The sequence below is a fragment of the Taurulus bubalis genome (assembly GCF_910589615.1).
Source record: "Taurulus bubalis genome assembly, chromosome: 19".
Lineage (NCBI taxonomy): Eukaryota > Metazoa > Chordata > Actinopteri > Perciformes > Cottidae > Taurulus > Taurulus bubalis.
In genome coordinates this window covers 5,248,930-5,499,285 of record NC_136607.1, presented here as the reverse complement: position 1 = coordinate 5,499,285, position 250,356 = coordinate 5,248,930, and the positions used below count along the sequence as shown (strand labels likewise).

Here is a 250,356-nt window from a genome sequence, read left to right as displayed (position 1 = left end):
TGAAATATCGCAAAATCTACCGGATGTATTGCCACAGAATTTGGTACAGACATTCACCAATGACCTTGGTGACCTCTTGGCTTTTCCTCATCGCTTAAAATTGAAGTTTGATACTTTGATATCTACATGTCTAAAGGGCATTCCCATCAGCCTCAGCTATGCTCTTTGTTGTAGCATGTTATCACACTAAACTAAGATGGTAAACATGGTGAAAAACTTAGAAAATCATGACTGTCATTGTGCAAATGCTGACAATAACCTTTGGCTCAAAGCGTTGCTCAGACCTTTTACATTTTTTTTATCATATTGAAAAATTGCAGTTTTTGCGGATTTCTGTTGAAAAAGGCAGAACATTTAGTTTTCAAGAATAAATACACATAAGGTAGTCTCTAAGTTTCAATTTGAAATGCGTCTATTATTTTGTGATTATGTATAATTATGTATCATTATAATTATTGACAAGTCGCTTATACCCAAAATAGAAATAATTCCAACCAATTTAAACAGTACGACAATAATTAGAGAATAGATCTTTCTTTTCTTCTTTTTGTGTGTATCTGTCACCACCTCTCTTTTCCCCCCATCTCTCTAGAGTACACACACACACACACACACACACACACACACACACACGTGGCTGACACATGCTTGCACTCCCCCTCTCGCTTATTCCCCTGCCACCCAGGAGAGTTCACTGCTCTTGCTGTTTTAACCTCCAACCCGGGTTGTCCATGCTGTGTGCGCCGCGTGTCACTCAGTGAACTGTTTGTTTGCCACTCATCGCTCACTGCCCCCCTGCTCCTGTCCTCACGCTGCTCCCTGCAGGCCGCAAACCACTGGAGTGATTTCACATCACAGCCTCCGCGTGTGCTGCTCTCCCTCCAAGCAGCTGGCAATTTACTCGAGACAAGGCATCTCTGCTCCTATCTGTGAGATAACGCTTTAGTCTTCCTTCCAGACCCCCTCCCCCTTCTTCTGTCTCTCCTTTTCCCTTCTCAGCAGCCTCACGTATGACTCACCATACAAGGTGTTGGCGTTGATAATGCTGCAGTAAGGAGAGACACATATTGCTCCACCAGTACGGCGATCTATTTTACACTTAGCAAGCAGCTTGTAATTAAAAGTCAACATCAGGCGTGGTGCCTTTGCTTGTTTTTTACTCGTCAACTTCTGTCGTCTGCCAGCTCCCCCGCCGTTCTGAAATCTATACAGTTGCACTGTCTCTGAAGGAATAATGGCAGAACGCATACGAAGCCATGGTGGCGGAAATCCCAATTTGGTTTCGTGGCAACGCAACAGTTGCAGGGAGCAGAATCAAGAAAGCTAAGAGTTGGAAGCAACAGGGCAAACACTGACTATGCACACGCGCTAACACACTGGCGCGCTTTGACAAAATAACCTCTGTTCTCACTCTGCTGCACTCACAGTTTCCCTCCCATCCTCCCATCCCGCCCCGCTCTTCCACGGTTTCCTTGCGTCAAATTGCTTTTGAGCCCTTCGCTGCAAAAATCCCCATCGTTATCAAATCCTTCCTCGCTATAACGGACTCCTTAAGAGTCTTGTGGAAACAAAAGCAGCAGTGCAGTAAGAACATCAATCAAGGTGTTGGAGAGAGAATAAGGCCGCACGAGTATGAAGGAAGGCTTAATCTAGTGAATACGTTGGTTGATAACAAGTTGAAATATTCTTACAGACTGGAAAGTTTTATGACTAGCGCAGAAACCATAACCCTAGTTTCAAAATCTTACTTTTCTCTTCAAAACCCTGTTTTTCATTTCACATAATAAAACTCCTCGTATGTAAAAATGATGTCTAACAAGCAGCTGCAAAAAAAACAACAAGAGTCTACAACAGAGTCTCAAGCCAAGCTCTTGAGCTAAATGCTAGCTCTGCAACATGCTCATGACGACAATGCTAAGACGACAATGCTAAAACGACAATGCTAAGACGCTGATGTTTAGCAGGTAAAGCGGAGGTTCCAAACGACGTAAAAAGGATAACGTTTAAGGCACCGGTGGCTGAGAACTCCTCCATGAGGGTAGAGGTCTCTCTCTGAGTGTTATAAGTGAAGCTTGGCCGCTGCAGTCATCTCACATGAGCGTTTGCACTCATGTAACCTCTTGATGTCTGGTATATTTTAACGGAGGATCTCTATGTAGCCTGGAATTATTTATATCCAGTGTGAGTGAGAGAGGTGTTGTGCTTTTGCAATTGTCAAACAGCAGGAATTGTATTCAGTACACGCTAACTTTTTTCTCATGCAACTGCTATGTTGCTACTTGATTGAATGAAGGTGGGCCTCTGCACTTGTGACCAATACTGCTGCTTGATGTTTTGGGACAGTTCTCACCACCTGTAGAGCTTCCTGGAGCCTTCTGATTGCAGACGTTTCTCATTGGAATTCCATGCGTTTTGTTCGCTGGCCACAGCCGAGAGGCTCAGACAGGAAATTCAAAGAAAAAAGGTTTCTAGCACGTTGGGTGATTTTGTATAAACTGAAAATGTTCACAATCAAGCTATCATGCACTCGCATCCTGGATTGTTTGTGGAGAAAAAAAGCAAAGTACGGCTGAGGCTAATGGGAATGTAATCAGTTTTGCGAGTAGAATGCAAACTAATTAATTCTGTGCTAAACACTAAATTTGATGTACATTTGCAGCCCTGTCTAAATCAGACATTTGGTGCTGGCTTTCAGGACTGGATAGACACATTTTAATCTAAAGTACTAAAAAAACAAAAAACATGTTGAATACCCAGCCCTATTCTTACTACACTGTCGGATTTATTCCACTTGATTTAGGAAAATTAGACTTTCCCTCTTCCTGAGAATGTAATGCCTGCATACTGTGTCATTTAAATGCCATTCCAATTTGCTCTAAAAGTTGTATTTCCGCCTGTTCAAGTTCCACATTATCATAGCCATGCAGGGAAGAAAACCTCTCGCGAAGGCCTCCAAGTGTACAAAAGTAAGTTTCAACTTTGAGGAATGCACGACCCTCTTATTTGTTAACCAAATAAGAAAACTCAAGGATTCACTCCTCGTCCCCTGCGCCGCGAAATATTACGTGAGCCGTACTTTGTTAGCCATACAGTGTATATATAATCGTCTTTGTTGTCAGTCTCTGCGTGTATTGAGAAAGAAATTGCTACAAGGAAGGCAATTAAATGGATTCCTCAGGCTGTCATGGGATAGCATTGAGGTCTTTGTTATTCAAAGAGGGGCAACCCGATCTATACTAATGGCTGTGCATGCTAAATGGTATGTAGGTTGATGCTAGTTCCACTGCATATTGGATCACTAAGCTCTCACTCTGTGTTGTTCCAATGCAAATACTCACGCTAATCCACTCACTGCATCCATGAACATGCATCACATTAGTAGAAATTGCAGTTGAGCTTTCAGGAATCTTAACTAAAAGTGGACCATAGGAGCCCACCATTTGTTTCCCCTTCATTAGCTCCTTGTTCCATGTAAGGTGCCTCTAATGCCTCTAATGGTAAATACATCTGATCACCTTATCGGGACTCTCCGCTCCCAGAATACAGGACTCTGATATTGTTGAGGCCTTTTAAATCTCAAACTCAAAACCCGCATTTATATATTTTTGCCCTCAACTAGTTGCTCATTGCTTCATTATCTGGCAGGCGGGTCGGTCACACTATAATTTAAACCTAGTAGTCCTGTTGAGGAGAATAACATTGACTCTGTGAAAGCCACTGCTTCTCAATAACCCTCTGTGGGTCGTGTCCCACCACGAGGATAGCTGTGCACCTCTTTACCTCCCGCCCTCTTTTACTGCTTCACTGTGTGCTGGACCATCAGCCATCCTGGAGTCTCTCTCTCTCTCTCTCTCTCTCTCTCTCTCCCTCTCCCTCTCCCTCTCCCTCTCTCCGTGTGTGTGTTTCATCCTCCTATGCTCGCACACGTCGTGCTTCAGTTTGGCTTCTTGTGCGTTTGTTGTGGTCTGTCCTCTCCCCCAGGGTTGGGAGGAGGTGGTGTGCATAAATGTGCAAGTTCTATGTGTTATTTTGCCACACAGGTTGTCAGAGAGAGTTGTTCCTTATTTAAAGGGAGGGCCGCAAAGATTAAATCCTGGACATGTTAGTCTGTCCATTGTTTTCATGAACATAAATCATGTTATTTAGTACGTTGATTTTTGTGGTACGTGGTTATGTCTGCTGTGACAGCCCTGTTATATTAGCTGTTTGGACATTTTTCAGTTGAGTTATATTTTCACATCATTAAATCAAAGTCAATAAACTAACTATATCTACAATGTATCTTAACCAGCAGTGAAACAAGAGCAGAGTCACATTTTATTCGTTGCTGATTTACAAATCAGTGAATTTAGAGAGTTTCCATAATCTCGCATTTCATTCACAATTAACACAAGAGGTTAACTTTAATGGAGTTTTGACTACACTTTCTACTTCACTCTCTCGTGTTTTTTTAGATTGATTAAGAGTGCTTAGCGCAATCAACACTAAATCTTCCTCTCATTAAATCTTCATGAAAATCTAAATTAAAATTTGAGACGAAAGCAGAATTATGTTGTCAAGGTTTTTCCTTTGGCAAGATCAACAGACTAACTCATTTGTTGATTAATTTATTCAGATGCCGCAAGGCAAGGCAAGTTTATTTGTGTAGCACATTTCAACACAAGGCGATTCAAAGTGCTTCACATAAAACTATTAAAAGCAACAAAACACAATGCAGAAGAAAACAGGATTTAAAACAGTTAAGAAAAACATTAAAACAGTCAAAAAGCTAAATAAAAAATAAATGTCGGTGCATTCCATCGGGATGTGCCCTTTGCCGATCGGTCCTTTGCAAACATTTCTGGGAAACGGTCAACAAGCAGAGACAAAAAGTACATTGCATAAATTGTACGTGGTTTGTATGGCAATGACAAAGAACGCATGATGATCTATGCTGCTGAATCCAAAGTAACCCTCATCAACGTACATCTCATGTTGGTGGAAGACCATTAGAACTCAGCAGTGATGAAAATTATATATTTCAAAATTCAGATAATAACTCCATTTTGAGCTCTCCACGATGCTGCAACTGATTGTATATTCATATATAATCATGTACAATCATGTATGTCTAAAAAAGACTCAATCCATCCATTTATCTGTCCTTCTATCGGCAGTGTACAGCTGTAGTCTGTCTTTCTACCTCCACAGTATGCAATATCATTCACTCCTCATCCCGCCCACGACAAGCAGACCAAAAATACACTGCAGTTGGGTCCCTGTTCAATATCCAACCTGCAGCCTCAGTGATGTGTGGTCAGGGCCGGTAGTGCCTCACCCGAGCCAAAAAGAAACGACACGATGTTTACTGAGCATTTCATCTTATCATTTCATGAATTGTCATTATATAATTTGACCTTTTTCTTATTCATAATTTGCCTCAGGATGACAACGGGCCTACTCCAGAAAAAGTATATAAATATATATATTTTTTTAAACAAAGAGCAAACTAGAGTTAAGCTTAAGATATTTCAACTTTGCACAACCAACGACATGACTTTATGTATATTTGTTCTTATGAGGAGATTATTTGTGCCAGCTGAATTTCTTTTTTTATACAATGGGCCAGTTTCATTAGATTCTGGACCACTTCTTGTTCTTCTGCTTGCATTTTTGAGATCTGGCTCTGGAGATCTTCCAGCTGGGACCCTCATGAAGCTCTCGGCCTTGGTTCACTCCATCTCCTTTTCCCGCAGAGCCTGCCTGGGGCCTCCAGGGGCCCGGAGGCAGGACGGCTTGTCCTCCGGCCGCTCTTTGCCAGGACCCTCCAACTGCTGCTCAGCGTCCTTGAGAGCAGCCACGAGTTTACTTTAACTGGCTTTCCCGTTGGATGCTGGTTTAATCCGGCGGAAAGCAGAGGGGCTCAGTCCTCAGCAGATGTTCTGCCTCTCTGTTCCAGGGCCCTTATGGTCGGCCGGGGCCTCCTCGACCTGATTTCGTAGAGCTTCCTCCATCTTGCTCGAATCGTTGTGCCTGAGCCCTCTCACTTTCCAGATACTCTCACCCGACTCCAACTGGATTTAGACACTGCAAACAACAGCCTTTTGAAGGGTCTCCTAATCTGCTCCTCGGTCCTCGGTAAAGGAGATCTGCTGCGTGAGATCATTCGGAGCTTCCTGCAGATTCATGCTGATCTTTTCCAGCTGGGATTTCAGATACTCTGTATTGAGAGAGTGGTCATGCTTAGCCTGAGTTTCATCCAGCTGCGCTTTCAGGCTAAATATCTCCCTCTGAATCAGTATATTGTTTCTTCATTTGGATACCAGTTTGATTATGTTGGAACCAATTAATGTCACAATTTCTGAGGATTCCTGAAATATGGCCAAGAAAGTACTTTCTAAGAAATGAAACTTGGATGTCTCTGCACAGGAGGACGTGTCCGTTGAGACGCAATCTTCTCAAACTCAAGTAACCATGTGCACTCTGCTACCATCTATTATTAAAGACGATGCATTTAACACGGCAGACAATATCTTTTCTTGACTTTATAATGTTTCCCTTTGATGATTGATTTGAAAAGCTTACTTAACTAGCTCGAAATATTTCATGGCTTACCCCTGCTCATGTTAATCTTGTAAATGTTAGAAGCTGTCATATTGGTAGCGTACTATGAAGCTTTATCTTCAGAATTTCCAGGGGATTTTCTTTTATGTTCTCTCTGTTCTGCCTTTTTTCTCAGAGATTTCAACAGCAGAGCGGTACACAGTATGCCTATTTCCTGGTGGATCAACAACATGACTGCTTTGCCTATAAGCAGGTTACACATTGTCTTAAAAGGCAACGCTGTGACTCAGACACGTTGCCGGAGCAGCAGCTGGATATTTGCTCTTTTCGTACGGCTTGCACTCGTCCCAGGGGGTCGACCTTTAAACTGTTGAGCTGCTGCCTCCCGCTCGGCCTCAGCTTTTTGAAGTGGCCTCCGAGACTCGGTGACATGTCGCACTCAGTGCGGTTGCCATCTTATCTTTAACATAAGCAGGATCAGATACACTCTCACACTCTCACGGCAAACATTTGTCAGTGGTTGACTTGCATTGAAATACCTCAGGAAAGGTGGATCTGAGATGGTGAAGAACAGATTGCATAATCTGGAGCAGACGAAGGAGTTGATCCGAGTATTTGTTATGAACCCGATCCTGTCTAAAATCTTCTTGATGCACATTGTAGAAGCGCCAACCTTACCCAATTTAAGTCTTAGAGCCACTAGGGGGGCGAATGGGAGAACATGTTCGGACGAATCCAACAAATCCAATGTCCAGTGCGCTGTGTCTCTTTGATCCATTTATTCTCTGCTCCGTGACGCCATAGCATTAATCCGCATGAAGGAAATTATAGGAATTGTACCTTGTATGATTACAGGTGACGATTTATTATTCATATGTTCCTTGACAAGTAGGCTTATCAATATTAAAGTTTCTTAAAATGTGTGTCTTGGTGGTCATTTATTTATGTAGTGAGTGTTTGATTGATTGATCACAGTCATCTGCTCCTCCTTCCTCAACTCGTACCACACCACAGTTTATCACAAGGAGACAAAATGGAGACAACTGTGCCCCTATATGTGTTTACATTTGGGCAAATTGACCTCAATTAAAGGGATGCCAAATGAGCTATTAGCATTCCTGTAAACAATGAACTGTTCTTGGTTGAGGGTGCTGCGATCGACCGGCCGCCGATCATTATCCGCTCTGTGAAGGCCGATCAGAAGAGCCGGTCAGATGACGCGTCGATTCTAAATGGAAACGTTTCCAGTACTCATTTGCAGACTTTTATTTATAATCTCGTGAAAACGATATATGCCTAAATAAAAGGTTGTATAGGATATCAATTATCTGATGCTTACAGATGATAAAATATGCATAATTTGCTGGCCTCAATTTTTGTTTTTCTTCTTTGAAAGGCTAAACTCCAACAAATAAAAGAAACAATATTTCTTCAGATATATATATATATATATATATATATATATATATATATATATATGTACTTTTAATTACATTTAGACTTTTGTACTATACGACGCCCTGGAATCCATTTCTACAAGTAATGTAATATATTTTGTTTTAAAAGATGTCAAACATAAGAATACATCTGCGCAACACATTGTATTGGAATTCCCTAATTTAAGTAGTCAGATCTACTCATGCTCTAGATTGGGCATTAATAATATATCATATAAAATTTTTGCATTCAAATGGCCGGCTTTTTTTTTTTTTTGCTGTCCTGTCTGCATTTGGCCGTTTAAACGTGTTGCTTTTGGTCTGGATTTTTGACTTTATCTCACGATCTGAGTTTCGATTCGTCGAGCAGGCGGTGCTTTCATACACTTCCATCTCTTATCCTGGACACATCCTGCATCACGGCCCGGTGACAGAAAGCAGATTTAACAGACTCTGAGCCCAACACGGAACTCTGAGTTTCCTAACCCTGAAATGGGAAACTGTGAATCTTTGGTTCCAGAACAGCTGATCAGACTTTGATCAGGCATCTCTGAGTTTGCTCACTCCGAGTTAAGTCCATGCGTGCATGGTGAGTAAAAAAAACCATCAACGGAGCTCCGTTTCCAAGATTCACCATGGCAACAGGTAAGGCAGAGCCCCCATTTTTTAATCCAGTGGAAGTAGAAACATTTATGCAAGATGAAACATAGAAGAAAAACATATGTAGATGAAAGACATGATTTTAAACTCCCTATCTGATCCACTAATAATGTGTTTGGTGATTTGAAGGTTGAAACCCAGCGTATTTGACATTGTAGACATCTATTCGGATCTCAGCTCGGCTTTATTCCAGCTACTTCAACAAATGCTGCACATTTACACGCGTTCAGAATTCATGCAACTCTCAAACTACATTCTGCAGCTGCACCATGATCCTGCAGTATTACAGGAATTATTATATTATATTTATATATATAATTGTAACAGCGAGAGGAGAGAGAGAGAGAGAGAGAGAGAGAGAGAGAGAGAAATAAACTGCTGTGTTTTCTAAAAGATTTGTTTTGTGAAATGTCCTTTGTGATAAATTTGGGTGTTTTGTGAAATGTGTTTTCGGATATGTTTTTAGTTTGGACCCTCGGGGCCACCGATGACAAATGATCACACGGCCGCTTCAAACAGTGTGGTACCCAGAAGACTGGTTGTCTGGTTGTGTCCGCCTGACTAGCAAATGTTTTGCTTTTGTTTCGCATGCCTCCTCTTCTCCTCCAGCAGCGACAGCGAGTGGATTAAAGCGTGCACATTTTGGGGTGACTGTGGCTCAGTGGTGAGCAGGGTCGTCCTTCAATCAGAGGATCGGCGGTTCGATCCCTGGCTCCGTTAGCCCATGTCGATTTGTCATTGAGCGAGACACTTAACCCTAAATTGCTCCCGTAGCTGCGCCTACGGTGTATGAATGTTAGATAGTCCTGATGTGGCATTTTACATGGTAGCTCCTCTCACCAGTGGGTGAATGATTACTGTGTAAAGCGTCTTTGAGTATTCAGAAAAGTGCTATATAAAAATCAAAGTATTATTAATGCTAAAGTAAAAAAAAAATAATCAAAGTGAATCATACATATTTGAAAAAAGATGTACAAGCAGCATTAGTGTTGCAGTGGAAGTGAATGAGACAACGGATTTCACAAACAAGCCTCACTATGGAAATATAAAGCCCGAGTGAGATAAAAGAGAAATGTGACAGCCAGCTGAAGAGCCGGTCCAGATTTGCAAAATTCTTTGATCTGATTCGATTGAAATCCGATTATAACATCAACAGTTCAGTGAATGTCACCGGTGCAACTCTTTTTTTGTCTGCAAGAGACTGATCTGAGGCCACAAAACTTTAATAGTTCAAAGCTGAATTCATAACGTTGACAATGTGCTATTATTAAAAGCTTACAGAAGCATTGTGTGCAATTATAGGCCTAAACTTACCTTCTCTCTCCCCTACACACACACACACACACACACACACACACACACAGTCCTTCCTGCTGTAATTATCTTACTCCTTAGTCTAAAAGTCAAAATTAATTGGAAAAATCGTGATGCAATCATTTCCAATTTCCATGTGTTTATCTAAACAAGATATGCCTCATACCTGTTGGCATTTAGCCTTTGAGAAACATTTAGTTTTAACTGCGGTCAAAAAACTCTCCTGCTCGCCGCCCACATGGGCGTCTTAGTGGCGTTCTCACATTTATATGATCACAGTGATGCAAAATCACTTTTTCCCCCCATGAGTTCAGGGTGATAACAGATAGAAGCTTTGAATGAAACAAAACAGCATTTGCAACCTCCCTAATATGTATCATTTATTTAAATAACTTCTTTAACCCTCTTATTGCTTCTGTGTTTTGTAGGAGTGCATAATCTGTTTTCTGCCGGTGCGCTGACACCCAGATGTATCTCTTTACTTTATTTGTGCCGTCGCCACACGCTCACTGTGTGTGTGGGTGTAAAGGTGAATAAGCCGTTACTAACTCGTGCAATGACACAAAGACTTCTCTTCTTATTTTTGCTTCATCTTGGTTGTGAATAAGCCGTTTTCTGCCAGGGCAATGATACCAATATCCGGGCCGTCTCTCCCTGTTTCTCTCAGTAATGTGTACTACATTTCAGTATTTGTGTGAAATATGTATTTATCTCCCCATGCGTAATGCAGACATATGACACACGGATAGGTCACTGCCTACACAGGCAAAGATTTTTCCGCACTGTTACTGCCTACAGATGAGCGGAGAGAGCAATCATAACATGCAATCATGCGTTCATTTTCTCTCTTTCCTTTCCATAAATGGCATTTCGAGAGAGGCTCAACTCTATTACTCACAATGAAATTTTCAGAAACTTTGTCGTTTCTTCAAGAGCTTCTCTTGGTGCATTTAAAAAAATACACTTTTTCTTTGCTTCGGTTTGGCCTACGGTAACATCAAAGTTTCAGTTCTTTAGTGCTGCACACGGTTCTTTTAAAACATCAGTGCCAAACTCTTAAGGCTCCTAAAAATGACGTTCCCATAAATAAACTGTTCAGAAACTGTTTTTAAAGCCTACATGGGGTTTTCTTTATACCCAAAATATAGATTTTTCAGCTGCGTATTTCTTAAAAGATGCACTAGTTTCTGCTCAGACAAAGGGGTTAAGGGCCACCGAAAGCATCCATTTAAACAAACCGTGACAGTGACAACAACATGTGTAGGCGACTGTATAAGTGTGTGAGGTGAGCAGCGTGACGGCTTGGAACAGTTGATGAGGTCACCGGCTTGACCTTGAGATCCGTCTCTTCGGACGTGATGAGAGCCGGAGACGGCGGCGACGGCGGCGGCGGCACTTGGTCCACCGTATCCTCTGGACTGTGTGATGTCTGCTGTTAAATGACCGGTTTGCCTGCATTTCTGTCCTCATCGCCCTTTAGCCTGACAGGGCGACGGCTCTGCAGGGTTTAATCATCACAGTCAGGTAGCTGAATATTTCCCCCCTTTGTGACCATAAGCCGTTGAGCAATAAACCTGTCAGCGGGCATCGTCTTTTGATACCCGATGTGGTTGATTTGGTTGGATGCAGATGCACAACGGGCGCTCGTCTTCGCCAACCGTGTTGAATTTGTCTTCGGATGGATGGTGGCAGACTTCCCTTTCATTTCACGAATCTCTTTTTTGATAAACTACACCCTTTAGAGAGAGGAAGATCTGAGGGTTTAGATTTTTCTTTTTCTTCCTCCCAAGGGGGGCTTGAATTTACAGAGTAATTAGTTGAGTAGAATACACCCTCTAATTTACCCCCAGCCCATCCTGCTCTCCTCTGCAGCAAAGTTTACATTTGGTAATGAATTAAGAGCCTTGCACTATTAAAAGGGGGGGTTTTGCTGACATCTCTATAAGCTTAAGATAAGCTGGGCCTAAATCAAGAAAAATGCTGACCCAGCAAATTGCAGTCCAAGGGAATCTTAGCGAGAAGAGCTTTCAGCGGGAGATAACACTAGGTACGTATATTTGCCTTTGCATTACCCATAAAACATCCTGGTTTATCTTAATTTGAAAATGCTTTTAGAGGAAGTCCTGTAAAATCCATTTATGTCGCTGCTTCATAGAATGAAAGGTGAGTTTTGAATATTGTTTTGTTGTATATTTATGCTTCTGAATTACGTAATGCTAACCTAGTTAAAACTGATTGTGTGGATGAGTAATTAGTACTAGATACTGTAAGAGCAGTTGAACAGCCATAATGCACTCATGCGTTATATAACTCAAGTCTGTTTCCTCCACTTTTCTTTTTTTCCTGCTTTTACTGTACATGCCCTGGAGAGGGAAACACAACAACAGAAAAGAATGAATTATATTTTGTAGGAAGTCTAAAGTGGTTTAATTTCTTCCACTTCTTCCATGTACTGTTTTGTACTATGGACTTCACGGTGGTAATCCTCTGTCTGCATCACATCTCCGAGTTGGAAGGAATCACATCACACACACACATGATGCACACACACAGGTTTAGGAAAGCGTTAATCAAAACAAATCAGTGCAAGATGAACGCGAATTAGCTCCACCGCCGGGGTCAAAGTGTTAATTATGTCGGAAACGAGCAGTTTGGGAAGAGCGCTATCTGCAGACTTTTATCGTCCTCGCGGCACAAACAACTGGTGGCGAGGAGTCGCTTCCTGGCAAGACACACCGCAATCAGCCGGTCTGCAGGTCCTTGTGAAAGTGTCCTTGAGCGGGACACACAACCGCTGTGTATAATTCTCTGTTTCGTACCAACACGACGCAAAACGCGCGCCAATGACGGCAATCAAACGGTGCCCTTGGAATTCCACGGCCAATTCAATTTAAGGAGAAAGCTAAATGTTTTTTAGTTTTTTACAAAGATTAAACCACTTTTTTTTTTTATCTTATCATGCTGAAACGGTTTCACTACCATCAGCAATTTATACAAAACAAAGAAATGTTCTGCAGGTGTGAGTGCCTCTTAAATTTCCTGAGAGCTTATTGAGTGACAACAATCTCCAGCACACTCAGAGATCATGCAGCTCTATTATTCATACTGATGTTGTTGAGTACATATACTGCCTAGTCAATACCTCCCCATGTAGTGAGGGATTAGGAACTCGCAGATGGCAACGACAGTCTTTACAGTAAATCCTTCAAAACAACCCATGTGACGAATCCAAAAAAATATGTCTATTTTCAAGGTATACTTAAGCCAACTACGTAAGAGACATATCAGCCTGGGGGTGTCTTTCAGTTATTTATTTTATTTCTCCATCCTGCAACTTTACTGTTTTTTGTGAAACTCAAAATGAATCCAGCAATTACTGGGCAACCTTCATTCTGAGTAATGTTGGTTCGTAGCAGCTGGATGTGTAAGTAGTTGTTGCTTTGACGAAAATGAAAGAGCAAATCTTTTGTAACCACTCTTTTTAAATAAATAAATAAATGACCTGGAATCGAACGAGGTCGCCAATGAGCAACTCGAGTTGAGACCGTCTGTCTGCGTCGCTCTCTGCATTAGACCACTGGAGCCGCTCTCTCGGACTTGGACGTCTACCGAGGAAGAACGGCAAATTACTGCAGTGGAATCACATTTCTGTCACTTATGAAGCTTACATGGCCCGACCATCCCTAGTGGGATGCTGAATAAATGCATTAATATGAATATTTTATACTTCCTAAAGTAGACTTATACATGATGACTGGTAATGCATTAAAGGACTTGCTCTCCAACATGTCAAGGAGAAACTGACGCCCTACTAGCAAAAAAATATTCAAACTTGGAAGGCTTTACAAACATTTACATGTATCAACTTGAAGAAAACCGCAACTTAAATAATGTAACTAACCTACCTTTTTTAAGCCAAACCATGATGACGACTGTGAATCCAAGCAGACCAACAGCTGCCATACTCTACCAAGAGGGCAAACTATAAACTTTTCGTAAAGCCTACATGGGGTTTTCTTCACACCAGAACTATAGACTTTTAACTCGGTATTTCTTAAAGATTCACTGTTTTCTGCTCAGACAAAGTCTCCGTTTCCCGGGGGTTAAAGGCCACAGGAAGCCTCCCTTTAAACAAACCGCATCACTGACAACAACATGTGTAGGAGACTGTATAAGTGTGTGAGGTGAGCAGCGTGACGGCTTGGGACAGTTGATGGGGTCACCGGCTTGACCTTGAAATCCGCCTGTTCAGACGTGATGAGAGGGCGGATGAGAGCCGGAGACGGCAGCGGCACTTGGTCTTGCTTATTCTCTGTGATGTCTGCTGGCCAGCAGGGGGCGACTCCTTTTATTTCTTGATTTTTAAAGTCAATGAGAAAACGACTCTACTTCTCATTTCATTTATTACCTTTTTTATAATATTGTAAACATTATGGTCTCATTCTCTAGTTTCAAGTCTTCTTCAATACAGCAGATGTTTATTTAGTAAATGATGGTCCAGTTTAGAGTCAAATAGACCATAAAGCAAGGCGGGGCTACCTTGTGATTGAAAGGTCGCTACCAGAATGTCTGCTCTGGGAGTTTTCGTCTTGGAACTTTGACCCTTTCCAGTGTGTTTTCAGTTTGTGAGTTAATGTGAGTTAATTGTGAAACATTTTGGTTTGCATAAAAATGTCTGATTCAGTGTTTGGTTGTACTTGTCCATCTTCTCCTGGTTGCGAAAATAGAAGATGGCAAGGGTCAAAAACCAAGATGATGTTGGCCAAAATGCAAAACTCATGGCTTCAAAACAGCAGTCCACAAACCAACGTGACGTTATGGTGACTAGGTCCACTTTTTACCATCTATGCCCATCACTACAAATCCACTACAAATGCCAATAAGCTGTATAATACTCGTGAGCCAGTGCTCTTTGTAATGCAACTTGATAAAAAAGGTTTGCACCTACTGAATGTCAGCAAGAAAGACGTGAAGCAGAATCACTGAATACTTCCTGGTTCCGGCAGCACTGACCCATCTGTGGAGGGGCGAGTGATAAAAGGATTTCAGGAGCTCAACAGAGGATCACATCATCCTAAGACGGTTCTGATGAGGTTTCAGTGCAGCGCTTTCATTGCATTTATGCGACGCAGTGGGCATCACAGTTTGCTCAGCAGGTGAAACTGAAACTACTTTTCTGGTAATTCCAAAGGTTCTGGCAGTTTTAATATAAAACCACATCCAATACCAGATAAACTCTTATTCTTTAAATGATTATATATAAAAATGTCAGTTCAATGCACACAATTGGAAATTAACTGTAACTTTAGACAATCATTTTACTTAATTCCCTTTTTCAATGGAGATATTTTACTAATGTGTGTGTGTGTGTGTGTGTGTGTGTGTGTGTGTGTGTGTGTGTGTGTGTGTGTGGCATTATTACATTTTTCTTTAAGTACATTCATAATTCGATTTTAGTGTGGATAACTCCTCCACAACTTATCAGCATACTGAGTGGATGGCACAGATGTCTGAATTGCAATACAATCCCAGTTCACAGTGATGTGGTTCATTTCAGCACAGAGGATGTCAAGGCTGTCAGACATCAAGGCTAAAAACAGGCTGAATTAATTTGAAAGTCATCAAGGTTAAAGATAATTATAATTCAACAGCGATGAACATACTTGAATTATAGTCTAAACATAACTGAAGTATAGTTCATGAAAGGGCAGCTATTTCTATCCTACATGTATAAAACAATCTTCTAGCACATTTGGCTCAGTTTTAACCAAATATTTTATAGATTGTTCCAGCTACAAATCACCAAATCTGTACTTGTTTGGTGAATAGAGAATAATATGCGCCTAAAATATATATTGGTTCAATTGCTTCCTTTTTTTTAGCTGTGTAACTGTAAGCGGTTTGTAATTTCTCCCTCCCATAACATCTCCCTCCTATACGCTGCATGTATGCAATGAAAATGTGTAATGATGAGGTCATCTAAATATGATAATCAAGACAATATTATGCATCATTTCAATTTCCCCTTTGAACTGACTTTGAAAATGAGACCTTTTAAGTGAAACAGTTTAAACAGCCTGATTCATACATGTATGTTAATAATGAGGAAGCCATTACTATGGTAAATGGACCTGTACCTGTTTTGTGTTCTCTTGTTTTCCTCCACAGATTCCAACCTGTTAATTGGTTGGAATCTGCGAAGGCCAATCAGCGGAGTGGCGGCCATTTTAAAAGGAGGACGCCAGAAGAGTTGGGCAGCGATCTTTCTTTCTGACTATGCACACACTGTGAAGGTGTGTGGCGAGAGGTTGAGGACAGTAGGTAAGTTTGGGGTACCCTGTACACTTGTGCAAGCAAGTAGTTACTTTGTGTCTATAACATTAGGTTATTGGTCGGTGCTCCCTCTGTATCTGATTTGGTCAATCATTTTTAGAGAAGCTTAAGAAGCCATTTTGTTTGTTTCCTTTCCAGAGGTAGTCAGCCAGGCCTAGTTTTGTTTTGTTCTATTTGTTTGGCACGACCACGAACTGTCCCAATCTCTCCCACTTCATGGAGAACCTTTGTTTTATTAACCAACAGCAGTGCGAATAAATATTGTTTAAAAATGTTACTCCTACTTTTGACTTTCTTTCTTCTTTTCACTTATTCTTTGGCTGACAGGTGTTCGTCCCCCCCCTAGACTGAAAAAGGGATGTAGCAGCTGTTCTAGTCTTCCTACCACTCAAAGCGCTTTAACACTCCTTATCATTCACCCATTCATACACTGATGGCAAGGTGCCACCTGTCCATTGCCCAGTAACTAACACTCACACACATCACATTCATACACTTTAGGCACAGCTACAGGAGCAATTTGGGGATAAGTGTCTTGCCCAAGGACACATAAACATGGGCTAGCGGAACCGGGGATCGAACTGCCGACTGAAGGACAACCCTGCTTACGACTGAGCCACAGTCGCTCCTACAGTATGTCATGTAGAAAAATGGCTTATACTATTTAATTAAAAGCAGGATTTTACTGCATTAGTTGGTCGATAGGAAGCTATTTTTAACTATATTTTATGTAGGACTGCGGCTAATTATTTTCCTTCGAGATCCATCTGCTGATGTTCATTGATTTTGATTTATCGTAAAATTGAAGGAAATAATTCCTTCTCGGTCGGAGTGGATTAGAAGTACACAGTGACATGAAAAGAACAGACTTTGGGCACAGTACATGTACCTAATAAGATATATAAAATGTAGAGCACTACTTGAGTAAATGTCTTCATTTACATACCACCACTGGCTGATATATGCATCTTATCTTTACCAGCCAAAAGATGACATACAAGATAAAATCACATTATTCACACAGCCAGAATATCTAATGCTTTAGATAGAAAGTAAAGCTATTTAAGTTTGGAGGAAACGGAGAGGGAATTCAGTGCAATGCCATGCCATCCGGAAATAGTGTTTAGCAGCTGAATATCCTGTATGTGCTGCAAACTCCTCTGTGAAAGTAAACTCGCTATCATCCTCCTCGAGATCCATAACCTCAGCTCATTCATGTTTCAGCCACGCTGCTGATTGATCGACCAAATCTGGCAACTCCGCTCGACTCACATAACCAACATGTTACGTGAGCCAGCGGCAGTTACGTGAGCCGGAGAATCTGCGAGCTGGGGCAGGAAAGTAGCTGATGCCAACTGAAAATGTCATCAGATTTGTGTCTTGGCTCTTGTGAGGCATTTAGTCACTAAATGGAGGCTGAGAAGTTACCAAGATCTGGTGAAACAGTTGCTGGGTTGGCAACAATGGTGCTTACTGAGCAAGAAGGAGATTTAGGAAAGCTGAGCAGTGACGGATACAGTAGATATGGCCATGTTTGTTTATGGCCCTTTTTCGTTTGTGTGTGTGTGCGCGTGTGTGTGTGCTTGCTGTGCATTTGCCGTTAGAGAACAAACATTTAAAAAGTTGTATGTCTTGCAGATAGACCTGACAAAGTGTGAATTCAGATTTTTGTACTATCGGCGTCATGACGTGAAGATATTTCGGCATCCTTTTTGTTGCCATCAATTACAAGGACTGTTTATTTTGGGTTCCTGCGAGATACAACCCTGAATACTTGAATATGACTGAATACAGCACTGTGCAGTACTCAACTGAATACATGTTGAATATCGTATTGAATAGTACATGTTTGGTTTACGGCACACATGGTCAACCGTACAATGCCGTGTTATTGGATCAAGATATTGAGATTTTGTATGTCCTTTATTTCGCCGAGGACAGCATTAGATGTCTACTTGGCAACAAAAGCATGATTACGGAATTCATGGATATGTTGTAGTCAATAATTCAAGTTCAGGAGTGTAAGGTTGGGGGAAATAAAGGGAACTTGCTGAATAGAAAAAGCCGAAACATCTTCAAGCCTTCAACTAATTTGATATTGAATGAGTTTTTGCTAATGGCCATGTCCTTGAGGGATTATTTTTTTTAAATGCGGGAACATTTTCTGTCTCATCAGAGGATTTTTTGAAAACAAAAACAAGCTAAACTAATGCACCCTCTTATGTTTGCCTGCATTCCTGAAACTTGATGCACGTATTTGAATAACACATGAGTTCTCGCTTCGCACTATCACACATTTGAACCAGCGGATAAGTAGTTTTTTTATTTTTCACCTTCCCATTATCATGGAGACCCAATGACATTTCCCCTGGAGCCGCCATCCGTCCACCTTTATACTAATGGTCTTACATAACCCCTGACTGCCGTCTATCCAGCCAAACTTCTGCTTGTGAAAATTGCCGGCTAACTGGAGCGATTTGTGTGCCTTTCTTTCCCTCTACTGAGATCATTCTTGTTTGTGTCTTTGAATCGTTGCAGGGTTGACAGGTTTATCATTAAAATGATTTTTTTCCCCCGTTGCTAAAAGGCACGTGTTTTTGTATTTATAACAGTCAATACTATGCAGCACTTGACAAACTACAGCAGCTACTGCAGACCGGATCAAATAGAATAGAAAAGCGAGGATTCCTAATGAATGCCTTTCGAGTACGGACAAAATATTTTGTTTTTGTTTTGTTACTTTTCTCCTTCCCACCTCAGGTTATACATTTTGTTCCACAAATTTCCTTTATTGTATCCCTGTTTTTCACTTCAACTATTTCTGACATTTCCTGAAAATACATTATTCATAAACATGCAATCATAAACTCTGTAATTGTCCGCACTTTACTTGTCCGTCCTTTGTTTGCATCATTATGCTCCATTAATGCACAGATGGATGCATTAAAATTACATTAGCGAGCCCTCAGATAGGCACAAGCTAAAACAACAGCTCCCGTGTTCTCCTGCAGCTTATTATTGCAAGCTGTCAGGCGCTGTGTTGTGGGGCGATGCTGTAAAATTGTTTTTCTAAGGGAAGTGCTTTCGAATTTAGAAACATTTATGTAATCATTGTTGAATTTGCATATGACTCTGTATAGTTTGCGAGAGTGGGAGTGAAATCACTCTACGGAATGATTGCCCTCGGGGGTGGGGGGATTCGGAGCAGGACTCCCACCCTGCCCAGGTCTCTTTAAACGGTGGAAAGAGATTGATGTCTTTGAAATGCCCTCCAGAGTCCCTTTCTTTACCCCGTAAAAAAGATTTGATCACAGCGTTACCTGGTGTGACTTGGGACGCGGGCTTTTACAGATAGCCACGACACCCGCGTTGACGTGAAACTATTCATTTAGGTAAAACATAGAAAATTGAAATGCATTTCGATATTTTCTGGTGAAAGCGCGAGCGGAGATGGATCTCGCAGCATATCATTGGTGCATGAATGAGTGTACATGTTTTTGCTAATGACAGTGCAAGCAAAGCCCCGGGCTTATCTCGCTGTCACCCACTTCAGGATCTGCTTACTCAGCTTTTTTTCCACTGCGTGTGCGTGCTACGTGTTCTTTTTAATTTTATTTTTCAGGTGTGGAGAGACGTTTGCCGTTCTCGATCCTGGTTGAAAAATGAACGCTAGGCAGTTCAGGGGAACCGTGTGATTGTTCACCTTGTGCTGTCAACGTAAAGCGTACAGTGTTTAACTTCAAGAGGGTGGTGGAGTAATTTTTCATTTCAATGGCATGTGTATTATATACCGCTGGCCCTTTTACACATTTGATGACAGACCTTGTCAAGCGCACAGTCACGTTCAAACTCCTCAGATATACCTAAAAAATAAGCGTTGACAGACTACTTTCACTTTCAACAAATGGACAGAAATAGCAGATGAGTGGCGCCTAATACACAATACACTATATTTATATATAAACATTTTATTTTAGTATTTGTTTCACGTTTGAGAGATCTATGTGAAACGATGTATATGTGTGGAAAACGAGAAAAGGGCATTCAAATTTTTTGGGGTAAAAATGGAATAAAGACACACGTTCTTTATGCTGAACCAGTAGAGGCAATTTATCTCCGTGTCACAGTGGTTAGATTCCTGCAGCACAGACAGAGCGGTCAACAGCAGCATCAATCATCTGGGGAAAACTCTGTGTACAACAAAGGGCTCTGATAGAGAACTAATCTCTGAACCAGAGAGGAGGCCAAACGTTTCAGAGCCACTTCTGGACAAACGACATCCAAGAGGTGACACCGTTTTGTAATTGTCCACATAGGTTTTTTTCCCGTGCATGAGGCCTCTTCTGTTTACACAAAGATGCAACATCAGGAGTAATACTCATTCTCATTCAGCCTGGTTTCTGCATTAGAAACACATTATCTACCAGATTAAGTTAGTTTTTTGACGTATATAATTACGTTTCTAATCCTGTTCCCCCGGGAGTCGGCGCAGGGAGGTTGGGTGTTGATGGGTGGGTCAAACAAACACAGGACTTTGATCCAGGAGACCCATGTGAAACAGTGACATTGAGGCATTGACTTATCTTAAACCACAATGTAAACTTCTAAAACACGCAAATGTACATTTCCTGTGAATATATGAGTTTATCTTAAAAAGACTCTATGCATGTAAGGAGTGGTTAGACGGGTAGCTGGATCGTCAGAGTTTGAAGCATTGGGCCACTGATCACGCATTAGTATTTAACGGATTGGGAGTGAAACGTTTTTGCATCAAAATAACCAAATCATTTTGTTGCGTTTTTGTTTTGCTTCAATTGAATTACTCAGTGGAGTTTAGATGTACGGGAGCGTCATTTTGTAGGAGAGGGTTGTCATTACATAGTCATGTAGTCATGGCAGAATCTAATTGCAGAATATCAGAACAAATGGACAGACGGCTCAGATACCAAGTTACTTATATTTTCATAGGTCAAACCATTTGTCGTCTTTTGGACTGTTTTCAAATGGTATAAACATTTCAAAAAAGGACTAAAGTCTCCAGAATGTGAAAACCATACAAGGTCGCTTAATGGAAAGAGTTTATATATTTCTACTATGAAAACACCATTCAATTTTGACAGTCTGCACAAAGGAGACGGTGAGTGGCACGGACTGAGAAAATGCTTATGAAGAGGTGAAGGAGCAAAAGTCCATAGACATTTTCACCAACTCCTTCAATCCACTCGGAGGTAAAGGTGTCCAAGTCAAGTCAAAATGTGAAGCCTCAACTCCCATCTGTCTTTTGGTTTTTCATACAGCATCCTCCATCATCATTTTGTTCATGTGTAAAAAAATAAATAATAAGAACACCACCAGTTCAACATTAAAGCATCTGCCCTCTTCCAGACAGCAGTGCAGTGAGTTGAACAAATATGCACACTCGTACTATACATATACTGTATGTATGTATGTCTCTTTGTGTGTATATATGTATGTATGTATGTCTATGTGTATATATGCATATACATATGTAGATGTATGTATACATATTTATATTCCTCTTTTGGCAGTAAACATGTAACAGGATGTTGAATAATGATAATGCTTCCGTGTCTTCATATACTGCAGCAACGGAGGAAAGCAGATGCCAAACGGTTTACACGTGGGATTTTATAATTTTTTTCATCATCTGAATGTGAAATACAAGTCATTAATTTGCATGAACTGAATTAAAGCACAATCTGTTGAATTTTGAATTTGTTTTGGAGAATTTAGGGCCAAACTCGCAGGTTTTGTTTGTAGTTTTACTGGCAAATCTAAGTTTGCAAGAGCAGATTGGCACCATAGGAAGACACAACAACATGTTGATAGTTGATGAGTTGTGTAAGTTGCTGACATGTTGTTGCCAAAGATTTGACACCGCAGGGAAACCTGGGAATGATTTTAGCGGAGGGGATCACATAAGGTCACATAATTAATGTGTGTGGAGGTGTAGTGTGTGGTTTATTAGTCGCGTCCCGGTATCATGTGTACATGATGGAAACAAGGTAAAGCCAGTGGACAGCAGTGGGTAATGGCATTATGCTCTGGCCTCTGGCAGATCTATTAACATATGTATCCTGCTGCCTTTAGATGGCTGCAGGGATTTAATGAACTGTGGGAGAAGCGGTTTAAATCAGCTCTGGTCAAGGATACTGTGATACGTATAGACTGCTCCACCGCCTCCCTAATTTAAATGCATCTACCGGTTAAAGTTAATAGTTCATTTGGAGTTGAAACATTGCCTCATTGGTGCTGCTCCTTTGCTCCAGATATTTAATTGTTTCATGTTGATGACGTCACGGAATTTCAAGAAGAGTTACATTGTCCAAAATAAATTACGCCTATTCTCAGTGCAACATCTAAGACCCAAGTACTGAACCCGTCGGTGTGTTTGGTTTCGCTGAAGGCTGCTCAGAAATGTAAAGGACCTGCCAAAAAAAGCCTTTGGCCAATCCCAGCATGCAAAATTTAGAAGACAGAAAAACCTTTCTGGACAGTTCACCACTTCACAGCTGGGCTTTATTCATTAAATAAAGAAATAAAAGGGATGATGAAAATGTGTATTTTCTCTTCCTTTCTCTCGCTGTGGGGTATTTCATAAAAGCTGCTTTGCAGGGATTTTCAATGCCTTTGAACTTTTCTAGAATCAAAGCAAACAGAGTCTCTCTCTTTACTTATTGCTTTAATCTACACTGACAGGTAACTCTCCCCAATTACCATTTTTAATAATTAATTCTCAAACAAAACAGGCAACACATTTAGTTTGCCAAAGGTAGCATTAGGCTTTTCCCCAACTTCCTCCATGCAAAAGCCGGTAAATCAAAAGAAAAAAACAACAACCCCAAATCGTCATACGACGTCATTTCCAAATCAGGTATGGACATCTAACTCTAGTTTGAAACCCCACGAGAAACACGGCCTGCGTGCTGGCAAATATGTGTGCAACTGACGGAATGATGTGCAATAATAGAATCTTTTTTACTATAATAAATCTATCAGGGCTCTCAGGTGTCACACATTGAGCGTGACTGTCACGCATTTCGGTCTTAAGTCACGCCCTCCCGCTACACATCGTATTTCTCACGCTGAAAAAAACCTCTAGGCTATTTAATGTGCCGCAGTGACAAACATGACCTGGTCGCGCTGCCCTCACCATGGAGGAATCAAGCACGTCTCCCCGAATCCCCTGGACTCATCAGCCAATCAATAAAAAGAAATGGGCTACACGAATAGCCAATCAGAAAAATGTATCTGTTGTATCTGGGTGAAATGTAAACAATGAAAACAGGAAGACTGCAGTACCTAGAAACTCTTTAAGGTACTAATAGTGGACTCAAATGGATTTGGATTGCTTTGGTAGACTCCTACAAGCCCGGACGGTTACGGAGATGTCTTTATTATTATAAAGGGTACTTATGAGTGGTTTTGCGGTATTGTAGAACTTTAAATTAAGTTAAACAACGATGTGGTTGTGGAGAAAATGAAGGAAGCGTCAAAGGAAAACTGTTTTTCTTTGTACGTCGGATAATAGGCGTGGGGTTTTTTGGTGCGCTCTGGGGCTCTTGGTGCTTAAGAGGTTAAACTTTGTAAATTTGGACATTATGGACCCAGTGAAGGTGAAAATCTACACCCTGTTTCTTTCTGAGCATGTGGCCAGGGATTACACGGTGCACATGTAATCACTGAACTACATTAGTGACCTGATAATCAGTTGCAAACATTCAAAGAAGCTTAGAAATGACTTCCGTTAAAAACTCTTGACTGACGGAGGGAATCATACGTTCCAACAAGGTCTCCCAGATGTACGAGGTGCTGATGAGTCAGTTAACCGATCACATTATGCTACAGCTTGCGCTCCCGCCAACGCTGACAAGTTCATCAGGACGTGAGTCACCGAGTTAGCTTCAGCTTTTTTGCACACAAGCGGATTACAAAAAAAAGAATGGGAGATCAAAACACGAGATGCTTCCTGTGGCGTCCCGTAGCTTGAAATACATCGCTAGTTTGGCAGGAGGCAGTCTTCCTCCGCCAAGAAATCCGCTGTGTTAAGCTTTGCCCACCATCCCCTCCAGGCTGCCGGGAGTTCCTCTGTCCCCTGTTAGTTTCTCACAAACTGAACAACAAGCGCACAGTGAGCGCTAACTGTGTGCATGTGCTTTGTTTGGATGCAATTATTTCCTTGAGCGTCATCTCAAATGTGTGTGTGCATGCTTGCGCGCGTGCATATCCGTCCTCCTGTTTATGCGTGATTCAGTTGTGTCGTTCTCATATAAATATTATTCCTGCATGCCATTGCTTTTTGTTTTGCTTCTAAAAAGCTGGTGGCATCCTCTGAAGTGCAGGTTAGCAAGCCCAATGTTTATACAGGGCTAACATCCGAGAGAACAAAGGACCCCCGGGGGCTGCTGCCTGCTTTCTGGCCAAGATAGCAGGCAGCAGAGGTGACAGCCAGCAGCCAATTCATAATGCGCATTATTGCCCTCGAACGTATACACGCTGCGTTTGGCTGGGACAATAATGCTCTTTATTGTGCTTGTGCAGGTTTGTGTGTGGATGCACATGGAGATGGGCTAAAACTGTTAATTTTTTTAAACATTTACAAAAGATACGGGACTAAAGCATTGGTTAAGGGCCCGTAAACGGGGGTAGGTATTGACATCTTAAATTTCACTGGACTGAAAAACTGCGTGTGTTATAAGTAGGGATGGGTATCGTTTTTTTTTTTCCCGATACCGGTGCTAAACCGATACTTTTAAAACGATACCGGTGCCTAAACGGTGCCTGAACCGATACTTTTTTATTGCCAAGGCAATTTTTTTTCTTCAAATTGAACAATATTATTAACTGTTTAAAGTATACTATAGATATAAATACATAAATACATACAAAACACGCTTCAAACTACAGCTTCAAACCTTTTAACTTCAAACTATAAAAATATATATTTAAAAAAAGAACAGACACAAGCATCAGGTGTTCTGATGGGACCGTGTGCAACAGAACTCAGACACTGTTGGATCCTAAAACTGCTGCTTTACTGGACTACACGTCATCATTAATATCAACTGGAGAGATTTGTTCCATCAAGCCGAGGACGGGCGTTCAAATGCTCGTGCTCGTGTCTCCAGCGATCTCTGTGTGCGCGCACTGTGTGTGTGAGCGCTGGAAGCCCCGCCCCCTCGAGCCCCGCTCTGCATGCAGGCGGACAGAGAGCAGAGCAGCGAGTGTGCTCTGATCCGCGCTATTTTAATAATCGTTTTAGGTACCGGACGTGTTGGAACCGGTGCCATACTGGCACCGATTCTCGGTACCCAACCCTAGTTATAAGTAGGAAAAATAGTGCAGATAATACTTGACCATGACCAACATAGGAAAAGGAACAATGCAATTATTAATGTGAACACAAAGGGAGAAATAAATAACTACTTATTAATGCAGGGCTCTCAAGTTTTTAAGACAGAGTGACAGAGGTGAGAGTGACATATCCTCCCACCCCGCCGCCGCCACGCCCTCGCAAGTGCCATGTCCCGAGACCAGCTCCCCTTCTCCCCATATTATTATTAGCTTTATTTTCATTGGTTGCTGGATTACATTTCACCCAGATGATTGGCTATTCGTGTAGCCCATTTCCTTTTTTTGATTGGCTGATGAGTGGCACCTCGCGGCAGAACTCCAGGGGATTCGGGGGAGACGTGCTTGATTCCTCCATGGTGAGGGCAGCGCGACCAGGTCATGTTTGTGCGCTGCGGCACATTAAATAGCCGAGAGTTTTTTTTCAGCGTGAGAAATACGATGTGTGGCGGGAGGGCGTGACTTAAGACCGAAATGCATGACAGTCACGCTCAATGCGTGACACTTGAGAGCCCTGTTAATGTTTAATACACAGCAGTTCCATACTGCCAGTTATACTGCCATTAATATCCATATAGAAGTACTAACAGATGATTTCTGCATCCGCATTGCTTTGTTTTGTTCCGAATTGTGCTCTATTTACTGTAATATTTTTTAATAAATTACGGAAAGTGCAATTAGTTTTATTTCTCCTTGTGCGTTTAATCTAAACACACACACACACACACACACACACACACACACACACACACACACACACACACACACACATCTTGAGTTCGAGAGCTATTTAGAAAACCATATTTCCTTCCCTAATTAGAGACATCAATCTCAGGCGGCGTATTTCAGTCCATGCTCAAAACATTGAATCGCTGAATTCTGAAGGAATATCCATCGCTCTGGAAATTATAATCAAGGTTGAGAAGCATGTTAATGAAGAGGCAATTGCAGGGTGAGTGAGTTTTGTTGTCACGGTTCTCTCCATGGAGTATTGACGATTCTGGTATGTACGATCCAAGACACCCAACTCCCAACGACACATTAACCTCTTCATTCACTATTCACTACTTGGTTATGATAATGAGTTTGATTCGGAGAGCAGTGAGTGTGTCTTTGGGAATGGGAGAGAGGTCGGAGTATGAGTGGTAATTCTGTGTCGGGAAATTAGATGCATACATAAGAGTAAAGTAGCTAAAATGGTAAGCTTAGAGTTGTACATTCTGTCAACATGCGAATGTTGTCGCTGATGCTGTTTGAGCGAAACAAACAAGAGACCAGATTTCTTCCAAATGAATGATTGAGGGCGTCGCTTTACCAGAGGCACAACAAGACAATGCACTCAAGCTTCATTACTTTTTGAGCAGCTGTGAGAGTCCTTTGCTCAGTTAGTGCAAAAGTGTCGCAGATGCGATCGTTTCTTCGCCAAAGTTCCGTTCCGACTTTGAGTGCTGTTTCACAATTACATTGCACTCCGATTAGTTGGAAGAACCATGTTCTACATACTAAGTGGGACTAAATGGCATTGTTTTGCCTGAAATGTAGTTACTCTTAAATTTAAAAAATGTATGAATGACAACAATGCCACAGTTATCTTTGGTCCCTTAAAAGGTCCACATTGCTGGCAACAATTTGTAATTGGTTGCAAATTTGCCCGGAATCAATCTGATTGCATTGTTCTTTTACGGACTGAACTGTTGTCTATATAATTGCCGTTTATTGGTGTGATTGAACCCTCCCAATACTTACGCTGAAAAGACTACACCTGGACTCTAGTAATTTGGGTAAGCTTAGGGGTCTCATTTTACGTGGAAATGGGCCTATGAGCAATCATTTTAAGACAACGAAAAAAGAAGACGCCATCTTGGTTCAATTCAATGTTCATGGTCCCATGTGGGTAATTAGTCTTGCAGTGTGGCAAAAGCCGACACAATAAAGTGGACTCAAAGGTAATGTCACAGATTAAAGCTACGATGAGGAAGTTTAATTTTGTGAGTGGCAGTGTTTCCGAGTACCGGTGTTCAAGAAAACCTTCACTGCAGTCTCCGCATATCAGTTCTGGTTCTCCCGTGACTCCCTACCCTCCAGCGGCCCCACAGACAGCGGCTTAGCAGATATTTTTGCACCTTTTGCCCGACACATCTATCGTCTAATCAAATAATGTCTGAGAGTGAAGACTGTTGCTCAAGGAAAATCTTACCGGCTATTTTTATTAACTTCTTCAATCCATTCCATGCTATGAACCCAAGGGTCGAAAGCGAATGACCATTTTGTAATATAAGGGTATCAATTTTCTATCACTAATAAAAGCATTTAACCTCAGAGAATACAGTGTTCCCAATCGTGTACGAGGCACCTTTAAAGCTGCATTAATTTGTTTTTTTAACCAGGGGCCCGTAACAAGCTGATCGATACATAGCTACCACCATAATACTCGCTAACATGTTTTTTCTCTTTTTATCTCAATTTTGGTCTCCACCGACTTTGTTTTCTCCTTTTTTTTCTGTTTTCATCGCTAAACTTCAGCTAACCGTACAGTGGGAGTTTTACACAACTTGTTTTCTGAAAACGTATGCTTGCAGGGTTGATTAGACCAATAAGATTGGTTCGAACAGTAAAAAGCATCTAAAACAATTATCTTCAGTCATTTGAGTCTGTCTTAAAATATAAATGCATTAATTGATTTAATTGAGCTTCTGTCTGGTGGTATTTGCATTCACAGTCAACTTGGGGTTAGCAGGTTTCACCTTGTCTACATACATACACTTGCCTACTTAACTATGTTAGTATGACGATCACACTTTAACTATAACATACGGCTCATGCTACAATATTATGCCTAGATTAGATGATGATCAACTAGAAGATGCTAAAGGAATAGAGGCGATTCTCATCCACACGTCTGCCAGTTTTTTCCTTCTTTGACGTGTCTAACGCTGACGCGTTAGATACGCTCTGAGATTAAAATGTTTTCTCATATACTGAGCCATCCTTAGAAACATGCAGTCTTTATGTTTCCATCCTTTCATCCACTAGTTCTACCCTGAGCTGGGAATTTTGACACAGCACAAAGGCATCTTGCAAGAGCCATATTTGAAGTCTCACCATCTTTTTCCCCTTGCAGATCTCTATTCAACATTAAATGCCATTAAATATTTCATTGTCGCTTGCACTGTCATTGACACTGAGGTATGGCTTGGTCTCCGACAATAAATTGATGCAGTGCTTCATGCCTGCATGCTTGTTCAATGTTCTCCAAATTCATTCAATATACTTGCACATATTTTTTTGTGTACCATGAACATAATAGGGTTCTGCCAGGGATGAATCCAATTTAAAGGCGCAGTAAAATGAAAAATCGAGTGGAAGCTCGAGTACAAATTCTATTTCGATGTTCAGTTAAAAATGTTGTGAGAAGAGATGACTCGGTGAAAATTCACAATAGCATCATGTGTTTGAAGCAGAAGGTAACCAAAACTGAGGCATTGTTGAAAATTGCATACTAACATACAATGCATAGTATGTGGACTTTGTGTATGCAATAAATGACCATGTGTATACTAAATGAGCAATTTGAGCTTACTGCATTTACTCAACTGCCCCACAATGCATGGCGTGTTGATGCTGTCGATCATGTGAGATTTTGATTTGGTTAGCTTTTGAATTGTGTGTTTTTGTGTAAGTTGCCTCTTTTGAACAAGCTGTCTTCTAGTTTTTTTTTTACAAGGTTGGCTGATTGAATGGTTAAGTCACTACATCCTTCACTGACACATCATTCAATTACACCCACAACACTGGAAAAAAGCCAATTCCGGCTTTTGATTCAGAAGTTGTGTTTGCTTACACTGACTTCAGGATGGTTTAACAAAGTTTTGGAGGACATTCTGGGATGGTGGTAAATAGTTAGACCCCTTGATGTCAATTATAGTTCATACAAAGAAGATCAGAATAGGCAGCTCATTTAGAAAAATCTGAAATTGGAATCGGCCAAGAAAATTGGAATCTGTCCAGTCAAAGTATTGGCCAAATTTGAATTTTGACCTGTTGGCGATGCTAAATGAAAAGTCAGGAAATCATAAAAGTTGTTCAAATTCATTCATCAAATGTGATCAAATTTCAAAGCAAGCCATCCAACCAGAGATGTTCTATTCTGAACTAAGGTGGTGGCCTGAGACCCAGAAGAGACATTGCCATCCCTTTAGCCATGCCGCTAGCATAGCTTTATAAATAGCTGCCACAGTATATAGCTGAGAGAGTACTTGCAGCTCAGTGCATCCTTCAGTGCTTCGTTCCAAGAAGTCATAAAGTTTCTTTTAAGAGTTTCCCAGCTTTTAAATGTCTCCATGCATTGGTTTGCATCATGGAGAACAGCAGAGTAGGCAATCAGCAGAACAGCTAAAAGTCAACAGTCAGTCAGATTTGGTTTATCTTCTCCCGACAGAGAGCTCTAGTTTGGGTTGGACAGCTTAATATCTTTAGTTGTCTCACCCAGACAAGTAGAATAAATGGGTTTGAAAATGTCCATTTACTGAAAGAGCAGAAAGGCCTCAGCAGCAGATGTCGGGCAGCTGTTGCTGCACTTCTGGGTTCTCTGCACCGATACCAACACTGTCAGGATGGTTACCAAGTGTCACGTCAAACGTCTGCTTCCGTGAGGACAGCTACCTACCATCACGCACCCGGGTGAGCGATAACCCGGACAGCTAAGGTTGCCAAAGGAAGGGAAGGAAGAGGCATTTAGGAGTGGGAACAGGGACAGCGATAAGAGTCAACATCAGCAAGGGAGTGAGAGATGCTGAACAGACTCTGAGAGACAGCAGCGGCAGCTCTCAGCAAGTGACCCTGCATCTGTCTGGAGAGGTCGCAGATAGATAAGCAAGCCCACAGCTTACTTGCGCACAGCACCGCAAAGCGTGAGTCTCCACACATGGCGAGCAAGCTACGAGCACGCAGGGCGTTACGCTCAACACGCTGTTGGTTGCGTTCTTCTCCGAAACGCCAAAGGGCGTGCAAACAAAATGTAGTGTGAAGAAGCAGGAAGATAATAAGAGCCATAAACCAACCTCATTGTGATTTACTGTAAACTCATATCTCATATTTATGAATGACTTTATTGCCTTCATTCAATTATTCAGTTCAGTTTATTTTGTTTCGCCCAAAATCACAAATCTGGCTATAAACATAGCAATATGGTATACATACTTTTATTGTGACCTGGAGCTTGCAACTTGAGTTATTTGTTCATCATAGCACCATCTCACGGAAGTAATATTAAGAAGATACCTGAAGCTACAACAATATAAGCTTGCTAGAAAATGTTAAACTTAAGGTTTCCTGTTCTCAACCAATGCTTTCAGTTGAACTCAAACAGTTTAGTGTTTTTCGTCATTATTTATTGCCTTGTCACACCTCGTGTGTTTTAAAGCATCATTTACACTGAACATGTAGAAATTGTTAAAGTTTGGAGCTACTGCTGTTTTTAATCAATGACCAAATTGTGTATCAATCTATTTATGAAAGTATGTTAGATTCTGATATCAATAGGAGGAACTGGCATTTAAGCATTAAACTATTATAACTCCAACATTGACAGAACTAGACAGCATGTTTAATTCACTCAACTTCGGTAGTAACTGGGTTTAATAAAGTGCCACTGAAAGCAGTATTGGATTATTCCGAATATCCCGTCATTCTAAAGCATCTTCCTGCTTAGGGACTGCAACATTCAGCACCGCTCCGACTACAACAGCCATCCACTTATCCATCTTGTCATATTACTCAGGCTAACCGAATCTGCTCCCAAATTGAGAGTCAATAGAGATTGTTGCGCTGGTGCAGCGAGAAGATTGAAGATTATTCACTTTGCTTAGCTCTGTCAACAAGTGCTGCTTGTAAGAGGCACGGACAAACCATGAAATTACAACCATGTGTCATCGTTTCTCTTGTTGCCGTACAATACAGTTCCTGCTTTTTTCTCCATCTAGCATGTACTTACATGATGAGTCATAGCTTTTAGTAAACGATTGATTGGCCAAGGGCCACACCATCAGACGGTTTGAAGTGTGGTCCCGGTCTTTACTTTCCAACTGCTTTTACTAAAATGATATAGATAAAAAGGCACAAATGGTTTGAGCTAACAAAGAGTGTGAGAAATAGAATTTGAGCCCTTTGCTTTCTCTATATACGTAACAGCATGCTGGTGTGTGTGTGTGTGTGTGTGTATGTGTATATATATATATATATATATATATATATATATATATATATATATATGTGTCATATGGTGTTATTGAGGTATATTAATGTAATTCATGGTGCCATAAATACAGGTGCCTTTGGGAGAGCAAACTTATTTCTTGCCCCAGTGAAAATGAAGGAAGAGAAGCCGGTGGACGTTCCACACAATGTTTCTCTAAGTTGTTAATAATAATAATACAAATGTCAATGCTATAAATAATATTTTAACTATTCAGTACAGAATAGTTAATTATTTCAACTGTTAAACCATAACCTAACTTCATATGCCTTTAAGATGTTATCACTGTAAGGTTGGTGGGAGGTGCTTATTGGCTTTTTTTACATTTACGAAAGATCAGTGCTATACAAATGTGAAATTTTATTTGCAAGTTTATTTTTCTCCTAAATATATGTCAATATATCTATTTGATGATACCACATTTTCTTTCTTCATTTTATTTATTTCAAATGGACTCCACAATCTTTCCGCGTACCCCCCGGGGTACAGTATTGCCTTCTAGTTTTTTATTTTTGACAATGTTGGCTGATTGAATGGTTAAGTCACTGCAGTTATCCCCTGGGCACCTTCCTTCGCTGACACATCATTGAATTACTCCCACAACACTGCAAGAAGGCTTAACGGGGAATTTCGGCTCGGCTGCAACTCACAACCACGGGGCACAACCTTCCTTTACAGACCCTTTCTCCTGCCTCTAAGCTGTAACCTCAGACAACATAAGCTTCCTCGACCGAATCCTCCTGTGGCACCATGAGCACTACAACAAACACAGAGTGCTGCGACTCCGACCACTGCACCAATGTTTGAGATTTATATCTTCAAAGGGATTACAATCATCTTCCTGGAAATCCTGACCCTCCTTCTGACTGTGTGGCCCCTTCCTGCTCCTTCAGACAGACTCTTCAGACGTAGGCGGAAAGATCTGATGTGCTCGTTTCAAAAGAATGAATAAGAGGTGTCTGTCTAAGTAGTTTGTTTGTACCCGTCTGTTTAAAAGTACTTGCAATTTTTAAATATGACTCCAAAGAGCTGTTTGTGATCTGCTTCCTCTTTGGTTCGTGGTGAAGGGATGACACTTGGTCTGTGGCTTTGAAGTCCACAGAAAAGCCATTAGCAAAGGCAGAAGTAGTCATGCTATGTCTGATATGTCGCCTGCATGAAGGGAAGCGTGTTTCTAGCAGCAAAATACAAAGCAAACGACAAACAAAAACAGAACACATGTTTGTCTGATTGAGAGGTTGTAATCTATGAGAATAACCTTTATTCAGTAAGTACACATTTACTCATGTCAAAATCTTTATCTCATTATTTTGATTGCATCACCTTGTAGCATGTAAGATGTTTGACGTTGTGACTTTTCATCAATTTCCTTTCCTTTTACTGTTAAAAATGAGCTTTCACACAGTTAAGTGTTCATTGATGTTCATTGATCTCTTCCGACTGTGGCTCAGTGGTAGAGTAGGGTCGTAGTGTTAAAGCTTTGAGTGGTCGTAAGACTCGAAAAGCAGTCCATTTACCATTTAGTACTGACACATACTTCCACTTTCATCCATTATCTCCCCACTGTCTACAAAAGTTGTGCAACTTGGTTTCATCGGCGTAGTGGACGAGGCGTCACCCAGCCTGGTTTTGAAGGGGTATAACTTCAGTCTCAGCCATATTTCCACCTGTTTAACAGAAATATAAACACCTCAGCAGTTTAAAAAAACAGCTGAAACAACTGATAACTGGAGACTTACTTGAACAATGGAAATTATTCCTAAGTTCTCCAGTCTGTCCTAAGCCATATACTTGGCAGCACCTGATCACAGTGGTGTTGGCAGCCGGCCCAGGGGCCGAAGAGTCCACTGAAGAGCCGCCTGCTGATGGAGAGAGAGCAGAGCTGGGAGGCGGTTGGAGAGAGAGGAAAACGAAAGGAGATTCTAAAACCTACCCTCCATCTACTCGGATTGGGCAAATTGAGATCACTGGCAAAAAAAAAAGAAAAAAGGAAGATTGATGAGCTTCCTGCTTCGGTCACGACCCAGCGGGAATATTGTGAATGCAGAGTTATGTGCTTCACAGAGCCTTTGCTACGAGGGAATACACCAGGCTCTATGATCACACTCAGGGGTTTGAGGCAAGCAGACGCGTGGAACCCGAGCAGTACAAATTAAGGAGGAGCTCCTGCTGTTTAAGTAAAAAAAAACACTGATTATTTAGCTTTTTTTCCTGGGGGGAAAAAAGGACTTGAAAAATGACGCAAAAAAAGCCTTTAAAAGCCTTTACGAGCTTTGAATTGCATAACAAAAATCCACTATGAAACGCACGCCTTTCGCCAAAATGTTTTTTTAGTTTTTTCTGGGAAAGAACTATGTGAAAAATTACACAAATGTAAAAGCTTTCCCATGCAGCGCATTGCTTTAATCATTATTGAACAGGATCAATCACTACAGCCGAGCTGTTTACTGTACTCCATCTTATCTACAGTCATCCAATATGAGCAAAGCTGGAGCATGGTGAAATGTTCGGGGCGCATATAGATTCATTAGTGAACGTTCGTTACTCATTGGCACCAGCAGGTGCTCCCGCTGATTGGCTGTAAGAAAAGCCCGCAGACTCTTTGCCCTCTACGATATCGATTCGACATCACCGCTGTACGTGACTAAATGCACATATGGTGCAAGTATGAGGAGGCGGTAAAAGGAATTGGCCAAATGTTACTTTAAAAGGGTAAAGTCAAAGGCATGTTTTAGTTTTAATGTAAAACCATCATCAAGAGAAGTGTTTGGGAAACAACAGCCTTAAGCGGTAAAAGCATGCAGAGGCCATTTCCAACCAACATAGATTGAGTTTCCCCGTTAACGATCATTTGGTCTTTCTCCTGAACTGTGTGGTACTTTGTGAAGTTTGTTTCAATGTGAGCACTTTAATTTAATCATTTATCAAATATCTGACAATTGATAATGATGATTAAGATGCCAGTGCACTGACGGTTTCACAGGTTCATGAAATACATTGTGAATACGGCCTTATTTACATTGTCAAATGGATTGGTCAAGTCTTGCCGATAGCTGACTGATTGTGGAATCATCAAGTTGATTGTTCTTGCTCATGGACCCCCTCTGTTTGAGCTCTCTGTGTCTACAGAAACAAATAGTGGAAGCTGAGATACGTGTAACTGTCGCTTAGCTGTTGCTGTGTGTACGGTGTGAGGATCGACAGGCAGAGGGACACAGTTTCTTATCCTGCTGCTTCCCGTGGTTATAAATGGAACTTTCTGTCCTAATTCCATTGTAGCGATCCGCAATCAAAAAGGGAATCAACAAGCAAGCAAAGGGAGGAGACTGAGACACCAGCCACAGACAGCGGTTTCAACTTTCCTCCGCCAGCTACATTTAAGAGAATGAATTCCAAAATATATACAGCGCTTTGCTACGTCCTTATGCGAGGCTTCTAAATAGAAGCCTAATGCTGTTATTTATGAGTGAGGAAAACTGTTTCCCAATGAACACAATCAGAGGACGCAGAACAAAAAAGAAAGAAGTGAGCTTTTAGGACATCGCTGAGCCCACGCTTGTTCAAAGATAGCCGAGGAAGGGACCAACGTACAGACGGAACACCTAGTGAGAGGAGACGGACGGCACACTGCAGCAGTAAATTGAAGGAAAATAATGGTGCCTACAGTCAGCAGGATAATCATGTCCATCATGTCCATCACACAAGGGGTCGGAGCCACAGGGCCACAGTCTCCAGTTGCTCCCCTCTTTCTTCCCATGCTGGTTCACACCAATTGCACACCAATTTTAATTTGTGTGACTCCTTTGTACCTGTTGTGTGATCCGATGAGTCATTTCAATGTGTTTATTGCACTGAAGCTTGGATGTATTATGAGAGCTCCCCAGTTTGATATTTTCATTTGTTCTAATTGATCTGTTGCATGGCACGCCCCTCTTTCTCTCCCAATTTCCTGTTTGTATCTAATAAAGAGAGAAATCTCACAAAGAGATTTGAATACAGTGAGTCAATCCCTCTGACATTTTGTTCCAATAGCTAGCTGTGACAAGAAACTCCACCGAAACACACCAAGCATTTTCCCTATAGCAATATACCAACATACCAAAAAAGACATGCCTGTAAAACTAGACACCATGCAGGGGCGTCTTGAGAGAAATCTTCATTGGGTGGCAGGCAAAAACATGTATATGCTGATTTTACTGCAAACAATCACATCCAGGATATCAGTATTTGCTTGGGAAAACTCTAAAATGAAGACATTCAAAAAAAAAGTTACATTATCATAAAAAAAAGTAACACCGCCTGTCTCGAGCTTCAAGTCAACATTATCTTATTCCATAATTTTAATGTTATAATAATGTTCACTTCTTTTTCTCATGAGGATACACATTGCAATCCACTTCTCTCAATATGTATTTACTGTTGCAAATGAATAGCATGCACATATATTAGTGGGAGCTTATTTATACATTTCTGGTACACAGGGGTGCGTGCGCCACACAACATGTCAAAGCCAACGCGGTGAGTAACCTTCAGTGGAATGAATGCGCAGCCAATCAAATCCTCCATTTCTCATATTACATTAATGGTAATGAAGCACAACAATCCCTCGCTAGCAATTTCAAGCAGTGCATGACTTTATGCATGTTAGTTTCTTGCTCTTAAGACTCATTAGACCACGCCACATTATGCTATTTCTGAGTCCCTTAAAGTCGCAATATACTGCATGCCTGGCTGAAACATACATTGACGATGCAATTAGCCTCGAAATAAAGGAAGTGAAATACAGCCTCGGGTTCAAATGGTTAATGAGACTCATTCGGGGATTTCCGAAAGTGCTATTACACCAGTGTTGAAATAGCGTGAATGCAAAGTGTGAAAGTGCCATTCGGTCATTTGGTGGTGTGTCTCCTTGCTCGTGTTGCAGTGCATCTCACACACACACACACACACAGAGAGTTGTGGCTGGGAACGAACGATGGCGTTAAAAAGTGGACCGGCGTCACTTTGCAAGAGCAGGTGGACCCTCCTTCATTCGGGACGTGATTTGAGGTCTTTTAAGATATGCAAGAGTCAACGGTCCATGTTGTACCGATCGCTTGCTGCTGTACAGTGTACTGCTTGCTGCAGTGCAGGAGGAGGCTACAAAAAGACACGGGAAGGAAGGTAGGATAAAACGGCATGGAGATAAAGCCTGACGCCAACTGTGTGGCCAACATCCGAGCAACCCACAGAGACCGTTTGATCCATTATAACAACAAGCAGCTACAGGATAGAGGTGTGGGGGCCGTACCTGGGCTGTGAAGAAAATAGCCTGTCTCTCAAAGCAAAACTGGCATTGATTTAAAAACAGCAACTTTACCTTCGCTTCACTGTCTATGTATGGTAGGTGTTTGACACTGTGATGTTATTACTTTCCCAAAAACAGTAAATATATTACAGTTATAAGTTATAACAAGTCATGTTTCATTTTTACAGGGGTCCTTCCTGAGTTACTTGCACGACACTGATCTATGGCGCTGCTTTTGAGACTGTCATCAGACTAGATTTCAGATTTTTTTATATTTCAGATTTTTCATTACTGCCGTTGGCATGGCAACAACAAGATCAACACTCCTCTCCCTCTCTTTTTTTAAGTGTAATTCTATGCTTCAACCATGGTGCTATTGACAGCAATAGTGTCATTTGACGCCTCATCTGTAAAACCTCTGAAGCAGCTCAGACAGCAAGCTGCCACGGCTTTCAGGGACAAGTGGTCTCAATGCAGGAGGACGGCATACATATTATTATAATCCCTCATCCAAGCAATGATCTATTTACTGCATTGTTACCATCTGAGGGTTGTCAGCGCGCTACCAAGTCCCACACCACCTGCTTCAGGAAGAGCTCATCAACAGTCAGCCCACAGGGTTGTGGAGGAGAGGACGATACCCACAACTGATAATTCATTAATGGAGTTGGTGGATCGTGTTGATTCTTAGCTATGTTACGATTTAAAAAGTTGTAAAAGGATCATCTTGAGCTCCTCATATTGAGATGATTTTAATGTGAACAATGTTGAACCTCCATATTTGAGTTCTTCCCAAGGCACAATGTGTTGCCATCTGACAACATGCACACCAACATTCCACTGTTATTTCTAATACGACAATATTCTCAATTTGATACGGGTCATGAAAACATCATATTCCGTCTGGGTATTCCAAATGGGGCCGTATGCTGAATGGAGCACTTTCCTATGAAGACATGTGGGATATGCTGATATTATTAGGGTTTTAGAAGCATGCTTTGGGCGTGTATGCGTCTCAATATGTTGCCCCCACGTCTCTCACTGCCTCTTTTGTGAGTTGTACACTGCTGTACACAAACAAACGAGCAAACAGTTTGCTGAGATGCATGCCCAAAAGAAGATCCCACAGTTCTGGTCCGGAGGAGAAACACACCCACTTTACTTCATGAAAGACTTGGATGTAAGCAGGTTTTTGGCAGCCCCGTCTCCTAACAATTGCGTTCCCACTCAATGGAACTGCATTGTGAATTACATGGAAAAACAGATTTTGGAGTGGATTACGAAAATCGAAAATGAGTTTCAAATCTGCGGCAGTAGGGGGGAGGTTGGGGTTGTGGATGGGTGATAAAAAAAACATCAGTATCACCGGGCAGACTGCTGTGTGTGTCCCAGGTTAACCAAGTTCATCGCATGATGCACGGCTGCATGTAAACGGGAGTATTAGTGGAATATTCATTCTCATTTGCCATATAAAAAGCTTCGTAAAGAAATACGATATATTATGTGGAATTAGGGCAAACTCCAGAATGTTTCAAGCATATAAACATAGTCAGTGTTTTACTTAATATGCAACACATTGGTTGGGTTTAAGCTGTCCAGAGGGCGGTTGCCAGGGCAGAAGCTTTTAATTGCATCGGAAGGCATTGCTGTACTTTTTACATTTGTGTGTGACAATAAACTCAACTGAAATGATTATTGGTCCCAGCAGGAAGAAAAACATTAAAAAGATCCCCTGCCAATTTGGCCACCAGCAACTTATTTCTATCAAATATCTGATTACAGCTTTTGTACTATTCACACATACAGATGAGTGACCAACACACACAAACAAAACTGAATACGCTAAACGATAAACATAAATGCACATACTTTCACACAGGACATGAATAGCTTGCTGAGCATAAACATGTGAATAATATGCTTTGTATTTTTCTGCCATAAGACCTAAACACAACTGGTGGATATTTTAGAGCAATAGCTCTCTGCACTGCCATCGCCGAAACGCGAATTCAGAAAATGACTTTTGCAGGAATGCTTTTCATCCCTGCAGCAGAATGCTTTTCGAATGTATGAGCACTTCAGCCGCCTTGAGGCTCTTTAAAGTTGCCCAGATGCAATATTTGAAGCATTTTGATGGCCTCTCAACGGCTCCCAATATGACGACGTCTCATTCGACGGCTTGTAGACAACCGACAAACAGCGTCGGCAGACGACAGAAGTACATGTGACTGATGATCGATTACGCTGAACTTGAAGAAAAGTGACCAATCAGAGCAGAGGAGTCTCTGACGCCGTCACAGCTCATGAAGCTCCAGAGCTTCCATCAAACTGTCAAACAAGGCGGCTATGAATCCCGATTATGTTCCTGTATTTCCTTTTCTCTCCTCAAATGTTTTCAGGAACGTATTTTAGTGTCCCGTTTAACTCTACAACGAGAAAGTTCACTCCAGCCTGTGGGCGGAGCTTGTTTTTGGCTTGATGGTTTTCAATATGGCGGCTAGGTCCCAAACGTTCTAATTTTACAGCTAAACAGTTACACCAAATCAAAGAATGTGGATTAATATTTAATCAGTGCTGGTTGACTTGGATAGCATTACAAAAAAAATTTATCCAAGAGTTTATCCCATTTTATATCAACATATGACAACATTTCTATTCAAAATGATTTTAACATACAAAGGCTGAAAAAAGATCTAACCCTTGATTTTTATTTAAGATAACTGACTCACACACTCGTTTTACCGTGTTCAAACGGTTAGTTTTTTTTCCAATAGACGGACGGATAGTCTTTAAAGAACTGGTTTTCAGCTGATCTTCCATGACCGGTGATTCGTCTCATGTTTCAAATGTGTCTCACACATGACGGTATAACACCACACACTCCAACACTGTGCAAGTTCCTCATCGAGAGTGAAGCAGACACGAAGCTCGAAATTTGTACAAAATAGGCCGTGGATGATCAACCTTCAAACGAACTTAATCAGACACTTATTATATTGTAATTCATTCCCATCATTGTGCTCAGAGTAATCACAGTGACTGGCTCATCTGCCAACAGCCCGGGGTCTCTCCTCATCACAGTCCTGCTATAACGCAGCTGACCATTCCATGTGTCCAAGCTCTACTCAGTAAGGTAAATTAGTATCTATCATGATGTGTTCAATCTTGTGAAGTTTAGTTTTTGTAGAGAAACTTAAATACATACAGTTGTTATATATATTAAATACAAACATGTATTCACATTAGAGAGGGAATTGTAACCTGTTTTCCCTCCTTACACTAGCTCTAAGCAGCTTGTAATACATAGTCGAAACTAATACGTGTAATAATTGTTTTAATCAAAAAATACAATCATTACTTACCGTATCATTTTAATTGTGTGTTTAATGCAAATAACCCTTATCGACAATAACAAAGTAAAAGCATAACATTGAGTCATTTTTTACTCTATTCACTCTATTACTCTATTTTGAGGCGGTGGTAAACATGTTGTGTGGAGCCTTGCAGTCAATTACAGTTCTTGAAATTGGCAAACAATTGAATTGGCATATCGGACTTAAACAAAAATTGGAATCAGTCGAGAAAATTGCAATCGGTGCATCTCCAGATAAAAGGCGCGTCTGTCTTTTAAATGAATCTGATCCCACATTCTCAATCTTCACAAGATGTCCAAAGCCCAACCCCCTTGCAAATTTGGTGCTCTGCATTGTGCTTTCACATTTAATTTATACAAAACCGCTAATCGTCCTGCATAATGCATCGAGGCAAGTGTGGAAACAAGCTCACAGGCTTTGGGTAATGCTAATTGAATTTGAAAATGAAGTATCTCGTCCACAAATTGTTTGTGACTTCATCCTGTGCTATTATTACTCATGTTAAATGAGGGTGAAACATGGAACAGTATTAAAAATGCATTCCTCCTACAAACAAATCACATTTTAATCTTGTGCCTGGATGTGTCTAAAGCTGTAATGAATACACAATAAAGTATCATTCAAATGTTTCATGATTTTCTCAATCCGTTTGCTCCTAATTACTTTATGGCGTTGTTATCTGTTTAAAAATAAATGAAACCAATGTGTTGGAGGCCCCAGAACTCAATACTATAGATTGAACCATTTATTGAGTTCATGTTTGCCCTGGGTGCTAATTTGAAGTATTATGGTATTTTTGAAGGAGACGGAGATGTTCTCTTTCTGTTTACATTTTCCACAATATGTAAATTAGCTGCAACTTTCCGAAAGAAAATGTTTGTTGAGCATTAATGCCAATCTCCCGACTGTATTTATTTTTTTAATCAGTCCACAGTGATTGGTGGCCGATCAAACGATGCATCCTAACAGCAAGCCTGGGGGGCTAAAAAACAATGGCAAAGGGTCACGAGCTTGATTTGGCTGTGTATCAGAGAATGGTGCCATCATGTCCCAAAATGGACTTCTAATATGTGTTGTGTTCATATTAAAAACAGAATTTGGTGGAATTGTAGGTGGGAGAATGAGTGTTTAATTGGGTTAATTGCTTTTGATGTCGCTATATACAACATATTTGTTTTTGCAATGAACTAATAGTCATTCACAATGGCAGACTTTTAACACAATGAACTGTCACATAGTTTTTTTTTTTACATAGTGTAGTTGGGCGATTGTGGTTCAGTGGTGAGCAGGGTAGTCCTTCAATCAGAATGATCGCCGGTTCGATCCCCATCCCATGTAGATGTGTCCTTGGGCAAGACACTTAACCTCAAATTTGCTCCCGTAGCTGTGTATGAATGTGAACTACTCCTGATGGGCAGGAGTAGTTCACATCAGTGTGTGAATGGTGACTCGTAAAGTGCTGAAGTGAAGACTAGAAAAGAGCTGTTCAAGTACAGTCCATTGCACCATTTAGAGAAAAAAGATGGAGTTATTTATAGAAACTTAAATGGTCTACTGATTAGACTGAACAAAGTATCTAAAACAAGTCAAAGAACATTTAAACAAACATTCTGTTCATTTCATTTGGTCTGAGTTCTTGTGGTGGGTTCACAAACCCAAAACATGATGCTGACTAATTGCTCCGAGTTTGTTTGGTGGGCTGAAAAATGTGACAACAACCTGGCAGTATAGTTTATTTATAGGGTCCCCAAGGAACCCAGTGGGTAGTCCTGGTACGCAAAATATGCTGCTAGAATGAGGGCTAATTAACTCCTTGCAAAAAAAAATGTCCTCCCCATTGTGTGCATTCCATAAAAGCACAGCTAATACTATCAGCCCATTCATTTAACAAGCAAGCATGAATAATACCATCAAAAATGAAGCAGGCTGTCAGGATTAATAAGGCACACCTCCCACCTCCCAGGCAGCTCTGAGTAAGGAAACATCTACGCAAACACACACACACATCCAGCAGGCCATTGCATCGGAACATTAGTCAGGGTAAAGCAGATTGTGGATGCAACTGGTCCAGTCAACCAAAAAAAAAGATTAACCCTGAGTAACTTTCGACCGAATAAACATCCCCTCAATGCCTGTCTGTCAGATAAAAACCTCAATTTAACAATGTGCTCTTGGCATCACAAGAAGTCTCTTTATAAGACAACCAAGAATGCCCAAGTGCCAAAATTGCTTTGGATTAAAGCATCAACTGAACCCAAACATAATAGAAACATAATTTGAGGAATGAGCACGCAAATGAGTTACTTGTATTAATAAAAGACTGTAAACCAAGCCCTGAGACCTCATGAAGCTCAAGCAGTGATGTTGACACTGATACACCTTCTGGTTGAGTGGGCGGCGGGGCCTTATCCGGGCCCTTCCGGGGCCCTTTAGGGGCCCTTTAGGGGCTTCTGCACTGCGTCCTCTGCTTCACTGGCATCTTTAGCCCAAGTTCTGTTTCAACATCCTTCTTGGGCTGCCTGGAAGATCTGGCAGGCAATCAGTTCAGCTCACATTATGGAAATATGTATTTTTCCTGAATCTATGTATTGTTTGTGTGGAGGGCGAATCCTGCCAGTTCACTGCTGCAGTGGTAAATCTCATAATTCCTCTGTAAATGTAATATCAAAAAGTCTGGAACAAAGGATTTTTTTCATGACTATTTTCTTGTAAACAAACAAAGTTACCATTGTAACTCATTGTGTTACAATCGCATGTGTCTCATTAAAAAACATTGCATGTATCATTAAGGTCTGACAAACATGTTGTGTTTCCTTGCTATCTGTCTTCTTCTTCCCTCCTACCTTTTGCCAACTGTTGATCAATTCAGTTAATTTTTTCAGTGGAGTGGTGTGAAGCAGTCGGCAGTAATTGCCCACGAGTAAATAAAAACACTCATAAAAACATAGGGCTTCTAGTGGTAATTAAGTATATATATATGAATATGAGCCAATAAATCCATATCAGAATCGGCATCTAACCCAAAAATCCCTTATCGGTCTGGTTCTAATATTTTCTCTCAAATTATTATTCAATAACTGTCATGTTGTTCCTCTGAGACTCACCATTTTACCACTCCTTCATGCCACTTCCTCAATGGCAGCAGTTTACGTTTCCAAGTCACATTCTCCAGCCCCTCCTGTGGGAGGAAGCATTCCCAGGACAGATCGGCTGTATTATTCTTCTCGCGCCTTGTGGGTTTACCTTCAGGCCTCCTCCCAGGTGGACATGACTAGAATACAAGCTTTTGCCCACACAATCTGATATTTCGTATCATACCTAAAACTGTCGGTTATCGCTTCGTGCGAGTCTTGATTTCTGTGCTTTCTATTATCAGTCAAAAGGCTCAAGAGGTTAAAAATTAATTATTTGTCAGAGACATGAGCATTTTCTTTAAAAATGATTCCCTGAGGCAAAGCGCAGTGTAGCCATGTGTGCGTGTCTGTCATACTGCCAGCTGCTGTCGAGGATCAACTGGATTGCAGTAATTGGTCCAGTTCTTTTTGATGTGAACTTCCAGAATGTTTGGTAATGTATCCAACTGGGCTCCTGACTTCTCAAAGTAGATCCTCTGTAGATATTCTACTGCTCCAGTATCAGCTTGAGAAACTCTTCTTGCTTTTGACTGTCTTTCCTCCTCACAAATGAGGAAATCATCCATGCTTCAGGGCTACATGTCATTTCATAGAAGGACTTTTTGCAGGAAAAAAAAATAGAAAAAAATGCTTCACACTCGGTGTGCAGGGATTCATTTGATGATATGTAGGCCAAAAGATGTTTGGGTATCTAGGTTACAAGTTGAATTAGATATTCAGACATCAAGGTTGTTTTAAGACCATTTCAATGACTGTATTTCAGTGTGCAGTGAGACCTGCTTTACCGGAACGCCCTCCCTCCAAAAAGGGGCCACATACGTATATCGTCTTTACAAGCAGCTTAATGCGACCCATATTTCAGTTTATTGTGAGGCTGCAACCTTTAGTGGCAGTAGTAATTATGACGCGAGCAAAAAAGGAAGGCAGGTAGTGTGAAGAGAGACAAAGGTCAGGATGGATGGGACAAACAAACACAGGACATTCACCCAGGAGACTGACATTCATGTCCCGTGTGCAACAAAAAATCAACCTAGATGTGTTTTAACTTAGGCACTTAACTTAGAACACATGTGTAATGTACAGCAGCTCCTTCAGGGACAGGCTGCTTCACCCGTGGTGTGTGAAGGAGAAAGAGTTTCCTGCTGCTGTCAGACTGCACAACCAACACCGCTCCCAGTAGACCGCACATACCAACACACTGAGTGCAATATAAACCTAATGAATCCACTGTGCAATTCACTACTTTTACTTATTTATCATACCTTTACTGTGTGATTACTTATTTACTATAATTGTAATCTTATTTTGGTTTACTCATGTCTCTTGTTCATTTGCACTATCCACTGCTGCTTTAATTTCCCCCGCTGTGGAAACTTTAACAAACACACTTATTTGAAGCCAATCCATGACTTTTAGTTGTGTGGCCTAAACCCAACCAAGTAGCGTCATTTTTCATTTTAAACTGTGTGTCTTTCACAACATGTGTCTGTCGCTGACAGAGTCATATATGTTGTTTCGACAAGCCACTTATTCTGTGTAGAAATGTGGATATGTTATGCTTTACATACAACAAAATTACTGAAATGTAATTGAAACAACACTGAGAGTCAATCAACATTGAAAACAAGCGAGGCATCTAGCAGAAACCGAAACACAAAGTTTCCTTTTCCAACCAAATTTGACCCAGTTGTAACCTAGATACCAATACATATTCATCATTATTTTATTATGGCACCGAGATAAGAAAAATAAAACACTCATAGGAGCACATACAATACTACATTATTAGTTATTGTGGCACCCTGGACATGTTAAGGGCTAACATTGTTTCAGAAGTGTTATTGTATTATATTGTGTTAGTACCTTGCCCCCTGACAGCATTCATTGCTGGTTATTATAATTTAAAATGGTTTGCGTGACTTGTGGACTCGCAGGACGATACTCGTTTTCACCAATAGGTGGCAGTAGCGGATGTTTGTCATGACTGCGCTGTAACTCTTGTGTCTAATACCAACAAGTTAGAGCAGTAAAAGATCGTCCAGATACGTGTAGATATTGATTTGGACTCGATTGTTGTGTATTTACAAGTGAGACAAGGAACACAAGCGCCATGTATATGTGTGTTGAGTTCGGTCACTTTTGCAGTACCATGTTTTGATGTTTAGTAGTTGTTTTAGTGGTTTAGTAAGGGTTTTAGTGCTGGAACGGGAGAAAGCTAACTACTATAAGCCACGGATGCTAATCACGCGCTTGTAGTTTTCGCGCCAGATATACCACAGTACTTTGTTAGGCTATATATATATTTTTGAGGTTATGTGTTCACAGTAAAGTAACATATCGTCCAGATACTTGTAGATATTGATTTGTGCTCTATTGTTGTGTGTTTACAGCGGAGACAAGGAGAATTGAGCACAATAAATAAATATGGAACACACTAAAAGACTCATTATCTTATATCACTTACAATCACAAGGCCAATGCAGCACTTATTATAACTAACTATGAAAATGAGTAATGAATAGAGATTTAAAATAGGACATTGAGGCTGCTTGTCTAATTTGAAGTTTTGGACCCATGACTGGGAGCCACGACTCAGTGGTGAGCAGCGTCGTCCTTCAATCAGAGGATCGGCGGTTCGATCCCTGCCTTCACTAACCCATGTCGATGTGTCACTTGGGCAAGACACTTAACCCCAAAAATGTCTCCTGTAGCTGTGTGTGTGTGTGTGTGTTTGTGTACAGTGATTGTGAGTTAGTCCTGATGGGCAGATGTATTCTCCCATCAGTGCATGAATGGGTGAATGCTAGTGTAGTATTAAGGCGCTTTGATCGGAAGACTAGAAAAGCGCGGTACAGGTCCATTTAGGAAGCGAGTGAGCAGCCGTATTTTGTACAAACTGCACACTGAATAAAGGAGTATTCCGCGAGCTGTAATAAAAGGCATGACTAAAGGTTTTTGTGTTCCCTGAATGTAAGAAAAACATATTTAATTATGTTTTTGTGAGTAGGGTCTGCTTTTTGTATTCCCTCTGTGCTTGATGGGCTAAAGAACATCATTTCAGTTTCATCTGCATGTCACGGGACCTTATATCTTATATATGTGGAGAGGAGAGCTCTGATGGACAGATACATCTGTGCATCATCAGCATACAATTACAGTGATAAGAAATGTTGCAATTGTGTAACACTTGACCCGGTATTCACTGCACTGACAGAAATAAAGCTCTATCAGGTAGGACTTGAACCACTAGACATCCGTCCCTGTTGGACACACATTTTTTCCAATCAATTGAATAATTCAATTAAATTCAATTCAGTTTATTTTGTATAGCCCAACATCACAAATACAAGTTCGCCTCGGAGGGCTTTACAATCTGTACACATGACATCCCTGTCCCGGGACCTCACATCCGATCAGGAAAAACTCCCCCAATAAAGATAGTAAAAACCCTTTCACAGGGAAAAAAGGGGAAGAAACCTGAGGGAGAGCAACAGAGGAGGATCCCTCTCCCCGGATGGACAAAAGTAATAGATGTCATGTGGCCAGAATGAATAACGTAACAGAGTTACACCACATTCAATGAATATGACAACGTATCACAATACACAGAAAAAGAGGAGCAAATATAACTTTGGTTGCCGATCGTCAATGAGCCATGTCGGCCAAATCAAATTGTTTGTTGTCTATTAACCTTTTTATTTTAATATAGTAGTCTATTTGCTTTTTGTCCACACGATTGAGATTCTGGAAAAAAAAAAAGTTATTTTTTTTTGACAGCAAAATCATATTGGCATCAATAGTGTATATTATGTAGTTAAAGATCAGAATTATCTCTTTATCTTATATTGATTGTCCTTCAAACAACGTACGCTTCGTTCTCGCCAAAACCAACATTTTACAAGATTACATTCAGGATAACGTTACAATTTACCGTTGCCTGATACTAATGTTTACTGAAATGAGCATGAGGACATCACAATATAACTGTAGTGGATCCTCCAGAAAACAAGCTGTGAGCTCCGGCGCTGCCAATGTTGCTGGCTCTCAAGCCGATTTGTACTTGTTCACAATGTAGCATCATCAGGAATTGGCGATTAGAAAGCAATAATGCCAATCTTTTGATTGAAAATGTTAATGGAATATTGGCTGATAATGAACTCCAGTAAAACTTTATTTCAAACTATGATGATAAAACGGTGTAATTAATATGCACGTGACAGGGGGATCCCAATGGACAACTACAGTCCATTACACCACTAGTGATTCAATGTACCAAAGGCAGCAGAAAGGTCAAACAATATAAAAACCATACAACAACCAGCATCTGAATTCAGTCGAACGTCATTCACAGAGACTGTAGGATTCAAAGAGTGCCGTCTGTGTGCGATGGCGGGTTCAAAGGCCTGATTGGAACCTTTCAAAAAAAGAGCGCACATTCAAAAAGCTGAGCATAGACCACTTTCTCTAATACCTTGGCAAGAAAAGGTAATTTAGTCCCGAAATCAATTCCTACAACAACAAAAAAAGAAAAGAAACATTACAGTAGAGAGGTATCCAGGGTAGAACATGCTGCTTGTAACATGTAGGAATCTATTCTGAGCTCCTTTTTAAAGACATCTGAGCCCAGACTGCAAAAGCAAGCTCACTCCAGCCACTTGTATCTATGGCCTCATTCTGCTGGTCTCTACCCAACGCTTGTGACAGTAATTGAGGGTTGGAGCACATGTGGACTGGTAAATTAAGAGCCTCCGCCTCAGTGCCTTGTTCAGCACGACAGTCCTGCCTCTGCATGACTGGAGAGGCAGCACCAAACTGCCCTTTTGGTCTCAGACTCCATCTTGCTCTCACCAAGGTCGTTAACATGGGGCATCACCTCACTCCCAAACCGCAGTGGGTTAATACTCCATTCCCCTTTTTCCTGCACTCTCTGATCACCTTGCTCAATCGTGTTCTCTATACAATGACTTTGACTTCACAAGGTGTGTTTTCTTACTTCCGTTTGACATTTTCTTGCCTGGAGTGCAACATTAATCCTTCCCTTAAAATGCACAATTTAATTATAGCCAAAAGCCGCGCGTGGAGAACGAGCGGAAACTTGTGTCTTGTTTACCTCGTGGCTATTTGCTTGCCTCAGTTTAAAATTGTACTTTCCATTAATTGGTTCTTGAAGTGCAGTAATCCCTCAGAGATAGCTTTATAGTGCTCTATATTCAATAGGCGGGTATTAGAGAGCCAGCGGCAGCACCTTGCCTCCTCCTCTGAGACGGAGAGAAACAGTGGACGCTTTCTCCAGAGAACAGACCCCCGTATTCATTAGGATATTCATGAGCGCGGAGGGACGGCTGAGAGCAGCTCAGCGGCATACACTGTGCAAAGCCACAGTTTAACGAAAAAATATATATGGTGCAATTATTCAAACAGCACATTACACAAAAGCACGGACATATTCGCGTAACGTCTGTCATGTCTATTTTTCTCCTGTCTCCATGCCCATGTTCCCTGGTGCACACACCCATCCATTTATTCCTCTATGCCAATTGCAGGGTTGATGTTTTCACCCTGTGCCCACATAGAGGTCCTTACCTACAGCAGCCTGCTCCTATCGCCGTTACCAAGGCGTTCCGTCTAACCTCCACACCACGCTGTAAATTGAGTCAGGCTGCCAGAGAGAAAATGTGCTTGTGATAGAGTTTCCATGGATGCACTCTGCATCTCCTGGCTGATGCACAGCAGCTGCCCAAATACAGTGTTGCCAAAACAGAAAATGATGCTGCAGCCGACACGCTGTCACTGGCTTTCACTCGCCAGACCTTTGTGTGGGGATGTCTTTCTCTTTTTCCTTTTTTTTTTCATTCTGGATAGAACTGGATTCAAGGATATGTCCTGAATCCTCACAAACACAGGCACCTTAATGCACATAAACCGTGTTCACACACACACACCTACACACCTACACACACAACATGATCCCCTCCTACGTGCCCTCCCCGAGCGGGAAGTAGCATTGTGTATTGAGCTGCATTTTGAATTGAATTGATGTGATGAGTACGGCACACTGTTCACTAACAGTCATCATCAGCCTGCAGTGGGCAGAAAGGGAAAAAAAGCCATGACAGTGATGAGTGTGCGTGTGCGGAGAGAAAGGGGGATTGCCATCACTCACTATGTCAGTGGGAGAATTAAAAAGCAGAAAAGTGGAGGAAGGAGATATCAAATGTCAGAAAAAGAAAAGAGGTGAAGCCAGCTGCTTGTTTTAAGATGGAAGGAAAAGTTTTCCTTCTTTCTTTTGCAAAGGTCAATTCAACACACTTAAGACATACACCTTCAGAAGCAGTTGTTAACAATGTCTATGGACGAGGAAGAGACACGGCGGAAACAAAGAGTGGACATTTCAACCAAGAGGAAATAAAACGTCTGTTTCCTTTCTCAAACATTTTCAAAAAGCCTGTTTTACTGTATATGGTGCATTGTTTACATCTTTGTACGCCAGCTTTGATTCTTCTTTTTCACTGCACACTTTTCTCCGTGCGTTACCGCCACCAGCTATCCATCAACGGAACAGCGCCGAATGGGACGAAGAGAAATGTGTGCCATCGCTCACATGCTGAAGAGGAAGGCACGTTCATGCTCGCAGACAAAACCTCAAATAAAATGGTCGCTATAGATGGAAAAAAGTCATCATCCTCAGGGGAAGCATCCTCTGGAGACTATGAAGGCAGGTCCTGAATTTCAACCAAAAGTGTGCATTTCTTACCACTGACATTGCTTAAATCTATACTCATTTGCATTTTTTTTTCAGAAATATTTTTCTTGCAGCATCAATCCATCATGTGAAAGGGGAAAACAGCACAATAATTAGTTTAAATAAAACTGCTCATTTAAAAAAAATAAAAAAAACTTGCAATTTGACCCAACTGCAAGTCCCAAATATGCCGAGGCGGAGCATAACACATTTTGAACGAATTTAATCAGACACTTTTGATATTGTAATTCATTCCCATCACGCTGCGAGTAATCACAGGCTCTCTCCTCACACAGTCCTGCTTAGAGCACGGCTACCAGCTCATGTTGGCGGAGGTTGCATTGAATTACATTAAGATGCATTCAAGCTCCATTCAGTATAAATGAACATTGGGCAAAAGAAAATTATATTGCTGCTGTGATCTGTTCAAATGTAATCTCTTTTTGGCAATAGACTTGAATACATACAGTTGTTTTAAGGAGATCTTTTCACAGCAGTGAAAAAAAAAATTGAGGGAACTATGATCTGATGAACTTCTTCACACAGCTTACATAACACATAATTAGATACATAATTAAAACTACTAATGCCAATATTGTAATATTCAAAGTAAGTAGTTCAATCATTAATCATTGAATTGTGTGTATTTATGCAAATTACCACTATAGATGACGATACAAATATCTGACAGCTAACACTGACCAATCAGAAAGCAGTATTTGCTAATGCAGTAATTAATATGAATATCAGCCTGCCATTTTACACTCAAATCCCCGTCTCATATGTATATTTATAATGCAAACATTCTCCGCGGCATCTAAATGTTTTATATTTCTCGGCAACATGTACGATGGCGTGTTTGTGTGTGACTTTTTCACGATGCAGCTGTTATTATTAAGAATGACGGGTTCCTCTCCTGTCTCATTAGGTGGGATGAGAACAGCTTGCCATCAGAGAGGCGTCTCTGTCACTCGCCCCCACTGCACGGCTATTATTAGACACCAGATGAAAGGTTGGACACCACTGACAAATCATTATGATACATTAATGAGTGGAAACACCTGAACTTATCACGCTGACATGAGTGCTATGATTGCGTGCGTGTCTGAGTGAGTTGGGGTAAGTTGGGTGTCATCAGTGTGACATGCAAGTCAAAATATACAATACAAATACAAATAATATGTATTAATAAAGTTTAATATTCACAAATGCGTTTTCCAGTCTACACATGAACACCAAACAGTTAAAAATGCACACATCGCAACCTGAATAAATACACAAATATTTTACGAACATACATTTTTACTTTAACTTCCCAGATCTGAACATTTTCTCACTTCAGTGCATCCAAATGTCTCAATTATTTTCGTGGTTGTTTTTTTTGGTATATTTTGACAGATTGTTAAATGCGTGTGCGGATCGCCTGAGTTTTGAGAGCATTTCCAGTCTCCAGCCACACAGATCCACAGCATGCATGCTGTGTTTAAGTGCTGGTGGAAACCTGGGACTGCTGGGCTTTTTGTGACATCAAGTGGGAAAAACCTTTTAGACCAATTAGCTTGTCACCCCTCAATTCGAACACATACATTCTTCACTATGTACTCTCTACAATAGTTTATGAATGTAAATACATATACAATTCATTGCTGGGAAATCGGCTGAATTTAAGGCCAACCAACCGAGGAGGGGCGCTGTGCTGCAGTAAATTATGACGGGGGGAAACACATTTCGGCTCTGGAAAGTTCTTTTAACATTTTGAAGCTGGACTGGATGTGTATTGCAGATATCCATTCTATATATCTAAAATTAAATTGTGGATATCTGAAATTGATATATAGAAAAAAATAGTCCCAAGAACCTGATCTGTGCGTACGCATTCATCAATCTCGTGGATACAAAAGAACGTTGCAAATAGTTTTCACTCTAAATACACACGGAAAGCGAACATTATGATATTTGCGAGTTAAAGTAAAAAATATGTATTCAGTTTGTGATGTGTGCATCTGTAAGACACTTGTCTTGATATTTGTGTGTAGATTGGAACAATAAACAATGAACAATGAATACCCAAAATGAAACGCATTCAATTATTATTAATCATTAATCATTATTTATTTTCAATTCTAAGATCATGTAATCATTGATGGCCCTGTTGAGACTAATTTCACTCAGCCAGTAAATATTGAATTGATGCTTCAGAGGAGCATTAAAAAAAAGTGTGAAAAGCAGGAAGCAGGAAATGAACATAAGGACAGATGAAATCTAACACTCACATCTGCATATTACATTTTTTTTACCTCCTGCTTCTTTTAATCTGTGCAACTCTGACGCGTTAATGAAATTTTCATTCCTGTGAGCCTCAGATCTTTTTGACCACTGATTTCATCTCAACCACTTTGGAGCCCTCCTCCCACCTGGTTTGACTTTTTTTTTTTGCAGACCAATGAGACAGCTGCCGACAGTAAAAGCAACATTTTCAAGTTAGTTTAAGCGTTTTTAATAATAAAGTTGTCCTATTAATTGTAAGGTGGAACTGAGAATGTTGGTCTGACAGTGAGTTAGTGTTCAAAAGATAAAGGAAGCTACCAAATTCATTCCTTTCACCAAGAAAAAACATCAAAGAGCCTGAACTGAAAAAGAACTTCTCTGTTTTACATCAAACATCATACAGTCGTAGGCTATCGGCCATTTTACTTTATTGCTTCTTGGGTCTACAGAGTGGCAGAACATCCCATTCAGAAGTTCCAAAAATGTATAAGATATTTAGGGAGTAAAAAAAAAAAACTCAACAAAGCGAAGAACACGGAGAAGAAGAAAAAAAGACGTTAATTCTCCATTCAAGATTCAAGAAGGATAGCATTCATTCTGCATATACTAGTGCCATAAGGGAAATACATTTTAATGAAGGAGAATATTCCAGGGGGAATGGGTCAGTTCTGTTATACAGTATGAAATAAAATGGTTGTCTTCAACAATGACCGATTATTTCCTGTTGAAAACTGCAACAGAGTACTAAAAATAACTTGTACTGCACCTCACAAGCCAGTGTTTTATTATCAGTTCATAGTCAGTATTATAGAATAAGGCCCAATCTCAATCTTCCCCCTAAACCCTCAAACCCTGAACCCTCAGGGACTCACTGACGTCAGCTGCTAAGTGGCTGAGTTTGAGAGGCTGTGAGGGGACAGTGTGAGTGAATATGAATGGGACAGCACTTTGCTGCAACATATCACGAGACTACATACAAAAACATTGTGTACAATTGTGTATTTATTTTATACTTTGTATTCACTGATTTGAACGTCTTCCTCACGAGATGAGAAGTCATTTTAAATCTTCTATTTACTCGTTTGTCAAAACGAAATGTTGTGATGAATGTAAAACAAATATTATTATATATATTTTCTGCTTGCATTCCTCTGATTTCATATGTTTTTATGTTCCATCTTTAATTGGTAATGTTGTAGTGTAAAGGTATTTTATCGGGCTGAACGCCCACGTGCCTCTTTGTTTACCTTTCTTTTATTTTTACGCCTTCATGCTTCCATTGGGAACTGCGTGTTTAATGTCACATTGCAATGAATTGTGGGTAATTCCCTTAGGCAAAGTCAGCATCTAATGCTGACTTATGGAAAGGGATCATAAAGGGCTCAAAATGTCTGCCAGAGAGCCCTCAAGCACTCTACAATGTGACAGTGGGACACCCCTAAACCCTCAAGGACTTCACGGGAGCGCGCCTCAAAGTCTGTGAGGCTGTACTTGGGCTCAACCATATCAACATGCTGTTGTTAACAGGTGTGATGTTGAGCATTTTTAGCCTGCTAAAATGTTCAAATTAGCAATAAAACACGGGCAACACAGCTGAGACTGATGGATATGTCATTAGTTCTAAAATGACACTTTAAAACTTCAAGAATCAGAAACAAAGTCTGTAGGATTCATCTCCTGGGGACCGTGAATGTCTTTACAAAAGTGCCTGGCAATCCACCCTCAGTTGTGTCAGCGACAAACCAATAAACGTGCCGTTTGTCGGCGGTCGTAGTCGCTCTGCGCTGGGTCACATCGTTGATATGATTGAGATTTGATTGAGGCATTATCTAATGTCTAATACGTGCTGCAGTTCACAATCTGCTCACAAACGGCGACGCAGATGGCTGGACGGTGACGGTTGCTGCTCCGTGTGCGAACACGGTTACAAATGAAACGCTGGACGTGAGAAGAAGTTCTGCTGAAAACATGTCAATGTATTCCACAACTTCCACCAGTGTCTTCTTCTCGTTTCCTACTACCTTGAGACGCAGCTGCAGAAGGATGTGAAGGGCATAAAAGGACGAGGAGGCACGTGGGAGGAAATAAACGCTGATCCGGCAAACAAGTGAGATCCGGAGGGAGCAGCAGAGAAGGCAACCACAAACGCGACACACACACAACCTCGCATGTCGTTTTCAGACCTTGCTGTTGCACTTTTAATGCTATTTCCGTTTTGAGAGTTCAAACCAGTTGAAAATATGCCTACAAGACCAATTTATTGGATTTCCATGTGACATCAATAATAATGGACTTTGTTAGCTCGGTTTCCTTTGAAAAGGCCCTATCAAAGTCAAAAAGCACTGTATATGTAATCGGAGGAGGCGGTTTTGGCTTCTTCGGTGACAGAAGGGTTCATGATGAACATGGTGTAACATATTATTGGGTAAAGAAGAGAAGTAGCTCTGTCAAAATGTGTTTTATTCAAGCCGGAGAGGCACATAGAACGCTGGAGGCAGATAAAGGAGTTTAAAGACAGAATGAAATTTAGGCTTCACAACAAAGACAGCAAGGCTAAAGTGTGGCCACTGCCATCATAACCATTATTTAAAGTTTGCAGCACATTCAAGGTGAGGCATTTTGTTTATTAAAACAAACGAAAACTGCCACGATTCATTCCCCTCAACTGTTTTTCAATGAATCGTGTAAGCAATTTTCAGATGAAGGCTTCAACAGTAAACAAATCACTAAGTTGAGGCTTTCTCTGCATCTGGAGAACTCACTTTCATTTAAAAGTGCATGTGCACTAAATACAGTCGTAGTTAAAGGTTATGCTTACAGCATCAGTGTGCAATGTATCGTATAAGAGGAGAAAGAAACCGCCTTCTGTCTCTGTTGCCTGTGCAGCTGTTCAAAAGATGGGGTTGTTTAGACGTTGAAAGTGAATTTGTCATCAGTCCCAAAGCCCCATGGGACCTGTCTCACAGTTGAACATCGGGGCATCCTTTATAGCTGCCGCTCACAAAACCGCTCACAAAACCACTCACATGACCGGCTTAAACCCCCCGTCGTGACCATCTGTTGCCGAGGCGTTACGGGCGTTGAACATGGCGCCAAGTGGGATCAACCACAAGTAGATCTTTCCTCTTAGGTTGACGCTGCGACTCGGCCAGCCGAAGTGACGCGATGTGAAGATGTGAATCGGCTTTGTTGGCAAAGAACGGAAAGAAAACGGGAGGCGAATATTTAGCATTGTTCATTGTTCAAGTGTCTTCATGCAACACGGGCAGATTCAGAGCAGAGTAATTCAGATGATCTAAGTGATAAGTCGATTAGCTGCGTAACAGGGAATTTATCCACAACAATGTCGGTATGTTAATTAAAAAAATGCAAACCATTGCACCCACGTCGCCTCCTTTTTATCTGGTTATGAAACAGTTTCAACTACCGATGCCTCGACATGAACTGTGTAAGTAAACCGAGAAGACTGGCTATTACTTAAGTGCTTGTCATTGGGGCCACAGGGGTCAGACTGTCAGGCCCTGCTGCATTAAAAGGAAAACATGATAAATTAATTTTTAGGTAAAAACTATGAATAATGGAAATAATGATTAGTGAAATTTGTTTTCCGTAGTGGCAGAGTAAATGTGAGTGAGCTGGGAAAGTATACAACTAAAATATGCAAAATGTGGAAGTCGCACAATAATCAGAAACCATATACTGAATAATTGTGGGATTATGTTAACATATGCTGCTGACAATTTGACAGATTAAGTAGACTGTGAAAAGGGATGTAGGAAGAAGAAAAAATATGTGTTCCCTCAAGAAGAACAAACTATGTATGACTCAGCAGAAAAGCATCACAAAAGACATACATTTTTTTTTACTGTGGCAGGGGAAGATTGCTGGAGTAAAAGTACATCTGGTATAAATACGTAAACAGGCTTATCACAGCCTGTCATTAGGGCCCAGTGGGAAGGCTGTCCATTGATACAACTCGGTGTCACAGCGAGTCCGGGAGAAGATCTCCTATTCATCTCGTATTCTGCAGGGCTGTGGCGGGGGAGGGACATGCACACACACACACACACACACACACACACACACACACACACACACACACACACACACACACACACACACACACACACACACACACACACACACACACCATCTGCAGCTTCAATCACCGTGGGGAACCCAGCGATGAAACTTTGCTACATTAATATGCAACAGTAAATGCCATCCATGATTGATAACAGCAGTCGGGGCGACCCGAGAATCCTGAAACATTTCTGATATTGCATCCATGATGCTATTAATCATGAAGTGAAACAAATGTGCCCAGAGCTTCACTGGCTTACAAACAGATCTCTTTGCCAAGTTAATGTACAGGTTTTTTTTCTCCCATTTTTTAACTAACTAATTTGAGTTCAAAGCGTAATTCGTTCCAGTTCATTTCAAGACAAACTATGTAATCTATCCTAAAATACGGTTTACATAATATTTAATATTTTATATATGCTTGTTTATGTAACTGAATGGCAAGATAATAGAACACCTGTTCACTGAGCCACTTCCCAAACCTCCCTCTGCAGCTGAGCCCAACCGCGCCCCTGCCACCACATGAGTAAAAGCTGAGATACTGTTGTTAGCCTGCTAGCTATGCTAGCGCCCACAATTTATGCTAACACCTCTGCAGACTCGTATCAAATGTTTGCCTCCGTACATTTTCCGAGGTATAATCTGGTCTGACTGTCTTCTGTTCTTTCTAAAGTTTCCATCCATTTGTTTTTAAGCAAATTTATTTCATAGAAAAAGTGGAAATGCTGAAAATGTGTTCACAGTGCCAGTATACCACGGATTGGCTGTGGCTGGTAAAATAGGGTGACCAGACGTCCTCTTTTTCCCGGACATGTCCTCTTTTCGAGACCTAAAAAAAGCGTCCGGCAGGGATTCCAAAAACGTCCGGGATTTTGCCTCGTTGGATATTTGTGTTTCTCTGGGTCTTTCACAAACTAGTTATTACTAGTTACTTATTAATACAATATTTTTATTTCATCCTTAATAAAATAAAACATATTCTTAATATGTGGCCATATTTAGAATTTATTATTTATTATTTAGATTTTTTTATTTGTTATCATTATTGCTTCAATATATGGACAAGACCCATTAAAGAAGCACTAGACTAAATGCCACAAAAAGATTTGTTTTACATTTGCACTTTGCAATTTTGTTAAAGTTCGATAAACAGATGTTCATATAGTCATTTGTGTCATTTTTGTCATTTCATTTGTGACATTTGTATGCATTCACATATATTCATATGCGGCATGCTATACACTACAACCCTCCCCCAATGACGAAGTGTCCTCTTTTTCACAAACTCAAATCTGGTCACCCTAGGTAAAAGGTAAATGGCACTTATGATTGACGACTTAAGATGAGCATTTTTATAGTAATAAGTGGATAAGGGATGTGATATTGTAGAACATGATGTTTTTCTGGTGGCTGTTGTAGGATCTATGGACAGTACACATAGTTTTTTTTTTCGACATGCAGAGCCCAATACCTTTAATTTAAGAAGATCTTAAGACGATGCCAGAGTGGAAATAAAGTACATGAGATGTGACAAGGGGGTTATTAATGAAACTTGTCACAGCTGAGTTCCCACACTTTCTTTCTGCGGAAACATTGTGACACGCATGTCACCGTGGTTCATGAACATGGCTGCTCCTTTTTACAATAAAGCCGCCTTAATTGCACCTGTCAGATGAAAAGGGAAATTTTGAACTTAGCATAAGAGCAAAAGAAGAATTCTTGAGATGTCGTGCAGAAATGTCATCTGATATTCACGAAAAGAACTATTTTATTCAGACAACGTTTTGAAGTGTGGGACATTGTGTTCATTGTTTTCAAAGTAATAGAGCTGAATCATTGTCTAGAAATAATGAGAGAGATGAGAATAACACGTTTTTACAATGTTGAAGGAGAATTTACACCAACAGTGTCAATGAAACTCTGTGTTTTTATAGTTTTTTTAGGTGAATTGTTAGAAACATTAGACTTGAAGCTCCACAAAGCATGTATAATCAGAATTAGAGGCAGCATAAGCCCACGGAATATCTCTGATATGAAACAAGTGATTTAAATATCTAATTTAGTAAAACAGCTCTAGGCTGTTATTCAGTTTGTGTAATATGCTGAACGGAAGATGACAATCTCCAGACGAACCAAACTTTACAGTACAAATCCTTTTGTTTGCTCATGTCAGGAACAATTGAGTCCAGGCAGGACGTGTAAGCTGTGATCATGTAGTCCACTCAAAACGTTGTTTCTACAAATCCTTATGAGAGATCAGACCGTTTGTATCACCACCAGAAAAAAGAAAGCACAGTGTCAATACAATGTTGGAGTGACGATGGCGGTTCACTGACAGCATTCGATCAAGACGTATAATTAGCGCGCGGGAGATGAGTGCTATTTTCATTTGAACATGGCAAGAAGGCGAACAAAATCGATGTTAAACTGCATGCTGGGGCTCGGCGGCGGCGTCTTAAATGCTGCCAGAGAGCGGCACGCTCAGTTAGACGCCGGAGTCTAAACAGCAACGCTCGTGAAAGAGCCGGGGGCACAAATATCCCTAAGTGGCCTGGTAAAAACGTCAGCCGTATATCCCGAGATAGAGCGGCGGAAGCTGCTCAACTAAAACATTTAATTAGACGGCAGGCCACTAGTCATCTGATGTGTTCGGATCCGAGGGCGAGCATTTGATAACCATCAGCACTCACGTCTCCGTCTCAACCTGCTCGGAGCGCGAGGGATCAGAAATGACACGCGGCGTTTTCCTTATTGTCGACGATCCCGTTCAGAGCACCGCTACTGCCACTGATGACAGTTTAACTGAAAAGAACACTATAGGAACTTGGACTGCATAAGTTAATTATATTTTGTTGTGTTTATCATGCATAATATGATCTCCTGATTTGTGTGGCATGAGAAATATATGGTATTATTGAAGAAATTATTTGAAAAATGATTTCTGAGCTGGTTCCTCTGCAACAACAGCTGCATTGGAAAGTAGGAAACGTATGATGGCACCGACACAAAAAAGGTGTCAATTATTTAGAATTTTTGAAAAGTAGCATGAGTTAAACATAAAAAATTAAACAAATCACCAAAACCAAACTGCTCAATGCTACAAATACATTGAGATAAGGTGCACTAGTGAGATGATGTTACCTTGTGTTGAGCCACCATGTTGTTTCACGTTTTGAACATGTCCGTTCCACACAATGTGATTGGTTTATGCGGTTATCTGCAGTGCTCAAGCTCCATAATATTCACGCTCTGTGTAACAGGACCACGAACAAAAACGTCAGTTCTAAAAAATAAATCATCACATGTGAATTAAACGCACATAGAAAATGTGCCCCCCGTGTGTAAAGGCCTTCAAAAATACAGCAATTTAAGTAAGTAAAAACTCCCAAAGTATTTTTAGTAAGATATCAACCATTTCGAATCGTATCTGCCAGCATGGAGTTTTCCAATCCTAATTGGTCAACAAAAACGAAGACGACAAGAGTGGAGACAAATTTCCAAAGTGACTTTAACTGACAAACCGCCGCAGCAGGACCCACATTAAGTCGAATCCTCCCAGTCCCTGTTCAATTTGTGAAAACCATTTCTTCATGAGCCAACTCCATTTGGGTTCACATCCTCCAATGAAGCCTTGAGCTTCCCCTTTCCCCCCTCTTGTTCACACACGCGGGAAACGATCTCTAATCAGCGTGCTCGTAATTGACTCAATAAGCTGCTTCTATAGCTCACTGCCTCAAGCACCTGATGCTGGTGCCAACATCCAAACAACACCCTTCTCACCAATGCCACTATCAAGCATCCATTCAGAATCGCTGATAATGATTGAGTTATTATTATTCATTTCCCTGGTGTTGTGCCTTGGCTGTGCATGGAATCAATGCCGATATCTAACCTTTTTTTTCTCCAAAAAAAGGTTAGATAAGCGTTGAAGGGGTTTTTAAACTGTTATTGAGCTTTCCAGAGGTCTGATAAGATGAGTAAATCAGACCACAGTGAGTTAAATCTTTGACTCAGTTTAATGCAATCATGTCGATGAACAAATGTGAGAGAAATTTCCTCCTGAATTCAGACATCATTACACCTATTCATTCTTTAATTTGCCAAGGCAAATGTCAAACTGTTTTTATAGCTTATCATCGTCACGAGGGAACATAGTGTAATACTCTTAATGTGCTAATTTTCATTTCTCAAGGGTTCATTCTCAAATGTTTTACATTTTTAAAAACTATCAAAAGGAATAATATTTCCAGTAACCTTTATGCTATGCCTTGATTTACAGTGGGGATCTTTTTTCTTCATGATGAGCAATTGCATGTACAAATCTCTGCAAGTTGCATCACAGTTGTTGCCATAAACTGCAGAAGAAAACCTCTGTGAAAGCCTCGAGGGAATAAGTTATGGTCCGTCAGCTTGGCCACAAAGTTGATGCAACAGGCCGCCTTTCAGTAATGGTGAAAATATTGCCGTCTCTCTGAGACAAATCACCACATGCACCGTGTGTGTAAATGCAACATGCACCGTGTGTATATGCAACATGCACCGTGTGTGTATATGCAACATGCACCGTGTGTGTAAATGCAACATGCACCGTGTGTATATGCAACATGCACCGCGTGTGTATATGCAACATGCACCGCGTGTGTATATGCAACATGCACCGTGTGTGTATATGCAACATGCACCGTGTGTGTAAATGCAACATGCACCGTGTGTATATGCAACATGCACCGCGTGTGTATATGCAACATGCACCGCGTGTGTATATGCAACATGCACCGTGTGTGTATATGCAACATGCACCGTGTGTGTATATGCAACATGCACCGTGTGTGTATATGCAACATGCACTGTGTGTATATGCAACATGCACCGCGTGTGTATATGCAACATGCACCGTTTGTGTATATGCAACATGCACCGTGTGTGTATATGCAACATGCACTGTGTGTATATGCAACATGCACCGCGTGTGTATATGCAACATGCACTGTGTGTATATGCAACATGCACCGCGTGTGTATATGCAACATGCACCGCGTGTGTATATGCAACATGCACCGCGTGTGTATATGCAACATGCACCGCGTGTGTATATGCAACATGCACCGCGTGTGTATATGCAACATGCACCGTGTGTGTATATGCAACATGCACCGTGTGTATATGCAACATGCACCATATGTGTATATGCAACATGCACTGTGTGTGTATATGCAACACGTTAAAAAACTAAACATAAACCAATATAGCAGGTCTATGAATAAATTGATGTATCCCATGAAATTGCCATGTGTCGGATCTGCTTCGCTGCAGGGATTTCCTCCTCTCAGAAATATAAATAAATGAACTGAATGTGAACTGTCTCAAAAATGTTTGCAGATTAACAACAGAGATTATTATATTATTATACTGAATACATCTTCAAATGTGCGATGCAGGTTGAAGTGTGCTTTGAGGAAAAAGGAGCCAGCTGAGTGATGTGAATGCATCTCCACGGCTCCGGCTCAGCTACCGAGCCGGGACTCACCTCACCGTGAGGCTGCTTGGTGTGCATGACTTGGAGCGCCGGCAAACTAGCGGGCAGACCGTTTATGGGGTCAGTGCAGTCTGTAGCGTACGTGATGTTAGTCATTCGCCGCTTATACCCATCTGCTGGCTCATATTCTATTCAACAGCTGCGGAGCAAGGACCCAGCACAATTATAGCAGGGAAGAGTTCCCCTTTCAGCCAATGTCAGGAGGGGGGGGAATCAATGGCTGCTTATCTTCTCGGCTGTCACGCGACTGGAACAGCGGTTAGCAGAGTGCCTTTCCACACAGACAATGATACATGGCGTGAGTTTTAAGCTGCGGAGTATCTGGCCAATGGAATCACTTACCCCTGCAGTATGCAAGGCAATTAATGGTTGATACCCACGAGCCTGGAGGCGACGCTGTCACTCCTGCGCGGTCCCCCCGTCAGGAGGCCGCGCTGTCAGGCAAACATGGATGAATCACATCGAGCGCCGGCGAGAGAAAGGAAGTCCAGGTCGAGGTGACAGTCGAAGTCTTGCGGGCACAGTGTTAACTGGAATGTTTGCCCACGGTGGTTCACAACTTGACAATTAACTGCCGTCTCGCTGTCGCACCATCCACCAGACACTCGCACAAGAAAAAATAGAAAAAAGGGTGGTATTGAGAGTAATGAGCATCATGTATGCACGCTTCCTTCCTCTGGTTATAATCAGAAACACACCAACAAACAGCTAGCATCAGTTACCGTCTGGAAAACATCTGTCCGAGCTGCATAATTGATATTTATGCAATTGTTTAGCACCTAATTCTTTCGTGTGTTTGCTGTGTAGTCCTTTTTTTCTCTTTTTTTTTTGCTGTGCTGCTCCAAGATCTGAGGAGGAGATGTTTTCAAAGCAGACAAAGATGAAGAGTATTCTCCCAATGTATGTTCAAAGAAATGGTACAAAAAAATTGCCGCCAATTAAAGTTTGTAGGAAAGTGTGAAAAATGCAAGGTCTCCAGGATGGGACAGAAACACTACAGTTTCTTTTTATATTCTCTTAGCTTTTAAGTCATGCCATTAAACATTGAAAAGATAGACAAACACAACATCCCTTTTGGAACAAGGGCGTACAGTATATTGCTCCATCACATGGATACTCACATTCATCTCAACATGTTTTAAAGCGACTAGGCAAGTAAAAAAAATAAAAAAGATTGTGAACGAACAGAATCACCTTGCACACCTCATACAAATATGTTTTTTTTTGCAGGATTACCAATGATTCACTTGGTCAGAACATCAGTAAGCAAATTAATTCAGTGACTCATTCTCTGACTCATTTGCCCCCAAAATGGTAACCGCTATATACGAGACAATCATCGCCTGATTGGCGTCTGTCAAAGCAATGTTTTCGTTTCATTTACACACCTCTTCTAAGCTTAAACTTGAGTCGTAGACATCCAAAAAAGGATGGAAACCTGGTCAGTTGGCGGCTTGTGCCGAGTGAAGTGCGTTTGATAGGGTCTGCAGGGGCACTGCTCAGTACCGCCAAAACCGGACTCCACTGAGTGCCAATCACACGGAGCCAGCAGGAGCCCAACTCCCCCACTGGGGCGAAACTCCACCATCGCTCAGGCAAGTAGTGCATTGTATGTGTTCTCTGGTAGAGACATGGGGGTCAACCATTGATGGCCTGACACGGCTGCTGTGTGACTCAACTGAATTGACCTATGAAAGGCGGGTAAATGCCCAAGTGTAGTCTGCAGGGACACGTGAACATGAGAGGCTGCGCAGGAGAGCTGCGGAGTGGAATCAGCCGTTCACTCCAGTGGAGGACAGAGATACACATTATTATATCGTGAACAGTGTACTTTTAACGTAATGTGAGAGATTTATTGTAATTAAAGAATAAAACATAAAGAAAGTGTGTTTCAAAGCCTGACAATTTCAAGGTGCTTCATCACAATGATGGATAAGCTCCTGCAAATCAAATATTATCATAAAGTAGTCGTGCTCACTGATTTGCAACATGTTTCTATTCCAGGTGGACACGATGGCGGCTACTCCAAAATGACGTCTTTTGTACAATACCTGCGCATGGCAACAGAGTTATGGTTATGGTTCAAGTATAGGGTCACCACCCTCACACGTCCATGTGTCCATTCTGGCAGTGAAAGGTTCACTTAATAACACTCATACATGAGCCCGTGGGTCAGGAGGAGTCTCTGACAACTTTTCACGCACATCCAGATGAGATAAAGGTCACATATTTGTGCCTCTAAAGTGGATTTCCCTGTTTGTCTTGAGACTCTGAGTGCTTCTTCGAAGGTCACTATACACAGCTCAGTATTACAGTGTTTTAATGGCCACCGCAAAGGGGAGCTGTCATGTGTTTGTAAGACACCATACGACAGGAGAGAGTCATGCTATGTTTATTAATCTCATTTTGGCCGAGAATGGGGCCCACAAGTTGGCCATGGCAGGAGAGCAACTAAGCCGATAGTATTAAGAGAAGTAATTGGAATTTGCTCGAAATAAATAAAAAATAAAAAGGTGTCCACAAGCTGCTCGCAAACACAGACACAAATATTCCTACTTTCACAGTCCTTTCCATTTCTAGTTGATATGCTAAGGACGCTATGTTTAGGCACAGCCATCCTTCGGGGGAGTCTCCACAATATCTCCTCTTGAACACTGAAACCAAGTTGAGGTTGCCGGTATAATCCAAACACAGGCAGAAACCGCACGGCATACAAATGTGTGCGTATTCACTGCGGCTGTGCGTATATGTTTGTTCATCAATATGCCGTGCCGGAGGAGCACACACGCAGGGGACTAACTGTAACCTGGGGAAACTGGGAATTGAGGTGGCCACAGCGATGTCTGTGATGAAAAGAAAAGGAAAAACAACAACAACAACAACAACAACAACAACAACAACAAAGGCATCAAAGGGAATGTTCGATCAGAGCTTCTATTGTGTAAGAGTTGACCCATAATGGCCTAGAGACATGCAACATAGACCCAGAGCAGGAAAAGACTTCCGGCAAGTCACCACAATCAATATCATCACTACAGATGATGTACATAAGCAAAGACTTCAGTCATAGACTGGACTCAGTTTTCTGTCGTCAGACATATTTACTCAGGATTGGTTCACACTTGTCTTTATAATGCGACTTTTGGGATCGGATGTTGCAGATCAGAACTCAGCTGTTTCAGCATACGCATGTCCACACTTAACACTTCAATGCCACCTGCCTGATCTTATAGTGATTGGATATTGCGGTCGGAAGAGCGCTGTAAAATGCTGAATATACAGATTTCATTTCCTGTAAAAAAAAAAAAAATCATAAAGGGCCCTCGTGATTTTTTTGCTGCATGCTCTTCCTCCCTGCAGTGTATGTAGACTTGTTTGGCAGGGTGACAAAATACATTTTCTTATAAATTGATCACAATAAAATTGTGATTTAAAGGCTTTCATTTTGATGGATCAAAAATGAAGAAATGCTGCGTTTCCATCAGCAGTAATTTAACAAGACAGCGGGTCCCAGCCTGATAAACTGTTGGACTGTGCCAACATGCCGTCCACACGGCACCGAGATCCCAACCCGATGCGGGCCAGGCCACCTCGGCATGTTGCCGGGGTGATCGGATCCCAATGCGAGCAAGATCCGATCTCGGATGGTTTTATTGGCACCTGACTAGAGAATCACTGACACCAACTGTTTATCTCGATGCGCCTGACTTCTAGTATTTTCATCACAGTTGTGGATGGAAATGCAGATTAAAATGATTATCTGGAAATTCAGATACAATTTTGAGACCATCAGTGCAAGAAAAACACAAATTATAAGATACATTTAAACGTCACCGGCTCTCGGCTCAGTACCACAACGGGAGACAAAAGCAACAATGAAAAACAACTAAACAAAGACTTAATGGCTCCCAGCAGCTCCAGTCCAGTGGCATATGAGTGAAGCCTGACTTAAGGAGACTGTTATCCATTTTGATCTCTTTACAGAAATAAATTACAGCAAACAAAGGCGCTTGGAAAAGCACCCACACTTATTGTCATTAGTCATTCACTCACTGGTGGTTTTGTTGACCTGTCAACAGTGTCTGCGAGAACAAATATTCTAGGAGTGCACAACGCTTGCAGCATAAATGTCTTCATTTATGTTTATGAAAACACGCAATTCAGGGGCCAGGTGACAACACAAAAATGAAAATGCAATGAAATATAATGCGGTAACAGACATTCTGTAGTGCTTTAAAAATATGTTTTTAACCCTGTATATCCACTATTTATTGAATGTGATCCCTGCTGTGTAAACATATGTGTATGTATGATTTACTATTCTTTCCTCTTTTTTTCCTTTTAGGCGAAGTGGCCTTTTGTTAAATGTGCGTTTTAATAAATGTATAAACCGCTGGACTTTAATAGCTCATATGTGTCTCAGCAAGAGTTCTGCTAATGTTCAAAACCTTCTGCACATTCAAAGCATGTCCAACACATCTGAATGTGTTCCATTTTGAGAGGAAAAAGTAATATTACTCGAAAGAATTTCATAATTGTACACTAATGCACATGTGCTGTGCATTAGCGCCTGACTCTCTGGATGACACAAAGTTATGCACTTTTTTTGATCATCAGTGAAAACCGAAACTAACACTCAAGCCCTCTGACTCAGTGCACTGCTCTTTTTCTAAATCATCCAAAATGCACTCCATGCTACTGACGTTATGTTCAGCCGGTCAGGCAGCGCCGGCAAATGAGATTTTGCAAAAAGGAGGCCATTATGGAGGTAAAACCTGCTTGAGGCCGTGGTTTTATCATGTATTTAAACCTATGAGATTGTTTCCAAATTAATAGTTGAATAATGTATCTATACCCAATTATCATATTTAATGATCATTATAAGGATAATTCATTTTGAGAATGTTGCCGGGGCTCAAAAGCTAATTTAGCTCATCATATATGGCCAGGTTTCTTCGAATGCAGCCATCCTCTTGCAGGGGGAAGTGTTTCTCAGCAGCCAATACCTTTTGCTTTTGTTCTCCGTTACTTTCCAGACGCACATAAACACGCCATTCACGTCTGTAGTTTTAGTAAAAAACTCTGCCCAATTGAAGGTCACCAAATGTTTTCAGTTCTTGGAACTGACACATCGCCATTACATCACCTCACCCGAAGGTATATAGCAAGTTCACATTGGGAGGTTGGGCGCCTCGGCTGACATACACGGTGTGAAATAGCGCAGCATCAAACCCAGTCAATATACCAAGAAAATGAAGGTGGAGAAACTACAAGGGCGAGTGGACTGAAAGATATGTGTTCGCTCACGACCCAGAGGGAAGCACAAGAGCAGCGGACTTAATTTGCAGTGGCCGTTTGTGAAGAGAAGAGATAACTCGCCACCGGAAACCATCGCGTTGATGCCAGCAGAACCGTTGTCACGCAGCAGGAGAAGGCGACAGAGTCAGCATTTAGAAATATTGCCACAAAATGTGCATTTACATAATCGTCTCCACCTGGAAATCACATCTTCTCAGTTCTAGGTCCTGCTTACACAACACCAACACAACACTTTCCCCAGTGTCCTGCAGCTTTAAGAGCTTCAGCATCGCTCACTTAATCCACTTTAGGCCATTTGACCATTGAATTATTTACTTTTGTACTTGACACATTTGTATTGATTTTTTCCTTTATTGTGAAAGATAGTCTACATCCAAACATAATTCATAAGCGGCGGGTTTACAACCACCTGGTGAAGCTTCCCACTGAGAGCTCAAAAGGTTTGATGCTTCCTTTTTTTTCTTATTCCCCCCCCAGACATGGGCACATGCGGAGTCTGAAACATGTGTTGCATTCTTCTCCACATCCCACTCATACATGTAGGTACAGAGGCTTTAATCGACTTTGTTCGTTTCCATGGTTAACTAAATCCCTTAAATGGAAGATCCCGTTAAGATGAATGGAACATGCGAGCAGAGTGTTATTGTACATGCCCACTTCAACCATGAAGAAAAGACCTCTCCTGGTTTTCTGCTCAAGTCTGACACATCTGTGGTGCTGACATGCAGTAGGAGGCGAAGGTGTGGCGCTGGCATGGGGGACCAGTGTGGTTCCTGCTTGCAGACACCCTGTGGACCTGATTGTTGATTGCAGGATAGAAGTTATGTACATAAATGTTTGGCCTGTCTTAAGTTGCCAAGTTGAGTTAGTGCTGCGAAGAAAACACCTGATTTCATTCTCTTTGGCAGTTTCTCCAGTAAACCTAAAGAACATAAAGCAAACATGTGGACAACAAAGTGTAGAAAATTGGCCTCTATTCAGTCTAATAAAGGTGGACAGTGTTTGTGTGTGGACTGAGGAAAACAACACCGAGTACATTACTCTTTGCTGCTGCTCGGTTGCTGGTTCCCTTCTAATGTGTGGCTCTGCACACGCTCATGACTCTGCAACCTAGCAACCAAATCTGCAGCTTTTGCCTGTACATCATGAGTGGGACTCCCATTTAGAGACAGACTGTGCAGAATAGGAAGCGGCCCTGAGCGTTTGAGTCTCCCGCTGCACGTGAACACTGTCATGCATCCTGTTATTAACGTTTGAAACTTTGATATTTTTAACCGTTAGATGACCCTCTCGCATATTGTTTCTCAATACAAGGCAGACAGCAAAGCCGATAGCTATCTCGCTGACCTGAATTCAAACGGCCAAGGCAGCCGTTCCATCCAACCGCTTTATAGCTTAACTACACTTAGACTGTTTGCTGCAAGAGAGCCGTACAAATGTACATTGATGACTGTCTGCTAGATTGATGAGGAATTGCTTCTTTTCTCTTTGTCTTTCACCGTGTTCCTCTCTGTCTCGGCTCGTTCAAACACACACACACACACACACACACACACACACACACACACACACACACACACACACACACACACACACACTGAAGATTCTATTAAGATTATCCTGTATGAAATGGTACAAATTGAAAAACTGAAACTTCCTCTCCAGCTCCAAATAAAGTACACAAAGTGAGAGGTTCTCCTTTTATCAGTCCGTTGAAAAGGAAGTCCTTGATTTTTTATCCTCAACACATTCAAAAAGAAATCACCTCAGCGATCTCTGAATATCTGCCAACCAACTATGACAGGAGATGTCACTGGTGAATTTATTCTGAAGGAATGAAAAGCATCCTATAACCATAACCTGACATTTACCATATAGTAGTAAGCATTGTGCATGCAATAAACAGGACATATGATTGGCCAACATATATGCTATATTTCAGTACACCAAAAGCATTGTATGCATCAACTACAATGCATATATTCAAATTCTTTTTTATTTTTTATTTCTGGGATACAAATATGTTGCTTTAAAAAAATATTTCGAGCAAAAGATGAATAACAATAGCTTCAAATGATGTCAGTAGCCAGTAGCATAAATAATCTGCAAAGCAATAATACATGAGGATACATTCATAAGGTCAAATGTTGCAATGCGTGATCAAAACTGCACTCTGGATATTCTGAAGAGTCTAAAAATATGTATAACATCTGACAATGAATGTTGACAATGTTTTTATATTATAGTGGTCAAGAAAAAGGAAATCTCACCCTCTGTGTTCTCTGCCCGTCTTTTTCTCCATCCCTCCTCCTTACCCTGGGCACATTTGGCAGAACTGCTCTTCCTCTCTCGTCTCCATCGCCTTCTCTCTTTCTGTTTCCTCTGGTTCTCCTCATCTTGTCCCGTGTCTCCTTACTTCCCCCAAAACTGAGCTTTGATTGACAGTGGTTTCTGTGAAGAAAAGTATACACATGTATAGGACTATGGTAGGGGCTGAAAGTGAAACTAGCATCGCAAGTAAGTGCCCAACCAAAATAAATTCAATTCAATTCAGTTTATTTTCTATAGCCCAAAATCACAAATTATCCTCAGAGGGCTTTACAATCTATCAAATCTGTACACCTAATGACATCAATGTCTTGGGACTTCATATCGGATCTGGAAAAACTAAAAACCAAAAAATAGAAAAAAAAACGTTCACAGGGAAAAAAGGGAAGAAACCTTCGGGAGAGCAACAGAGGAGGATCCCTCTCCCCGGATGGACAGAAGCAATAGATGTCATGTGTAAATTGCCAGCACTGAAACTCAAAAGGGCAGAAAACTCTCACTAAACAGTGCTAAGAGGCTTTGATCTGACAAGCTTTCCCATCTCCTGAGAGTATCAGCTACTATGTTTCTTCTTTTGTCAACAGTGCCAACAGCTTTTTGTGTGGCTCTCACGTGTTTCTTTGCAGTCACTCTGTCTAAGATATTTACTTGTCCTTTTTCCGCTCTGTGCTTTCAGAAAGCCAGTGATGGCGCTTTAAAGAGTCCAAAGGTCCGGTATCAAAGTCGACAATCATCACACACCCTCATTGCACTGGAATGATTGTACATTGGCAGACATTTCTTGAGTGCCTATAAATACCAACATCGGTTTGTTCCATACATTTTGACTGCCAGAGGCAGAGCTGTAGCCAGGCCACATTTTAAACAAGGGTCCACCAGCTGCCATGGGGGTAGTGGTGAGTTAGCTGACATTTATGCTTGAATGCGAATTAAAATCTTTTGGAGCTTTGTACATACTCTTCCTTATCTCAGTTTAAGCTGGTGGGGATTTCCCATTGTCTCACCAGCTTCGAGTTAACGCAGCAAACTATTAACGGCGTTAATTATTTGATCATCGTTAACTTGTTTTGTTTTTTTTTGGCATTGTGGGGGGCTTAATGCTGCCGCACACAGGTGCTGCACTTTAAATCTCTCCCAGACGGCATAGTTCAGACCTGGGCATCGTACGGCTCTCCCAGTCCGGCCTGCGTGAGGTCAATCAAAAAAGAAAAAAGAAATAAATACACGTCATAAATGCAATACAACGGCACTGCTTTTACTTTGAAGGCGATTTACGTATGTGCGCGCGCGCTTCCGCAGCCTCAGCGACCGGCTTGTTGCCATCAAACTGAAGCACGTCTTGTTCTGTAGTTTCTGTCCTCAACGAGCACAGAGCTCTCACAGGAGCCTCGCGCTGCAGTATCCAAATCCAGATTGAACATTAATCGCGCATGGGCAAAGCCGCCGCTGAGATACCTGTCAGCTGTCCTTCACATCTCCACCTCATTCAACCAGACTTCAGTGCACTTTTTCAAGCCAACACAGACTGGACTTTTCTCACTGAGTAAGAAAAACTGAACTGAACAAGATCAAAAGCACTGATTGCTTTTGTATAAAGTTAATCAATTGCTGGTCTTTAACATACATCTTTAAGGTCAGCAACAAACTGAACATGACAAAAGAAGGAGTGGCTTGTCCCTCACAGGGACCCTTACTACTGAACAGACTTTTATGTTTTATGTTTATGTTGTTCCCTGATAAAAGACAAATGTTTCTTCTTCAGCATGATATTAAGCTGTTTTACATTGGAATAAAATAGTCTATAACATCTTAAAATGAATACAATATTGAATTGAATGAACAGTCATATAGAAGCATTAAAAAATTAAATACATTATTTTTTTCTTCCCTGACATATATTTTTGATTTATATACTGTTGTTAACTTGCTGTTGCTCCAGAGTGCCTGTTATATTGTTCTGATAACATTACTTTAAAATAAAAGTTTTTACTTCATTCAGAAAAATCATGCGATTAATCAGTTACATTTTTTTAACTTTGCAATAATAATATATATATTGTTATATATATATATATATATATATATATATATATATATATATATATATATATATATATATATATATGATCTGAGGTTCGACATTCGGTTGAAGCCTCCTTTCGGGCCCCCGCGAGGCCGAGCAGTGGGATACACGGATAATTGGACTACACTCTCCGGGCCCCATTTTTTTTAAACGGGGGCAACCACACACTGCCGCTCCACAGGCGCTGTCCCCGCCCCCCATGCAGCCCTGGAGAGGCTTGTCGGCCGTGATCGATTTACCTGCCTGTCCAACTGATCGGGCAGCACTTTCAGTCACTTTGCCTCTTGAGAGCTGGCTGTCTGGTCCGGTGGGAGTCCTCCGGCAGAGGCTGGAAGGGAAGGGTCCTTTCCCAGCAGCCACGGCGGTGGGAAAGTCGCCAGTGATCACCGAGATATGTATCCATATGTTTGCTTTGAGAAATTGCATTACACACTAATTTGTGATCAAGCACCGAAACCATTTTGGCTGTCAGTGTTGTGTATTGATAAAACTTCACTGGATAGGATGAGTGGTGGTTATTATGATAATGTGACCTTATCCGCTTCACCGACCTCTGTGTATAATGTTGAATAATTGATATGCGCGCTCACAATTTATGTCAAATCTAACATGTACTGTTTAGTCTAGTTAAGAGAGAGATTAGGCCTGAAGCCTCAGCTTGTACTTCTTAAGTGATTTACAAGAACATGACATGTCTCTAAGATTATGCAACCGCAATTGTTCAAATCTTTTCAACTTTTGATATCAACTCTGACATTCTAAAACATGTGTTAATCAGAGAGTCCAGCCTTAATAAAGTATTATATTTTATTCTCTTCATCTTACTGTATTTATGGAAGCTTTGAGATACAAGTGAGAAAAGAGCAATTATGGCGGTCCAATTTCTAAGTGACCTAAATTGCTGTCTTTCCTGTGTTTATGACTTGGGAAAAGCTTTTTGCTCAGATAATCTGTCTGACTTTATAATATGAGATTACCAGTGGCATTTAAAAACAACAAACACACCCATTATCACAGATGGAAATGATTCAGGCAAAAAACAACAACACAATAACCTGCAAATACTTTTTTTACCCCCTACCTGACTCACTGATGAAAAAAAATGTGAACTTAATTAATTATTGATTGTGCTGGCAAAACCTTTTTTCACCTGTTTACAATTTAGATCAGACTTAAAAAATGGTTCACGGGAATCGTTTTCTCTCTCTTTCCTCTCAGGCCTTCTTGTATGCATTTGTTGCTCCCTTTACCTAAATCTTGCCATCCATTATCTCAGTTGCAATTTAGCAACAAGAGGTTCATCATTTTAATATACTAGCCGAAGTTTTAATTTTGTGTCTGACATTTTTGTGTTTGACTTTGTCTGACATCCTCAGTAGCATTTCTCCATTTATATTCATGAATGAGCGATTCAAACATTTTTTTAGTGAATATTCATCTGGATGCGCCATCAAAACTCCTCTATCCTGTTAATTATATTGTATTATATTATTAACCTCCCACTGTATGTTCTAACCATTATCTGAGTTTCATTTCCTTTGTCCTATTTAGGACATGCTGTTCCCAACGGGAGGGACAAGAACATTAGTGAATGGCGGAATAAGAAAATAAATTGCATCCTGTATTTGTAAGCTTGTACAAAATGACAAAAAATGACTTGTGTTACAGAAAAACAGCAGACATATCACTGCTTAGACATCACTTCTCCTTTTGGGACAATATGAGTTAATGGAACTTCCTGTCTGTAAGTCCATTACACACAACATGGGGAGTGAGACACCAGCGACCACCTCGGTGCTGTGCAACGTCTCCTTGCAGAGCTTCAATAAGCTTTGATGTGAGCTGCTATTGATTTTTGCTGCAGTTCTCCCATAAATCATGAGATGTCATGATTCATGTCATTCTCAGCAGTCAATTAAAAAATGAAGGTGCAACAGGGGAGTTTAGGATCATGCAGTGGAATTAGAGATTATCCTTTTGTCCTTTTTATATTAATAAACATGATACCATTTCACAGTAAGTGCCAAAATTTGTTGAACAATGAGTAATTCAAATAATTTATTGATTTAGGCTGTACAACGGCAATGTCATTATTAAGGCCCTTTGATTTGTGTTGCTTAATGTGACAAAGGTCAGTGACTTTGGCAACTTCAAATGTATCTTGGGAGACTGAAGAGGAGCTGTGGATTCCAACTGCTGCCTTTAAATGTCAGCCAGCAAAAAGGAGTGTGATTTTGTTCTGGAAACCTGATTGATGTAATCATCAACCTAGTAGGAGAGAAAATCAGCAGGATTCTGCGTCTCGAGGGCCATAATTGAAAACCAATTATATGCAGGTCGAAGCTGCATAGCAGCTGTTTTATTTCATAATGTAAGACATATGACAAAGCCGAGGTACCTGCTGGTGGCCCTTGTGTCGGATTTAGTGGCAAACACCCCTCCGTTTGTGAGACTGCGGTGGTGTGAGCTGCGGAGTGCAAAACCACGAAAAACTCCGTAGTACCTTTCACGACTTTCGCCTCGCTCAGAGGCCATCGTTACAGGAATAATAGAGGAGCTCCAAATTCAGATGTTGGTTAAAGCTGTTTGGCACTCGGCGGCTCACGTCAGTTTCACGAGCATGCCGGAGAACTTACGGTGCCCCTCAAGTAACGTAAAAAAACTGAAAATCATCTTCAGAGCCAATACTTGGTTTGTCCGATCTGGGCTGATTTAGGAAACATGGCAGACTCCGTGAAAAAGACCCTCTCCCTATGTAGAAATGGAGGGCTCATTAGAAGCCAACAAAAGCACCATTCTTATAGTTTAAGGGTGGTTATACACTAATCAAAACATAGTTATTAATATTACATAACATTTCTGCTCATAGTGCCCCTGAAATTTTACATGCTGGACTTGAGACACAGAGCAACTATGGGGACCAAATAACTTTAATTGAAGACTTTGAGTAAGGAAATTAGCCCTAAAGCTCAATTAATTGTTTCTTAAAAAGAGTAGTTAAAAAAAATGCAGAGCATCATTAGCCTGGTGTATTCAAAAGACTGGAAACAGCGATCTAAATTCATTCAAAAGATGAGCAACACTAAAAACACCTGTGAAGTTGTTAAACCTGTACACGCCTGTGTTTCAAGGAGAGACTTGGTGCTACTATTTATTGCCAATCAGTCTCAAATACTTCCTGGAATCTTATTCACAGTGTTGCCAGGCAACCAGTTAAGACTCATGACAATGTGATAATCCGCAGACCTCTCCGTCGACCATTTTCCAATGAAAACTGCCCAAAATAATAGCGTTGTTTCTCAGAAGACATGTCTTTGGGCGTTTTAAATGTCATGTTTCCTTCATTTGTGTTGTGCTGAGACTGATTTATCCATTGACAGAAGATCAATCAACAACAATGTTGAGCCAATAATTGTATTGTAAGTCATTAGAGTCTTTGATACATTGTGATGGAGCAGGTGGACCCAAATGGAGGATCCAGCAAAGATTGAAATTAAAAACTTGTAAGATCAGTGTAAAACCCATTTGCTCCGACTTCGCCCCAATAATTGTAAATAGAAAAAAAACATCAACAAAACGGCAACATGAACTATATTTGCCTGTATTCCATTGAAATAATACACACCATATAGTAAAATCAGTCCTGTTTTTAAATGTATGTCAAAGTATGTTGTAGTGTTATTAGGTAGTTATGGTAAACAATCTCTGAAAGTTATCTTCCCTGCACAAAAGTTATTCAGCAAAAAGTAAACAATGTGGAGGCTGCTTTGCTGAGAGTTCAACTGTTTGTCACAGTCCATGGTTTTGTTCACGTTTGGGGTCATGGACCTAAAACTCTTGGAGGATGGAAGTTGGACAATTTCAACTGGAAAAAATGACGACCTCCAAGTTGTCCACAGCACAAAGTACAAAATACACAAAAAAAGGGATTAAGGGCAGATATGGAGAGATGGGTAGAGAAGCTCATTAGGGAGGTGAACATGCAGGGAGCTGACTGGCAGGAGAGAAGAAAGATTTCGGAACTGGAAAGAAACTGATTGGCTGTGAAAAACTCTGGGAGCAGGGAAGTACTTATGTCTCCAAACAGTCTCTGGATTCACATGCAGAATCTGGAGGCAACATTAAAAGCTTCAGAAGCACTCTGGTCGTCGTTTGTAGTCATAGTGACCAATCACGTTGGGGCAGGCTTTGGTTGAATCCAGGTCCGTAAACAGTCCGTAAACAGTTCGTAAACAGTTCGTAAACGGTCCATAAACAGTTCGTAAACAGTTCCTAAACAGTTCGTAAACGGTCCATAAACAGTTCGTAAACAGTTCGTAAACAGTCCGTAAACCTTCCGTAAACAGTTTATAAACAGTTCGTAAACGGTCCATAAACAGTTCGTAAACAGTTCGTAAACCTTCCGTAAACAGTTTATAAACGGTTCGTAAACGGTCCATAAATAGTTCGTAAACGGTCCGTAAACGGTCCATAAACAGTTCGTAAACATTTCGTAAACAGTCCGTAAACCTTCCGTAAACAGTTCCTAAACAGTTCGTAAACAGTTCGTAAACGGTCCATAAACAGTTCGTAAACAGTTCGTAAACAGTTCGTAAACGGTCCATAAACAGTTCGTAAACAGTTCGTAAACAGTCCGTAAACCTTCCGTAAACAGTTTATAAACAGTTCGTAAACGGTCCATAAACAGTTCGTAAACGGTCCGTAAACGGTCCATAAACAGTTCGTAAACAGTCCGTAAACAGTCCGTAAACCTTCCGTAAACAGTTTATAAACAGTTCGTAAACGGTCCATAAACAGTTCGTAAACGGTCCGTAAACGGTCCATAAACAGTTCGTAAACAGTTTGTAAACCGTCCGTAAACCGTTCGTAAACCGTTCGTAAACGGTCCGTAAACAGTCCGTAAACAGTTCGTAAACAGTTTGTAAACAGTCCGTAAACAGTTCGTAAACCGTTCGTAAACCGTCCGTAAACAGTTCGTAAACAGTTCGTAAACCGTCCGTAAACAGTTCGTAAACAGTTCGTAAACAGTTCGTAAACGGTCCGTAAACAGTTCGTAAACAGTTCGTAAACGGTCCGTAAACAGTTCGTAAACCGTCCGTAAACAGTTCGTAAACAGTTCGTAAACGGTCCGTAAACAGTTCGTAAACCGTCCGTAAACAGTTCGTAAACAGTTCGTAAACGGTCCGTAAACAGTTCGTAAACCGTCCAAATCCAGAAGTTATTTTCCTTCCTCCATTCATGTAAATGAGCCCAGTAACCAGGGTTGGACCTTTGGTTGAGAAGAGGGGTTTAAAAAAAGAAAGCAAACGCACACAATATTCATCTAAATTTTATACATGGAATTCAACTTTCATTAGGACCGAGTGCCGCCTCCAACGATGCATCCAGTTCTCTCCATACATCTATGATATTAATACACGTAGTGAGTCAACTGGTTGATGAACTGAAGGGGGCATGTCAGCGATCACACCATGTGTGGTGGCTGCACAGCATTATGCGCTCCATGCAGAGACGCTCTTATCTCTGCCTCTTGAACAGAACTCGCTCCGGCGGGAAACATGGCGCCTAGAAACGAGCCTTTGCGCTTTGATTATATGACACTGACAGCAACTGTTCCATGCTTCAAAGAGCTGCAACACGTCCTTCAATCTATCTCCTTTTTGCTGAGTTAAAAAGATATACATCATGTTTTCTGATCTGCATTTTCTGGATTTACTTATGGAAAATAATACACAACTATTCAAGGCCTAGAAATCTATTTTAAATCGCCAATACATTTCAACACAAATTGAACAATAGAACACAAGTTTAAAGACTGGGTTCTGCATTAAATATCAAAATGTTGCTCATTCTTCTCCTCTTCAGACTCCCATGACAATGTTCTGACTGCAATGATTCACACCAGCAGGGGTGTAGTGATGAAGAAAGATGGCTGCCCAGTTGAGACATTTGACATTTGTTATTCTTTTTCTTGTCATAGATATGACAAAAAGTTTTTACCCCTGACTTAAACTTGCAACCGATTCAACAACCGACTCACGAACGGATCCTCACCCTAATCACAGCGCAACCACGGAGCCCTGATGTTGAGAAGTTTGATCAACTTTAATCCTTAAAGAAATATGTCATGAGAGAAAGCTCTTCTTCTTGCCATTTCTTGCCGTTCTTCTTGCAGCTTTTTGTACTTTAAAATAAGAACATGGGGAATTGCATTATGCATAATGATGGAGCAGAAACTTTCACACAAGTTGTGAGATAATTTCATCATACACACCTGTAGGGGGTGGACTATGAAGGCAATCTCAATAAAAATAAAGCCATTAGCCAATTCCTTCATCCCAATCCTGTCTTAAATCCTCACACATATTTGGAAATGTCAAGTCACAGACAATATTAGAACATGTGAAGCAAGTTATGTAAGTAAATGTATTTTTAAAATGTCCTCAGTGTGCCCATACAGTGTGAACATAAAGGTTAACATTAAGTTTCATCATGAAACCACATCACTTTTTTAAATTGCTAACAGATCTGTAATTGTATTCCATCTACATGCAAAAAACTACAAAGAAAACTTTTCTCCCATAACCTCATAATTATATGTGAGGGAACTATACAAGAAGGTTTGCTGTCTTTTTCCTCTGACTTGCATTATCATTAACCCTTTCAACCTTCCACCAATCTTGTTCATCAGTAAGAAACTTGACAAATTCTGTGAAGAAGGCAACGAGGATCAGCCAATCAGAGGTCGAGTAGGGCCGGGTCACCGTGGAAAAAGGAAAAACTCTTCAAACTACCATTGGTGAAGTGTGTCAATGGTGGCACACAATGTTTTCCAGCCCTGGTTTAATGAATTATTTATGCATGCTCAGACACAAGATCCTTTTCTCAGTTGAGTCTGTGTTAAATTGTCCAGGTATATTAGCTATATGAATAAAAGCAGATTTATATAAGTTTATAAATGTACCCCAATACAATGGAGATGAAAAGGTTTTGTGTGTGTTACTCACCGCACAAAGAAAACCTTTCTCGGAAACAGTTTCCTTATTTTCAATGCATACAAGGCCGGTCAAGTACACAGCCATTCAGACACAAAGGACTCCTATGTGTTTGCCGTTTACCGGCAGGGCTCAACATTAAGTACTTTTTGAGAATTTGGCAAATCATTCTTGGCCTCTGGTTGCTTTTTAAAATATGACGCGTGGAGGCAGAAAAAAAGCAAAACGTGAATCCCAAAATAATTCTTTTCAATAAAATGTTTGCATTAGTGATAATTAAATATTGCATTTTAGGCAGTAAGTAATAGTATTTTCCATTTCATAACATAAAGAGATGCTTTTTAGTTTTATAGTTTATTGTGACTTTCTGAAATTTTTTGTTCAGCGTTCGTATAAAACAAAAGAATGTTGTATGAATGAAATGTTCCTTCTGTTTATAATAAAAATAGTTTGGGCAACGCGCTACATCAGTCCCCAGGAGGAGGATTGTGTCTCTCATTGACACTTATGGCGTATTAGTAAAGATTAACAGTGTACAGTCACATATGTTAATATGGGACAAGATATTTAACTTTTTCTTTGACTGATGTAGATTCTGCTTGCCTTTTTAAAATTGATTAAGATACAATGTGCATCCATGCGTGTTGTATTTTCTACTTTTCATGCATAAACTGGTGCCTTTGCCGGGGTTAAGTCATGCACCAAATTGCACCATTAATAGGTGGGTTCACCACTGAGTTTGTATGCCTGGTATTACGGCCTGAGGCTATTTTATTCTTTAAAGACAAGTAATAGGATTTTGGAGTCTTTCCTCTCACACACAGGACGCCAGTGATTCAAGGGCCGGAGTCACGTGCTCCACTTCCTTGGTTTCAGTGAGAACTCTGGCAGCAGCATTCTGTTTTTTTTATAGGTCAGAGTCCAAAACTTTAATGCGATTTCTGGCATCATTTCTACATGTTAGTGTCACGGACTCTCGGAGAACACTGAGATTCTTCTTTGTGGCCAAAAGCGATTATTTCACCTTTTTCTTTGTCAATACATTCCTCACAGCAAGTTCTTCAAATCAAATAACAAAAATAATATGTTTTTGGTAACTGCCCGACAGATTTCTGATCAAGCCTAACTCTGCAGAAGGAGAGTGCCGTTTATTTTCTGCTTCACGCTGACAATCAACGACCTGAATCACATTCACAATTATTGTAACCACAGTAACGGAGGTTCCTCTAACCCAAACATTTTTCCCAAACCGTGTACCTTTTGGGTCGACACCTCAGCAAACTTAAACCACAGCTCCGTGACAACGTGACAGCACTGCCTCCTTTACTCCCAAAGGTCAAGGGTCATAATCACGACGGCTGCTGGAGGAAAATGTTGTTTCTGAGGATTTCATGACTTTGTTGGGAGGACAGTCTCACATGGCTGCATACCAATCAATGTGTTTTCCTTACAGACCTTATGTGTAGCATTAAAGAAGATTACAAGCCCTGCCTCATCAGATTGGCGTCACCTATCCTTTCCACTATGTCGTCTCAGTTCCCCTCCCTCTGTCGTGGGGCCCTTCCTCCTCATCCTCCTTGTATTCACCTGACACCTCTTTGCTGACACCGAAGTTTGTCGCAGTTCGACACTCCTCCTCCTCCTCTTCCTCACCACCGGCATCAAAGCCCCATCTGTGATCAAGGTGGAGTAGGCGTAGAAGCAAAGGAGAGGGATACCAATAGCGCTGCTGATTTACGGGCCCTGCCTCCTTATGACAGTGGCTCCAGGCAACGGGGGCCGCCGCCAGACCTCCACGGGCAGCTCCGTGTGATTGTTACATTCATTTCCCGGCTCTTGTCGCTCCTCGTCCAAAGCGTCTTGGCTGCCTGAGCTACGCTGCACTAAATGTTATCGTTATCACTGTATATATATGTGCAACATTCTGGATAATGCAACCAGGAGCCGGGGCGCTTCACAATAAAAATGAAATAGCACCCGAAAGGCTGAGGGGCAGAATCCCTCACACACCTGGAGGAGTGAGGGCTTGTTAGGAAACATCCATCCCAAAAATAAAGAGGCGTCGTCATTAGTAAGTGACCGGCCAGAAGAAACAGAACAGGTCTGACGGCTAAAAGAGCTCTGAGCCGTATAAAAGATGATTGTGACAATGTCAGTTTGGCTACACACGGGCGGATACTGCAGCAGTTTTGCCCGCAGCAGGAACGAAAAATAAAAAAAGGCCAAAAAACTAGGTTGGAACGGTGGGTTTTGCATCTCTGTGGCTCAGTTCGTATCACGTCTCCTCAGTTCTCCTTGTTATTTTTTCCTGCTGTCACACGTGCACACCGATTTTGTAAATTTGCAGAGTCGAGATTGAAGTCGAAAGGCACGGACCCTTCTTTTATTTGAATCAATCTGCCTTCCGATGAGTGGCTCGAACCTTCACAAAGCATTCATGAAATGAATTATAATTACAGATCGTGGACACGGGAGCGCCTGATGCTTGATTGCTGAACGTCTCATCCCAGAGCCACAGGTTTTTAATGTGCAGCGATTACAGCCTCCACGTTTTATTCTCAGTGCAAAACTCAAAGCCTGACGGAAGTACTCTGAATTTCACATCACCATAAAACTTTCACTCAATGGTGTGCCAAGACTAGCCTAAGTCTGGCTGGAGCCATGTCTTATAATGGGCACAGTTTTATTAAATTCATTAATTGTCCTTTTTCCATCTCTCGTGTCTGAATCATCAGAAGTGAATACCAATCGGGAGACTAAACACCATCCTTGGAATGAATCACAATGCGACGCGATTGAAGAAGAGGGGGAGCTAAATCAAATATTTGAGAGTGTTATGGTCTGTGGCGCGTATAACTTCAAGTGAGTATTTCAAATTAGAGAGAAATGTCACTGGAATGCCGTCGGACCTTTGCTAGTGAGGAAAAAATGCCAGGAGAGCCTGAGAAGTTCATGAAAGCAGGTATATATTATACAAATAAAAACAAAATAAACAGGTGCTCTGAGGATCCAAAGCTGTGATGGGAACAAATAAAGAGAAGGATTAGACTTGAACCTCACTTTGTGATCAATTAGTCGTAAACACACACAACACCAAGGCATACTGCTTTGCAATTTTTTTTTTTAAAGGCTTTAAAAAAATGGGACAAGTGACAGCTCACGGATTTACCAAGGCTGCCAGGCAATTGCAATCAGGGTAGCAATGGATAATAGAATGCAGTCAAGCAGGTAGGTGTGCATATAAATAGGTCAATTATAGCAAAGCATCACTATCTTTAAGGTTAGCAAGTCCAACATTACGTATTCACAAACACTTTTATTATTGCTAAAGAAAAGAGACGGAACTACGGCTTTTATTTAATACATACAACAATCAAAAGAACAATTGGGGCTTGAAACAACCACAATGACATGCTTCCCACTGAGGGAGAAATGCTTTATGGTATCAGTTTTGTTGTTGTATGTCTTGGAAAGCATGTCCAGCAGTATCCAGCTCCAACAGCACTCTTGCATTTAGCCTTTCCATCCGCAATAATTATGCAACAAGATGTGGGATCGCCCGGCTACCCACTCACACTATAATGATGCCCACATAGAGCCATCAGCATATGCTCCACAACACCTGCATTATGGTCTTAAATAGGGGAAGCATGGTACAACAAGGGGGGACACGGCGCCTGCATTGGTTTGTGTGTGTTGCTGTTGATGGAGACGGTAAAAAAATGTAAATAAAAGACAGATCCACACGAAACAAAACCCATCAAAATCTCACATCTGACCAAAAAAAATAAAATTCTGCAGCTGTTAAACACTGCATTGAATGCTTTCTCCCTTTTTTCTTCTTCTTCTCCTTTTCTCTCCCACATGCGCGCTTCTGCAAACGCGCGCACCACGTCCCCCACGCAGCCGGGGCGCGCGCACACGCAGACCTGCTCTCCAATGCACAGCGCGGCGCGGCGCGGCGCAGCACAGGAGCCCCGGACGGTGCCAGTGTCAGACCGTGAACGCAGCCTCGGCGTCTCTTCCGCTCCACTGGATGTTTGCGCAGAGGACACCTGCCTCCGCCGGCGATCCACGGCGCGAGATCCACCTCGTGTCCGCCTCGTAACTTTTGTGTGACGTTATCATTTTGATTCGAACAAAAAAAATAATCTTAGCAAGGCACCTGTTCCAAGACTCTGTATGCATCAGGAAAAAAAGAGAAGAAAACCCCGTGCAGCCGTGTGTTTGGCATCCGACTTGGCACTTGATGGATATTTGTGAGTGACCGGTCTGGAAAGTTGCCCTGCGTCAAGGAGCATGGGCGCAAACTTTCAAAGGTTTTTCCTTTTTTTGGTATTCTTATAATCGAGAGACAGTTGCTTTTATTTCTTTCTTCAAATGAAGGCAGGTGAGTCACCCCTCGCGTGAGAGACGCGCAGATTTCGGAGGGGGTTTCTCCAGGTGCGGAAGCAAAAGGAAAGGGAAGGCGACGCGGTGGAAGTCGTGATCTGTGCGGCGGATTGCGCCACGGAGGACGGAGGGGAACGGACCGATGAGACAACATGGGTAAGCCAGTGGAGGGACCGTGTCGCTTAAAAATTCCGCAAATCATGAATATTATTACTTGAGCGCAGTCCTTACGACGGCAATGTGGGCTGATGTGTCTCCTTTTGCGCATCTGTGAGTGTGTTGGATTTCTAGAAGATCTCCCCCAAAAAGATCTTTACCGGTTTATTCCTGCTCTGCAAACTGGCATCTCCAGTGGTTCAGAGTGGCACTTTTGCCCTATTTTCCTCCAAATAATAACTGATAATCTCTTTCTCTTTTCATTTGCATTCATTTGCATCTTGAATTCCCACTGAGAGGTTCTCTCCATCTCTAGACTCGAGAATAATATATATATATATATATATATATATATATATATATATATATATATATATATATATATATATATATATATATATATAGAAAGCAAAAACAAATAGCTTGCTGCAGGAGGGAGTGCTGGTGCCTCTGAAAATCAAGGAGGGAGGAGGGAGACAGTAAAGCTCTCACCTTTATGACGAGGGAGAGATGGAGCCGTACTCTTAATCAGTCGACGTGTCTGTCTCTTCCAGTTGAAGCTGAACAGCAGCTCATTATCTGCCAGGTGACGTCCCTGTTGTTATTGAAGCAACTTTATTGCCCCAAATCCCAAACCGACTTTAATTAAAGGGCACAAATGTGATGATTCTGTTTTCTGTGGCCTCCCCCTCATCTCCCTCATGTCGTCCACCTTCACAGCTCTGACATGTTTTGACTCCATCATGTTTCTCTCCCCCCCCCCCATCCCTTTCTCTCCTCTCCTGACAGCTCTGGGCACCTACAATCTCATCCCACTCTGCCTATCACCTCCACCATTTTACTGACTGTGGGAGCTCGGAAGCTAAATCCACCGCTCAGCCTCACAAACCCACACTTCTCTTCAATGTATTTTTTTCTTTCCCAAAATGTTCTTCTTCCTATGGTGGTGCTCAAAGAGAACTGTGGGTGTCCCGAATTGTCACTCACTATGCGATGAAACGCCGCTGACTTTCCAGCACTCTGCAACTGCTCCAACACAAAAACCGCACAATTGTCCTTTCTCTCGGTGGAACTTTTGTTGTTGAATATCTCAGTGAAGGACTGTTATTATTATTTTACGCGTGTGCACGCACACACACTCGTCGACGGGCGGTTGGGTGCAGAGAGAGAGAGAGAGAGACGTTTTGAAACTGCACCATTCATTTTCATTCCGTCTGTCTCGACTTCTCGCTTCATTAAGTGCTGCTGTTTTGTCCCTCTTTTTTTTTCAAATGGATTGAGAAAGCTGAGACATTGTGGAGAGATGGCTGCTGCCCAAACATCTGTGCAGAAATGTGGCACTTACCCAAGTAATGAGCAGCTTAGTGCAACTAATGAGCACATGCTAATACCGTTTTAATTATGTCATCATAATTACTATAAGCCAAAATAAGAGGCTGCATTTGTTAGGATATCAACACTTCTGACTGAAGCTCTCTCCCCATCCTCATCCATCGCCTTGGTTTCCACCGATTAAATATGAGTGAAAAGTTCACGCCGTCTGCAGTGGTGATGCTTTTTTTCCCCCTCACCTTGAATTCAACAATAAAACACGACATCAACACGATTTGGTTATCATAATCATCTGCACGGAAAGGGCAGACTCAGCTTTGGCGATATGTTTGAGAGAATAGCAGCTAGAGGTGCAGCTCACCATCAGGTTTTTCAATATTGATTATTAGATTTCTGACTAAATGTGAATAATGCCCATCGCGGTTTCCCCTCCAAATTGCTTGCTTTTGCCCAATCGACAGTCCACAACACCAGGATATTCAATATGTGATAGAAAACAGAGCAAAGCAGCCAATCCTCACACTCTTGCGAGGCTGGAGCTAGAGCATGGTCATTACAAAAACTTTTTAACAAGTAAGGAGGAGCATCATTTGTGACTGACATGCCCAGCTGTGATAAGATGCATGCTGATCACATGTCTGTGGTACACCTTCGGACTTCAGCTTCCCCACAACAAGACAGAAAAAAAAGAGAGCTTCTTTTCCCCGCTGACAGAAAGTGAGGGAAGGGAAAAGCAATGCAGGAGTCTTGGGAACAACATGGTCTCCGGTCTGACTGTACACACTCGTCTGCCGCTTGGGTAAAAGCAACGGGGCAATTTACGTTCAAATAACCTTCAATTTATTCGATAATCCGTCAGTTTCCGAGGGCAGACAGAGACAGTAATTGGCCCAATGACCACATGTCTGCAAAACCTAAGCTGGCTTCCTTTGAAGAAAAAAACCCAGCAACCTGTGGGGCATATATTTTTCTCTTCTTTCTCTCCATTCCCCTTCTTTAAGCTTGTACACCAGATGATTAGAAGGTGTTATTCACAGCTTTCCCACTGGCACAAAATCCCGTACTTTTAATGCCTATTTAAGACCGTTTTGCGGTCGTAGACAATAGATGTGGATCTCGTTGCTCAGCTCTATGTGTTTGTCATTAGTAAAACTGCCAAGTACTAATTAGATCAACTAACGCGATTAACACCTTTTATTGAAGGACAAAGTCTCTCTAATCTACAGATTAAAGCAGCAGCACACAATGTTGCTCCAAAGTGGTTTGGTTTCAGACTGCTTCCACTAAGACGAAGCCTGCGTGTGTTTTAACACGACTAGGTGGGAAGCCAGTTCACAGATGGACACTGATGGATCGATGCGATGAATTGTGGTCAGATTATTACAGGGTTATGGGAGTTCCTGGATATGAAATGCTCTCCTGACCGTTTGTGTTGCGGTTGTTCCCCGACTGCCACTGAAGTAGCATATCGCATGGTTGCGCTACAAGAGACTAATCACGCGGGACTCCTTTAATTGACCATGATCAGGCTATTTTTTCAACAATCTGTCGTTTGCGACGACTCACAACTTACCGTTACTTTGTTTACCAGACCAGACCTAGGTTGCATCCCAAGAAAATTTAAAATCTTGCCCGCAGCCGTTTAAATGTTGGTCGAACAGTGAACACAGCAAGATAACGTTACTGCTTCAGCTTGCAGCCCGTGGTTCGGCGGAGGCACAGGGGAGGCTTTTGGTTTTGCCCCCGGGGCCAAAGCCGATGCTCACTTCGTGTGAGCCGCGGCATTTATTCATGGCAAACACTGAACATTTACTACTTCTTGACAACTTTACTGTTAATCTCCTCTCTAGCTGTGATCGCCAACAGCTGTCTGTTTCCAGCGCTCTCTCTCTCTCTCTCTCGCTCTCTTTCTCTCTCTGCCACTCGACCACACAGCGACACCCACACTACTCTACTGTTATGACACATGCATAGGCTTGTGTCATCCCCCGTACAAATAAAAGGGTTGGAACACATATACGATCAAACAAATGTGTGGGAGGTAAACAAGTGTTTATTGAAGAAGTGGATCAAGACGATTTACCACAGAAGGCAAAAGACGTCGCTGGCGAAACACGGCCCATTGTCGAAAGAGCTACGACCAATGGGGGAACTCCAAGTCCACCGACCGGTGACGTAACTTCGTCACTCGCTCGCTCACCCAGTGACAGGCGTTTGCGTTGATACTGTAGGGCTGGCCCCTGCTTTGCTGCGGTCCAGTGAGAAAACCTAACTAACCTTGAACAGGCTTCAGCTATAGCTCCTTTTAAGATAGCTAAAGCCATCAATAAGGATTATTGTGTCAGTGTGAGGCATGTTTCCTCATTCTGATCCTGAATGAAAGCCCCCCATCAGGCACTTTTTGCTGCAGTTTAGCACTATTCACTTCACCACTACCCACACACGCCATCAAACCATCGTAACACAGCATATCACATCGAATTATTTCCCTGGATACCTGCGGGTCATTCCTCTCAGTTCATTTGTCCCTGTTGTTGTGCCAGAGTGCCAGACTGTCTTGAATCGCAACCTTTCCTCAAATTTTCCTGCAAAATACTTCCCCGAGTAGTGTGTCCTGCACATTGAGCTCATGCGGTGGAACACGGGCTGAGACACATAACAAAGTCTGGCAGTAAGCTGTGGGAGCTGAGCTCGCACACAAAAAGAAGACGACGCAACAAGAAGCACATGATAATGTGTTGTGTTATTATTTGTATGCCCCCCCATGGATGCCACAGCCCACATTTGCTTGTCACGCTCTTCCAGCTGAAAAGATAAAAAAGAGAATTTGTCATTCCTTTCCAAAACAATGCATATGACCTTGTGGTTAAGTTTAGGCCCCAACATGACTCGGTTAAAGATTTGGGGAGAGATTCTGGACACACTGTTGGTACAGTAGCTGACGGGTTGTTGACATTACAACGTGGTACTACTTCTGCCTTCACTTCTCAGTCATTATTCCCTCAGTCAGAAGAGGTCAGTTGTCAAAAAAAGCCCCTGAGAGCTTTGCATATTTGTTTTGGGCATTTCTCTCTTATATAAATATCAATGACAAAATGACCAACGCTCAAAGTCAAGGTTCTGAAAACAACACCCTCACTGTTCATTCAATGTGACACAGCTAATCTGCTTAGTCGGGACGCGGCGCGGCGTGATTAGATTTGATTGATAGCTTCGCCTCTTCTCTAGCATCGGTTAACTGAAGAGTGTTTCTCCATCGGAACAAGAGCGAAGAACGTCCCTGAAGGCCCTTCTTGATAAAACAGATGTTTCGGCTCTTCTCCCGACTCACTTCGGTACGAGTTTGATTGACAGATGGTTCATCCACTAAGGCGCCACACATCGTTAGAGAGTTCCTGCCCCTTTTTTAAACAGACTTGATTGACGGCTCAGATGGCTCTAGCCGGTCAGGATACTGGCAACATAAGCAAAGCAAACAACCCTCCAACCTTGGCCACACCCACCATTTAGGCCCCTGGACCTTGGGATGTTCTGAAAAATAACTTGGACTTTGGTGTGGCTAACATATCATACAATGCCAAGATTACCAACTTGCTCATCTTATCGCTTGTTTGTTTGTTTGTGTTTGTTTTGTACTAAATCTTTCCTCACCCCGGTGGTTCTTTCATTATGTCGTCAACTTGATGAAAGCGGACAGGCAGCTGAATCCACGCCAAGCGTGATTCAGGTAACGAGACAATTTCACTAGTGGACAGCTCGGAGTGCAATGCTATTCATCCCCAGACAACAGCTCCTGTGCGGTCGCGCTACGTTAAGCAGTGCTCAGAGATGCCGGTTCGTTGGTTTCACCTTCACCTACAAATAGCCGACATGTATTTACTTTCTTCACTGAGACTGACCAATCAACGCTCAGCTTTGGGAAGGGAAGAGATACAGAACAAGATGAGGAGACCCAGAGAAAACAGAGAGAAGGTAATGGGGATGCCCACTGGGCCCTGGATAGTATTATTATGCGGTTCAATACAAACACAAACTCACCTGATCCAATTTTAACTGGTATTACCTCAGCAATATATGTTTATTCTGGTTTATACAGTGGAACCTAGAGGCTCACGTTGCCAATAAACAATTATAGTGAAATAACTTAGTATTAATATATAAATATGTTATTGTAAAACGCACATTTTGTTGACGTACCATTTGAGACACATTTCTATGTTTCAAATCCAAAATAATGCAAACTCAAGCACAAAGATGATATGAAGAGGATGCATTTAATTCCACTAAATTATTTTTTTAAGAAACTTTGGCAGGAGAGGCAAGAGACAGGTGGTGAAAGCACAAGGTGAGAGAGAGAGAGAGAGAGAGAGAGAGAGAGAGAGAGAGAGAGAGAGAGAGAGCAGGGGTTCAAGGACAAAGGGTGAAATGAACAGAAATAATAACCAGAGAGGATGGGGGCAGGTTTTGGGAAGTAGAGAAACATGGTCACCATGCATTTTCAGATGCGTTGTGGTCATTTTATGCCTCATGTGTGTTTTCCAGATTGTAGTGTGGATCATTCATTGCAACATTTCACCTGACGTTCATGTATTTCTGCTGACAGGTCATTTATGCTCCTGCCCACTGACATGCTTTCAAAGCTATTGTTACAGCACTTTTGCTCTCCAGACATCTTAAAAGGTATAATTTTGGACGGGGGGCATGTCCATGACCGTGGTATATCTAAAACCCTGCATATGGCAATACCAACACATTTTGACTCATATATCGTTGAATCCTAATCGCTGCATGGCAGCATGTGAAATCACCTTTTCTCCCCAGCAGAAAACCAGTTAGAGAGCTTAGCCAAGACACAAAAAAGTCACATGTGAAATAACCTTAGCTGTGCTGACTATGTCAGAAAAAACATGCAAGTTCAGGTATAGCACCCTATAGCTCACAGTAAGAGGCTGATATATAAATATGGTCTTCAGGTTTTTTTTTTTTAACAAATCACCATTGCATTCAAACTACATTAACATGTTTGGTGTGCACCTATGATGACGTGAGTAAGGTTCCGGTCAGGAGCAATATTTTAATGTATAATCTGTGTAGTTTTTTAAAGGATACTTGATATTGATTTTGGATATCGAGCCTATACTCAAATGGCTGAATAAGGTATCAGGGACTATGGGGCCGATCTATTAAATTGATCACTCATCAACAAATCCATTATCTGTAGGTTTCAGGCTTGCAGGATCACCCCAATGTCGCCCAATCCTGGGTGGAATCCATCCCAGCAATAGCAGGGTGCACCCTGGACAGTTCGCCAGGCTATCCCAGGACTGGAACATAAAAAGAGCCATTAACGCTCACAATTACATCGAAGTGCAATTTAGAGTCCTCAGTTCACCTCAACTGTAGGAGGAAGCAGGAGAGTGCCAGGAAAACCCAATGCTGACACAGTGAGACCATTTAAAGTCCACAGAGAGGGCTGGCCCTGCTTGCTGTGAGGCAATGTAGCACCGTGTAGCCCCCTATTGACCAATTAGTTTTGCTGCATTAGACATTTTTACACTTCAATTAAAATTCCTTTTGAGGATTTTTTCCCACGTTGCTGTTGTACGTTTTATTATTTACAATTCAGTACATTTATATGAAGGTATTTATCTCTTATATTATCTTTTACAAAGATTGGAAAGCAATGTTTGAAGAAAAACTCTCCACCTAAAGATGTTTTTAAGCTGTAAACCAAATGATTTGACTGTGTACTGTGATAACACACATCAACGCCGGCATTGATATTGACACTCCCTCCCGTTGTCTTGGGGTCAAAATGACCCATCAACACACATATACACGGGTCATTTTGACCCCAAGACAACGGGAGGGTCACATTTGTCAATATCAACGTTTCATGTTGCAAGGTAAATTCTGAGATACAGCCCACTGTTTAGGAGTAAATTATGGCATGATATAAAAGAACGTTAACGTCTTCTAGCTCACCTGGCTCAACAGAGGCTTGCACAAACGGCGGCAGAGACAAACCCAGACATTTCATCACAATTTCATGAGTAGCAATCCTCCTTATTAATATGCATTACTGACCTTAAAGAATGATCAACCACTTCCAACTCGTCGGAGCGGGTTTGTGGTGATGTCCCCGCACAACTTTGATCAAACTGCGTCTTCCTTTTGAGCCGCTAGCCCGTGTTATCCAAGTCTGAAAAAATATGCAGAATTGCCCAAACTGCAGTTCATCAGAGGGCCGCTTGAGGCTCCAAAAGTGAATCAGCCCTCATAGAACCAGAAGGTTAATTACATTGCGTATGCGATTTTGCAAATCAGTTACGTATTGTAACTCCGGAGTCTACGAGTATTGGCATAGCCCTCTAAGCTGTTGGTTGCTTTGGCTCCATCTATGCCAGGTTTAATTTTGGAGCAGAACTATGGCTGTACGGCTGTTATGTGTCACATGTGCAGATATAAGGGAGCATAAGGCCGCGAAAAGAAATATTATAAATACATATTCATAGAATCTGGAGTTACAATACCAAACGCTATTTGGTATTGGCCAGTACCCAAAGCCCAGGTCATCTTTTTGTAGCGGGACTGAAAATGTCCTTACCGTTTTTGTATGGATGTTTTTTATTATTGTTGCTGCTTGTATTAAAAAAGGATTTGCAACGGATTTGCACAAGAAATTAAACAAATAGCATTTGTCTATAATGTTTTTCTGCCGCAACCCTTCCAAAGGCTCCACAGCAGTGGCGGTTCCACATGTAATTACGCCCCGGGCGAGACCCCCCTCCGAGCACCCCCCCTCCCCCCGCTGGGTAAAAAAAAAAAATATATATTTTTCAGAAAAATATTTTATTTTGAAAAAAAACCGGATACATCCGTCTGTGCGTAGCCTCAAACGTAGCATCTTGACACATGTCAAGAGGTTCCATACGTTTCCCCAAAAGTGAAACTTAAAAGTCCGTTTCAACTCTGTGTTCTGGATTAAAATCAAGGCAGAGTTACTGAGATCGCCAAAAAAGCTCTGAAACCCTGCCTCCATTCCAACATCCTGTCTTTGTGAAGCAGGTTTTAATGAAGGGACAGATTGCATATAAAGGTTTAAGGTACGGAGTAGAGTCAGTAGACTGGACATAAACAACAGACGTCGGGGCTCGGTCTTTTCCTCCCGTCACCCCGAGATGGACCGGCACGTAGCAGAGAAACAAGCTCAGGGCTCCACTAATGCAGCGTAATGGTGAGTTGTATCTTTATGCACTTTATAATTGTATTTATGCCGGTCGTATTACGTCATATTTATTATGTCATATTAAAAACTGCTCCACAGTAAGGGTAACATACAGAAAAGCTAATTAGTAAAGGTCATGTATACACAGTGTATGTTCAATGGCATTAAGTACTGAATTCTGATTAAAGATAAATATTGCTTTTCACAATACTGAACGGGTCTGCTTCTGACCTTTACTGATTACCAGCGTACCACACACACACACACACACACACACACACACACCCATGATGCGAACTCCTCAGCCTTAACACCAGGCTTGCCTCATATTGATCAATGCAGCTCTCTGCCTCTCTGCACAGATTTCTAAACCAATAATGTGTGTGCGTGCATTTGTGTGTGTGTGAGAGTGTGTGTAGGTCCATAGGAAAGCCAGTGTCAGTAAAGTTCCTGGTATGTTTAATATTATTGGCCTATAAAGACTTTCGGCTGTCACTGTTCGACACGCGGAGTCTGGATGTTAAGCGCGGTGGGTGTAAAGAGGGAAGACTTCAGATTTATAGGGTGCAGCTGCGAGAGAGCTGTAAGCTGTACGAGGCACACTGTATGATGTAAGCAAATATAAATATATATGACAACTAAAAGTCAGACTTCACCCCAATTAGACCTCTTAAATGCCATCATATTCAAATAGTTTCCATTAGGCTTTAATCATGTTCAGGGGGAAGTTTTGTATCTTTACAGCCGTGGAATGAAGCTACTGCCAGTGTCTAAAAGATAAGCAGCACACTAGCCGGATAAAGAAGCAGATATCAAGGCAAAAAATAAAATCGGTTCACTGTTTCATAAATTGAATTATCTCTTGCTGCAGTTTTGCTATCTTTGATGGATCTTCATCGGGCAAGAACTTCCTGTTAGATCAAAACACTGCAGCAAGAGATAATTAAAGTTTTAATGGGAATACAAAGCAGTGTGTAGATTAAACTTTTGCTCTGGCCTCTCTTAAGTACCGCCATCTTTTGTTTTATGTGTTAAGTTTGTCTACTCTCAGATGTGGTGTATTCATGTTTTTACTGCACAAACATGCTGGAACAGTTGTGTGATTACTGGATATTTAAGGGGCTCAAAGTCACTGAAATATCCGGCGCAGCACTAGGAGCGTAGAGAAAGCTGTCGGCACCAGACCAGAATGTTTGACTGAAGCTTCTTGAAAAAGTCCCTTTATCAAATGGACCACCATCCAACACTACCTCACCTGATATTAACGTCACGCTCTTGTCCACTAAAATGATGCCCGCCTCATTCCATGTCGGTGCCTTGTTCGGCTGCCTCTCTCCAGAGTGGGCGGCTTCCAAAAGCTGCTGCTGTGAAAATGTTGACATTCAAAGTAATCAATTAGTCTTTTTAAAAGGTCTCCCTACTTGAAAATTATGTTTCACACCAAGTGGCTACCGCAAAAAGGTAAACGGTATGAGACAACTGTTTTCGATTTGTTTTTGAAGATTTGTAAACTCACATTAAAGCTTGTGGTCATCAATTAAAGTGCGTCTGCATGTTAAATCAATTAGTTAAACTATATGTATGAACACAAAAAACAACAAAGTATTAATTAACAGTGCATCTATTATTAAATGACCCATGGTCCCAGAGGATTTGCTGCTTTTCTCTGTCTCTGTATGATTGTAAATTCAACATCTTCAGGCTTTGAACGCTTGGTCGGAAACTCTAGAGAGGACAGTTAATCATAAAATAAATAAATTGTCATCAGTTGTCATAGTAAGTCATTTACCTTGACTCGTTATCAGAAGTCTGAATTTACAGTTAAAATTGCGTATTCAGTGTCAAATTCTAACATCATGAGAGGAAGAAATTCCACTGTTTGTTTTTTGCAAAATCCTGAATATACACAACAACGACTCAGTATTTAAGATTAGAGAATAGCACTGCATCCGGATGCACTATGTTATTAGTCTTTCCAGTCTTATCAGTCTCTCTCTCACACACACACACACACACACACACACACACACACACACACACACACACACACACACACACATACACACACACACACACGGCTGTCACTATATCCAATTTGCACAACATAATTATTGTGGCCAACATAATTCATGATAAAAAATACTACCATGATTTTCTATAGAAAAATGTGGAGAAAACAAATACTTTCAACCTAAATCATCTTTATTTATGTTTATTACCTGATATTTATACGTCACATTATCCTCAATGCCGACCTGCTGTGTGGTTACTAAAAGTTCATCCACACCTGGATTTGAGAGATCCCAGTGGCCTTAGTATAAATTAGAACGATGGACACGACATGGCGGCCGCTCACTTACAGTGAGAAGTTGATGCCCGTTACAGGCTCTCTCTCTTGTGGATGAATAGGACTTCTATACACCGTATGTTGCTAATCCCATTGCTCTGGAATGTTAATGCTTAGATTTAGCAAATCAATGCACCTAATTAGAACTTTAAGGGGTAATAATTTAGGCCTCTCTCCCTTTTTCTAAAGAAGGAGCCAGCAGGCAAAGCGAGAGCAATCTGTCTCTCTTCATTCCGCTTTTACACTTTTGTTTTTGGGGAGGTCACAGACTCGCTCGACCTCAATTACTACATCCCTCAGAAATCCAGACAGAATAACTGAGTTTACTAAATCAACTGTTCATTTCATTTCAACTTGTAATGATTGCTGCCCCATTTAAGCTGCATTTTGCCATTTCTACTGTGATATTACCCAGCGTTCTGCTATTCCATACATCTTGTTTGCCTTCTGAAGCATGGACTCCATATCAGACTGGCTCTCTGCATGCATGTGCAGCTCCAGTTGTAGTAAAATAAGCTTTTATCATAAATCGGCTGTTTAACACTGCTTCTTGCTTTTTCTGCGAGTTCAAATTACAGCTGACTCCAATTTTCAAATTAATAGGCGTAAAATAATGGGTTTTAAGTGTGTAAAAGGTACTCCATTTCAATATTGTAAAGCTAGTGTGACCAATTAATCAGCGCTGCACGGTGGGCTCCGTGACTGGTGATATGTCACATACTTCAGTGCCCTCAAAATATTTTTAATCCTATGTGCCTTAAATCTGAGCGAACACACTCAATAATGTAGTATATCACGTACGCGGTAGTGCTCTAGAGTTTTGCTTGCCTAAGCTCGATCGCACTTCACACACTTTAAAAAACCCTTGGCTGTGTCAGAGAGGAAGACGGTCGGGAAGGGAAGGCAGGAGGTTAGGTCGGAAGAATTAACAAATCTATATCTGAGGCTTCAATTTATGTAAAAATACAGATTATATATCATACAGCCTCTTAGTTCTGTTGTGATCAGTCTGTCCCGAAGAAAGCAACATGTATACATTTCGTAGAGTTTTAGGTAGAGCGGATGTACAGAAGCAATTACACACAATCAAATATAGTATAGTACATATTGTCTTAATGAGTTAAGTACAAAGAAATGTAGCACGCCTGCAATTAATTCATACAAATGTTGATTATACAATTCTACCAGTCTATGACCTTGAAAAGCTTCCACAAATAAATGCTTACTTTTAATGTGTATAACCTGTACTACAGTAGACTATTTAACAAAATATGTTGTTTCCTTGCACACTTTTCATTTCTTTGAAGTGCTCAAGCGTGCGGCCTTAGCCCTGCTGGCCAACCCACTCGGGCACTCTGGGTAATAGCCTCTGCATCAGTGCTCACAGCACCGTGCATTCAAATGAAATATCAACTTTGTCGCACCGCCAAGGAAGACGACAGCTGAATCTGTTGAGCTTGCCAGAATCCACTCTTTCCCTTAGGTGAGGTAATCGGGGATAAGATATATTTTATTAAATTATATAATGATTTTTCTTTTGCTGTTTTGTGCATTTGCAAGACAGACCAGTTGACATTTAGTGTCTAATTGCGCCCAGTTGGTGAGAAGCTGAGCCCAGAGGGAAACTAGAGCACAAAGCCTGTCCTGTAATGGATACTCATTGGCTGCAATTGCATCTACATGAGACACAAATTGAGTTGAAACATTGTTCACTGCATGCAATAAAAGAAAAAAACATTATGCCCCAGTTTTCTTGAAGCACAACCACCCATCGTGTCCTTCTCCAAGAACTATGTTCCACTGGATCAAGTGCAATACACGGGGTTTTGCCAACACGGTTCTAACTTAAGTCAGTTTAAGAATGCAATGTTTTATTGTTGCATTATGTGTATGTAGGCACCAGGTTTTAACATGGTAGAAATATGCATGGAGTGAAAAAAAAGACTGCCTCTGGTCCCTTCTAAATCAATTTTCTATTCTATATTCTATATTTATAATTGTTTTGTATATATGAGTCCGTCAATGTTTTTTAGGGTTGTGATGCTAAATTGGTGCAGTACTCCAAATATAGAATGAATACAGTGTTTGTGATGACAGCAACACTTTTTGGGTAAAGTGTAAAAAGAGGATTCCATGCAGAAAAAAAGACTGTAAACTCAATCCACTGATGTTCTGTGACAGATATTAATCAACGCAAAATTAGAGCAGCTGACAGCATTATAAGACTGCAATCCTACCACACAAACCCCATCCACTGCCATTTAATACTTAAAAAGAAGTGGAAAAAACAAACTTGGGACTTGGGAAAGTTATTAGGAACAGATTTATCTTTGTGATAAGTATACTAATGTGTACTTTCGTATTGCTGCACTGCATGTTGTCCAAATCTCCAAGATTTAACTTCTGCGAGATATGAAATCTCCAAAACCCTCCGGCTCTGATTGGTCATGCTCTACTAAGAAGAGAGAGCCAGGTAAACAGATGTGTGTGTAGCTTACCACAAGATCAAATCTCCTCTGGGAGGAAACTGATAGCAATGCCTGCCTGAACCATGGTTATCACATTTTATTCATATTTAATGTTCTAACTTTGTGGTCTTTTCCTGCAGTGACATATGTAGGGATGTAGATCTCTGTGCAGTTAGCTGAAATGGCCGTTCCAGGCAACTATTTACTGTGTTTGCTGTCGGTCAGACTCAGAGACAAGCCTTTGAAATGATTAATGTATATTTGGAAAGCTGTAGGAGGCTTGCACAGCTTGCTCCAATACAGTGTACGCTGTTCTGCGGGACTCCTTGTTTCTTGCTTCTGACTGACTGGGTAATCAATCTGTGCTAAAGTGAAAGTCTCTTTTCATTCTGCTCTGTATAATCTCCCCTAGGAACCCAGTGTACACGTGTCCAGTTAGTTGTTATTACTCTTCAGTCGACGCAGAAGTCCATGCTGAACCAATGTGTGCTAATTAAAGATAATGTCTTGCGTAGGCGTCAATGAGCCAGCGTCTGAAGGTTGTGGCTTGCTACCACATCGTACAGCCTGGAGTTTTCTAGCATCTAAAATATATGTAAACCCCTCCTCTCAGTTTGATCCCAAATGTAGTTTTCACGATATGACATAATGAGGTTCCCTGAGAGCTTCACCACGGACACATGACTATTCAAGGTGCCATGGACGCTTTGGTTCACAGAGTACCTAATGGAGGTGATGGGCATGGCAGTCCATCTGTTTGGGGCACTCAAGGGATTTATTTCTATCCCATATTTTCCCACATAGCGTGCATCTACATACATGCTTATTGTCTTTTAAAGATAAAATCTGTGCTTATGGAAGTTAGAATTCAGTAACAAAACCACTTAGTTAAGTTCAGGAAAACGCAAGTGACTAACAACTCACGAGACTACCAACAGTATCGACTCACGAGACTACTGTAAGAATATAAGTTCAAGATCCTGAGAGGTGGTGGGGAATAAGGTCCGGAATCCAAAAGAGTTATAGTAAAAGTTTATTTAATAGAAATGACAGACAGCTTATGCTCTCGATCGGGCTCCTTTGCTCCGCAGCGAACTCCACGGGCATGCAGGTCCGATTCGCTCGCTAGCAGCCGGAAAAGAGAAAGTTTTCATCCAGCTACACTCACTCATTGGCTTGTCTTCTTCTTCTTCACTTCCTCTTTAAAAAGGGTAGAGTCTATCATCTCAAAAGTCAATGTTCAGCTCCGCCCCCTCAGGCAAACAAGAGAACTACAATTCCTTAAAGCGGCAGTCCATATAACATGCAACATGCAATATTTGTCTAACATTCATTCACACATCAATCATTCTACAGTAATAAAAGTGACCTTCATATGCATACAATTACAAATCTTTCATAATAATCTCCCTTATTAATTATCATATTTCATGCATTGTAATGTACACATAAACAATTAATTTTACATAGATGTGCAAGTCCAAATGTGACAAACTAAGCTTAAAAAACACTACACTACCAACAGTATTGACTCACGTGACTGGTTGACTGATATTTAGTTTTAGTTTCACATGCGACATGAACAGCAGTCTCCTGGAGAAAAGTCCTGTGTTCGTTCCTGTGTATTACTGTCACGCCGGAGCACTAATGAAAGAACCCAAATGCACGACCTGAGGCAGAGAGTAAAGTTCACAAGAATTCCTTTATTGATAAAGGTAATATTGCAACAGGATAGAGTCTCTGGAGAAGGACCGCCGAAGGTTCTCCCGATGTAACTGGGGAGGGACTGAGGCCGGTCGGCAAGGCTCTGACCCGCTGTGGTGAGAGCAGCTGTCTCACTCAGGGGAGAGTAGAATCGCCAACGTAAACAGTCCAGGGTCATTCACAGGAAGGCAGTCAAACTCGGCAGAGGTACAGGCAGGGATCGGGCTTACTCGGAAACGAAGGGACGTCGGAATCAGAACAGGATATCAGGCAGGAAGAACGCTGGTAAGTTGACTCACAGGTGAAGAAAAACGAACTGGCAACGAGACAAGTGAAGCACCGAGTATATATACACACTGGGAGGGGAGTTAACGAGACACAGGTGAAACACATCAGGGCAGGGAGAGGTAATCACACATGAGGAAGTAAAGACAGCAGACATGACACAGGAGGATGATTTCAAAGTAAAACAGGAAGTGACAAGACAACAAAATAAAAGCACTACCGTCTAGTGACGGTTGTGACAATTACTTCCTTGGGCTGTTCTCCTTTTTACTTGCATTCTGCATTGTGTAAGACAATAATCTTTATATATGCTGTCACTGATTACTGTAATAATCATTGCAATACACATTAATTATTTCTTGATGTTTTGTATTGGTAAAATAACATTATAACATATAAAAAATAACATAACTGCCCTCTCCTGGTTCACCTCGTATCTCTCAGACCAACATCAATTCATTGCCATAAATAACTGCAAAACCTCCACCTCCCCAGTGGCCCACGGTGTCCCCCAAGGTTCCGTGCTTGGTCCCCTTCTCTTCATCATTTACATCCTCCCCCTTGGACAAATCATTCGTCGTCATGGTCTTGATTTCCATTGCTACGCTGACGACACCCAACTCTATTTCTCCTCTAAGACCATCACCTCAGTCACCCACTCCACTCTCACCTCCTGTCTCACTGATATAAAATCCTGGATGCAGCAGAATTTTCTTAAACTCAATTGCAATAAATCTGAAATGCTCATCATCGGCCCTAACTCCCTCACCCACTCAGCCCAGACCTTCTCTCTGAATATTGATGGCTCCATCGTCACCCCCTCCACCCAGGTCCGCAACCTCGGCATCATTCTCGACCCCACCCTCTCTTTCCTACCCCACGCCAACCACATCACCAAAACTGCCTTCTTTCACCTCAGGAACATTGCTCGCCTCCGGCCCTCTTTGTCCTCTGCCACCACTGAAATTCTCATCCATGCCCTCATAACATCTAGACTTGATTATTGCAACAGCATCCTCTACGGCTCCCCCAACAAAATCATCAACAAACTTCAGTATGTTCAGCCCGGTCCTACGCAACCTCCACTGGCTCCCGATCAAATACAGGATTGACTTTAAAATCTTACTCACCACTTACAAAGCCCTAAACAATCTGGCCCCTCCCTAAATTTCAGACCTCCTCCCCCTTCACGCCCCTACCCGTTGCCTCAGGTCTGCCAATTTGAACACTCTGAAGACCATCAAGACCAAGCGTCGGACCTGGGGTGACAGGGCCTTTTCAGCTGCTGCACCTCCCCTCTGGAACGCCCTCCCCATCCACATTCGTCAAGCTCCCACCCTATCGTCATTTAAGCAAGCCCTCAAAACACACCTCTTCAAACTCTCCTTCACCTGCTAACCCCTGCTCCCTACCCTCCACCTGTTAACCCCTGCTCCCTACCCTTCACCTGCTAACCCCTGCTCCCTACCCTCCACTGCAGGACTAATTCTGTTGCAGCTTCTCCAGTTTTTTCTTATTTTATTTTTTTAGAATTGTTTGTTTTGTTTCTATATTTTTGTTTTGTTTTGTTCTGTTTTGTCTCTGTGAAGCGTCTTTGAGCATCTGGAAAAGCGCTATATAAATTAAATATATTATTATTATTATTATTAACATAGGGGACTGGGCATTCAGCTTTGGCAAATATATGCACTCTTCCAGAGCTTCTTAGTAGTCACATTGCAAATATAATTAGGTCATAGCCCTTTAGCCTATTTAATCTTGCACATTAGATGGGAATTTAAAACTAGGTTGCCTCGCTCAACTTCCATCCATTTAATTCCCATCAATATGAACTGTGCTTCTTTGTTAACGTTATGGCTCAAAACGAACCTGCCTGTACCGAGTTGTTGCACAGTGACACACAGGAAGCTTTTTCGATCATCTGTGACAGTATATGTTTGCTACCCATTTCAGCGAGAAATTGTACCAGTGATGTGTAACACCCCAATATTTGTGGTGTAATGACGCATAATAATGTGTTCCACATACTTTCTGCCAGACAATGGAGGATTTATTTGTGTTACAACAGCAGGTCAACACACAGAACAATTGGGATTTTCTGTACACAAAATACTTCTAGTCCTGGACCCTTGCTATGTAGCCAGCTTGCTGATGACTTTTTAATGTGATTATAAAGTGACTACAACACACATTATTTGCAAAATTAAGTTCATGCAATTTGCCATCAAGCAGCATCCCTCTGTCTGTTTATCTTTAATACTCTCTGTCTGTTTGTCCACCAAGTTCTGGAAAGCAATATGTCTCTCCAAAAGTTATGTGTACAGAGTTGCACATTCTGCCAGTAATATGATCAGTATCTGTATTTGTATTCATCTCATCCACTTTTCATTTTATTAACCTTTTTCAAAGTCAAACGGTAACTTCTTATGCAGGTGCCAAATCAAAACATTTGCGTGTGTGCTCTAGTTCTTCTATTTTTGTGAGGACCAATTTGAGTGTTAGACCTTGAGAGTGAGGACATTTTATCCAGTCCCTACCTCTACCAAGAGCTGCTGTTTGAGGGTTAAGACTTGGTTTAATGACTGAGGTTGGTATTAGGTTTAGGTAAGGATAAAGGTGTTGGTGTGTGTGTGTGTGTGTGTGTGTGTGTGTGTGTGTGTGTGTGCGTGTGTGTGTGTGTGTGTGTGTGTGTGTTGTACATATAGTCAATCCCTTCCAACTCAAAGGAAGTTACGTGGGCAACTAACATCAAGTTATACTCTAATATGCATGACTTGATGCTGGTGTTTAATCATAATTTATTTGATATCCTTGTTCTGTCAATATGTGTTTTCTCATATTTGCAACCCACGAGAACAAATAGATGGAAGTATTTTTTGTTCATGTATAATATACCGTTTGTAGAGCCTTATACCCTAAATCCTGTGCAATACCAGCACTTTACAAACAAAACTCAAATCAGTAAAAACAGGATGCAAAACAGTAAAACCGCCCACTATTTAAAATGTCATAAAAATACTAAAATAGGCTGAAAATTAATATCTTACAATGTACTTACATTCAGGATTACCTCTACTCCATTTTTGCCAATGCATTTAGAACTCTTAATAGTCCCCACTTAAGGAAATCATTTCTCTATCTCTCTCTGAGAAAGAACAATCACACACACACACACAATTATAATCTTAGTAATTCAACAACTGATAGTTCTCCTACCACTCAAATTACAAATTACCTGGGCACAATTTATTATTAAAAACCACTAGACCTTGAAACCTCCTATGAAATAAAATAGAAACTAATTAGATACGAGCTGTAACTACTACTTTATTCATCTCCACATTGCTACTTGTCATTCCCGCCCTCACCTTCTCCCAACTCAGAACCATTGTCATTTCCGCCTGTCCAAACAAAAATGAAAACCCCTCATCCCTTTATGCCTTTTAAGACGAGCTTCTCATCATTAATTTTCAAATATGTCACTGTTAACTGTGAAGCAGCTGCCGCAAAACCAAAGAGCAGATAGGTGCCTTGGGGAAGGTAAAAGTATATTTGAAAGCAGCGTTGTCCTGAGATATGAATATCCTGAGTCAGAGCATTACTCAGTGTGAGACCAGAAGAGAGCCCTCGGTAAAGGATGTGTGTCCTTGACATTAAGTGCAGTCAGAATGTGTTAGGTCACTGACACATCCTTTAACTGTTGGCTCTGTACTGCAAGATGTAGAATTTGAAATCAAAGAAGACTATTTGGAGTAAAAAGGGCCAACTGTCAACTTTAATTTAAATTTTTTTTCATCAGGTTACTGACATCGACAGTAAAAAACAATCCACTCTTTGGCTTTACAAAATCCTTGATTGCTTTGCCTGTATTGAGGATTGTTGTACAGCTCCGTTGTCCTATAATTGTAGGACTACTATAACAAAAGGCGGCATAAGCCCTTGGTGGTTCACCCTCCACAAGACTCACTACTTCGTCGTTTGTTGCATTTATAAGGATTGTCAAGGTTATGGTTTCCATTGATCCAGATGAAAATAAAAGGCATACCTGCTATTTATCAATTTAGATTGTTTTGGTGTGAGTTGCCTAGTTTTGGAGATATCGGCAGTAGTGATATCTGCCTTCTCTCAAATATAATGGAACAAGATAGCACTTGGCTTGAGGTGGTCAAAGTAGCAATAAAGATACAACTCAACCTGCATGACCCAGTTACTCAAGACAATCTACAGACCTTGTTGTAAGCAATTTCATGGAGGAACTATTTTCTTTCCACCGAACTACACCCGCTAACCGTATATCACCGCATAGAACCGTGCATCTATACCTGCACCTCGTCACAGCTAAGCGATGATATTAATCATTTCACAAGATGGATAATCTGGAATAATCGGGTCAGGATTTCTGGAAAAAAAATTGCTCTTCCTCAAATACATTTGAAAAATTTATTTATTTTTCTCAAGCACCTCAAGCCAAGTGCCATCTTGTTATATTATATTCAACAGAAAGCAGACATTTCTAAGGCCGATATCTCCAGCACATTTCCACTCGAACCAAAACATTCTAGATTGATGAATAGCACTACTTTTAAGAGGAACATTTTTGCATAAAAACCTTCCCTGTACAATAAACATAGGGGTCATAGTGGTCTTGCTAATTGTCCCAAATGTTCAAAACTGAATGTGGAGGGCTGATGCTTAACCTGAGAAAGCAGTACTTTCATATGATCCTCTAAAACTTCTTGACTCCTTGTTGGCTTTGTGTCCTTGACAAGTCTGAGTTCTGAGTATTAATATGTTTGAGGAGAGCAACATCTCATAAGTGCACTTTTGCAGAAACCAGCATTGTGACCCATGATCAAAGGGAGACTAAATAACGTGTTGTATGCAAAGCATACATTATGATTCTTGCTATGTTCACAATGAGTACCGGTATTGAAGAAAAACAATTCTCGCAATGCAGCTGAATTGCCATTTGCATTACCGCAGAAGTGATTTTCCAAAGTCAATATTTTGCAGAAAGCTTTAATGATGTTCTTCTGAAGATCATTCTTTTATTTATATCAACTGAGAGCCTTATAGATATGTTTTTTCATATGCTTCTGGTACTATTTAACACAAAGCTTTGAACGTTTTTTCACTCACTACATCTGTTGGAAAAGTTGTAAATCCTTTTTACTTTACAGAGGATACTGCATTTTTAACTTATCTATGGCTTGTTTGCCATATAACATCTGAAAATGTGACTTTAGTAAAATCCTTAAATTGCCCTCTTTCTTTTGTGTCTTATATTCTCTTCTAGGTCCATTGCTGTGTTATGGAAGACTGAAACACCTCCTCCTTCCTCTTCTCCTTCTCTTGCGGGCTCCCTTGTTGTTGAGCTTTGGTGAACGCACCTGTCCCAATAGCTGCCGATGTGAGGGGAAAACCGTCCATTGTGATTCAGCTGGCTTCCTAGATGTCCCAGAAAACATCTCGGTAGGCTGCCAAGGCCTCTCCCTGCGCTACAATGAACTGCACACCCTGCTGCCATATCAATTTGCTCACCTCAGCCAGCTCCTCTGGATATATTTGGACCATAATCAGATTTCAGCTGTTGACAGTCGAGCATTCCAGGGGGTCCGCAGGCTTAAAGAGCTGATACTGAGCTCCAACAGAATCACATCCCTGCACAACTCAACATTCCATGGAATTCCCAATCTCCGCAGTCTGGACTTGTCCTACAACAAATTGGAAATTCTGCAGCCAGGTCAATTCCATGGCTTGCGGAAATTACAAAACCTACACCTACGCTCAAATGGTCTCTCCAACATCCCAATTCGAGCATTCCTGGAGTGCCGAAGTTTGGAATTCCTGGATTTGGGCTACAATCGAATCAAGGCTCTTACCCGTACCACCTTTTTGGGGCTGCAGAAGCTGATGGAGTTGCATCTGGAGCACAACCAGTTCTCACGGATCAACTTTTTTCTGTTTCCACGATTAGCCAACCTACGATCACTCTATCTGCAGTGGAACCGCATAAGGGTGGTAAACCAGGGCCTTCCATGGACTTGGTATACACTTCAGAAACTTGATCTGTCTGGAAATGAAATCCAGACCCTAGACCCAGCTGTGTTTCACTGCTTGCCCAACCTTCAAGTCCTCAACCTGGAATCCAACAAACTGTCTAATGTGTCTCAGGAGGCAGTGTCAGCATGGATCTCACTGACCTCCATCAGCCTAGCAGGGAACATGTGGGATTGTGGAACTGGCATATGCCCACTTGTAGCTTGGTTGAGAAATTTCCGGGGTAGTAAAGACACCACTATCATATGCAGCAGCCCAAAGTTTCTCCAGGGAGAAAAAATTATGGAAGCCACAAGGAGCCATGGTATTTGTGAGGAAACTGATTATGTTCTGACTGAAACACCTTCACCAATGTCAGATCTCATTTCTGAAGCCACTGGTGAACCTACCTTTGCCCCTACTAGCGGATCTCCGTCTATGCCACCATCCAACACCTTTGGTCCTGTCCCACCATTCAGACCTCGACCAATTCCTCATCCTACCCTTCCAGGATATATGAGCAAAGACCCAAGGGACTCAGTTACTCACACTCGACCTACTCCTATACCACCCCCAGAGATGGAGCACATGACTCTGCACAAAGTGGTGGTGGGCAGCGTGGCACTCTTCTTCACCATGTCCCTAATCTTGACAATTATCTACGTGTTTTGGCGGCGCTATCCAGGTGCAACCCGGTTGCTGCAGCAGCGATCCATGGTGGGGCGGAAGCGTCGCAAAAAGAGTCCAGAGCCAGAGCAGAACCTGAGCTCCCAACTCCAAGAGTATTACATGAGCTACAACCCTGCTGCCACACCAGAGGCATTGGAGGTGCTAGGCAATGGCACTGGTTCCTGCACATGCACAATTTCTGGCTCCAGGGAGTGTGAGGTATGATTCATCGCCTCAGCCCTAAAAATAAAACTCAAAATCAAAATGCAAGGCTCAACTGAGAGGTAAATCCTTTATCAAGTATGCCCTGTAAAAAGAAACTGTTGATTCACAGTTAAGCATATTTGACTCTTCACTCATAACACACTTGACTTCAAATGGTAGATGTGTCCAATTATTTAGGCTTAACTTAACTTAACCGTAAAGTGGAAAACAGAAAATAACTAATCTGATTCAGGGAAAGCAATCTACAACATGGGCTCAAAGGGCCACTGTCTAACATTAATGCAGTACTAAATTGAGGTAATTGAGTTTGGCTTTAACATGTTTTTCATCTTTGTATCTAATTGTTATTCTAAAGCTACTATTTTTCAACCATGAATAATTGGACGCCGTCTAACTATTTTGACACTGCATCTGCATGGCATGGCTGAGAAGCTATTTGTCTGCTGTGTGTTTGTACCATATGCATGTGTGTGTGTGTGAGTGTGTGTATGTGTTTGGGGGACTTTCGAGGTCTACAGACCTTTTATTCTCTGGAATGTGTATTTAATATACCAATGCAAACCTCCAATGTGCCGTACGTTTTTGCAGTCTCTAAGACACAACATCATCCATTTGCGCAACAATTCATAGCGGTGGTGGATGAAGTGAACTGTATTGGTTTTGATCAGGATTTGATGGTGTTGCTATCACATGGCAAAGTGAGAGATAATGCTTGAGAGGTGATTAGCAACTGAAAAGCGGAACATGTTAGCTTGTTCACTTTGAGGTTGAACATCAATTGACTACGGTTTGTTTGGTTTCGTCTGTGGATGTGAACTGTAAATGCCCTTCATGTTTCCCTGAGCTGTGTGGGGAGATTTATGGTAATCTGCACAGAGGAGAGGCACTATGGTAATCCCAAAGTGCATGATATGTCTTGAATGTGGATCCCTCTGCTATGATAAGGAGCATATTTATAAACCAGGGTAATTACACTCACTCGCCTTTGTTTGATCTCAAGAAGCATGGTTTGGATGCACACCTATGACGGATTCATTCACGGGTGCTACAGAGTTTAATGGTTAATACAAAATAATAAGATATAAAAATAAGTTCCAAAACAAATCTTACACCACAGGGTATATTATCATCTGAAACTGTAACTAGGGAGAAGTTACAGTTTGAGATGGCAATATACCCCGTGGTGTAAGATTTGTTTTGTTACTTATTTTTACATCTTATTATTAGGAAGTTACCATAGCTTTGATTTAACTGTCATGACCGAGACTCGAAGTGCAAAGTTTTAAATGTATTTTCTGAATGTTGGGCTCAAAATGTATTATATCATTAGAGTATTGAAATTCATACAAATGGCAATAAGAAAATTATTTGCAACTTTCATAAATATAATATTTTGTATTATTGTTATTATCTTTGATTATTATTTGCTGTGGGATCCATCAACTTTACTGCATAGGGAGGGTCAAATGGATACAAAGCACGTCAACCCACTAGACGTCATAAATCTCTTGATATTGACAATGGAGCAGACCCAGCTTTTATCTTTTTGCATCGACTATACAACAATTCTAAAGCTCCTACTTGCAATTATGGCAATTCTTGCTCGTGTCCTGTGTTCAGAAGAAAACCTTGACAGCTACAACAAAGTGTGTTTACTTACTTCCTTATGATAAGCCCGAACATTGGAGCTATAGAGGAATTGTAGTGATTGTGCTGGATTATGATGTTTGTGCATAAGCAATGTTAAAGAACATTATTGCGAGACCAAATTGATTCCTCTTTCATTATGGCTCACTGAGAGATTTAACTCCTTTCACAAATACAGCAATTCTGCTTACTTACCTCCTTATTTTTGTCTCCATGGCAGAGTGGAGACGTTTTGATTTTTCATGTTTGCTGAGGAACACTCAATTTTGTGACAGGAGATGAGGCACAGCTTGGTTCAACACTGTCACCCACAAAATAACTTTACATACCACTTGATATGTGGGCTCGCCATAGATTGCACACCCAGCTTTTAACATATAACTTTCATGTTACGGAACATTATTTTCAATGCTCTATTGCCCTGCCATATTCAGCAAATTTCAATTAAGTATTGACCTGTAACATGGTGATCTCCATGGTATGCATCTCATGCCATTACAGCATTGACAGAAGTTGAGATGTAGAACAACGTTGGAGAATTACATTTTGTGCCTCTCTGAATTCAAAGTGAACCAATTCTATCTCACACAACCTCAAACAGGACAGCAAGTTGATATTATGATTAATTACATTCCAAATCAGTCAGTAGCATACACGTTAGCTGCTTTGTAGAATGGGGAGAAAAACAAAATACTTTTTGATTACATCCACATGTTTTACCTATAATCATTTTGAAGCTGTTGCCATGCTCTATCGTTAATATAATATAGTATGTCATAAGCAAATTCACATTATGACAGACCGATTTATTTTGGGCCTGGCTGCAAACCTGCTGCGTTAGTCATACTTCTTGAGTCAATATGTAGCTGGACTTCACTATGCTAGGAAACAAAAGAGGCGTTCTGATTCTCTCCAACACTGCAAATATTGCTGTAGCAATCAGCGTGATTGTATTCTCTCTACATAACCGTAATCCAAATCTCCTCATCTCAAGAACAATCTCTCCTTTTCAACATCACTGACAGGTGTCTTTGGTGGTTTGCTGCCGGGTGGGCTCTGCACAGTTGCTTATTTCAGGCGTTTAATAATTGAGGAGCAGGCGTAAGCTGGGTTTAGTTTGATGAAAGTGCCATCTTGCTGGCCAGCACAGCCGACTGTGCTTTTCATTATGAGTGTGCAGCGCCAGCAGTCTCTGTGGATGGCAATGTGGAAGAACAAAAGGCAACACAACACATTCACCTAGGATTCAATGAGGTATTGTCAAGACCGGCACAGAATGGTATCAGAGCCCAGCAGGAAAAGAGTTTCAACAGAACCCTGTCTGTTTCACTTTGGGGCTGGATACTCCAAACTTAAAAGTCCCCTCAAACCCAGAAGGGGATAATATCTACTCTGGCTGATTTGGTCTTTTGCTCATGTAGACGTTGGACGCAGCTATGCTGGGAATTTGCTGAGATCCCCAGTATCCATTCACTAATGCCACATTCTCATTGTATCGTACAAATCTAAATGTGAGCAGTTGAATGGGAAATGCAGTTAAGGTCGTCTCGAGTAAGTCAGAATATCCGAACAACGTTGGAGAAAAGAACTACAGAAGTGGGAATAAATTGATAACAAAATGACTGCAAAGCCATTCACTCTGAACATTAATAAAAGCAGACTAATTAAAAAGGTAGCCTACAAAGGTTTTATCTATTAGGGCTCTCATTCATTAATTAAGTTAATCAATATTTAAGTACAATTTTCAATTCACTCGAGCCACAATTGTAATTATAAATTACATAATTGGCAGTACCCCTATAAGTAGGGGTGAGGGAAAAAAGTTGATATATATATATATATATATATATATATATATATATATATATATATATATATATATATATATATATATACGTATATATATACGTATATATACACATATATATGTATATATATACATATATATATATAAATATATATATATATATACACTCACCTAAAGGATTATTAGGAACACCATACTAATACTGTGTTTGACCCCCTTTACGTGGCATTGATTCAACAAGGTGCTGAAAGCATTCTTTAGAAATGTTGGCCCATATTGATAGGATAGCATCTTGCAGTTAATGGGGATTTGTGGGAGGATTGGGTTGAGATCTGGTGACTGTGGGGGCCATTTTAGTACAGTGAACTCATTGTCATGTTCAAGAAACCAATTAGAAATGATTGGAGCTTTGTGACATGGTGCATTATCCTGCTGGAAGTAGCCATCAGAGGATGGGTACATGGTGGCCATAAAGGGATGGACATGGTCAGAAACAATGCTCAGGTAAGCCGTGGCATTTAAACAATGCCCAATTGGCACTAAGGGGCCTAAAGTGTACCAAGAAAACATCCCCCACATCATTACACCACCAGCCTGCACAGTGGTAACAAGGCATGATGGATCCATGTTCTCATTCTGTTTACGCCAAATTATGACTCTACCATCTGAATGTCTCAACAGAAATTGAGACTCATCAGACCAGGGAACATTTTTCCAGTCTTCAACTGTCCAATTTTGGTGAGCTCTTGCAAATTGTAGCCTCTTTTTTCTATTTGTAGTGGAGATGAGTGGTACCCGGTGGGGTCTTCTGCTGTTGTAGCCCATCCGCCTCAAGGTTGTGCGTGTTGTGGCTTCACAAATGCTTTGCTGCATACCTCGGTTGTAGCGAGTGGTTATTTCATTCAAAGTTGCTCTTCTATCAGCTTGAATCAGTCGGCCCATTCTCCTCTGACCTCTAGCATCAACAAGGCATTTTCGCCCACAGGACTGCCGTATACTGGATGTTTTTCCCTTTTCACACCATTCTTTGTAAACCCTAGAAATGGTTGTGTGTGAAAATCCCAGTAACTGAGCAGATTGTGAAATACTCAGACCGGCCCGTCTGGCACCAACAACCATGCCACGCTCAAAATTGCTTAAATCACCTTTCTTTCCCATTCTGACATTTAGTTTGGAGTTCAGGAGATTGTCTTGACCAGGACCACACCCCTAAATGCATTGAAGCAACTGCCATGTGATTGGTTGATTAGATAATTGCATTAATGAGAAATTGAACAGGTGTTCCTAATAATCCTTTAGGTGAGTGTATATAAGAGGTGGGATGCTTGTCTTGTTCGACTCTGAATCAAGATATTACAAAAGTAGCGTAGTTAATCTCCAAAGCAGGCCAGTGTTTGAACACACTTTGGATTTGCGACCTTGAAAGTAGCTTTCCAAGAAGAAAGTCACCCTGAAACTAACGTCAGCGAGGGGATCATTGAACCCCAGCACCAACAAACAAACCGGCCAACAAACACACTCCGCACCACTTGACAAATCTTCAGCCAACACTGCTAGAGATATAAAAACAGAGACAAACACTTCTCCTGAGCATGGAGATTAACATCTGTTTAGAAAAGACATTTAGCCAGTGGTGGCCAGTAAATTAATGTAATGTGCAACATTAATTTAAGCTGCCGACTCTTGGTTAAGGTTACTTTCATAAGGACCAGTTAGCTGAAGTGCATTTTACATTTCATATTTCATTTCAATGGACTATATACAAATGTAATCACTTTTTAATTGAGATTCTATTCATGGTTTGATTGCCAGAGATGTGTACATAACCGAGGTGATTGCATAGCAGGTAGTTCTGTAGTTGGTGAACAGAGTGTTTTTTATCTGCCCCTCAAACATTTAGGTTATATTAGGGCTGGATGGTATGGCCCAGACATCATTGAATGGAAATATTTTTGAGTGGAACAGCAATACACAATATTAGTGTTCAGTTGTAAGTCAAAGCTACATGGGAGATGTTTTTATTACAATCAGATATTGTATTATATGACCTGGTAAAGCTACTGAGAATTGCTTTAATTGAAGTGATTCAACAAATCAAGTCATGCTAATTCAACAATTAGATTTTCTGGATTACTCATCTAAAATGTTTTTGCGTAATGAATGTTACTTTATTAAACAGACCAGACCTAGGTTGCATACCCTGATAATTATGGCCATGCCCACAGCCTCAAATGATGGTCTTGAGGCGCTGCAGTGTTTTTGTTTTCATTAACAACCTGGAACCTACACGATACATTTACTGCCACGAGAAAACTGTACGCCTCGGCCCCACAGCTATGCCCATACACTACTCTCATGACATATGCATCAAACAGTCGCAACATCCATCAACTACAAGTATATTCAAGCTTGAAACACACATACAGGATATTTTATAGGCCTACGGGAGAAATAAATCTGCGCATGTATTGGACGAAAGAGCAAAATGATGTAACGCCACCACGCTGCGGTTCAGCCATAAAGGGCGAGTGGGGCGAGGTTGTGTGTAGACACAGAGGGAGAGTGAGTTAGTCCTTTTCCTGACCAAAAATATCAACGTCAGAGTCTCAAGAATAGATATAATAAGGCAAAAAACATACACATCTGGGGGATCCATGTTTAGGAGCTTTAAAATACGCCACATACACAATTAGTGGTACACACTGAAACATGTATGCAGTGTGAGCCTTAGGTGACACCATTTTATTGTCCACCACTCAACTTTCTATTGAACGGCACTTGTATAACTAGACAGTATGAGGTTCACTCTGAGTTTTTTTCTGTAAATTCTTCTTTCATGAGCTGACGAAGCACAGTGGGACTCTCTTTATGAACTGATAAACCAGGTTAGTAGTTAAATATTTAGTGTTGTTTTCAGACAAAAATGTCGTGGGGTACATTGGGAGTTCTTCAGTTCTTCAGTGATATCTGACTATATTTCAACCGCAATTACAATAAAGAACACGTATTATCAGCATGTTCACCGCCTAAATAGAACATTTCCTCTCGAAAAAATAAGCTTATTGTGTGAAGGGTGTTATTTAAAATACTGCAGTCTCACTTTCAGATTATGGAATGGTTTTAGATTTATTTTTTTGGACGGTAAGAAAAGGTATGAAACCAACATCAACAAGAGTTAATATAATAATACAGTTCAATAAGTTTGATTTACATTATGCCTGTTTATAGTTTAACACTCTTTAATGATGACGATGCCTTGAGAGATTAATAAAAATGTCTTTCAGATTGCATCAGTTAAAATCACACCTCTGATAAATGGAAACTGGAAATACATGTTTGATGTTGCTTCAGGGATGGATACTGATGACTGATCATAAATAGGCACTGGTTCCAAAATGGTACATTCAGTAATAACTAGTAAACTATAGCACCAGTCGGTACTGCTGTCTGTATTTGATTGATCAGTTTGCCTGCTTCCCTACATGCAGCCGCTCGGTAATGAAGCCCTCCTTGGGTTTGCGTCTACATTCACTGGACCGTGGTTACAGCAGACAGCTTGAAACGCTCTGATGTCTGGGTTAACTAGCAAAGTAATAGAAAATATAGTTAATCAACGAATCCTCCAAATTAAACTTTTTTTTAAAATTTAATTTCCACCATGGCCTTCTTGGTCATGGTTACAAAGAGAACTGTGGACAGGGAACAGGGGACAACACTAGTGACATGTGGGACAAAATGTCAAATATTTGTGGTTGCCAATACCTACATATAGAACTCACACATTAAGTCTCTCTACCTCCCTGTAAACAGCAATAATAGGCGGTGATCACTTCGTAAAAAGGAAATAAATATGGGCACATTGATAAGTGGTACATTTGAATCCCTTTGGAATTAAGGAGAAATATCTATAAGAGTACTGGTAATCATTGATATTGATCAACAGCAAAGGCACCAATAGCGGTATTGATAGAATCCTAGCAATACCCATCCCCAGTCATCGGTTGAAATTGACTAATAAATGGCTATACATACTTTATTGACAAGAAAGCAGCACTAGTTAAGTTAACTGACCCAAAAATAGGTTAGCCTGTTCTCCCTCCGGTCTTCTCCTCAAGCACCCCTGCCTCTTGGAGATATAGTGACTGTACGCCTCCTCCCCTCAGGCAGCTTTGAAGAGAGAAGGATGTCACAGTCTGCCTGCCACGGCGCTCACTTTGCATGTCCCCTGGATAATTTCCCCTCCAGTTCCGTTCCACTCCACAGGCGTTCCGCCAAAAGACATTTAGAAGAACACTTTCATTTTACGGGTCCCTCTCCCATTTACTTCATCAGTTTTAAGGAACCATTAAGAGCTTAAGTGCAAGCAGGCGTGGACCGAGGAGCGAGATCCCAATGAATATGCAGTTGGTCTCAGAGGCTAGTTAAGACGTTTGTTCTCCGAGCCCAGCAACCCAAACATATTCTCCCTTCGAACGGCAGCTTTGAATGTGTACATCGTGAAATCTTGCCTTGAATTATTAAATGCATCATATCTGTGATCAAGCGAGATACAGTTTTAAAAGACTGAATTATTAAGTGCATTTTACAGTTTACAGAAAGCGTTCCGTCCTGTTCAATGCAGCTCCTTAAACTCTCAGTGTGTTACACTGGAGTTGGAGCGAGATCTTGCTGCTCCTGTCAGCCAATAAATGAGCCGCTATTAAAGGAAGCGGGTGGCTAATTAGGACGAGATATATGTTTTTCTCTGCCTGGCTCAAGTGTTTTTCTGCTTGACGCAACAGAGGGAAACTGCAAAACACCTTGGTTTATCATCATTTGGTGAACGAGCAGCTGCTCGGATGACAATGCCGGAAAAAGCTCTTGGTGAGAAGTATTTCCACTTATTCAGTGCAACTGCCTCTTAAATATCTCAGAGGGGCAATTTCATGCCCTCTTCCCTCGATTGCTGGGTCATCCTCAAAAGAACTTCTCCCTGCAGAGGCTGTTTTGGATGATGATGCATGTGCTGAAATGTTGTAGACGTGGCTCTTTCTGCCCCCAGGCCTTCCTCTCCATTGCACATGCAGAAATACAGTCACACGTACTGCCAAACCCCAATGAGCCGTGTATTATTAGCAGCATCTGGAGCTCGGCTCGGCCCCGCAGCAAAGACAAATAGGGATCTTCTGTTTTGCTGGATATCACAAACACAGAGAGAGGAGATTCTACAGCATATTTTTTGAAACTGTGCGTATGTCTATTTGTTTTCCCAGGCTGAAAGGGGAAGCAGGGCTCAGTGGCACCTTGTATTAAAAGATTCCCCGTATCTATTGCGCCCTCTATTGCCCCGAATTGAATTTTATAACACCCACCTTTTTCCTTCTTGCCAGGGGCTTTGGCAGCCCATGCGTGCTTCGTCCTCAGATAACAGTAGTATCAACCCACTCCCCTTCACTTCCACTCCCCGTTCTTTCAAAAGCCCACAAACGTCTTATTCTGCAGCGGCTCACTGGCATGAATACATAACCGTCCTGAAAATGTACAGGGACTGAGAGGGGCTAAGTAACTGGCAGTATTATGACGCTATTCTACTGAAAAGTGTGAGTTTAATTAAAGTGAACAACACCCCTGCCTACACACGCTCACACAGTCTCTTTCCTGAAGTGCATACAACTTCACGGCTAGTAAAGTAATGAGTGTGCTGATATAGCGCGCAGACAATTAACTGATAGTTGGTCGACAGTGACAACTGTACCACTTTACAAAATGTCTGGCCTTGACAAAGAAATGACTTGGGTAAAGAAAGATACGGAATGACATGCAACAAAGGCCCCTGGACAAACTTGGAACATTGCAATTTCGTGATTAGCATCTTAAACCAGCCTTTTCTTTATCTAGCGGAATTCTTTTGGGTTTACAATATATGTGGCCTGTCTGGCCGTGTGACGGGACATCAATGTGAAGATGTCCCAAAAGGCTTTGGGAAATTGTGATAGACTCTTTTTGACACTTTCTGACACTTTATAGACCAAGGGATTATTGAGAAACAAATATCCACAACCTGCTGACAAACTCCTCTCCATACTCGCCGTGAAGCTTTTAAGTTTTAAGTTTTATATAGAGGGCAACGCCCGCAGTCCTTGTTCCATACTAAGTCCAGCCAAGGTAGATATGAGGCTTTAGCAGTCTTGAGTTGGTATCCTCCAATCTTTCACTCTGTCAGGCTGCACTTAGGCACAGCATATCTTTGAGCTAAATGCTAAAGCTAGCATGGCACCATGCTAACGTGCTGTGTCAAGCAGGTTCAATGTTTACCTTGTTCGCCATCTGAGTTTCAGTCATGGCAATCCATCCAACACCTATTAGGACACACCGGTCTGCGCCTAAGTGGTGGACTGACTTACGGACTACTAAGATATTGTAAATTGTTGAGCCGAATTGTTTTTCAGTTTTTCTTTATCATTCAGTTCATCATCTTGCAAGCCCTCAGATTCAACCTTCTGAACCCTTGAATACTATAAGCAATCGATAGTTGGAGGTATAGTGTAACAATCTACTCCAACAAGGAATAAATACACTCACACCCCATTTTCTTGATTTAACCTTCGCTTGGAGCACCTTTGATTCCTGGTTTGCAGTTTTTATCAGCAGCATGTGAGCCAACTGAGTTTAGACGATGAGGGGGAAATAAAGCCTCCAGGAATTCAGCTGGAATTACAAAAAGTAAGGAAGGAGACTCCAGGCCATTTCAATTGCTATTCATATAATTATGAGCTTGGTGGACACTGTGCAAGAGGTGGCATGAAATCCCCTCCATGCAGGGAGAGCAGGGCTGCAGCTAGTGACCAGTTTACTGCAACTGTGAAGGACTGAGACGAAGCTGTCCTGAACCTTGAAACTGTGAGGTCTGCTTAAAAGCCGTGAAATGCTTCTACTCTTGAAGAGAGTCAGCACACTCGAAAACTATTTAGTCTTCCATAAATGTGATAATACACACCCATTGTTAGTCATTTATAATTTAGCACAGTTCATTGTTTTGTGCTGCAAGGCTTATTAGGTAAACACAACAAAACATGACCATTTAGTTCAAGTCGGAGAATATACATTTCACACCACTGTTGTTGTTTTTCTCTGGAGTGCCTCAGATCAGAATCCTATTGGACACTATCTATATTATATAAGTTTGTCCTGTCTTGATCTTTTTGTTGCTGTTTTTGGTGAAAATGAACTGTATTTGCAGTTCTTTTTTTGTTTTTTTTTTACGATTCACATTCATTTTAATTTCACAAGGCACTGGCTCCTACTCAGCATATGTTTGAATTATTAAAGTGTTGTTCTCCGAAGGGAGCCGAGACATTTGTGGAGATCACATATTTCTGAATGGCGCTGCCCTATAGGCATGTTCGTTTTGCTAGAATCCGGCAACAGCAACCCACAGAGGCTGCTCCTTTTTGGGGAACAGAGTAATGCCGTCTACATTTGCTTTTCTACTTTGAGTGAACGTTTTTCAAAAGTTTAAATTTGATGCCATCATAGGGACGAATAAATGTGGAGAGAAAGTTTTGTTTCCTCTACTCAAAGTTCTGACCATCGGCTAGATCATGTTTTTTTAATATTTAAATGAAAACGGCCATATTATCATGAGTTATCAAGCATTCATTAACTCTTTATACCACCGTTATGAGCGTTCAAAATCTCTCTATATCGGCTTAGAAGTGCACAATATTATTTTATATTGTGTTATAAACCATTCGTTAATTGTTTATATACTGATTATGAATTCCAAATAGACAGCATTAAAATGAAGTGTAACCATATCGATGTTAGATTAGACTAAACTTTAAAATGTATTATCACAGTTTACAGTAAATTCCAGTCCAATGAAATACAGTGTAGCATCTTACCAGACAGTAGGAATGATATATAAATATGATCTTATATACATAATGAAGTAAAGACCCAGGTGGGCAGTGACAGAAATATGCAACGCGTGATACATACAACATTTTAAATGCTCATTTTCAAATTGTAAAGCAGCTTTGAATGGTCTTATTGTGTGATTAGTATCAGTGGTAAGTCTAATTCAAGGCCTCTTTTACTAAACTGGTTGATATTCAGTGCCTCTGTGATGGGGAATCCTTGGTTTGGAGAGTTGGTGTTACCAAATATGCCGTATTATCCAACCCTGATCATTTATTGCCTTTTTTTGCACGAGATTCTGATTTCCTTTTCTTTTTTCACACAATTCCTACCAAATCCATTCCTCTCTCCTTTAATACATTCTTGTAAAAAACGAATGCTATGAAAACAGCTTTTAAAGAGGTTCCCCATCATGAGCTGCACAGCCTTTAACTCCACACAAGGTGCTCATCCTGCATGCTGAGGCAACACCAAACGGGGGATCTGCGCTTACTCAGCAAACACACAGAGCCGGTCTGATACCTTAAACTGGTGTGGGAAGGAAGTAGTGCTGGAACTTGTGTAAAGAAATTATGACAACATGTTTTTCTAAATGTACTCATTTAAATTGATGCAGCTCCCGAGGGAGTTGGGGCTTTTCCTTTTAACTCGTTTTCACACTCCATGTGTGCCGATTGGTCGGCACCCCGATGGTGTTCTCATACCAGGGCGCTTGAAAAAGTTCAAGGTATCACATGATGTCATTTTGGATTCCGTATTCTGTTAAATGTCACACTATGCCTGCTATTTTTTAACAGAGTATGACACTGTCGCTAGTAGTTGCTGTAGGAGTGCTAATTGCACAATTGCACCCTCTGGCAAGTGTCAACAGCCACTCCGGTGGGAAGGGGAGGGAAATGGAAAAAGATGTCTCCTGCAGCTTTTGCTGTTCTCAAATCCTGTTCTGTCAAAGTCTCAGCTGATTGGGAACATGCAAACAGGATTGCAGAACCTTTAACAAAGGATAGGATGACAAATAATTCCGACGCCATGTAGTTTCCACTGAAGACAAAAATACATTTTTGTTACTGGCACAGCTTCGGCATGGCTGGGTTCTCTATGAAATTAAGCCAATGAATTACTCAAGCTGAACTATGAAACTTAACTAAACATGCTTGTTGTTTTGGCCAGACAACTAGAAAATAGAGGCAGAGGAGCCTAAAGATGAAACTGTGTTTGTGTTTGGTTGGATTAATGAGAACGCTCAGCCAGAATCCTGTTATATTTGGATGCATTTAAATTTCCGTAGCATGTCCCACCAATCCTGAGACGCAAAGGAGGAGTTTTAGGATATAATTGTGTATCCCCTCTCATCCAAGCCGGGAAACTAATGTGGGTTCATGAACATCTAGCCCTCACATTACATAAAACATTAAAAGTGACATATATTTCTGAGATAAAAAAATCATACACCATCCAAAAGCTATACAGTTTCATTAAATAATTGATACATTCTGACTCTGATCCTTATCAGACCAATAGAAATATTTTGAAAGCAGCCTTTTTGATCAAAATGTCAGAGCCATTTCAGCTTTGGGGGTGTGGAAGTGTATGAGTAATGCTTTGCCCTCTTTCAACAAGTACCAGATATGCAACTGAATGAGGCACCATTCACTACTTTAATATCATCTGACCGTGCTGAGTGCACCTCCTGCATGATTTCAATTGGTTTCGAATGAACTTTGAGTCCATTTACATTTAGCATTTTTTCTATGATCAGACAGCTATCCAATTAATCAGAGATGCATGAGATAACATCGGAATCCACCAGCTATTGATCTGAGGATAAGCCTCTGGGGGCAAGGGCCTAGATTTCTTACTCTCCGGTAAAGCCAGCGCCGATGTGCGCTGCTCGATGTTTACAGTCCGATTAGCAACTTGAGATGCTGGACTCAGTTGGAGTTGGATACGACGTGTACAACCAGATTGTTTCACAAGTAGCCAGTATACAAACTCATTTCAAACCACTAACAATCGAAATCACCATCCAACGATAGCCGGTGGGTTCCCAGATTGCATTTCAGCGGATGCGTTCCGCCTCTTTTAAACTCCACACGGACGGTTTTACCTGCATTCAACCACCGCCTGCTCGGCGGTGATTGATCACCACCACTCGGACTACGAAGTGTCGTGTGAATGGAGTGAATGACACTGATGATGGGTCAATTTATTCCTTGAGTAGAACTTCATATTGGTGATATTTACAGTATTTAAATTCAAATGTGTCCCGTTCAACAGCCATTTTTCCCATCTGGTTTATCTGCATCCAGCTGTAACCGTGCCATCACAAAGCTATCAATATACAGTGTTTTCACTCTCTAACAGCTTTGCTTGGTCAAAATCAAATATTGAAGAAACAGCATATATAGTGTATACACTACTGCAGCGTTGCATTATGAATACACAATGGGCTCTTTTGAAAGGCTTCATTTGAGTTGACTGATTTCCATTTGACTTCTAATAAAATTATATTGTACCAATATCTGTCCCAAGGGAATATAATTAATCATCTAAAAAGGTTTTTATCATGATCATTACATTGAGTCCATTGTAATTTACATCTTTCTCTTGTACTGATGCCAAATATTTCCTCCTTTAACCAGTGGCCAAAATACTGTCCAGTCGAAGTAATGGAATAATAAAAGTGTTTACAACAACTCTATCATGATTAATCATATTCAAATGCATTGTATTGCATCAAGACAGGCCTGAAGTCAACAAGATTGATATTCTATATAAAGATGTCAGTGTCAGAAGCAAAGATACAAACCCCAAACTCAGTGATATCTTCTCATTATTGGCAATAAAACCTACTAAAAGTATAGATCGCTGCACATTTTAGCACTAAACTGTATGACGTCATGAACCAACAGTGTGCCGGTGGTAATGAGATATTCATGCTTATGAAACGTTGATAAATTGAACTGTCAGTGACACAAAGCTCTAATGAACTCTAATTTGGAGCAGCTTTGTCTTTCCTCGATAAGTTATGATTGGGTAATTTCATACCGCAGGTCATTAAAGTCTGTCAGATATGTATCAGTTTAACTTCCCATGTAAAAAATGAAAGTCAATAATAGAAGAAGATGAGAACAATTTACTTTTGTTTTGAGACACCTTTGCAGCTGGGTATATTGAATGCAATATACTGTGATATACATCACAGTATATTGCTGCCTTTTGACCTGTTAGTATTCCCAAATACAACTGAGATGACAGAGAAAGGCAGTATGACAAAACGTGCAACGCCTTGGTCGCTCAGTCTTATAGCGGCACAGTGCACAGTAGGGATGGATGATGTGTTGATTCATGCCAAGAGAAAATGGAAATTTGTCGACTACCATAGATTTTTTCTTAATACAAAAATGCAAATGTCTAGCCCTGGTCATGTGAAATGTGTGTTTTAGAGTGGCTTTTATAGTGACCATGTACAAGCTAATAACCATGCTGTTTCATTAACATCCTTTTAGGTGGGTGCATTATATTGGCAAATCATAAGTGCTCCTTAACACAGAACAAAATTTGAGAGAAGTATGCCTTTTCGTAGGAAAGAAAAATAAAATAAAATTGGGAGCAAAAAAAAAAGTGCCGCCTAAATATTCTTCACATCAGCTACTGTTACTTATTTGAAAATCTTCAGGCTGTGCTAAAATACGTGTGTTAAGAATCTTAATGTAATCTAAAACCGTGAAAAATATTCTTCAGCAAACTATACACTCAAAGTTTATACATGGCAGAGTGCAAATCTGCAAAAGTGTGAGGCAATGCAATGGATTCGTCGAGGACAATGTGCTCGACAAGGCCAAGGGTGTACAGAGGACACAGTTCATCAGCCTGATTTCATCCTGTGTCTGTCTGCAATGGATACAAAGGCCTGAGGGTAGAATCTGCAACAGTCTATCAATATGGTGCGGAGGATCCTTCACAATCCTGCCAGTGCCGGTTCTGCTCCTTCTGGTCTAAATCCTGCAGAGTGAGGAATTCAGATCAGACGGTGCCTTGCTCTCTGTAGGGAAAACGGTCCTGGGCGGTGAAGCCTTCTGTTAGAACAACCCGTTCTCACTCACCATCTCATCACATATTGACGCACGAGGCACCCTTTAGCGTTTGTGTGAAATGTACAGGTCGCTCGACTCACTGCAGTGAAAAGCCCACTGGGTCAGTGTTAGACGTGAGAGCAACTGAAAAAGTATAAAGAGTGGGAAAGTCCACTTAGAGAGGAGGTTTGGGAGGATGGATGTGTCAGACAAAGCACAGACTTTGACCCAGGAGACCGCTGTTTGTGTCCTGTGCGAAACCACGTCAACATATTTGACCTTAGTTTGGTTTTGTAAATGAATGTAGCAAACTAAAAGGTAGTAACAAGCACACTTAATCATTATAACACATACTTATTTCAACACCAACCATAATCTTTTCTGTCCGTGCTGTCCCTGACACATCCAACATGTCGGTATTTGAGAATGTGTTGATTAGGATGTTTTCCAAAGCACCAGAGGAGACGCTCTGTGGGACCCACTAATGACTGCATCGCCTTGATGTCACCGGGTGTTGACCATGTCAGGCTTTCAGTGATGTAAACTCCTCAGCGTGTCCACCATCTCTTCAAGTTCCCCCACCGATCCCCAGTGGTGTGTAGTTCCTGTGAGGCTTCTTCCCAAAATATACAGCTAGCTCTTTGGTTTTGCTAATTTAGTAAGAGGCCGTTGGCTTTGTGTACTTTGATGAACATTCATTTGTCTAACTGATTGAAGAAAAGCTACACACTGGGGATGCATGGGGACAGCTCCCAGCAGCAGGATCAGCACCTTGGAGAGCGCCACTCACTTCTACAAAGCCAGGAGCTTGGTGCTGGCTCTTATTAAAGCCAGATTTACACAATACATGGTGAGGATAAAACACATACACAAAGTTACATTAAATGTAGGCTACATCTATTATAGGTTAATGTCTGTATTTAAATAACATTAGCAAGGCTCTTTGTTTTCTGTTGTTGTTGTACAGCAGCCTATATGCTCAGTCCTGTTGTCGAGGGTGCAACACTATTCTGTATTCTCCGTAGTCCTGCATTCATTAATGCAGAGCAGGTGGTCACTGACGCTTTGTGTGATGAAACTTCTTTTCAAAGTTGTTCAAGACTTTCAAAAACTTGAAATCTCTGCACAGTCATGTACTTGTCAAGCTGCTTTCAGCCCTTTCATGTTAAGCTAGGCTACATGTTGCCCAGCAACACAAACCGAAGGAATTCTAAAGCCACAGCAACCGTTAGTTTTGTGATATTTATAACAAAAGGGGGAGATCAAGAATGAGTCATAAAACCCCGAATAAATAAAAAGAAAACTACAAAAAAGATTTTTCATTGAGGACTAGGTTTGCTTGCAACTGTGCATTCAGGGATGCTATGAGTAATGGTTGTACCTCTATGGGTATTACGCCTTAGAATAGATGCATGTATCCTAACGGGGCTAAGCAATAATTGTCTTGCTTTATGTATACATTTACATATGTATTTTATGTATGTTTGTATTCGTTGTGCACCAGATGTAATATTCAGAGAGAGACTTGAGGTGGCTTGGTGAACCTGCTCCTTTTAATGTGGTCATCCATCACCTGCATAAATCACAAATCATCATAAATCAGAACGCTCCGGGCACAGATAAACATGCATGTGCATGTACTTACGGAGATATGCGCGCACGCTGAGACCTGTCGTCAGTTTGCTCCCAGACACAACGCACTACACCAGATTTCCTTGGGGAGATCTCGGAGCTCCACCTGTGCACTACGGTTTTCATCGCGGTGCTTAATGCACACACACACACACACACACACACACACACACACACACACACATACACACACACACAATCGCTCTCTGTTCAACTTCAAATGATTCTCTTTGAGAGTAGCTTACTCCTACCGGCCCACTTGAATATGTGTCATAATGCCCTTGCTTCTAATGACATGCATTTTCTGTCGACAGTGTAGAGCACGGACGCACTTAAGCTCACTTAAGCTTATTTCTTGTACTCTCAGATACTGCGGTGACTCAACACACTGACAAAATAAATTTGGGTTACACAGTAATGTGCACATCTTTCGAATAGCGGTCGCTAGAATTCCAACGTGGCTGCATGTAGGTGTTCCTGTTCAGTTTGAATTGGGTGATGAGGTCGCTGAATATAGGTTTCAGCCTCTTACCTGCCAGTGAAAGTGGAAGTGACAGGTGTTCAGTCTCATCCCGCAGTATGAGGACACATTGAATGATTGCATGCACGTTGTAATGATGCTTGTGTGCTATTATATCCATCCATTTCGCTTGCCATATGTTTTCCGTAATTGATGTCTCATTTGAATGCAGTCATTGAAAAGCATAAATTCTGGCAGGAAGCTAAATATTGCACTTGCTGTCAAGCTTTTTTAAATTACAAGTACATGTTTGCTCTTAGCATATCAATCAGGATATATATATATATATATATATATATATATATATATATATATATATATATATATATATATATATATATATATATATATATATATATAACAGAGATGGGCATGCATTTCAACTACATGGGTACTATTCTACATGTGTATTCTCTACCTATTAATTTATTTTAGATATGACATATCCTCCCAGATGTTTTGGGAAATAACAACTTAGAAAAGAAAAAAAAGAAAAGACAATTTAATTTCCGCATGACACAAGTATTGCACCAATAATGTTTTATAAATGTAATAGACCGGCATGGCGGCTGCGACCTTGCTGAGATCACAATTACATTTTGTCAGGCCATTAACAGGAAGTCCATTAATCTACCTCTTATTTCCACTCAGCGCTGCCACTTTTTCAAAGAGAGGGTCCCAATCACCCAACAGACATTTACAGACACCTTAGATCACAGCGGCCAGTCTACCGTTATGTTCTTTTACCGGCGACCGAAACATCAAACAACAGTGAACCAGTGCTGCAACTTGTAAAGACAGAAATAGCACTTGGTCCTGCTTAATCACAGGACTGAGTATGTGTTTGTGTCGGGGAGAGAGCGAGGGCTTCAGAAAAAAGTGTCTTGTGATGCTGAGATCAAGAGCTTATACAGGCATCAGCTCCCCAGAAAGAGCACCCCTAACAATTGTTGTTTTTTCTTTAAGAAGAAATAAGCTTGGTTGTGATGCTTTAATTTTGCCATCCGCTGTCTGTGTCGTTTGTTGGGATTGGAGCTGATCCATGTCTAACATTATCTAAATTTGTTGTCGGTGTTTGTGTGGCTCTACAACAGACGTGCTATACGTGCGGCTATAATTAACAGATTAGCACAAGTGTGTATGCATACATACAGTATGCATGAACGAAAGTTACACTGCACACAGTATTTCAATTGTCTCATTAACTTTTCGCAAATAATTGACACGGTGAGCGTGCCTCTCTTCTCGTGGTCTTTAGGGGAACACGGGAGGACATGAAATGTCACACGAACAATAAAGGCAGACAGAACCGGCTCATTGAACAGCCTTGTGAACCCTTTGGAGAGCGGCTGGTATCTGTCGGGTACTTCCAGCTGTTCTTAATCCAAGCAAACTAATTACATCATGTTTAAAGCATGCTAATTAGCGCCCTAATTAAAAGCGCATGAAGGCGTTTAGAGGGGGTGCTTGAAAGTAGGGACGGCTCTGGACATGTAACCTGAGTTCTTTGAAAGACCGAAACTTGAAAGTCTTGGAAGTGGTCAGTTTCCATTTAGCAGGGGAACTGCATTTATGATTACACGCCCCATTTATGATTAATAGTGTTGGTTTGTTGTGTACGCAATGATTTCAAAGCAGAGTGGACTGACCTCGGAGGCTAATGTTTTCAGTGTTCACCCCCAAAAATACCTGGGTTTGTTTTTGAGTAGTAGAAAGCTTTAATATCAATTTTTCTCCCAGATTTGACGTCCTCACAAGCCCTAAAAGTTGTTTTCCTGCTGGTAGAGGACGTATCGCTGTAATTTACCGTAAACAAGGTCCTCTTGTCGTGTTCACAGTCCTGTACGTGTTATCTCAGGTGACATTTCAATTCAACAGACAATGCATTTTGGAGCTTTGTTCTGATGTTTACAAAATAATTTAGCTTGGACCAATAGGGCTTGGTTACACATTGTAACCCTACATCTGTGAACAAGGGCAAGGCCATAATACTGGACGTTTACTTTGCTTATAATACGTAGGGCTCAGTTTTCACGAGAGCGCAGTGGATGCACAACCAGCTGGCACGATGGTATATTTTGTCAAAACAACTCATAATGTTTCCGAGGATTGCGAATAATTATAGTCTTGCTCAAAATGAGTCTGGCTATAGCCAAGTAAGATCTGAAGTCATTTTACTATCCAAGCTTAATTAAAAAGTTGGTCCTGGAGAACAAAGTGCATAACTCTACTGTCCTTGACACGCTATTGGAAGTATTTCAGTAAAGCTCCTTAATTAACCTGCCAAAAATTGACAAATTGAGTTTTGAAACATTTTCCATTGCAAAATAATTAATATAAGAAACAACTATTCAAGACCAAGCCAAACTCCCTTTAAAGTACAACATTGTATCTATAATGAATATTCACGCAAACTAGAACTAGATTTTTTTTTTTTACCCCGATATAGGTCAGTTTTCAGTTTCTATATCGCATTTGTTTTTACATCATTCTCCCTCAGGACACGGTAATAAAAATAATTCAAAGTTGTACATATGATCTGAAAAAATAATGAATCCTTAACTATGTCCATTGTGACATATTCATTAACAAAAACTGGTCAAATCCACAACTAGTGTTGTTTGTAGGATAGCGGATATAAGATATCAGCGTCGAGAGCCTCACCTGTAGAATGAATGTTCCCTACCTGCAACGCTGCATTCAAAGTAACTCTGCATTTACAGATTTGCGCTTACTGCAAAGGCACAAACATCTTTGTGGCGCTTGTTGGCAAAGGTTCATGCACAGACCTCTTCAATAATTACATCTAGCTCAACCTCTTTTATATACTTTGTTCATTTTGTACAACACTTTAAATGCTATCACACCAGAGTCTGGTTTAGACTAGCAGGAGTTCTTATTATTAATATTACACACTGAAGGCTGATGGGATGTAGAGGGTATATTGTCATCGGGCGGCCCGGGATCCACACAAGACAGTGGGTGTTTGTCCTCGAGGAAAATGAATCCTCTGTCTCTAGAACTTATTCAAAATCAGACTCAAATGTTCAGGATGCTACTGGCTTGTCTCTGAGGCAGAGCAGAGTACTTGTGGCCCAGTGACACAGGTTCTCAGAGATCTTGAACAGTGTAAATAGCCGAAGGCTACACTTCTACCACGCGCTGCCATGCTGCATCGGTAGGAAGGAAGGACCCCTGATCATAATGTCTGCCAAGTTCACCCTGGGCCCTTGCCAGCTTGTCGTAACTCCCACTTTTGCTATAACCGAGGAAGCTACCTTCTCCTTGCTTTTGCAGCATTTTCAGAAGCTGCCACAGGGAGACAATTGCTCCTTCAGATACATTAAAGATGTTGCTCTGTTGTGAAAGGCCCTAGTGCCGTCCAAGTGCCTCAGATGTCAATGCCAGGGAACTAGCAGCAAAACATTTTAGTCCCTTTTTTTACCGCTGGAAAGCTCCACTTCTGAGAGTTCAAGAGTGCAGCCTGTGTCCCTGGTGATAGATGACAAAACCTCCTTCTGGATGTGCAGCGGCACAAATTCCGTGTCGCCGTGAACGAGGCCAGCATCAGCCTCGACTGCCGGCAGCAGGCGTGATGAGGGTTGGTGGAGTCTGGGGGACAGAAACATGCATTGCCCGTTGCATCCTCTCATGCAAAGTGATGTAAAAAAAAACTAAAACGCTGTTTCAACTTATGGCTGAAAGCCATCAAAAGACTTTTGTCTGTTTGCGATGCGAGTGTTTAAAGAGGCACGAGCAGTAGAGTGAATTCCGGCGCTCCTCATTAACTAAGCACTTGAAGAAAATCATGTTGAAGCATAATGAGTTTTTCACAAATAACAGCTCAGCTGTGTCCGTGAAGCACACATTTGAGCGGGGGCTGAAATAACTAAATGATACGTTATGACGGCAACAAATCTACAGAAAAGACAATAAAGGAAATGATTGCTTATGTTGCTCGTGTTGTGAAAAGTGTGGGCTTTTACCAACAAATAAAGCATAATGAGGCGCACAAGAGTCCACCCTGTAACCACCAACAGTACATATTGTAATGTGTACCTCTGTGTGCAATGTGTTACTTACAGAATAATGGATTTCCTGTATATATCAGATAAACAAAGCTGTCAAAGAAGTGTCGTATTAAATCCTGTGTAATGACAACATTTAAAAGAGGAGATGATCTGATAATTTCATCATTTGTTGCATGTTTTTTCCCCACCACCTGATATGCTGATGCGTTTCTTTTTAAAGTGCATGTGTGTGTGTGTGTGTGTGTGTGTGTGTGTGTGTGCCCGATCAAAGGGGTGCATGGCTCAACGCGCACATGTTCACAGCAGTTCTAAGCTCTTTTTTTTCTCTTGCGCTGCGACTTCTGTTTTTTGTGCCGTGGTGGAATTGTCTAAGGTATGACAATTTGTGCAGGCGGCTGTCTTCGCTTCACTCACATCCACCTGAGACGGAGATAAAGAGTTGAGTGAAGGCTTATCCGGCTGTTTGATAACGCTTAAATAAAAGTCGTGCTCAGGGCATACCCGTCTGAAACCCTGCGTTACAGAGATCTGCTTCATGCCGACAACAATCTCGACTCGAGCAGTAAAAAGTTGAGCCGGGATAATTTTTTTCAGCAGATTCTGAAAGCTTTAGAAATTGCTTAGCCTGGCAAAACTCCCAGCACTTGTGTTATTAAGGCGATGTGGATTTACCTGTAGCCAAGTTGCAAAAAAAAAGAAGCTTCTTTCAAAGGTTAAGTTGTAAAGTGAAGGGTTTCAGAGCACAGATGCTCGGAGGCAAACCTTGAAATGCAGGGTGTGTGTTTGATGTGTGACTCACTGCTTCTTCCGGTGTGAAGATCAATCCAAAGCTCAAAGCTATCAAATGAGTAAAATGTCAAAAATAATTTGCAACAACCTTTTAACGAGCTTGAGTGGTTGACCTGTGGGGAAGCGCTCACGTTGAAATGTCCCAAATTATTCACTTATTATGTTTATCTCATTTATTGTTTCTAGATACGAATATGCAAAGCGATAGGAACAAGTTTATTTTGGGAACATTTATTTTGCACTGACTGTGGAAATGTAACCGTGTATACTGCATTGGGAATACACAGAAAATATTAGCACTCTTTTTTTTTTGCATGATTGAAAATGTATTGAAACATAACATGTCTTCTTCTGTATCACTTATATATTTTTTTACAAACAATTGAAATGTCATTTTAAATGCAGTATGTAAGAACTGTATTGCTAAAGATAAGCATCCACTTAAGAACTAAATTCAGAAAGAAAAGTAACATCTCTTAATGGTACTCGTCATGGAATTAACTTGCACACACTGACGTAATTACAGATGCTGATCATTGCTTGACGAGAGGATGATTATAATGTCTATTGTTGCAAACAAGCGGATGTAATGTGACAACAACTGTAGGTAAGCAGGTTCAATTTAATTAAATTTCCTTAATTGAATTAGTTCCTCCCGTATAAAAATGTTCTACACAAATACTTGTACGAGTTCTCTGTGCTGAGCATTAATTTAATCTCTGCCTGAGCCATTGGGGAGGGCTCTGCACCTCATCCTTCTCAGCTATCTAAGTACGTGGGATTTCATCATCTGCTTAATTGCCTCCCCTAATTTGCTTTGCTGGCTCTGTCACAACCCCATTGTGCCGTTATCAAACCACTGGACACTGCAATTAACTTTACATTGTAACCACCACTTCTATAACTGGCACAGACCAGCTATTAAATGGATTTAACTACATTGTCTTTTTTGTTTTTTTTGTTCTTCCCTTGCAGAATGAGTACACGTGTCCACGCCCCCTACCTGGTGCCTGGCTGGGAGATGTGCCTACCATCCATTAACCCCTGAAAGGGAACTGCTTCGGATGGTGCAGCAAACCACACTGAAACAGGAGAGAGACGTATGCAGAGAAGCCATCATCCACATTCAAGGATACATTTGAACTGGTCCTCCACGCTAAGGGCATCCACTGACCGAGACAAACAGGAGACAACGCTGTCTTTTTCTTTTTCTTAAGATTTTATAACGTCTTCTTTTTTTTTTTTCGACCTGTGGTCTTTGGTCATCCGCTTTGCTGCATTCCGTCCTGCTTCATCACTACACAAACACTGACACAGATGGTGGTGGATGTGCGGTCCTATGGTGGATACTAAGCCGAGCCTTGGAAGAAGACTCACAGGCACTAATGGATGGTTATAACCAACATGGGAGCTTATTGTATAGACCTTAATAGCGTATTGTCTCCACGAGGACAATGTGGCATTGTGTTAAAAAGAGGCAAGAGACTGTACAAATTCAAGAGGCTTTAAAAAGTGTAAACTGAGCAATGAATCACTAATGAAAATGCACTGAAGAGGTGGCTCTGACCGCTCTGCTAACACAGCTGTGTATAATTTAAAGTGGGTTTCCTTATTTCGATTCCATATTGAGCGTCACGTTATCACCTTTCAATGCTTCTTTTTTTTGTAAGAAAGACTAATTGAAGACTAGGATGGTGTAAATGTGCCTCACTGGAGCAGAAACATAAAACAAGGAGTGTCTGTGCACCTGTCAGCTTGGACCAATCCGCTCCATCGGGTGGATGTTAAAGCAGCAGCTGGGAGATAGTTTGAAGCCTGTAAAAAGTTGCCAGATGGGAAAGCAAACTATCCTCCAGCCAATGACCTGAGGGGATTTCTTTTTGTTTGATTGTTTGTTTGGGGTTTTATTTTTTAAAGAAAGAAAAAAAAGAAAAAAAAAGTTCCCAAGTTGTTTCTAATTGCAATCAAACGACTCGACTACTTAGTTTGATTTTGAGGACAGTGAGGGCAATGAGAAGCGAAGGAGGGGGAAAAAAAGAAAAAAAGCTCCTGTCAAGGGTAAAAGTGTAATTTTCTGGAATTATAATGTTGTTAATGTTGTACTTTATGAATATGTGTTTCTGCCATTTTCAACACCAAATACCAAAGAGCCAAATGGAGCTTCTTTTGGCTCTCCTAACCAATGGGGTGTAACATGTCCAGGAGTTGCTCTCTTAAAAGAAATCCACGACAAATCAAAACAATCCTCAACTTTCCCTCACGCCCAGCAGTGTTACCCAATTGGCTTTTCTTTTATTTCCCATGTGTGTAACGTGTTAGTCTTTGTGAACAAACAATCTCGCAACGGCAGTCTTCATTAGGAGGATGTCGTCTGAGAGATAACCTTCGAGCACCGTTTACATTTGATGACTTATGTTCAAGAGACTCCAGATGTTGCCGTGCACGGCTCCGTGTGTGAGTTGTGAGCTGTTTGTTTCAACCTTCAGACATAATCTTTCTACACCTAAAAATGATGGTTTTCTATTGTACATTGATCTTCTCCCTCCCACCTTGAATTTGGTGATATTTAGTATGCAGCTGTATTCTTTGTTCACTTTCAACAGTATGTTTTATAATGAGAATAATGACTTTATTGGTGAGCAAATTGATTGGTCAAATTAAAATATTCATTAATCATTTCTTTGTGTTCAAGTGTGTATGAAGCATTTTCTTATTGTGTGTGCGCTTGCTGCCGACTGTAATTGAATAAGCCCCTCCCCGCTGTTTCACATGTCTCCATTAACGCCTGTTGAAATCTGTCCTATCCCCCACAGATCCACGAGGACGAGGCCGCCGCATCAACGTCAGCCTCATTAATTTAGAAAGCCGAACATTGATCTGTGTTCGACCGTTCTGTTCACGCCGCTGGCCTCACCAGCATTACGCTTCCTGTGTAATGTGTTGCATATCTCAAGAAGCGGCGCCCGCTTGCTCGACGTTCGCTGTACTTGGAACATGTCAAGCTGTCAGCTCAGAGGTCCAGATGGCCAATCTGCCCGGCTCTTCCTGTGGTGTTTTCCCATACTCCTCTACCTATCTCCCCCCTGCTGCTCTACTGCTCCCTCGCTCGTCTACAGTACGTCTCGGCTTGTCCACATCCCTCCGGCTCTCGGTTTCTTCGCATTATTTCTGACGTATTTTGGTCAGTTTTTGGCTCATTTCTCTCCTTGTTTCCTTCTTCTGTCTTCCAAGAATACTTAAACCACATGTATTCATTTATATATACCAAAGTTCACCCCGGTGGTACCTTGAATTTGTGAAGAAAGCTTTCTTGCATCTCTCCACGATCCCAAACATGGAGAAAGGTCTTGATGAATTGATATAGATTTGGGGCAGTGTGTGTACAATAGCACAATCATAATCAATCATTTATTAATCATAATAATCAAGGTCTCATTCTTCCAGTCGTACTTCACAAACACATGCTTTTTTGCAAAAAACATCCAATCTAAAACACATAACCATTACTCCCATGGACCAGAAGCACGGCCTTGCACATGGATGAGGCTTTTTGCAGACTTTTTTTTTTTATTTTCTTAAAAATTTTCTCAACCACTTTTTCAAGTATCACATTTCCAAATATATTGTGTTTTTCTGACCAAAATACCAAAACTCAAAGATATTAAATTCACAACGACTAACAAATCCAACACATTTCATCAAAAAAGTCTTTGGTTCTGATTTGAGTGTCCGTTTAATACAACATTTAAAAGAAGAAAAAATATATTCATTTTTAATTAAAAAACAAATGAATCCAAAAGGAAAATGATCAGTAGCTGTACTACATTATAAATGTGTTTTAGTTTTGTAAGTTGAGTGCATTGACCCTTTAATATCCCGTTGTGTTTTCCTCCCCTGCCATGCATATTGTACATCTCTGTGCTCGGTATTATCTTCTGTGTTTCCCTGTAACCCCCCTTCTCTCCTCTCTGTCTCTCTGTCTTATCCGCCGCTGTTCTCTATGATCTCCGTAACTCAGTCCCCGGCGCTGCGTGTGCAGTGGCAGCACAGACAGGGCTGTATGCCTGAGAGCAGACGCCATGCATTATTCATGTACTCGGGCTCCCTGTTGACCCGAGTCCAAACAGTTGGCAGTCTACAACCCTTCCACAGAAAAGCCACAGGAAGAAGTTAAACTAAAGCAAAATACACTGATGTATCAAGCCGCTGCCGCTGCCATGGCATACATAAACATCCACCATGTCAGATTAGATGATTGTTTAAAGTGTGGGAAAATCTTTGAGGCAAAAGATCAAGGAAGGCGATGGTCAGTTTTATGCCACACTGCAATGTAGATCATAATAAATGCCACATGGGACCATTTTAAACATGTATGAACATTGAAATAGCACTCAAAGGGACCAGCTTCAGATAGAAAACACGTTCCACTAATAACTTTGCCTAACCTCATGACGCTGACTCACCGACGAATCGTTCTTTTCATGTCAGGCATGTTAATTGGATTTGACACTTAAATGTGAAGTTTCATTCAGTAGCTATTTATTCGTACGACTCTCTAGGAACGACTTTGAATCACTCATAACCTCATATAATCTCCGACTTAGGCTTCAGCTCACTGGGTGGCTTTCATTTTAATTATGACTGTTGGAGCAATTAGTCAGTGACTGCTGAAGAGAAATGACTGAGAAACCAAAATACCAGACTCCATCATCGAAAGAATGTCAAGCCTTTATGTAAGCACCAGTTATTTTCAGTCACATCACTGCTTTCGCAACCCACACCAGACGTGTCTTTCAACACATCATGTGCTTCGGCCATCTGTTCCTGACTGGGGGACCGCAGAGTTCTTGTTGAGATCATCTCTGATGCCATCATCAGCCAACTGGCTGGTCTGGTGCTTTCTTCTGACCTCCGGCTCCTTTCAGAATCTTCAATCAGGATGAGCAAACACTACCATGGAAACCAAGTAAATGTTTGCTTTTTGCCCATGTATCATTGATTCCGAGAATGCAGCATGAAATGCGTGGCCCCGACTCCTCAGCATTCATCAAAAGCCCACCAACTGTTTGCCTTTTGAGTTGACCTCCTCCAATATTGTTTTCCAAGTATTCCAAAATGAACATGCATGGGATCTGGGAGAAACTTGGAAAAAGGCCAATCAAAATGAGCCTTATTTCAATCAGCTAACTCATAAGGATTGGATTTCTTCCAGGGAGTGTGCAGAGATGATACTTGGTGAGCTTAATAGTTACAGTTAGTCGTCCATGAGAGTTTTTCCAATACTGGTATCGGAAATGGCTTCGATACAGCCTCCAACGCTGGATCAGGTATCGGCTAGAATGTGAGTCTACGCACCAATCCCACATCAAGTTATCATTTATTAGCTCATATATGCTACAGAGGAACAACGGCACTTGTCACTCGCTACCCGATTGGCGAAAGAAAAATCCTACCAGATTGCTACTGTGTGTAAACAACCTGTGGTTAAATACTCCTCTGCGCCACATTTTTTCCCTGATGGCACTCCATTGTGAACAACAAAGCCATGTTGTGATCGACAGGAGGGGAGCGAGTTAACGTTAGCTGTTAGCAGCCGGTGAGCAGCACAGTCCTGCTTGGCTGAATGCCTGTGAACAAAGGATTCATTGGGTTCCAAGTTGCAAGTATTGGGCGACGGTAAAACATAAATCATCAGACACACAGACACGCAGTTTTCATTCAAGTCTTCATTGAAATGCACTGTCACGTTCATAAATGGCTTACATTTCTAGCTTGACCACATTTTAGTGGTCGGCACAAAAGGAGACTTTTACGAGCCAGTCGATAAGGTTCTTTCTGACCTTCGTGTACGTTTTCTGTCAGTGCTTCTCCTGCAAAGGAGTGATAGATAAGATGAGATAAGATATACTTTATTGTCCCGCAGGGCTCCAAGCCGCTGCATCGCACAATACATTTGCCAGCATCACATGTACACATGTCCACAATAGTTCCGCATAATACAATAATAAAACTAGGTGTGATCAACACAGATGATAAATATTCAAGTCACAAAAAAACCCCATATAATGTAATTATTATTTTTTTCTATCTAATAATTTAATGGAGGATGGACTCAATACATTTGTTTACCGATTTCGCCTGCAGATCGGTATTCTGAACCGTCTGCCTGAAGGCAACAGCTGGAATGCTGGGTTCAGAATAAGTGTTGGGTCTCTGAGCATATTCATATCAGGACTGAAGATTGTGATGCTCTTCTTTCCCTATGATCTTCATGGCCGTTTGAGCTTCGACTTTAACTGAACTGACAGGTTTCCATATCATACTTATATGCGTCGTGATCCACTGATGCAACAGGGTTATTCAATTCAATTCAATTTATATTATATAGCCCAAAATCACAAATTACAATTTGTGAAATTTGTGAAATCGGAGGGCTTTACAATCTGTACACATACAACATCCTCACATCAGGAAAAAATCCCTCAAAAAAACTGAAAAAAAACATTCACAGGGAAAAAAGGAAGAAACCTCCAGGAGAGCAACAGAGGAGGATCCCTCTCCATGTGTACAGAATGAATAACGTAACAGAGTTACAGCACATTCAATGAATATGACAGAATCTATTCATATAATAATGGTTAATATCTATAGCTATGTGGTAGGCAACCACCTTATTTATTATACCGTGCCATTGGCACTTCTTTTCATAAGTTACACTACAGGTAATGATGCTTGCAACGTGCTTTGTTTCTTTTCAGGTTTCTTTTAGACTGCAAAGGCTGGGAATGCAGCAGCACAACATAGGTAGATACAATTCGAGATATGAAGCGTTTCCACTTTTGGATGCAACCTGTTTCATGGCATTTTCTATAGATGACATGGTTTTGCTGCTCATCTGATCTGTTGAAACCGTATCATCTCCAAATAATTGAACCATTGTTTTCGGCTGTGTTCAGCAGTGTTCATGCACGCAGGAACATATTTTTGCCGAAGGGTGCTGTACAATATAAATGCTCCACAAACACCGGCGGCTGTCGTAATAATGTCACAAGTTACTTTATTTTTTGCCCTTTAGACTTTTTGCCCTTTTAAACGTTTGTTAATTTAAACTTAAATACAATAATTTGCATTGTTGTCAATAAAAATGTACAGTGCCGATATCTTTATTTCTGATAAACTCTTCTCATAGAATAAGTCATTGTTTCCATCACAAATATTTCCTGTACTATATCTAACACTGCATTTGTGTGGTTGGGTCAGTTACAAGCCCCTTCCTTTGTGATGGCCTTCCTGCCAGCTGTGAGAAGGGTTTTGATCAAGTAATTATATTCCTTTTGTACCAATGAAGTTATATTGGTCAGGTAAAAAATGGAACACTTCTTGGAGAATACAGTAATATCTTTCCGGGAAACTCCAGACGATATGTGCTTGATTTGCATGATTGTTTCCTTAGAAGTAGAAGTAGTTTTCTATAATAGAAAGAAACAAATTTCATTTATCCAATTAAATTATTTTTCATAAATGGGAATTTGTTGATGTAGTATTACCCAAACTTGATGCAATTCTTCTTCTAAAATTCCATTATCCGAAACCGCTCATCCTATTCGCTGGAGCCGATCCCAACTGACATTGGGCGAAGGTAGTGTACACTATCGCAGGGCACATGTAGAGATAGACAACCATTCGCGCACGCATTCATAGTTTCCAATTCACCAAAGCTGCTTGTATTTGGACTGTGGGAGGAAGCTGGAGAAGCCAGAGGGAACCGTGGCTGCTCAGGAATCGAACCAGGGCCCCTCTGGCTGTGAGGTGACAGCCACTATGATGTTCAATTCCTTTTACCTCTAAGTTTGATATAAAAATGTAGTTTTAGCTCTGTATAGTATGATAAAGTTTAGAAATAATCCCCAATGTTTTTGGATGAGACGCATTGATAATCACTTTTATCACTGGATTGTTTTCTTCTGCTGCCTCCCTTTTAACTTTTTTTTTTCTCTCAGTTAAAACAAGTCTTGATTTTGAAGAGCAAATCTTTCTTTCAAATCTTAAAATAATTTCTGTTTGCAGTTACAGTAGTCATTTCTTTTTTTCATCCACTCTTTTAAATGTCAAATCATCCATGCCTGGGTTCTATTCACTATCCCAAACTGTCAATCTCAACACCTTTTGTCCTTTTTTTTCAGCTTTTAAGAGTGAACCCAATTTCTAAAATAAATTATTGGATCAGTCATGCTCATATGTTCAGGAAGAGCCTTTTCTCCCAAGAGTGTTTGCTGTGGTAGCCAAGGATATATGTTTCAATCTCTTTCCACCCAGCAGTAAAGCTGTCATCACGGCACCAAATCAGTGGTCGAAGTTGGGCTGCACAGGAATATATCTTAAAATCCCACCTTTGTCCTTTGGACTGTAGTGTATTGGACTCTGGCTTTCTTCCATTTCCAAATAAATCAAGGGATTGAAATAAATACAATAGCCTTGGCAAAACATTTATTTTCACCACATTTATCTTGCTGCTTGAATCTATTGTGTAGGTTGACTTTCTTTCTATATCCTCTCTAATCTTCTAGTTGATGTTATTATAATTGTCCTCACACAACATGGATACATTCTTTGTTACATATACCCCTTGGGTCCCCAAATATTGACGAAATTTGAATCCCATATACTATTATACCTTTTCTTGATATCTTCCTGAGGTGAATAAGTGAATTTTAGTTTTTGAAATATTAAATATACTGCATAGAAATTACATTTCTCGATGATCCCCGCATCATTGGAAAGGAGGCATTGCCATCTGTTAGATATATTATCATATCATTCACGAAAAAAGGCCAATGCTATGTTCTCCGCCCCATATATACTCCCCTCCGTTCCCTATCTTGGGGGATCACCAACACATCTCTGTCTCATTCCTCTTTATAGCACAAATCTCTCAGTTAAAAGAGCCTTTATCCTTACAGCAGGTTGCTGGTAAATAGCTTAAATAGATTGAATTGATTCTTTGTTAAAACCAAATCTGTCTAGTTTCTGATATAAGAAATCCCAATTCACCCTATCAAAGGGTTTTTCTGCACCAAGGCTTATCGATGCTGCCCATGTAGTTTCCTTTTGAATCTTGTGCATTGTATGTAGCAGTGGCGGGCCGTCAGGGCCTTCTAAGCCTTCTCTGCTGACCTAAACACGATTTTATAATTTAATTTAATTTTTTACATGTTTTAATAAAAAAAAAATTAAAAGTTATATCTATTTTATAATGTAATTGTTTTTCACAAATACACTACATGTATTATAATTATTTTTCCCTATTAGCCTATTTTCTCATTGCAGGTCATGTCTTCTAGTGAAGTGTGGAACGAGAATAAAAGTGGTTTCCGTCTTGTGCAAACTACGCTGCATCGTGTTGTTGTTTTATTAATAAAGAGAAGTACATTGTGCGTTAATGACGCAGCATCCCGTCATGCACGTATTTATGTAAACAATATCAGACGGCCTGGTCCAAAAGGCACGGCCCGCCACTGGTATGTAGGGTTCCTCTAATACTGTCCTGTCTGCCTTTTATCAACCTAATCTGGTTTAGGTTAAGTACATATTAAGTACATCTTTTTAAAGTCCACATTTAGAATTGATATTGATCTGTATTTAGTCAATTTTGTTGTGTTCCCTTTGGGGATTAGTTTCATGATCGCCTCTTTCCATGATGATTCATTGCCATCTTTGATGATCCAGGTAAAGTACAGCTCATCCAAAGTATTTTGTATCACCCTATAGGGAAACAGCCGTTGCCTGAGGCCTTTTTTGTTTTCATCCTGCCAATAGCCCTCTCTATCTATAGATGGAGAAGAGTACACTCCTGCTGTGACTGTACTATATTGTATATCTTCATATCTTCAAGCCAGGGTAGATCTAGTATAATCCCAATATACTGTAGGGGAGGTTTGTGTATATGTTTATTGATAATACTCCTGGAAGATATCTTCTATTTATTTTTGGTTCAATCTTCAATTTATGTTTAGAGGGGTCCTTCATTTTGTGGCAGCCTTTGTTCGTCGCCCCCATGCAAGTCATTTAACGCATTTAGGGCTTTGCTCATAAAATGCCTATTTTATTAATGTTTTTTTTAGACCCAATATCTAATCTCATCATCAAGTCCTTCAGATCTAAGGACGATCTATTATATCGTTTTAGTCTTCATAACATTTGTTGGTGGTGCATGGATATACCAGTGTCAGGATATTATATCCTACCTTACCCTTTACAATGATATTTATCTCTTTTTTGTTTTTATTTCTTAAAAATTTTCAAATTTAATTGAGTTTGAGATCATGGTTGCTAGCCCTCTTTTGCGGCGACAGGTATGTGATCTATAGTGAGTATTCTGACATTCAGTTTTGTTCAGTTTCTCGTGCTCTTTCATGTTAAATGGGTTTCTTGTCTACATTTTTTGATATGCATCTTCTTTATTTTCTCATGTTTTTTTTCTCTTTACTCAAACCATTAAAATCATCCAAAGTCCTTGACAATGCATCAGTACACTTGATGTGATTGGATTCACAGTCTTCCCTCAATTTAACTGAACAACCTGAACAATTATGGACAGCGAACCGGAATCAACAAACAAAAGTGTTTTGCCTGGGAATGCTATAAAAAAAAAGATGGCATTCTACTTCTCTGCCATAGATCCTGAATCCCTGGGAAAGCTTAGCACTAAGAAAGCCCCATCCTAAGTATGGGAATTAACCCTCTATGAGTCTCTCCATTCATTGTTCTAATATTTAACTAATCTCTCTATAAGTCGGATTCATCTAGCATGTTGCATTTTATCAATATGAATTACAATGAAATGTAGTCTGTAATGTTTGGTGAACATTTTTGAACAAGGCTTATCACAAACAGACTTGTCTATGAATATGTATATTCATGCTGTGAATTCATGCTTGAAAACCTAAACTGTAAGAACTCAGTATTCTGACATATATTGGGATGCATACCATTGTAGTATCCATGTCCATGCATAGATTCATAATCATTTCTCAGTTCAAGAATGAGTCTTTCATAAAAAAAATTGGAGGTAGTTTTCTCGTGCCTGTCTAACTATCTCTGATTCTCCGAGTCTCCTGACGCCTTTTGTCGGCACTGTTCAAGCAGTGGTGGTACGTATGTTCTTCCTCGTGGCTCTCACACTTTGTAGCTTCTCCGCTAGCTCTTGCACGGCGTGTTGATGTACTACAGCTGTAGCATAGTCGTGGTCAAAAGACAGCATTCGTTCTCCGGGTTGGACTTTCTTTTGCCATGTCTTTTAAGAACCATCTGCTGTACTTAAAATTGGAACAAGTTGACGATGGATCTCAAAAGTGACTTGAAGCTTTGTTTTTACGCCAGGGCTCTTTCATGCAATGTGTATATCTTTCGTTTCAGGGGGAAAATATTTCGCACTTAGCGGTTTCTCAACCAACTGAGGTACCGAGCTGCCTTCAGTACCCTCTGGCACACCATATATACGCATGATATTACTTCTTGTCGAGGAAAAAGATTGGGAAATTTGTTGAAAAGTAACTTCCGATCATTCAGTGATTCTTGGAGTGTGTTGTTTCCAGTAGCGCTCCATGGCCCTGTTTCTCGTACCTGGCTTACTGAGTTAGCTGGCTAATTGTCAGGATAAGATGACGTAGGTCTGGCTTTCTCGGTTTCTCGAAGTAAGCTTAGATTAATCACCATAGCAACACATCCAAAAATTTAAACCTGCCTCCGGGAAGGCTTACTGAAATTCACTGGATAAGCTGGACACTCCCACGGACAAAAACGGCAGCTCACTTCCTCATTGATGAAGGAGCGATATTAGTTATATTAGTTTTATAGAGAGAGAGTTCTTTCAGATCGCCAGGATCCATCCTTTACATCATCATGACTTCCTGTACGCGGCGATACAGATTTTGACGGCAAGAAATAATTTATTTACGAGAGCTTCTCGAGCCGCGGACATTGATCACCACAGGCGCAGCTGATCGCCGTCTCAGACACAGACTGTCAGCCGCTGCATGCCGCTGTTCTTAAGTTTATTTAATTACTTATTATTAGTTAATTCTTAAGAAACTGATGGATGTGTTGAAAGCACTCATAATTATATGACAGTGTTGTTAGTACACCATACATATCATTATTGTAGAACATGATTAAGGTGATCGTGATGAGAATACAGAGAATCACACACAATTTATTACACATATACACATATATAGTACATGATTCATACGTGCATACAGTACATATATCCTCATAAGTATATATTTATTCGTAAATATAATCTGATTGATTTGGGTGATGAAGCACTTCAAATTAGCCGATACATTTTCTCAACACTGACGCATTTAACTTGTCTGATATATTTGCGACGCTTATGTCTCTCAGCGGGGGCGATGTTAAAGTTGCGTTCAAGGCAACAATGTTGCAAAAACGTTGGAATATTCGCAACGCGTTTGCTGTGAATGACTACGGTATTGACTTCCTCATATGCCTTCTTGATCATCTCCTGCTTCTCAGCAGAGAAATAAAAAGAGGTTCCTCTGAGTTTATTGTCCATTGTTAGAACATGGTGGTGTCAGTGCTCCATTATTATCCCTTCTGAAGAGGAGCGGGCGCATTTATCCAGATGACCGACGTCTGGCTAGAATTAACGAGATCGATTCAGCGCGGATCAGCCGTGAAGAAACCCAGATAGCCTGATGTCAATCATCTCGCTAATTTAAGTTGGAGATTAGGACATTTGCTTGATTTTGTTTAGCCAGGTACGAGAAATAGGGCCCATGTTTCCAGCTCCTCTTGTCACGCGGTGGTTTCTTCTTCTTGTTTTATCTTGGTCTTGTATTGCTTGGGTGTTCAACGTCAACTGTTGATTCATTTTATGTTAAATTCAGCCAGATCTTCTTTCATATCCAGTTTGAATTCCCCTACACTTTGGTCTCAGGTTACAGATTTTTGTATTCATTTATGTAATTTGTTGTTGCATTGTCTCAACCATCTTGTTTCTTTTAGTCTTTGTTTGTGTCGCTTCGAGTCTTTCCTTCTGTTTCGTGCTTTTTTCTCATCCTTCTGATCTTTGTTTTTGCTCCCCTGCTCATACTTAAGTCAGTAAAAACCTAAAAACTCACTTATGCACTTATTTTGTATTCAGGGAAAGAGTTTATTTGTCCTACTGTAGAGCTCTCAGTCTAGACAGCCACCATGTTTGGTTGCCTAACCGAACTGTTTGGTTCCCTACAAGCAGTGTTGGGGTAGTTACTCAGAAAAAGTAACTAGTTACAAGTCACTAGTTACTTCAGAAAATTGTAACTAGATTACTTTACTAGTTACTGCATTTGAAAAGTAACTTCAATACTAGTTACTTTACTTTCCATTTGTTTAAGCAAATGTCCAAATTAACCGCAAAGATACCTGAACAAACATCATGGCCCTTTCATCACTTTATTTTCAATGTTCAATAAAGGGCATCTCTTAGCCTTTCCACATAGTGTATCGTAATTGTAAACATGTAAAACAAAATGGCATATAAAACTCAGCCATTAACTTGAACGAACATTAACCCTGTTCACACTGTCTGACCAAAGAAATATGCCTCACTTTAAAATCCACAACCAACAGGATCCAAGAGGCTGTGTATGGTGGGGACATTCAGGTCAAACAGCATAACACATTGAAAACAGGCTTTGGGAAACATGAGACCCCACTAAACCAAATGGGGCCGACTCCTAAGAACAAAACCAGCTCGTTATAGGAATCATTGTAGTGGTTTAAGAAAAATAGAAACATTAATGGCACTTTTTCCCATAAAATAGAAACAGAAATGCACTTAACCCAAAAAATAGAAACAGAAAATGCAATTAAATAAACAGAAAATCCACTTCATCTTTGCCTAAATAAACAGAAAGTGCACTATATCCTATGAAGTTTATCATTTTTCTCTATTCTTCAAAATAGCGATTGTATCGCATGAGTAAAAGTCTCTTGAATCTTTTATCCGACAGCCTGTTCCTCCTTGGGGTCAGAACAATACTGCCCAGGCTGAAAAGCCTTTCGACAGTGTTGTAACTTGTTTTATTACATGATTTACTCTTATTGTGAAGAGCATGTAAACAGGAAGTGCTTTTACTTTGAAGGTATAAAGTACAATGATACGTGCTTGTTGACGCTAACTAATGTTGATGTTTCGTGTGGAAAATATATACATGTCGGGTGCAAGAGCGCGTTCTCAATGCTTTATCAGTTGTAATACTGCAGTTCACCAGTAGAGGGATTCCGTTCATACCAGACGTGTCTTGTCCTCATTAGAAGCTCCACGTCATTACAGACAGGTGCACTTGATGGTATTGGAGTGTTGTATTGCTTTGCAATATCCTTAATCCTAGGGAACATGAAGCGAACCTCCCAGTTGGATCCGGGCACTCCGTCTCCGTCTCCGTCTCATCCATTCCCCGCTTCCTCCAATATATATAATATCTTCAAACTAAAGCAAACAATGGGAGTAATACTTGAATATTAATTATCAAACTCACAAGGCCTGGGCAAAACATCTGCTCCATCATTAGCTTCCATGCAACAAGTTAAAAGTCCAAGGAGTTGTGGTGGGCGATACAGATGAAGTCATAGTTGCAAAGGCCGATTCTCTGGCTCTGAAGTTGCCGGAGCAGTACCTTGGTATGGCGAAGAAAGAATCAGCAGGTGTCTCAGGTGACTTCGGCCCTTTCACGTTGACATCACATGATGACGTACATCAAATTGCAGAAATTTATTGCATTGACACCTTTAACCATCTCTTTTTCTGACAGGACCTTGTCATTAACCTGAACCATGAGAGGGTTTGCTACATAGAATCATCTGAGAAGACATGATTGGAGACTGTTCGGAAAAGGGCAGGCAATTAAAAAAAATACTTAGCAGGTGAATGGATGAGCCATTTGTCAATCAAACTCTTGCTGAAAATCAAGAAAATAAACATCTTTGCCATCGAGAAAACAATTTAGTTCTATTCTTTGTTCTTCTTCCAGTGAGCCCTCTCCAGTTCTCATATACAGTCACTGATGCTATCAGAGTATTTATGCGTACCTCTTTGGGAGACACCATCAATCTCCCAACAATCCCAGCAATCTTCTTTGTGAACCACGCCCGTAGTTGCCAGTACCTCCTCAGAGGACAGCAATTGGTATGGACATGATGAACACATTATCTGAAGCCTGACAAGATGGATTTTCACATGATCCTGTGATGTCCAAAGAATAGAGCTGCCGTGCACGGTAAGTACATCACATTAAATTGATGATTTGATTTTGGATATATAAAAGCATGTAAAAACAGACGGGAAATCGACACAGACAGACATGTACAAGCAGTTTAAGACTATGATGACTTCTCTCTGCAGCCATGTTTTTACATGTTTTTCGAAGTTCCTAACACACTAAAATGACACATAAAGCACATGTATCTCTACAACTCAAAACTAATGTTCTGCTTTGCACCCATTCTGATTTGCAATTCAACATTTTTGCAACACATTGGACATATGTCTCTCCATAACACACAGGAATCGGACACGCATTTACTTCTTTGCCATTTCAAAACACTGCCATTCAAAATGCTTCACCCGTGGGCCAAATGGCCATCTGGCCAAACACCACGTTGCACGATTGTCTACTCCTCAATCTACAATGTAAGCACTGTAAAAAAGACCACAAGTGACTATATATTTACAACAACAATAACTCTGTTTATGTAGCCTACTGTATCATTTTTACAAGATGCTCTGTTCTCTGCAAGATTTGAAAATGCATTGATGACTGATTTTCACAATGTGGAGACAGATGGAAGGTTTGTTGCTGTTACCTTAGACATGTGTGCTTCAGATTACAATGTGCAATTGCAGCTGTTAAGCCATGCCTCTGGAGACTGTAGTGTGGCAGTGTGTGTGTGTGTGTGTGTGTGTGTGTGTGTGTGTGTGTGTGTGTGTGTTTGTGTGTGTGTGAGAGAGAGTGAGTGCTGTTTGTGTCCTGTGACATTCTTGCTGCTCTCCAGAGTAATAACTGTCTTGAGGATTTTGCCATAGAAAAAGTGATTTAAATGTTAACTCAATTAACCTCAAGACTGACTCCTCAGGGAGACTTGGATGTTTGAAATGAGACTAGAATTATTAAAATATGCATGGCAAACATTAATGGTAATGTTAAATGGTAAAATAATAAACCAGATATCACTGATCACACATGCACGACACAAACAGTAATACATTCACAGTCATGCCGACTTCCATTGAAATACTTAATAAAATCGGTTTTGCAGATTTGATTCAAAGAGGGTTATTCCACAGCCGAGGGCTTGCAACCTCAAAAGCCAGAGCTCTCTGTGGAATCACTTGGAACTTTCTATGAGCTAACCTAAAAGTGCCAGACTATCTTGCCCATTTTAAGCCTCCAAAACAATCAGCAGCAACCGTTAAGTCAACACAGGGTCGAACTGGGGGACAGTCGAGGGACGAAGTACCAGGATGAGGTCATGTTATCTCCCTGAGGAGCAAGAGCTGAGAAGCAGAGTGTTCTACAGCAGCTGCATGGACAGGAAACCAATCATTTTGAAAAGGGGAGGTACTTGCGGATGGGTCGCAATTGTTATGACAGTATACATAACGTCGTATTCAGCTGTTTAGGGCCCTATAGGGGAAACACTGATTGAACAATGCAAGCAGTCACATCAGCCTTCTGTGACTACCAGACTGAAACAGGTCATCGACCGGGGAGAGGTCAAAGTCATCAACCAAGAGTCAGCAGACGGACAGAGAAAGGTCAAGGACTCCATACATGGGGATGAGATGTCAGGGATGTTTTTTGTAGTTGGATGCGGATGAACACGTGTTATCTTGTGACTGAAAGTCCTTTCTTAGGTCACGAGATGAACCAACTCCATTTTCTGATGAGTGTGATGTGGTTGAACGCTCTGACAAATCTATGAAGACCTTAAAGTTGAGATATTTTGTCACTCATGCTCTTCCCATGGTCAAGAATGAACTTCAAAACTCAAAACTACAAAAGGGTGTGTGGAATTACCTCCAGTATAGACTTTGATTGGGCTTTTTTTGTAAGACTGTACATTGAAATTTGGCAAAATTACTTAAAGATTACACTGAGAAACATTTTTTTATATAATTGTATGTATTGCACTTCATTCATCATTGTCATCTCCAGGCCAGGTTGTGTATTTTAGGAAACCTTACCTCTCATGCTCATATTCTTTGCAATTCTGCTTTTAAAATCCAGCCTCAATCCAAATGACCTTAGAAGTTATTGAACCAAATAAATGTCACTCACTCATCAATAATTGGTTATTCAAAGCAACCAGATCCATAATAGGCATATAAGTTAAACTAAAAAATAAATATACAATAAAGAACCCCCATCCATCATTTTTCCCTCATAAACAAGGTTGTGCTGTCCTTCTTTAAAGCTAAAGCTTTGTAAACCTCTTCTTATCGCACCTAATAATGCGCCTTATCCTACAGAGGCCTTGTTCAGACTGCAAGCCCAGGTGTGTGTTTTGGCATATCCAGATTGTATCCAGATATATTTTTAGAAAGTCTCATCAAATGGGATTTTTACTTCTCGTATCCAAACATCATTTGGAGGTGATTTGAAAGGCAACTCCAATCGGATTACAGATGCGTCTCAGCCCAGACGCTTTGGCTGCTCAATTGTGAGTTCAAAGTGTTGAAGCGCTGAGCAGAGTCCATGCATCTACTAGCAGAGGAGTACAGCATGGAGCGTGGACAGACGCCAAAATATACTGTCCGCTGGTACTTTCAATTGTCTTTGTGTGAAGATGGGAGAGGTTTGTCTTCAAGGTTTTCTGCCTGAAAGATCTGTCTGTGAGAAATCCTTAAGTTTAAGCAACAAGCCTACTTGGTAAGGTTCACGGAAATATCTACCCTTTTTGGCAGCTAGCTTCTTTTAATTTTTTTAATTTGCTTTTTAGTTTTCAACACATCAGAGCCATCCCTGACATCCAAATAAACAAACATAACAAAATAAACAGCTAACTAATCAAAACAGTAGTATTAGAATCAATAGTCCAAATGCGAGCACAAACGCCACCCTTACATACATGAACATCCACACCAACAAACGCTCCTTCATATTCACAACCATCCACATCCACACACACATCCACACACACACACACACACACACACACGCACAGCACACCCGCATGTACCCTCCCACATGCACACACTTCTGCACATACACTCCACAAAGAGGGCTCAATGATAGGGGAGGGTAGGACTGAATTGCTTAATTAAGTACAATTAAATGCAATTAAATGATATATGCAGTAAATATATCAAAATAAATACATACAAATGAAATATATAACTAAAGTAACATATAGTAAAATAAAAGATGCTGAAATAAAAATAAACTGACATTCATTTCCACTTCTCCTGTGTGCTGTGCCTCCTGACCTCTGACCCTGACTCATCATCACCGTACTGCACCAGCACTGCTCCCATCGTCCATGTGCATACTGCGTCTTGCAGGCATAGCATTCATTTAGAAGATGTGCACAACCAACACTCCAAACTGACACCAGTCCATGATGATTCAAAGTGACTCATATTTCTGTTCATTTTACTCAGAAACCAGCGGTACAATTTCATGTAAATGAGGTCTGGCGGTTCCAAAGAAAAGTGTAAAACGTGTGGTAATGAGTCGGTTTGAAGTTGGACAGAATTGGATGAATAGTTGTACTTTATGCTTTGTAAAGAGTCAAACCAGAAAGAGTCAAGAGAGGAACCAAAACGATTGTTAAGAATAAATCATTTTTCGTATCCTTCAGGTCGCTTCATGAGGTTTGTTTGTGTTTAGAATGTGCCTGAGAGTGTACTTCCTGCCACACTTCAAATTAGTATTTCAAGATGTGTGAATGAAGCACAATAAATTGTGTTATGTTGCCTTGAAATATTACTGACGAAAAAGGCCAAAGTCACATTGTGCAAAACGTTTTTTCCCCTAAAGTACAAAAGCAGCGATAAGGATTCGAACCATACTGTTTTCTTGACTGCCACATGAGCATTAACATTAATGACCTGAAAGATGTTATGGTCACACAGATCGCCGCCTTCAGCTATTCTAATAATGAGTGGTACTTTTTAACCCCCTCGGCTCCGCTGGGCTGTTGTTGTGCTGTTTGTTCATTTGCACGTCGCTCATGTTCGCATGCGCCGCCTATTCCTGAGTCAACGTTGCCGCTGTCCTTGGTGCTGAATCGCGGATGTAGCGGTGTGTTGGGAATGCACAGGCATTTGAGACTTTTTTGTATTTTTCTTTCTGTGGTGTGTTGGTGTTGTGTATCCATGTCTGTTGGTTCTGGTTTAGTTTTAAATGCCCTTGAACGTCTGGAGGCATGGCCATGTCTTCTTGTTCAACAGCATCCTATAGGCTCCCAATCGACACCTCTTTGCTCACATGCAGTGGCTTTATGGGAGTCCCACATGGGGAAATCTGAGGTGTTGGGTTGTTGGCCTTGATTCAGCTTGGACTTAAATGAAACCAGGGAGGACAGGCAGTTGATCCAGTGCAAGCTAGTGATAACAAAGACAAATAGCCAGCCATGATGCCGGACTCCTGTTCAATGATCAGTGTTGGTGATACTCTCCAAGAGAGAAATGGGGACTGAGAAAAATCCTCTCGATCAACTGTGCAATCAAGAGATAACAATTAAATCACTTTCTCTAAGAAGTTTTTATTGCATGATTGGTTCGTGCAGTTTATCCTGGCTAGCTGATTTGTGTTGATTCCCTTTGTGTTGTCTATAATGTCCTTTTAAAAACAACAATGGAACTTAGGAAAATGAATTGTACAGATGGCTTTTGTATTTTCTAGAGTATGTTGATAATGGACCATTTATAAAAATCCAAGATTACATCAAATTAACCCAACACTGTTATACAATTCAGTACAATGCTAAATTCTCAAACTTTTACTTTCAGCTTCACCAGACAAAGTACACTGTTGGCACTTGGAAGAAAATTGGTGCTGCTGAATCATGCAGCATGGGCATGATTCCCAAAAACCTGTCCTTCAATTTAGAAGTAACTAAATCTGAAGCAAAGAAAGCTGCGCAAATGACTTCACGCCACGATGCATGTTAAACACAGGAAAGCTGCTTTGGCATGAGGAGCAGAGGGAATGGCTAAATCTTTTCAAACATTAACTTAGAGGTCCATGCTGGGTTGTTTTGCATAGCAATGCTACAAAATGCAATCTAAAAGAACATAATAATAATAAGCTACACTAAGGCGGTATTTATTCCAGGGTTGCTGAATTGCATTATGATGCTCTTGTTATGCCAAGCGCCTGTATCACTAAGTTTATGTCAGCATAACATGCCGTAGTATCCCAGCCACACCATTCTAAAAAAAAATAAAAAATTGTTGTTTATGGTCACAAATATTGATAAGACTGCAGTGCAGTGTGTGCATTTTTAAAGTTGGTGCTGTTGCCTGAAGGCAAACACCAAGGCAAGTGCTATGACAGGTGTTTACAGAGGGGACAGTGATTGCAGCAACTTTACTTATGCAAGACAAATGGGTACAAAAACACACAGTCCATCGTGCAGAGTACAGGGTGCTCGTGAAAGATGCTGATCTGCCTTTTCTGTTTTTAATTTGTGTAACACATTTCCAGGCTTTCAAACGTTCAAGGGCGGAGAAATTCATTATTGCGTATCAGCCTTATCATGGGAGCATCACAAATATTGAGAGAACTGCCTTCCTTCCAGATTAATTTTGAAACACAATACTTCCTCTGTGTGATGATGTGACTATTATATAAAAATTCTTCTGCCTGCTGTGCCTCAATGTGCCTCTTGAAGCTTTCCACAGTGAAATTGTCAAACCAGGCCCCACGTTGTCTTGCAGTACATGTATGGACTAGGGATTACATTAAAGAGCGTGCGAGAGTAGACTTCAAAATAAATGAAGCTCTAGCGTGAATTCACTCAGAAAGACGATACTTTGGCATTCTTCTCCATGTTGCTGTTAAACACGCCCCTCCACCTCCCCATCGCCGCCCAGTCTTCACAGATCCATCACTTCCCCGACTGGGGGATTTATCTTGCTGCCGCCGCTCAGGGAAGACGCCCCTCTATTACAAATCTCAGCGCCAAATGTTCTGGGAATGTTCACATTCAATCAATAAGTCAATCAGTCATTCTGTCAATAATAAATAAATAAAAAAGTAAATGAACAAATTGATCATAAATATAATAAAAAATACCGCCTGTAAACTGTATTTCATAGAACAATTGATCAGACTTCAAAATTACAACTACGCCACCGAAGAATACCAGCGTGTCTTTACATTACTTTAGTTTGCTAGTTCAGTTTGCTCCAATGATTGTGCTGGAAAGCAGCAGAAGTAATATCCCGTTAGTTCCATGTGAGTGTCTCCTGAGTTGTCGTTCCCTTCACAAGCTCTCAATCTCTCCCCCGCTTTCCATGTGTGTGTTTCCTGATTGGGCGTTCTCTTCCCCTGCTCTCAATCACCTGCCGCTGGTTTTCCCCTCTGCCAACCCCACACATGTACTCCCATGCCTTCCCCGTTCCGGTGCCAGATTGCCTTTGTTTCAACCTAGTGTGTATGTTGTGTGTGTGTGTGTGTGTGTGTGTGTGTGTGTGTGTGTGTGTGTGTGTGTGTGTGTGTGTGCATCGCCTTCCAGCAGTATTTTCCTGTGTCAGCTTTATGTTTTTTTTGGACTCTGCATTACTCTCTGTTTTTGTGCCTTGCCTACTCCCTGTCAGATGTGTTTGCCTTCCCGGACTGACCCCCAGTGTATGACTTCATGCCCAGTAAAGACCTTGCCTGTTGCCTCACCTCGTCTCCTGTGTCGTCCTCTGCTTCCTAAGTCTCTCTCTGCTCTACCACCCCTAGAAACGTGACCACAAAGGGTTAAATTAAACAGTAGTTTTAGAAAAAAAAAAGATATGAACATATTATATTCCTGCAAAGCCTAAACTATCAAGCTATTATTAAGCCATATTGTTAGGGCTGGGTATTGTTTAAAAAAGTATGATCCCAGTACCTAGACCAATATCATTAAAGTGATACTGATACCAATGTAATACGTTTATCAATACCTCTCATGTGAATGGAATCTCTGCCTGTGCACTGGCTAGCTGATTGCCGCTGCACTGCACAGCGCTCATACAGATGTTCCCCACGGATTAACACTCTTGGCTCTGTCATCGCCGTGCTGTTGTTAGCGCCGTTGTTACAACTGAGCTATTTTGGTCGATTTTTCAATCCCTAGTGCAGACACATGTTTTTGGATTCAGATGAGGCCATCTCTGCCAGAGGTGTTGTGTCAGACAATGTGTACGATTCCACAAGCAAGCTTTGACGCTCTCAGTGCTACCGTGGAAAAATGTCCACGGTCAGGTTTAAGTGTAGTCGCCATGGTTACATATGTTGTTGTTATAAGAGTAGCTCAGTGTGCGCCGCGAGTGTGTTGTTGAGCAAGAGAGTGACAGATGCACACATTAAATTTACAGTGCAGTGGCACACACACACACAAACACACACAATCTGCCATTCCCCCAGATGCTAAGATTACAGCATGCATGCCTTAAGATGGCAATGCCATATATGTGACAGAACCTCTAGACAGCACAGGGTCCCTGAACTAGTAGAGCAATCTGCTTAACCCTTCATCTTTTGTTCAGAAACTCAAATCCACCTGACAGCCATTACTCTTGTGACTGTCAATCAAAAAGAAAAGAGCAACTCAGAGAGCAAATGGTGTAAAAGGCTGACATGTTGGTGATGTTGAGCTGTTGGTCTGGATTCAGCCTGGACTGGCTTTAATGAAACGAGGGAGGACAGGCAGTTGATCCAGTGCAAGCCAATGATAACAAAGACAAATGGGCTGCCACGGTGCCAGCGGAGTACCGGCCTATGATCAGTGGGCGTTTGAGATACACTCCACGAGAGGCAAGAGGACTGACAAAATCCTTTCAATCAATTGTGCAATCAAGTGATAGCAATTGAATCCCTTTCTCTGGGCCGTTATCATCGTGTGTCTTGTTCATCCATCTTTCGCCCATTCGACTGTCTGTTGGTGGTTTTGTGGGTTCACAGACGAGCATGTGGCTCTGCTCCAAACCCCTCACGCAGGTTTCATGGCTCTCTGAGACACAATGCGAGGTATGAAAAGCTCCCGTTTCCCACTGCAAAGTGGTTTAAACACAACATAATCTCCCTGAAGCCCTAAGCCTACAAGCACAACCTACATGCTATGGTCGCAATTATAAATGTTAAAAAAGCAAATAAGATAGGATGTGAATATCTTTAAAAAGGCTTAATTTTAATTTGGTAAACAAGAATGGGAAAATACTTAAAAGCCATATTTGTTTTATGTTCACACACACATTTAATACATGATATTATCAGTATTAATTATTAAAGAAACACAATGAGATAACTCAACTGTTTAATGGTGCTTTCTGCACACTCTGTCAATATAGAGTGATTTGGATATACCATATTAAACAATGCCACAATTTACCAACATGAATTAACCCTGATCAATACTGAAGTTCAGAGGCTACATCTGCTGATAAAGCCCCAGTGTGTGTGTGTGTGTTAAAAAAAGTGATGACTTAATGTTAATGTTTTCAACATTCAAACGTCTCGACTGAAAATTCGCAGCCAGTTTACTGTTTTTACCCCTAAATGAATAACCCCGTGGCAGCATGAAGTAGGATCAAACACGTATCAAGCACTGCATCATCAGAAAAAACATACACTGTATTACAGGTTTTACTCATATACCGAACACTTTTTGATATTTTAAAACCCTATCACACCATTTCCCATTCGTTGGATTCACATTTCACTGTACATGTCACTGTATTGAATCGTGTGGAGTGGTGTATGGATCTAAAAGGAGAGCTGTGGCCTCATATGCAAGCTAAAAGAGAAGTCTCGTCATTCTGTACAGTACAATGTGTCGATGTTAGTCACTTGCAACCTTAAAACTAATCTTAAAAAACTTTTTGTAAGCATCCAGTTGGCTTTTGAATAATTGAATAGAACCTTGTGATATACAGTTTTCCATACTCCAGGGTAAACACTTTTAGTATGTTTAATCTAGCATTATATACTGAAAGTGAGTCAGTCTTTTTTTAAATATCTAAAAGTCTTTAAAGTGTTAACACTCACACAAAGACAAATACACATCCCTCCATTATGTTGTCCTTAAAAAAATGTGTTAAGTACATTATACAATTCATTTATAATGGCTGCCTGGAACCGGTCCTGCCTGCTGCCATGGCCCTGCTGATGCCCCGCCCCCAATAGTTTTATAACTAAATTAACAACTTCTAATCCTGTTTTGAATACATTAGTTTTTAAAATGTTATAAATGTATTTTAAATGCAATCATTTAGTCACGCGTGTAAAGGGAGAGGTGAGCAAAGGGTCATGTTGCTGCTTGCTATCAGCAACCTCACCACTAGATACCACGACGTCTCACACACTGTCCCTTCACTTCTGCTTTGTTTTGTTCCTTACATTATTGGAACTGCGATGGATATTATGTAGGCTAGGTATGTAATGCTAGCCAAGTTACCTTAACAACCTTTAATATGTGATATAAAGAGCGAGAAGCTGTCTCCGTCTCTCTCCTTCTGTTTGTGGAGGATCGATATAGTGTTGCCCATTGTCCCGAAACAACGGATCAGCAATAATTACATGTATCGCTCGTGTATCTAATTGTGGTGTCAACTTTTACAGAGTTTCAATAGAAAGCTTCCTGACTGGAAACATTACAATGGGATGTGTATGGCACAGGAGGTTAAAACCACCCACAACATAATTGGTACCCATCTACTGAGCATCTGTGATATTGGGGACAGGAAGAGCCTGCAAAGGGATTTTAACATACAGAAGTATCAGCTGAAAGACTCCTTAATTCACCGTCCTCCGAATATAGCGTTTAGTTGTTGTTTGTTGTATGTAGCAAATTGGGACTAAAATCTAAATTGTGTTGTGCAATGACGAATAAAAACCTTGATACCTTTTAACCTTGAATGAGTAAAAAATAAAAGACATGGAAATTCTTAGTCAGAGACTTTGGATGTGGCTGCTTTGTGAGGATGATACCATACTTCTATTCAAACTACTCTGGTACACCGTCTGTTGATCTCTGGAGTGACTTTCATTTGAATCGTAGCCTCATCCTTTGTTTCTTTCCATCTCCATCAATGTGCCTGTGTCTTGTAGGAACCTCTGCGTACGAGTTTTATTCAGTGAGGAGATACGGTCTGGCGCTGCTCTTTGAATTGCTGGATGGACACAAACAGTTTAACACCTCAGAATTCCTCCAAAGGAATATCACCCTCAACAGTGAACTGTCCCAAGGTGAGACGATGCTGGTGTCAATACAGTGTCTGAGTTTTGTAATGATAATAATGTGCAGAGTTCTTTCCATCCATGTTCCAATCGATCACTGCAGCATCCACGCTAACATTTGCTTTACTCTGCCTTCTCTCTCCCCTCAGACTGCAGGGGTTTGTTACAGATGTGTTTGGCCATAAACCCGAGGGGCCGTGCCACCCTGGAGCAGATGCTGCAGCACCTCTGGTTTAAGTGAAGTGACACAACACATCCCCCCACCCCTTTGGCTGACCTGGACCTGATGTGGAATATGATGGATGTCTGTCTGTCTGTCTGTCTGTATAAGATATCACATTTTTGGTCTGCAGTTGTATTACACTGTTCTCGTTACTATTTTAATTAAATGTTACAATATTTATGTTTTTTTAATTCAATGCTACAATGTTGATGCTATTTTAATTATGTTACAATGTTAATGATATTTTAATTCAATGTTTCAATGTTATTTTCATTCTGTGTTACAATGTTAATGATATTTTAATTCAATGTTTCAATGTTATTTTCATTCTGTGTTACAATGTTAATGTTATTTTAAGTCAATGTTACAATGCTGATACTTTCATTTAGTGTTTGAGGTGCTTATGATTTCCGTTAAGATGGTCATGCATGATTTTATGATGTTATTCTTCTTAACATGTACATTGTGAGTTTAGTGATGTTATACAAATGTCCCTTTATTGTTTGTCTTGTCGACATGTCTATCTTTTATTTGTGGGGAATTCAATGTAAAAGTAGCAGGTTGGATAACCCTTTGTAAATAAACATTTTGTATTGATTGTTAATGTTTTTGTTTATTCATCTTCAATAGAACCTGAAATGGTTGAAGAGGTTAATGTTTGTTTACAATGAGTAAAGTTTCTCCCAAAGGGAGGCAGCTGTCAATTTGCTCAATAGGCAAAGAACTGTTGATGGATTGCTTCTATTTCACCGGCTCAGCTATTCTAGCCTTCACGGCTCTCGTTCAGCGGTCCAGGAAACACACCGCCTTGTGAATCCTCTCACGTGATCCTACTCGACCAATCACATGTGTGTTTTCCTATAAGCGCCGCCCTCGACTCGAGGGCCACATTCGCACACACGGAGCGTCCGCAGGGACTCGATAGTTGGAAAAAGTATATGAGTCAAGTTATTTCACTTGGCGCTCCAAAAAGAGAAATGTGGACCGCTCAATCAGAGCCTTTAATCTAAGAAACATTGAAAATGAATCTCATTGAGTTTATCTTTCTAACTTTGCTCTGAAAATACGCAGTGTATGAAAAACTGGACAGAAAAGGAAGTTGCGTATAAATATCTACTTTTCGTTGCAGTCCAAGCAAAGAAAGGGAAAACGTCAGATATCAGAGTATAGAGATCAACTTTTCATTGGAGCCGCAGCCAAACTAACTTGTTCATTATCTCTGAGACCAATATTGCTGTTTAAAAAAAAAAATTTAATTGCATCCTTTTAAGCGCGGTGATACAACATCTCAAGCCATTAAAAATATGTTGAATTATTACATGTGAATCTGTTGACATCATGTCTCTGTTCACTGACATTTGCAAGGACAGGTTTCCTCCAGAAAAATTGTTAGACCCAGCGGTCAAGTGTGTGTGTGTGTGTGTGTGTGTGTGTGTGTGTGTGTGTGTGTGTGTGTGTGTGTGTGTGTGTGTGTGTGTGTGTGTGTGTGGCACTAAAATAAGAATAGCGCTGGTCCTTAAAGGTCAGCACAGACCTGGTCGCTTGTTGTCTCTAGCTCCAGGTCTTTGGGATTTGCTCACCGACAGCCTGAACTGCTACATTCATAGCTTTAACGCTACTGCTCACTTCATGCTCACACACTCGCTCGCCCTAACTCTCTCAAAAAGAGTTAATGCACGCTAATGCTAAGCACACAACCTGTGCACGATGCACAGCCTAGCAGTTTGCTCCCTGTGTAACAGATCTTTGTTTCCAAAACCCTCTTGAAAATGCTGCTCCTTCTCATTCACTTTTCTTTTGCTCCGAGTAATGACAAAAGTCAAGGTTTTCTTATAAACCTTGTGACTTCCTGTCGACGGTGCCCAAGGTTGTTGTCGACATCAGTTCACAGCCTTGGAGTTGAACATACCGCTGTCACTGCAGAGCTGCAGTATGCAGACTGCACAGCTTTGTTGTTGGCAAGATGGTCGAATTTAAGAACCAACAAAATGTAAATATAAAATGCAGTCTTTGGCACACCGTAATACTGATGTAAGCTAATTGGACTAAACATTCTAGTTATCTGGTTCCCACCAACACATTTTATTATTTTACATCTGTGTACCATAAGACACAAGACCTTCCACTAATTCCTCATTTGAAGGATAGCGTACACGTATATTAGATTACTGCTCATGTATTCACTAGCCCATCATACTGTGCTACCATACCAGCTCCCTGTGCATGCCCATCAATCAGATGGATGGAGAAGCACACTTCCCCTCAGCACATTTAATCTGGCCAGAATCCTTGATAATTAATTTATGGTAACCGAACAGCAAAGTTCGAGGCTTCCGCAGCCAACTATCTTACTTTGTACTCAGTGTACACACTTCTCTAGGCCCTATGGTTTCCATGATGTGGAAAACACATGTGGATTTTTTTTAATGCCTATATTCCATCATACCTTCAGTTCAAATATACATATATGTATTTTTCTATAAGGGTAACTGCCCTTTTCTAAAATGTCTTAATGTTGTTGTATTTTGTTAACCATCTTGCCCTATATCCTGTCAAATTACATTGGTAGCCAACATTCCTAGTAACATTGTATTTCTTTTTTTTCATGGGTGCAGAAGTACAGTAGTTTTCTAAAACATTGTTTTACTAAAGGTAATTGGATTTCCAGTTAATGAATACATTTTTGTTTTGCCCATATATATGTCTTATGTCTTGGACACTGTGGTCAAGAGAGGAAAGCCTTCAACTAATCCCCACCTGGTGGTGAGTTGGATCAGATGGCGGGGGAAGACTGACTAAACCCAAAAGTGTAGTGTGTTCATTCCAGTGTGCCGGAAAGGAGCCTCCAACCTTATGTTGGACCTGAAATCCAAAAGGACCAAAGCAGATTCCAAGTTCCAGGGGTAGTTTCCACGAGCTGCTCCTGTATCCACAGTGAGAGCTGTGAGCGTATACTCTGCACAAAGTCAAGGACATTTCCATTGGGTGTTGGCTTTGGCCATCGTTGCTCCTTTTCACCAATCCTGATTTTCATGGACAGGAGAGTGTCTGGTTTGGGGACTTCAGAATTGCGTCACTGCTCTTTGCAGATGATGTGGTTATCTTGGCTCCTATAGAATGTGACCTTCAGCGAGCGCTGGTGTGGTTTGCAGCTGAACATGAGCGTGACTCTCATCCTAATCAGTCAGGAAATAAAGCATTTATAGTTCCCTATGTTCTCTGATGTTTTAAAGCAGGCTACAATATAAACTTCACAAAGTGACGTTACTATTCAGCCGGTTTAAAAGTTTGCAGATATTGAGCCAAACATCAGACGGGAGAGGAATACTGAATTTTACCAATATGTGTCACACTTGACTCAGCAGCAACAGTCAGTTTGTAAAGAAACGTGATATTATGTTAATCAGGTTGTCACATTGCTTATCGCTTAATGCAATGCAAGTTGGATTTGGCTCCATGACATTGCCGCCAGGTTGCTGATGTAGGCTCCTTTTTAATTCGTCAGAGCATGTCATAATGACAAATGTCGGTTCAGCTGGTTTACATAAAATCAAACCAGTTTCAGCTTGCACACCGAACCAGAAAAAACATGAATTGACCCAACTCGGTTCTTTAAAGGTGCCAACAAGAAAATTGGATGAATAGCCAGGAGTGAACAGAGGTTCAATGTGTGCCAAAGCTTCAATGAGAAATCTTAAGAAGCATTTTGAGTATTCAGTCCAGCCTACTGAAAGATGCCACTTGAGACTTCATCAGCAGAGTATCCAAGAAAAAATCAACCTTATGCTGAAAGGCCTTTTGGCAACATGTCAACAAGTGTGGAGTTGTGCATTACACACCACCTGTCTAGCCACTGAGAGGTGTAGGGGCTGATTGATCCTAACATAGGATTGTACACTTCTCTTTCAGCATGCTCTGTAATGGATGCATACAGCAGTGACTAGGCTAGGAGTGCGACAAACCCAATAACCACTAAGACTATACGCAAAAAGATATGTATTTGCCAAGTATGGTAATAAAACATAAAAAAGACAGGAGTGGTGTAGGGAGAAATCAATCAACTCAACCACAACAGCAACATGCATCGCAGGTCGCAGTAAACGGTATAATGAGCAGCAGCATTATGCTGAGAAGAGTGAGAGCTCGTCAAATCAAAATGAACACTTTGCGGTCTTGATTGGAATTGATTAGTGTCTTGTTTAAATAGGTGATTATAAATGACCCGGCCTAAGTGAAACTGATAGTACCCCCGACTGTAGTGCTTTGTGAAAATGATGAACGCTTTTTTGTGTGTAAATTGTTGAGAAAGGTGAAAAGGGTGGTCGGCCATTTAAAGTCTCTAACATGGAGGATGTCCTGAAATGCGCAATGGATTAATCTAATCTGTACAACCAGGAATAAAGATAGAAGGATCCCTCTGAGCAAGTGGGATATCATTTTGACCTCCGCTGTACACAAACTGTTATGCTGTGTTCAATTTAATCTCATTTCCCAGTGGGCTGCATCAGATACTGTAGTAGCAAATGAACAAAATGGATTTAGAAAGAAAAGTCTGCATTGTCACCTTAAACACAAATACAGACTCTCGGACTATTTCGATCCTGTCAACAAACATTCTCAAGCATTTGATTACAGTGACCCAAGCATTCTGTAAAATAAACTCGTTCTAAAATATCATATCTGTAAATGGACATGAAGTGTTGCATAATATGTCTGATAGATTGCATTGTAGTTAATACTTGAGACTCAGGGCTACATTGGAACCCTTTTCCCTTCTAGTTTTACATTCAATAATGAAGTGTATCCGTCTTGATGACCTAATTGGAGTACATGAGTATGGTGGACACTAATTAACTTGCGGTGCAGTTTGCTCACAGAATGCACCACTGGGTTAGATTTATAAGGCGGCCCAACACACATTTAACAGATGTTGTCAATTGAGATCTGTTTTAACATCCAATGTTTGGTGTTCTTGCAGTCGCTTCCTCGCAGCTCCTACTGTCTTGTCAGTAACATTCTCAGTGAGACAGATGACACAATCATCTCATCTCTTTGAAGTAAATTCCCCTATAAGTCATGTTGACAAAGTCCCACTAAGTTTCTGTGTGTCGGACAATGTTGCCAACTTTCGCTGTATGGATCGTGAATCAATATTTAGAGATATTCATGTGATTAACATTAAATCACAGCCTCACATAGGTCTGCTGCCTAATGTTTGTGTACTGATTTTTGTACTGCTGTATACTTGCCTGTGGTATGAGTGTTGGTACAGATCGCACTTCACGAGTCAGGGTCCTTTCGAATTGTGTTGGAAGTTTCAACACGAGTGGGCTATGTTTGAAGAGAAGAGAAACTTCTTTCACAGCCTCGTCCGTTTGCTTGTTGCTTACTTTTCTTTAATTATGTCTCTGTCGTCCTTGGTAAAGGAAAGCAAAGAGGTAGATTGGTTTTATTGAACTTCCATTGTTTGAGCAGCTGCTTTGCTTTCGGCCTTTGTATTGGCTTATCACAATCACGCTGTTGGCAGAATGGGATCTTCTCAAGGCGGCTTCATGCTGCTTCCAGAAGCAGTGTTGGTGCACTGAGTTTGATTCAGAGGAGAATATGTGCAGGAGATTTGTGCAGCAGGCCTGTTGCCAGTGTTCATGACATTTGACCTCCTTGAATGGTGTTTCTTTAAATCCATACTATGGTGCAAATACCCTGTCGGGATTATTCTTCGAGACACAGATCTTCAGGTCAGTGCTGCGATTAAACCTTATTGAACGTCAATCCATTTAGCCATCGACCTTCAACACTGACCTGACTAAGCTGACCAAGAAACCAACTCTTCCAAGGAGATGTTTTTCTTTCTTTTTGGCCATCTAGGGGCAATGTGAACACAACTTTGACAAATCATCACCTCATTAAGTTAATTTGACGAACCTGTTAGCAAACCTCTGCTTATATTCCAGAGCAAAATGATCACACATATGAAGTTGTGTTTACCTAATGAACGTACATCACACATTCTATCACTTTAGCCACGTTTCTGGCCTTTACCAACACCTCATATCTGGCTCATTAGCTGCTAAATGCTCTGTGTTCACCAGCTACAGTCTTCTCTCACTGTGACTGTCTGCTGTTTGGTGCTGAGCAGGAAGTGTACCGTGGCTAATTCAAGGTGTTTTGCTTAAAACAGCTGCCTACATGAAGAGAGAAGTGAGAGTGAAAACGGGGAACAGTAAATAAGCAGGTTGAAACTTACTGGAAAGGTCAGTACATCTGATGGGAGCTGCAGATTAGGATGACAATTCTTGTCTTTTGTCATTGTATTTATAAAGATAAGCAGAGTCTTGATTATAATGTAATCCAAACAAGGTAGTATTGATCGTTGGCGGTGTTATTATTAGGGTTTATTTACATACTTTTTTGGGGCCAGCTGTAGCTCATGGGGAGAGTTGTCATCCTAAAACTACAAGGTAGCCGGTTCAATCCCCGGTCTCCCCATAGTTCGCATGTCGAAGTGTCCTTGAGCAAGACACTGAAGCCAGAGTTGCTCCCCGGACGCCTCACGGCAGCACACTGCTCCCCAATCACCAAGGATGGGTTAAATGCAGAGAATAATTTCCCCGAGGGGATTTATAAAGGATAATTTCTTTCTTTCTTCTTCTAAATCAAAGAGTGCATGGTGCATCAACATTAATCGTAGCTGAATGCAGCTCAGCTCCCAAACCATGTATAGACATCCACTTTATACAAGCCTTTACATTTCTGATTCACTGCGAAGCTCTGAACGAAAATTTCCCAGTGAAGGACATGTATTTAGTACAAAATGTGAGTATTGCGCTGTGACCTTGTGCTAAGGCTAGGTGTTTGTAATGATGATTTCTTGCCGAGTTTTTGTATTTTGGTGTACAGTCAGGCTTTTGATGTACATATTCGGACATTGTCTTTTTAGGAAGCAGAGGTCTGTAAAAATATATCAACATCTTGTTACACTACTTCTTTGGGGCTCCCTGAGGAATCATTCTGGTGTTTCGGTAGAGAAGAGTTGCTGCTGTCCTTCAAAATACAAAAGGACTAATCCTGAAATAGCTGAATGGATCGAGTCTTCACTGTGTGGACACGGGGATAAAGTGCTAAGCCTGTAGACCTCTTATGGATAGCGCCACTTATAAGTATCAGTTAGGTCCCATAACTAGACCTGTGGCAAATCATTGTTATTCTCTGCACTGATTTCTGGAATGGCAAAATATAAAAATGTGACATTGTAACAAAAGCAAACCAAAATTGATTCTGTTTAACTCTGTGTAGGTTGACTGAACTAATCCTCCTCTGTTGGTAGTAATAATGCAAACAATGGGAGCAGCACAAACGACCATTGTTTTTGTTTTGAGAAGCATTCTACAAAAGCAACTCAAGTTAGTGCAGAGTTTATTCTGCATGCATGTTGTAGCTGTTAACTCAATAACGCATGAACCCACTGGGGTCAATATATTCTGAGTTATTGTATTTTTCCTCTTACTCTTTCTTGTCTCTACTCTCTCTCACTACACCTAGAATTGCATAGGCATGGCCTGTGTGCAAACATATTTCATACTGAGCCGTGCTGCTATATACCGTGCTGTTATATACATTATGTCTGAAGCACCAGCAGCACTCTTGTCTACCAAGCATGGGCTTGTTTTCATTCCACGTGCTGGATTTGAGTCAAAGTCACAACACGTCCTTGAGGATCCATTTTCTATATGTGGTAGGAATGTGGATAAAGGCTACTGCCCCATGCTGCTGATTGAGTCACGTTATGTAATGAGCTTCCTTCACTCCCAACAGACGTAATGTCATTACAGAAATACATTACCTCCATCCTCTTCCACACCTCTCACTCTCATCTTTTCAGCTGTTTGCCTCTCTGAACAGGCCATTAGAAATGGATTATAGGAAGTTTTCCTATGAGAACACCGATGCTGACGACCTTTTGCCATTTCTTTAGAAACCGGACTGGTGTGAATCCGCGAAAGGCATAATAACTCCCATGACTCATGTCAATGATCTGAAGGCATTGTGTGCTCGTGAGTAATACCAGGTTGGCAGAGTGCAGACATATCTGTGGTATAAATACAACGTTATCATCCAGCATCCGCAGTCACTATCTCTCATGCTGTCATTCTAGTGTAATGATACAATGGACGGAACTATGAACTCAAAGTTCAGCTCTTGAAGAGAGTTCAACATTTTAGAAACGCACACAAGTTCACTCAACTACAGCCCACATTAGTTGTGGCGAGAGCCTGGAAGAAAGGGGACTCTTTTGAGACCGGGGAGATAGAAAGGTGTGACGCTGTAGTGTATTTGTCATCAGTGGGCTGATTACCTGCCACAGGGCTTCCTCAGGCTAGGGTGGTAATATGTTAGCAGCCCTGGTGCCATAACATTAATGGGGCAGCCCCCGCTGTAGACCTCCTTGGCCCAGTCCTGTGAGGCAGCAGACAAGTTACATGACATTTACTTGTCGTATTTAATGGCACAGTACAACAGCATTGCTTTGTTTCAAACCAATGACAATCCCCAAATCGAATGTAGTCTAATTTCATTTGAGCTCATCTCACAGCCCCCACGCCCCTCAGGCAATGCTGAAAACTGCGCGCCTGCAATATGGTCCGTATGATCCGTTAAACAATAGCTATCTAAAGAAAAATCTAATATTATCACATGATAGACCCATTGATGTATTGTGTGTTTGTGTCACTTGACTTGATTCTAAAAATGTACTCACAAAAATTAAATAAGCAAGTGTTGGCTCGTCAACATAGACTGTTCAGATGACTGTTTCAGATGGGTGGAATGAAACCCTTAAATTAATTGGGAGAAATGATCAAGAAACTCTGATTTGGCTACAATAAAGTCCAACCAAATATGTCTACACCTTCTTTCTTCTTCACTAACCCTTAAGTAGTTGTTGTTCTATAAAAGTATGTTCCCGTTGAGTCCCTACAAAGTGAAATTGTGATGTATATTGCACCAACACTGCCTTGAGTTTCCTCAGGGCAATTTTCCATATAATCTTGCCTTTCAACAGTTTGGTGAGTGAAGTGTCCGGGGGCTAAAACCATATGTCTACATGACTAATATGCCGTTTCACAGCCTGCGTATGTATGCTGTGCTTCATTTAATGGAGCTACGAAGCTATTCTGTACAACATGCAAGACATCTCAAGACACCTCAGAAAATAATGTTTCTGTTAATGCACAAATTGAAAGAGCTGTATTTCACTGGAGTTGTAACCGTAACGTTAAATGCATTATATACTTTAGCACCGGGACCAACCAGCAAGCGGGACCAACTAGACCACAGACTTAGATGTTAGATAGCAAGCATTGCAGAGTAGCATATTGCCTAGCTTCTTACTAGCTTGTTAGCCTTAGCTAGCTTGGTTGCTTTAAGACAAGTGGCCATGTTTCAACAATCAGGCTCATTTGCTCCGCCTTTGATTTTCTCCTTCCTGATCCACCTCTTTGCCAATTTATTTGATTAAGCTGTGTCGTTACCGCAAAGATGGCGAAGGCTGGAGCCGCCAATTTAGAGCTTCACTTTGGCTGTTCAGAAACCTATGGGTGACATCATAGAGACTACATTCATATTTTATAAAGTCCTTGGTCTTGCGTCTAGTTTTAGATGAAATGGCAGTCAATCCTTCAACAAGTACAAGCTGAAACACAAAATAACTTCTGAAAAAACATGTTGAGAATGAGTGGTCAAGTAGTCTAGATCCACCTGGGAATAGCTCAGAGAGTATGTGGTCGAGTGAGAGTGATAGAGACTGAAGATGGATGTGCTCAGAGCAGACATATGTTAGTTATCTGAGCGGAGAAAGTTGTTAATTCATATGCAAACTAAAACCTTCACTGACAATTATTACCACTAAACCCTGCAGGTCATCAAGACCCATTTAAAATGTATATACATATACAGTTTGAATGTATATGTATTATCATATTATAGTATTATATATTATATATATATATATATATATATATATATATATATATATATATATATATATATATTATATATATATATATATAAGCACAGGTACTGTGCATGTCTGAGTTGAGAAAACTTTAATATCCATTTATTTTATCTCAAGTAGTATTGGTATAGGCATATTGACGTTATCACATATTTCCCTCATATAATTCAACGAGAAACCAGTCTATATGTTTCCATGGTGGTTCTTGTATGGGTCATGTATTAAACGTCTGTGATTGACATAACACATTTGGTGAATATGGATTAGCAATTGCATCGCTAGAATACGAAATTACAGGTAACAGTGATGTTAAGACTAGACTGTAACTATTATCAAGGTAAAGCTTACTAACATGTGTTTTTTAGCAACTTGGTTACACTATAAAACAATCCATTGGGTTAAGTTTTACTGAAAGATATGCAAGCCTTTGCAACACACCATGGCTTCCCTCATGGTATCCAGGGTAAAAAAAAATCGAGACTATGAATTTTGGCACAAAAAATTGGGCCTCAAACCAAATTATTTTTGTTTATTACATTAGACATCTGCTACTGAACTACTTACTTTTTCTTCATAGTGGATGAAAGATGCAGCCTCAAGACCTAGGTATTTGACCAGACTGGAAAGCACAGCTTTTCTTCTCTCCCCACCCTGCGAACAGAAGGAAATGCCTGTGCCAACATGGTACTTGCATTACACTCGCTCATGACTCAGAAATATAACAGCAGGCTGCAAAAATATTAATGCATATTCAAGAACCCAATCCAAGCTGGACAAAGGAAACAGCAGTCAATTTAAATAACTCAAGCGTGGTCCACACATGCTCCTGGTTTTTCCTAGTTAACGTGGTGAGTTATGTACAGAGCAGCTGAGGCCTGCGGACCAAAAGGACAGATCTCCATAAAACATGCTGAAATATGTTGCAAAACCGTCTAAGATTCCTCATCCGCATGGCAGTGTAGCTTCATTTCCAGCACACCCCTGTGCAATAATTTGGAGTCCCTTGATATACTCCTTTCATAAAGACAGATGGAAGAGTGAATTAAAGCATGGTGCCAAATTGCTTTCTATTGGAAATGTATAAAAAGAAAAGATCTCACTGTTAATTTGCTGCAGGACTGCCAATAAGTGTCAGCTGAAATTCCTCTGAAATTAAATAAGAAAATATCATTTGATATGTAACTCCACCTGTGCAAACCAAAGCAATCAACACATTAAAGTCCAACATAGTGAATCCAACCAAGTACACTGTATTAGAACCATATAGAAAAAAACGGATAATATATACAGCTGAATCTTACAGCAGAAACAGTGCATAATTGGAACCTTGATGTCCACTTTCCTCACACAAACTGCACTATTTCCCTCTCTTTAGCAGTGAAGTAGCATGTGGAGGTTAATTATTTAGCACTTTGTGCTGCATGGCACAGCAGGGAGCTCTGTAGCAAGTCAAGCTAATGATTGAAATGCCAAAACAACATTAGAGACTAGGCTGAATGTTATTTATTTTTTCAGGTAAAGAAAAAGCATGGGGACCAAATGAAAATGTCAACACAGTAGAAAGGGAAGGAAAAGAAATAGGAGAGGATGTAGGCTTAGTGCACGAAAAGTCTGTGTTCAGTTAGTAGAAGCCGAGTGTGTAAAATGTGACCTGATCAATCTGCAGCGTACGGATATTAAGCCTGCATGAATCCTACCAAATCTGTTGCATACAATAATTAATCGCTGAATAGTGTGTTGATTCTATAACATTAGGATTCAGTCAAGTTAAGTTCACATGCATTACTTGTATCTCTCTTTGTCTTTGTTTTGCCTTCTATGCGCAACTAAAGCTTGTCTTTGACAGCAACTCTTCGACATTTCCGTTATAGAGAAAACTACATCTGTGCCTGGTGGAAATAGTAGGTCAATTATTATTTTTTTACATAAATATATGTAGCATTGAGTGGAAAATCCCTTGATTGTCTGTATTTAGCAAAGTAATAGTTATTGAAAGCTTGCCGGACCATCCCACTGTTCTCAGTCTACATGATGTCCTATTCTCACATTTTCATATTGCTACCCATGAGCATATTTTTGACATTTGACAACACAGCGATTTATATTCAAAGACTATTATTTATTTTCCAATTAATTTCAAAGTTTTCTTTTCTTGTTTCTGATGTTGCTATTGGTGCAGAAGTCTGGTGCAGAAGTCACTAACAATGTAAATTGTAGTAGTAGTTTATGTAGCACAACAAATAAATGCTCTATCTGTCTGTAGCCCAATGTCCACAGTCAAGGGCCTCACCCAGCATTACATTAAGCAAAGTGCTCCTAATGGTGGCCCAGGTCCTGCTGTAAAACGATTCTAAAGCCCTGTAGACGTGTGCTGTCTTGAATGACTGAGCTCAATGGACCATGATTCAACCAGAAACTGCTCCAATTGAATGGTGAGAATGAGACTCTAGCTCTACGCACTTTGCGGACAGATCATACACATCTCCGGGGGTCAAAGGTCAGCTTTGAAATATCCCCCAAAGGTACCCCACAAAAGTGTTACAGAGTTCAGGGTAACATTCACTGCTTCCGGTATTGACCGAGTCGAGCATATCTACCAAAGACAGCACACTCACTTACGCTGAGTCCTGATGCAGCCATGCTCCTCCACTGGTGTTGATCGGGTCAGATCAAGGACACCTTATAGCTGCTTTAAGCCAATTCTCAGAGGAGCTAACGGTGGAGCAATTGTAATCCATCCAACCCTCTGATGGGCTTTAGCAATGTACTGAACGCTATGCAATAAAATAGACCTCCGGAGAGAATGCAGATCTTATTTTCTATTATTTATATTATATATATATTATATATTCTATATTATATTTATAATTGTTTCTTTTTTTCTTCTTCTCTATTTCAGAAATTGTAGGAATATGCACCACTGCATTGCAAAATTGAAGCAATACAAGTGGTGCAAAATGGTCAGCAAGGTATTGAAATCAAACTGATGACTCTTTGACCAAAGCCCTGTAGTAGTCAATTGTCAAACACACTAGTTTAAAAAGTCACATTTCCCAAAAATATGACTACCGGACCCAGAGGTACGCTATTGAAAACTGTAATCTCACCAGGAAACTTGCAAGGTCAGGAATAGCTCTTGGTCATGGAATATGTCATGTTCTTCCACAAGCTGTGCCTATCTAGCAAACCACAGCGGATATCCATTATCAACCTAAACATAATTACAACACATCAACCCACACCAATCATTTTTCTCATTTACTGTTTTCAAAGCATGACATTTTTTTAACTCACTTTTTATTTATTTATTTTTCAACAACATAACAACATGTATTTTCAGACAGTCACATTCTTTGGCAATTTTTCAGTTGCATGTCTTGGTATGCATGATATTCATATACAACACACAGAAAGAACAACAAACATCAAATGGTGCTCTATAGGATGATTAACTAATAATTGTCCACTCCCGAGTTTAGTATTGTATGTGCTATATATGCTTTCCAGATAGAATTATGTATTGTGTGTCTAGAGAGAGTTAACTAGAGCAGTTCAACTAGAGGGTCAAGCAACATATAGTAATGCATCTCATTGTAATAATAATGCTGCGACAGGACTTCATCGTTTAGTAAATGGGCTTCTGGAGCCTTAATGAATATGTGATTCGCTCCATTTGATAGATGTCCCATACTTGTTGGATTCATATGTCGTATGTGGGGGATCCGGTTTTAACCATCTGATGGTTATGCCCTTCAATGCTGCTGGGAGTAGTATGTTTAGGAGGTCATCTTTGGCCCTCCCGTCCAGGCCTTCAGGTATCGCTCCCAATATTGCTACTGTGGGTTCTTGTTGGATGTCTTGTTGGAAATTATCATGACATTTGAATGAATTACAATGAAAATTCAAACTGATGACCTGAGGAAAAGCTGTGTCATAAGCACATGTCATAAGCACACATTTCCAAGTCATAGATAAATACTCATCATTTAAATCTGTCTCCACATTGACAACCTAGTGCCTCCTCGGAGCTCCATTGAGAAGCCTGCTGGCCGGCAATGAAGCCTACCAAGGCCGCATTACCACTGGGCATCAAAGGTAACACAGAATAGAAATCAACTAGTGGATCCTGCCACAGTTTCCCCAGAAAAGCCCTTCTCCTTCCAAAAAGGCTGCAGAGAAACAGACAGTTCACAGCTTCATTATATATCAGTGATTGCAGAAGCACAAACCCCATTTAGAAATCACACAAGTTATATCGAGTGCCATCTCTTTCTCTGAAGATCTCTACCCAAAAGAATTGAACTGCACCCAAAAGCTAAATAGAACCTTATCGTCACACAAAGGTCACAATAAACGGCATTCACAACTGGTTCACTCACCACTCTCTCTGCTGAATGTTGAGTAAAAAAAACTACATTTGAAGTGGAGAGGATTTCACTTTCTTAATGTGCCTTACTCTGCCAGCATTCTTGTCATCACCGCACAGCAACTGGATTCTTGTGAAATCACACAAATATCAATCTTGGCAGTCTTCAAGTATTGCGACACTACCAGTGTCCGGACCAATCAGCTGCCTGTGAGGAGCTACTGACATCCACGAACCTGGTTTAGTGTGTGTGACGCAACACATAGAAGATGAGCAATAACGCCAATGGAGGTTTTACTCAATGAAAAACATGTTTTTCTTTTGCTCTTCTCCCGACTGGCTTTGGAAAGAGTTGATTGTTCACCCAAATACCTGCTAATTATTTTGTGAAAGTGCTTGCCCTTTTCCAAATAGCTTCCAATGACGGCTTCTCAGATGGTTCTCCATGACAAACCAAATGACGCCTCAGAAAAGCATCCTTGACCAAGCCACTGATTTCTGGTCAACTAATTGATCATTGCTTGTTTTGCACAAAACGGAATCTCTTCAAAGGGATCAACACTATTAATATATTAAATGTGTGAATTTGCATTTAAAATGTAGAATACTACAACGTTATATAACGCAATTCAAAACATCTGTGCCATTGTCTTGTGTGTAAGCCCAGAAACCGCTATCAGCATATGTCGTTCTCCTAATTAAGCTTAAACAGCAACATTTAGTCAAATATAGACTGAATGTATTTCAAACTAGCCTTTGATGTTGAGCATGCAATTCACATTTAGGTATGAAGTGTTAAGTCTCGCTAAAGAGACCATAAAATGCATGAACTTGAAGACTTAGAATAAGTTGATTTGCTTTTATTATTATTATTATTGTCAGGGATAATGACTGACGAGTTGCAAATTCTAAGAAATGAATGGATGACGAGGGAGGCCATTAATTCCTCATTATGAACACCTCAAAGAGCATTATCCAGTTTGTGTAACGACCACATAAATACGATTGAGATCATTTGTCTCTATATTTATGCAGTCAAACCTTTTCACAAGCCATAACTCAGTTTTCCGAGTAATGCCTGGGAGTGTGCAAACACCTGGAACAATCATGACCATATCAAAAGGTTTTAATGCAATATGAATGAATACCAAATAGGATTGCTTATGTGATACAAAGTGTCCATGAGTTGAGCAGGGCAGTGTACTTCTTCCAGCTTGTGTTATGAGGATGATTCACTGAAATTAAATATTGAAGTCACTCATTTTATTAATTAGAAATTAGCTTGTTAATGTGTTGCAATAAATTATAAACTGAGGCTTGGACTGTGTCCCTATTGCCATGGTTTCATATTATAGATATAGCCAGTGCATTCATTTAGAACGGTAAAGGCAGTTTCATTGTAACTATTTAGTAGGAGTTCTTTAACAGGGATTAATGGACACTCTGCAGCCAATCAGAATAAAGTATTCCCCCAGCACATGGGATGAATGTAATTTAAGATTGTTCTCTGTGAGGAATGCGTTCACACGATATAGTGGAGAATAACTATGTGGTAATAAACTACAAAACATGCGGCATAATCTTAAAGGAGATCTGAATACAAGGAGCCAAGATGACAATACAATGATACATACTGACATTTTATGTTGTATTTAGGAACAACCATATAGTTTACAGCATAGTGGATATTGGCAAATTTTATAATTTTACCTCCAAATGTCAAGACCATTCTATGGTACTTCCTAGGATAGCAGGATACCTTCAAATGTAATAAAAATGTCTCATGAAATAATAAGCATGTGTCTCTCTTGCACACGCTATGTATAGCCTGCTGGAAACCTTTCTGCCTCATCTAATAATAAGTGACTTTGAGGAACCTGCGACCAAGGCTTTTAGACAGTACTGACTGTTTTGAGTGAGATAGTGACATTTTTTATTCATGCATATATTCATTTGGGAACTTGATTAATATTACAGTATAGGGATAATTTTTGGGATAATATTTGTATCACTTTTTCAAATGTGTGTGTGTGTGTGTGTGTGTGTGTGTGTGTGTGTGTGTGTGTGTGTGTGTGTGTGTGTGTGTGTCTGCATGTGCATTTGCATATTTTAATGTGTTCATTTATCCATCCATGCATATTTACTCATTAAGATTGGGGTAATTGAGAGTCTTTAACCTTGTTTGATCAATTCAGTATTTTTAGAATAAAAAACAACATGTGTAGATAAATACTCATTCAAGAAATGTATCTTATTTATTTCGTATTAGTTTGAAGAAATTTAGCTCAGACCGCAAAATATAGCTGCCAAATCGAGAAAAAAACTAAATGTACAAGCACTTTCCAAAGTATTGCTTTAAGAAGAACGTCCTTGCATTACAATTGTACTCGACAATGGAAAAAATATTTGAAGTAGCAAAAGCACTCTAAGTCACATGTTTATTTCAAATGATTTCTTCAGTACCAGACCTGTCGACATTTTGCACAGGGCAATTCTCCTAAGAGCACTGTCAATGCGCTACTTTTTTGAGTTCTCACCTAGCATGAAGTATGATGGCATACCTTCACCCAACTTTAGACCAGCAGACACTCTGAGGAGAAGAGGCACAGCATGCTGAACAAGCATCGCTGTTCCAGGTTCACTGCCTCCGTTACCTCCCAGGTTACAATTGCAACATTGATGTACCTTGTTCAGGTAGTCTTTAGCCTGACCTGTCGTCACATAACAACACACTACTTGGATAGGAGGGGTTTACCTACATGCTAAGGACAAACAGGCACCTTCAGGCTGCAGAATTTGCTTTTGTTCAGTCTTTTACATCCAGACTGCACACATACGCTTCATATAATGTGGAGATTCCGCTGCTGCAGGCGTTGCCCTGACAAATTAACATTGGGGAGCATTGCCAGAGGTAAGGGAAGAGACAGATGTGATGCCTAGCCTGAGGCTGCCTCTAAAGACTTGGATCCAGAGAGGGACGAGCTGGTGCTTTTAGGATTGTCCTCCACGGTGGTGAAGATAAACCAAGGCGGGAATGCAGACTCAACTTTTTCTGCTGAAAATGCAAACTCCGTTGCACAAGTGATGTGACAAGAATGCTCCAGTGAACTGCTCACTCGGCTCAGTGTTCTGATTTATTACACCTTATTCCAGAGAGGTGTCTGCTGCCATCTGTGATCAAAGTGTCGAAGCCTGGGGTCATGGGTCATGGGCTTTTAGGCGAGAGGTTGGTTTTAAGCACCTGTTTCAGGTAAGATGGCGGTGTCCACTAAACTCACTCTTACTCTCCCTTCAGTGGCCATTGCTGGTGGTTCTTGATGTCCTTTTAGTGGCAGCTGTTTCGATGCAATTTGCGCCGTTTTGAATCTAAACCACAATGGTTCTTGCTCTGATCTCAGCTCAAAGGAGTGAATTACATGCCATTTCCTTTCAGTCTATAAATATATATATATATATATATATATATATATATATATATATATATATATATATATATATATATATATATATATATATATATACAGTATATATAGATCTCTAGATCCGACAAGTAAATGTTGGATCCTTATTAAGCATAGCCATTTTGTATAATCCCTGAAAGCTTCTTTGCGACTGTAATTTTTCACTTTACGAATGGGTTGCAATGTATTATGAGATTGTCGGCAAAAAGGAGTCACCCTGCTGAAGACACATACATTTTTTTTTTTTTTAATTGAGGGAATTCTTTGAGGGAATTCTATTCACACTTAAAAATAAATAGCGTAGGGTAAATGTAGGGAATTATATAATAATTAGGGGCTAAATTCAAACCCAACTTGTGTGACTTTGCCTTAAGCTTGTTTCAACTATGCATAATTACATCTGATAGTCTGCCCCTGCTTTGATCAGTAATTAAGTTATTTGTTGTCCATCTTAGTTGTGGCTTCATTTCGCTTCGCCTTTATCAGTATTCAGTGCACTGGTCTGGGGTATACTTTTTTTCTGACCCTCAGCTGCTGCATTTGCCTCCATCAGTGCCTGCCATATGTCAGAGGAATTTGTACACTCATGCACAATGCAATTGTATTGGGAAAGTACTGCACTACATCCATAACTGTAGTTAACTTGTATTAAAAGATCTCCAGTCATATATAAGACTACCATTTGAAAAAGCGAGCATCAAATAAGCAAACAAAAAAATCCAATGCATCTTGGCAAGACACCGAGGAACAGATTCAAGCACGAATGACATTATGTTCACTCCCACATGCATGGAACCTTATGAATGGACAAGGTGTTGAAACCACACCACCGTTCACATGTGCGTTCAACACAACATGCCAATGCATGAGCTGGAAAAAGAGATCACTTTACATCCTGTCCACTGCATGGTGCGGAAGACAAAAAGCCCACATGTACAACCCTCAACCTGAAAGAAGTCCTCAAATTCTTGGGAACAGAGGAGGGAATTGGTCTGAGTGAAGACCTGCTACGGTCATCACAAAGTACCAAGCAACTGGGGAGCGCTGACAATTTGGTAAGTTCTCATATTCTCTGAGCGGAGGTCAGTGCAAGCAGTATAGACGTCTTAACTGACACTTTCGGACAGGAGTGCTCTAAGATACCCAACGGTAGATCCCACTGTGGGGAGGAGGCATTACGAAAGACTGGCCTGTAGCCAACACCCTCGTGGCAGGAAGTTTGCACAGGACAGGACGCTCTTGCCGCTTGGATGGTCTGCACTAACTGTGCAGACCAGGATGGCCCAAGGCTGAGCTGCCACCTTCTTTTGCATCCCACGGCACCGAGCGGTGACCTGGAGCTCACCTGTGTGTCTCCCTCCTGGCTCCCTGTGTGGAGGTAGATGATGAAGAACAAACGTGGGTAATCCCCCCAACCCCGTCGCCTTCAGGGGTTAAACTGACATGAGATGTATTTCCTCCAATGTAATACAGCCAGACATCCCGCCGTTAACCACATCAATCCGTAACAACACAGAAAGAGCAAGTAGGGTAAGTAAAAGCAAGTAGAGGGGAAAAGTCAGAGTCTGATGAGGGCCTTGAACGCATCAATGCACGCTCGCCCGCAAATATGTAATTCAAAGCTGCTTTACAGTGTGAGGTGTCTGACAACATCCCACCGAGATAGCGTTCATTAATGGATTAATGGACATGATGCAGAGCTGCCAACTTTTCAAAAAACCTTGGAGTGAGATTTTGTCGGGGGTGACCAAAATTTTGCCGCGCACGCAGCCACACACGTTGGTGGCTCAAATATCAGGAAATTTGAATTAGTTCGGCGTTGTACCCATGTTGTACCCATGTTGTACCCATGTTGTACCCATGTTGTACCATGTTGTGCCCATGTTGTGCCCATGTTGTACCCATGTTGTGCCCATGTTGTGCTCTGCATTTTGGTGGTTTGTGGGGCCTAAAGTCGTTGATAGGGGCGGCCTACTGGAGATGGACAACATTGGTTACATTCTGTGAAGCAAAGACATAGCTGATGGTCCACCCCCAGGACATTTTGGTTTAAGTAGATGTTATTTCATGCATTCTAGTGGATTTTTGGGTGGTATGCTAAAGATGTAGCCTGGTACCAGCCGAACTTAGCCCCGCCCACAACATTTGAGGTCTGGAAGTTCGGTCTGGCACTGCTCCGTTGGGGAGAAATGATCCAAAATCAAAAATTGTTCGGACCAATCAAATTGTCAGGGCGGGCTCTATACGATGATGGACAGATGACAGTAACGTAATCAACCACGTCACCAAAGAGCGCTTGGGAACAACATGTCATTAGCATACCTTAGTATGGGGTGGGCAATTAATTTTCCCAAGGGGCCGCATGAGAAATTTGGACCGTTGTGGAGGGCCGAACCAATAGTCTGAACTTAATTCAATTAACTCAATATGAATGTTATTACTTTATTAAAAAACTGTAAACTATATTGTTTTGAGCTGCTACTGGTAAGAATACATGTTACAATAAGGCTATGAAAATAAGTTAAAAAGAAATGTAAACCGTACCTTAAATATGTATGTTAAAGACCAGCAATGTATAAACTTTAAACAAAAGCAATAAGTGCTTTTGATGTTTTCCAGTTCAGTTGTTCTTACTTAGTCCAGTCTGTGTTGTCTTGAACTAGAGCATGAAGTCTGGTTGAATGAGGTGGAGATGTGACAGCTGACAGGTATCAGCGAGAGAGGATCTGATCTGTTGAACTTCATCACTAGAATGTTTGTTCTCATGCAGGTAGATCCAAAGAGAACCAACATCTTCTGAGCATTGAAGGGTTTTTTAAACTTTGTTTGTCACATTTGGACTTCCACATCTATATAAATGATTGTTTGCGTACATTACAATGCATGAAATATGATAATTAATAAGGGATATTATTTTGAAGATTGTGTAATTGTATGCATATGAAGGTCACTGTTTTTATTAATGATTAATGTGTGAATGGAGTTTAAAACAACGTTTGCATAGTACATGTGGATGCCAGGTTACTGTTTTATTAGAAGGAAGTGTAGTTCTCTTGTTCGCCTGAGGTGGCGGCGCTGAACATTGACTTTTGAGATGGTAGAATCTACCCTTTTTCTGGAGAAGAAGAAGAATAGTGCCGCCCCTGAATCTGTAGGCGAATGAATGAGTAAAAAGGCACGAAAAGGTGTGAAGTAATAGAACTAACCAATGGAAGGGCCTTATGTAGCTATGTGAATGGGTGAGATAAACTAACACGCGAGACTGGAAGGGGCTCTCTTGAACCACGGAGGCGGCAGGTAACTGGGGGGACGGACTGTGAATCTGTGAGCAAGAGAGGGCCTCAAGCGAGAATGCATACGCTGTTTTTGTGATGAACCTTTTTTTAAATACTTTTTAATTATACCTCATCGAATTCCGGACTATTACTTTCAATGATCACCCGGGATTTAAAGAATACATTCTCAGCATCTTTCCTCATGTGAGGAACATTCTCCTCTTTGAGAGAAGAGTTAAGATCCTGACTTGTTTGAAAATCTTCTTCTGTCGCTGACTTCGGGACTCTTTGGGGTAAATAGGATGTCTATGCAGCGAATAGGTTTACAGATGCGCTCCTTAACGCCATCTATCGTCGGGGTGTTTAAAAAGGAACGAACGCGCCTCGACCCAAAATCAGAATTTTTTTTTTGCCGTGAGAAATTGGTTGTGTGGCGTGAGTGCGTGTGAAAACATGCAAAAGCGTGTGTCACACAGCGAAACCGTGAGAGTTGGTAGCTCTGGACATGATGCTGTGCCACCGGCTCTGACGGCTCATACTCGTGTGATCGTCTTAGTGCACCCTTTACTGGAGGAGGGTGGAAACGATGTTTGAGTACAGCCATGGAACATCATGTCGTGCAATTCGTTGAGACTTGGTTGGGAGCACGGGAGGTGGGAAGAAATTTGAATTGTTTACGTGACATGACGGGCAGTAACTAAGGATATCAGTTAGTGGGAATTTGTGTAGGCACGTTCTGATTGGCCGGCTATATATGCTGAGACCAAATGCGTACTCGTGATTGGGGTAGAGAATCGCCCATAGAGTCCAATACAGGGCGGAGCCTGAGTGAGTTGGGACAGTTTCATTCATTGTTAATTAAAGATAACCCCATTGGGGAAGAAAAACATGTAAAAGCTGCAACAACAAAGAATGACTGTTTCAAAATGGATGTTTCTAAATTTGTATCTTCATGAAAATATTTATGTGCAATTCTGATTTATCTTCTGTTGCTCACCGTCTGGTAGGTAATTATGAATTGTATCATGTGGCCCACAGGCATGTTCTGGGTGAGAAATTCTCTGGCTGGGCAGAGCTGGCTGGTAGTGGATTTTTGCTCTTTTTTTTTTTATTACACTAAGAATCCCAAAACGACATGTTTTTTTTTAAAATTCCATTTAATCCACTACCATACCCTGTTCTCACTTGGTGTACTTTACAATATATAAACATGTATGACAAATCTAGGCTTCATTTTTAGAGACAGTTAAATAAAAAATAAGTGAAGACAGACGGCACACACTGATCCCTCTATTGACCGGCGTGGCTTTATCTTGAATCATTGACTAGCATTAATGGGCTCACTTAGAAATCCCCATGTTCTAATACTACTCTTGCTGTTGCTATGCTGCAGGGTACTAATCACAGCACTTACATCTGTAAAAAGCTCCATCTCACTGATGTGGGAGCAGTCAAGGAACTCAGTCGGTACTGTTAGATGTACTGTATGCCACGCATGCTGAGAAGCCAGCCGGCCTGCTTGCTCTGGCAAGTGAAGCGACGTCTGGCCAAAAGCCAAGCTTTTAACAAATGAACCACTGGAAGATGTGAAACATCATTTAGAAACTGTCAAGAGCCTGTCAGCAACATCAAAATAATGCCCTTAATGCTAAACACAATTGATGAGCCCAAAGCTGTAAAATTGAAAAACATGGACATGATAAGTGGCTCCAAACTAATTTGACATGGTCACTTAGATGTTCAAATGACATCACTGTACACATGACATAAGACCTGTCAAGGGGCGTCATGTCCATAAAGCTGCTTGTTTTGACACCAAAGTCATCGAAGTTGATAGCAGGTAGTGCCTTCCACCTCATTATTTGGTAAATTATTGATGGTTAAATGAGACATATTCTGGCACCTCCATCTTTATAACGCTGAGGCGCTCTACAGCGACAACGCTGTCATTCACTCTAACATGCACTAATCGGCTGTGACACTCGCGGAGGTTCAACACAACTCGGCATTGCAGTTAAATAAGGATGACGTGAATAAATAGGTTCAATGGGATGACAGTTTATATAACTCAATGAATAAGTGCACACTAATCTGACACTGTGTGCCCAAAAGGTGGTTTGCTGATGAATAGGAACGGAGTACTGCTTGTAAACAGACATCAATGACAAACTGAGACTATTGTTATGCATTCTTTTTGGCATCCAGCAATTTCCAGACTTGGTGAAAGCTTTTACTTTAGTTTAAAAGGGGCCACAGCACAGACTGAGGAACCCTCCTTTGTCAATAGACCTGAGTGAGGCGATCGAAAAAATTGCCTCAACTTCAAAGTCCAGTGTTTTTTGAGTGGGTACACCTTCGAACTGCCTTCAAACATGCAACAAGGAGGCATACATCAGAGAAAATATCCAAATTCTCAAGCTAATCCGAAGTTGATGAGGTCTTTTCATCCAGTGCCACCAAATGTTAGGATGCTAACATGCTAAACTAAAATGGCAAACATGGTAAACATAATACCTGCCGTTGATGGGTCTGCACAATCAATTGAATATTAAATCGGGAACCGGATTTTGGCTTCCTACAATTAAATGAACATGACCCACTGCTTTATTGACCTTCATAAATTGGGGGCTCTGCTAAAAGAAAAACTAAGTCAGCCACCGGGTGGCGATCGAGATGTTTTGGCTTAATTTCTGGGGAGCTGCCTGTGAAAAACCTCTTTGAATGTTCTGGCTGCAGTCCACAGCAAAATTAAAAAACAGGGAATTCAAGAAGAACCTTATTTTCAGACTTATTTGATACAAACATGTCCTAATTAGCAGGAATGTAGCACAACCTGAAAGTGAAAGCACTGCTCTGTAAGTGTTGAAACAATTCTAATTTTGCTTCTAGAAGATGCACTCTGAATAAGGACCAGTCCTATTTGAATGCAAAGATGTGTACATTAGCTGTAAGATGGCACAACATGGAAGTGAAAGCAGTGCTCGCTTTTATTTCAATGGGAAAGTGCAATGAAAATATTTAGTCCCGAAAATGACTAAATAACCGTGATGAATAATTGTGATCTGTACTGATCAAAAATAATGATGGCAATTCATGTATATTTGTTTATGTTTTTACACAGACAGTTTTTTTAGAATCAGATGAACAATTTCTGCGACGTCAATCAGAATACTGAGTCATTTGTGTCAATCTCAACCTCTGCTCTATAATTTGACCACAATGGATGCATTGTGCAAGTCAAAAAAGGAATACAGCAAGTGGTGACGCGATTCTTATCCGCGCCCATCTCTGAACTGAAGTACTCTCATTTGACAGTTTATCAGACGGCTTTTTACATCAACCTGTCATCTCTCGGAAAACAGCTTCAGGTTCAAGGACGTCTATTGGCTCCGGGGGCAGTCTGCGCAACTGCTGGGTCCCGGAACTTTGCACTCTGACTTTTAAGGACGCCGCTTCCCCCTAGGTGGTTTCCTTTCAGTCTTTTCATTGTCTTTCTGTCAGCCTTGTTCTCACTTTCCCCTTTTAGAATACTGTGGCATTTTGAAAAAACCCTCACTCCAATTTGTGAATGCCCTGTTGGACAACGTTGACCTTGGTTTCTCCATTTCCTGGGTCACTGACCTGTGTGTTACATCTGTGGTAGCCTTCAGCGAGGGGCTTCAACATTTCCATTATTCTCTCGCTCTGAACTTTTACCGTAGCGCACAGGCACTTTCAGTGTCTAGTGCCTTTGACAGTTATGGGATGAGGAAAGTAAAACATGAAAAGCCACTCAAATCAAGACACAAAATCAAAGGGATGATGATTCAGATATGCAGCTTCCAAATAGCAATGTATAAAGAGTGGTGTGAGGTTACTTTAAAATGTATTAAAATGGTTAAAGCTAGCTAGTGCTGAAGTTTAGTTCATAGTGGGGAGTACTTGTATGAAAGCCCTTTTTTGCTAGGTGTGTTGCTGAGATCATGGTCATGTGATAAGAGAAACAGCTTTCACGGAACTAAGGTCACTAGCAGCAAAGATCAGTTCAAGCAGGCCAGCCTGTAAAGGTGCACAGACACTCCAGGAGCGAAGAACTAGCAGCTGGCCATTTTGATCTGTGGGCCAGACCATTACAATCATAGCATAATAATGCATGTTTAAACTATTGGTTTGAAAGACCCAAAACTGAGACATCAGCCCCCTGTGTGACGCGTTTGACGTCACAAAGCAGTTTGGACGACCACTTTAATGACGTGATCCATTTTGAACGACTTGCAACACAATGCCTCAGTGAAATGTCCAAAACGTTGTTCTCCATTTGCAGCTTGTACTTTCTCCTTGAATTTCGTCACAACGCCTGTTTTTCTCCCGATCATTGATGTAGCCCCACTGACAGCACGGGTCCAGTCCACTCCGACCCGGTCCAGCACTTCAACAAGAGCGCTAAAAATGTAGTTCACTGTAGTGGTGTCTGTAATGGGTATCAACTCAAGGAACTCCTCGGTGACCGGCAAAGTCTCATCAACACCACGAATGAATACGGCCAGTTGAGCAACATCTGTAATGTCAGTGCTCTCATCGATTTCAACTGAAAATGCTACAAATTACTTGACTTTATGCTTCTTTTGGATGTCCAAATCTGCTGAAAGATCAGCAATCCTTTCCATCACAGTGTTCCTCGTTAGGCAAATGTTGGCAAAAGCCTGTTGCTTGTTTTACTTTTTCTTTTCTTCTGTATTTTTAACAGTCATCCGGCGGGCCGAGCTGGACCCCCTGGCGTGCCGTATGTTTGACACCCCTGCTCTTTGCCATCGTCCCTCGCACAGGCCCCGCCTCCTCTTCGCTGCTAGGTTTTGCTCCTGGTGTGTCTGTGCACCATCACAGCCAGACCGTAGTCAGTCTTAGTGCCAGCATGAGCCAGCCATACTTTTGCATGAAAATACTAAGATATAAGAACCTCTTCTACTATAACTCTGGGCAGGTAACCATATACAAGGTCAATTGAAAAAAGATGAGACAATAAAGACAGATAGATACAAAAGAAGAAGAAGAAAAAAAATAGACGGCCTTCATTCAATCTGTTGGGCCATAAGGAATAGGCTGGACGATTCACAAACCACTTAATCCAAATGTCCAAGATGGATTCCTGAATCTGTGGGCTTGTTACATCGCAGATCTTTGATTCAATTACGTGCGTTGCCCCTTGACACTGATTGAAATTGAAGGCACGGTGGGAGCAGCAGACACCCTCCCCCATCGCTCCATACACACACTGCAGTACCAACGTTACATCATCATTTCTGCTGTTGTTACCGCCAAAAATAGACTCAAGAATGATGGACCTTTTGGCTAAAATCGCCTTCATTCGTTCATGAATTCGTTTAACTGTGGTTTAATATTGGATGGCTTCTAATCTCCTCTGAATAAATGGCCAGCTCAGCATAGCGGATGGACCACAAACGGAAGATCCATTTAATTTTGGCCCTGAAAACATTTTTTCTTAGTAAAAGGGTTTTGGGTACATGAACACACTATTATAATGCAAGAGAGACACAGCTGTCAGTCAAATCTGATTTACCAAACCAAACGCAGTCCCTTGCAAGCAAATAAATTGTGTTTTTGAGTGTACTGTTATTCATTTATAATAGAGGTTTGATACATTATTTTTAATTGCTGCTAATTGAGAAACAAATCCTAAATTATGGAGTGTTTTTCAAACTCTTGATAATAGGAGAAATGACAGAGAAATAGAGCATGACTTACTGGTCGATTAGTCTATCACAGATCCGCATCAGTTTACATTGTGGCCACAAATTGCAGTACAAACATGCTAAAAATATGTAGAGTAAAGGTGTCATGTCAATTTTATGTGTTGACATAAAAAACAATACATTGTTTAACATGTGTTAATGATCAACAACATCATTGCCTCAAAATACCACACAGAAAAGAATAGAGTTTTGACGATGCTGTGTCTATTTGAGCTTTAAAGATACCCAAATGTACAGTATGTGTACAACGCTGAAAGTTTTCATAGTACATCCCCTTTCAACGTTTCCCATTGCTGATCAAAACATGTACTATATCTGCCTGCTCATCGACACTTGCTATGTTGCTCATCAGAAGCGATGCAAAATCCACATAGATAGCTTCATTAATTCCCACAAAGTTTAAATTCAGCAAGATACAAATCACACCGCCTTAGTTATCTCCCCAATCACTGCAGCTCCCGCTTCATGTTTAATCCCTAAATGAGGCTCCATTAGTTTCATTCGCAGCCCTAGAATCCCGGCCTCGCGCTGTCACTTGGCAAATCGGCGCTAATGCTCTGCTTACCTGTCTTTCCACGAGTGTAAACAAGCCTCCGGACTGAAGTGTGAGTGGCAGACGTAATAGTTTCTTCACCACTGCCCAAGCCTGCTGTCATTAGCTCCACCTCCGTAAGAAGATAAATGGCTACATCAGATATAGTGTTGCTTGGCTGCCTGTCAAGTTCACTCGCAATCAGAGGCGACTCCCCTTTCGTCAGGTACGACGGCTTTTTGCAAGTGATGGCAAGAACTTTAGCTTCACCCACTAAACAGCAAATGTCCTCGTGCACGCCAACATCCCACTTGATGAAGAGAGACAGAAAAACACATTGCAACTAAAAGTTAATTCCGTAACAGCAGAACTGTCTCTGTAACTACCGCTGAATGTTAGACTGTACGCCTAATTGCATTATACTCCAACTGCATGCTGTGAAGCTTTTGTTTTTATACAATGCAGGCTCAGAGTAAATATACATGGGAACCTATTTACTTCCTAATATATGCACATGCTTCAATCACATCTTCGGAATTCAACACAACACGTGAACCAACATTCCCATTTCCGAGCTCATCTCTCTTTCTTGCATAGCAATCTCATATGCAGTGAAACCAAACAGTTCATAAATCATTGAGGTGAGTGAGAGAAGTGGGGAAAAAAAAGAAAAAGAAAAGGAGGGGAGGAAAAAAAACTGACGGAACTCATTATAAAAGATGGATGGATGAATGGGGAGATAAATCCAGGAGCCAAGAACAGGACAAACGTGATATATTGGGGAACGAACGGCTCATATCCAGCAGTTGCGTCTGTGTGTGTTTGTGTGTCGTGTGTGTGTGTGTGTGTGTGTGTGTGTGTGTGTGTGTGTGTGTGTGTGTGTGTGTGAATACAGTGGAGGGTGTCTTTTGATTTAGTCCAAGCACTTCTTGGACTAAAGAGATTATTAATCTTTTTGTTTAGTCATCCATATACCCATTAATTGATTCAAAAGCAATTCTGAAATAATTAAGAACGTCAGAAACAAACATCTGGAACAAAAGGAACTAAATATGAAAGCATGAACAACAATGTACATCTCTACTGTCCACGCGAGGAATCGTCTCCACAGTCACTATCACCATCAGAGCTCTCTCCTTCGCTCGCCCACTAACTGGAAGGCTGCTCAGGTTTATCCAATTCCGAGAAAATTCAAACAAAACGTGTCGCACAGATGACTTCAAGCAGCCATCCTCCGTTTAATTTATCACAGGCTCCTTTAGGGAGAGGTGACGTCTCAATCACTGGCCTTTTGAAAGTCCCTGTCAATCTGCCCACGCTGATTTAAGTCCAAAGCGTGCCACTGTGGCATCCGAGCCGGAGCAATCCATGCTGCATAATTCAACGCTGCTCCCAAACCTGCCTCATTAAGGATCCTGGCTATGGTCCATGGCTATGAGTATGAGGATTTGAGTGACAGATCTGTTGCCAGCTCAGTACAGAGCACAGGCCCGGTGTAAGGCCCAGCTTCAGATTCCGCCTCAGCCCCCTTCAAAACCTGGTAAGAAGTTCGGCTGCAGCCTCGGCACCAAGCAGCACGACTCCTGTCTCAGTATGTGTCGCGTCCACGTGACAAGCGACAGCCAGACTGCAAACATTACATCAACTCCAAGTCACTGCTGTGTTACCCTCCAAATTAGTTTTGGAATGCAGGATTTCTATTTTCTGACCAGGAAAAAACAAGAGAAAAAGAAGTGGATTCTCCTCAGTGGGTCGGACATGTTGGATATGTTTTCCTCACTCACTGCCACAACATGGGCAATGGACTTGCATTCATAGAGAGGCATATTTTTTTAAATGTATGCTGTTAATTCAAAAGACCTTGCGGTTCGATTTTCAAAATGGCATGGTTTTAAAGGTTACATTATTTGGGAGCAATTACAACTCTCTGGCACTCGTGAACAGCTTACTCCTCGCTCCATTGCAGAGAGGTCGGTTATGACGTGTTTGTCACTTTCAACTTCCCACTGCCTAGCATTACGAATGTCACATTAGCCCCCAGTTAAAGTTTGGGCCTTTAAACTTTTGCTCTCGTTCAAAATCCAATCCAGGCAATTCCTCAGCCCGTAGCCCGACCCTCAGACCGAATCTACTTCAACAGAAGTGTCTGCCACGCCCCAGAGCCAAAACGATTTAGGGAAATCAAAGTGTTTATCGGCATGGATGCACAGTTTGCCACATTTGACTGACGCAGTGAGAGCGGAGGATATTTGCCTTCTGCGTCAGTGAGAATTTCATTTAGCGAGTCGACGGAGGTGGGAGACGCGCGCTGACCTGCCAAACGAGGGGGCCAGGTGACAATCACAGCGCTGCACTAGAAGGTGTTGGTGGTGGTCGTCACCCCGCCCACTCAGCATCCTGTCGGAACACATAAACAGAAATACAGCTTTATTTGCTTTATTTTATAAGCAAGCTGCGCAGATTTGTTCGTTACGAGACATCCCTTCTCGTGTGACGGAGCTATTTAAAGTGTGGTTTGCTGACTGATAATGGAAAAGGGTAATTAAAATATGGTATGCACAAACTGAATTGAACTCAACTTCATTAGCTTAGTAGTAGCCGACCCCATATTTTATGCATCTAACTGCATATGGGAAATTACTTTGGCTAAATGCTTATATCTTCGGAGCGAAATTCTGCATTTCTGCATTTCTGCGTGCCAGATAAATATCTATACATAAACCTTGAGCCTGTGATAAACTGATTAAATGCCATACAGTACATATGCAGACACATTGCAGTAATCATGCATTGAAAAGTGAAGGAAAAATTGCTTTTCAGGATATATTTATAGACGAAGAAGGCATAGTTCAAACGGATTTCATTCTATTTGATAATGTTTTGTGTATTTATGGATGTACTACTACATAAGAGAAAAAGAGAAAAAGACATATTTTTCAACTACACCTTGAAAAAGGAAGGTAGCACCTGAAGGGTTTTAATCCTTAGTTTCTCACACTTGGACTTGCACAGTGTAAAAAGAAAGTGTTTGTGTACAATGCATGAAATATAAAAATTAATAAGGAATATTATTATGAAGACTCTGTAATTGTATGCATATCAAGGTCACGGTTTTTATGAATGATTAATGTGTGAATGGAGTTTAAAACAACGTTTGCATAGTGCATGTTGATGCCAGGGTTTTATTAGTGTAGTTCTCGTGTTCCTCAATCGAGAATGCATAAGCTGTTTTTGTGATCAACCTTTTATTAAATACTTTTTAATTATAACTCATATATATAAAACAACGCATTTCTGGACTATTACTTCCCATGATTAAAGAATACTCTTCACACCGTAGTAGCACGTTAGTAGCACGTAAACAGTACTTACTGATAGCAATTTGTAGTTTAACTTTATTAAAGAAATTGTACTTTCTAGATTCTGGTTGTTCTGAGTTTGTACTAATGGTTGAATGCACTTATTGTAAGTCGCTTTGGATAAAAGCGTCAGCTAAATGAAATGTAATGTATTGTATTGTAGTAATTCCCACAAATGGCTGGTATAATTATCTTCAAAAGGTGGTTAAATGACAAGATGTTCTTATGCATATCGCAGGGTTTTTGAATCACAGCAGAGCTCTTATGCGCTCGCTCCCTTGGTCTCACATGCACTTAACTTAAGCCTCTGGTGATGATTAAAACTCACCCAGCACAGAACATTACTGTGCAACATAGAAAGCAGTTGCCCTCTGAGATTGTAAAACAGCAATATATTTTGTGGATGCTTGAAATTAGAAATTACATTAACTGCATGTTGTGTGCGTCTTGACCGGCTCTCGAGTAACGTTAGGATTATTAAAAATATAGATTTTGATACGCACCCCATTAAAACAGCAAAGTATTAGAAGTTGAATTTGTCCAGCACCACTGTGGCAACCTCCCTCTCTCCAGAGCACAGACGGAAGGTGTCCCAGCCTTTTCATATTTGGAAAAGCTTTCCTCAATGTCCCAAGGAAGCCAAAATATGTATTTTTTTTTTATTTGTATGTAAATGGCCTTGCAGCAAGAAGTTCCTTGGTATAACTGTGTGAGGTTTGCATGTGCTGCTGTGGGTTCAGCTTAGGCCAACTGGAAACCCACAGTTTCCTTCAGCTGTGAGTGTGAGTGTGTTTGTCTGTCAATATGTGTTAGCCCTGTGATAGACTTGTAAAATGTCAAAACTGTGCCCTGCTTGTCACCAAATGCATGCTGGCACTGTTTAAGGCCCCCTGTGAATCTGCCCATGATACTCTTTTTCCTCCTCATCGCATCCTTATTCATAGTATTACTGTTTTGTACTTGGGAGTAGGACTCCAGTTGGTGATCATTTCATTATTGATTCATTTGATTATTATCTCAGGTAATTGATTCATCGATTTATTGTTCAGTGCGAACAATATAGGGTCATAATTAACAATGATTTTCATGATGGATTAATCAGCCAATATTTCGAGGCAAAGCTCTACTTAAGACCGTCTTGGTCTCTCAGCTGTGGATAAGGAAGACAGGCAGGCAGAGCAGCCCGTGGCCTCACAGGAGACGGCCTGCTTCCCCACCGTGGAAGCTGTTATCTCTGTGTCGCGCCTCATCAAACCCTGAGTGAGATGTTACTGTACTCTACCTGCCATATGGCCGTCACGGGAGAACCCAGCCGGACGTTCTTCCACCCAACACGTTCTGCCAGCCAGACACTGTGAAGGTTGTTGGGTGCCTCCCTGTGGAGAGACCGAAACTGCACTCAAAATCCATTGATAGCCAAGGTTGGGCAGAGTGCTTGAAGTTAAAGGGTTTCTTCAGACAAATCATTAAACCACAAACTGCTTGTGGCGTCTAAGCCAGCCATGCAGATAATTCAGTTATTTGAGCCATTTGTTATACGGATCTGCCTTTGAGACTTCTGCGGACATCCAAATGAAAAACAACTTTTTGTGGTGCAAGTTGAACTATAGGCTACTTTTATTGTGTTAAGTCCTCATCAGCAACATCGTTTTCTGTCCTTATTTATTACTATTATATGTTGTTGTGTTTGTTATTTTTAAATGAACAGTCAGTGGGAACTATTTTCTTCCAATGGTACACAATAATTATATCTGGTCGTAGTTTTTAAAGCAATAAACATGTGAAAAATCCTAAAAAAACGGGACAAAATAAAAGTAAGCTTGAATGTGAAGTATGAAGGAAAAATACACATAAAGAGTCCTGACTTCAATCTAGATGTTCAGATCAAATGTATTAATAGAACAAATAAGAATAGCAATTGATAAAGCTCCTTACATGTGATGCTGCTTTTACTGCATCTGAGGTGTTGCCATGCTCACAGTGCACTTTGTGATAATGCCCCCCGCTCATAATAATATGAAGGGAGAAAACGTCTTAATAAAAAAGTTTGTAACTAGAAAAGCATTTTTCTTTTTCTTTCCAATTTTGGTCTTCAGCCAATTTACACTCCAGCACTCTGTGGAGCGGGAAGGTTTAGAAGTAATAGCTCAAAAAATAGAAAGGCATGGAACCATAACTTGCTAAGGGAGCTCATAGAAAATAAGAAAATCCAAAACAAGACCACCACTCAAAGTATTTTGGCTGTGCCAATCGCTGATGTGTCTGGGACGAACAAAGGCAATGTGTTTGTTAGGACAGGACTTGAACGAGATATTCTGACTGTGTTGAGGGATGTTGTTTTTCTTTACATTGTATTAAAGGAGAGTCTTGTCTTTGAAAAAGCATTCAAGTCAACAATATGGATTTCTGTGGAAGGATTTCAACTGTGCACCTTCTTTATCTTGAGCTCTGAGCGCAGAACCTGGAGTGCTTTCCAGCAGTGGCAGCATCCCTCCAGCTGCTGCAGATACATGAGGAAGAATAGGAAGGACATCTGCGATGGCTCCTTGCCAAAGACAGATCTGCTACACATAACCCATCTCCTCTTTTAGCTTTGGCAGATGAATGAATACATACTGTAGCTCTCACACGTGCAGTAATGATATGCATTCATATAACATATCAGTGTCCTGTCAAGGTGTGAACCATTGCATAGCTACCCACTTCTTATTATGTGGTACTATACAGTGCATAGTCTAAACACTGTAATTTATCCTGCCATGAAGGTCCACATTGTACCACTGGCCAGTCAATAAATCACAAAAAAATAAAGCATATTAGATGGTTATTTCTTTAATTATCGTGTCAAATGAAGCCCTCTTTAGTCTGCAGTCAATATATACGGTATTGCAATGTATCTGGGTTTGTAATGAGAATCTAGGTATGATTAACAATTCAGGCCATAGACATTTTATGCACTGACAAAGTATGCAACAAGCGTGGCTCCAAGAATAGTGAAACCACTAATCCACACTGAAATTCCTTCACAAATATTAGATGGACTGTCATGAAATTGGGTACGGACTTTCAAGATTTCCAGAGGAGGAATGCTAACATATTTCTATCCATGACAATGTAAGGCATACTTAGTTTATGACTAAATACAAGAAAAAAGTATGAAATCGTCAATATCTTCAGCTGTACTTTGTGTTTTGTACGTAAATAATGGAGTTGTTTTCCTATCTTTATTCAAAGTGTGCATGGTCTGCATGAGAGCATGATTCATTGATTTAATTTCAGATTATATTATGCTTTCCCGCAAAAAAAAACCTGTCCGCACACTCGAATAGCCCTCGAAATCCAAGCTAGTGCTAGTGGATATGCTTGCACTCTGATATATTACTACTTGCACAGATTTCCTGCGCTCCAGCTTCAGTCCTTCTCTTCACACTTGGGCTGCTTCTGTGTGCTCGCAAAACAGTTTCTCTACGATTTCTACTCTGAAATATATACATATGTATATATATATATATATATATATATATATATATATATATATATACACACACCAGCACACTGCACAGTAGGTGAGACTGAAAATAGAGGACTTTCAGCATTAGTATGTTCAGTTTAAGCTTGTAAGGAAACTACAAGATAAAATTAAAGCTACCGTGAAGTAGATAGGTTAGCGTGAGCAAACCATGGATGTATTAAGAAGAAAGGGCAGATCGCAGTGGTTAAAACCTCAGTTGTATCATTAGAAAGTAGGGGTGGGGGGGGAATGATTCAGCATAGTATTGCGATACTTTGCGTGGCGATATTGTATCGATACACGGAAGCCAAGTATCGATTTTTTATTATATAAATTATAAGCGTTTTGGTCCAAAATCAATTGCTTTTTCAGTCCACTAGATGGTGCTGTGATATGTTCTGGTGAGGTCAGCAGAGGTCCCGGATCAGCGTGATCCGTAGGAAAGAAACAAAAATGGCGACACCGGAGAAAGAATTTAGAAATGCGCCTTACGTCTTGACTTCCTGCCGCTCGTAGCGCCGCTGCTCACACAGCTGTTGCTCGACACACAGGACAACACTCGCGAGACTGCGCCGGACATAAAAAAAAACATGAATCAAACCGGCTGCAGGTACTCTAGTAGCGCTGCAAGCGGCCGCCATTCAGACGCACTTCCTGGTGAAGTCGGTGAAATTCACAGAGCTGTGTGCGCCTACGGATAATATTATAAACCCAGACACGAGGGCGTTTGATGTTCCGGCGTTTTGGGGATTTCCACAACAAGTATAAAGCAGAACTAGTGGTTATTTCCATGGTGGATGGCGAAAATGAAAACGGTTTACACGCACAGAGATAAGCCCCGCCCCCTCTCCGGCTATGTAGACTGTAATACAAACAGTAATACCAGCAGTTCAGTTCGTCAGGTACAACATTTATGACATGTTGCTCAGTTTGTCTGCTTGGCAATAACATTTTGCTGCAATAAAAATGATTGAAGTGAGATGAACAGACTGAAAACTTTATCTTATTAGATCAAATATGTTGACAAAGTTTTCATTTGGGGACAATTTGCAGTTGGAAAAAAGGGAATAAATTGCAATACTCAACATATCCTGATAGTATCGAATCGTGACTCAGGTATGGTGATAGTATTGAATCGTGGGACCTCTGGTGATTCCCACCCCTATTAGAAAGCTGATGGATTTCTCACTGTTCACTTCAACCTTGTCGGTGTATGGCAAAATGAAAAGGTTGACAGCAATATTAGTCTGTGTTGTTTTTATAGTAAAAGTAAAAAAAAAGGGTCAATGATAAACTTCCACTATATTACAAAAGTTGTAAAGAAACCAAGAGAAGTATAATAAAGCCTCGGAGTGGCAGATTAAAGAATTACTGCCGTCCAGCGACGCTTTTAAAAAGTAAGATCATGTCATAGGTCAACACTACACCTGGTATTATATTGGTTGGGGCTTTTGGACATAGTTTTTGCACACAATAATCTAAGAGCAGAGGAGAAATCTGAGAACAGATGGGAAATCTGAGAGCAGATGTTTCACGAGCACACAGAAGCAGCCTGAGTGTGAGGAGAAGGGCTGAAGCTGGAGCGCAAGGAAATCTGTGCAAGCAACACTATATGTGTGTGCCAGCATAGCGTTTGAGCAGAAGCTACGCAAACGTAAAGCACAAGCAAGTGCAGATTACAGAGCTAGAACAAGGTTTCCAATAATCAATAATAATGCCCCTTCAAAATTAAAAACTATGCCTTTGGATAAAGATAAGAAAAAATCATCATAATTAATTAGCATGCTAGCAAATATTAACATGCTACTACACAAAGCTAAAATGGTGACCGTTGTCTATAGTGTGAGCTTGTTAGCATGTCCACTGCTACTATATAAACTGCTTGTTTAGGTACACATTACTCCACCATCACAGCAAATAGTGGTTTGCTTCTGTATCAATGTTAAACAGCTCTTTTAAGGATCAGAGACTAAAGTTTTCCCTCAACCATTATTCATCTTCATCTTTTTTTCTAACATCACAGCCTCAAATAGATGTCTGTAAACTCATAATCGTTCCGTTAAAATACTATTTATGGAACACTGTATTGAATGTCTTTTATTCACATCAAAAAAAAAACTTGGTAAACTTGTCAACATGCTCTATTATTATATTATTATTATTATTATTATTATACTCTTAAACATGACCTGCATGTCGTGTGATGTATGAGTACAGGGTCATACTGTCCAGTTCAGCAGTGTTGGTGCTTCAAGGATCCTGGATGCATACTGTGGCACACAGTCTGCCAATCTGAGTGCAAAGTACAGTTACAACAATGTTCCCACTGCTATAAGCACTTATCCTGCATTGATGTTTTGTGGTATTTTTGTGTCTGATTAATATATTCTTATTCTATTCATCTGAAAGCACACATAATTGTAAATGTAAAATAACATAACCACATTCATTTGGGACTGCTTATTGATTCTCAGCATGGTAAGGATATTGTTCAATAAAGCGGATTATATACATATATTATTGTACAAGCTGGCCTCTAAAGAAATACTGTATATATTCTGATATGCTGCATATCATCTTATTATTGGTACACATGCCACACAAAATTAATTAAATCATTCCACTTGGGGTTGTGGTTAATTGGCTGATGAATACAATTTCTAAGCATTTGGGAGGACAGCTATGATTGAACAAAGTCAGAAGTACAGAATATAGCTGTGTAAGTCTGCTGCCTCACCTCCCAAAAGAGCTGTATGAGGTCTATTAGCACCACTGGGGATGGAGCAGGGATACTGGTTCTGTAGGTGTGCACTTTACCACCTGGCCCTCCCATGTGATGAACCTTCTTGCCAATATTAAATTGCATGAACGCCTCTAGGACCAGCTCCTTTATGAGCTCCAAGATGTGTGTTTGGGTGCTGAAAAAGAAAAGAAGCCCCTTTTATATATTCTTAGGTTTAAAGGGTTTGAGGATTTAGTGTAGGGTCGCAACACTTTCAGCTGATGCATCATCACAAATGCATGTATTCTGAGTTCAGAAAAGTGGGTTTGAGAATATAACAGTGATTGAGCTAGTCCTTGAATAACTGGGGGAAAGAAATATGCCAAAGTGTGAAGCATCTGAGAGATGGAAGTCCTCAAAGTGCTCTTGAACAATGAACTTCAAACATTTTCTATTTGACATGTGCTGTTGACGACATGTTGGAGCACACCATAATAATTAGATGCAAACATGTAAGAGGCCGTTACGTTGATCAAAGCAGTTTGTGCTGGTCTGAATCATGACTGACATTTCTGTTAAAATGTTGCTGTGCAATAATCCCTAGAAAAGTATGAGAAATGTGAAACGTTTGAGATCGGCTGGAGCTTGCTATGTAAAATTGGTCACTTTAGGTTGGAAGGTTGGAAGACCAGGAGCACAGTGGTCCACTTGATGTTGAAAACAGACTATTACTTAAGCTTAAGCTTAAACGCTTGTTAGGGACTGAAAAGATACAAACATGGCATCTTGTTTTCTCTGTAGTGCTTTTTGATCTGGATCTCTGTTACTTGTTACCAGGGAAACAGCTATTATATGGGTCCACAGGACATTATATAAATGTTCCCAAAAAAAAAAAAAAATGACATACACATGCTGCACATCCATGCATGAATAGGTATCAGATAAAACAAGTTAGAGTAATAGTTTGTATAATCAACATTCACATTGCAATCAAAGGCCTTGAGACTACAGCATTGAGCAATATACTGTACATCCCCATTCTTAGATTATTTTTGCATTGAATTATATAAACTCTGCATTAGTCATACAGTCCTTGAATCTCTCTTTGACTATCTTAGACATCTTTGAAGCTTTAAAAACATAGTAATCTTATCGAAGACGATCGGATAATGGGCAATTGTGAGCACCATATGTGTTTCTTTAAGTGACGTCTAAAAGGAACAATGACTAGGATTTTGCAAACAATATTTAGACTCATACAACAAATTCCGTGTCTGCAGAGACTCTGTGCTCTGACTGAGTCTCTTTTATATTCATTTAGCTGTGTTCGGTTCTGATGTTTGATTGGATACGCAGCGACCAGGTGCCAGATCACAAAGCGTGCATCCAAGTGGAAGCTAACAAAATGTCTGACAGCAGCGCAGAAAAAACATGAATATAACCACAAAGAACTACAAGTGAATTAAGTTTGAAACCACCCTACCAACCATGTAGTATTTGTTACAATTATCATGTTGATGAAGTTCGCTTGTCTAAATTATATCTACCTTTTTTATGTTCTTCAGCACTGTTTTCTATAATTGCATAAAGAGGTGAAATATCTGACAAACTTCCAATTGTGTACTAGCTCCTGAATCCCTGATTTGATCTTTGTCTCTTGTGGAACTCCGCTGCATTTGGTGATTTCTACATTGATGTGATGATGAGTGGTTATTCCTCTAGTTTTTGATCAACCTTACCTTCCTATACCCACTGCCCCCCAAAGTCCCAGCGATCGACGCCATTGGCTGCTGGTATACACTGTACGACCTCCCACCCGATCTGCAATGCACACCAAAGACAATATCACAGCTAAATAATCCAATAAATTACCCTTTCTTACAATACTTTGAAAATGTAAAAACATGTTGCTTCCAGTATCATTCTTTTCAACTTGGCATTCCTTTTTCTGAGCAAATGAGCTGCATGCGATCAGTCCAGATAGTCCTGCCCCAACAATAATAACGTCCTAAATTTTCACAGTCATAGTCGAGTTCAAGTGACTACGTTTTTTTGTGCCAACATGTGCTCGTAAATTGTGGATTCAGAAGCAGAAATCCAACTTGTTTTCCCTTCTCTTCTCCGTATCAATTGGGTTATCTAGCAAAGCCTGGGCTGCTTTCATAAAAGTGCTCTTTGGAACTGTGAACAACTGAGCTTGTGACCTACTTGGCAGAGAATTGGCAGTGTAAAGTGAAACTCCAGCAGTAACAGCTAGGAGAACGCAGTAAAAACCATGCAGGTGAACATATTCATTTGAAACCTTAAGTTAAATGATACTATAGTAATTAAGTTATTCTGTGAGCAGGCTATACTTGACTATAGTGACTGAGTAACAATGTTTAACCAAGAGAAACCTGATGTGCCTGATAACCCACTTCTAACTGTTTGGAAAAGAGATAAAATGTTGTTTTGTCTTCAATATTTACAATTAAGATCATTTTTAATTAAAAAAACTCCAGCTGGGACACACTTAAAAGCATCCCTAACGCATTAATAATTGAACTAATTAATATTAAATCAGTAGTTAAATGTATGCTGTTTCCAGTATGGCAAAAGAGAATATTGTACACATAAAAAAGAAGAGTCTGAGCTTGGAGAACATATTTACAATGAAACATAATAATGAAACCATAAAAAATGTATTAACAAATATATATTTTTTAAACCCCAAACAGAAGGGTGAAAATAAATCTAGAACCAACTGCAGGAATAAGTGTGGAAAACAATCTGCAAACTATAGTTTGCAGATTGTTTCCCACACTTTTTTTGTACACCGTTTTACTTTTTTGGTTGTTTCTCAAGCAAATTAACTCCTATGCCATCATTCGTTTTTATAAAGGATGTTCTGGAGATGTCTCTGGAAAGGAATCATCCAACTGCCGTGTGCGTAAACCTTGAACATTGTTGACTCTATATTAGTTACATACATCTTAATGTCTTAAATAGTGGACATTACCCCAGCGAGGATGGACCTTCAACAGGACAATGGACAGGCAGACTTAAGGTATGAACATATGTGTGTGTGGTGTGCGTGTGCGTGTGTGTGTGTGTGTGTCCCTCAAAACGAAGAAGACCATTGAGCGCATTGCAGCTGCAGACATATGCTCCTTTGCATCAATGTAGCACATGAGGAGCGTGTCTTCAGTGTTAACAGGGGACTTCACTTTCTAATTCTTGTAGAGACCTTTCTCCCAGCATATTTAAAACAAAATGCAGCAAGGGAGTGAGGGAGCAGCGACTGCAGGAGGCGTGGCCTTGTTGCCCATGTAGTGTGTGACATGGGGTGGGGAACTAGCCATCCCTCAGTAGCACGGACAGAGATGTTGAGCCGGTTGTCAGGGTTAACCAGCCATGAGCATCTGTGGTTAGACTTGTGTTTCTCTGCTGGGAAGACGAGGAGTCTGGTGGAGCTTGACATTCACACATGCATATATGTCCCTTTGTGAGAATCCTTTCATTGGTACCTGTGTTGTGGCTTTGCAGCGCCGCTATGAGAGGCTTCCCTATTGTATCGACTATTTCATGGTATGGCATTGGATGAAGCATCTTCAATAGAAATGCTCATTGAGACCCTCATGGCTCGTTTCTTTTGTGTGTTGTGTATTTGTGTGTACGTGTGTGTGTGTGGGAGTGTCAGTGCATAGCCCTAGTAATGCTGTTTATCACACAGTTACTGTTCCTCAACCCTACATATCTTGTTAAGCTCTCAATATAGCATGCTTTTTGACAGGCCCATGTACAAAAACAATAATGGCTTTCCTCTTTAAGTTCTTCGGTGTACACATTTCCCCTGTTCCTCCTCTTTCTTTAGATCTATGCAGCTTTTACTGCTCCACCAGTGACAGCATCCTCATAAACCCGATCAGTGTGTATGAACAGTGCAGGCAACTGCTCTGTCTCTGACTCAAAAGCACAAAAGCAAAAAAAGGCAGCAGTTGTTCAAATTACACAGAATGAAAACCGGTTCCCGACTTCCCACCATCGTGCACATCCAACACATGATACTGGCTGAGGGCGGTCATACTCCATAACATATGCACCGTTCACAACAATAAATATAACACAGCTGCATTACCTGTGTTTCACTGTACAGTACAATGACAGTTAAGTTAAGACTATTTTTCTGACTATTTTTCCACCCCCAGGACTATTTTTCTTTCTTTTCTTTCTTCTTACCGGTCACTCCACTGCACACTTCATATTTAAACACTCATGCCACTTAACATACACTTTTTAACTTAAACACACATGTCACTTTAACACATTAACGTTATCTGTTTTGTCTGAGCACTTTATCTTATACTTGATTTAAATATCATTGCACTGTTGTTGTCATTGACTGTTGATTGTTGTTTGTCTCGTCTAATGTATGCACCTTCGCAAAATTCCTCGTTTGTGAAAACATTCCTGGCAATAAACGGATTCTGATTCTGAAGTTGAATTTAATCTAATTTCCGTTGGTTCCGCGGTTGGCATGTAGTGTACATTACTAACGAACATTCTGAACAATTCATCCGAATGGTATTTTTTTCCCATATTCAAGTAATTAGGAAAAAGTGAGAGTACCAGCTCCACGCTTTTAAAGCATTTCCATCCCATTCCCTCCAGCAAAGGACATCCCATTCCGAGACAAATGTTGCTTTCAAGTCAGTTTAGTTGGTTTTTAGATCGGTCTGTCATCTAATTTATCAGTGGGTGACTAAAATGTGCTTAAAGCTTGAGAAATGAATGTGATGACTGAACGAGAAAATTGACGTGAAAATTTTACAGAAGTGGTATTTAAGCAATTTGTGATATTTTTCCGACAATTGGAGATGATCGTTATCACTAGTCCATTCTCTGCATGTCTCTGCTGAGGGACAGCCCGCCATTACTCATTTATAAAAGCTGTTTCTCTGTAGATCTGGCACAGAGATAAGCTCTGTTTATTTTTTCTATACATCTTGGCTATGAATACAAACCTAGCCTCATGTTTATTGGCTGAACAACCCGTTTCTTGTCACTTGACACCTCATGCACTCTCTTTGTCTTCCTTACTATTTGACACCACAGACATCTGACAACATGAGTAGTGCTGAAGTGCTGTGTGGTGTATCCAACAAATAAGAAGGAGTGTGCAGATGATTTCCTTTCAGTCCAGTTCAGTCCTCATCAAATTACCACCCTGAGTTTCCTTCATCAGAAAGCCCATCTAATTATATGGTTGCTCCACCAGTTTCACTTGTTTAACAAATGGATTGCTATTGTTATCCAGCTGCCAGGGCAATCATTTCCCTTTTTTTAAAATCAAATTTGATTACAATCTTATTTTACATAATTTCGTTTAATTTAGTCGTGGTGGTTGTGGTGATTACAAAGTGCACATATTTGGAAAAGTCAGTGGGTGTTGAAGGCAACATTAGCAGCTGAATGGCATCACAAGGGAAACCTCCTTGTAAACGGGTAAAACCGGTGAAGCGACCATCCAATCAGAAGGCTTCATGGGGGGCGTTAAGGAGGAGCTCCCTTTAAAGCAAGAGCTGCGGATTGAGCCTTTATAAAAAAACGTCCATTGCCAGTCGTTTGGATGTAGTATCTGCGATCAGGTAACATCTGTAGCTTCTTCTACAAGCATGCTTTTCTTTATTCCTTCTAAATGTGTCCATAGTTATATTCAGTTCGTCAAACATTTGAAGCCACGGTACTGTGCGTTTGTTCTGTTTTTTATTATAATTTTGACAATTGCTCTCCATGATTTCATCTCAAACCCGTAGCACTATGTTTAGAGACAGTCGTTTGAGGTCAGCGTTCTTCACGCCCTGGTTGTCTGCCGCCTTGCTTTGCGCTGCAAGTCTCTTGACCGCAGGTAACAATGCAGACACACACACAAACACACACACACACACACACACACGCACACACACAGAGAGAAACAGTGACTGCTCATCAACTATTTCATTACATGGCATTCTTTCTTGATATTCATATTGAGCCGCTGAGCCGTAGAACTCAGTGATGTAAGCTCTATAAAGTCATAAAAAGGGAATCTTTTTCTAATTTATGTGTAAATTAAAGATAGCTTCGGTAATCTTGATAAACTAGCAAGAGTATTTTAGATTTTTTTTAAATGATCCAACTGAAAAAATCTAGCCGAGTGCTGCCATTGACTCTTTTCCAATGAAAGTAGATTGCGCAACCAACTCCAAATGTCTCCAACTCTAGCGGGAAAGTCACCAGGTTGGCAACACCGACATCCCGTCCCTTCAGGCCTCCCTCCAATGCAACCCCCCTATTGTTAGTCCTCACAGCTGTCACGTTAGCAGCTTGTGGAAGACTCCGGGGATGTGCAATTAGAGCACGGCCAGTGTGTGGGCCGGTGGGCAGGTAGGTGGCGGGGAGCCTGTCCAACACTTCATTCGTGCTGAATGAACTGATTGGACGTGTTTATTACAGTCCTGGGAAAGCTTCGGATACCAGATGTTGTTTTTCTTTCTTCTTTTTTTTTTTTTTGTCAGAGCACTTGAATTATTGATTGCTGTCAGGATGTAATGATCATTTAAACAAATACCACAAAAAAGAAAACACAAAAAATGTGTACACTTTTTAACAAGAGTACCAATCGCTTTAATTTCCAAACATGTAACAGTTGGAATAAAACTACTGGAGTGAAACTGGAATTCCTGAACACCATAATTATTTCCTCCAAGCCACAGACTCTTGTAAAGCCGATGGTGAGTCTAATTCAAACTCTCTTGAATTAAGAAGCAGACAACAAAAAGAGACCTTAAAGAAGCTGTATTTAACACTCTGAACATTAATATAGCAGCAAACAGAGGAGAATTGTTATCCAAGCTTCTCCGACCGCATCTGCTTTTAGTGCACGTCCGATGCCCCACTGATGAGCTCATGCCCGCTGCTCTGCAGAGACAAAAGCATAGCACCCGTCCTCCGGTTGGCCCTTAGGTAACACTGTTGGCACTGTACCGTAACAGAGAGCCGTCAAAATGACCCCCCAATAACGGCTCTTGCACCATAGATTTAAAGTGATTTCAAGGCGTTTTAAATCCGTCTCTATGATCCAAAGTAATAAAAAAGGAATCAGGAAATGAGGTATTTCACTCCCTCCTCATGAAGCCCTTTCAAGATGTTTTCAGCTGCAGCATGAACATGTGATGAAGGACCTTGTGGAAATAAAATATTAAAAGCTGAGTACTCTTGTGTTCATTTCGGGCCTGATTATGTTTCTCTCTGGAGCCCTTCTTATGTACAGAATAACTGCCTGTTATCTGTGCATATGACGTTACAAAATATCTTGAATGTACTGTAGTTGCAATATGCAATTTGTGTTGTTTTTATATATCTGTGCGCCATTTGGCCTCAACTATTATGTGTGTGTGGCTTCCCTAGCCAGAGCCTCTCTAAAGAGAAGGAATCTGAATGAATATTAAACTTATCCATAAAAATGGGTGCATGGGCATCGTAAACTGTGGCTCCATGAACGTGGAAAAAAAAAGGCATGCTGGGATAAGAAAACACAACATGTCTCCTTGAGGATTACATAAAGAGATTTTAAAAACAACAAATATGCTTCTTGGATTATTTTCGAGACTTGTCTGAATTTCTTTAGAATGGAAATGTGCGCGAGCGATGAGGGTGACATCCACAGGGCCGCAGACCCTCCGTAAGGCAGAGGGAGAGAGCGTGAGTTTGGGCTGCAGGTACACACCAAGCCCTTTTGACACCGGAGAACTGGACATCGAATGGACCGCGGTCAGTCCAGACACCTCGCAGAACCATCAGACGGTAAGAAGCAGAGTGGAGAATGAGGCACATTGTACTATAAATGTAGAAACAGCGTCTGATATATTGAGGATGTAAAGTAGAAGGCACCTGAAGAACATCATTTTGTAGATGCACACACTCTGCACATGAGGATGACGAGAATTAGATGTGTTTAAGATTAAGGACGCTGACGCGTGGAGTGCATTCCTACCATCTTTTTTTATTTTCACAGGAATTAGCTGTTTATCCAATTTGCCTTTTAAATTAAACAAATCATTAGTGTTGGAGACGTGAGGGGGTTTAGTTTCCTCCTCACCTCAGCAGCAGACATTTTTATCACAGTCAATACAATGATTAAACAGGCCCAGATATGTCCTGATTTACACTAGTGAAAAAAAAAAGGAAATGCTCTGTGCAGTCAAAAGGTTTTAGCTGCTCGTCTTTCTAAATGAATCTCAGCGTTCTTCCTCTGCCAACTTCAAGCTGTCGTAATTGACCTTTAACTGCTGGGTGGCATAAGAACTAAAAGACACGCTAACAAGCATGAATCCCTGACATATTGTCGCACTATAAAGTAGTTTGTTAATGTGTTGTTAAAATGTGTTTGTTAAAAATGGCCTCTTACACAACCAGGAGACAAGAAAGAACATTATCGTCCATTATTCCATATGCAATGTGTTTTATCACTCTGCATTAGTCTGCATGAACGGAGAATAATATGTTGTGTCTTTAATTGCGCGATTTTTCTTCTTGCATGGGAATTTAGTCTTTCTGCTATGCGGTGCCAGTCAGGCACCTTTTTAAACGGCTATAATGCTAACGTTAGCATCCCCTAGGGACCATGTGTGCAGTGGGTTTTGTGACAGCTCGTTTAGCCGATTTCAGCTGCCTGCTATGCTGAAAACGAGATTGTTGAGCGTGCAGTGACTGAACAATACAGTAAATGCAGAGCAAAACAATGAGACACAATGGTTTGAAAACTTCTGCAGAGCTCTAAAGTTGGCGGTAATTATCGATGGGCGTGTCCTTAGAAGACATAAAGTAAACTTGTTGACTCTTTCTTTCTATTCTTTCCCCCTAAAGCTCATGTCCTACACCAGCGGGACTATACACATCCATGGTTACCACGCTCTTGCAAAAGGAGTACGCTTTGCTGCTCCGGACCCCTCAATGGGTGACGCTTCGATCTCCATCGCTCTGCTGTCACCTGCTCATAGTGCTACCTACCAGTGTAAAGTGAGGAAATCACCTGGAGTGGACACGCGCAAGCTGTCACTGGTGGTAATGGGTAAGACTGGGTCATTTGTGTGCATCCCCTTTGGAAAATGCAGTACTTCTTAGTATTTTGAGTTCAATGAAGGTTACATTTGTCACGGTTTGGGGTTTTCTGGGTTCCTGTTTTATTGTGAAGTTCCTGCACTTCCTGCCCCTGTGATTGTCCGTGATTGTCTGTCTGCCCTGTTCCCTGATTGTGTATTCCCTTCACCTGTGCTGCCCTCATTGTTTCCACCTGTGCCTCGTTACCTTCCTCTTGTATTTAAACCCTGTGTGTCTCCTGTCCCCTTGTCGGATTGTACTGTTTGTCACTGCGTACTAGTGTGAGTAGACTGCGTTTGTCCTGTCGGATTGTTTGTGCGCCTTGTTCCCGTCCGGTTTGGTTGATTCCTTGGACCTTTTTCCCTCGGCCTGTTGGAGGCTTCTCCTTAGTTTTTTGTAATAAATATTATTTTGTAACTGTTCCTCCCGCGTTTGGGTCCCTGTCTTTGAACCTACACGTGACAACATTTCCTTTTCACATGCCAGTATACATTACATTTGCCACAAAGCTAATTTAAATGTACCATGCTATCAGGCATATTTCATCTTTTAAGACTACTATTACATCACCACAGTGAAGTGTATCCATTAGTGCTTTGTGGGGGTTAATTTAGGTCAAGGTCACATGGATGTCAGTGAGAGCTAAGATAATTGCTCTCAGTGTCCGCTGTTATCGAAGGCGTTTGTCAGCCAGATATGTTCCTTAAATGAAACATTCCTTCACTTGATGAGATGTTGCACCATGAGTTCAGGTCACATTTGTCCAGAGAAGCAACTACAGGAGTAAAATGATTTATTTTACCAGTACTTCAGCATTCTGGATCAACGAGAGTCTAAAGACACTTATTAAAGCAGCCTGATAATAAGGAATTGCAAAAATCTAGTCCAGAAGTAACAGATGCATGGACACATTTTGATGGATTGTTTTTACAATGGCCTGGTTTTTGTAATGTTACATATCGGTGAAAAAAGTCAGTCCTTGAAGTGTGTTTTATATGGGCGTTAAAGGACATGATCTTGATGAAAGATAACTCAGATATTCTTTGCGGTGGTGCTGGAGGGCAATGCCATCCAGAGAAACATATTGTTAGATAATTTATTTTGGAGGTGTTCACTGCAAAGTACAATAACTTCTGTTTTGTCTGATTTCACATCAGGAAGTGGCAGGATATCCTGTTTATGTCCTGAAGACATGCTTGGAGTATAGGTTCCTGGTTAGTTTCATCTGGCTTGATCGATGGATGTAATTGGGTATAATCTCCATAACAGTAAAAGTTTATGGATTATTAAAAATAACAATTACCTTAAAGAAGCATATATACATGGTAAATAGAATTGGTCAGAGCACAGAACCTTGTGGAATTACGTAACGTTGGCACACACAGAGGGTTCATCGTTTACATGTACAAACTGGGATTGATCTGATAAATAGGATTTAGCTTTACGTGGCTCATTTTAATGATTAACCGTTCCAGTGCATGTTCTTCATCAGCACATGAGATTGCTTCATCTCGATATGAACAGCTGTGGTCGCATTTCTGACCATTGTGATGAAACAAATGAACTGAAGGAAGATGGCTCTGGAAAGGTCTTTTCCCCTGAAACGTATATATACTGATTGAGTTGATGAGACACTTAAAAAAGGTGACTATATTTCAAAGTGACACCTCACTGGGAGCCATTTGTCAGTGTATTCAGTCTTAGCATTTACCAGAGGGGAAAAGTAATTTACTTGATTCTAGTCCAACTCATCTTGTTTGAAGAGCATGAGCAGGAACTGGGGCGGAGGAGGAGCTCACCTCATTGGCAGATTTTTTAAATTATGATTCTATGACTGCAAACTATATTAAAAAACCCTCTTACACAGATGTTTCAGGATATTGGCCACTTCTTTTTTTTTTAAATTGCCTTGTTGAATCAAAAGGACAGAATATGTTTAACCCTTTTTTAAGGGCAACTTGTTTTTTTCAGATGAACAATCAGAGTTACAGGTTGAAGGAGCACTGATTACATTTTAGTTTTTCAGTCCAACCTATAAAAGATGCATCGCTGTACAGTTTTGTGAATTTGAGGTTTTGGAAAGGAAATTAATATGACTACCACATTGCTTCAAACATGTATTTTACTCTCAGAGTTCATCTTACATAATGGGCCTGTTTGGACTTTAAATAGTGGCGAAAATTGTGGGAATTGAAGGAAGAAATGATCAACAAAATGGCAAAAAGTATCAATGTTTCTGAGTTATTTTACATTGTACATTAAATCTGATGAATGCAATCTTTGTTTTTCTGTAGGAGGAAATTATGTGGACATTGGCTAATAATAATGTAAAAAGAAATCCTTAGAATTGCCAAAGAAAGTCAAAAAAGGAAACTGCAACTGTAGCTGATTATGTTGAGTCGGTAGGACCTTCAACGCACAGCATGGTTCCAACGCTGCGTTAGATGACTCTTCCTTTATGAATACTGGCAGATGTTGAATGATCATCTGGAGCAAGGCCGCACATATCAACAGACAACAGGCTGTTAGCTGTTTTTGTCCGAACAGACAGTACTTGGAGTCAACAAGTCATTGTATTATCTCGAGCAGGATAATGTCAGAGAATGCATGAATAGATGGATAGTATTCCTTCTTTCACGATGTAAAAGGTGAACACACTTAAACATGTGAAATGTTGCGAACCTTCAGGTCTTCTCTCAGCGTATCTTGTAATGTCATTCACTTCATCTGCACTAATACCTACTTCTGTCCTCTTTCACCTTCCAAACAAGGACAGAACTCCATGTTTATTCTTTGGCACCTTTACTCCTCAGGCTTCTATACAGGATATATATGTATGTATGTATGTATGTTTGTATGTGTGTGTGTGTAATGACAAAGGTGTTGGTACCATCCATTTATATGGTGTAAATCTGTAAAAGCCCTAATGGTTTCTACGATTTTATTCTAAAGCCTGAGAGATGAGCTGTTTTCGGAAAAAAAAGACAAGGAAAAAGCAGGAATAGAAAGGAATGGCCATTTCCATCTGTTGTTTTTGTGATTTCAGTGAACCCGTCAGTGCCTGAGTGCTGGGTGGAGGGAGGAGAGCTGGTTGGAGAGGCGGTGTCTCTGCACTGCAAGTCTGAAAAAGGCTCCACTCCCTTAAAATACACGTGGAGGAGAGAAAGTACAGGTCCCATCCATGCTGCAACCACACAGAGTAAGTGTGACCTCTGCTGATGTCCTGATGCTACTACAGATCAAAGTGTGTGTGTGTGTGTGTGTGTGTGTGTGTGTGTGTGTGTGTGTGTGTGGGTGCCTTGGGTCCGGTTTAGTATTGAATACTGTGTGAGCTAAATCCAATGAAAACCCTTTTAGTGTTGAATGTTCGTTGCAGCAGCCTTACATAATTGTGATCAGCCCTGGTGCAATTCTTTCCCCTTCGGCCTCTGCCCAAACACAAGCGCACGCTTGTGCGCACACACACTTGCGGACACACACACACACACACACAACCCACACCAGACAATTGCAGAGCATACGGCACCACGGACAGCAGCCGAAGCCCCAAATTTACCTCGGCTAATTTCCCAAAGTGTTATCACAGATTACAGTAGGTGTGCGTTTCCCAACATTACGAGAGGGAACATACATTACTATAGATTTCAATCCCTGATCCCACTCCATAATAACAAAGAGAAACGTCGGCTCATCACTTAAAAGTCCATCCTCGTGCTCAGCAAGGTGAATAACAACCCTGTTTAAGAGACGTTCCCTTTTCGATCGGGATGCACTGCATGCGAGGGATGCAGTGCAGGTGGCACCGGGGAGATGAAAGTGTCCTACTTGCTGTCGACTGTGTTGTGTTGTCATTTTAAAATGAGTCTTTTTCTGTTTCAAAAGGACAGACATGAGCAGATAAGCGGCTACATCTCCAGTCTGATCCGAGCCAGCAGCTGATAGTGTGTGTGTGTGTGTGTGTGTGTGTGTGTGATGTGTTTACATGATGTACCAGGAGGTCAGATTCAGTGTGGCCAGAGACGGGTGCTGTTAAGAGGAGGTGGAGGGCGTTTGATTTATTTTCTTCGATAAAGTAATCAAGGAATTTATCAGTATTCATTCAGATTTTGAGAATCCTTTGAATATAATTCAAATTCCAGGTGAAAAGAATGATAAAAAGAATGAACAGTTTAAGAATTCATATTCTACTGGAGGGACTCGATGTGCATAATCAGGAGATCGTTGGCTTTTTCTCCCTCTTTATGGCACAAAACATTCCCCGAAAATGTTGATGACATTTTTTAACTGTAAACCGTCAATGTCTTCTGTGTGAGCAGCTCTTTCTTGTTAAAAGACCTTCATAGTGTTTTAAGACATAAACAACGCACTTTAAGTATGTATCACTTTACTCCCAGTCTCATGTATCTTCATTATGTCCCTTGAATGTACAGCACATGGCACATGTCTTAATCTGCATGTGTTTTCCTCAGACGGCGTGACTGGGGAGCTGAGAATTACCAATCACTCGCAGAGCCTCGCAGGAGTCTACCTTTGTGAGGCGCACAATGCTGCGGGATCCCAACACTGCAGGATCAACCTGAAAGCAAAGAAGCGTAAGAGAAACGCGCTGCTTTCATCACGCAGAACGTTTCATGTTCACATGCATCACGCGTGACGCACACATGGCGATGAAAGACCTACATTTTATTCCTCTCAAGTCTTACTTCTCTTTTTTTTTGTAGTTGCGCCACATTCTCATCGTTGCTCCACTTCTCACACCCAGGGCTTAAACCACTGCGCTGTGTGGCATCAGTTCGCTCTCCTGATTACGTTATCTAATGATGACAGAATAAGGTCACAGTCGGTGGCAGGAAATCGCTTCATTCACAGAAGAGAAAAACTTTGTTTTACCATCCTTCATCTTCATCTCTCTGACTTCCTGCTGCTGACTCACACAGTCAAACACGAGTAACGCTGAAAAGACTCCTCTGCCTTATATGTCTTGAGAAATCATTGAATATATATATATACATATATATATATATATATATGTATATATATATATATATATGTATGATAAAAAGGCAGCAAGAAAAAGCAGGACTCAAGCACCAGATCAGTGTGGTTTAATTGTCACAGAGTAAAAATGTAAAAAATAATCCATCAAGCTTTGAAATTAGCCCCCAAATAATATTAATCCAGTTTGATAGATTCGTCACACTTTGTTCTTTTCTATCACAATACTTCTGAGAGAATAATTCCTCGTTATCCATGCTGAATTCACAGCCCCAAACAGAGCAGCGGTTATAGTCGGCACTGTTGTGGGTTCCCTGCTCCTCGTCTTCATCCTGCTGGTCTTCATCGGGATCCTGTATTGGAAGTTGAGCGACAGACAGACGTCGCTCTGAGGAGTTCTCCAATGACATCGGCTACGGATCAGTGCTGCAGAGTCACTGCACAGGTGGGGGCAACTTGTCGGTTAGATAAGGAAGCTGCTGCGAGGAGGGAACACATCACACACACTGTGTTCACGTTTCAGCCGTCGATCCTTTTGTAACCAAAAAGTCCCTCGATGAGGACACTTCTAGCTCTGGAAGAGTCAAAGGGGTATGAACATATGGATAAAACATTACCACTTGAACATTTGCATACATATGTAATAACTAACAACCAGACTTTAAAATATAGAAAGGCAATTAGTGTATTAAAAGATATTAAACACATTTAAAACCAGGGAACAATATACAATATATAGAGGTCGATTCAGACTTATCTGTGTCCATCTATACTTTTAGTTATGCAGATATTCAATCTCACAAAAGTCTGGTTTGACGAACTGATTTTCTCCAGGTTTATGCAAATATATAACTGCTGACATTGTAAATAGCGTACGTTCCTCTCTGTGCTTCATCTGAAAGCCTGAGCACAAGCTATTCAAAATTACCAACTCGCTCTTCCTGTTGCTCTTCTGTCTTTCTTTAGAGTTGGAAACATGAGAGGCTGTCGTCCCGTCAACAGACACTCTTGGGAGTTCTCCTCTTAGATTTGTAGCAATTATATGCAATTTATTACATCTCAGAACATTGAAAAGTGACATTTCAGAATTCCTTTTTATGACTTTAAAAATACTTTTCTGGGTGCAGCTTTGTATATCTAGTTATTTACCAGTCGTGACAGAATGTGGCTGCTATTGTTTTCCCCTTTGTAATTCTGTGTGTGTGTGTGTGTGTGTGTGTGTGTGTGTGTGTGTGTGTGTGTGTGTGTGTGTGTGTGTGTGTGTGTGTGTGTGTTCCTGGGTGTGTACACATTGCAGCGTACTAACACAGAAATGGCTTTGAGGACTCTGCCAGGTGTTTTCATGTCTGTTTTTATCAAAGCAAAAGCGTCGCAACTGTGCAGAAGCAGGAATGTAGTTGAGATCAAAGTGAAGCCTGGAGATGGATGTAGTCCGGGGGGTATAGGAAGTAGGGAATAATCGTTAATAGCTTTGTATAAACAATCGGTATACATACAATATTATAATTTCATCTTGGAACATGGTAATAAGGGCTCAAAATTATAATGATCGGAAACTATATAGTAACAGTATAACAATATGTTGGTACAATATGGTCACCTGCAAACAATACAATGGTTAAATAAGTGCAATATTTTGGATTCAAAATGGTAATATGGTGAGATTATTGGGGCAATGATCTGACAATAATGAGGTATATTAGGTTGATGTTTTAAAAATATTATGGGAAGGTGAAATACCTTGAAAATCACATGAAAAAGACACAATGGTGAAATCCATCCCCCCCTCATGTTTCAAGGTAATACTGTAAAAATGACACGTTTACTGCTCAAACTTGTTCTCCGGAAACACAAATACTTCTATTTACTCTCTAACAGCAAGTCAGATGAGATGATTGGTTCCAGTATCATATCTGTCCATTAAAAGTGAATCCACAGTCAGGAGACATATAGCTCAGTGCAGCATAAAGACTGGAAACAGGAAACCAGTTACCACAGCAACATCTGCCCACTCGCACCAACAACTTGAGGTCGCATAGGGGTCATGCGCCTGACACCTGTTAGGCTCTGAGCAGTGGCAAGGCAACCACAGAGACTCCAGAGGTTGCTGTGCCTGGGGAAGAATTGTTCCGCCTCTTAATGTAGAACGGCAGATTTTTATTTTATTTTTTCAAAGTTAAAGATGAAATATATACAGTGTTTATTAGTGAGCTTTAAGGGTGCCAAAGCAAGGCTGTTTCCCTTCCGAGTCTTTTTGCTAAGCTAAGCTAACCTGCTTACATTTGATGTTGGCATCAACCCAACCCAACCGAAGAAAATGTCAAACTGTTGTATCAGAAGAAAACGTGACGTGTCACAATTTTGCACTTTTCCCATTCCTATCCGGCACACAATGGAAGTATTTCAACGCATCTTCAAACTTTCTTTCCTTTAGCTGAATGTGAAGGTTTTGCCTGAGGTGCTGACATTTAGTCCGGTATCTCCATGATGCATGTCAAGAATGTTTGGAAATGCCAATTACAATATGTTTTAAACAAATCTAAGTGATGGAGACAGAGACACCCATTAGGCTCCAGTGTCACTGGAGGTTACTTTGGCTATGCCTTGATTTTAAATGTATGTGGAGAAGATGATCCGTGCACAGCCAAGGACAGGAGAGCTCTGCAGCGAGAGAAAAGTGCCCGCTTTCTCATTTGTACCCATCGACCGAGCGTCCGCGATATATAGGTGAGGTGACGTGTCTGTTCAGAGCCCAAAGGACACTAAAAGACAAAAACCCGCCACAGAAACGATACGCTCGCCCTGCTGCCGTCTGGCTAGCGCTTCAGAAGGATCAGCTGTAGCGCCGCCAGACTACAGAGCAGCTTCTCTCCTCAGGCGGTGAGACTCCTCAACTCACCCTGCACCGCGAACACTTTGTCTAGGTCTCTTGTGTGGCACAAAGGGACCACCGCGAACACTTTGTCTAGGTCTCTTGTGTGGCACAAAGGGACCACCGCTAACACTTTGTCTAGGTCTCTTGTGTGGCACAAAGGGACCACCGCTAACACTTTGTTGTGTCACTGTGTTGTAGAATGACAAGATGTGAACCTTGATGTTTGAAACTTGAAATTGAAATATTGGATCTTCCCTAATAGCGCTCATAATTTGCATTGCACACACACACACACACACACACACACACACACACACACATAGATACATATAAATAAAAGCATATCTCCTTTTGTTACAGGCCACACATTGAAATTCCTTGGAATTCTAACTGAAATAAGATGACAAGGTATCTTTGAGAAATCTTTTATGAAGCATTAGTTTAACATTTGAGTTACAAGCATTAGTTTAGGGTAAAAGTCTGTTGGGTTAACACATCTAGGAGAACTAATAGAAACATTGCACAATTAATAGTGTTGACATCGCTAAACGGTAGAAGCCCAACACCAGATCTGCTACCACACGAGTATGTTGTATGGCAAGAGAAAAATAATAGCACAGCTAGAAAAATGTGCCTTTTCTTGAGCGTGATTTGTTATTTTATTTTGTATTCATTAGAGGCAGGCAGGCAGCACAGTTTGACCCCTGCCCTATGAATCTATACAAGCTTTTATGGACAAAAACACATTTAACTGATGGCCACCTCCAAATGTAAGTCCACTTAGAACAAAATGGTAGCAAAGAATACGTCTCTTGTCCATAACTGCTTCAATTTGCTTTTGGGAAAGGTTGGTTGTGGTAATATTATAGTAAAAATATAGTAAATATAGAGTCCATCCATCAGCAGCTCCTGGTTCCTGCCCACCTCCCTCCACACACACCTCAGCCACTGGGCGTGGCTCCCTCGGATGTTCACCTGCCTCAGTGCTCCCTCTCCTTCTTCTCCCCTGTATGTGCTCCTCAGGTTGCAAAGTTGGTCACTAAGGCCAAAGCCTCCACCTGTTCTCTGGACCCCATGCCCACAGCCTTGGTCAAGGCGTGCCTACCTGCCCTGTGCCCCATTATGGTGAACATCATCAACTCCTCCTTGGCATCTGGTCTTGTACCCGACAGCCTCAAGATGGCCTCAGTCACTCCCATCCTCAAAAAGCCAGGTCTGGACATGGATGACTGCAACAACTATCGACCGATCTCCAACCTCCCTTTCCTGAACAAAATTCTGGAAAGAGCAGTGGCCGCCCAACTCCATCAATATATGGCCAACCATGAGCTCTACGAAACATTTCAATCTGGTTTCAGACCACATCACAGCACAGAGACCACCCTCATCAAAATCACAAATGACCTCCTCATCGCTGCAGATTCTGGTCACATCAGCATCCTCGTCCTCCTGGACCTCTCAGCTGCCTTCGACACAGTCTCCCACACCATCCTCCTCACCCGCCTATCTGACTACCTTGGCCTCACCGGTTCAGCTCTCTCCTGGTTTCAGTCCTACCTCACAAACAGAAAACAGTTTGTCACCATCAGAGACTCCAGTTCCACCCCGGCCCTAGTCAACCATGGCGTACCTCAAGGCTCTGTGCTGGGACCCCTCCTCTTCACCATCTACATGCTTCCCCTTGGTCAGATCATCCGCCACCATGGTCTCAGCTTTCATTCTTATGCTGACGATACACAACTATATCTCAGCACCAAACCATCCACCCAGCTACCCCCACAGTCACTTGTAAACTGCCTACATGCAATAAAAATCTGGATGTCATCAAACTTCCTAAAACTCAACAGCAACAAAACTGAGCTCATGGTTGTGGCTCCCAAGGCCCTGCTCCGGAAGGTTGGAGATCTCCACCTGGACGTTGACGGCTGTTCCTTCTCCCCATCCTTGGAAGTCCGCAACCTGGGTGTCATCCTGGACCCAACACTATCATTCCAATCTCCAGGGTTCTCCAGGGTTCTCACCCGCACCAAGCCCTGGCAGCACATCACCCCCACCCTCATCCACCTCCACTGGCTTCCGGTCAAGTCCCGCATCACCTACAAGATCCTCCTCCTCACCTACAAATCCCTCAATGCCCTGGCTCTTCAGTATCTATCTAACCTCCTCCACCCTTACACACAGTCCCGGAACCTTCGATCCTCAGGCACGGGTCAGCTCTCCATCCCTCACACAAAAATGCGAACTTTTGGGGACAGAGCCTTCAGTGTGACAGCCCCCACACTTTGGAACTCTCTCCCCATAGAGCTCCGCAACACACCATCTCTGGACACCTTAAAAAAACTCCTCAAAACTCACCTCTTCACCAAAGCCTATGTCCTCTAGCTACTGTTGCATTTGTTATGTTTATTTATGTCTTTGTTAAGCGTCCTTGGGTTTCATGAAAGGCGCTATATAAATCCTAGCTATTATTATTATTATTATTATTATTAAATAAAAAACATTCTTTAAAAAAGGCAAGTTTATGCATGAAGCACCTTTCTAACGCAGACTATTCAGGATGCTTGACATCAGGCAAAAGTATTTAAAAACACATTTCCCGTAAGTACAGAATCAGATCTATGAAAGTAATAAAATACAATGATAAATGATATACATGTTCAGTAATATATTGCCACTTTGACTTCTCTGTTTATGGTTTGAACAAATGAATCATAACAACAGAGACACAAGAGATGTTTTAGCCATAGAAGCACGGCTCTAAGTCAATGTCAGTCTTTTGAAATGTACTGACAATACAATTATACTAATAACCTTGTACCATCCATGGTCCCTGATGTTTTTATGCTTTTTTTTATTACTTTTTTTACGTTAGCATTCAGCTTAAAGCCCGAGCATGTCTGTAGACTCTTTTTTTTATTTGTTTAATGAGGCTTAAGTATTGACAAGATCATCGTTCCATCTCATGCATTGTGGAGAAATACTTACTCTGCCTATAGTTATTTTGTTAAGACTATTCTCACAGATTTCAAATAGTAGACATGCCATTTTGGGACACAACTCCATCATCCACATGTGTATCCAAAGATGCACATTTTCACTTGTGCAAACCGTTGAAAAAGGGGCAGCGTGAGACATCGCCTCCCGAACCGATGCTCCTGGTTCAGGCTCTTTTTTTCGTCCACTCAGGATGTGAATCAGTGAGCAGAATGCGGAGCTTCACCGGGTCCGATGCACCGCAGATGACCTCCCGTCCCGACACCTCTGGCAGGACTTCTCCTTTTGCATAGAAACAGTTCCAACGCAATTGGAAAAACAGTCTCCACGCGTTCAAAGTAGATGTTGAAATGTGAGCGTGGGAGGACAGCGCTGTGTGCAAGAAGACAGAGAGGCACTTCAAGCAACACTCCTTCTCCGTATCTGTGACGTACAGGAGTTCAACTCTCTTCATGGCATCATAGTGAACGGCTCATAGGAGAGGGACAGGCAGTGATCATTTGATCCACGACAACAATAGTTTCTCTCAGTTACTCGTGTTCAAGGTAAAAAACATTGCAGCTCGAGAGGGGGATTAAAAAGTTCAGAGATGAGTCATGCACAGTATGACATCTGTTCACGTACTGTATTTTCTGCATTTAAAAAAATGCAATTCAAAGATAAAAGACTCACTCTGCATCAGTGGATGAGCAATTTGAATACTGTATCTAAAAACAAGGTGAAAGGCAGACGGCTGGACAAACGGATATATAACAAAATAATACGATAATATAAATCAGTATATTGTAAATATAATATACAATATAATATCAACAGCTTTTATCTTATTCTAAAGGCCGTTTTACGTCACGTCCTTTACACCAAACAGATCACCTCTATTTCAACAAATAATCCAAACCAATTCCATCGACTATAGAGGAGCTATAGAAATAAAAAAAACTGACCTGACTACAAATTAAATGGCAAACTTCATATCTTCTTAAACTTCAGCCATAGCTGTGGGCGGAGCCATTGTGTTTTTAGGTTGTCCATCCGTATGTCTTTCACATTCTCCTGAAAGCGATATTTTAGGAACGCCTGGAGGGAATTTGGAAAACATCCACATGGGCTCATGGATGAACTAATTGTTGTTGTTAATGTTGTTGGCTATAACTATGATTATTTTGGGGAAAAGATAGGAGAGTTGCAGTTGAAGGGACTTGATGGCCCAACGAAGGAAAAGAGGTCCACAGTAGGATCCACAAGTTTCTCCTGAAACCTTCTGGTCCCGGGATCCTCAGTCCTCACTGCATTGTTGTCCACGAAGTAAATAAACTCAGCCGGTTCTTTTCCTTCATTGCTATATATATATATATATATATATATATATATATATATATATATATATATATATATATATATACTTCAACTATTTTAGTCTTCAAGGTTAAGGTGTCCAGAAACTAAATATTACGTAAACACATCTCCTCCTCTCACCACTCGCTCCTCTCTCGTCTCCTCCATGCTGCTCGTTAGTGGATTGTTCCCGCCCCCAGCTCACAGGTGTGTCTCATTGACTTCTCCTTGGCTCCTCCTTCTTTTGCTGTCATGGTGGAAAGGGCTATTCTGTGTATTTCCTTTTTCCCTTTCTGCTAAACTATTTATACTATGTTTTGTTTTTAATTTTATAAAATACTATTTAATTACTTTTTTTGACACACTAGGCTTTGATGTTTTAGAACATTTTAGACAAATTACACTGTGATAGACTATGAAGACTTTTTTCAACATACTATACAATGACTGTTTCAAGACTTTCTCCGACAAACTATAAACTGACTTTTTAAAAATACAATAAGACGACTTTTTGTGACTTTCTTTTGTCCCTTTTTTTTTACATCCATCCATCCATTTTGATCCGCTGATCCGGGGCCAGGCCAGGTCAGCAGATTTAGGTTCTCCAGACATCCCTCATCCCAGCAACACTTTTTATACCTTTTTTCAGACATACTGAAAAGACTTTATATTAATTGAAAGACATTGTATTCTATGACTTTTCTTACTTTTTCAGACTTTTTTCAAAACAATATACGATGCCTTTTTTCAAACAGACTATACTTTGACCTTTAGAAGTTTTCTCTCATAACTATAATACTCTATATATATATATATATATATATATATATATATATATATATATATGTATGTATATATATGTATGTATGTATATATATGTATATGTATATGTATATATATATATGTATATATGTATATATATATATATATATGTATATATATATATGTATATATATATATATGTATATGTATATATATATATGTATATATATGTATATATATATATATATATATATGTATATATATATATATGTATAGTATTATTATATATCATTCAACATGAATTTGATTGTCATTGTACAGAATCTTCAAAATGATTCAGTTTCAAATGTAAACCCAAAACATATATTTATTCCATGACCAAGTGGAAATACTCAACCATTCAAAAGAACGTACACAATAATGTGCTTGTTTTTTGTTTGTATAGTTGAAATATCAATAGCCACAGGCAATGAGATTTTGTCCACTACAGTAAGTAGTTCCCTCCCTATCATTCTAGATAACATTGAGTAATGTGTGTGTCTCACACAGTTGTGTTTAGCCTCTGCAATAACACACATCATAAACAGTCAAACATTTAATAAACTGAGCATATCTTAGACCACAAAACCTCAAATGCACCGTGACGAGTCACAGGTCGAATAAAAAGAGGAAACCACGGCTCTATATGACTCGGACTTCATTGAAACAAATGTAAACATTTTTTTATTTAAATCTTTAAACTTTAGCTGAATATAAATGGATGAGAGTGAAAAATGCTATCAGACTTAAAATCACAAACCTATTTCTTAATATTCAAAGTCAGAGTAGATTGTAATTGTTACCAAGCGGCACTGAACTGGTCATTAACGTAGATTAACACTATTGTGTGTGTGTGTGTGTGTGTGTGTGTGTGTGTGTGTGTGTGTGTGTGTGTGTGTGTGTGTGTGTGTGTGTGTGTGTGTGTGTGTGTGTGTGTGTGTTCAAGGAAGATAGAACTTAATAAATAAAAGAAACAAGGGAAACTCAAAGTTTGGACATTTTATTCTCAATTTATTTTCCAAGGTATTCAAGGTAAAAACAGATGACGGGCAGCCGAGTTCTGGATGTGTTGTAGCTTGGTGGTGATGAAGGCGAGGATGAGTGTTTCAGCGGCCAGAGAGGAGAGGGAGGGGCGTAGACGGTGATATTTTCAAGATGAAAGTTGTTTGATTGATGGGACATGAATTCATAAAAGGAGAGAGAAGAGGAGAGAGGAGCTCAGTGTATCCTAAGATGCAGTCTAGGCCTGTAGCAGCATCTCTAGGGACAAACACAGCTGTTACATGTTTAACTCCACTAACATAAGGATGACATCATCGTGATCAGCAGTCTTTTATCGCTATTGATAATTGTATTTTGGTGCTTGGACTCGTTTTTGCACCATGTCAAGCAACAGTTTTCTCGTAGACTATTAATGTCGTCAGTTTTAACAACAGCCTCATAACAGCTTTACAATCTGTTCTGACTACTTCTGTGTTATTTGGCCGATAGTCGAGAGCAACGGCAGGTATTTACTAAATTATTAATTTATATAAATGAGATTATGATGGTTGCCATGGCGGCGCGTACACAACACGAGGCTCTGCGTCTCTCCAGACTTTGCATATACTCCATTTCGTTGTCATAGCCCATTCAGACAGGATGTATTATTTCAGTTGTTTTCATTTCATAAGTCTGTGATCTTTCCACATTAATAAAGCCCCGACTACCTGCAGTTATTCAGAGACACTTTGCATTTTAAAAGTCTTTATACATAGATCCTGTTTACTGAGTTTTATCATCTTAGCTGTCAGTAAGACAACTGAAGTAATAGAAAAGGACATTAGTGATCCACTCGTTATCACACAATGAGGGAAATAGAAATTACTGGTGAATAATGCTAATATTAAAACTATTTTTAAACCCCTCATTGATGAAGATTCCATGTTTTTTACTGTTAAACATATTTTTTTATTACAGAACCAGCTCCTGTCGTCAACCTAAAATACCATTTGGAACTTCTTGTATGATGTAACATTGATCATTTTATTGATCAGTTTCAGTTTAGTTCAAATCAAAACTAAACAGATACTTCTTCTTTATGGTCCCCATCATGTCATGCAATTGTATTAATACTATATATATATATATATATATATATATATATATACACACACACACATTGAGTCAGAGAGGCAGAAACATTTATTTGATTTTGCATTAATTTTATTTTGTGTATGAAAAGGGAGATACCTGATCATCAGGATTAACCTTTTCATGTTGATTAAAGTTGATAATTTAAAGTTTCCAATTAGCCAAAAGTGAATATATATTTTTTCTTTTCGTGGGAGGAAACCTGAGTACCAGGGGGAAACCCACGCAGACACAGAGAGAATATACAAACTCCACACAGACAGAAAGAGGAAAGAATCTGAGTATGGAGCCAAATCCAGGTTTTGATCATTTGATAAGAAAATTTGAACCTGAAAGTTCAAGTTTTAAATAAATATAATAAATAAAAATAAGTATATTACCCCAAATACTTTTTGGGGTTACGTATCATTTTGATTTAGTTCTGGAATTTATTTGAATAAAATATATTTTTTAATTTTTCAGTTGCAGATTTATATTTTCAAATTCCAATCTTCTTTTTTTGTGAAAAAAATATTTGAACCCCAAAAAAAAATATTCGAAACTGAAAAAAAAAGAATATTGAAATTTGAAAATACAAAAATCTGCAAAAGAAAAATTAAAAAAAGATATGTTATTCAAAATAATTCCAGCACTAAATCTACATTTTATTTAACCCCAAAACAACTTTCCATGCACTTATTTTTATTTAGAATACATTGTTGAATTCCGAGACCAAAACTTGAACTTTCAGGTTCAAATCTTTTTTCCAAATGATCAAAACCGTTGCCCAGATTTGGCTCCATACATGTGAGGCTGCAGCGCTAACCACCTGAGCCACTGTGTCGCCCGGAAGGGAGGAGAGAGGGAAATAGAGGGGGATAGAGGGAGGAAAGATGGAGAGAGCGATACACAACGCATTGACAACGGGTCCTTGTCGATACGTTTACCTGACTCAACAGAGGAAAGACCAGGGCTGAGGATCTGGCTCCTCCAGTCCTGCAGCAGGGCTTCCTTTGGCCCAATCCCTCAAATATCTTTCTCCTCCTCTCCTCACCTCTTGGTCCTCCTCTCTTTGTTAAAACAAATAAAAAAAAAAAAAATATATATATATATATATATATATATACATACATACATATAAATAATCCATCAGTATGAAAAAGAAGATAGAAATGTATATTTACCTTTTTAATGAGGGTTTACACTTTCTCCACCTCCTCCTACATTGAATACAACTTATCACATCTAAAGTGTGTGTGTGTGTGTGTGTGTGTGTGTGTGTGTGTGTGTGTGTGTGTGTGTGTGTGTGTGTGTGTGTGTGTGTGTGTGTGTGTGTGTGTGTCAACCTCCATTAGCTCGCCAAGTCCCTGAGGTGGATCCCTGAGGGTCCTGCCTCAAAGCCCTCCAGGGTACCGGAAGAAGAGTGGAGGCTCTTTGGAAAATGAAAAAATAAGTTATCGGAATTATGCAGATGAAACACAATGTTACATAACCATAAGACATGGAGAATATTGTCCAATACAAGCACAGAGTGAGTACATTGGACCAATCAGTAATTGAAAAGCAGCATCTTCATCAATTAAACAAAGACGTAGGTAGTTCTTTCTTATACTGCACTCCTTTAGTCCTATATTTTATTCCCGTCTAATTCCGTTTTAGTTTGTCTTAATTTCCGGTTCTCTTGGCTCTTTAATGCTTTTAATTAAATTTGAATGTCATTTTGTGGTGTGTTTATTTTGATGTTTTGTGGAGAGAACTTTCAATGGCCTGGTGAATAAATAAGCTTACCGTCTCATGCCAATCAGTAAAAGCAAACGCACAGCTAAACAATATTAATCTGTTACTGGCAGATTAATAAAATCACTGTGTGTGGAGGGAAAGTTCCCACTGAAATATACAATTATGTTTTTTCTACTTCTACTGTACTTCACTACATGTATTTGACAGCTACATGTCCTACTTACTTTGCAGAGAAACATTTTACACAACTTATTTAACTCGTTGCTTTTACAAAACATGAAGCATTTTTAAAAAGTGAACAAAGTTACCCAACAATACTTAGTGTTTAACTACTCTGGGTGAAAAGTGAAAACACACATTGCTACATGGCTAACAATCAGTTAGTTGAGTCCTTACCTTGTTGTTCACTGACAGTTGTGTAGGTTAGCTTGAGTTGCGTTAGCTTGAGTTGGGTTAGCTTGCTAGCTTGATTGTTGAAGTGGTTTTCTTCAGGAGAAAGTTCGGTAAGCTGTTCTCTCGGTGGGGTCCTCAAGCGCAATGAGGAGAAAATAGGGACACTGTTCTCTTATAGGAACATGCGCGTTCTATAGAAGCTCTTAGAACATTCCATTTAGAACTTTAAATAATGACGCCAAACCCGCAGCCACTAGGCCACGCCCCCTGGCTGCCAGAACGTCACTTAAAACCTGCTGTCTGGGCATGGCATTCATAACTGGTGATAATAATAAACATCTCATACCAATGTATGAGATGTTTATTATTATCACCAGTTATGAAATGGGTTACTGATAAATATGTGTAATGTTGGGTCATGCATGGAGTGCAACTATGTTAATGCAGCATACATTCATAGAAATCACAACCACAGCACCATAACATTTTATTTATTTATTTTAAGTAAAAGAAGAAGAAAAAAAGGTCATACAAAATACATAAATTATAAATCTGAAAAAAGTTGGCATATGTTATTGGAGAAACCATGATTTAGTACATATTTCATTCTGTCGGCAAACTTGTTTAAAAATTAAAGATATTTTTAATCTAATTTCATCTCAAATTTGTATTTGTGATTTTGGGCTATACAAAATGAACTGAATTGAATTGAGATTTCCAATTTAACTGGAATAATTATAAATAATACATACTCCAATAATACTTACATTATCTTCTCTTATTTCAAGTAAAAATGAAGCCTAGATTTAAAACAGATTTTTTTTTGTGAAAAATATGACTATATCAATTAAATGAATCAATTAAAGTCCCTAATTAAAAAAAAATAAAGAATTGAACTGAATTGTCCTGCAGCTTTATATTCAGTTTATTCGGGCGTCAAGTGATGTCAATCAAAAGAGCCAAGATATTTTAGTCTTGTCATCTAAAAAGAGAAATGTGTGTTCAGGGACTTTACCTGGTTATTAGGTTTCAGCTCATTTCTCCTTTCTGTTCACATCATTGTTGGTCAGTTAATTCATGTGTTAGGGTTCTGATCATATTAATTCATGTGTTAGGGTTCTGATCATATTAATTCATGTGTTAAGGTTCTGATCTGATCTGATTTTTCCAACAATCGGGTCTCTCTCCTGTGTGTGAATCTCACTCGAGTCAAGGGCAGCGCTTATAGGAATACACACACGTGAGAGGATTTATAAGGTCGGTGTGTTTCCTGGACCGCTGAACGAGAGCCGTAAAGGCAGGAAAGTGACCTGTTAGTGACCCCTGGACTAGTCCAATGCATTATAATTAATACTAGAACATTCCGCAAAAGAAATGTTAAAGGTGTGGCAGCTACTGCCGTAAGCCGTCGCAATATAAATATATATATGCCAACATTACCAGTAGTAAGATGTGTTATTGAGGTAATTGAGGTGTCATTTCTGTATTTGAATGAATGAATGAATATATACTTTATTAATCCCCAAGGGGACATTTTTTGTCGTCATTAGTAGCGCCTTACAATTGAAGATACACAAGATAAAAGATCAAATATATAAAGAAGCAACAGGGATGAAAGATATATACAAATTAAAATAAAGTCATATATATATATATATACATATATATATATATATATATATATATATATATATATATATATGTGTATATTTAAATATACACAATAGAATAGAATACAACTAACTGGAGAATATATTTATATTTACAGCCGCAGAGTGTAATCATTAATTAAGTAAATTAGATAAGTAGATTAGATAAACAGTAGAAAGTGCAAAAAGCAAAGTATGTATGGTACAGTGATGAATTAATCCACAGAGGAACTAGCAAGCGGTGACTTGTTGTAAAGCTGTATTGCTGTCGGCAGGAATGTTCTCCTGTAGCGGTCCTTGTTGCAGCGGAGCGTGAGGAATCTCTTGTGGAAAGTGCTCCTCTGGCCCTGCAGCAGGTGGTAGAGAGGGTGGTCCAGGTTGTCCAATATGGACAAAAGTTTCTTCAGTGTCCTCCTCTCCACCACCTGCTCCAGAACCTCCTGCTTGCAGCCGATGATGGAGCCGGCCTTCTTAACTAGTTTGTTAAGTCTGTTGGTGTCACCGGCTCCAATGCTGCTCCCCCAGCAGACAATAGCGAAGTACAGGGCGCTGGCCACAACCGACTGGTAGAACATCTCCAGCATCTTGCTGCACACATTGAAGGATCGAAGCTTCCTCAGGAAAAAGAGTCGACTCATCCCCTTCTTGTACACAGCGTTGACGTTGGCCTTCCAGTTCAGTCGGCTGTCGATGGCAACACCCAGGTGCCTGTACTCCTCCACTGTGTCCACGTCCTCTCCCAGAACACTCACAGGACTCGGAGCTGTTGTCTTCCTCTTGTAGTCGACCACCATCTCTGGTCTTGGCCACGTTCAGAAGCAGGTGATTCTCACCGGCCCACTTCAAAGTCACTCACCACTGCCCTGTACTCCTCCTCCCGTCCATCCCTAATACACCCGACCACTGCAGAGTCATCAGAGAACTTCTGCAGATGGCATGACTCCGTGTTGTACTGGAAGTCAGTGGTGTACAGGGTGAACAGGAGGGGAGACAGAACAGTTCCCTGTGGGGCTCCAACATCACTGAGCACCGTCCCAGACAGCACACGGCCCATTCTGACAAACTGTGGTCTGTCTGCCTGTGAGGTAGTCAGTGATCCAGGAGATGGTGGACGAGTCTACCCCCACCACCCGCAGCTTCTCACCCAGTAGCAGTGGTTGGATGGTGTTAAATGCACTGGAGAAGTCAAAGAAAGTGACTCTCACAGAGACGCCTGTTCCATCCAGGTGCGACTGAGCTCGTTGCAGCAGGCAGATGATGGCGTCGTCCACACCCACATGAGGCTGGTAAGCAAATTGTGATGGACTTGAGAGCAGCTATTGCTTCATAGACACACAGGTCACTGGTTACCATGGTGATTGGTGACCAGGATGAAGGCGCAGACGAGATCTTAAGACTGGGAGTGGATTGTCTACAAAACCATCTTAAACCCTGGCATGTGCTGGATTTGGGTTTTGTACGAAACTATGATTATTATTAAGCCTGCAGGAGTACATGCAGTGTGCACAAGGATCTTTGGAGCCACACCAAATTAAATTGTGTTGCAAGAATTTAGCAAGCGTTCAACATATTTCCATTCAGTCACTTTTTCACTTTGGTAGATTACTTTCATTTTGTGTACGAAAACGACGGTGGTGTCAATGTTATCACTTCCCACTTGGCTCAAATGATATGAAACATTGAAACACTGAATGCACATTCAGTGTTTCAGTGTGGCCTGACTAACACCTGGAGAGCATGATACAAATCACATGCTATTGGATTTCACCCCAACCTTCTCTGCAACAAGAGCATCACACTTCCTGCATTGGAAACCAAATGTTACCAGTGAACAGTGTTCCCTCTAAGCTGCGTGCGCCAGTGTTTCTGAGATAGGAGTGAGCCATCGCCGAAATAATACGATCTTTGATGTGACGTGTCGAGTCTTCTTGGCCAATCAGCGTCCCGTTTCTCGTCATGCGCTCTCTGTACCTCTGCTAGCGCTCTGCCTCCGTTAGCACTCCCCACCCCCGCTGTCCTCCTCCGGGCGCCAGGAGTGAAGCTCGTCCAGAGCGCTACATGAGCTCGGGCCGGCGCTGTTTAGGCTCCTCTTGGCAGGCCCTGCTCCAGCAGCTATAGGCTACCATGGCGAAAAGAAAGGCAGAGCAGGCGCCCCAGAAAAAGGTCTGCCTAACGTTGAAACATAAGTGGCTAGATGAAATAGTCCAAACTGACACAGGTAGGATGAAACTTTCAGACATATTTAAATATGAAGTTATTAAATTGTTTATATAGGCTACCTTTAGGAAAAATGACACCATGTCAATTTAATAGGCCTATAATTATTGTTAAGCACTGCATTAGCATTTTTATTTCAATGAAGTTCCACGTCATTTCTCAGCAGGTACAAATATTGTACCTGCTGAGAAATTACTACTTTTATTTTTTTATATATATCATTATCAGTCATAACCAGTGAACCAGTCATAACCTCCCCTTATTGACATTCAACAAAGATCCTTTAAGTTCAACTAAACTGACACCATCAAAAACACCATCATTAAAATGTTCCCAAAGTCCAGCCATTATAAAGGATATTGAATAAATATCAACCTTGTATACATATTGATGCATTTGCTGTCATCTCTTTGAATCCCCTATGGCTAACGCAGGCTTGTGGTCATTTTCGGCAGGTCGCGTGGTTGCGAATTGCTCACAGTGCTGAAATGTGCGCTCAGAAAAAAAAGAATTTGCTCAGTGCTGAAAAAAATTCGAGGGAACATTTCCAGTGAACATAATGAATTCCTTGTTCCCCCGTAAAGAGAGTGACAATTTGAAATAACATTTCTACAACACTTTGTTGGTGAAAGGGAGGCTGTGGTGCAGTCCTTTACATGTTTGTGCGGTGTAGAAATGAGAGTGTAAGGGTAGTTCAGAAGATGCTCCTGTTGGATTCATGAGAGAAAATTGTGGTCCGATTTAACATGGAGTCCAATGGAGCAGTTGGTTGGACTCAATGTCGCTTTCAGGCTTGCTGACAAAAAAGTATAAGTGTGTTGGATTCCAAGACGCATGTGTACCACAAGCACAACATTTCCTACGTTTTTATCCAGCAATGTTGTATGAAGAGTGAAAATTGTGGGACTAAAGACAACATTTTTGTTTTTACAAGTTTCTGTTGCTCCCTCTCACTCTAGCAGTTGGCTCTCCACTCTAGCTTTGAACATTCCGTGCCATACACACCCATTGTAAACTCTGAAATGGTCCGAAAATGTTCCTAGACTTGAACAATAATTACATGAAAACTGTGCTAGCTATACAAAAATGCCCAATTGGGCGAATAAACTCCAGACCTTTGGTAACGTTTTAAACTTTAAATAATTTCTCTACGTTAAATTATGGCGAGTCACTATGGGCACAAAGATGACTGTTTTTTTGCTCTCTTTGCGCCGAAACCCCATTTGAGTGAATGGAATAATTTCTCGCCGTTTTTCGCGCTTTTCGGGGAAACGCCTGGTCGAATCTCTTTGAAAAGTCATAGCACACGATTACTGATGCAAGCCGCACGTTTTGATGTACTTTGACGCCTGTGCTGGCAACGTAGCGAGATACTCGCCAAAGTTTTGTGGGACTATGATTATGAATATTAAGGCCGCAGGAGTGCAGTGCGCTTAGAGCCCTTGATGGCATCGCCACACCGAATAATCTGCATTACTAGAACAGAACATTGTCTGTTAATCTGTATTCATGGCATTAGGAAATTACTGGAGGTAAATGGGAACACTGAGCATTCCCCTGCCCTAAAAGAAAAATCCATCAGATTAAAAGTCTTCTGACACTGTTTAATTTTCACCAGCCTGCACATCACCAAATTACATACATGAAAAATGATTAACATTGGGGGAGCGGGGGGAGGGGAATCCAGTCACCTGACAATCTGTAAAAAAATAAGGCAAAGTACAAAAATCATAACAATCCATGCAGACATTAAAACATTGCTGAATTTGGCTTCAAATGATAAATGGTCCAGTTCTGACAAGAAAAAAAAATCTTGGTTCTGTGCAAAAAAAAAAAAAAAATCACTAAACCCAAGATTTAAAAGTGTGACGTGGTTGTCCAGTGGAATGTCATGATGTTTCCCTTTTGCATCCAGCTGACTGCACCATTGACTTGTGATGCCAAGATTGATGTGAACAGTGTTTGTGTTGTTGGCTATAAAAAGCGTCCGACTGTCTCTGTGAGTCCATCCAGTCACCAGTAGAAATAAGTTAAATGCTTCTCCATGTTGTTTTCTAGATCTCGGAAGGCAAGCCGTCCCCAGTATGTCGTACAAGTGCCTCTCCCCTTCCTGGTGAAGTCCTCTGGGTGGTGGACGAACTGTCTTTTTGGTGATGGCAATGTTCTTTCCTGGCTGATGTTGAGGTTCAGTAAGCAACGACCATTGTTCAAAGGCACCATACTTTACATTGGTATGTGTGTGTGTGTGTGTGTGTGTGTTTGTGTGGGCCGCACATGGGCACATGCATACATGGAGAAGTAAAACCAGCCAACCAAGTCGATTCCCTCCACTGGCGTCAGTCCACAAGGCATAACCATGACAACTAAGGCAAAATCTCGTAACATTTAAAACAGATCATCTGTCTTTTTTTTTCTTTTCTTATTTACGTTATTCTTATCTGATTCCTCGCTGCTGCTAAAGTCAACTTCCCCCACAATAATCATTAGTAATGATAATAATCTCTATTCAATAAATTATCTATACTGTACAATTATTTCAGCTTTTTTCAAGCTATCCACGATCAGTTTCTTCTGTGTCCTCAGTTCAATAAAGCACCTGCAGAGCACACAGAGGCTAACAGCAAGCCATTTTTTCCCCCTCTTACCTGTACAGAAATTAAACAGGACACCCTGCCACATAAAAAAATGTACAAACATAAGCAAAGCTGATGCATAATTGAAGATAGAGAAACGTGGTAGAAACACTCACTAAAAATGAGCATCCAGCAAAAACAACAACAAAATTTTTTCTTTTTTTCCCTTGTGTTATTTTCCTGGAGAAGGAGTGAGTCAATTTTCGCTGAGAGCAGCAGATAGCAGATGGTTCCTGATTTGAAGGGAGCAGTTCGGCAAACATCCAAGCCTCACTGAACTCCTTCTTCATCCACGTACGTTGAGGGAAACCATCCAATCTGAAACGTAAAAAAGATTATAGTGTGTAAATGTAAACAAGGGGTGTTAATAGAATCATTTTACATCCAATTCAGCTGTACATGCAGGAAGATAAATGTTTGATCACACTTAAGCGAATCCATTGTATGTGCAGCATGAATGTAATCTAATTTGATACATTGCGAATAGTCAGACCAGGTCCACTCTGAACACTCTACGCTAATCTCCCAGCGCATTCCTTTCAGATAAGTAAACAGCTCAGATGTAACATCAGCTCAGAAAAAAAAAAAACCTTGAAGGCTACATACACTACTCCAGCTGTTGCTAGGCAACACTGTTACCCACTTGTTGGTATTTATAGAGCATACGAATTTAATTTATGAAAAATAATTCACTCCTCAAAGTCTACATGTTGTTTTCCACTTGAGGAAACTGAGACCTCCATTCATACCTAGTGTGAAGTGTGTCTGTGTACATTATCTGGATGATGACCTTTGACCCTGTTGCTGACTTTACAAAGCGTTCTTGCTCTTTTGAGTCTGCCAGCATTGAGATTGGATCTTTGAAAATGTGCTAATGAGAAGCGATGCTGCTGTCTGTGTTCATGTGGAGTCGAGTAACCTTTCAACTGGCTGGGTAGATTCTTCTGATGATGCTTTTTTGATGATTATCGCAAGCAACACATATACTGTAAATCCATATTCTATGAGGATAATAATACTAATGCATAGAGCTGTAGCTATCGGGTTCATCTCCACAGTCATGGAGATTATTTTCCCCGTACAGGCGTCTCCTGTGTTCCGAAAGCGCTCACGCCTACACACGGAGTTACATTACGTAACTAGGGTTCTATTTCGCCCTCGAAGAGCTGCCACTATCGGGTTAAGGGCCGAAGCTAATGCAGCCCTGACACCGAGGGCAACGAGTTGATAACATACAACAGTTCACACAAGAATATAATAAGGAACGGAGGCGCCAACAGTGCCACGGTTAACACACAGCACTGCAGTAGGGGAAGTCAGCTCTGTCCCATACTGGGTACCACTGCAGCTCCACTAACCGCTGATGATTAGAAGGCGCGCCATTGAAAAAGGGCAAGGACGCTGGTGTGCAGATGTCTGCCACTGTCATCCCTCGGAGGAGTGCCATGGGTCAGGATGAAGATCTTGTGGAGGCCGCACGCCCGCCGCTTCGACGGAGCCACGCCTTGTAAACAGTTGCTGCGTCCTCCTTATGTTTAACGTACGTACAACATGCTGAGAGGAAGCGTGCACTGGGCAGAGTCGGTAAGACTCTTCTTCTTCTTCTGAGAAAGCATCTTGAGAGAGATTTGCATGCAGCAGCGGTGCTCGAGAACAAACTGGTCACACGGGAAGCTCCGAGTCCGCGGACCAATCAGCGTTAGTGTTGTCGTCCGGTCTATTTCCTTTCTTGGATCTGGCAAGAAAAGTACTGATAGTCGACTCTCATAAAACTATATATTACATGTGATATGAATGATCTCATTCTGAAAGTGATAAAACAGGATGAAATACAGGACGCCTCCCACGCACAGGGTTGACTTTTCTCCCCCCTCTCCCCGCTGTTCTCTCAGAGTTTCAATATCCCTGATTCCCTGCCCACAAAATCCATCCGCTGTATTTATTGAAAATAGCCTCATGTAACTGCTCTCAGTGATTTTGATTTTTACATGTAAAACGTACTCATGCCACATATTTTCATTATCGAAACACACACACACACACACACACAATCAGACAAAGATTAGCTGAATAGGGCTTTGGAGAAAACGATTGACTTGGCGCCAGTGTGAAGCTCGGTTAAGTAGAACACAATTAGGATTCCTTTTCTGCTTAACAGCTCACACGCTGTTTCCATACGCTTGGAGAAACTGGGAGTGGACTGGTAGCCGATTGTACTGGCATTATTTTCCAAGTTGTTTCCAGGAAGAAGAAAGGCAGGAACATGGGCATGAAAGGAATGTGTGAATAGACATCTATCAGGTCCACAGAAGGGAACTAAATCGCCCGGACACACACATTCAGCTTCAGATTGTCAGCGTGTGAACAGGCCCCTTCACAATGCAGCTTTCGAACGGAGAACGGTCCAAAATCGGCCAGATTTTTTCTTTGTTGTGAGAAAAAGTGGGACTAGACCCCTCGATGTTTCTCCAGGAGGGACATGGGAAATGGCTTCGTGCCCCAGAAGCTCCGTCAGCTCTGTCGTCGGGGCTGCTATTTCTGCTCAGGATGATATTAATATTTATGGCGTAAACCTCGAGCCAGCCGGGCGGTCAGTGAAGCAAGCGTGAACTCCGATCGGAGGAGGAGGAGGAGGATGGCCATGAGGGTTCGCGTTGGCCTTCGGGAGCAGAGCAGTATGGATGCCAGGCTCTGTCCTAGCAAAATTAAATGAATTTTTTAAATCTTTACATTACTAAAATATCAGTAAAGGCTTTATTCTGGCGTGCAATATGAAGCTATATCTCCACCCACGATGCTTTTCTTCATACCTGATCCTGGACCGCAGACATTTGGGAGTTGGATGAATTGTTTCTAATGTGCAGTGCGTTAGGAGTGTATTCATGCGTGGGACCCCTTCGTTGAGTCCCCTGGACTCTGGTGAGCAGCTCCCGTCTCCACCACCTTCGCTACATCTCCACCGAGAGGCAAGCGAGCACAAAACTGGCAAGTGGCCTGCGGGGTAAGCACCAGCTCGGCTTTTCGCAGCTGGGTATGAAGGTCCAAAGGGAGAATGTAGCCCATCTGGCAGCCAGCGCCCAGATGGGCACAGTTAGACCTCTTCGTCCTTTTTTTATTTCTTCACTCACCGACTGCTTGATGCCGGAAAAAAATAATCCAGACCAGAACTATGGTCTCACAGCTGGTATGTGTCACAAGTGTGGATATAAGAAAGGCAAAACGGCATGAAAAAATATCTTCAGTGCCGGGATGGACTAAATAGCAACAGCTTAGAGGGGGAAGCCCACTAGATATGGAACAATCCGAGCCAGAGGATCTCTGGTTAATCTAACATTCTGCTTGCTGCATTTTAACAGATGGGATCTGACTGATGTACAGAAAGTGTCTCTTTCAACCAACATATCTGAGTTTATTGACCCAGACATGCTCTTTTGAAATCCATAGTTTTTTTTCAAAAATGTATCCTGTATAATAAATATAATTAAGTGCAGAGTGGACACCTAGATGGTTTCATCTGACAATTGGTCCCACTGACAAAAATTAAACAATTAAACAAACAAAAAACATTTTGTTCCAAAAGCAACGTCGTGATGCTATAATATAATCAAAATGTGGCGGCTGCAGTAACTCAACATCAGACGGCACAACAGAATACAACCCAGATTAGCTGTGCGACTGCACAACAATTAACACTTACTCTGGATCCACCGCACCACAAAAGGAATAAATAAAAAGCATAAACATCTCAGATCAGTGCCTGCTTTATTGCCAGACTATTAAACTGGCATATTTCCCAGAAGCCATGCTTTTATTTCAACCACCTGCTTTCAGAGGGCTTTTATAATATCAATGGTTCAATTTAAGGCTACGCGAGGAGGAGAGAATAAAATATCGCAAAATGTTTGAACGAAAACCTAAATATGGATTGACTAGGGTTGACTTTTGGTGCGTTCACAACGCATTTACACAGTGAGATTTTTGATTAAAAAAAATAAAAATAAATCATCAGTAGTGTGGATAGAGTGGGGCATAGGTAAATGTTAAACAGCAAGGAAAGTTGTATCCAATAAAAATCATAACTTCACTGAAATGTCGCCTCATACTAAGACCCTGCAGAGATCCTAAATTGTTCTCTTTCCATGTGGGGTTTTCAGCCCAAGTCCATTATTATCATCCCGATACCTTTCAGCATGGATAAGTGAACAGACTTTCATGATGTACTCACTCGTCCGTTGGCCTCTCCTTTCCACCAGCCCTGGTCTCCCCCGATCTTGCTGTAGATTTTGACGATGTCTCCTTCGCGCAGTGACAGCTCTCTCATGTCCCGGGCCGCAAAGTTATACCTGGCCACCGCCGAGCTGACCACCCGAGGAGTGAACACTGGGAACGGGGAAACAGTGGGAGCTCAGTCACGTCGCAAGGAACGTTGACAGGAGGTGAAAGGTCATACTAGACATCCTTGTAGTAATTAGTAGTGGAGAATGATCATTATGAGGAGGGTCAGTGAAACAAGACACGGCGCAGTCACACAATGACAAATGAGCTCGATGGGAAAGGACACTTTGTTTCATCAGGAGAGAGGAAATTGTTTTTTCTTTTTCGTGACTTAATGAGGTGGCGTCATCCCGGGAAGAACTGAAATGCTGTAGTTAATAGAAAAAAAACGTGCCATGGAGAAGAAGTAATGAGATCGAGATGATGAAATTACAGTCCATGAGGTGCGGGGTGGACAACAGGAGCAAGAAAAGAAAAGGGAAAAACCAAGTACCTGACCAAAAGGGAGCTGAGCTTTGAGAAGAGAAGTTGAGGCCCTGCGGACTGAGGAAGGAGAAGTTGTAGGAGGCGCAGGTGGCTGCTGAGAGGAGAGGAGAAAGACGAGGGAATGAAGCTAGAAATGCAGCGCTGGAGCCAAAAGCAGAGTTCAGAAGGAGCAAATATCAGTCGTCTGTCTCGTAAAGATTGAGTTCTGTTATCTCAATCCCGTTGTGATTTCACTGCTATAGTGGTGTGACTACAGGATCATTGTGGGGATTATCAGTTTATGTTTATGAGGACTCCATTAGCAGACTGTCTGTACGTAATGGTGCCGGCGCCATAGCTTTTAAATAGGATGGGCCCTGGCTTTTACTGAAAGATGCATCCTTATTCTACCACTGTTTCTATGCACCCTTGCGGGCCTGCAACCACACAAAAAAAGAAGAAAAGTGTGCTTGGGAACTTAGAGAGAGAGAGAAAGAAAGAGAGAGCAAGAGCACATCATCATCATCAGCAAAGACTCAACTGTCTCCATGTACTACTTTATATCTGAATGCAGCCAAAACAGGAGGGAGCCAGTGTGTGAGTGGCCAGTTCTTCCTGCAGATCAAACCAAGGCAGAGCCATGTAGCAGAGAAGCCCATTGCAAAGGGTCTGCCAATTTAGACAGCCAGTCCACAGGCCTCTGAGTTAGCTGACAAAGTCCTCTCTTTTCTCTCTATTTCACACTGCTGGACTCTTTTTCTGCCCCGTTCCCCTTTGGGCTTTTATCCATTCCTCTCTGTGTGAGTTCATGGAGCCACTGGCCTGGAAAGGAACAGAGCGCCAGTGAAGACAAAGAGAGCGGGAGCTAGTCTGTCTCCTTCCTTGACCACAGCTAAAACGGAAAGGGATTACATTTGTAAGCTGCACTATCGCATTATAAACAAACCTATAGAGTCAAATTAGTTCTATCGTAAGCGCAGATACATAAGTTGACATATAATGTGCTATTAGTTGCTGTGCCAAACATCCATCCATCCATTTTTTATTTATTTTTACCGCTTATCCAAAAGAAGCCTTTACGTCTTTCTCCCTCGCCATGTCCTCCAGCCCTTCAGTGCTCTGGGTCTGCCCAGTGGCCTGATACTGCCACGGAGATGTGTCCAGGAGTCATCAAAATCTGATCCTCCAAAGAGACGTCTATCTGTGATCTAATTCTTTAAGGCCTTTTTTGATGCACAGTCCTGCCACCACTCATCAACAGGTGGTGGGAACAACCCAAAGATGCGCAGCAATTGATTCAGCGAGGTATCAAGGAGTCACTGTCATCCCACTCTGTCATACCGGGATGAGATGCTTATTGGCTGTGATTCCTCAGCCGTCTTTACCTCGCTCAGCGAGTGACGAGGAGAGTGTGTCGCTTGCAGCATTAATATAGTGCGAGGGCAAGTATTCACTGTGCTGTACTGCTACTGGCTGATATTTGACACTCCTGAAGGCTTACCTGGTGAGCGTGTGCTGGCCCGTGTTAGAGAGCGTTCTTTTGATTTGTAGGGGAATCGCAGTGTGGTGTCTAACAACTTGAAGCTTTCTTTCAGTGAATGGGCCTGATAGTACTCCACCAGCTCCTGTTATGATACACAGTACAGGAGGATTTAATACAAAAATGGCGAAGCTCATTAAAAAAAACGGACTTCACAGTATTTTGTGTTGGTGGTTAAAGATAGGACTTACCAAAAGACTCTCAAACTTCTTGGCTTCAGTGATGTGAATCCAGCTGTCTTTTTCAATGACTTTGATGTGTTTTACTTCATCATTGAATCTGGAATACAAAATCAGAACTACACCGTTAATACTTTATCAGAACACATGTTGTCTTGGTATTATTTTTTTCCTCCTGCGTGCCTCTGGTGCAACATGTTCAGCTGCCGTCAACATGAAATATTTTGTGGTAAACCTGACGGATTAACAGATCAAAATAAAGTTGTTTTCACTGTCTGAGGCCGACTGTGGGACGTATTGACTCACTTGTCTGAAGGCGGGTCCCTCCAGACACTTTGCACCTGCATTAAAGACTTAAAGACAAATTGTGCAAACGCACGTCTCCCAGGACATCACCGCTCAGAGCGACAGCTGCAGTAAAAGCTCAAACATGTGTCTTTGTGATGCATTCACAGAAGAAATACATTAAAAAACAGGATAAAAAAAAAAGAAGCAATTACCGAGCGGTAATTAGCCGCAGCGAAAAGATGCTCGGGAAAAAAAGCCGACTGGGGGGCATCCCTTGAGAATGTGTACGTCCCGTGATGATGCGGATTAAAAACCCTTTCCCGTGAGACTTCCCTCCCGCTGTACGATGTGACTACACTCACTTGATGCTGATGGCGAACCTCTCCGCCTCGGCCGTCCTCTCTCTGATAAGGTAGGTCCCACTGCTGTGGGATTTTAAAAGGTTATCGGCCTGCTGGCGCTCCATGTTCCCTGCAAACCTAGAGAGGGGCAGAGAGCGAACAACGTTTGTCACCTTCAAGTACAAAGTCACGGAATCAAACGACACGGCTCTACAAACCGCAACGTCGTAATTGATCTTTTTATTGCGGTCGCGCTTTGGGGGAAGTCATTTTTTTAATTGAACAAGCGCATGTTGACGGTATGCTAGAATTAACATGAATGAAGCTGAAGTAATTAAAGGATAGTGACCCGAGGACAATAGCAGTATATAGTGTACAAGAGGATGAAGTCCACAATCTTCAGAAGTTAAGGGTCTTACCAAGGATATCCATAGTAGTCTGATTCCCTTGAGGACTGCCGGCTGGATAATGACTGAAAGGGCTGGAACAAAATGATAACTTATTAATAATAGAATAACGCATTTAAAGTGTACACTAAAAGAGGAAAAGGCCCTCGGACAGTCAAACTGCATATGCTGGACATGGATCACTTACCTTTGGGTCCAAACAGGGTTTTACACAGGAACTGGGGAAGAAGCCGCTCTTTTGCGTTTGTATCAGCTTCCCCTGCAAGAAAGAAGACGAGGCATGTTTATTTGAGGCATGAGACGATTTTTTGCTGGCTTCAACTGACACACTGATCAGTGTTGCACCGACAGAAACAAATGAACACATCTTGTCAAGTTCAGCCATCAATCGCTGGCAGAGAGGCCGAGAGAGGACGGCTCGCCTCTACTGGAACTCTGAGCCGGTGCGTTTGCATCCACAACTCGTTCGTGCGTTGCCGGATATGAATCATATCGTACGTTTAGAAGCATGCATCGGTTCATGAAGTTTACCTGGCGCGCTGTCTGAAGAGTAATTGCTGTGCGGGTGTGTTATATGTGTGGTGTGCAACCATTAGAGCCCGTCTCTGACGGCGATGGGCTCTAATTGATTGAGATATGAATCATTTGATTATTATAAAAATATCCATTTCTCAAGCTGAATATTTGCATATTTTTTTGACAAAGGAAGCATTTTAGAGCAAATGTTATTTATTTCTGACTATAGAACCGCTTGCTCCCCCCATAGTGCTTGTTTACAGCTTGTGATGTTGCCAAATGAACAGAAAGGAACCGAGGAGCGAATGCAGCCACCGGCTCAGATCCGACCCTGAGTCACGACCACGCTAATGCCTCCCAGAAGGTCGTATCGTTGTTAAAGACGCATAGAAGTCTTCAGAAAAACAAAAAAACTAAACTTAACTTCATGAAGTAGTCATAGTACAAACATTTTTAACATACATACATGACATTTGCTCCCTGCATTTAACCCATCCATATCAATTTAGGAGCAGTGGGCTGCTTAGAGGCGCCCCGGGGAGCAATTGGGGGTTCAGTGTCTTGCTCAACACTTCGGGAGACCGGGGAATCGAACCGGCTACCTTGTGGTTTCTCGACGACCGCTCATCCCCAACAAGCGTCTGTAGCCGCCGCCCCCAGAAGAATGACCGCTTGCTAATATCATCACTACGTGGTTTTTTTCACAATGTGAATGATGATATTAAGCTTAATCGAGGACATGTAGTTGCATCGTATCCTCTTCCGCATTCACACAGTCGTAGTGTCATGTGTGTGAATGCGTAAACACACACAGCTCATCTGACCTCACAACAATCAAGATTGACGTCCCTCTCGTGTCTGTTCGGTAGACATAAGGCTACAGGCAGCTCACTGGAGCGTACATGTTAAACTCTGGAAACAGCTTAACCTGGCTCTGTCCAAAGGGAACAGAATCTCTATTGTTAATTCTGTAGAAAAGAAGTTGTGGTTTTATAAGGGTTTATGTGCCGGACTACTTCTTGGCCTCAACACTGAAGTCTTCCTGGAGTCTCTGCTGGTTTCCTGGCAACCTCACAGTGAATACTGCCCCCAGCCAAGAGAAACTACATCTTTGTAAGGATTTAAGAGCGGCAGCTCTTTTTACACACATCCCACGCGGGGAGAACGGCTGAGACTACTTCACTGTTCAGCAGGCGTTGACGTGATCACCTCTAACTCATTGATTCATTTCTAAACAAACGGCAGACGTTCTCAATGTGCCGGAGCCCCCGTGTTAACATTCACATGTGGAGTTAACGTGACCGCTGTACCTCCCACCACGTGGTGTCAGGATCCCCCTTCAGCAGCTCGATGAAATCTCCGGTCTGGAAACAGAGCGGCGTCTTGCTCGTCGGGGCCGGCGTGCCGTGGTAGTTCCTCACCGCCACCATCTTGGGACCTGGAGACACAATCCAATGTTGTAGCGGGGTGAGTCTCAACTCTGGAGGAAAAGACGTTAGCTCTAACTTTGTCTCCCTGTGGTCTCTGCTTAGGTTTCACATTGGGATTTAAGCTGATCAAGGCAGCACTGATTTGGCATTAAGATGGTGCCCACTGAGCGATGCAGTGGTCCAGGTTATTTAATATAATCACAACATCAAGGACTCAAAGCTGGTCCAGGAGTTTCGTTGCATGGTGTCCCTTTTTTCTGTCCACTTTTGAGTACATGCAAGAAGACACAACTTTGTATTTTTCAAACAGTGTTTCATCCTTTTTCCCGACCGACCACTGCTTTTAATTTCAAGATACTGAAGAAAGATTATGATCCCTCTCATCTCAAAGGTCTTCAAGTTTTTGAATTTCACGTAATATGTCTCCATCTGTGCACTGACACCCACTCTGCAGGTTGAGCATGTGGTTGTGGCTCGTGTGCCGTGGGTTTGTCCACTAGATGGCAGTAGAGAACTGTGCAGTTCAACAACAGATTATCTTTAAACAAACGTGTAACATGACAGCTGACAGAATCCCCACTCTCTCATGGAAGTGTTTTCTGTCATGTTTAGGTGACAGGAAGTGATCTTACCTGATGACACGCCAGGCTCCTTTAAGAGAGAAACAAATACTCGATCAACAATGTATCATTTTATGATGAATACAACATATGGGGAAATGGCAATTAGAGTAATATATGAACGCTAACACTGATACAGTGCGTCGAGCAATAGAAAATCTACTCACCAAGTCATGAGGATCTAAAACAAGACAAAAGAAATAGTGTCTGTCAGGGATTTTTAGTCGAACAATTATCATGATATAGTTCTTATATTAAAATTCTTTGCTCAACATGAAGGTGACTTCACCTGCTTGACTGTATTTTGACGCAAAGTGGATGAAAAGCAGTCACGAATAAAGCTGAAGGAGCCAAACTATGCGCCAGTCCATTGTTTTCATCTATTTGAACCTCACTCAGACGCACACAGCTGGAGAGAGCAGGCCTATGATTTTCTGAATAGATGTTGAGTGAATCCGTGTGCCCTCTAGCCGGGGGTTGAGATAAATCTGAGATGAATCGGTTGTCAGGTATTGGAGAGTAAAGGGAAGCTAAACAAAATCATGTTCCGTGGTTGTCTACATGTGAATAAATTGGATAATGTTTCAGTCTCTAAAATGTAATCAAATGTATGGATTGGTTATATATATGGGTCACAAGTAAGCATCGCGTCATTCGACAGGGTGACCAGCCCAAAAGTGAATTGGTCTAAATAATCTACTTCGGCTAAAAAGGCGGGGCCGTGTGAAGTGATGGACAGGTCATTCCTCCAGACTAAGAGACAACAAAAAGGAACAACCCCACTGTCCCACAGGAGCCAGCCCCATGTTCCTGAAGGACAAAGACCCCTCTTTGAGTTCACACTCATGAAAGTAATGACATTTCACAATCATTATTAATTTGGTTCCAAAAACACAACATCATAACCGTCAATGATGTCTGCCACACAACATTGATTAACAATCTCATCCAAACAGTGGCTCAGTCCTCACATCGACCTTCCTCTCAAAGGTGACTGCGTGTCCGGGCTCCTACTGGGCGATCAGACGAGACACTTACTGATTTTACAGATGGTGATGACTTCCAGGCACTCTTTGTGTGCTCCTGTTCCACAGTGAGAGCAGTAGTAACCCTGATAGAAGATGCCCCTGGAGGACACACACACACACACACACACACACACACACACATCAGAGATGCAAAATGGAAAATGTCTCAGACACAAATTAACCTGTCGTAAGTACAACACACAAGGGGAGCAGCTGCTTGTAACAATCAGCCTGCGATGGCGGCTACAGGCGCTCCATCATTTCCACTCTGTGATCCTTTAAAAAAGAAAATCACAAAATCGACTCGCTCGAGAGCAGTACAGTATTTGTTACAGACACTGTACCCTCGCACACACTGCCACGTCCAATTGCAAGTGCCATACATCACAATGGGGATGCACTGTAGTAGTAATTAGCATCTAGCGGGGAGCGAGGACGCCGGTCCCCACACTTCCGCTGGCTCGGTGAATTTAGGTCGGCCGAAGCCGTGAGATGCGTGGGTCAATACACTCAGCCGGATGGCTGTAATAGAGGTGAAAGTGGTGATTCAGGGACACGCGAGTTGTCCCCGCTGCGGTCGAGCAGCACTCTCACAAGGGAGGAGGTTCCCTTTGGGGACACAGTTGGTTGGTGCCAGGCGGGGGAGGGAAATGTTTAAAAATAGCATCCGTCGGCCTCGGTCACATTTTGGTAGGATATTTTCCAGAGATTGCTTTGACGCTGATGATGGTTTACGTTAGCCAAAAACAAATTCCCCCTGTGGCTCTGTTTGTTTGTGTGTTGCTGGATTTCTCTTCAGTTAAGCACTTTCAGCTCTTCTTCACTTAGAGGTTTCAACTTAACCCGACTTTGATTTATGTGTGGTACAAGATGTCTGTTACATAACAGCAGTGGTGGACTTATTAGTTCACTTACTACAAAATGCTTAGTGTACTCAACTAAATCTTTTTTAACTTCCATTCTCTGCTTCTTTATATTTTGTCAATGCAGGACCTTTATCTGCAATAGAGACATTTTACTTTGTGGTATTGCATGTTGTATTTAGATGAATAACCTCCCTGCTTCTCGCACCACCGTATGAATCAAATATAAACAGGATCCTTTCATACAAGTTCTGAGTACATATAATGTATTTTTTTACACAACAGGTTCATATAAAAGTAACTGCCCAGATAGTACTACTGAACATTGTTAGGCCTTGGAAAGTCTGAATGAAGATGCATTCATTGTCGAACAGGAATGTTCTGGACGTCGCGGGGTTGTTACCTCAAGAGCATCTTGCAGGCCCGACAGTTGGTGTTCTTATCAAATGTGTGCATTTGGAAGTTATGCTGATTGGCGGTGGCTCTCTCCGGCTTGATGTTGGACCTGGAAGGAAATAGCAAGCGAGAGCATTCGATTGGAAAAGACACTTTGTTTGCTTTCGCGTTGAAGACGCTTGATATTCTGGCGTTTCATTTTCCGGATCGGCCCTAAACAGACACTCCCATCTGGCTGCTCTATCAACAGATGGTTTTCTCAATGTATTTCCGTGATAGCTACCAACACCTCCCATGCAATCGTATACTCACATGGCCATTTCAAACTGCTCCATCCACTTCCTCTTTGTCTCCTCAGTTTTACAAAAGAACTGGAAGCCCTGCTTCCCTTGCAGGTGGATCAGGTAGAACCCGTACGACCACTGGGGACAAAACGCGAGTGAGGAACAGATGGCAGAGAGGTATGGGCACGGCAATGACAGAAAGCGAGTGATTCCTCTGTAAATATGTACAAAAGCATACTGTAAATATGATCACATTTAATTCTGAATTAAAATATCCTCCCCATGCTTTTAGCGTTGCATCTGACCAAAAGCTGGAGAGCCAGTCACAGAGCCGGTTGGTGCATGTGCAATCATGAACCCCCCCCCCCAAAAAAAAAACAACAACAACATCACAGCCAAAAACGTAGGCCAACATGAGAAGATGAGTTAAATAAAAGGGTCACTTGAGCTTACCATTTTTCCACTCGACTGGTAAGCATGCAAAAAGAAAGACACCAGAGAAAGACCCGGTTACACATGCAAACATGGACAGACACATGCAGATTGAAAAAAAAAAAAAAAAAGGCATGTTAGACTCGTGGCGCAATGCACTGCAGAACGATTTCATGAATCCTAAATGATCCTTCATTGCATTTACATGGATGTGTTTCCAAGCACGGGCAAGCGCAATGCAAAATCTGACACTTCAATGCATTACTCATAAAATCCATATTCTGAAATTACCATCAAACCAAGGTTGTTCTGCTCAAGGGCAACATTTGTAATGTCTCATCACCTGCACTAGCAAAGGGGCGCCTTTAAGATCAAAGTTAAAGAATGATTCTCACCTTTTTCATGTCTCTGTTGTTCATGGGGTCGTCCGACATTTTATACAACTGCAGTTCAATAATCTCTTTGAGCTCATAGCTGTAGCCTTTCCTCTTGCAGACAATGACCACTTTATCAAACAGGAATATATACCTGAAGACATACACACACACACACACACACACACACACACACACACACACATTCATGGTTATCTCGGCCGTGAAACTCTGCCATTGTTGGCTCTTGGCTACTTTGTTTCTAATGTCTTTTGTTTAGTTTGGACTCACCGGTCCTGTTTTGTTCGGTTGACGATGGAGCACACTTTCAGCTCTCCGTCTATCTTTGGCCTCCCGTACTCCTCCAGTTTCACCTGCTGCTTAGGTCACATGGGCACAATGTCAGTCCACCGCATACTAGAACGTATAAACTTAATGAGAGAACGTGAATAATTCAGCTTCACTCGAATGCAAATAGATATATAATAAATGACACGGCTCAGTTGGTTTTCCATCTTCTTTATCTACATTTCAACTGGATGGAACATTCACAAGGACACAATGAACCCACTGGGAGTGAAAGGTGAACAGAGTGCCTGATAAAATGAGAGAGTGCTGTTTGGAATATTATTGGAAATTGATTAATGCAATGTGCATAACCTCTTTTGTTAATGTTCTGCGGGACTAAATGATTTATTGGGGACGTTTTATTAGTGGAGGATCATGACAGGTGGCAGCGATATGACGAGAGAATATGGGGAGAGAGAATATGGGCTTTATCAAGAACCGGTTACTGCTCTGTGATGCCCAGTGACTAATCACACTGACAAACTTTTAGTGCCGGTGTATTACTTTTTATACATAAAAAAATGACTTCTGCAAATATGTAAAATCTAGCATAAAAAAAACGACAATAGAAGCCGGAACATTGGATTATAAATGACACACGGTTGTATTGTAGTATCTTATTTACTGAATGTTTATGTAATGGAGTTTAATTTCCCCGCTGGCAGGAAGACAATTCCTAGTTAGAAGCACCCGAGACAGTGGTTTCAGATTTCTGATCCTTCACTGCAACATTAAAGGCACAATGAGTAGGATTTGGTGGTCGGCTGATTGCAAACAGTCAAAGTCGGCCCCTCCCCCCCGGCTCATTGAGGGTCAGGGTGCTTGCCAGCGGGTGAAAGCCAACTCCAGATTCCCTCTCGCTTTGGAACCGGCTTTGTCCACTTGGCACCTCTCCTCGCTGTATTTGCATATTTTTTTTTCGGGCACAGTGTCCGCCATTTTCACAGCTTCCTCTTGGGTGGGTGCGTGCGATCTGGCATCTGGCCCCTTCATACTTCACAAGTTGTTGAAGCCAAGAAACTCCCCGAACACAGTGAAATGTGAAGAAAAAATAAATAAAAATGCAGGCTGGGTCTCTGCAGAAACTGCCACACATTTCTAGTGGGTCATTAATGATGATCGAGAGGGATTATTTTTAATCCAGTCGAGGGAAATCCTAGTCATTGTGCCTTTTAAAGCAATGGTTGACATTTTGGTGAAAGATGAGAAACCGATCCAACTCTCATATCTGTCCGTTAAATATGATGCTACAGGCTATGATGCTAAACTTAGCTTAGCATAAACCTGGAAGCGTGGGGAAATCGCTGTCCTGGCTATGTCCAAAATGTAACGACGTGCCAGGCAGAGACAAAACATGGTCCCGCCCACTTAGTAACACAGCAACTTGACTTTTTTTTGGGTCTGGTTTAATATAGAAGAAAAAACGTTTTTTAAATGATACGCTTCCGAGGTGCTTTGAGACTTTGCAACCTTTTAGCTAGCTTCTTCCAGTCTGTGTGCTAACCAGCTGCTTGATATTTAGCTTGCAGAGTGCCACAAGAGAGCGACATTAATCTTCTCATCAACTCTTGTCAAGAAAGCAAATAAGCATTTAAAAAAAATTGGTTTGACAAGCTGTTCCTTGTGTTTCTAAAAAGCAAATACGGTACAGTTAGAAGAAGTTAGAAAACACATCCTCATTGTTAAACTTATAATAGTTCAACACTCAAAAACTTGGGTGATTTGCCATATCAGCTATGTGTGCAGGCTGGGGCTTGATTTTACATTTAGCAACCCCTGCCACTTAAACTCAGTCAAAAGAGTACAGGTACAATACAGAAATAGCTCATAACCAATATATGACCAGTACATAGCCGGTGTTGTTCTTGTTTTGCCAGATCAACACATCCTCATGTTGAACTAATTTGGAAAATGTGTTTTCAAAACCCTTAAACCATCTTGAAAAAGATACAAAATGAATAATCCAGTGGACTTCACACTTACAAGATTTTCTATTGAACTTTGGAATTCGCTGATTTTCTTCAGAGTCTCATTGTCCCTCTTGACTTCGTTGATGTACATGGCCAGGTCCTGAGAGAGGGAGCAAGGCAAACAGTCGTCCAGCCTAAACCTGAAAATCTTTCTGACATCTGTCATATCATTGTAGACTCACAGTCCTCTGAGACACAGTCGCTGTATGAAACAGTGTATGCAGCTTTGGCTTGGAGCACTGCGGCGTTATTATGTAACAATTCTCCAGATTCGCCCATGAACAAACGTACCTGCATCGCCTCCAGAGACTCCTTGAGTTGTTGTCTCTCCGGTCGTTCCGCAGAATGACTCAAAAGTTCCTGTGGAGGAAATACACAACATACTTTATTGGAGTGGATGATGCAAACATTGAATCCTATAGTAATTAGAGAAGGTTGTTGGAAGAAAAGTATCGCTGCTCTTTACTGTGATTATGGGGGTGAGCATGAGAATAAGTTGCACCGAACCACCGGCAACGTGCATGAAAATTAGATACACAAGGAGGCTGGAGAAATCGCTGACTGGCCTCCAGGTCTGACTGTTTTTATGATAAACAAGATACCAGTGAACATGTTCCATGACAAATCATGTGGTGCTCCACGGGGCCAAATTAATAACAAATACGTCGCATCGTTTTGATCTGTTTGATCGTCTGCCTCCCCACGCTCATTGGGGGTGATTCAAGAAATCCTATCAAATCTAATTATAGTACCATGAATAAAAATGAAATGCTACCAGCTGTCCAACCAGTTGGCAGATTAATGTGTCCCGAAAAAATGATATATGACACATAAATCAACAAATTACTGTATTTGTTTTAGAATTTCAGTTTCCCCCTTTTTCCATTTTATTCTTTCCTGTCATATTTTCCCATTTTTCCCATTTTGGAATGGCCAATGTTGACTTGTGATGGCAGGTAAAGGACAGATGTAATTACGATGCATTGCATGTGCTTTCCCTGCAGTGACAAATCAAATGTCTTCTAGGGAACACCTCCATTGGGTCCATTGTCATTCCAGTGTTTCCACACTTTGGATACCATCCACCCAGTTCAACCCCCACTGCGCAGCCACCCTGAACAATCAGTGGGAGTCATTAGTGCAGCAACAAGGATGCTTACCAGCAGCAGCACCAGCCCACCCAAGATGAAAGTAATGCTATTGGGCCCTATTTGACTTTAATTACCTTTGTTCTTTTATCTAAGTGACCTGCTTACTCAACAGATCCTTTTAATACCACGGTCTGTTACCTTTGCACAAGCGAAACTGGCCACCGACATCATGCTGCTGGACGGCCCATGAAGCCTCGGATGAAAAAATTCGAACACGCGGGTTCATCAAGACAAGCGCAAACACGCAAACCCTGTTCAAAGAGAAACACCTCCGGGATGACTTCATTTAGAGTGCAGCCGTGGTGCATAAAAGATGACGAGAGTCGCGTATTCACACCGTACCAAACAGGGACGCGCTACTTTCCATGATATGTACACAACATCAATTGCGGATGCGCACGACTGGACTCACGCAACACACAGAGACGGGGATTGTCAGCCTGACGTGCCCCCGAGGCCACGGCATGCAGCGGTGTTTCACAGCGAAGCTGTTGGAGGCAGTGAAATGGAGTGTGTTTGATTGGATTAGCATGCAGTTGATTTGACGTCGCTGCCTCGCTGAGACTTCTGCAGGGGTTTGATTCAAACTAATAGACGAGTCGCGGCACTCGGCGCGGACAGTCCCTCAATCACCTGCAGCAAACACTCGCATCCATCCCGGTCCATTATGCGCCGCATCATAAACTCACAAGCTCATCCATAATTGAGATGCAAAGTGAATTAATCATTGGGAATATTACAGTGGCCGGCTAGTTTCTGCACACCAGGAGGAGAGCTGTGGGGAGAGATGTATTGTCTGTGATGCGAGCGGTTAGACGCTGTGCTTAAATACATGAGCATATTAGGGCGTCAGTGCAGTGCTGCAATTACTGATTACAGCTACCCACAGATTATTATTTCTCCCAGACAACAGTTAAAAAACCCAAATAATTCAGTTTTTTGTGAAATGGGTGGAATAATTTGACAGGTAGAAATCTTAAAAAATGTTTGTCATTATTATTTTTATTTCATTAAGATTGCTGTCAATGAATCTTCCATCAATCAACTGATTAAACGACTGATAATTCAAACACTAGACCTGATGCAATGATAGTGGACCTACAGTAGACTATTTAAAAACTTTAGTAACTAAAAACATGTAAAATTATTAGAATCTATAACTGAGATCAACGCAAATGCACACGTCATATTTTGTTTGACAGGAAGAAGAGATGGTTGGATTTTGATGTGAAAGTATAAGGAAGTGAAGTGAACGCGAACAGGAAGTGATGACCGGACTGCCGCCAGTCAAAAGCTCGGTGGCAGGATAGTTATTCAGCATGAGCCCAAATCACAGCAGAAATCAAAACCTCTACAAAATACAAGTTCCCCAGTGGTGGTATGTACAGGAGGCCTGCGAATCAGGGACTGATTGTGACTAGACTCAACGGAAATGAATAACCAACAAGGAAATGAATAACCAATAAGCAAGTTGAATTGAATTGTCTATAAAAAACCTGGATGAAAATTGACAATCACTGCTTCACCAATAAATTGTGAGATGCGCTACTTCTGTCAGACCTCTGGGGCCACGGTATGATAAGGATATATATATATATATGCCCCGATATAAGGAAATATATGGATGTTTTGATACTCGGGCCACTGTAACCGCTGTGAATCCAAGCTCACTACACACCTTTTTGTGGAATCAAGAAAGTAAAGTGTGAAATAGCTATTTGCAATCTGCTGCAGTCAAAGTGATGACGGATGGATGGTCTTAGTCAGCTTCCGACCACGGACACTCAAAGAGCTGGAGGGTCATGCCGTCTGGAGGTGCCTCCTACCTTCAGCAGTAGGTGGTACTTCAGCACCCTCTGCATGGGAACCACCAGAAGATCCTGCAGCTTGAACTTCCCCTCCTGCACCTTCAGAGTGCATTCCTGTGGAACAACGCGGGAAAGGAGCGGCGCGGTTATCACACAACACGTTGCATAACGCCACGCTGAACAGTTCCCACCAACAAGCGTTCAGTCATTGTTTAATAATTCATCGGGTTTTGTTGCGTTGCTGCGATTGCCTCCAAACATTCACGGGGCATTCCATTAGCAGTAAGGAGGCCAGTTCATTCCATCAGGGAGAAACAAAGGCTCTGGTCGTTCCAGCTATTTGTGAGGGAATTACCCTGCTCGCTCACTGGGAAATGCCTCTGATTAATGAACACGTTTCTATAAATTCTGCACGGGCTCCAAAAGAAACTGTCTTCCTATAGGTTTCCCTCACAGACGTTTGTGTGGGTGCTTCTGTAAAGGGACAGCATCTCCATCTTGATAAACAAGGTTATTGTGTATAAAAAGATAGAGTGAAGCTGTTTGACCCGGTAACAAAGCTCTATTCCGAGAGCGTGCATCGCACTGTCAACTACTCGGGTTGTAGTCATGTCCATTTTTTTTGTCAACAAGCTCAAAGAGGGCCGTGCTAACTGCTGATTCGGCTTAATCCTACTATTTCAGAAGTGCATTGGCCTTCCTCTTTAATCACTTCAGATTATTCTAAAGAAGATCAGAGGATATTAGTAGAAATGGACGGTATATCTTCCAGATTCAAATGGAACTCGAGTACATTTAACCTCTCCAAGGCCGTCGTTTCAAATACAGTATAAACTCGCCAATAAATGGACTAGTTAAATTCAGTAGAACAAGATATTTGGAATTCAAAAAACAGCTCTGACCGCCTATTTGCAAATTACATTATTTTCTTTTCTGATTTCCTCTAAATTTGTGCATGACCCTGGTAAATTTGGACCACATTTATGAATTAATTTGATGAATTCGTTATTCAATGACATAATTTATTTAACATTAAATTAGACTTTTATATTAATGTGTTATGATTTTGTAAGAGATGTCAGATCCTATAGAATCTCATTGGAACATTTGCATAATTGCCAATGGAACACGGTTGCTTTGCTTTTTAAACCTCCATTTACCTCTTTGTGCACAGTGACAGCACTGAGAAGTACTCCACGCTTTGTGAAGAAAATGAACTGAAACGCAAGTATACAGTTATGATAGACTGTTGTGAGAGTTTCCTGACATGAAGAGAGGACTGTACAATCCTTGAGGCAAATGTGTGATTTGCGATATTAGGCACATCAATAAATAGACTCTATCTATATTTTACTTTTAGAGTGCAAGTGAAATTAAAACTGTGGTAAGACATATGAAATTGCATCTAATTGTTTTATAATTTGCAAAAATATATATAGTTGTAATAAGTCAATGTGGCTACATGTAGTTTTACATAAAGCTTTGACGTCTAGTGGTGTCTCAATGACTACCAGGGCTCTATGGAGTGGCTATGTTCACCATTGAATAATCTTTTGTTATTTTTTATGACACCAAATACCAAAACCTAAATATATTTAGTTTACTTTCACCTATACCACAAACAGTGGTATATGTGAAAGAAATAAAACGTAGATGTCGTATTCCGTTGAAAGTCTTTGCATCTTCTTGTGGCTTCAAATGTGTCGATCAGGTGTCATTTTGTCATTCAATCCTCTGGCTCACACCACCTAAAAAAAATTACCCATGAACCCTTTCAGGGCGACACATCACAGGTCCGTAAGCAGACGGATGCGCTGAAGCCCATCGGCTCAGTCATTTGTATTCAGTTTGAAAAAGCAACTTGTGTCCACTGCCTGCACTGTGATGTATGCTTTTCTGCTGGCGGTGAGTGATGGAGGTCATTACCTCGACTTTAATCTTGACGTCCTCCCGCGTCGCTATGAGCTCATCCAGTGTCTTCTGGCCGTTCTCCATGTGGCTGCAGTACTGGCCGTAGATCAGCAACCTGGTGGAGGACACGATTCCACAAACACCCGTCAGACAGAGGACACCGGCACCGCTCGCCGTCCTCCACGGGACTTTCACCAAACACAGGGTTCAGACACTTTCTGACCAATGGATTTCCATGACTTTTCCATGACTTTAAACCAAATTTCCATGACCAAATATTTTGAGAAATCTCTGTGTAAACACGAAAAAGTGAGAAAATGTAGTACTTAAACTAACAATGAGAATTCCAAAGCATACAGTAAACCTTAAATGACACAAATGACAATAGTTTGGTTAAAAGAATAAACATTTATATAGATGCCTTATGTATGCCTGCTTATATTTTGAGCGTCTGTCTTTTAAAAGCATGTTAATTATTTCAAACTCAGCGTAAATGAGCGATATGAACATATGAATATAACACATTTCCATGACATTTTTCAAGGACTTTTCCAGGCCTGGAAAAAACCCTTTTTTATATATTTTTTTAAAATCCCATGACTTTTCCAGGTTTTCCATGACCGTACGAACCCTGCAAACAATATGAATAAGAGGAGATTCACGTTTGACCGTGGCTTCTTCTGCCGCCTGTTTACATTGTGCTCTGAAAAGGAGAATCACATTTGGTCGATCAATAAAAAAAAGTATTGAAAAGACAAGAGCTCATCCATAGTCTCTTTGACTTCTAAGCTGTTAGCTACTTCCCCTCCTGAAGGCTTTCTGCAAGCTCTAAACGATGAAACATTCACGTCCATTAAGAAAAATCCACAGCCGAGACTTGGAATCCGATATTTTTCTGCTTGTTCTCTGGGAAGACGAGAACAAAGCCCCTACAAAGCCGTGTGTATGGTTACAAATTAACCTTAATAAGCACTAATGAGGCTCTTTAAAAAAAAAAGGTTAGATGAATACCATATCTTTGTAAAAGCACAGGGACAAAAAATATCGCTGTTTGAGTCCACAATTAGCTGTGAACTGTGCCTTTCGGCAGTGTACCGCATATTAATTTTGAAGATTAATAACAATTTGAGAGGTCAGCCCGAGAGTCATTTGGCACTATGGGGGGGGGGCAGATAAATGAATATGTGAATAAATATGATTAGGAATGCACGTGAATACCATGAATAAGTAATGACTGGATTCTGATCCCAGGGCAATATTTGGAGGGGCAGCATCCTCCTGCCAATGAGCTGTAATCACAGCGCACTAATGAAAGACGCTGCTATGTATCAGCTGCTCTGCAGAGCTCCTCTTATCAGCGTGTGAGGGAGAAGAAAAAAAAGTCTTAATTTCCAGCGGTGAGGATATGAGAGCTGTGGTTCATTAGATATTACAATGCTGCCGCTGACACAGATCTCTGGGTTTCGTCTGGGAGGGGGCTCAAAGTCATCCTGCCTGGAGGACGCCACTGCATGTGGCACACGCTGCTCTCACTCACTGAATCAAAGTAGGTCATTGGCAATGCTGGTAGAGTGCCTCCCCCATAGTAGCATCGGTACTCCGGCTGCCTAATCTGAATCTTGATTGGGGCGAGGCGACGCAGAGAGCCGGCACCCTGAAGTCTAATCAAGCCTCTGATGGTTCTGCCACGCGGACGAGGAACGGCACACAAGCCGAGCAAAGAGAGCGGGAAGTGAAACGGCAACATCCCGTTGGTTTCTGCTCTTCCCCGCGCACGTTTAAGGGATGTGCTCAACTTGACGATGCTTGGTTGTTCAGAGCCGTGCTCATCCCACTGTCCTCTTATAGCAGGAAACACAACATCTGGATGTGTGATGCCATGAAGGGAAAAGCATTTTAAACTGATATGCTGCTCTTAAAAAAGGTGATCTCGCTACGAGCAGAGCTCTAAAATCTACCACTAAGAGAAGGAGAAGGAAACAGGGGGAGAAGACAAATATAGGTGATAAGTATGGATAGAATTAGAGAAACAATTAGTCGATTCAGTCATGTATCGAGCAAAAAGAAAAACAACTATCAGCATTTTTCTGCTTCCATTTTTTTTCCAAATGTGACAATTTGCTTTGCTCTGCCTTATTTGACAGTTATTGATTATCGTTGCTATAAACTGCTGCTTGGTCATTCTGAAGACATCAAAATAATGAGGCTATTTTTATATATATTTAGCGACTAAAACGTGCAAATAATTAGCAGATTTACACATAATGAATGATGTCGTAGCTCTAAATTGTTAAACGATAACGGTAACATTGCAAATAGTGTTTTCAAAATAAACTGAATATTGCTGTGTCGCTGACATTATTGGGACACATTTTCTATTTGTTCTTTTATTTGATCCTTTAATAATTAAAGGATCACGATAAAGGCTAAGTGTTGTCAGTGGAAGTCATGTTGCTTCAACGTGTTGCTCAAACAAACACTGAACTATTTTACGAGTTAATGCCACATGAATAAGACGTATCACTGCAAATAGATTTTAAAATGATTGCAGCTTGAGTCCAGTGGTCCAAAACACGATATGACAACTTATCAATCTCCATCGTGAGTTCAGTGGATCAAACGGTTTCATGTTTCGCCGGAGGTGAAAGTAGAATCTTTCTCCGGCCCATTCATTGGTTGATCTTCCTCTCCTCCACAGAGATCCGCCAGTGATGATCCCTGGATCCTCTGGCTACGCCCCCCTGCGGTGAGGCTCCCACCCTGGTTAAACTGGCCCTGGGCTAGCGAGCCCCTGATTAAGACCTGATCCCAGTCCCCCTCCAGGACGACAGAGTGATTGAGATTAATGGGGGTCTTGATCAATTATAAGTCAGCAGGCGGACTGTGCAGCGTAGCGAGGATCCAAAGAGACAGACGTGCACACGGAGAACGCTCCCGCTGTGAATGTGGGAATCATTAGAGCAGTTTAAGAGTTTGAGAGATGTCAGATGTTTCGCACAGCCATAAGTAGAACGATTAAAGAAAGATAAAGATTTCAGAGGAAATTAAAAAGAGAAATGAATAAAGATCCACAAATTGAAAGTGCAGCAGCAGCAGCAGCCTCCGAGGTTAGCCGTGCTCAATGTTCTTCTTGAAGGATGTGCACAATGTGTGAAGGCGGGATCTTTATTCATTATTTGTTCACATCTTTATTCTCAGTAGTTTACCTGGCTTCCACACAAGGAAGCAGAAAAGTAATGTAACATTAACTCCTACACTGTGTGACCATAGCAGAGATGCGTCAGAATTATTGTCATAGTGTAATTTAGTGTTGGTCCAGTCGAACTACCTGATGAAAATAATTCACTCCGCTCCTGTCTTTGTGTGCAGATCTGAGGCGACGTGTTCATGCCGTGACGCTCTGAACCCTCGAGGTGAAGCTTCTCCACGCTGAGCTGCTGTCATCACGTCTAGCTGTGATTGACACTGCATGTCCATCAACTTGAACTGCCTTTTAGAGCCCGCCTCCTAATAAAAAGTTCATTAACTACAATTCAGATTCTACATGTTCTCTTAAATGATCATAAGGCCTTTAAAAAAAAACAGGCACAAACATGAGATGCTACCTTTGCTAAATAAGGAACCTATTGAAAGGGTCCAATATGGTGATTCTCCCACAGCACAGCAGAGCAGAGAGAATGTAGGTGATTCAACGAGTGATTTGTTGGCTTATCTGGTCCAGTTTAAATAAAGGCCATCTTTTAGTGTATGTGTGTGTGTGTGTGTGTGTGTGTGCGTGTGTGTGTGTGTGCGTGTGTTTTCATCAGTACCAATATGGGCCTGGAGCAAGAGGCTCGTTCTCCGCTGCCCGAGGGCTCAATCTCTTTTTAAGTTTCCATTTGCAGCAAACAAACGGCCTGTCCAACCAAACAGCAGCAGCCGGCTGTAATATCGGAGGCTCCTTTAGCTTCTTGGAGATTGCAGTTTTGGTTTCCCAGTTTATCTGCTCTCAGTGTTCCCACCAGCCGTGTTTCCAGGCAAAACAAGCTCAGAGGAACCCGCTGTGCACTACCTGTTCAGCTCCTAATGGGAGCCATACAGAGTCAGACACTGCAGTAACTGGTGAAGGAAGTGTGATGTGTGTCTAGCAGCTAGAGGGCCAGGTGTTGCCAGGAGATGGTGGAAACCCAACCAGAGCTAAAAGGATAATGCATATTAGACTTCCATCTCTTAATGAATGCTAGTGTTGCCACCTTGTCAGCCCAATGTGAAAATAAAACGTTAACCAACACTGTTTCATATAATGGTGATATGTCATATGAATGTGTTCTTCAGCTTAGCGTTGTGTCCTTAATCGAGGGTATTAATGAAACTAATATGCGAATCAACAGGTGTCACTTTCGCTCTTAATGTTTCCTCAGAATTATTTTTATTTGTATTAAATTAAAAAAACTAATATTTATATCCATATATATAGTTATGCCACTAATCTAAATTCATGGTAAGATTGGAGCTCTCAAATGGTAAAGCTGGATAATTTGTATTTTGGGACACGGGGTCCGGAAGGCATGGAACTGGACAAGAGCATAAGAGCACATATTTTTTTTCAGATAATTCTATTTGGATGTCAACATGTGTAACATGAAAAGAGGTCAGTGTACTCCAGCTGTATCATATACTGGCTGAATCCCCACATGGACCAAGTAGGGAGACAAGTGAGGGGCCCTTGAGCAAAGCACTGGATGCCCATCCGTCTCCCCGGCAGCTACAGCGGCCCACTGCTCCTCACTAGGACTAGGACGGGTTAAATGCACAGGCTACATGTCACTGCGTGTGCTGTGTATATGTGTATCAATAAAATATTTGATTTGATTAGTTGTGTGTTCAGCAATGGAAAGGCGAGGAGTAAAACGCTGGCGTATGGAAAATAATACACTATTTTGTACTTTACATAGAAGATGAATGACATTGATTGAAGAAAAAAAAAAGCACTATGTCTGTTTTTAGTGCAAAAAAAACACAAAAACAAGAAATGCATCAATATCCGGCTCCAAAATATCACACCCAAGGTCACAAATTCACACCCGACTAGTCAAGCAATAACAGGCTCTTTAGACGTTGTATATTCACACGTTTAATAACAGCCTTTCGTCTGGGACTTGAGAGGCGAGTCAGAGGCTTTGTCCTCTTCACTGAGATAGGCAGGGGAACAAAAGGGCTGATGGCGCGCAAGCACACTCAGGCATCCACTCTTGGCACAGTCGTGCATAATTAGTCCGTGACGCGGTGATAAGCACACTTCTTCCTTGACACCCCGCCTGAACACATCGCTGTCGGAGGTAACGACTCATCACGCCCCGCTTTCCCCCCGTGTTGCTGCTTGAAACTTTGCAGTCGAAAATACCGTGCTGTACATCCAAGAAAGAAGGAAGAAGAAAATCAGGACTCAGTGTTTTAATTACATTTAAAATATTAATTGGAATAGGCCGAGCTAATTACGCTCGATATTGGCTATTCCCCAAAACAACGAAAGCAACCGTAGACATCTTCAGAAGCAAGAGGATTTAATTATTCCAGCATTACTCATGCAGCATACAGTATTCAAACGGCCTAATAATTGCAGTGAGATTCCAAAGGTGCAACATGTTCTGGAGTGAAGCATTAGTGATGCTGCCTGGTGTGATGGGGGCTCTGTGTTGATCTCATGCCTGCTTTGCATTTCAGTATCTGTTTAATTTTCCTCATGACTAACTAGAATTGAGAGTTGCCTTTGCCAACCAGCCAACTGCAGTTAACTTTCATCCTTATCCAAAATGTCCTCACTTCGTTTTATCCTATTACGTAGACATGTGTGTCACATATTATTAGTTAACGTATTGGTTTATTGTTTTTTGGGGGCCAAAACTAGTTTTGTGAGTTCACAATGAG

General features: G+C 41.1%; 4 protein-coding genes across 4 annotated transcripts in view; 2 read left to right on the top strand and 2 right to left on the bottom strand.

The window, feature by feature from the left end:
- Positions 1-8,614: 8,614 nt before the first annotated feature.
- On the top strand, positions 8,615-129,347 carry lrrtm4l1 (leucine rich repeat transmembrane neuronal 4 like 1; the record flags this gene model as incomplete). Its single annotated transcript, XM_079234896.1, has 3 exons — positions 8,615-8,624; positions 104,269-105,899; positions 129,282-129,347. The coding sequence occupies 3 exons, from the start codon at positions 8,615-8,617 to the stop codon at positions 129,345-129,347; spliced, it is 1,707 nt and encodes a 568-aa protein (XP_079091022.1).
- Positions 129,348-162,323: 32,976 nt separating this feature from the next.
- On the bottom strand, positions 162,324-192,985 carry LOC306751891 (putative flavin-containing monoamine oxidase A; the record flags this gene model as incomplete). Its single annotated transcript, XM_079235545.1, is given in 25 exon segments — positions 162,324-162,428; positions 164,548-164,634; positions 168,002-168,071; positions 168,073-168,095; positions 168,099-168,152; positions 176,083-176,149; positions 176,151-176,181; positions 183,681-183,720; positions 183,724-183,749; positions 183,752-183,764; positions 186,009-186,074; positions 186,076-186,102; positions 187,158-187,178; positions 187,180-187,232; positions 187,235-187,301; positions 187,303-187,323; positions 190,422-190,487; positions 190,491-190,529; positions 190,975-191,155; positions 192,699-192,703; positions 192,706-192,757; positions 192,759-192,780; positions 192,864-192,930; positions 192,932-192,967; positions 192,971-192,985. Coding segments are annotated over 25 exon segments (1,254 nt in total).
- A 5,642-nt stretch (positions 192,986-198,627) lies between these two features.
- On the top strand, positions 198,628-205,466 carry vsig8a (V-set and immunoglobulin domain containing 8a; the record flags this gene model as incomplete). Its single annotated transcript, XM_079234895.1, has 5 exons — positions 198,628-198,783; positions 199,846-200,050; positions 203,126-203,278; positions 204,549-204,671; positions 205,345-205,466. The coding sequence occupies 5 exons, from the start codon at positions 198,628-198,630 to the stop codon at positions 205,464-205,466; spliced, it is 759 nt and encodes a 252-aa protein (XP_079091021.1).
- A 17,369-nt stretch (positions 205,467-222,835) lies between these two features.
- The window catches only part of vav2 (vav 2 guanine nucleotide exchange factor), a gene marked incomplete at its 5' end in the record, with an annotated part of 194,770 nt that continues 167,249 nt past the window's right edge, over positions 222,836-250,356 (bottom strand). Inside the window, 20 exon segments of the mRNA XM_079235511.1 lie at positions 222,836-224,141; positions 228,049-228,203; positions 228,592-228,675; positions 230,065-230,188; positions 230,295-230,382; positions 230,933-231,049; positions 231,331-231,392; positions 231,506-231,577; positions 233,145-233,273; positions 233,275-233,314; positions 234,919-235,011; positions 236,179-236,280; positions 236,484-236,593; positions 236,909-236,923; positions 237,283-237,415; positions 237,553-237,638; positions 239,593-239,679; positions 239,871-239,939; positions 242,557-242,652; positions 244,465-244,564. Of these exon segments, the coding sequence (XP_079091637.1) occupies positions 224,094-224,141; positions 228,049-228,203; positions 228,592-228,675; positions 230,065-230,188; positions 230,295-230,382; positions 230,933-231,049; positions 231,331-231,392; positions 231,506-231,577; positions 233,145-233,273; positions 233,275-233,314; positions 234,919-235,011; positions 236,179-236,280; positions 236,484-236,593; positions 236,909-236,923; positions 237,283-237,415; positions 237,553-237,638; positions 239,593-239,679; positions 239,871-239,939; positions 242,557-242,652; positions 244,465-244,564 (1,810 nt within the window). The 3' untranslated portion in view covers positions 222,836-224,093.